This window comes from Rhineura floridana, chromosome 7, assembly GCF_030035675.1.
Source record: "Rhineura floridana isolate rRhiFlo1 chromosome 7, rRhiFlo1.hap2, whole genome shotgun sequence".
Taxonomy (NCBI): domain Eukaryota; kingdom Metazoa; phylum Chordata; class Lepidosauria; order Squamata; family Rhineuridae; genus Rhineura; species Rhineura floridana.
The window spans coordinates 35,488,771-35,749,024 of NC_084486.1; the positions used below are offsets into that span (position 1 = coordinate 35,488,771).

Here is a 260,254-nt window from a genome sequence, read left to right on the forward strand (position 1 = left end):
TATTTGCCATGGTCCATTGAATCTAGGAGGGGAAAATGGTAACTTGATCTTTGACCTTTCCCTCATAAATCATCATAAATTCATCAGTCTTTCTAATTAGGCTGTTATAGTTAAGCAGTCTCCTCAACTTGCATTCATGAGTTTTGGAGCAGCAATTCATTGTGGTCTGCCGGATAAAGAGGATAAAAAATTCAGTTTAACATTTTTAACTGAGGTCAGCAAGAGGTCGTAAGTTTAATTGATTTTTTTTAAAAAAGAGAATGATTATATCTTTCATAACTTAGATGGTCCAGTGTCAATTATTTGTTGCCGCTGAAGGAGCATTAGAGAACTGGAGCGGCTCTGCCCCATAGGGGCAAGAACATCTGCTCATTTGGCCATGACTTCTAGGAAAGTTAGAGGGTCTTGATTAGGGTTGCCAGGTTCATGGCCTGATCCTGATCCTGTATCTTTAGGAGAAGAGAAAGTCAGCCAAGTGCAGGTGTTCTTGCGACACTGTAATGAGAAAAACCACAAGTTAGAATTCTCCCTTCTCCTTGCACAACTTTTAAAGATACGGAAGACCTCTTGGTTGCCAGGCCTGGCCTCCAAAATGTCTTCTGTATCTTTAAAAGTTGTGCAGGGGGAAGGGAGAATTCCACCTTGTTGTTTTTCCCATTACAGAGTTGCAAGAACACCTGCACTTGGCTGACTTTCTCTTCTCCTAAAGATACAGGATCAGGATCAGGCCATGAACCAGGCCACCCTAGTCTTGATATATCTTCGAGGCTTGCAATGGACCCAGCAAAGACTGAGAACAGGCTAGCTGCTGTAGGGGGAAAAACAGTAACACCTAACTCCCCACCCCACACACAAGGTTTTGCCACAACTGAGGGAGCAGGAGGTTGAGGGCCACCCTGTATGGGAAGTCTGGTTCCCGCCCCCAGCTTGTTTTGGTTCTCTCACTAGTACAAAATTAAATCAGGATTGTTGGGCAAAAAGACCAAAATTGTGTAATGGTTATGATGGTAAGTGGGGTCTGAGCAAGATGCAATTCTCAAAAAAAGCCTCACAACCATTTTATTTGGCCAGTCCAACAGGGGCATTGCTAGCTATTTAAAAGACTTGGTGCCTTGGATACAAATTTGCATACAAATATACATGTGCTAATTTATATGAATATGCAATTTGAGGCTACCTCAGTTTCAGTTCTCTCCGTAATCCATACAACAGCCCTGCAAGGTTGGCCATGCTTTGGACTTGAGGTTGCAGGGGCAGGCGTTTTGACTCATAGCTCACGCTTTTAATTGCTAAACTACATGAGTCCTCATAAATGCTTTCATTCTACATGCTAGAATAGGCTAACAGAGATCAGTCCATGATATCCAAAATATGCAGCACAGATAGTAAGCACTAATCACCACCAAGATTTACTATTGCCAGAGATACTTAGGAAAAGGAACACTCAGGCACCTCAAGCATCACAGGAGAAACATCTTCATATTTGTTTCACATAATATTATCATCTCCAACTATGGTCTCCTGAGACTTCTAAGAAAGAAAAACAACAATGAAAGCACTTCCCAAATTTGGGTTTTCTTAATTTTTCAGCAATGTTGTCTGATTTACATCGCTCCACCCCAAATATTTGTTTTCAAACTCTTTGGCAGCTTTTTTAATATAGAGCTGCTTCCGCCTCCACAGTTGGCAATTATTTTCGTAAATATATCACGTATGTCTGTACTGCCAGTTTGGCAGCAAGCAGATTGACATTGAATTCAAGTAGCAAAATGTGAGAAGTCAGAAAATGTCATACTTTTTCTTTGTTTCAGGTCTGCCTCATTTGCAGTTGCATTTAGGTTAAAAGGGCAGTTCCCTTCACTCTTGCATTGTACAAGTGAGTCTAGCTTGTGGCTTCTTGCCTTTAATAAGAGTCTAGAATATATGAAAAGCACTTACAACTTTGACAGTTGTATTGAGTATCCCATTTCCCCTCCTTAAAAGGAAACCACAAAAAGGTATCCAAATCCACTTTCTGCAAGAAATGTCTATGGACATTTTGAGGAAAGCCCAGGAACCTGATGAACTGTCAGCTTAAGCCTCAGATATTTTTGCAGAGTTAATCAACTATTACAGTAGATATGCTGTTCAGCTTTACAAAATATACAAATTGCCAATTTTCAAAGACTGCTTCAAAAGGCATAGATATTGACTGTATAAATGAAACATTGTTTGAAGGGACTGACCCTGGGGTCAGAGACAGAAAGAAAATATTGAAATTAGCATACAGTAAACAGAAACAACAGTGAGTTAGAAATAACCTTAAAGACCAGCAAATATACCATGGAGAGCACAAGCTTTTGCCACAATATTTTTCATTTTTAATGTGCCACAGGAATCAAGACTCTTACTGGTTTTTGCCGCCCTGGGTTCCTACTGGGAGGAAGGGCGGGATATAAATCTAATTAATAAATAGCTACAGACTAACACAGCCAGTTCTCTGGAATTTGTCATAGTAAATTGAAAAGCTATCCTGTGGATCTGATAGTACAAGGGGTGTGTTTCCATCAGACGCAGCCAACAGATTTATCTCTCAAAAGTATTTGAACTCTGGCCTGAAGAAAAAATCCCTATCTGTAGCTATCACATAATCAGTTCTCCTCCCTACTCCCTCCAAGGGAAAATATACTTCCTACTTTCTTCCCTGGCAGCATCACAGGCCAAAGAAGAGAAATTCCTAAGCCTCAAACTCTTTTGCAAAGCATATTTGAAGTAACCTGAGTTTGAGGAAACTATTCTTCCACTTTAAACAGTCATGGCTTCCCCCAGTGAATCCTGGGAAGGGTAGTTTGTGAATGGTGTTGGGAGTTGTTAGGAGACTCCTATTCTCCTGACAGAGTGCCAGAGTGGTTCAACAGTCAGTCTCTCTTGCCAGGGAAATCTGGTATTGTAGGTCTATGAGGAGTACAGGAGCCTCCTAACAACTCTCAGCACCCTTCAAAACTACACTTCCCAGGATTCTTTGGGGCAAGCCTTGTCTATTTAATGTAGAATAAATGTACGGTATGAATGTGGTCTAAGTCCTGTGGCCTAAACATAAATTGTCATATATTTGGTTATTTTTATTGTTTAAGTTAGAGCTAGGCAACTTCAATATTGGCACTTTTTCTTTGGTCACCTTATATGGGGCAGAACAATTTAACCCCCTCATAGATTAATTATAGATAAATATAGCTCTGTAATAAAGTTGTCATTGCCTAACATTTTGATATGAAATACACATGGAGACAGATTTACAAGTGAACAGCAAAATGTCTTCCCATATCTTGATTTAAATTTGGTACAGCCATAACAAACCAGATAAAATTGCTTTGGGGATCTGGATTTGATCTGTGTTGAGTCCAGGTTTGTGGGGGAATTTGGGCAAGATGCTCTCATTGTCCCCTTACATCATCATCATCACCATCACCACTTAGTTGATATACAATACCACTTAATACAAAAAGACCTCTACATTATATTTTTGTTTATGTGTGCTTTAGTTAATGGCTTTGAGCAGTAAGCCTCTCTTTCTCTCCCCATCTCTCACTTGAGGAAAATAATCCCAGACAAGTGCTGAATTAATCTCACACTGCTCCAACTAAGCTTTTCACCTCTCCAATTGTGTAAGTGCTTGCGCATTGTCGATGTATTACATCCATGCCAGTAGTTGGACAAATCCAGCAAAGTCACTACTTACTTTCCCTCAAATTGTCCAACCATTAACAGGGAAGATAGTGGACAGATTTAAACAATACATAGAATTTTGGGGTCAACACACAAGCTTCAATGGAATCATTAAAGGTGCAGTCCGATAATTCACTCACTCTAAGAGTGAGCTCAGGTTGGGAGTGCAGATGGTTTTGTTGCCAAAATGGGAGCCCTGAGAAACTAGGGGGTGGTATGAACATGCTTGAAACAAAAATAATAAAAAAACAAAATTGGGGGGAACTCCCTCCCCCCCAAAAAAAAAGCCAATGAAGACTGAGCATGCTCAGTAGTCAAGGAATGTTAAATTTCAGTCCGCAAAGAAAACTGGAAAACTGGGGAGAGGAAGGAGAATAGAGTGGAGTATCTTGGAGGATGGGATTGCTGAGTGACTGTGTACCCTGAACAGGAATACTCTTGTTAGAAGATGAAAATATATGTTTAAGAGCTATGCACTTTCATTGCTTATTAGCTGTACCGTCAAAGGATGACTGGAAAAGAACTTTCATACAGCCCCATGTCAATTCTAATAAGGTGCTTTTCAGTGGAGACAGTGTACAGAGCTAAATGGAAATCAGCCTAGGATTTCCTTTTGTTCTATAGATTTGACCTATATTTTAGAAAGTGCAGACAAATGGTATTGTCATGCACATGTCACCTTGATCAGTGACAGTAATGGGTAAACAGGAAGCACAAGATGAAGTATTGAAAAGGTACTTTCTGTTGCTAGAGCTGAGCTACCATCACAGGGCACTTCCACATCAGCTGTTTACTGTGTATTTGCAGTGTCCTAGGCACTCTTTTTTTGGGGTGTGTGTGTGATCCACTCAACATCATAATTGAGTTAGACGCATCCCAATGTTTTACCTTGTTAACAGAGATTTTATTTTATAGGGGGGAAATTCTGATTAGTACTGTTAAGACCACCATAGATGCAAAGACTCCCAAGGTGTGGCTGTTTCAAAGTGTAACCATTCAGTTTTTGGAATCAGTTTGTTTGTCATATGTTATATGACATTTCTTAGTGGGGTGTTCTACTGCCGTGCCTCCTCATTACCAATTTGGCAGACATGGGCGCACCATTTGCCCCCCTTCTGCCCCCAAGAGCAGCCATGGGAAGGAAGACTGTTGCTTTTGATGTAGTGAGAAAGGAAGGGAGATGGCAATTTTGTTGGGTATGGAATTTTATCCCTCTCCCCTTAGTAGCGGAGCATGCCATCATAAAGCCTAGCCTGGAATTTTGTTGCTTGACTTTCTGTTGGTGTGCAAATCTCAGGGCTATTAAGAAAAAAAATCCTGATACTTTCACATCTCCTCTGACTCATTTGGAAAACTGCACCACTGCTGCCCGCAGGGTTGTGTTAAGTTGTAAAAGCAAGAAGGCTGCTGGAGGAGTGGGGGGAAGGGAGTGTGTTAACTTCCCAGCCACTGGGCTTCCTCTGGCCTAGGAGAAGGTTTTCCCCTCCTTTCCCAGCCTGCGCTGTTCAAGTTCTTGAGATCCCAGTGGTCAAGCCAGCTCTTCATCCTTTGGCACACAGCCTCAAACACCCTGTTTGGCTGTTCCTCCAGGAAAGGGGAAAAGCTGCAAAACACCACAGGCTGCGCTTGTTGATGGTGCACAAATTCCACTTAACTATTTTTAAAAAAACAACCTCCAAGCGCAGGTGGGAGGGATGTACAACTAATGTATGTGCAACGGTTCATCAAACACTTTCTGTGGCTGGACAATTACGAAAATCACATCCTGCTTGGTACTTGTGGGCATGCTCAGTGAGGTGTAACAGGTAGTGGGGTGGAAAGCATGGAGAAAATGGACAGGCTAGGCATGAATAAAATCAGCACTTGACATGCATTCCCCGGTGGCGTGGATGGGATACAGCAGGTGTAAAAACATAAAACATGGGAAATGGTGCCATGCTATCTTGTATTCTGATAATAGTGGGATGATAAGAAATTAAGAGAAGGCTTCAATGTGGACACACCTACTGTTTTATTGTGACAGTAGCTCTTTCTTCTGCAGTCATAATACAGTAGAGCCCCACTCATACAGTGGGTTACGTTCTGGACCCCCTCTGAAAAGCGAAAACTGCTGAAAAGTGGAACTCATTGAATAGAATGGTGTGCGACGCCCAAAAACCGCCATTAAAGCGAAACAAGCGCAGTATGAGTGAGGCTTTAGTCTAACTGTGTCTAATTGAGACCGCTGTATTAGCGAAGTGCTGTAAAGCGAAGCACTGTAAAGCAGGGGCCCTACATAGTTGTGTATGAGAGTCAGTTTTGAGCAGAATATGATCTCTGCTTAAAACAGAGGTCACCTGTAAATATGTTCGTGCTGAAGCACACAAATATAGCAATACCTCAGTTAACGAAGCCTCCAGGAACGAAGCTCCTTTTAACTAAGGCTTTTTGAGAAGGCGAAATTGTCCAGCTTTGTTTTGCTATGGATAAACTTTCAAGCCTGTGCCTTTGCTTTAAGGTGAAACTGACCAGATTGTGTGTTTGCTTTGCTATCAATAAACTGACAAGCCTGTTGCTTTGCTTTAAGGTGAAACTGACACGCCAGTGTCTGCTTTGCTATGGATAAATTTTCATGCCTATGCCTTTGCTTTAAGGTGAAACTGACTAGCCTGTGTGTTTGCTTTACATGAAAAAGATAATCTTACTTTCTCCCAGGGCTGGGGAGGGAAGGATCCAATACAATTCAAAGGAGGAGGAGGAGGGGAGGGAGAAGGAATGGGAGTGGGTGGGTGCCGGGTAGGCATCCTTTAAAGCCCCTGTTAAACCTGCTCTCTCCATCTATGAGTGGGTGTAGGAACCTATCCCAATTCCTTCCATGTTATTCCTACCTCTGGTACCAAAATTTATGTTAAAGAAGTAACGTCCAGGAACACATGTACTTTGTTAACTGAGGTATTACTGTACACAACCCCAGCCTGCATCAGGATTTGTCATGGTAGGGATGAGGGTGGGATTCAAAATATGAACTTACCTAATTAGCACTTTTTGAATCAAATTGAAATTTAGCCATTCTTTGAGATTCATACAACTTTGAATTTTGCAATGCAGTTCTCCAACCGAGTAATATATAAAAATGCATATTCTAGGTTAAAGTGTGTGTATAAACGCATATATTAGTAAAAATAACATACAAAAATACATTATATTAGGAAACTTGCTTTGCAAAAATGTGTATAGTGGGGGAAACTGCATACAAAAAGGAGAAGTGGGGGGGGAGAGAACCCCGATGAATTTTCATGAGGACTTTAAAAATAAATAAATCTCAAACTGATGTGGAAATGTGGAAAAATGAATTTAAGATTGGAAAAATGAAAAACTAAGAGAAACTGAAATTGACACATTCACCAATTCTTAGTGGACAGACATAAGTGTGAACAGTGGGTGATATCCAACACTTGTGAGTATGACTCACATTGGATATCACCTAGTGTCATTTTGAAACTTGGTGGAGGCACAATATTCAGCAGTTGCTGTTAGAACCTAGCATTTCCCTTTGCCATATTCAACATAAAATAAAATAAATCAGTTTTAATTGCCAGCAGTTTCTGCCTAAGAGCCTAGACCATTGTTCTTTGAGAAGCCAGGTTAAAGGGCAACTTGAAAGTTATTTTGGTTGAGCATGCTTGACCATTTCCAAGAGAGCACTTATGACAAAACAGACTTTTTAAAATGTCTCCATGTAATGCCAAAGGTATGGTTATACACAGGTCACCCACCTCAGTCGGTAGTACTCTCAGTACATTGGCAACTTTCAACCCCCAGAGTTGGCTTTTCTCATGCACTTGGATATATAGCATCTGTCTCTGATTAGTGGAGCTGTTTGCAATAATCAAGAGACTGTCTTAGCCCTAAAATATAGCTCCTTTCTCCTGTACTTAGCTATATGTTATTAGAGAACTCACCCCAGGGCATGACCACTACTACTAACACTAATTGTTTTTATTATCACACGTCTAATGTGCAAAGTGCTTTACAATCTTGGTTTACAATCTGGTTTTTGTTTTACATGCATTAAAAACAGCATGTTTTTGACACGGATGCTCAAGGATTTTGTTTGTTCTGCATTTTTGAGCTTCCTGGACTACGTTGTGGATCAGAATGCAGTCATCCTTTAGGTTTTTTTGCAATATGGTTCTTGGCTTTAAAATGTACCAAAATGAATGAAAAATGCATATGTAGAACAAAATCAGATTGGCAAAATAACAACTTAAAGCCAGCACCTAAGCTGTGGTTATGCACTATGGAGGAAAAGGTACTTCAGTCCTTCGGCAAGTGCTGGGCCCAGCCAGAAGAAGCTCAACAAGTGCGTGGAGCAAGCGGAAGGCGGCAGCATCTCCAGCACCAAGAAGGAGAAATGGACGCAGGAAGGCCATGGCGAGGAAAGGCCTCCGGCAGCTTCTCACTCTTCCTCCTTCCCCCCCATCGGACTCCACCTTTGGGACCCTCACAAGGCGAACCGGCAGCTCCAGGGCCAGAACCACCATCCCGTCGCCATCGTAAGCGGGAGCCCCAACTTCCGCATGCTGAGAGGGCCGCACCACTCCCAGAACTATGGGGATAAGACTATGACTGAGAGAGTGTGGCTAGCCTTGCAAAGTAGCCCAATGCCTATAATACCTATTTTGCCAAAGTGAAGGGGGAGGTAGTTTGTGTTAACTTTGAAATGTATTACAAATTGTATTGTTTTTATTGTTTATTGTTTTATTGATGTATTATTATGTTCTATTGATATATTATTGATGTTTTATTGGTGTATTTTTATATTGGTGCTTTTTTGTAAGCCGTCTTGAGGGCCTTTTGGTCGGAAGGCGGGGTAGAAATATTAAAATTAAAATCAAATATTAAAATCAAATCAAATCAAAATCCATACAAAAATGCATATTTTGGGCTAAAATACACACACACACACACACACCCCTGACATGGATGGGAATAGACTGATCCATCCATCCTCGGTTTTTAAGGAAAGTTAGCTACTGTACCTTGGCAAGTGGCCTCAAATGGAATTGTCCATCCCTATGCACATCAAAACCAAAAGGATCATGGGGAAAGTTTAGTTTAGAGAAAATGCAAGGAAGAGGTGACATGGTAAAGTGTGTAAAATAATGAATGGCATGGAGAAAATGGATACAGATAAGGTTTTCTCCCTCTCTCATAAGACTAGATCCCGTGGATATCCAATGAAGCTGAATATTGGGATACTGGCATAGTCAAGAAAGACAAGAGAAAGTACAGTGGAGACAGAACTTAACCATTGTGGCTAATAGCCATTGATAGCCTTATCCTCCATGAATTTGCCTAATCCTCTTTTAGAGCCATCCAAGTTGGAGGCCATCACTACATTTTGTGGGAGCATATTCCAAACTTTAACTATGCACTGTGTGAAGAAGTATATTATTTTGTCTGTCCTGAATCTTCCACTGTTCAGCTTCATTGGATTGCCTCAGATTCTAGGATTATGAGAGGAAGAAAAACCTCCCTATCCACTTTCTCCACACCATACATAATTGTATACACCTCTATCATGCCCCCTTTTATTTGCCTTTCTCGCAAACTAAAAAGCCCCAAATGTTGTAGCCTTTCCTCAAAGCCAGTGTGGTGCAATGATTAGAGTATCAGACTGGGAGACCAGAGCTCAAATCCCACTCAGCCATGAAGGACCCACTGGGTGAATTTGGGCCAGTAACTATTTCTCAGCCTATCCTACCTCACAGGGTTGTTTTGAGGATAAAATGGAGAGGGGGAGAAAGCATATATGGTACCTTGAGCTCCTTGGAGGAAAGGTGGGATATAAATGCAATAAATAAATAATGGAGTTGCTTCAACAACTTTGTCATTGTGATTGCTCTTTTCTGATTTTTTTTCCAGCTGTACAGTAGCCTTTTTGAGGTGAGGTGACCAAAACTGTATATTGGTGTTACATTGGCTACTTTTCTCAGGCACCAAGGCTGATCTTAGGGACATGTTATAATTTTTTGTTAGAATACCAGTGATTTTAGAGTTCTTTAAGAACCCTCAAGTGGATGTAGGGATGGAAAGATCTGTCAGTTTCAGTTTTCTCATTTTTCCAGTCTTAAATTCTGTTCTCCACATTTCTGCAACAATTTGCCATTTTTTTAAAAAAAATTCATGTAAATTCTCCAGCGTTTAAGGCAAATTTCTCCTAATAAATACGTTTGTGTAGGCAGCTTTGACTAATGTACACATTGTTGCATGTAATTTCTTATCATATAATGCATTTGTGTGCGTCTGTTATTTTCACTTATATATTCATTTTTATGCATACTTTCCCCTAACATAGGCATTTTTGTAAACATTGTTCGGTTGGCAAACTGCATTGCAAAATTCGAATAAGTGCAAATTTTGAAGGAGGCTGTGTTTTGATTCTCTCATTGTTTCAGAAAGTGTGGATTTGATGGATTCAGCTTGAAATGCAAACTGGATCATATTTCTCACCCATCCCTAGGTGGCTGTCATCTGGATCTGGTGATTCGTCAGTTTTTATTTTGTAGATAAGGCCTAGAATTCCATCTCATATCACCACTATTTTCCTCAGCTCCTTGTCATCCAAAAAGTCCTGCCCACATGCCAAATTTAGTATTATTGTTGTTATTATCATCATTATTTTAATTTATTTAACTTTAAATAATTTAATTATTTTAATTCATTATTTGAAGTTTGTGTTTCTTTTGCTAAAGTTATGTTCCTTCCCCCCCCCCCTTTGTTCCTTTTTGTTCTCACTTCCATTTTCTGGAGGAAGCTTTTTTGCCTCTAATAGCTTCCTTGGTCCCACTCATCAACCACGCTGATTTGAAGAATGACAATATTTTCACCCTCAACTAGGGTTGCCAGGCTCAGGGCCTGAGACTGATCCTGTATCTTTAGGAGAAGAGAAAGTCAGCCAAGTGCAGGTGTTCTTGTAACCCTGTAATGGGAAAAACCACAAGGTGGAATTCTCCCTTCTCCCTGCACAACTTTTAAAGAAAGTTGCCCCACCCCGCCTCTAAGAGGTCTTCTGTATCTTTAAAAGTTGTGCAGAGGGAAGGGAGAATTCCACCTTGTGGTTTTTCCCATTACAGGGTTGCAAGAACACCTGCACTTGGCTGCCTTTCTCTTCTCCTAAAGATACAGGATCAGTCTCAGGCTCTGAACCTGGCAACCCTACCCTCAACGCTGGGTGATAATTTGTTTCAAATTGGACATTCACCAGCTCCTGTTAGTTTTCCCCTGGCAATCAGTTTGAACGCTGCTTTGCTACCTTTTAGATTATAAATGCTAACAGTTTGCTTCCATCCTGGTTCAAGTAAAGCCTGTCCCTTTTGTACAGGTTCAGCTTGTCCCAAAATGTTCCCCAGTGCCAAACCCCTCCTCCTGACAGCACCATTGAGACTACACAGTGGTGCCTTTCCAGCTGGCTGGTTATGGCAGGGAGAAGGGGTGTTTAGGTAAGTTGGTGAATGTGATGGTTGATAAGTAAATGAATGGAACATACAGAGGTGAATATTGGGTAGATGTGTGTTCTCCCCTGCATTTTGTTTATTAATCACATGTGTACCCCATTCTTCCCTCAAGGAGGTCAAGATACCACATTGGGGTTATCCCACTATATATAGGAACCCAAGTCTCTCTGATCCAACTAATGACTGGTCCAGCTAACTTTTCTGACTACTGCATTGCCTTGACTATCAACTTTAAGTAGCTTTGGGGAGAACTATAAATGAGAATGCATATAATGAGACAGTACACAGCTTGTGGGTTCCAATATAGTGTACACAGCTAGAGAAAGAAAGGGTGTGTGTTTTTGACTATAAGAGCCACACATCCCTACAAGGTGAGACAAAGTTGGGCTGCATTGTGCAAGCTGTGTGTGAAATGCAGTTTACTAGCAGATATATCATATTGCTGCTTCAGTTGATGACAGAGGTCTGGCATGCGTTGCTGCAACATGATCACATCTTCCAAGGTGTTGGGCTCTTCCAAGCCCCTGAAGAGTAGATGAGGTTTCTGAATGGCAGCCCAAAATTCCCATATGATGTAATTTAGAGGCTACTGTTATGGATTATGACATCATCATATATGGTATTACTTTAACAAGAAAGAAAGAAGAGCTTTCCATTGGGGGTGCAAAATGTTTTCAAAATAGCTGTCATCTGCTTGGAATCAGAATAGCTGAACTCTGGATCGTCTCTAGATTTGATGCTGAGAAGGAAAATGTTAAAGAAACAGGCTTATATTTTAGATACAAAGGAGAGACCAGAGTAGGGAGTACATCATAAGCATGTCTCTAGGTATAGTCTTAGGGCAAAATTACAGCATAAGCCACAGAGCATGGGGCTGCCACCAAAAATGGCAGCCTCATCTCATCCCCCATCTGCCATGCATTGCACAATTTATCCCATACCCTGACATCACTGCACTGAGCATTGCCCAATATTGCTTAAAACATTCTAAACTAATGGGGTTAAAGCCATTTGCCAAAGAAGCTTAGAGTTCCATGCAGACTTGTCAGTCAGAGTTGCATGATGAGAATAAAGGCAAAAAGCTGAATTGTCATCGCTGATTATCCCCTGTAAGTTGCATATATGCAGGATAGTGTTGGGTGCATTCTAATATGCATTTGCAGCCCTCTTTGGTTCATGCGTAGGATCAACAGGGTCCTCCATTGCTTGGCATGAAGTTAGATGGCATCCCAAAATCTTCTACAACACACGGCAGATGAATAGATACAGATAATCAGCACAGGGGGAAAGTTCTTTAAGGATTTTGAACTCTGCTGCTCTAAATCAGACTGCTCAGTCATCATAGCATTGGTATGTTACTCTTGTGTGTTTAAAGCACTTTATATATTCAGTAATGCTTACAACAACTTTTTAAAAAGGCCACTGTTATTATCTCCAAGTTGCAGAATCGTGATAGCTAAGTTGAACTGAACCATCAACTTGCCCATTCATATTGTTAATTATACTACAAAATGATGGATCTGTTGAGGAAGTGTTTGGATTCTTTGAGCTGTGTTTACAGAGTTCAACAGCATCGATGAATTCTGTAATTTTAAACTACTTTTTCTTTCTCTTTTCTTTCAGGCCCCCCTGTAAGTACCAAAACCTGTGTCTGTGTGTGGTGTGAAGAATGCATCTCATGGTAAAGTGACTCAGCACTGGGGCAGAGGGAGGAATAGTCCTGAAATTTCAGAGGATGGGCAGCATACTTAATGGACCGAAAGGGCAAAACTGATAAACTATTGCCACTCAGATTCACAGAAATATCAACTGCTTCTGCCACCTGCTCTTCCGCTTCAACATTTAGTGGTACCTGAACTATATATTCCGTTGTGGGAAGAGCAGAGACAGTCTAAGGCTCTCCATCTATTAGTCCATCTAGCCTAGTTACTGTCTACTCTACTTTTAAAATTTTATCTAACAGAACTTATATACTGCTTGTTTGTAATGAAATCTCAAAGCAATTTACAAAAAAAGCATTAAAATTACTAGTAAAAGGCAGTTAAATTTTAAAATATTATAAAAAACTAATTAAGATCAACAATAAACTAAAAACATATTTAAACACATAACTTCTTTATGTCTGGATAGGCTTGCCTAAACAAAAAATGTGTTAAGCAGACGCCAGAAAGAGGATAGCCAAGGCACCTACCTGATATCAACATGCAGAGAGTCCAAAGTGTAGGTGCTGCCACACTAAAAGATGAATTTCCTACAACTGTGGCATGAGTATTATGTGGCACCTGTAACAGTGCCGTTCTGCAGATTGAAGCGGTTGAGTGGGCACATATGGAGTAAGGCGATCCTGCAAGTAAAGTGGTTCCAAGTTGTTACAGGCTTTATATACTAATAGTAATACCTTGAACTTAGCTTAGTAGCAAATCGGCAACCAGTGCAGATTTCTGAGCAGAGATGTAACATGCTGACAGGGGCCCCATTGGCACTATACATTTAAAGAGTATCATGCCATATCCTATTTAATGCACTATACATTTAAAGTAGTATATCACATAGTCATAGCATCTCTCCCAAATAATCCTGGGAACTGTAGCTTGTTAAGGGTGCTGAGAGCTGTTAGGAGACCCCTACTCCCCTCCCAAAGCTACAATTCCCAGACTTCCCTGGAAAGAAGAGTTGATTGTTAAACCACTCCACGAATTATAGCTTTGTGAGTGGAATAGTGGTCTCCTAACAACTCCCAGCACCTTAATAAACTACTGTTCCCAGGATTTGGGGGGAGAAGCCATGACTGTATAAAATAGGGTTGCCAGGTTCATGGCCTGAGTCTGATCTTGTATCTTTAAGAGAAGAGAAAGTCAGCCAAGTGCAGGTGTTCTTGCAACACTGTAATGGGAAAAACCACAAGGTGGAATTCTCCCTTCCCCCTGCACAACTTTTAAAGATACAGAAGACCTCTTGGTTGTCAGGCCCAGCCTCCAAGAGGTCTTCTGTATCTTTAAAAGTCATGCAGGGGGAAGGGAGAATTCCACCCTGTGGTTTTTCCCATTACAGGGTTGCAAGAACACCTGCACTTGGCTAACTTTCTGTTCTCCTAAAGATACAGGATCAGTCTCAGGCCCTGAACCTGGCAACCCTAGTATAAAGTATACTATACTTTAAATGTATCGTGTGCATCTGCCCAGGGTCTCATTTCTGCAGCATTCTGAACTATTCTTATTGTAGCTCCCTAAGGCCACTCCTGGCCCTGCTACCTGAGCTTCTTTTAACCAGAGATGCTAGCAGTTGAAACTAGAACCTTCTACATGCAGCGTATGTGCTCTACCCACTGAGCTGTGGCCCCTTGTAAAACATCAAGAGGAAATTTTGGATATAAAAATATACATTACCTATATCTGGGCTCTGTGCACAGACTCTGGAATTAAATATATTCTTCATGGAGAATGTTGTGTGATACTTATTGACCCTGTGTAGTAGGAGCTTAAAACAATGAGTGTAACTTCACCGTTTGATACTAAACAAAGAATGCAATGTCTATGTTGTGAATTATAGCAGTTAATTTGCTACAGCTGGCCATGACTATTATTTTCTTGGCAATCAATTGGCCTGGTTTGAAACCAATTTGGTGGGCTCATGGTGCTTATTTCCCTGGCTTCTGAACAAACTGATATGTTTATGTGTGTTTGTGTGTGTGCATGACTTCTATTTTATTTTATAAATGAATAAATCTCAATATTAAATAACTTCAAATATGTTATAATACTTGCATTTAATGTTTTTCTGTTTCATGTTGATTTACAATGCCTCCCACACACACACACACACAGAGAATTTCTGACTGTGGACCTGCAGCACCTAGACTTCTGAGACATTTTAGGAAATCAAACATGCCACTGGTCTCTCTGTTCATTACCTTTAACAGCCAGATAAATGGTCAAAAAACATAACGTATCTGACCACTATGCCCTGTGTGCATCACATCATCAGGATCTGTTTGGCAGTTGCATCCCAAAATTGAGAGGCTGAAGACTTTCTTAACAGTGCTGATTTGTAGAACAATGATCAGAAGGGTTTCCTCATCCATTTAGTCCAGCTCTTGCAAAGCAAAATTGTCTAGGCTCAAACCATACCTGACATCCATTTTGTATACAGGGTGTCTTCATCATGAACATACATGTGGTCTGGCCCAGCCAAGAATGAAGCAATGAGACCTATTAATAATAATAATAATAATAAATTTTATTTTTGAGTCGCCTATCTGTCCGGGTTAGCGGACACTCTAGGCGACTTACAATATCATAAAAACACAATATACATCAACAACCTGACTTGCAAGAGACATATTTGGGGGCTGTAATTCTATGCACATTTATTTATTTATTACAATTGTTTCCTGCCTTTCCTCTAAATTGCCCAGGATAGTATACATGGGGTTATCCCATTTTATCCCTGTTAAGCTATCTTATCAGGTAGGGTAGTCTGCTGAAAGAATGTGACTTAACCAAAGGTAGTTTCATGGCTGACTAGGGATTTTGAACCCAGGTCTCCCTTGTCCAAGTCCAAACACTATATCTGCTTTAACACATGGGAGTGAGTTGCATTAACTCACTAGGCCATATTTTTGAGTAAATTTAGAGCAGAGCTGAAAGGGTTTTTTAAAAGGACTTTTCTGTCTCAAACTTGGGGCTTTGGAGGAGGAGGGAGGTAAAAAGTTTTATGAGACCTGTTACAGCACATGCTCTTGGGACCATACACCCTTCACCTTTTTTTCACAGCTGCTGCCACCTTTTCATGTGATTCTGGTGAGGGTAGTGGTGGTACACAGCATATTATAAAGTCAATTCGGAGTGAGGATAGAAACAGGGAGTATTGCTTTCTTCTCTCACTCTGGCATCTTCTGAGTAGAAAGTACAGAGAAAACAGTGTTAGGCAAAAGCAGGGAGCTTAAATGCTACTGTAGTAAATGGAGCAAATATTTTTCATATGTTTGCGCTCCTCACAACTCACCAAAAATTGCCCCCCAACTTTGCAGCCTGCAATCGGGGTAGTCAAGTTGTAGGACGTTTTGGCTCAGTGCTAGTAAATAGGATTGGACTGTAGATGTACTTAAGAGTTTTGCATTCCAGTTTTTTACACAAATTGTTTCCAGCAGTGACATACTAGAATATTGATACAGTATAGTCCTTATGCATTGTATGTAGGAGTGCATGCACAGAGTGGGGGTAGGGTTACCAGATCTCTGGCTTTTGCCCAGAGATTCTGGATTTTGGGGTCCTCTCTGGGTCTCCAGGTGAGTCACCTTAATCTCCGGACTCTCAGCTTTCATCAAAAAAAGGAAAGTTTCTAGGTGATCTGGTTCATGAGATATACACCAAAATGTTAGCCACCACCACCCACAAATTCTGTTAAATGAGCTCAAAGCTGGGTGCTCTAACCCTGCCCTTTCAGGTTTGTAGTCAGTAAATGAAGTCAGGGTTATGATGTGTTGCTCTCTAGGCAGTAGCTCAGATAACTGTTTTTTCCCCTGCTTATCTGAAAATCTCATAAATTGAGTAAGTATATAGCTTTCAGTCTTTTTCTCTCTTGTGTCCAGGAACCAAACAAGTTTAAATTTTCCTGGACTGTTGAAGAGGGCAGTGTTTTGAAAACCTTCCCAATGAAGCTTTAATCCAATACTCGCTTAAAGCTGCAATGCTAAGCCCACATACCCAGAGTAAATCCTATTGAATTCAATAGGACTTCCTTTGGAGTAGACATAGTTAGGATTGTGTTGTAAATTAATGGGACTTTTGAGTGAACATAGCAAATAATTGTGTTTGTGCTGTAAATCTTTCGCTCCTCCTCCAATCCTATTTTTAAGGCAATTAGGCAGGGCTTACTTAGGTATCACTGCATTTATTATATAGGAAACTAATACTGATTTTAAATTTTTGAAAAAAATGTTCTACAATGATCAACCAGCTTTGACAATAAACTATTATATGGGGTGTATGTATCTTTACATCTCCAGTATGTGTGTGTATATGGAGTCTTTCCAACAACCCTGTGATATACGGTTGCCAACTGGAAACCAAGGCAGCTCACAATAATAAATAAAGCCATTTAAAAACCAATAACCATAAAAACAAGTATAAACAGTTGCAAAACAGCTTAAAGAGGCATGATTCTGAATTTTGGGTTGGGTGAGTCAAGTTGCTTATCACTTGAAGTTGCAGTTCTGTGCATGCTTCCCTGTTTGAGTAAGGCCCATTGAATACATTGGGACTTGCTTCTGAGTAAACAGACATAGGATTGCACTATAAATATCTTTACAGGTTGTGTAAATAATAAACATCTTTGACAGTCATGCTTATATAAATATTTCTTCATACTATGTCCCAACTTCGGTTGGTGGCCCAGCTACGCCCCTATCTGGATAGAGAGAATCTCGCTTCGGTTGTCCATGCTCTGGTAACCTCAAAGTTAGATTACTGCAATGCGCTCTACGTGGGGCTGCCTTTGAAGACGGTCCGGAAACTGCAGCTTGTACAAAATGCAGTGGCCAGATTGATAACAGGGACTAGGCGTTCCGATCATATAACACCAATCCTGGCTCGCTTGCATTGGCTGCCTATATGTTTCCGGGCCAGGTTCAAAGTGCTGGTTTTAACCTATAAAGCCTTATATGGTGCTGGACCACAATACCTGGTGGAACGCCTCCCCCGATATGAACCCACCCGTACACTACGCTCTACATCGAAGACCCTCTTCCGGGTACCTACCCATAGGGAAGCTTGGAGGGTGACAACAAGGAAAAGGGCCTTCTCAGTGGTGGCCCCCGAATTATGGAACAATCTCCCTGATGAGGTATGCCTGGCGCCAACATTATTATCATTTTGGCGCCAGGTTAAAACTTTCCTCTTTTCCCAGGCATTTTAGCATCTTAGTATGTGTTGAAAACTGTCTTGATTCTTCTGGGTATTTTATAATTTTAAAGTTTTTTTAAAAGTTTTTAAATTTGTTTATATGTGACCTATTGTATTTTTATGTTTGACTGTTGTGCACCGCCCAGAGAGCTTCAGCTATGGGGCGGTATAGAAATTTAATAAAATAAATAAAATAAATAAATAAGTATCTGATTTCACACTATGGTTGTACATGATTATTTCCTCTACATTTTAAGTGTGCCCTTCTTCCTTGGGGTGGTCATGGTTCCCCTCTATTGTTTTCATCCTGAGGGGCAGATTAGGCTGAGAGATGGTGCATAGCCCATGGTCACCCAGTAAACATTGTATCTGGTTTCCATTTAAAAATTTAATTAAAATGATTTATATGCAGCAAAATTTATGAAGTAATGCAGAGCCACATAATACATTTAAAGCATATCCAACTCTCATTTAAAGTGAATGACTTCCCCCAAAGAATCCTGGGAAGTGTAGCTTCCCCCTCACAGTTATAATTCCTACCACTCTTAACAAACTACAGTTGCTATGATTCTGTGGTGGGATTCATGTGCTTCAAATGTGTTTATTGATTGATTGATTGCATTTATATACCGCCCCATAGCCAAAGCTCTCTGGGTGGTTTACAACAATTAAAAACATTAAAAACAAGTATACAAATCTAAATAATTAAGAATGTGCTTTAAATGTATGGTGTGGTTCTGTCCAGTATGCTGTGCATTCATTAGTGAATTGAAAAGAACAATTTTAAAAGATACTTTTTTAAAAACAGGGAAGGGTTGTAGCTCAGTGGTAGGGCATATGCTTTGCATGCAAAGGTCCAAAGCTCAATTTCTGGAAAAGACTATTGCATGGAACCCTGGAGAGCCAACGCTAGTCCATGTCATCAGTACTGAACTAAAAATGTAAATGTACTGCCTTCAAGTCAATTCAGACTTATGATGACCCTATGAATAGGGTTTTCATGAGGCTGAGAGGTCCAAGATCACTCAGTGAGCTTCATGGCCATGTGGGGATTCAAACCCCAGTCTCCTGGGTCGTAGTCCAACACCTTAACCCAGCCTTTCCCAACCAGTGTGCCTCCAGATGTTGTTGAACCACAACTCCCATCAGCCTCCCATTGGCAATGCTGGCTGAGGCTGATGGGAGTTGTGGTTCAACAACATCTGGAGGCACACTGGTTGGGAAAGGCTGCGTTAACCACTACACCACATTGGCTCTCTTCAGTACTGAGCTAGATGGTACCAAATAGCCTGAGTAAGTATAAGGCAAATTCCTTTGTTCCTAAAAGTGGAAATAGACCCAAGGGCCACAGCTACTCCAAAATGTATTTACGTATTTTATTTACAACATGTATATATCACTTTATTGTACAAAATTTCAAAGCAGTTTACAAAAGAATTAAAACAATAAAATTATTGGCAAAAACAGTTAAAGACAGGTAATTGGAAACATTCAAAATAGTAAAACCAACAATGAGTTAAAAACAGATAAAAAACACAATAGCTTCTACATGCCTGGCTAGGCTTGCCTAAACAAAACTGCTTTTAGCAGGTGCTGAAAAGAGTACAATGAAGGTGTCTCCCTAATGTCAATAAGCAGGGAGTTCCAAAGTGTAGGTGCTGCCACACTAAAGGAATGATTTCTTACAAGAGCAGAACAAGTACTATGTGTCACCTGTAACATGGGCTCCTACTGGGAGGAAGGGTGGGATATAAATCAAATAATAAATAAATTATATGGAAAGCACACCTTGAACTTGGCCTGGTAGTAAATCAGCAACTAGTGCAGTTTTCAGAGCAGAGGTATTATGTGCTGATAGGGTCTCACTCATGTTAGCAATCATGCCGCAGCATTCTGCAGTAACTGCAGCCCCTGGATCAGGTTGTGCTGTATGAAATTTCTGTGACCTTGGCTGACTGGCTGACAGAATTTTTTTTAGTTTTGGTTTTTGGTTAGGAATCCTGATTGTGAGATGCTGAGTTTTCTGCCTTACTCACGGGAATCTTGTTGTGGTTGGTATGGTATTGCATTTAGGAAATCATCACTGTCTTTTGTTTTGCTTTTTCTATTTGCATTTCATTTACCTTTAACCTCACTCCCTTACATCCATAGGAGCAACAATAGTGGTTCCATGTGGTCAGATCAACCCCCTTAAACCCACTGATGATGCACCTTGTTGGTTGCATGACAGTTTGTTTCTTGCCCAATAGTGGTAAAAGAGAATTCACATACTGGGAAGTGGGGGTGCAATTGTTGCTGTTCCCAAGCCTGTGAAGGTAGACCAAGCCGTGTGTGTGTTCTCTCTGTCAATTATTACTCACTGGAATTGGGTTGGCTGTCAAAATGAGTTATAGCAGCCCACAGGGTAGACAGAAAAGGGTTGTTTATTCAATAATTTGTCTTCTCTCACTAATGCAGTATATGCTTGTTCTGAGTTGTTCACTGCACAGAACTCCTGTATGCAAGAATGACTTTACATGGAGTACCAATGCCAGTTAATCCCAGTGTAGTAATGCACTTGTTGAGAGCACAGCAGTGGGAGTGAATAGAAGCTGTGGGTGTGGTCCATGGTGGTACTCAACAAGCTATGTGTCCAGCTTTAATCCCTCTCAGTGAGCCCCAAATCTTCCTTTAGGATACACAAGACTACTAACTGCAGCAAGTTAGATCATGAGGATCTACCGTGCTGATAGCTTGCCAGAGTGTCTGGCAACTCCTGGATTTCCTGTCTAATTATTTTAACTGGAGGTGCCAGAAATTGAACATATGACCTTATATCTGCAAAGAAGGTGCTCTACTGCCGCTGGAGTGGCATTCGCTACATCCAAAATTCAATTAGTTTATATTTTTATTGTTTCTCTGTGCCATTGCAACTGCCCATGTTCTTTGTGCCAACTTCTCCTTTGCTGTGTTTCTTTTCAGGGTCCTACAGGAAGACCTGGGCTTCCGGTAAATATTTTTCCTCTTTTTCTGTTTTTTCCCCTTCCCTTCTTTCTTTCTTGCCAGTTGCAGTCCAGAAAGCAGGCCTAAAATCTGGGGAGAGAGAATTGGATACCCATCACAAAAGAACATATTTTAAAATAACAGGGGTAGCCAATGTGGTGCCCTCCAGATGGTGTTGGACTCTAATTCACATCAGCCCCAGCCAGCATGGCTAGCACCCAGGGATAATTGGAGCTGTTGTCCAGCAACATCTGGAGGGCACCATGTTGGCGACCCTTGTAAAGAAATCTGGATTTCAGTGGGATATGCAGGTTGACCGTATATCAGAACAAGCTATAGGTATAGAATTTACCAAGTCCTCCTTGTAATGGGGATCACACACTTTCTTTAAGAGGAACTTTTCATATGAGCTCCTAGCATTTAGGGCATTTTCTTCCCATATTACAGTTTTCATTCTTGGGGTTTGTTCTGCAAGCAATCCCTATAGTGAAAGAAATAAGATGTGCGGGATTTATACCTTGGTCTACTTGCAAGTCAGACACTGAAACTCTAAGTTGCTTCCAGATTCTTGGCATACCCAGTGTTGACTTGTGTTTAGGCAGAGATGTAAATCTTTCCTATGCTATTTAATTATGGAACTGATTTGCAGGTGCAATTGAACAAATTCTACTGTGTGCAGAATATGTTCTTAGTGATACAGGAACAGACAGCCGACCTGTTATGTTCAAGTGGTATGGAAGGTCCAGTTCACTAGATTTTAAAGTGGTCTGAGTTAATTTCCTTGAGGAATTTGAGGCATAAAATTCCTTGAGCAAAAAGCATCAATTTTATGGCTTGGGTTTAGCCCAAACCGAGCATCAGAAAAATGTAATGACAGAGAAGATGCATCCTTCCTTCCAGGCAACACTCAGACACTGGCATTACAAAAACTGCCAGTCACATTTATAGTTCAGTTAAGAATATAAGAAGTTGCCTCATATTGGATATCCCCTTGTCTATGTCAGGGGTAGCCAACATCATGGCCTCCATGGCTGTTGAACTACAACTCCCATCATTCTTGAGCTGATACAGGTTGTAGTCCAATGACATCTGGAAGGGACCATGTTGGCTACTCCTAGTCTATGCAGTCCAGTGCTGCAACTGAAAGCATGTTGATTGAGAACCCAATTTTAGAAACTCAGGGGAGCTTCCCCCGGTCTGCCATCCAAGACCTCTTGATCGGGTGGATATACCTGAAGATGCATGCATGCTCAACCAGCTGTGACACAATTAGATCTGTTTGAAAGTCATCATCCCTGGACATCCACATAGATGCCAAGAGACAACATATTGCAATAAAGAGAACATACCTAATCATGAGTAATCATTTGGGACAATGCCAAAGCTGCAGTCCGGCCTCCCATTTACAGCGCAGTAGACCAGAGGGAGACAGTTCTCCCTCAGGTCTGTTCTCTAGGACAGCCCTCAGGAGCTCTGTCACAGATGATTGGCTTCCATGATGGCCCATGGCATGGCTAAGTGGCACATAGCTCCAGGGAGCTACCAGCCACACATCGGCCATGATCAGGCCCATTCTCTCCTCATATCGCCACACACGGAATAAACAGGGCTCCCTGGTAAATGGGGATCAGCCTTACTTGGTCACACTCCCCCACATCTACATATCTGCAGAGATCATGCAGCGGATGGTTTATCCTGACTACATTACCTCTCGTTCTTGAGGTATAAGTTTCCTTGCCACCATTCATTTCACCTCCTGGGAGGCAGCAGTGGCTGATGAGATGGTATGGCAAACAAGATATGGCTGCTACCATTGAGCAACAATCAAATGGGAGAAGAAGCTCTTGGCTTTACCAACCAGCAACTGTTGGAAGTAGCCTGGGCACAGGCAGCTCATGCAGGCACATGTTAGTAAGCTAATGTAAGTCCATTATGTAAGTCCATTATAGCCCCATGGGATGCTTACTGGCCATTTGCCAATAGTACACCTACACAGGGGTATGTGAGCCACCACTGTTTTGGCTGCTTCCAGCAGGCCAATGATCACAGGCACCCCTTTCTCACCACCATTGCTCAGCAGTGGTGGTCACTTAACTGCTTTCTACAGCACCTTAACTAGCTGCCACTGCTGGAATGGAAGTTGTAGATAGTTTGCCCTGGGACATTTTGCAGTTGCCCTCATTCCTAGCTAGCACAGGTTATGTGATCATAATCCATTTCACTCTCCTTCTACATTAATAGGAAGGAACATTTGTTAGGAAAGAACCCAACTAGCTCATGAAATATCTTCTTGATGGATGCAGCCGCCATTCCTATTTGTAGCTCCTCTTGAACAATAACAAGATATAAATACTTTCCCCCCCTTTTTGAGACAGTATGCATTCTTCTTTTCTCCTCTAAGCTGGTTTATATGAATGGTTTTATTATCAGAGATTAAAAACAAAACCAACATGGTACCAGTCACTTTTTATGGGATTTGTAAACACATGCCTAATGCTAAGCTGTATGAAAACCAAGTATTAGTGATAGTCTGTGGACACAATGGGTCATGAAGGATATACCAGAGGGACTTTATACTCAAGTACTGACACATTTTTTTCTAATTTAATGACAGGTGATTGACACCAGAGGCTAGTTTACAGTTCACCCAGGGGAAATCTAAAGCGCCTTTCTAGATGAACGGTTATTATCAAAGTAAATGCACCACTGTTTTTCAGAGCAAGTCAGGAAATGTAACGCTGGAAGCCAATTTCATTTTTATCAAAGGGATGTTTCTCAGGGCAGTAGGGTTTAGGGCCAACACAGTGCCCAAAACTGTAGCCCCGTCTTGAGTTCTCTCCCCATTAAGTTTAGAGATGTGTAGAGAAAGACATCCATATCATTCCTCTGCCCTATCGTACTTGCAACAGGCAAGGGCTGGGGAAATGTACAACATGATGATGTCATGACTGGTGGTAAGTATAGCTAAACGTTACAGGGTGGAGTGGAAGAACTTGACACTGGCCTATCATTTTTGCAGGCAGCCCTCTGTAAAAAGCATGGCATTTAGTTCCGCTCTCATTTGCTGTTTTGTTATTGTGTTTATTTTATTTATTTATTAAATTTATATCCTGCCCTTCCTCCTAGAAGGAGCTCAAGCTCAAAATATATGACCGTGCATCCATCAATTGGAAAGGGCACCTTTATATATATATTTAAAATCCTTGTTAGATACCTGGACATGATAACAGAAAAACTACTGGGAAACCTAGCATGCACAAATGATAGTGTGTATATATCTTGTACTCTGGTATCCATAACTCAGTTTAACATGTCATGAGAAGCTGTCCCACTTTTTATTTCTTTATTCCAATCTGAATTAACCCATGAGCTATGGGATATATCTGTCTCTTAGTGGGTAAATCCAAGATAGTTCAGCTTCAATCATTAGGGAGATTTAGGATTAATTTCTTGGAACCCAGGAGCAAAATCCTTTCAACTTCAGGAATCAGTTTGGAAACTTCCAGTCTGGAAAGATCAGAGAGCTGAGGATAGTTCAGATCTCTGACAGGACACTTTTGGATAAAATATCCCTCAAGTGTGGCTTACAAATGCAAATAAATAAATAAAACAAAAATAAATTAGGGACTTTAACACACTGTGTGAAATCCTAGGGGAGGAAATCAAGATATAGATCCTACTTTTTCATGCTGTTGTATAGTGTTTTGGCTGCTTTGGTGATAAAAACCTTAGAAGCATGGTAGACAGCCAGGCAAACAATGCTGATTTGTTAAACTATGAAGATTATGCCAGTGCATTGTGAGAAGTATAAACATTACACATATGGGAGTGTATTTCTTGGAATTATACAATAGGCATCCTGCTCTCTTAAGTTATCCATTATTTATTCTGAACACCATAGGCAGGGCTGTGTGTATGATGTGATTCCATAGGAGAACAGACTGTAGTATTATGTTCACAATTCAACTTCAGCTTTCTTTCATCTTTTTTTACAATAAGCATGTTTCTAGTCCTTATGGTTGCAAATATATGCCTGAATGTGTTTGTGCATGGACAGTGCTCAATAAAATAAATGGTCAGAGGACAGGGCTTCAGCATCCTACTTATCTCCTTCCCCCAACCTAAGACTAGCAAAAGCGAAATAAATTTTGCAAAACAGTTTAAAAAAAAATGGCAGAACTGTGCAAAACAAAATGAATTATGCAAATGTGCTTGCATACAATTTCAATTTTTGTAACACATGTGGCTCACACTACACCCAGCTCTGACAATGGGGATTAGATTGACCACTAGAAAGATTTATTGGTTTTTAAATTCAGCAAAAATTGGTGGCTAACACACTATAAAATTACGCACGCACACATGCAGGGCCATAGCCATGGGAAGGCCGGGTGAAGTCTGTTCCGTTCAAGAATATTCCAAGCCCTCTCTCTTAATATGCAGCTTTTACAGAAGTACAGAAACAATGAGAGGACGAATGTGGTGGTAGTGTAAAGATAATTGGATATGGTTAATAAGGACAGGGCCAGCACCAAGGGTGGCCAGGTTGGGCCCTGGTTGAGGGCCCCTGAAGGGCCCCTCCTTAGGGTGGGTGTGTAGTGCTCTCTTCTGCGATCCTCCCGACCCTGCAGCAGATCATGAGAGGGAGCTCCCAGGCAACCCCCCTACTGCTGCGCAGGCCCGTGATGCCCACCTACATGCCCCACCTACATTTCCCTTGACATAAATGCTGGTTGCGCTGTGGGCGCAAGTCTGCCATCAACCAAGATAGTGGCCGAGGTTTCCCTAAGGGGCCGATGCCCCTGCCACCATCTTGGTTAATGGCAGGCATGTGCGCACAGTGCTGGCAGCATTCACCAAGGGAAAGGTAGGTAGGTGGAGCATGCATGTGCTGGGGCCCGGGCAGGCTGGTACCCAAGGGCCCCAGCATGCCTGGCACCAGCCCTGAATATGGGCTGTGTGTCTGAGCTAACCTGCAGTTTGCAAGCCACCCCTAGGCTCTGCTCTTCAGGCAACATGCAGGAGACTTAAGTACCTTCACAACAGGGTTCTTTATTACTAACAAATATGTGAATAGAATATCTTCTGAGGAGCTCTATGACATATTGCCTCAGCTCCAAGGCCTGCACCAAAAAAGATAGGGAGAGACCCTGCCCAGGCAATAAACCACAGTTTGTTTTCCTCCAAACCAGGAATTGGGTTAATATTCTTGATGCCCCAAAGATAACAAAAAAGGAAAATGCTGAAGAGCTTTAAATTCGTTTGATGGTTCTACCTTGTGCTCAAGAGGCAACCCACTGAGAAGCTGCTTGCCTCTTCAGCAGTGTAAGTTCAAATAAGCTTCCTGTTGCGTGTGTGGATCTCCACCACTGGTACTTCACTCCACCACACATATATAGCCAGAGAGGGAAGGTGCAGCAGTTGATTTGTAACCAAAAGTTTTTCAGGCATAAGGTAAGAAAATGTGATTATTCACAAAGAACAAGCAAGAGCTCCAAAATAAAACATAAGAACTGCTGGACTAATACTTATATTAATGGACTAGGAAATATCATACTAATAAAACAGAATATATCACAGGACTGCTGAAAGCAACAACTTTGATGTATAATGCAATGTTACAAATTATGAATCTATAGAATGCTCCTAAATAGTTATGACACAATGTATGTTTCGTTATAAATTTTCTATAACACTATACTTACATACTTATAGATATGTTTAAAAATGCTTGCTCTCTCTCACACACAAACAAAATCATGGAAGTAGATTTTATATACTGTCACATTTAAGATACACCAAGCACATAGATCTAACTTCAAGTAACACAAAATATTCAGATCGCTGCACTTTCAATGTAATACATAAACTAAACTAATTACATAAATGATCAGTTAATCAATGCAACTGTATAAACCAACAAGTAGAAGTTAATTTGTGTCACTTTATAGTATAGCATGGTCAGTTTCCAACTGCCCTCTGATTTTGCATTAATTGTTAGGGAGACAAAGGCGTCATGGGGATCCGTGGACTACCGGTGAGTCTTAAACCTCTTGCAATCCCTGACACACCTGCTTTCAAACTCTCTGCTGTCTAGAGTCCCTTTGGGATGTGTATGATATATATTCATTTTCTCAGGGAACTAATGACTCTGATCCCATTTCTAGGGTATAGTTTGACTGTGGAGCTCCCTAACAAGAGACAGAGGAAATCTCAATGACTAGATGTTTCTCTTCCATAAAATTGCAGGGATCCTTAATTCATTCATAAGTAGAGCTTACATGGAAATTCACTGACAGGCTGTCAAAAGTAAACTGATCGGTATGGAGGACTGCCTTTAGTACCAGGTTTGCAACTGAAACAGAACTGATGGGTGATAATGACAGCAAAATATTGTTTCAAAAACGTATGAATTTCTTAGGTCTTTCCAAGAGTTGGAAAAGGGTATAAAGAAATAAATATATTAAATAGTTATTACAGAGACATTTTTGGCCTAAGGATGAATGTTGTTTACAAGGGACAACATAGTGTCAACACCAAAAGGTGGAACATGTTGCACTGTAAAATAACAATTCATAACTATTCTCTTGTCACATCACCGCCCAAAGAAGCCTCTGCAACCTCCTCTTTGCCCTTTCTTCCATATTTTAAACATGGTTCTCTTAAAGATATGTGGCAGTTTCACTTGGTTTCTTTTCTCTTTCTGGGGTAAACTCAGGATTGGGGGGTAAACTCTGCTGCTTTCCTTTACTTAAAAAATTACACTGCAAGAACAGATTTGCAGACTCACTGACCAAAGAGTACTGACCTCCACAACACACATAGGTGCATGTAGAGGGTGTGTGTGTGTTTCCAGGAACATGCACAGAGAAATCATTCTAAAGGAAAATGGCCCCACTTCAGCTTTTTAGTATCATGCCTCTATTGCATGCTCCCAGATGCATTGTGAGTTGTAGAAAAACATTCTGGTAGACATATCTCAATTTTTAATCTCACACACTGACAAAACAAGCTTCTCCCACATCAAGGAGAAAATCTGATCAAACTTTCCCATATATACAACAGAGGCATCAATTTACATCATACAGATTAGCTACAAGGAAGGAGTGAAAAAGGTAAAGGAATGGTATATACTGTCATGCTTTAAAGTGCCAGAACAAAAAGGATTGGGGAAAATAATACATGGTTGCTTTTTTTTGGTCTCCAGAACTGAGGATAAATACAGCAGTCCCCACCCCCACCCCAAATTCTTGGCTCAATCGTGCTTCGCTCAACCTTCTCCTGGTCTGCCTCATAGTTTGAGTCCAGCTAATCTGTGTCATAATACACCAAGAACATGCCAAGTTACAAGTAAAAATCTGAACATTTCAAGTAAATAACCAAATGATAAATACCAGATCATTTGAAAATGTGCTGGGAAGGCCTCAAAGACCAGAAATTTCTCAAATCAGCCAACTGACTAGCAAAGAAAAAGAGAGCAATAACTCAATAAATGTTGCCCCCAAATGATGGGATGTCTAAGCAGTCATGCAAGAACGGATTATATGTGTGAAGTAACATAGCACAAAACTCCTAGAAAGTGCATTCATAGGTGAAAATGTCAAATGGGTCTTGCTCATATAACCTTGCATGCAGCTTTAATCCCAGGTAGGTAAGGTTGCACAGTATTGAAAGTATTGCTTAGTTCTGGGTATCACAATTTTTAAAGGTTCTTGAGAAGTAGGAGAGAATTTACAGAATAGCTACAACATCTGAGGAAAAGACAAGAAACAAAAGCTTTATATTAGAGGACAGTGGCTTTAAAATGGATGTTTGGAAAAAGATGTTGAGTAAAAAAGCAAATTGGCAATAGGATAAATTCTCCAGTGTATTTTATGGAATGTTAACTATACCACTGAAGAAATGATTTTATTCTTTTTAGTTTATTGAGTCTGTATCTTTTAGTCTTTATCTTATTTCATCTTATTGTACACCACTTCAGTCATGTCTGGCTGTGAAGCAGTTTATAAATCTGCAAAATAAATAAATTCATTCTTGGAAAATATAAAGGAAAGACCTGTTTGTACATAAACACACATACTGAAGGGGGTTGGCATTCAGGTCCTTTTTAACTCACCACCAATTGAGGAGTAGTCTGTTAATCAGCTCTAGAATTCAGATTAATATTTTGTTTATAATCATTATAATCCAGCACAGCAGAGACCTCGTAGTGCCCAGTGTAAAAAGCATCCTACTCTTTCTGAGTTAGTTCCTTCAACATTATTGAGATGCAGAATGTGGCTGGGGAGGGAGGAACAGTTATGTTTACTTGTTGCTAACACTGTGTTATGTGAAATTGTGCTATGAGATTCATCTGCCTTATGCACTTGCAGGATAAGGAGATCTAGTGGTAAGAAGCACTACTCTAGTAAAAAAAAAAAAAGGAGAGAATGCCCAGAACAATTTAATATACTCACATTTACCATATGAAGAAGTTTGATTTATACCGAGTCAGACCAGTAGTCCATCTAGCTGAGTGTTTTCTGTTCTTATTGGCAGAAGGTCTCCAAGGCCTCAGTCACCCTGCCCTGTCACAACTCTGTCCAGGAAAATTCCAGCAATGCCAGTGCTGGGAGGGCAGCTCTGTGGCTGCCCCATCACATACACCAGTGGCTGTTGATAAGAGGACATAATAGGGGCATAAAACCTGTCCCTGTGACATGAATTGTTATGCTGAGAGAGTTCAAGTTTTGTTACTAAATAAGATGTACAGAATTGGTGAAATGCTCAGGCTTAAGTGGCCTGTTGCTGTATAGTAAGAACAGATTTCTATACCTTCATCTTTGTGCCTTTATTCTGGTTATTATGGCATGGGCTGGAAAAAAACTTTCATGAAGCAAGGCCTTCCACACAGTAAATCTTCCTTGATTGCAGTGCGTCAAAGGATCCTTGCACATCTATTGCTACTTCTCCATTGTTGACATTTGAGCTCAAATGTAGGCCAGCCTAGCTAACCCCATGAGCTTACTGCTAACATATACCATTCGTTTTACCATTCTTGAACGTAAGCTGGTTCCTAGCTTTATCTACAGCAGCAACTGCCACCTTCCTCGGCTTCTTTAGAGTCATTGGACAAAGAGCTAATCATGAGGCAAAACAGTCCCTGTACAGTACCACTTCAGACCGGAGATGGGCAATTGCATGATTGAACGCGCTCTTTCTCACACACACTCACACACGTACAAAATTCCTAAACATAAAAAGTAGCATATTATAAGACCAGGCTAGAACCGATCACACAGACGTACTAGTTTCCTGTGCACATGGATATAAATATATAGATATATAGAGATGCATTAATTCATGCAATTGCCCATCTGCAGTCTGAAGTGGTACATTTCAGGAATGGTTTTTCCCATATGATGCACTCCACTTTCCATAGACAATAAGCTGGGGTTCTAAAAAGTGGTTTAAATGGGTGGGACTCAGAAGTCAGAAGCAAAGGTTGCCATTCACTGTGCTTGTGCGTGAGCATTAAACAAAGCATGTTTCAATGTTTGTCACATGGTGGGTTTGTGCCTGTATGTGCATTTATGTTGTTTGGGGGCTTAGTGTGCCTTAACACTGACTCCTGTGTTTGTGTCTCTCTTTCTCTCTTCCTTCACCCTCTTGCATGTGGCTGCGACTGGTGTAAATGGTGGCCCAGGGACTAAAGGGGCAACCTGGAGAGAAGGTGAGTCAGCTCTTTCCAGCTCATCACTTCATGCCGGGTTTATCAATAGACGCTAACCACATCCTATAAAAAATATTGTCACTGTGGATTAAACTGCTGTGTAGCGAGTGACACATCTCATTAATCAAGGTACTTTGCTCTGCAAACAGGTTTGCCATTGGGTTCATTTGAAACTAGTCCAAGTTATCCCTCCCCACCCCACTTTCGAACTGAAAGGAAGAAACCCCAACCTCTGTATGAGTCAAAGAGCAATTTTTAGAAGCACAAACATTACAGAAATTAATACATGCAAACAAGAAATAGCCAGATCAGGTTTTCGGCGCTCTGTGGAAAGAGCCCACACATGTTCTAAGGCTGCAGAAATCTTGATTTGTTTACTATAATTTCTACTAACATTGTGAGAGCTTATTTATAGAGATGGTCAGGCAAGCTCAACATTTGCAGCTGGATCTTTCTGGTATTTTTTGGAATCCTTTTCTGTTTCATTGCTGACAGCTGTGATTGGTGTGTCCAGGAAAGATACATGTGGAAATGTGGTTAACTACACCAGCTGTGTCCTAGGCAGCCAGATGCTTTCTGTTAGATCAGGTCCACAGTATCCTGATTGCAGCCTTCTATTATCTAAAGAAAAAGCCTCATAAAAATAATTAAGGAAAGCATGTACAAAGGGACCCTCACACATTTACTTTAATCTGTGATGGAGTTTTCTTTTGCTCCTATCAAGAAAAACATTACAGTTCTTACTGTACTGGGGCTGAGGTAAGTGGTAGCCCAGAACAGCTTGCAATGGAAAGACCTAATCTTTTATTCCATTTTGTCCCCCACAGAACTAGAACTTTTTCAAATGCCAGAAGAATGCTGAGTGTCAGTTAGCAGCACTATGTCTTCAGATGTTGTTGCACCTCAGCAGAGAAAAGTGGGGGAACGTTAGCTGCAGATTCTCTCTCTTTCCCAAGGAAATATCACAGTTGACTATTTAGAAATCAATATAAAACCCACTATCAGGTTGGGCATTAGGTATTTTGACATTTTTAGGTAATATGTTCAAACAAGTGGGACCTGCAACTAGGAATGGAAATTTCGGTCCATTTGTTTTCTTAGTTTCTCATTTATCCAATCTTAAGTTCAGTTCTCCAAATTTCTACAGCAATTTGCAATTTTTTCCCAAAAAAATCCTCACGAAAATTCGGCAGTGTTTTACTGCAACTTTCTCTTAATAAACATATTTTTATAGGCAGTTTTCAGTAATGGCCATATTTATGCAAGCAATTTCTCTTTTGTATGTTATTTTCACTGGTATATTTATTTTTATGCACGCTTTCTGCTATCATACGCACTTTTGTAAACATTGGTTGGCAAACTGCATTGCAAAATTTGAATGTGTGAATCCTGAAGGGTGGCTGTGCTTCAGTTCTCATATTGTTTTGGAAAGTGCTAATTTGATAGATTCGGCTTGAAATGTGAACTGAATCAAATGTCTCACCCACCCCTACCTGTAACATAATGTTGCAGCGTGCCCTCACCCCCTAACAGCCGTAATTCTGTTTAGGGTTCATTCCAGATAGCCAACCCTCCTCTAGAAGAATGGAAGTTGTAAGGGACTCAAGCAGGCCAATTCTCTCATCTCCTCCACCCCATCCCCACTTTTTTATTTTTATTTTCCATCTGAACTCAACATCCTGTGACTCCTGGAGGCTACTGAGCATGCTGTGTCCTCACTGGGCTGTTTTTTGCTTCTGTTGATTTTAAAAAAAATGTTTTCTACTTCCGCATATCTCAAGGTTCATCCAAGCCTCCTGCTACCTCTCTCTTGTTTGTCACTAGCCCTGTTGGGCTGTAATTCTCTTCACTATTAGAGAGAATACCGTCTCGCCACTCCCTGCTCCAAGCTACTGGTGTGACACTTGTCCCTTTTTATTCGTGCTGCTTCGTGGCGCATAGTGGCAAGTGGCGGTAACGCAGCTGAAGCTCTGCTCATGGCTGGAGTTCGATTCCAACGGAAGGTGGAAGTCGAATCTCCGGTAAAAGGGGTTGAGGTCCACTTAGCCTTCCATCCATCCATGGTCGGTAAAATGAGTACCCAGCATATGCTGGGGGGGTAAAGAAAGGCCGGGGACGGAACTGGCAATCCCACCCCATATATATGGTCTGCCTAGTAAACGTCGCAAGATGTCACCCTAAGAGTCGGAAATGACTCGCACTATAAGTGCGGGACACCTTTACCTTTTAATTCTTTGGTTCGTCTTAGGAACTTATCTCCTACTCTTCCTGCACTGGTGCAGTGAATGACTGGACTGTCCAGAATTTGCCAGGTTAAAATGTGACAGTCTAAGAATACAGGATGTCTTGTTTATCCTCCTGTCTGATTGCAGAGATCCTTTACCTGTGGGCATATTCTTCCATGCAATTCAGTCACTTCCAGTCCTCTATCCTTTGTTCAGTCCCTGTTATGAACAAGAGGCAGAAGTACAACAATTCATATTCCCCTGAGCAGTGAGTTATGGTAGCCTTTAAAGTGTTCACTTTTCTGGGGAGGTGAGAATGCTGGAGATTCATGGTGTTTCTGTGATAATAATCTATTTGTTGACAAATGTACAAATTGAGCAGACATAGACATTCCAGGGGCATTGGAGTAAGCATGCAAGCAATCCCAGATTTACAGCACCCATTAAAAAAAAACAACACCAAACTGATTTTCCAGCCCCAGCTATGTAGACAGTTGTGAATCACATTCCAAATATTTGGAACAGCAAATGGTAGAGCTTAGCCAAACGTTTTGGCCAGCACTTTTTGACCATTCGTTGAGGTGGGCGGGAGGGGGCGATATGAAGCCATTGTGAAAGAATCAGAGCATGGAAAAGTTACTTTTTTGAACTACAATTCCCATCAGCCCCAGCCAGCATGGCCATTGGATTGGGCTGATGGAAGTTGTAGTTCAAATAAGTAACTTTTCCATGCTCTGGAAAGAATATGGGATGGGGAAGAAATTTCCCCAACATTTCTGACGTGGTGTTGCTGCTTACCTTTGTTAACCTTACAAGGTGGCTGAAAAAGGGGTTTTGTGGGGGTTGCTTTAACTTTAGAAAGACGTGCTGTGCTGCACACAGTAGTATGGGGCTCTCCCTGCAGCTTCCCACTGGCAGCATGTCCTGGAATGGCCTGGGAACAAGGCTCCCAAGGTGTTCCAGACCCTTGCACCAATGTGTGTGTTGCGGGTTTGTTTTCAGGTGAAGCAAGGGGGGAACCCTTAAAAACCCTTAGCCACCTCAAAAGGCTAAGGAAGGTAAATATAAGCACCCTCCCTAAAAAAAAGTTGGGAAATTCCCCCTGTCCCACAGAAAGCAGCAGGAAAGTGCACCAGGGAGAGGATATATTAGAATAGGGAAGGCTTTGGGTCCAGGATTAGCACAAGGCCCATTAGAAGCCATTGTGAGAGAATTAGCCACATGAAGCAGAGGGAAGATTTACATAATAGGAAGATGTGGTTCGCCAACACTATAAACCAAGGTTATGCTGGTAAGAAGTCTCACCCAAATATTATTGCAGCAAAAATGATGCCCTCTGAAAAATGCCTTGGACAATCAATGAACAGCAAAATCAGTCCTGACATTGAAATTTGCCAATTGTTATTAGTACCTCTTTATGCCAATGGCCATTATATTTCGTCATGTGCAATACAACCTGTTTAAATGTGTGATGGCATTCTATAGACTGGCCTATTTAAATGCTACGGCCTTGATACAACTGAATGAATCTCGGAACAAAAACAAAAGCAACATGTGGTTTGGATGATCAAAGTCTTTTTTTTTATCAGTCCCTCTGTTATTTATATGATTCTATATAAAAATTGTTCATGTAAGTGTCTGGCCTGTGAAGTGTTACACACACACATCAAAAAACTAAGGGGATTAGGGCTTCTTTCAGGATGTCTAAAGTTAATATATGATTTTTTGAAGTCTATGAGATTTGTTGTTCTTCTGATATTATGCCATCTGGCTACTTGCTAAATGTAAATTTAAGTTATACTTAAGGATTTGTAAGGTACATCACAGATGAACCAATTATACTGCCAAAGACACTGAAAAAAATTAATTTGTTATACAACCCTTAAAATACTCTTAAGGTGCCATTAGATTTGCTTCCAAGAGCTGCTGTTAGAAGAGATACAAGACTGATGCAAAGACTGATTTGGCAGGTTCTGCTGAGGGTCCAGAAGCTTGCAAAGAAACATTAGGCATACACGTGCCTAGTGGCTCCCTTTGCTAACACAGCACACTGTGGTGGTGCAGAAGACCATCCTACAAGTTCATTGTGGTCTCTCCATCACCAGAACTCACCAGATTCTAGGAGGATCACGAGTCAAATTGAGATTTACAGAATCCAGGTCAGCAAAAACCCATCAAGATGGAAAAATCTAGATCTACCAAATCTCTCTCACTTCCCCCCAGCAAATAGAATGGGAACCTTGTAGATCTGTCATCTCCAAATATTCCTGCCTGTTATTCAATCAGCATTCTGGTCTCTTTGGTAGTTATACTTTCACATCTAACTGAAGATGAAAATGTTCAGTCTTTTTCTTTTTTTGCTGCCCTTCTCATTCCAAAGCAATCTGAAGGATTTCATTAAGTGCATGAAATGTGTAAGTAATTCCTGCAAAAGTAGAAATGCTTGTGGGATGTCTAGCTGAGGTAGACATTAGGCAGAGAAGCAGATGTAAAGACTGTGATTGCCATCTCACTTTGAAAAAAATGTATAAAGATGTTTGGGAGGGAAAGAGCCAGCAAGAGGCTCCTTGCTGAATATCAGGGTTTGGGGGTGAACCAAAAAACAGTAGGTTGAGTCAAGAATTGGACCAGAAGCCTAAAAAAAAATTAGCAAAGCAAACCAGTTGGCTATTGTGTCAAACAGTTGCTTTCTGCTGAAGTTTCGTATAGCAGGAAGATGTGGTTACCCCAAAACTTGTTATTGCACTCACCTAGAAAGATATCTTTCCCTTTACACTGCCTCTCCAAGAAGAAAATTACTTCCTGGAAAACTGCTGGGAGGAGCTGCTGTGGAGACCGGCTTCTCCCTTGTAGCTTTTGATTTCTGATAGGAACTGTGCTGCCGCAGCTCCAAGTAATGTTAGAAGGGTCAACTATCTACATTAAAATGTAAATCAGTTTCAAAGGAACTTAACTGGCCTAGTTCCCAGCCAAGAAATCTGGGAACTATAGACCTGTGAAAAAAGCTAAGGATCTTTTACAAAGAATCTTCATCAGGATGCTACAATTCCCAGATTTCCTTGGGAGAATTCTTAGCTGATAAGCCTGTTTCAAAGCAGTCTAAAATGTGTAGGGCAATTTTGGCCTAAGGATTCATGCATAGCATGGATTAATATTTGGCTGGTTTATTGATCACAGGAACAGCAACTTCTGACCAAGACTCAGACCTTTTATAGCTAATAACTAGTACCAATGTTTACTCACCCATGTTTATTCACAAATTCATTACAGATAGGATGTCATTAATTGCATTAATTGCAGTAAAAACTGCAAAGAATAAATAAATAAAAATGCAGAATCATTCATTCTGTCAAAATCAGAGACCCTGTCTCTCCAAACAAACAAAAACGGTGTGTGTGTTTGTGTGTAAACGTACATGGACATAAATTGGTTTAGGTGTGCAATTCTCCCTGACATGGTAGTTTAACTCCTAATTATTCTAAATCCTCCAGATTAGGAAGGGAGACTTCCCTGTGGAGAATAATGATAACTAGAAATGAGACCAATCTGGCATGAAACAGTAGTGATAGTTGCTACATGGTGAGATTATACTTCCCATTCTCAAGGAGCCCAGAGTGGTGCTTTGATCCAATTTCATTATAGGTTCAAAATGGCTTCCTGTCTTGGGGGACTTGCTGTTTTAATTGAAAGAAACCTGTTTTTAATCATTATTTCTCAGGAGTATACATATGTATTGTTCATTTTAATCTCCTTTATAAACTTTATTTTTTCCTCATTATTTCCTTGGCCACACTTTCAATCCTCTGTTGTTGTTCACTTGAATCTTTTACTTTAAATATTCACTTTGGCTTTATCACTTACATTCATATTTTATCTCACTCTCCTTCCTTTCTTTAAACAGTCACGTCTAATCCATTTCCCAATCTTATTTTGATTTTCACATATATGTTCTCTCCCCCCCTCTCTTTTGCAGGGAGCTCCAGGAGAAGCCGGCATGTCCATTATTGGTCCCCGTGGCCCTCCAGTAAGTTGCCTTTTTCTCTGTTTTTTTCCTGTCTTCCAACGTTTAAAGGGTATGGATGAGTTACCAAAAAAGGCAGGAGTGGAAAGATGCCACTAGAGTAAGTTTCCCAAGACCTGTAACTCTAAATGATGTGGCTTCCATCAGTGGCCAGATTTGTTTTTATACTGAAATTACAGAGTATGTATTGGTTAGAAAGTACATTGGTCTCAGCACAAAAGCTCAAAATGGCCATACTAGTGGTTTTCCCTCCTATGTTTAAAGGAAAAGGCAATATTTTCTGGTCTAAAGACAAAAGCAACACCAGATGGCATATTGCACGCCCTTGTTTTTGAGCAAAAAATAAAAATAGTATTGCCTTTAGGTAATGCCAGACAGTCGCTGATTTCTAGCGTAACATGCTAGGAAAAGAATTCAGTTGTCATTTTCCAGAAAGTTTGTGGTGTTTTGTCTTTTCAAATTAACTCTGAAAGGAGCAGAACTCTTTACCAGGAGAGAGATTGCAGAACACAGGGAACGTTTGTTTCACAGGAGAATGTTCTGATCTCCTGTAGAGGACTTAGGTGGCTTGGACTGCTTGCTACATCTGGCTTCCCAATTAATTCTTGAAGGTCTGCTGGCAAGTGTTTCTAAAAGGAAGCACTGAGGCCACCTAGTTTCTCTTCTGGAAGTTAGTAACAGTGAAACCACATTACAGGGGACAACAGAATCTTGCCAAAATAGCCCTACCATTGTACAGAGTGAAGCAGACACCTCAGGCACCTGATTTTTTTTAAGTGCCACAAAATATTAACGAATTGTTACTTTTTAATTTATTATTGTTGTATTTTTAATTCTGAGGAGAGATGCTTGTAGGATTTTCTGCATCACATGCCTAAATAATTTGACCAACTTTGGACACTATGTACCTGGATGTTGAAAGGAAGAGGGGATTTGCTCTTCTTCCTCAGGCAGCAAAATTCTTTGGAACAGCCCTGCTTTTATGTACTCATACTATACTGTGTGTATTGCTTCACGTGAAGGCTGTAAAAAGCACCCAAATCCCTCTCACAAACCTCAAGGGAACCATATTGTTTCTTCTCTTATTACCTATGAAATTCAGTTGCCCTCTTTCACTGCAGAAGAACTTATGCATTAACAAAAGTTTAAAATCTGTTACTGATTCAACTTTTTATTTATACTGTAATCACCTTGAACCATACATTACTCCCTCCACCTCCCCCTGAGAGGCAGCATTCATAAGAAAAGAATTGGTGGTACCCAAAATTTCATTTATGGCGAGATTCTAAGACTTTTTGTGGGTCTTCTTCTCAGGCAAAACACCTGAGAGGAATTCAGAGAGCTGTGGAATGGATTTTGTTAAATCCAGTGGAATTGCCCATAGAGTGGCAGTTACCCACATTATTAACAACAAGCATACATTTTCCCCTCCAACAAGGGAGAAGGGCATTGGTAGGACAGATACTTTGCATCCGGATATTCCCAGCTCTAGTCCCTGGAAGTTCCAGTTAAATAGTTTCAGGTAGGGAGGTTTGAGGAGATTTGTGATGGAGGCCTTGAACAGCCACTGCCACAAAATAGATGAAGTTGTCTTATAGTGAGTCAGACCCACCTGTCTCAGAATTGCCAATCCTAATAGGCAATACTGAGTTAGAGGGACCTGACTCAGTATAAGACAACTTGGTATATCTTATGTCTAAAAGTCAGGAATTAGTTGACTTGTGGCTTCTTTTCAGACATGAGATTTATTGCATTAGTTTAACGGATTAAAATGGTAGAGCTTCTGTCCCGATTTCTAAAATTCCTTTCACACTGCAGTACCTGTTGCGTTAAGGAACAGAAGCTTTTTCAGCCAATATACCGGCATTTCGCTCAACTGTCTTTCACACAGCTGTAATGAATGACTTGTTTTTGTCCCTCAGCCATTATACATATGCATACTGTAGTTTCCCACTGTGTAGAGGTCTAAGGTCTCATCACATAACCATACAACCTCTCTTGCTTTAGCATCTGACATATGTATTTTTAGTTGAATAGACATGTGTGTGTGTGGGAAATGCTGCTGCTACTTGCACCTATGCTGAAATACGGGTACAATTTTTGTAAGGCAAAAAAAAGTGCATGCCTAAAGGGCAGGAACGCACTGCATGCTGGGATGCCTGTCATGTGAGCGGTTGCAGCCAGCAAAAAACTCCTGCAGTTTTCCAGGTTCCCAAGCTTGCAAACAGATTGTTTCTGGTATTATTTATCATGAAAATTAGTGCTAAACTTGCACTATATTCCACTAGAATTCCAGAACTAGCTTGTATGTCATGTGAAAGATCAAATAGAATGCACAAATTACCAGGTAAGAAATCATCAGAATAATGGAATAAATTGCAGTGTGAAACCAGGCTGTATTAGTTCTGCTTGGATTTACTGATATAGGTAAACCAGGAGACAAACTGGAAAAAAGGTTGCTGAGGTGCTCATTTGTCTTATGTCACATTTTATATGTGTTTCAGCCATGAACGGCTCCAGGCGTGTGCGCGTGAGTGCGAGCGCATGGGCCCCCCACACCCACACCTACCTGTCTCCTGCCTTTTACCATTGCCCTTAATGAAGATGGCGGCCGCAGTTTCCCTAAGGGGATGAAGCGTCTGCCGCCATCTTTGTTGATGGCACGTGTGCGTGCTACGTGTGCGCATCTCTGCCATCAACTAAGATGGCGGCCACGGCTTCAGTACCTTAGGGAAACCGCGGTCGCCATCTTCATTAAGGGCAATGGTAAAAGACAGGAGACAGATAGGTGAGGCAAGGGAATGGCGGGCAGGCGGATGGTGCCACATATTGCAGAAGGGGAGTGGAGGGCCCCTCAGGGGCTCCTGTAGCTCTGGGGCCCTCAGACCAGTGCCCACCTGGCTGCCCTTTAGAACCGGCACTGGTTTCAGCCAATTTGAGTTACTGACCAAAAATATAAAACTGAGGTTATATCTTTTGACTAACTATGTGTTGACTGCTTGTATGTTGCCATAATTTACAGTGGCCACTAGGGATGGGGGAGAAATTTGAATCAGTTCTCATTTAAAGCTGAATCTATCAAATTCTCACTTTCCAAAACAATATGAGAACTGAAACACAGTCATCCTTTGAAATTCGCTCTTCTCCGAATTTTGTAATGCAAACATTGTTTACAAAAATGCATATATTAGGAGAAAGGGTGCATTAAAATGAAGTAGTTGAAATACCACTCAAAATGCATTATACTAGAAGAAACTGCATTAAAAATGCGTACATTAGTCAAAACTGCATAGAAAAATATGCTTATTAGGAGACATTTGCACTAAAATGCTGCAGAATTTATGAGGATTTTTTTTAAAAAATGCAAATTGCTGCAGAAATGTGAAGAACTGAATTTAAGATTGGAAAAAAGAGAACATGAGAGAACCAAAACTGACAGATCCTTCCATCCCTGGTGACCACAATTCAGCACATAAGGCATGCTCAAGGTAGCTGACGTTACTGGTTTAAATGCACTTATCTCTGTGTTGGATTGTTGTGACCTGTGATATTTCTCCAGATGACTAAGCTGCAAATTACATACTAGCAGAATGAAACATGCCCTTTTCACACTGCAATTCTGGGTAGAAACTTTATATGAAGGAGGAAACAGGCTTGCTCTTTTTTTTTTTTTTTTTAATAATTTTTATTCAAATTTTTCAAAAGACAAACAAAACAAAGTCAAAAAACATAATACAACAAAAAAAATAAAAATAAAATAGTTGACTTCCGATTTGTCGCAGATCAGCTATAAGTATATAATATACATCAAACCTGTCCCTTAATGTATACATACAGGATCACTTTTCTCCATAGGCTGTCTTAGTTAATCATCAAATCCCAATATCATCATTTTATTTTGATCTTTCAACAAAAAGTCTAAGAGAGGCTTCCGAAACAGGCTTGCTCTTAATGGCCCTGCTCTTGAGCTCCACATGTGGTGACATTGTGCTTTGAGTCTATGCATGTGCAAGCCAGTGGGCATGATCCCCTTCCCCATGTTGATTTTATACAGAATGGCTACGATTATGCTCTTATGAACCCACAAGGCTCACCTACATACAATAATGAATAACAACACATTGTACAAAGGGAAATACTTTCCCCGCATTTTGCACTAATGTGCAGCTACTTCAGTTAGTCTACATTGTGCTGCAGCTCTGAGCTGGAGAAGGCATATTACAACTTTGAACGATGATGTGCAGCTGGATCTGTATAACTATGGAGTAGGGTCGGTACTGGTTTATCCTGTCACTTGGCATACCCTGTTTTGAGGGTTAAAAAATATGTCTACCATAATTTGCATTTCAGGATAAGAGAGGCAGGAAAGAAAAGTGTAGACACAGAAGAGTCAGGAACTGAAAGTTTTGATTCTTGAGAAGGAAAAAATTATATAAAATGTGCAATTGAACAGCAGAACATTGTCTTTGTGCATAATGAATCTAGCAATCTTAGCTTTGAACCAGGAAATGAAATCCTATTGTCCATAGCACTGTCTTGCTGATAACCTGACAATCTGCCCACAAGACTCTTACGACCTGCCTCTTCCAACCTGTATTTTGAGGCCAATTTTATAAAATGAAAGGACATATTGATTTCACCTTAAGACCCCTCACAAGAGAACATTTTCCTTAGCTTTATTGTAGTGGAACTACTTGAGAGGCAATAATTTTAGGGCTGTGGCTTTAATAAAGCACGTATTATGCTTGAAGTGAATTGTTGCCTGCTATAATAATCAGTACTGAGGAAAAATGCTTTTTCTCCATCTCCAAATCAATTGCAAAGATTATTTAATTTAATGGTGACCTGATGATAAGTGTTAAGGAGGACCTTGATAGCAAAGAAATGCAGGGGAACACTGGAATAATAGCATGCTTTAGACAGATGTGAGATGACAAATAGTTTCCAGACTGTCTTTTGGAGGCAAGATGATGTGAGCATTTGCACATCCAGAGTTTTTCAGCTGCTTAGCATTACTTAGGTTTGCTGGCTTGAGCAAAGCATCGTGCTGAGCATGGCAGAAACAGACGCTCTCCACAATTTGGCAGTTCCCAGAGTTCTATTCTTGAAAACTTGATACAAACAACATTTGAGGAAGAGAAAGCTCAATGCTTCTTGGAATCTCTAGTGGCTGAACTTTTGCTCTGGCCTTTTATTGTCTCCAGCTTAAAGAGCTGAAAAGAAAAGCATAGTCGCTTTACAAGGAAGGTATCAGAGGCCAAGTTGCACCCTTTCCGGCTTTCCTCTTCTTTTCCTTTCTCGGCCCTAACTGAGAATGGCCCAAGACAGCTCAACAGTCAGAAATTTATTAGTGGGATCCTCTTCTTTCTTGCTCTTTTGGAAAGCTATGGAGGGGACAGGCCACTGAATTTAGAGCAGATCCCCTCCCCTCGGTCCTTGGCCAGCAGCTCCAGGTGGTTTTATATATTCTGCCAAAGCAAATATGACCAAATGCAAAGTTTAATATTTTTTAAAGCAAGACTGCTCGAGTCACACCAGCATTAAAAAAAAGTGGTGTTTGGGGCAATTTGAAAGACATTTTATAACCACAGTAATCCTCAAAATAATTTCTAAGATGATTTTGTCCTCATTCTCTGGCTTGTAAAAACTCTTTTGTAAAATAAATGCATGCTTTTTCAGAAGGAATTGTTTTAAAAGCAGGCACTGGGTAATTCTAGGGTTCCTTGGAAGCTTATTAGAGGTTCTTCAATGAAACACTTGGTAAGAAACAACATTTCCTCCAAAAGACAGCTTGCCAACTATTACCAGTTTTTCCCTGTAACCTGCACAGGCACAAGAGAGTGGTGGACGGGTGTATTCTAGGTTCCATTTTCAGTTAAAATTGGGGGGGGGGGACAACAAAGTCCAGAAAGTGTTCCACGTGCACTGAGGGGCCTCTTTACAAAATGACTCAGACTCCTCTGCTAATGTGCAAGGGTTCCATGGTAGACAAGCAAATGTGGAAAGTTGTCTGAAGAAGAGAAAGTTTGAAAACGAGTGCCTTAAGAGAGTAAATAAAGGCTATGTTTACTACTAAAATGATTGTAATGCCGTTATTTTGCACCTGGCTTTGGTTGGTGGACTTCGAAATTCTAGTACAAACACAAACTACATCCTGCAAACCTGAAGTCTGCCTATCTTGGACTGTGCGAAGTATTAAGAGAAAGAGATGAACCTGGGATTTTGAGCACACTTAACAGAACACTTCTCAGTCCTTAACATGATATAAGAAATGGTAAACTTCCCCCATTTTGTTTTGTTTTGTTTCATTTAACAAACGAGGTAAATATAAGCAATTTGCACAAAGTCACATGAGTTAGTTTGTGGCTCCACAGTGAATGTTACTGTCTGCTTCAGTCCCTTTGGATCAGACTGCAGAACAATAGCACGTAAATATACTCTGTGCATTAGGTAAACAAGGGAGTCTCCATTCCCTGAGTATTAGGAAATCCCAAAGGCAGTTTTACAGGGTCAGTTTTCACATAAGGAACAAATACTGGAGATTTAGGGTGTTTTTAATAGATGTATATGTTATATACATATTGAGCAGATAGGATGTTATTTGGTTGGTTAGTTATATTTGTGTCTTGAATTCTCAAAGTGGGCTCATGATCTTAGTGGTTCACAGCATAATGGGCCTTTTGGGATATAATGGTAAACAGTGGTTTAGTGTTATGTACATGCTATGAGTCTCATGCATGCTCCCTCCCACTTTGCTGTTATGGTTAGTTCGAATAAAGCAGGATCAAACTGTGGTTTGTGATTTGGCTAGTTAACAAACCATAGTTTAAAGCTAACCAGTGTTCTCTTGAGTTCAGACATAATGAGGAGCTCCAGTTACTTTAAAAGTGAAAGTAGATGCTTCCAATATCCTCATGGTTGCACCAGATGTGATGGTGGTGGGAATCTGGAAGCCTGAGGCTCATGCACTTAACGCTAAGCGAAGACATAGTTTAGTGCTACATCCTAACATGGCCATAAAACCATTTGACAATAAAAACACTTACAAAATCAACAATGTCATTTAAAACAACTGTTCATGACACAAATGCCAATGCAATGGCTTGAATAAGCCATCAGCTATCAAATTCCAGGCTGTACAAAAACCAAACAAGAATGGACCATTTTGTATAATTAAAGATCGTATGCTTACTTGTATGAGCAAGTCAAATGAATGGACCACTTATATAATATATACTGAACAAAATATTTTTAAAATATTAGCTGTCTACGTCCCAGAAAGCATATTTTTAGATACAAGCATCAAAAACATTTTTGTCATTTATTATATGTCTCCATGTACTGAAGTTTCTCAGCATTTCTAAATTCAGTACATGCTTGCAATATTGTAAAAGTAAAAAAAAGCAGCATGGTTTTCAGGTACAGTATACTTAGCAAGTCAACTTGAAAATTAGCTACAAATTCTGTACATGATGAAAGTGAGACACAATTGAAGCATATGGAACAACCAGAAGAGGACTTTTGGAAATAGGCACAAATACATATTTGCTGCTCTGTTTCCTGTAGGCATTATGCACCATCCTTGTTTAGCTTTGTTCTGGCAACCATATTTGCTTCACATTTTCCTTATGGATAAAATGAGTGAGGAGATATGAAAGCCAGGCAACAGGGTCTGAGTGATCAAGACCACCATCATTTTTGATTGACCAGCATTAAATGCCTCACTTTATGGCACTATGATGCAGTTCTGTAAAGTATCTTTATAAAGTGATCCCAGGCCCTGAAAACTGCACCAAAAGAGACTGGTAGGTGAGCTTGAAGTTGTAACACACATGTAATTGATTCAGAAACTTCAGACAAACTGTCTGGAATTCAAAACGAACCCTTCTGCAACACTGCTCTCAATTTCCCGTCATTCATGTGAAGCAAGCCTGAGTGATTGCAGTTGAAGAACAGCTGAAAGAAAAGTGGAAAGCATATACTCTGTTCCACAGAACTGCTTTCCTTTTAATTTCCCTAACACTGGTTATTTGTGTGCATTAGATTTGTTACCCAAACAGTGGGTCATGAAATATAATTGTATCTATATGGGAGCTAATAGTGACCTCGGTTGGTGAATGGCTGAGTGCCAACAGTATTAGAGCCAAAACAAGCCCACCAATAAGGAGCTGTCACGCCTGCTTATGGAAACCCCAAAATTTGCAGAAGCTGAAAAATATTTAAAATCCATAGAAAGCCTCCATAACAGCTCCATAAGGACTGAGCATGCTAAGTAGCCATGGAACGTCAACTGGCAGTTGAAAAACAAAAAGAGAACATTGGGGATGGGATGGGATATCCTCAAAGACAGCATGACTGGCTGGTTGGGATCCTGAACAGGAACACTGCTGTTAAGATGTGAAGATAAAGTGCAACTGTGTATATACTTTAGTGAGTCTGTTTCCCGAGCCATAGAACATTGTAGCTCTATGCTGATAAACTGGTTTAAATGTCAAGTTTCCAACGCATAACCAAAACCTGATGGTGATTAACTGAGGCAGGCAGCAAGGGAGGCTGAGAGGCAATGGAATCAGCAACAGGAGTAGGGATAGAGACTGCATGCTGTAGCCGGTCTGATGGCATTCCGAAGGAATGAGAGGTGGTTCTTTTCCATTTTATTTTTTCCCACTATTCCCCACTATTCCACTTTTACCATTCCAAATTCCATTTTTTTTCCTTTTGAAGAAATATTGGTATTGCAGTAGTTACTTCTGAGAAAGGAAAGCATCTCTGTCTTAATGGTAGCCAGTACCACCCCAATCCTCTCCCTTGCCACCTCCTCCTCCTCCTATCTGAATTGTACTCCTCAGCCATGGGAGAAAACCAGAGGTTGCCTGCCTCTGCCTAGTCAGTTTCATGTTAGCTTTATCTGTGCTTCAATTTAAGTGTGTGTATGTGTGTGTGAGAGAGAGATTGCTAGATCAGCAAATAAGATGAGTGGGGAGGGGTTTAAAGGGTTAATACCACAGCATACACAGAGCCTAGAGAGTCTCACCCATGTTAAGGAGATTTTCTAAGCTTTCCTCTAAAACACTGTAGTATTAACCCTCTAAATGCTGGAAACTATGTAGGCTTGGTTTGCTCCCTCTCTGCTCGGAGCTAATCCAGTATTAGGGAAACCGCTGAAGCTGGAGGAGAATGATTTCCTCCTCAAAGGTAGATAATATCATGGACTATTTTAAAAATCTGGTGCTAAGTCCAAATCCAGCAGAATTCTGGCCCATCCATGAACACTTATTTGGAAAGTCTTGTGAAAAGTTGTGGACAAGTGGGACCCAGCATCAAATGTTGCCATGGATCCCCAGCCCCTAACAAGAGTGCGCCAGTTCAAGGCTTCAGGCAGGAGTCTTATAGCACTATCTGGGGCTCACAGTGGGGGAGGCTTTAGAAGAGTAGAAGGAAAAGGAATACTTTTTTCCTTTGCTACCTTACTGAAACCTCCCCCTGCTGTTCTCTAGAGTGCTAAAGGTTTCAGGCTTCTGTTTGATCTATAGTGGAGGAAGGAGGTTGTTGAGAGTGAGAAAGGGAAAATGTGCCCTTTTAACCTGTCCCCTCAAACTGTTGAAAACTTCCCCATATAGCATGCAGAGGGTAGTTTTTTAACCTGTGCAGTCACAGTGCAGCCCCATCACCTGAGTCCTACCACTCAGGATATTATAAGCGATCAAGGGCTTGAGCTGTTCCATTCCCTCTCTCCACCCCATTTTCCTTTTTTCCCCTTCAACCGATGCTCAGCTAGGAATGGATGAATCAGTCTAGTCTAGTTCCATTCTATGCCTGTTTCTCATGTGTTTATTCCTAAATCCATTCTATTCCATTTCCATGTTCATCTGAAACTTTTTTAAAAACCTACAAAAGTTTGTATCTAAATATGTATTTATCTCAATGTGTGCATTTCCAAATGTATGTTATCCTACAATACACATTTTGATGCATTTTGCTGTTTTTTGAGCTGACAGTTGTATTGTGAAATGCAGAGAAATGCAAAATCCAAAGGATAATTTTGCTCCAACCCATGTATTAGTCTGGGAGACATGAATTAGGTCAATTCACTTAAAAATGCAGACCAAATTAAATTATCTCCTCCATTAGAGCCTGAAGACCTGAGGGAAAAAATGGAAAATTTGAGGAAAAAACTGTTCCCCCTCCTTTTCCCCCAGAGCCTTCCTCCCAATGGAAAAAATGGGGCGAGGGTGGGTAATCAGTTTTTTTTCTGGGCCTTCACATCTCTGTACTCCATCCCTATGCTCAATTGCCTTCAGAATTCCATAGGCCCTAGAAGCCATTGAGCATCGGTCTTTGTTGGACAATTTTAAGCATGGAGAGCCCCCTACCTTGACTGTGGGAGGCTCTGTTTCTGTGCCAAGCTGACAGGCACGGGACCACCACGTTTGGTATTAGAAGGAATGACAAATGTCTGTTGTTACTGTTATAGCAGTCTCTTTGCTCTTGGATTACTTCCTCTACCCACATAACAATGCTATGGTTGCCAGGTTCCAGTTTTTCCCTGGAGACTCTGGTTTTTTTGGGTCCTCTCCAGGTCTCCAAGTGAGTGACCTTATCCTCCAGGCTCTTGGTTAAAAGTTTCTAGGTGATCTGGTTTGAAAGATATAAACCAAAATGTCACACACACCCCAACTTCTGTTAGTACTGGCTGCTCTGATCCCTGCCCTTTCAGGTGTTTAGCCAATAAGTGAAGTCAGGGTTGTGATTGACAAAATTTGTTGACCACCCGCCATGCAATACCTAAACCATATTTCAAGTTCTGAGAACAGTTTTGTTTTCCTGCTTGTCTCACTTCAGAAAATCAGAAAATCTATGGCTTGCAGCAGCATAAAGAGTACTTTCTCTGTACAGAATTGGAACTTGCTTCTGAGTAAAATGTGTAGGATTGCACTACAACAGAAGATCACAGCAGGATCTTGGTGGACATATACAATAAACAACTTTAGTTATAATTATAATAAAAGGGTCCATGCAGTTTTTTTTAATTATTTCCAAAAATGGCATATTATACATTTTATCTTTCAAATAATTTTTGAACAGAAGGTTTTAAAAGTGTGCATGCTGCAGTGTTAATACTTTCTAATTAAGGAGTCAAATGAGTTTAAATTTTACTGGACTGTTGAAGAGGGCAGTTTATATGTCTTATCCATAACTTATTTTGAAAACCTTCCCAATATGAAGTTCTTCTGGGAATACAGCTGCAATGTTAAGTCTACATACCTGGGAGATAACCCCACTGAATTCAGTAGGACTTACCTTTGAGTAGACATGGTTAGGATTGTGCTTAAAATCAGTGGGACCTCTGAGCGAACACAGAAAAGCATTGTGTTATAAATCTTTTTCTTCCCCTCCAATCCTTAAAAAAAACAACAGTTAGGCAGGGCTTACTTAGGTGTCACTGCTTTTATTTGGCAGGAAACTAATACTTTTTGTGGGGGGAAAAGTTCTGCTATGGCCAACTGGTTTTGACAATAAACTATTATATGAGGTATATGTATTTTTACATCTCCAGCATGTGTATATATGGAATAATTTCAACAACCCTGTGAGGTAGGGTTTGAAACCAAAGCAGCTCCCAACAACAAATAAAGCCATTTAAAATCCAATAACCTTAAAACAAGTATAAGCAAAACAGCTTAGAGTGGCATGATTCTGAATTTTCGATTGGGTGAGTGAAGTTCCCTATCACTGAATTGCAATCCTGTGCATGCTTCCCTGTTTGAGTAAGCCCCGTTGAATACATTGGGATATGCTTCTGAGTAAACATGCATAGGATTGCACTATAAATATCTTTACAGGTTGTTTAAATAATAAATATCTCTGACATTCATGCTTATACACATATTTCTTCATACTATGTCTTGATGTGTATCTGATGTCACACTTTGGTTATAAATTATTATTTCCTCTACATTTTAAGTGTGCCCTTCTTTCTTGGGGTGGTCATGGTTCCCCTCTGTTATTTTCACCCTGAGGAGCAGATTAGGCTGAGAGATGATGCATAGCCCATGGTCACCCGTAACCTTTGTAGCTGATTTCCATTTTTAAATTTAATTAAAATAACTTATGTGCAGGTAAAGTTTATGAAGTAATGCAGATCCACATAATACATTTAAAGCACACCCAACTCGCATTTAAAGCACATGATTTCCCCCAAAGAATCCTGGGAAGTGTAGTTTCCCCCTCACAGTTATAGTTCCCTCCACCCTTAACAAACTACAGTTGCCATGATTCTGTGGTGGGATTCATGTGCTTCAAATGTGTTTTGAATTTGCTTTATATGTATGGTCTGGATCTGCCAAGTATGCTGTGCATTCATTAGTGAATTGAAAGGAACAATTTTAAAAGATACATTTTTAAACAGGGGAAGGGCTATAGTTCAGTGGTAGGGCACATGCTTGCATGCAAAGGTCCAAAAATCAATTGCTAGAAGAGATTATTGCCTGGAATCCTGGAGAGCCAATGCCAGCCCATGTTATCAGTGTGGATATCAAATTGCTTGACTAAGTATAAGGGAGATTCCTTTGTGCCTAAAAGAGGAAAGAGACCCAAGGGCCACAGCTACTCCAAAATGTATTTATGTATTTTATTTGCAACGTTTATATACTGCTTTATAGTAAAAACCTCAATGTGGTTTATAGAAGGAATTAAAACAATAAAATTATTTCCAAAAACAGTTAGACAGGTATTTAAAAACATTCAAAATAATACCAACAATGAGTTAAAACATAAAAAACATAATAGCTTCTACATGCCTGAATAGGCTTGCCTAAACAGAAATGTTTTAGCACGTGCCAAAACAAGTACAATAAAGTGCCTGCCTAATGTCAATAGGCAAGGAGTTCCAAAGCATAGGTACTGCCACACTAAAGGATCGATTTCTTACAAGAGCAGAAGTACTATGTGGAACCTGTAACACAGAAACCACACCTTGAATTTGGCCTGGTAGCCAATTGGCAACCAGTACAGATTTCAGAGCAGAGGTATTATGTGCTGATAGGGCCTCATTCATGTCAACAATCATGCTGCAGCATTCTGCACTAACTGCAGCCCCTAGGTCAGGTTGTACTGCATGGGGATTTCTGTGACCTTGGCTGACTGGCTGCCAGGATTTTTGTTAGTTTTGGTTAGGAACCCTGACTGGTTGTGGGATGCTGATTTTTCTGTCTTACTCATAGGAATCTTGTTGTGGTTGATACGGTATTGCATTTAGGAAATCATCACTGTCTCTTGTTTTTCTGTTTGCATTTCATTTACCTCTGAACTTACTCCCTTACATCCATAGAAGCAACAACAGTGGTTCCATGTGGTCAACTCAACCCCCTTAAGCCCACTGATGATGCACCTTGTTATTTGCATGATGGTTTGTTTCTTGCCCAATAGTGCTAAAAGAGAATTCACATACTGGGAAGAAACTGAATTTATAGCAGCCCACAGAGTAGGCAGGAAAGAGCAGAGAATCTTCTTAACTCTTTCTCATTTCTCATCTGCAGTGAAGAGTCAAGTCTGTAAAGAAGTTTGAAGCAGCCACATTAAAAGGCAGGCAGGGCATTCCAGGCAGGGGATTGCCAACCTTGCTTTGATATAGGTATCATTGCAGAGGATCCCTAGTCAAGCTTTACCAACAGCACAATCCTAACCATATCTACTCAGAAGTAAGTCCTGTTGAGTTCTATGGGGCTTAGTCCCTTAGTAAATGTGTTTAGAATTGCAGCCTTCAGGGGCATCCGTCTTTATTCCTGAGTGCTCCCATCTAACATCTCCACAACACTAGGCTCCTTTCTTCCTACAATGGCCTTCTGGTGACTGGCCTGGCCTGAGGGCACTTACTCTTCTTGCCAGAAGCAAGTAGACTAGATTAAATGTTCCTTACCCAGGCTCTCTAAGCAGGTGAGAAGGAATGATCCCATCACTTCAGCTGGACCTGAAAACACCCTCATTTAGCTAAGATTTCTATCTTAATTTCCAATCAGAGATTTTTTTTTTAGTGGTGTGCTCCAATCACCTGTGGTTAATGCTTAATGTTTCATGCTTACATTACTAGGGCCCGCCACCTATGGCATCACTAGGGCCTGCCCCTGAAATCTCAGGGTTTGGGATGCTTCTGACATGGCAACCCTAAACAATACTAAGGCTTGATTTACAAAAACAAGCAATATTAACCCTGTTCAGCTATTATGCCTGAAAATGGAATTCCCAAAATGAGTAGGTATACAGGAGTGTATATCCTGACATGACCTCCACTCCATCATCCCTGCATGTGCCAGCTCTGCTGGCATTGAATGGAAAGGTCTGAAAAGGGCTACTAAGTGTGTCCAGGCGAAAATGTTTTGAATATTCAAGAGGAACAGGAAGCTTGCATGGGTACATTGGAGGCAAGGACTACCATATGCAGCCCTCGTTCTCCCTATATGAGTTCACACAATAACACCTGAATAGGGCTCATATCCATTTAAAATCTAAACTGTGTGGAGGCTAGGGTTGGTATCCGCTGGCCAGTGCCAATTTGAAAGCATTCTATTGACCTAACAGGCTGGTATCGATTTGAGTTCATTCTGGGTCTGCTAGCTGCTGCTTTTACCAATCTGCTATTTCCCCTGCACAAAATATATTGGTATTTATATCAATATTTTTAAAGGAAATATCTATAAATGAAATGAAATAGCAATAAAATTATTGTTCTTAATATCAATATTTTGGAGGTAGATTTTTTTTGAAAAAAATCCTTTTTTGAAAATAGCAACAGAAAATCATAACATAGAAATCTGATCTGAAATGATAGAGAGCAAGCTAATTAATGGAAAATGCGGTTCCAAATCTGGATTGGTCAGAATTCTAACATATCCTTGGTAGAGACTAGGTTTACCCAATGCCATTTATTTTTCTTGTCTTACCATTACAATTGTGTTTTGTGACCAATATCTGGATATGAAAATCCCTAACATTTAGAAGTGGCCATCCAAAAAGGTGTTGCTATTGGCTTTACCCATCGCCTGATTAATTCTATGCAGCTGCACCCATGATCTGCCAGATTCTCTCAGGTTTAGATGCTAGAGAGTCAATATTTTTTAAATTAAAAGTGGCTGCTCCATTTGCTAAGTTGTTTGTGTGTGTTGAGCAATGCAACATCCAGATCGACTAATCTCACTACAACACAGGCTACTTTATTTGAGGGTTTGCAACAGTGCATAGCAAGTGCCAAATACATGCGGTAGGGAGTTTTTCATCAATGCTTTGTCACATGGCGTTGGCTTCACATAGCTGGTATTTCAAGGAGCTGGTCACCATTCATCATTTGGACCCAAGATTTAATTTACACATATAATTCCTGGTGTGGTTCCTCCAGTTTATGCAGTTCTTTCCACACAGATCTGGGAACATTTTGCCCACATGGTTTGGCTTTGGGGTGTGTTTACAAGCCACATAAGTAATGCCCAGCCTATAGGAGGCCCATCATTTGTGTGGCTTGTAAATATACCTTGAAACTGAACCACATGGGTGGAAGTCTTTCTGTGTGCCCAGCACAGTATGGGAGCAACTGCAGAAATAACAGCAGCCACATTAGCAATATGTATAAAAGTCAAAGGCTTGTAATTTTGAAAAACAATGGTACACTCAACTGGGTACTGAAACATATAAAGATCTGTGGTACCTCAGTATCAAAATAAGCATTTTTGAGAGGGGAATAAATGTGCAACTTGAAATTAGAGACTCCAGTATTCTTTAGTGAACTGTGGTAGTTTCCAGACCCCATAGAAATAGTGTTATTTTGTACTATATGTTCTCTACAGTCAAGAGCTAATGTCTCAGGTCATGTAAAACAAGTGTACCTATTTTCTTCTGGCAAATGATGGAGAGTAAGAAATCATAAAGCCTGATGGAGTGATTTAGTCACACATGCTGTTGTCTCATCTGTTTCTTTTAATCTCTTTTTCCGCTTCATTCTATTCAGGGACAGCCTGGAACAAGAGGTTTTCCTGGGTTTCCGGTAAGTGGCACTGTTATTACATACTGGTATGTATGAATGATATATTTCTAACTACAGCATCCCTAAAAGTAAATGGCTCTCAGTGAATCTGTTCTAAAAATGGATGGCTGCAGATTATGTCACAGAAAGATGTTGCTATTTCATTCAGTTAGTTGGGGTTTTTTTAAAAAGACATTTTTAAGAAAATGCAAGTATAGCAATCTCATATATTTCTCCTCAGAAATAATTTATTAAAACAAATGCTGTAACACCAGACTAAAACCACGCATACTCATTTGTACGAATTTCCAGATCTGACCGTAGAAATATATAGGGTAAATGGCAAGATCCTATTTCTCAGAGCGTTACAGTAACTAATATCAGTGGAGGCTGGTTCATTAGTGTGAATGGGGCACTTCCCCACCAACTTCATTTTGCCCTTATCTGCCTGCCTCCTGGGGGAGGGGTGACACTGCCTGTCAGCTTCCTTCTCCTTAATTTCAGTGTTGCCCTTATAGGACTCAGCAGGGAAGAAGATGGCAACACACTAGAATTAGTTGGCTGTGGCTCTCCACCCACTGTTGTTCTTCCTACCTTCTGCCCTACCACTCCCAGGGGGAACCAGCCACCACTGACTAATATAATCACCAAAAAAACTTGTAATACTACCTGTAACTGCCTGACCTGTCAGGTATTCAGCAGTCCTCCATACTTTCCTGGGAGTAAGCTGCATTGAACGCAGTGAGGTTTGCTTCTGAGTAGACCTGTATAGGATTGCACTGAAAGTCAATTGCTCACCTCTTTTCCTGCTTTTTAATTTCAGGGCCAGATTGGTTTAGATGGCAAACCAGTAAGTAAAATATTTTTTCCTGCCTTTTGCTCTTGTGCCTACTCTTAATTAACACTTTTCTGCCCATAAGACTTTCAAAATGTTTATTCCTAAATCATTAGTTTATGTAATTTTGGGCAACTTCATACATATGGCTACCACAAAATGTGCCTTGGGAATTGAAATGTGGGTGACTTACATAGCCTCCTTAGAGACTTTTAAAAAAACATCCATGACACATCTATGTTGCTATTTATTTATTTAAATTTTGAAAGATTTTTCACCTGCCTTTCAGAACACACTGCCCTCAAAAAGCAGCTTACAAGAATTAAAAAAAAATGAAAAAATAAACTTGCAAAACATGAACCAACATCACAAGTCAGCGAAAAGCAGACTCAAATTAAATACGTCTTCAGAGTTTCTTTTAAAGACCAGCAGCAGTGAGGCAGGTCAACAGTTGATCTTTGTTTTTGTTGTATTTTTAATGCTTTTTAAATTCCTTGGTTGTTGTTTATAGCGTGTTGTAAACCGCTCTGATGTTTTTAACGAAATAGCGCTATACAAATGTTTTTATAAATCAATCAATAGTAGCCCTTGTGGTGGGGTGGAACTGTCCTCCCAACATCGGCATTGCTGCAGATTTCCTGGATGGGGCTGAGACATGGGCAAGGTCCAGGCTGCACAGGCACACTGGTGGAGCAAATCCGGTGTTCCTGCTGGTGCACCCACATAACCTCGACCTTGCTGCTGCCCTATGCAGGTAAGCTGCAGCGATGCCAGTGTCAAGACAGTGCCTTTGCCCCAACACTTGGGTCACTACTGAATGAGGCTATTTGTATCTCTGTAGGGAGGGAGTTCCAAAGGTGTGGGGACATTACTGAGAAAGCCTTATTCCTAGTACCCATCAGCTCTTGCTAGTGAGCTAAACAGTAGGGTCGCAACACTGATGCTTCAGCAGGTTCATACAGGTGTAGGCAGCCTTTCAGGTAACATGGTCCCAAACCATTTAGGGCTTCAAAAGCCCAAGGCATGAGAAAACCATTGCTATGAGAAAGCAGCAGAAAAGTACAATAACTAAAGGGTGTAATGATGGTCACAGAGATTTGGGGCTTCACGACATTTCTTAGTTGTGGTAATTGGAATGGCAACCCCTGAAACAATATTTCTTTCCATTTTAGGGGCAACCTGGACAGAAGGGGGAAATGGTAATAAAGACTTTATTCTGTTTCTGTGCAATATGCTGGGTTGAGGCTGGAGACTTTCAAGCTTACGAAAGGGCAGGACTGGCAGGGAGAATTTGTGGGGCCGTCCTTTCAAGATGAATGCAGATATCTGCCTGGAATAGATCTCTGCCCTTAGGCAGCAGGAAAGTGATTTCTGCTAGCAGTTTGTAAATAAGATCTTTTTACTATGCTATTAGGTGATTTTTTTGGCAACACCTCCTTATCCTCAACAATAGGCTATTGCACACAGACACAGATGTGCTTAGCACGAAATGAGAGAGAGCAGAGTAACTGCTGTCCCTCCCCCTCATGTTTACCATGGGAACTCAGTGCTATGTCCTGCTGGACTGTTTGGGGCAATCACACTATATTGATTTTCCACACCCCCACATCAAATTGTTGTTTAATAACAACAGGTAGCATTCTCCGGTACCAGGGAAAATATACAAGGTGGCTGCACCGCATTGCTCTTGCACACCCACAGAGCATGTGCATGCACTCACCATATCCATACAGACCACTGACACACATGCATCTCTGTCTTTGTCCTCTTTAACACACACATTTCACATATACACAACCACACGTATATGTATCCCTCTCTCTCTTCACAGGTGCATCTCCCCCCTGTCCATACAAACCTTTTATTTCACATGCACGCACATATAGATCTTTTCCCATCTTTGTGCGCGCACACGCACGTGCGCGCACACACACACACATTTCAGAAAGGCTCCTGGCTGGGTCAAAGGAAGCACACACCAACAGCTCCCCCTTGCTGGCAGGCAACAGAAGCCTGAGAATGTGGGGATACCCCCACCGCTCCTTCCTTCTCTCCTCAACCTTAAAAAAAAAAAGCAAGCCCCAGTATGGGGCAAATGAGGTGCCCCTCATGTCTGAGCGTGTGGGGATTCCCCTGCTGCTCCTTCCTTCCCTGCCCAACCTTTTAAAAAAAAAAGCAGGGGGAGAAGGGGCATGCAGGGATGTCCCCCACTTTATTGTCTCTCCAGCAGGACAAAGGAGTGCCCGCTGCTGGCGAACAGGCAGCAGCAACCTGAGTGTGCAGAGATAACCCTGCTGCTCCTTCCTTCCCTCACACCTTTTTTTCTTAAGTAAGCCCCAGCGCTGGCTGGCAAGTGGCAGCAGCCTGAGAAAAGCTGCTGGTACTCCATTCTGGAGGGTTCTGCCAGGGAAAAAACACTGGCTCTATTTAAGGATGGGCTGAATTGCTCTGAAACAACTTTAGACTGCAGGTGAGGGATGCCATTTTTAATTAATCTTCACATCGACACAACACTAAAAACCCTCCCTGCAAATAAAAAAACAACAACCTATTAGGACATCACAGAGAATTTTAGATGGTTGCCCAGCTTGCTCCATGCTGGACTGGTTTTCTATTGGCAGGGAGTCCCTCTCCCCTCAAAACAACAACAACAATGCAAGGCAGCCATCAAAAATATAATTTCCCATCTGCAAGTGGTACGGTCCATTCTACAACCTCAGGATTCTACTATCTTATTCTCATCTACATGTTTCATTGAAAGTCCTGTGTTTAAATGTGAAGGGTGTGGACGTTCTTTCTGAGGCATTTGATCTGTGATGGCTCTTTCACATATTCACAATACCATTTCATTTTGCAGATGACATGCGTGTGAACTAGCTCATGGTTTTGTGTATGGTGACTGACTAGACCATAGCCCCACTGATTTCAGTGATGCTAGTCACCATAAATTTAGTTATCTTCATGACTTAAGCCTTCTTTTGCCTTGACTGTTTTTTGTACCTATTGTTTCTTCATATGACTACTTTGCTCCTCTCAGATTTAGATTGCACTGGGATAATCTAGATCCTACAGGAAAAAATGGGAGTTTTGCTAATGACTTCAGTACAATGTTATAGCAATCTCTTGATTTTCAGTGGGATTTACTCCTAGGTAAGGATTTGCTGGGTGAATGGCAAGTCTGAGATGCACAGTGAAGTGGGTCATCTGATTGTTTCACCATCAGATGGTGGTGGCTCAACAACACTACACCCCACAATCCATCTGAAAAAGGTTTGATGTAATATGGTTTGCTACAAGCTGGGTACATGGTGAAACAATCAGATGGCAACCACACCTCAATCAGTACATTATAAGAGTAGTTTGAATTCACCCTGAATTTCCCAGTAAATGTATTTCGGTGCCAGGTGATTGGTTTTATGATTGGGCTTGAATGCAAATATTCATAATGTCGGAGTATGTGGTTCAACTCAAACTGGTGGGTTGGATCTGCATGGGGTTAAAATGGGTAGATAGAGAGGAGACCTCCTGATTCCTAGGCTATACCTATCTTTTGATCTCCTGCTGACTCTTCCTTCCTGTGTAAACTGTTATTCTTAGAATGCTGACCACATCTTCCGGCTTCTTCTTTATTCTCTTGAGAGAGAGAGAGAAGACATCTTCTGTTTATCTGTCTCTCTCCTCATGGCTTCGTGTTTGCATCTCCAACTTAGCTAGTTAGCTAGATGTAGAACTCTTTCCTATCAAGTATGTACTTTCAGAAAAAAAAGTAGTTCTTCCTTATGTTGAAGCTTTAAGTCTCAGTGTGACTAATTCCAGAGAAGGTGTATTATTATTATTATTATTATTATTATTAGATTTATATCCCGCCCTTCCTCCCAGCAGGAGCCCAGGGCGGCAAGGATATTTGGCAATAATATTTAGCAAGGATTCAAACACACAAAGCTCACTGAGGTGCTTTTTGCTACTCTGCAACACAAAGAATCGTTAAGTAAACAGTAGATTTTGAATCATCACAGTCTAAAAATATACTGTGCACCCTGTTGACAGACATTATTTTCACTATGAATCATGTGAAAATAGCATGTACTTAATAGTAAACCATGAATGTGTGCTTTCAGCATAACTCAAGAAGAATAGTGCTGGGGGAAAATATATAGATATTTCAGATAAATGGGATGGAGCACTAAGAAGCCGTGTTAGGATATCCTGTTTCATTCTTCAGATTTTTTTAAAAACCAGAAATACTTCTCAGGGAACCAGTACAGTTCAGAAAATCAACAAAATCACAAAATTATTCAAATCAGTAACTTGGAAAACAGAGTTAGTAATAGCCAGATACTGGCCATTTAGCCTATCTTGCTTGTAACAGGACACACTTTCTCATACTAGATTCCTGGTCTATAAATTTTCTCCACCTTGTTAATTCTGTTGCCACCCTGTGTGTCTTGGCCTTGTTTTACAAAGTATCTCCTTTCAGCTTATGATTGAATTCCTGGTTTGCTAGAGTAATAACAGAATTTTACCCTGTGTCTAACACAGAGTGAACCACAGGATATAGTCTATACTTCTCTTCCTCTCTGAATTAATAAAATAATCCCACCCTACAATCTATTAAATACTACAGGCCTGTGGTCTGGCAAGCTTCTGCTTGCCTTGGCCCAAAGCCTATAGAATTCTAATTTAACTTCACTGGTCAAATTAATTGCCACTTTGCTTCCTCTTATTATGTTAATATAGTACATTTTCACTACTTTATTTGTTCCAGGCAGATGCTGAAACTTGTCACATTTTCTGTAATCATGCGATTTTCTTTGAATTTCAACATGAGGCCAGGCGTACACAACTTGTGACCCTCTAAGTCAACACGGCCCACCAGGCATGTATTGTGTGGGCCTGCCAGGTGCCTGAGAAACCCAACTGTTTTTTGCAGCTCCAGGCAGGCACCAAAGACAGTTTTACGGAGCTCCTGATGGGCTATGTTCAGGCTCGGTGAGTCACAAGAGGGGCAAGTCTGCATCAGGCATATTTTCAGTGTATTCCAAACATCAAAATGAATGAGGCTGAGCACAAGAGATTTTAAATAGGAGTAAGCCACTTGTGGCACTTCCATCAACTTCTCCAGCACTTATCCTCGTGGAGCTCTTTCCCTAATAGGCATCAAAGGCATGCCAAAATCCATATTAGGGCAATACCATTATTAGGCCAGCCAAAATACCACAAATATATGTGCAGGCAAGAGGTATGTCATATCCTGTTGTCATTGCAAAATCCTTATATAAATCTCTCCCCTGATAAATTTCTCTTATCTTTTAAGAGGATGTGAAAATACTTTTTAAAAAATCAGCATACATTTTGAATCACGACCTGATTTTTATTAGCCTTCACCTCCAATCGCTTGACACTATTGTACCTTGAACATTTTTGTTGCTATTTTAGATTGTTTTATTTTGCTTAATTAATTAATGCTACTTTCCGAGGTTTTAATTTTTATTACTTATCTTCTTTTGAAATGAGCTTCTATTGGGTTTTTTTGTCTATAAGCCACCCTGACAGTTTCATCATGTACCCATGTACAACCTGTACGTAGAGTATATAACAGGCCCAGTTATTACATGCTACCTGCAGGAGCCTAATAATATCTGATAATGGAATTAAAAGTTTTGGATGAGAATGATCACAAAAGGGGATACAACTAGTCTCCAGTGCCAGACTTTTATCTCAAACTGTACGTCATGTGGTGTCATATTCATCATATTGTTCATTTTGTTTCTCACTCAATATAACCTTTGCTTGGGTTCTCCCCCCCCCCAAGGGTCCAGCTGGTCCCAAAGGGCAGCTAGTAAGTAATTGTGTTTGTACTTACTTTATGTTCACACTTATTTTTGGTGTTCCCTGTCACCATTATATACACAACATTGCTCTTTGTTTGTCTTTTGTTTTCTATAGGGAAGCCCTGGACAAAAAGGAGAAAAGGTAAGCTTAGCAAAATTAACACTGTACATGCACTGAACAGGGAGTCCCCTGTTGTTTTGGGTTTCAGTCTTTAGTAATATCTGTGTTCTGAGTCAAAATAATAGTCTGCTTTCATAACTCACCTTAAAACACAGATATATCTAGAAACTGGGAGCTGAAATAAAATGAACTCCAGGCTGTTCATGTACCATGAATCAATACCCTCAATACCCACAGCTGCTTTTGAAAATAATGTCACCTTTACACATTTGAATCCATGGACAAAGTCCAGTTCACAGGATGTTTAAACCAGCATTATCCCCACTGAAATGAATGCATTCAAGCCAACAATGCACCTGCTATGAACCTCTCTCCTTGAATCTATTTTGGTTTACAGCATTCATGATTAAAACTATTTTCTTTTAATCCCCTACTTTTGCAGGGTCAATGTGGAGATTATCCACACAGGGTAAGCAGGCTCTTCTGTTTTGTTTTGTTTTAAAAGTGACCCCTATATGTTCTCTTGTTTATTTGAATGGCTTTTATGGAAATATTGAACATGTCAATTCACCCAGTACATCTCTGGCACCTGCAATCCTTTCCCCACCCCTGTCTGCATAGATACTTTATTGCCTGACTTGTCTTATTGACAAAGTTTTTCAGGAAGGATTTGGCATCCCAATTTAGCCATTCTATGCTAACAGGCCATACAATATGTAAAATGTTATCTTCATCTGTGCCACTTCCTACCCCATGAATTATCCCACCATAATAGGGACAATTATTCTATTGTGGTAATCCCCCTTACATTTCTTTGAGGGTTTTATTAAAATAGCTTTAAAATGGTAACGCTGCACATCCAACGTATTGGGGTTCTAAGAGCACAATCCGAACTGGGATTGAGGGAGAGTAAAGTATCAGATGTTCTGCCATTTCCAAAGCCCTGCTGGCTTGCATCAGCCAAGGCATGAAGTAGAGGGGCTGAGTGTGCCCCCTCCCCCAACATGGATCTTTAATTTCCCTCTCCGCTGCATAGAGGGGGGACCCAATCCTGGGACCTCCCGATAAATGAAGAGGATCCAGCAGTCCCAAGGCCACTTCTGCCCTGCCTTGGTCCCATCTCCAGAATACCCCGCTTGGGGCCTAACACCAACTAATGCCAGTGGTCTTCCCCCAGCTGTGCATCTAATGCCTGTGGACCTTTCTGCAGGGATAGTGGAGTCCTCCGCAGTGGCAGAATTTCTTTCCTTGGGCAGAGAGGCACCTCCGCTCAATTCTAACTCCCTGTAGCCAGCAGATCTGAGGATTAGGACTACCCTATCCAGCTGCAATTTTATGTTCACCTTCTTGGGAGCAAGTCCCATTGAATGCAGTGAGGCTTACTTCTGGATAGACATGTATAGAATTATGTAGTTAATGACCCCACTGAAGTGAAAGATCACATTTAACATACATGTAGTTTGCGTTGATGTAGCAGTCTATTGAGGTGTTAATTATTCCGTATTTTTCTTTTCATTCCTCCAGAATATTTTGAGTTGAAGGAAAAGATGAATAAGGATGCAATGCTGTACATACTTACCTGAGAGTAAGCCCCACTAAATTCAGTGGGGCTTACTTCTGAGTAATATAAAGGATTGCCGCCTGAGTTAAGTATAAGAGAGTCAGGCCTCTATGGAAATTAATAGTGAGGGTTATACAGACAGTATACCATCCCTATGATTTTATCCCCTGTACACTGAACAATAATCCTTAATAGAAATTCATATTTGGAAAGGGGGGGATGCTGGAGAATATGGACAGAGAGAATGGTGGTACACTCAAAGCCATTTCTTGAGTTGCCACTTCTCTCCTGCAGCTCTTTCCTAAAACTTGTTGCTAAAACATGGAATATCATACAGAAGAGGGCCAAATATGTGGTTCCTTCTACATGTATATCCCCAGTGTATATGTTCCTGAAGCAGTATGGGGTGGAGCTACAGAAGAGTTGCAACCATGACACTTTGTAATCTAAGAACTGGCCCAAACATCCCTGCCAATGAATTGGGTATACTTTTCTAAGTCTGGAAATATAAAATGATTTCAAAAGAATTGCAGACCTACCAGTCTTGTTGATTAGGATTGTAACAAGCAATTCTAGACAGGGCTTATCTGCCTTTAGCTGATGCATCAGGAGAACCTCTGCCTGGTTCAAGGTGGAATCTTCAAAGCTCAGAGTTAACAGAATCCAATAAGAGGAATAAAAGTGCTTGACACCAGCCAAAACAAAACAGAAAAGATACTTATTGTTGAACACTTCAACACATGCATTTGCTAGGAGAAAGGAAAGGACCATCTTTCACCAAGCAAATAATCTTGACCTCCATTGGAACTCTTTCCTGACATCACTGCAGTGCAGCATCTCATTGTTTTGTGAATGCCAGTTAGTTGTTTACACTCCCCGGCTACAAGAGTTGTGGGGAAAAACCACTGGGTGGGGGGTGACACCTATTTTGCAAATAAATTCACTAAGCCCAGAATGTGTCCCATTTGCTTTTTTATCCTCCCATATTCAGCATGCCCAGCTACCAAAACAAGAGAGAAAAGAGTTCATCATGATGAGATTCAGAGGATTAAAAGGATAGATCTAACCTGAAACAAATATTCCTTTTTGGAAAGCTAATCATAATGCATTGGAAAGACATCAAACGTCGGAGCTGAAATTATAAATAAGACATAAGTTTAAATTCTTTCTGTTCATCATTTAAAAAGTCTGCTGATAAATAGACCCAAGATCTGGCCCTCATCCTAGAGAGATATGCAGCTCCTGCTGGTCCAGGATTCTGGATGAGGACAGCATCAGATAACAACCCTTTTAGAGACATTTGAGGCAGGAGAATGCAGGGAGCAAAGGCTGGCTGATTGGCTGTGTGTTCTGGCCCATACACTTACAACAATAGAAGGCCACGTATATTTGTTTAGAAAAACAATGTCAGTGAATTGCTATGGGCCTTTTATTTTGAAGTTAAAAACATTGTTTGCCTGTGCAGGGTCCTTGTTTCCGCTATTTTCCTTTGCAAGCTCTCCGTATGTCGATCAAGGTGAAAAGAAGGGCCCACAGAATATTAAAACATGAAGAAACTAGTAGTAATGATGACTTAATCATACCATACGATCACACACACAAAATGTGGCCATCTCAGCATATGGCCTCTGTTGGATACTGGGATTGTTATTTTGGAAATTCATTCTCACATGGTGCTTACAGTTTTAGGAGATCTACATGATAAGAGCAAATATAATAAGGGGATCCATGTGATAAGAACCAATAGATTAAGGTGGCAAAGCTCTGGCAAACCTTTGCAAGGGGTGTATGCCTTGAGCCTTCCCCTACTATGTTCTGTACTTACTCACAGCCTATTCTTTGTTTCTGGGGGTGAGGAACCTAAGGCCTATGATCTGTAGCCAGCATGGTTAGAGAGATTGGTTTCCAACTCTATAAGTTATAGGAATCTGCAGAGGTTTTTTAAAAACATCCATTAATCAAATTAATGTCATGAGGAAGATTAATTATTTTTGAGAGATATTAGGGCAAGAAGTCTTGGTCTGTCAGGCTAGCTGGAAATCTTGGATGGACTAACGGCACTGATCACAATGTCCATCCTTGTAAGTGTTGCCCTTAAAGGTAGTACTATTTTCCAAATTACCAGCTGTAAGTTTTCTTCATGATCTTAAATATGAGCGCATTGCATTTCTTTGCTCCAGAATAACAACATTATTTTCTTTTCCAAAAAGACAAAGTCATAACACAGTTACTTATTTTAGCTTGCTTAGAATAATAGCTTTTTAACACTGTGTTTGTGACACAATTTTTATGGCATATGAACTGATCTATGGCCTGGGTTTACCCTCCTTTTCTACTAAAAAATCCAGCCCCATTGTTGTGTAGTATCCTAGTACCTCTGTTGAGCAACAAATTAGGAAAGCTGATATTGTGGTCTCAATGAAGGAAATGAGCACATCAAGAGGTTATGTATGTGTTACACAATCCTTGAGGACAAGCAAGGTAACCGAAACAGGTAAAAAAAGGCAAGAGTTGCAAGTGCAGGTTTCAGCTGGGTTTGCAAGTTGACTTCAGACTAGATTTAGGAGTTGGAAAAGTTCATTTTGCTGTTGATGGTATAGTGCATTGAATTGATCAAGCTCTGTGTCACTCTGTCTTCACTGTCCCCCTAGGAATATCTAAGTACCACACTTGCAGCTCTGCGTTCTAATCAGATCCTTACACTGAAGGTTTGTGGGGAAATGGTTTAACTGCAACTGGTCCTGTTGCAAAAGAGCAAGGAGATGAATCCAATATTGCACATTCTCAATAACAAGAATCCAGCAACATGTCTTTGGGAAATCACTAAAAGGAGGAATAGCGTGCCTCATATGCTACTATCAAACTTTGGATTTTCACTATGAAAAAAGAAAAGGGAGATGATGTAGAGAAAAACATTCTCTATGTCATAATCATGCCATTTGAACTACTTGCTACACTGTCAGAGGCATTGTGCTTCTGAATACCAGTTGCTGCAAATCGCAGGAGGGGAGAGTGCTGTTGCGCTCAGGTCCTGCTTGCGAGCTTCCCAAAGGCATCTAGTTGGCCACTGTGAGAACAGGATACTGGACCAAATGGGCCACTGGCCTGATCCAGTGTGATCTTATTTTGTTCTTACAAACTATCCTCACCTCAGTTTCTAATAATGATTAGTGGTAGTAATCTCAAGATCATTTATTTAGGAGCATAGGAAGCTGCCAAACTCAGTCAGACCATTGTTCCATACAGCTCAGTATTGGCACTGACTGGCAATGACTCTCAGTGGTTTCATTCCCAGCCGAAATGGAGATGAATCTGAGACCTTCTGCAAAGAAATCAGATGCTCTACCAGCACTTCCCAAAAGAACTGGTCTCGTTTTTTATGCTCTGAACTCAGGTATTTTGTGCAAAGCTTCACAAAAGCTTCTCATAAAAGGTGATGGAAGAACATGTGTAAAATTCAGCATGAGTCCCTTTGAAATACTCAAAAGTGGCACTTCAGAAAGGATCTTTTGTGTTACCTTCATATGATGAGAAACCTGCTAAAAATACCACAAACAGCTTGCACACTTTACTTCAGTTGATATCCAGATGACAATAAACACAACAATCCAGTTTAAAATAAATGATATGCAGGTCTCTTTTGCACTCTGAGAGTGCATTTTAACAAATTCATGAAAGTGAGCGTTCTCAATGAACATTGTGAAAAATAGTTTGGAGTTGGACAACTGAGAGAGAGGAAGCATGCACTGCAGTCTAATTCTAACCCACCTTTTTCAGCTTTTCAACTTTCATTTAAAAAGAAAAAAAATTCAATTACACTTCGTAGTCCAAGTTTCATTCCTAAAGGACATAAAAAATATAACCATCTCTCCACTACACTATTTCCACCTTGTCTGTATTTTTAGACTTTGCCCTGCCCCCCCTGACAATTTCAGAGTCGATTATATGTGAAAGGAACCCTTAGATCAGGAGTGGGCTACCTGTGGCCCTCCAGATGTTGCTGGACTACAGCTCCCATAATCTCTGGCCATTGAGCACACTGGCAAGGGCTGTTGGGCGTTAGAAGATCAACATCATATGGAGGGACACGGGTTCCTAAGCATTTGAAGAATATAGCTGGATGTACTGATGGTTGGAAGACTGAGTGGCATTCCAAAACTTTGTCAGTGTGATGTTTGCTTAAATTTAGTACATTATACAGGACACATATAACATACAAGCTTTGTTCAGATGTTTTTCTCTCAGTCATATCAAGAGAAACAACAGGGCTGCATGTACTTGCCCGCACATACCACCACACCCCATGCTGGCCTCACATTGTTGATGTGATGGGGGAATGTCTGAAGGTAAGCATGTTCTGCTGAACATGCATAGGCTGTCTCCATGAGTTGGAACCCTATGTGCTGACAGGACAGCCTATATGTATTAGTCAGTTTTCCTCCTTTAAATCTTCCTCCAACAGTGAGGGGCAGACATGGGGTGTGATGGTGGGGGCAGAGGAAGTGCAAGTGCTGTCTCTCTCTCTGTGCAGTTGAGATTGCATGGAGAGAAATGTCTGAAGAGGGCTGCAGCCTTTCAAACTTTCATCTAGTTTTGTCACCTCTTAAGAATTATAGGGATCACACAGTGACTTTTTCTGTGGTTTACAGACTGAGCCCCTCTGTGGTCTTTGGATCTGCTGTTAATTGTGGCCTTCTTAATCCATGCCTTGCTCTTCCAATTTTACCACCACCACATGTTCTCTGTTTTTAACCAACAGCCCACAATGATTGGGTTGCATTGCTGCAATATTGTGATGACATTTCAGTTTGCAACAAGACTGGAACTTGGCCTGCACTAAAGAGCAAGCAGCCAGAAGGGGGAGAAAATGTACTCTCTGAAGTGTACACATTCACTGTCATGGGAGACCTGCAGGCATACCTCTCAGCCTCAAAAGAAATTACGGACATCTACATTTTTGAGTGTTAGCAAGACCTGATTGTTCTTGAACTTATATTGGTGAAATTTAGGAGTGATGCTAGTTATGGAAACAACATTAAGTGAGGATAAGCATATGTAGTGGTTGGAACAGTGCAGTGAATATTTGGCATGCAGCATGTCCAAATCCATATATGTGTTTGTTCTCCAAGAACCATTTTTGTGAGGTGGAGTTCCTTTATCATGGAACACATGACTTTTAATTTAAAATGGGCAAGCATGGAGACCTCTATGAGTCAACAAGTTCACAGCTTCACACTCACATACCCAAGGTAGACTGCTGTGGAGTAAATTTTGCAATAGCGTTGAAATTATAAATGCATATCATGTGATAATACTAGTGACTTTTGTGAGGCCAGGTATGGTAGAATGAAGAGTAAAATAACCCCATCTGAAGCTTTTGTATGCTGCATTGGAAGGGTGTTCTGAGGAAAATCTATAATTGGACTTGGCATGGAGTGAAACCTTTGCCAAGATGTAGAGATATATCCCTTGTTGGAAGGAGCCCTTCAAGTTATTCTGCATTCATCTCTTCAGCCATTAAAAAGATGTAGTAGCCATCAAAAAGATGTCATCTTTTTATTCATTCTCACTGATTTTTAAAAAGCAGCTATAATTTTTTTTGTTAATGAAGACTGAATAGTTTTATCTAACAGGGAGAGAAATAGGATGAATGATGAAGTCAGGCCTATCTGAGGAATGAAAACTGCAAATTTCTGTTGTAATCAGAATAACAGCCTGTGCAATAATTTTCAAATTTGCTGTGGAATTAGTTAGTAAGAAACAGGAATAAACTATCTGTGGCAATAAGACAAAAACTACACATGAGGAAGGAAGTCTTCAGGTAATGCAAAGAGAAGTATATGATGAAAACAGACAAGTGCAAATAACAAGTTCTGAAGCAAATTGAGAATGTAAGTGCTCTTCCCAGAGACTAGGTGAGAAGGGAAAGAAGTGTCTATGCTTAGTTGCAATGATACATAGCAGAAGGTGACAGCAAAATCAACACAAGAGTTTTACTTGAAGTATTCTATGTTATATAGCTAGAAAATATTTTAAAACTAGAGTACCCTAAAGGCTTGAAGAAGGAAACCAAAGCCATCTATGGATGTTCTGGGCATCCTATATTCATATGATTAAAATGGAATGCAGAGAGCTCAGAGGCTTGCCGAGAGGTACCCAATGACAAATACCTTTTCCATTGCCCTTCATTCTTGTCTCTAAACTGTGACTTACTTTCATTACATCCTTTCATTGTTTTCCTTTCTCCCCCTCTTTCCATTTTCTTCATTGGCTGTTCTGTATGACTTTTGATGCCCTACTGACCTCCTTTGCCTTGTGACCTTTGGCCCTTGCCTTGTGACCTTCTGGCTCGGTCTTCTTCAGCTGTTGCCTCTTCTCAATTCAGTGCGGCTGGCTCCACCCCCAGTCATAAAGAGACGCACCTTCCAGGTATCCTTCTCCTTTTCCTGGTTTTAAGCCTTTTCGTTCAGAAACTGGTGATTAATCAGCTTCCAGAGGGTTTCATGAAAACTAGAGGAAGCAGGGGTCTCTAGAGAGTCAGTTCTGTCTCCCATTTGACATGCCCCTACATCACAAATGACACCACAAGCAGGTTTTAGCTCACTCGTGTTTGTATTCTCAGCTAAGCATGAACAGAAATATTTTGGCTGCTTGTCATGAAGATCTTATTCTGGGCCACACAAGATACTATAAGAAAGAGTGTTATTGAGAAAGAACAAGATTTTCACAGAATGTATGTGAAGTAAGGGTTTGCTTCCCCCCCCCTTTTAGTAGAGAGAGCGAATGACTTGCTTGTAGTCCTATAGAATATCCTCAAGAGAACAGAGTCTAAGAGCCCTCCATGCACTATGTTGTAATCCTATTTTCCATGAAGTTATACACTGGTGTAGTTCAGGTATTGCCTATAAAAAACCACATAAAGCAGGCTTGCTGAGCCTGGGAGCCACCAAGCAGAATGTACTCAATAAGCAATGTATGGTGGCTCAGCAAACTGGCTAGAGCTTTAAAACCAAAGGGGTTGTTAAGCACCTAGCATGCCACAATATATGGTAGGATGGTTGTTTTCAGATTGCTGGATCTGGTGTTTTCAAGGCCTGACAAATCGTGAAGAGCAGACATCCACCTCTAAAAACTCAGGAATTTGTGTCACAGAGACCAGATTGACTATGGCTTTCCAGTGAGTGTCTACCCTTAACATGTTTGTTGTTGATTCTGTTAGGATATTGTAGCTGTATTATTATTACTATTTATTATCATCATCATCATTGTCATCGTCGTTCTAATCCTTATTGTTGTTCTTTATTAAACTTATATCCAGGGCGGTAAACAAAAGTACTAAAAACATCTGTAAAACATCTTTAAAAATAAAACTTTAAAACTTCTTTTTAAAAAACCTAAAAACAGTTCCAACACAGATGTAGACTGTAAACACAGTTGCCACCTAAAATAATATCCTAAGCTTGATCCCATGCACTGGAGCCTCCTTTGACTTCCCAGACAGACGGATTATACCAATAACAGTAATGGGACTGCTGTAGAGAATCTCTTCCCTGCTCTAGAGATAGTTACCACACTATTAAGGCACTGAAGTGAATTAACTTATATACAGAGATTTGTACATGGCCATTTGGCAAGTACTGGTTCAGCTGCCTACAATATCCTTCAGAGGATACAACTGCAGTGCCCTTGGCTTTGTTTGAGGACAGTATTATGTGTGTTTGTGTAGATGAGTGCAGATGGTTCATTTCAGCAAGAGTTCTCTATAGTAAGATGCCACCCACACAAAGCCTCTTGTTACTGCGGCATTATGGTATGCTTATGAATACTTTTAGCCTGGAATGGCCCTCAAGGATTCATCTGGAATGTAACTGGATGGAAGGAGTAAGTCAGAGATCAAACACCATAGTTATCGGATATCACATGCTATTTTTAACCATTAATTGGAACTATATTTTTTAAAAGTTTCACTAAGCACCAAGTGGTTTCAATATTTATGGATTTAATGTTCTGTTACGGTTCACTGAAGGCTATCTCACAGAACTATTTTGGCTTGGTTTAAAAAAACAATAACAGCTTGGAAGTCAACCAAGTGGGCTGCTGGAATTCAAAAGGACATAGGCAAAGTTGTGTAGAGGCAAATTAGATGCAATCAGGGTTCATACGTTCATACATTCTGTTCTGAGTTCTGCTAGGAAGGAACAATATTCAGTGGCCATAATAATGCACTTAAATAAATGTTATTTATTTATTTTATTAAAAGAGTTTGTAGCCCACCCTTCATTGATACTGATAGCAGACTGAGATGCAACATGAAATAAATTACAAACATCAGCAAAAAAACAAAACAAAACCAAATTATTTAAAACACCATAAGCCTGACAGAAAATAGAAGTTTTTAAGAAGTCTTTTGAATATAGAAAAAGAAGCAGCAGAAGGAAGAGCAGAAATAAGATAATTCCAAAGATAAGGAAAAGACAAGTAACAGTGAAAGAATGAGTCTGAGATGAACAGAAGTGAATTGTAAGGGGCAGTTGTCTTGTGTTATTCCGATATCTCTGAAACCTTCAGAGTTAGGATAGTAAGGACAAACAACATGTGGCATATAAATGGTAGCCTGATAGTCATTTTGAACAGCAAATTCCACTTCCAGTGAGAGGTATTAGGAGTGGAGAAGTGGGGGATGGGTAGGGGCTGCTTAATTCTTTCCTCACTCAGTTTTCCCATTCTGAATCACCCAACCAGCTTTTGCCCCAATGAGATTTCAAATGCATATTTGCAAAAGCATTGTGACCTTTCCTTCCATTTCTCCACTCAAGTTGCCCTGGAAACATCCTTTCCTCTTGAAAAAGGACCAGTGGGCTACAGTTATACACATGTGTGTAATGTGTAGCTTGGCCCTAAGAACAATTATAAGAACTCCTTTGATGGGGCTTAACATTGGCCCTCACTTTCCCAGCCTAAGATCTGATTGCAATTTTTATTCCTCCTGATGGAAGCTTGAAAGGCATTCAGGAATCTACACAGAAATTCCATCCTCAGTTGCCCTCTACCTGAGTTTTAGAAACCCCCTTCCGGTGCTTACTAACAGCAACTTGCTTGGCTTGGCTCTTCTCCCTTTGCTCAGGCTCTGCTTGCTGTAGATCACAGCTCAATGTCATTACGCTACACTGAGTTTAACATTGTTTTCAATACACCGTAGGGTGAACAGGGACAAGCAGGAATTCAAGGGCCTCCAGGGCCACCAGGGCCCCCCGGCCTCCCAGGAACTCCAGGACAACCTGGCCCAACTGGACCAGCTGTAAGTCTCTTTTTAATTGCTTGTACGTCTCCTGTATTTCCTATTTTCTGATTAACATATGATTTGGTTTTTACCTTCATGGCTCTAGAGTGATGATGTTGCCTCAAAGCCCTTGTTATTTTCTCTCAAATGTCTGAGAGAGCTACATAAGGATGCCATTTCCTCTACCCCAGCCTGTGCAAAGTGAGGAAGTCACACTCTGATTGCAATTCTTTCACTCTCAATAGAAGCCCAATGTTTTAAAATGCTTGAAATATCTTTGATGTTCTGCTCACAGTAGCATTCCCTCAGTGACAGTAGGCATTTTCAAAAGGTGGAAATCATTCCATTAAAATAAGGACCAGCAACCTAGTGTCTAAGAACGTCATATTTCTTTGTTGCCCTAGGGGAAAACAGGAGAAGCAGGGAAGCCAGGCAAGGAAGGAAAGGTATCAGTTTAATCTTTTCCCTTATGCGTGCTGCATTTGCTTGCATGAAAATGATTCATTTCTCAGTGCCTGCAAAAAACATAATGCATGCTTTGTTCAACAGTGTTGTGTGATTGCATGGATTAATGAAGGGATGGGCAAACCATACTTCTGCCAGCATCATTTGAGTGTTATCAGCTAAAAGTCCAAGTACTCACTTAGGTATCCTAGTTGAGGATGATGAAAAACCACTCTGAACTGATTTCAGTCTCTTGATTTGTGTGCATGATCAAAGGGTGAACTTGAAGTAAATGGAAAGTGATTCAACAACTCCTGGCAAGGTTGAGGGTTTTTCTTAACTGATCTTGCTTGAATTCTGGGATAAGAGCTCATGAGCATAATAGCAGGTATTATCTCTGATAGTGGGGGGGAGGGAGAGAGAGAGAGGGAGTCACCTGTGGGTGATTCAAAAGATAGTTATCAACGGTATGTAAATATTTCCATTGCTGTGGGATTCTTTGTGCAGACAGGAGATACTAAATTTTGATTTTGTGCTTATGGTCATGGTTAACTTTGAGATGGAATTGAAATTCTGTACAGATTTGAAATTTGACAAAATTTCATAATTTGAAAGGCACAGGCAGAAAAGTGGCAACTCTGGTGACCATGGAAGAGTGATAAGTCACATTATGGTGACTTTTTGTCATCCCAGTAAGCTCTCTCTTGACCTTTGGGACAGTAGCTTAATAGTTTGAGTGTGTGGAAAGATAATTGTGAGGGATCAGCTGACATTTAATAAAGTGAACAGATCGGGGCCTATAAAGGAGTAATCACACAACATGGATGCTTAATTGTACGACTAAAAATGGACAGCTCTTGCTGACAGGAGTAGACATCAGCACATATTTGATATGGGTCGTAGAATGAATTTATTTACTATTGAGAATAATTTCTGCAAATCTGACTCAAGTAATAAAAGTTAAATACATAGTGGTGTATAAGCAGAAGTAAATGAAGTACAGACCTTACCATATTGTCCAGTGCTGTGGTGATTTTCAGGTTTTTACTACTTTATGATGTCATATGCTTTTATCTCCAGGGCTTGCCAGGACCTCCTGGACCAAAGGTGAGTAAAGCAACTCAGAATAAATACCAGACATTATAAATGCCCTCTAAAATTTCTGATGATATGTGAGTGAAATGTGAAATGCAGTGAAATCCAGAATACGGTTATAAACTGGATTCTCAAGATGATGCCAAATGGTCTACTTATAAGGGAATTGGTCAGTTATGCTTTGCAAATGAACAAGGAAAAATCCTGCAAAAAAAAGTAATGAGGAATAATGTTTTAAAAATGAGCCCTGACACTGACTGGTCATGCTTAATGCATCTCAAAAAAACAAAAAAACACCAGACCTAAATATATAGCAAAGGAGCAGATTCCAGATAAACCTACATGTATTTATTTATTTAAGATATTTATATACCATTTAATCATTTGCATTTCTAAGTAATGTAGCTTTGGATAGTCTAAGAAATTGGAGACTTTGTCATGTGTCTATTCTATCCTCATCAGTTTTGTTCTGTTAATATGTTTATTGGTGTGAACATTGGTAATATGTGATTGTGTGAAGAACTCATGTTGGGCCCACTCATATTCATGTAAGACCAATTTTGAATATCAGTATAGGTCCTAGTTGATTTAGAACTGTGAACTATTAGAACAATTAGAAGACTTTGGGAAGTGTGTGAGGCACTTGCTATGAAACCATCATTCTTCCACCACTGTTGGAACAGAGGGGAACTAAGGCCCCATCTACACAATACATTTAAAGCAGTATTGTGCCACTTTAAACAGTTAACACTTCCCCAGGGCTGTGGAGTCGGTACGCCAAACCTTCAACTCCGACTCCTCTATTTTTCTACTGTCCGACTCCATCCAAAATTGCTTCCAACTCCAGAGCCCTCAAAAGGGCTATAAATGTCTTTTTAAATTGAAAGCTCTCATAGGAGCATTGTTAGCGCTGCCTGAATATGCACTGATCTTGGCATCACAGCATTTGTCTTCATCTGGGTCCTGTGTCATACACTGACACACAAAATGTTTTCCATCTTGAGTTATGGTGAAATGCTCAACTACAGCTGACTTCATGGGAAGCTTCTTTGACATTTTGAATTTATATTTTAAAAAATTTGTCAATCAAAATTTATTTTGAAGTCGGAGTCAGTACATTTCTACCGACTCAGACTCCACCCAAAATTGCTTCCGACTCTGACTCCACAGCCCTGCACTTCCCACAAAGAATCCTGGGAACTGTAGTTTGTTAAGGGTACTGAGAGTTGTTAGGAGACCCCTCTTTCCCCCACAGAGCTACAATTCCCACAGTGTTAACTGTCAATTCCTCTTACCAGGGAACCTGGGCATTGTAACTCTGTGAGGGGGAAATGGGCTCCTAACAATTCTCAGTACCCTTGACAAACCACAGATCCCAGGATTCTATAGGGGGAGCCATGATTGTTTAAAGTGGTATAATAGTGTTTTAAATATATAGTGCAGATGGGGCCTTGGGTATCAAAACCTGCATATTTTTGATACTATAGAATTCTCCTTACCACTGCTTGTCACTGCCTTTTGTTCTCCTCCAAAGAGGGTCAATTTAGTGACTGGCCACATACAGATCCCTAAAAGCTAGAATTGTTCAGTAGTAGAGTGATGTGAGCTCAAAAATTCTCAAGGGACATGAGTGCCCCATAGCACTTATTTGAGTCTCCTGTATGCATCAGTGTCTTCCTTAGAGTCTTATGTTCATGTTCCAAAAGGGAGAGGGGTTGTAGTCTCAATGCAGCCTAACTCAGTCCTTGATTTCATTTTTCTTTCACTTGACATTTACAGGGAGACCCTGGAGTTCAGGGGTACCATGGAAGAAAGGTATGAACAAAAATTGAGAAACATAGAACTAGAAAATAAAACAAGCACAGCAGTATTTTAAATGCATTAATGTGGGTCTTCCCTTGCCTTACTCATACACATACACACAAGCATATCCCAGGCATAGCACTTTCGTCATTTCCTACCCTGAGTAGCTTCGTTAGGAGGGACTGGGATTGAAGTGAGTGTGACTTCCCCTTGAGCCATCCCAACCTCTGTCATTCCCCATGCGTAGAATCTGTTCTAAGAGGGTGGGACTGGGGAAGTTTTCCCATTTTTCAAGCATTGCTCAGCTTTCTTAGTTGCTTGGGACAATTTCTCCTAGGAGAATGTGGGTATGGAAAAGCTGTAAACCCTTGAAGATTTTACAATTCATTTGAATTCACACTCATATGGAAAATGTACCAATGCGAAGTATCCTTCAATGATTCCATTCCTGATTGACTCTGAACGAGGCTAGATTCAAACTTTCAGAGGGGCACATGAAAACCTCCTTGCACATAGAAGGCTAATATCAGGGAAAGAGAAACAGAGATATTTTGATATGGGGGCACTTTCAAAGAAGCAATTCCCCATATGTCTTCTGGGATGGTACAGTCTCATCAGGGGGCTGTAGCATGTCCCACTTAAACATTTGAATCTGCTTTTATCTACATGCCTTACGTGGGTCATCTTTCCTACTCCTTCGATAAAGAATTTGGTAAGACTTGATACTTCTGTTGTTTTTACTGTGATTCCTTTTATTATTATTTCCTTGTGTTATTATGCTGTAAGTTGCACTGAATTTTATGAGTTGGTTAGGTGGATTTTGGTACAAAAGTTCTGTGTCCCAGTGGTTTCAAGATCTGGCTTCTAAATCTTATGACCCACTGCTTTGGGTCATAGGACTCAGCTCTAAGGTCAAACTTTGGGACATACTTCTCTAACTGTAATTGTAACCCAGTGGAGCACAATGGTTCTCAAAGATAAGAGAAGCATTCATTACATAATCATGTGTCAAGTGGCTGAAACGCTGATAGAGTCAGATTTGACTCACAACTCTGAAGCATTTTTCTATTGGTGATTTCACAGTATTACAGAGAGGGAAACCAAGGATTGCCTAAGTGTACACCAAGAAGGAACTGCAGCCAATCATGGCACCCTGGAGAGTTATCTGCAGAGAGTGTGTTTGCAAACGTATTTGTCATATTCACACTTTACATGTGAAGTATACAATTGAAACATCTCCAGTTTAGACTTTTAAAAAAATGTAATGTGTGCAGTGGCTGTCACTCTTCTATTTTAAGCAGATGGAAGGGGCAGAATGCTAACAAAGGAGACAGTAGAGAGAAAAAGAGAATAGTACAAACAGAAATTAATATTTTCAGCAGCCAGTGGTTATGGTTATTGTGAAACAGGAACCCCTAAATGGGTTTGTATGCACTCTGTGGTTGAAATGGCAAGACCTTGTTAGATCTGCATAAACTGAGAGGTTTTTCTTCTGTGAGCAAGTAAAAATCATAGTCCCTGTGACCCCAAAACTATTCTTCTGTTTACATGTGGAAACATGCCCAATTTATGGTCTTCTTTTTCTGTGAAAATGATGGTTTCTTCATTAGCTGTCCATGCAATATTTAGAGGCTTCACAGCTCTCCAAAGGACTGAGCAGGTCATTGATATGAGATTGTGTGGGAGTGTGACCAACAAACGGCTTATGTTTTCTTACAGATGGTAATTAATCTGCCTGGTTTCTTTAATCAATGAAAAATATGAATTTATTTCATCCTACAAGGAGGGAGTTGTAGAATGTGTATCCATTGATGGGGACATGGGTCGGAAGGCTGAGATGGAAGCCATACTGAGACAGAAGTTCTTACTGAGCAGGCAAAGATATTTTGGGAATTATAACCTTCCATGCCTTCAGTATCTAAAGGGTGGATTCAAAATATGGGGAAACATTTTCTAGTATTCTAGTATTCATTCTAAAAGTGTTTTCACACATGAGGCTTAAAGTGGATTTTGCCTCAGTCTTATACATGTTTATTCAAAAGTACCTTCCATTGTGTTCAGTGAAGCTTACTCCTAGATAAGCGTGTATAGGATTTCAATCTTAAAGTGTTTTTTATAATCATTCAAATTACAAACACTTCCCCCCTTTTATGCATTGGCAGTGCCCAAAGAAAGAGGGAGAAGGGACTCAAATATGATTTAAGGCCTATGTTTAAAAACATCACAATGAGGCCTGGTGGTAATTTTTGAAAGACTGGGCAACACTGACAGAAAAAAAAAATCTCAAAGAAAATTGTAGTTAAAAAGGAAGAATCCCTAAATGAATTAATAGGAGGCAGTGCTGGTATCACAAGTTTTGTGAACAAGAGGATATTTGTGGATCACTTTTTCATAATTTTTCAGACTTTTCCTTTGTTTTTTCTGATTCTTTCCTATACTCGCCCAGGCCAGGATAGCAAGTGTGTCATCATGGGATTTCTGTTTACATCTATAATAATATTTCTTCTTATCCAGAACACTTATTTTTTAAAACGGCTACTATCTCTATTTCTTCCTCTATTCCTTTGCCTCTTTTCCTCAGGGTGAGGAGGGCGAGGCTGGCTTACCAGGCACCCCTGGCCTTCCTGGTCCTTCCGGCCCAAAGGTAACTTTTGGATTGAACTAACAATTTCCCTTATTCTGAATTCATCTGATTGTTATTTCAGTAAGTTACAACAGGGATGTTCATACTAACATTCTTCATATGTTGACAGGAGGGGCGGTGTTGTGCCCAGTAGCCATGCCCCCTACTGCTGCCACATGTTCCAATTTGTCACATCAGCAGCCAGCATCTGAAGCAGTCCCTATGTGCATAGAATGCCTCCGTGCAAAGGGGGATCTTGGGCAAATCAGGACCTCCATGCATGGAAATCCTCAAAATACGTTGGACCACTTCACACGCTGGCTGGGAGTGGCTCATGGGTGCAACCCTGTTCCCCTGATCAAGACATGAAGGGTATTCAAATGAACACCTCTAGTTATATGCAGATTTGTGATATAGATGCTAAGTTAAGAATGGCAACTACAAGAGGCTTTTTAACTGATGGTAGAATGACTAGATACAAATGAGAAGTTGGTGCCTGTACCTTGAAAAAGAAACGTTGGCAAGTCCAGTTTGCCATGCAGGAATGAAAAAAAGCTTCATCTGCTGATGTTCTGTCATATATATCTGTTATAGGTACAGATGCCCTCCCTTCTTTTGCATCTGGTTACACTTGCTGCAGAGGTATCTTGCTTTCAACAGATGCTTCATATACTTAATATGACTGTTACAGAATCTTAATAGAGGTGCAATTTGGAACATGTATAATTATGTTCTTTTGATTGAACATAGACCAAATATCTATTGTTTAGAGCAGGAACAGTCAACATAGTGCCCTCAAGCTATTGCTGGACAACAATTCCCACCACCCTTTACTGTTGGCCATACTGGTTGATGCTGATGAGATATTGAGTCAAGCATCATCTGGACAGCACCAGTTTGGATATCCTAAATTTAGAGAATTGCCTGAGGGTTGTCTCAAATGTCAAATTTGCAGCCCATTTTAAAGTACAAGGTTTGCAGTGTGGTATGAAAATCAGTAAAGCTGCATATCTTTCCTTAGTGCACTCATTGCAGTAGCATAGTCACTCTTAGGGCAGAAAATGTTGTTATTCGTATGGGACTGCCCACAAAAAGAATAGCCTGTATGGAGTTTTATCCATTTTCCTCATAATGTTTATTTTAGGCACATTTACCCATGTTGTGATGTCATCATGCTGTGCATTTTGCCAGCCCCTGTTCCACATATTTTATTAACAGGCAGTGGCAAAGAACTGTATAGTGTGGTGATGTCATGCATCATACAGGTAAGGGGGGTTCCAGACTGTCACTATTTCACAGGTGGGCTTCAAGAGCATACCAGCAAATTCAGGTTGAGCAAGTATACTGGCTTTGACTCTCTTGCACAACAAATACACTTCCAAAAAAAATACAAAAAACACCCAGACCTGGATTTTTTGCATTAAGAAAGGTGACAGGAAAATGCACCGGAAAGTGTGGGATAGCAATTGCTTGACACAGTGTGATATATTATCCCTGCAAACAGATCATACTGAATGCTACAGCCAAGCCAACATCATAAAATCTCCACACAAACTGTATGCAAACAAATCAGGATGATGAGTGCTCAATAAACAGGTTGTCTGGAAGCTACCTAAGTTGCCTAAATGTAATGGGAGTGAAGAGGAGAACTTGTCATTTTCGATGGCAGTCCCTCCTCAAGCCTAACATCCAATTCCACCCTTGGTGTAGTTATAGTTTGCTGATCCTGTGTTCCGTATGGAAGGCTGGGGATCTCTGATGGAGAATTTGCAGAACCCTCACTTAACTACAATTCTGAGGATTCTTCAGGAAAAGTCATGTCTGCTGAAATGACATCAAACCTATATGAGCGATGTAATGATTATAGATAATATTCTTTTTCTGCTGACTAATCTCCCTGAGGAATAGACATTTACACCTTAATATTCAACCTTCATTTTTTCTTTTGTAGTTTTCCTTCCTCTTATTGGATTTTTTTATTTTATTTTTTTATTTATTTGTTTCATTTTTAAACCGCCCATAGCGAGTGGCTCTCTGGGCGGTGTACAAAAGATTAAAATACAGAATATCACAATAAAATCAACCTACCAACAGTAAACATAAACAGCAAACAAAAAAAAATTAAAATTATAACATTAAACGCTTAAAATGCCTGGGAGCATAGCCAGGTCTTAACCTGGCGCCGAAAAGATAGAAGCGCCGGCGCCAGGCGTACTTCTCTGGGGAGCCTGTTCCACAGTTCGGGGGCCTCTACAGAAAAGGCCCTAGATCGAGTAACTGTCCTCCGGGCTTCCTGATGGGTTGGTACCCGGAGGAGGGCCTTAGACGCTGAGCAAAGTGACCGGGTCGGTTCATAGCGGGAGAAGCGTTCCACAAGATACTGCGGTCCCACGCCGTGTAAGGCTTTATAGGTCAAAACCAGCACCTTGAATCTGGCTCGGAAACAAATGGGTAGCCAGTGCAAATGGGCCAGAACAGGTGTTATATGTGCTGACCGGCTGGTCCTCGTCAGCAGTCTGGCTGCTGCGTTTTGCACTAGCTGAAGCTTCCGAACTGTCTTCAAGGGCAGCCCTACGTAGAGCGCATTATAGTAATCCAACCTAGAAGTTACCAGAGCATGAACAACTGAGGCGAGGTCATCCCTGTTCAGATAGGGGCGTAGCTGGGCTACCAACCAAAGGTGGTAGAACGCATTCCTTGCCACCGAGGCCACTTGCGCCTCAAGAGACAAGGAAGGATCGAAAAGAACCCCAAGACTACGAACCTGTTCCTTCAAGGGGAGTGTAACCCCATCTAAAACAGGGTAAACATCCACCATCTGGGCAGGGAAGGCATTCACCAACAGTGTCTCAGTCTTGTCTTTATTGAGTCTCAGTTTATTAGCTCTCATCCAGTCCATTATCGCGGTCAGGCAGTGATTCAGCACATCCACAGACTCACCTGTAGAAGATGAAAAGGAGAAATAGAGCTGCGTGTCATCAGCGTACTGGTGGCAACGCACTCCAAAACTCCTGATGACGGCACCCAGAGGCTGCATGTAGATGTTAAAAAGCATGGGGGACAAAACCGACCCCTGAGGGACTCCACAATGGAGAGTCCAAGGTGTCGAGCAATGTTCCCCAAGTACTACCTTCTGGCGACGATCCGCCAAGTAGGAGCGGAACCACTGCCAGGCAGTGCCTCCAACTCCCAACTCCGCGAGTCTCCCCAGAAGGATACCATGGTCGATGGTATCAAACGCCGCTGAGAGATCAAGGAGAATCAACAGAGTCACACTCCCTCTGTCCCTCTCCCGACAAAGGTCATCATACAGGGCGACCAAGGCTGTTTCAGTGCCAAAACCAGGCCTAAAACCGGATTGAAACGGATCCAGATAATCAGTCTCATCCAAGAGCACCTGGAGTTGACCGGCGACCACCCGCTCCAGAACCTTGCCCAAAAAGGGGACATTTGCCACCGGTCTATAATTGTTCAAGTTATCTGGGTCTAAGGAAGGTTTCTTTAAAAGAGGTCTCACTACTGCCTCCTTGAGACTACTAGGGACTACTCCCTCATTCAAGGAGGCATTTATCACTTCCTTGGCCCAGCCGGTGGTACTAGTCCTGCTAGCCTTCACTAGCCAAGATGGACAAGGATCTAGAGCAGACGTGGTCGCCCGCACCAATCCAAGCACCTTGTCCACTTCCTCAAGCTGCACCAACTGAAACTCATCCAATAATGAAAGACAAGACCGTGTTCTGGACACTTCAATGGATTCATCTGTCATAACATCGGAGTCTAGGTCCCTACGGATGCATGCGAAGTGCCCTGCGATGTCGTTACAGAGAGCTTCAGATGTTTCAATGGTATCTCGAGGACCAGAATGTAAGAGTCCTCGTACAACCCTAAAAAGCTCTGCAGGGCGGCAGAGAGATGTCCTGATAGAGGCAGCGAAGTGGGACTTCTTCGCCGCCCTTACCGCTTTTATATACGACTTAGTGGAGGCACTTACCAAAGCATAATTGCATCCGTCTGGAGTTTGTCTCCATCTGCACTCCAGCCTCCTTCTCTCTTGCTTCATCACTCTCAGCTCCGGGGTATACCACGGAACTGTATGAGCTCTGCATCGAAGAGGGCACGCGGGAGCAATCGTGTCGATAGCCCGGGCCATCTCCGTATTCCACAGTTCGACCAAGGCCTCGACAGGAGCGCCAGTACTATCAGCTGGAAAAACTCCCAGAGCCCTCTGAAAACCAATAGGATCCATAAGCCTCCGAGAGCGGACCAACTTAATAGGTCCCCCACCCTTGCAGAGGGAAAGAGTCGTCGTAAGTCTAAAACTCAGCAGGCGGTGGTCTGTCCATGACAATGGAGTAGATGAAAAACACCCCACCTCCAGATCACCATCTCCATGACCAGTGGCGAAGATCAAATCAAGAGTGTGACCCGACACATGTGTTGGGCCAGTAACAAATTGAGACAGCCCCATGGTTGTCATGGAGGCCATGAAGTCCTGAGCCGCCCCAGATAAGACAGTCTCGGCATGAATGTTGATATCCCCCAACACTACAAGTTTGGGGGACCTCAACAATACCTCCGAGACTATCTCTGTCAGCTCAGCTAGGGAAGCTGTTGGGCAGCAAGGTGGGCGGTACACCAACAGGATTCCCAGTCTGTCTCCTTGACCCAGCACAAGGTGGAGGCACTCTAGACCAGTCACCATCTGGACAGGATGCCTGGTGAGAGAGAAAGTACTCCTATAGACCACAGCGACCCCGCCTCCCCGACCCTCAGATCTACCATAGTGCTGCACTGTATACCCAGGTGGACAAAGCTGAGAGAGAGCAACTCCTCCCTGCTCACCCACCCAGGTCTCGGTTATACATGCCAGGTCGGCACCCTCATCCACAATTAAATCGTGGACAAGGGAGGTTTTATTATATACCGACCTGGCATTCAAAAGCAGCACCTGGAGATCTAAGGGCTGGCTGATAGAACAACCAGCAGTTCTGTGGCCTTGAGGAGAACCGGAACAAGGCACAGACACAACTTGGGGCGAGATATGGACAAAGAAGGGCAATCTCCTTTTTCTTTATAATAGCATTTAATTTATTTCCTACTTATCGCCTCTTTTGAAAGCTGTTCTCATTCCTGCCCACTCTCTTTGTGTTCTGTTTTTCAGGGAGATGGAATAAGATCTCCATCTTAACAAAATCTCTGTGAATATAATAGTGTAATACTAGGACTGACCCATGCCCTTATTTTCAGTTCATATTCATCATCAGAATTCCAGAATTTCTTCTGAGCAAAATAAATACCCTGCACATGTTTGGGTTAAGACAAATCATTTTATTTTTCATTATTGACTTGAATATGTTATGATAAGAGATATTGTGGTGGGTAGTTAGTACATTCAATTTTTCTCACTTTTGCAGTGCTTAATTTCTAGAGACTTCTTCTTCTTCTTCTTCTTCTTCTTCTTATTTCATTACCTGCCCTTCACCCTGAGATCCCAGGGTGGGTTACAATAGTTTAGTATACATTATTAAAAATGATTCCACATGCAAGTGGAAATACCACTCTGTTCTGGAAATTCTAATTTCTGCTGTGCAAAGCTTTCTGCCATTAGTAGGGAGAGGAATGTATTTTGCAATCACTCAGGAGTGCTTTCTCCTGTTCTTATGTCATATGTTCTAGGATTGAATCCCAGCATTGAATACAGATGCCATTGCTGAGTTCTATTACAAATTGTGCTCTGTGCTATTATTTCCGGTCAAACAACGTTGTAGGGTTTTATAGTGCTTGTGAAGCCTGTTTGACCATAGCCAGAGACAGTAGAACAAAAGAAAAATGTATATGTACACTGTGCGCCCTTTCATACCATCTTAAACTTTATTTTAATTGTCTATCTAGACTACAACCTACATATTTCTTGAGTGAACCACTTTAATTTCTCATCTACTTGTTGTCATTGCAGTTAATTCTTTCTAATTTCTTATTTCTACCTGTTTCTTCTCTATTTCCATATTTTTTGTTTCTTGGACAGGGTGAAAAGGGGGAACCTAGCATGAAGGTGGGCATGATGTCAATCTGATATGGGAAATGTTACTCAGTACAATGTATTGTTATAAATCGCTCAACCTAAGACAGACCTGTGGCCTATTTAATAGCATATCCATCTGTGTTGTGCTTAACCATTAGCAGACGCTTCATGTTCCGCCTGTACTAGGCACATTCAGCGGCAAACAGTGAAATCTTTCTTTCTGTGCTTGGTGAAATGTGACCTTTGCAAAGGCACTTCTTTGACTTCTCAAACTGGCTGATGACTTCTTGCCCTTCTGTACCTTGTGAGATGGGTTGGGGTTTCTTCACAATATCTGGTTAGCTGACACATCAAATCCACTCAAAATCAGCAGATCCTGATGTTGAGGTTTGGCATACTCCCTTCTCTTTTTCTGCTACTCAGGGCCTTCTTGAGAGTCTAACATGATTTCATGCCCATATGTTATCTATTTGGTTAAAATATATATTGAACCTATACATTTTAAATATATTCCTGTGTTTAAAAAAGAGTATTACAACAATTTTGGCCAAGATCCACAAAAGCCAAAGCAAACTGTAGGAGGCTAGATGTCTTAGGAGCTGAGATTCGTACTTTAGTGTAAATGTGAGTGTGTACAACCTCATCTAAAAATGGCTGTTTGGCTGTCTTTTCTTTTCAATGTACACATCACAACCTACCTAGACCAGCATTTATTTGTTTATAAAAGTATGTATATACCAACCCCTCACATAACATATCACAAAATATCAAGGCAGTGCACAACAATATATACCAATATACTTGGCTTCTCAGCACACGTGTTGGGATAAATTAATGGCCATATTCTCCCTAATTTTATGCATGCTTTTTAAAGACTCCATATTTCCTTTATTCCTTATTGTCCATGAGGACAATTAGGGGCCCCTTCCTTTCTATTGTGCATCCCTAATGATTTCTGCTCATGATGATATTGGAGCTGTTATATGCAATCCATCTTGTGAATACTGTTTGTGCCTGTAAAAGGTTTGTGGCAGACATACTGCTTCATTTCCAGTCAGTGCCTATCCCATAACTTCCTGTTGAAATCCCATAACTTTTTATACCACAAATATACAGGTTTATTTTTGTCCTGCTTTTGAGGCGCTATAGGTCCTCCAGACAGCAATAATGTGGTAGCTTTGGGGAAGCATCACAGAACAAAACAAAGCAGAGTAAATCCACCACTGATGCTCTATTATTGTGTCAAGAATATGTTGCAGAATGCACCTGTAATAAAACACCATTCTGGAGGGGCCATAAAGTATTTGTAGGAAATAAAAACCTTGATATCATCTACTGTGCGGACATGCAGCCCCTTACAATCTGCTGCCCTAGGCTTAGGGCAGCTGCCTAGACTGGCTTAGTAGTGAGGTTGCATTTAATTTCTCTTTAGATTCCAAACCTGCTTAAAACAAACCTGCTAATATCAGGTAAGGAAGCTCCCTGCATTCTAAAGATGGAGAATGAGCCCATGAATTTGTGTTAGTTGTATATGTATGCTAATGCCCAATTGACCTTTACAACTTACACTGTGCCATGGGTCTATGCTAGATGTGCTAGAGACTAGTTCTTGATAGTCTGTGTGGTATCAGAGTGGTATAGGCAGCAGGTTGCTCATGCCACAGGCTCTTGATTTTAAAAGGTACAAGCTCCCACAGTCTGTCTCATTGTTGCTGATTGATTAGAGGACCTGGTCTCATGATTGTTCTATCTCCTTCAGAACCTTTGGCGTACTATAGCTAATTGATATTCATTGGATCACCCTATGTACATACTTACTGAAACTCTCAAAAGAAGCAAAAAGACTCAGAAAAATAGTAGGTTGTCCTATTGGCCCCAGCATTGACCCTTCAGCCTCCATCTTCCACCTCACTCATTACATGCTGAGGGTCAGGAAGAGCCGTATAACTCCTTTTCACACTAGCAGTGCCTCCTTAAGGAAGGTCATTTCTCTGGCTTTATGATGTTGTGAGAGAAACTATTTTTTTCTTATTTGCCCATAACAATCAGTAAGATTTACTGTTTAGAATGGAAGTCCTTCAGAGGTTTGTTATTTAATCAGTGAGTAAAATGAAATTTACTAATTTCAAGCACAAGCCACTTCCATTTAGTCTTAGTGTTTTGTTAAGTGGAAGGGCCAATGTGGGGTGTTCAACCAGACTATTTTATAGCACTTGGGATCATTTACACACACACACAAACGTGCACATTTTCTGGGTTTAATAAAATGAAGTGTAACTATAATTGCAAATGAGTAGTAAGAAGATGTAAGGTGGATGGTTATTCCTCTTTACAGCCATACAGTTGTAATTTTTCCTTGAATTGTATAGGTTTCCCCAGTTCACCCTTTTTACTATCCTGAATCACATCATACACTCCCATGCCGGTAAGAGTGCCACTAAAGAGCAGAAATACCCTGCATCCTTAGCGTGGGAATTTCTTGATGGCAAAAAAGGCAGGAGTTTACTGGGGTAGGACAGTGCAACTATTCAGTGGCCAGTAGGGACGAAGATGCAATGACAGCACAGTTATAAACCATCTTCACTGAAATACAAAATTGTATATTAAGATGAATATGGGTAATTATTAGCAACTAATATCTGTATTAAGCATATCCTAATGTTGTTCTCCATACCTATCTAGAGGTAGCTGGCTGATTTTCCAAATAGCTGAACAAAGCATATGCATTCTCAGAGATGAAAGAGATACTTCATCAAGAGTTTCACACCCTGTGTGTCAGCACAGCCAGCTCATTAAACTCTGGAGATAAGGATCTTCTTAATCTTGGTTTTCCAGTTGGATAGTAATCAGAAGGAAGTGTCAATTTCACAGTTAAGAAAAATAAAAGCTCCCTAAAACTTGTAGTCTAAAGAGGATACCAGCAGGAGATCGTCCTGTAAGGTAGAACTGAACAGTGTTTGTCTTTTTTTCCGAGTTTTAAACTGAGATCCTGGACTGCCCTCTGGTGGTTTGATGAAAGACGTCGGGTTCACATCTCATTTTAAGTATTTCAAAATGAAGAAACAAATTACATTGTTTCATGTTACCTTTAGTGAGCATCAAAAATGTTCTCCCATTTTGGGTGATTTTTGACACTTGTAAATGTATATGCTTTGTTTCTATGCTGTTTAGAGCCCCCCCCCCCAAAAAAAAACTGCTGTTCCTTCCGAGGGCTCCTCCAGACAACCTGTTTATTCAGCATTCATCCTGTTTTGCTCGCACATAGATTAGATTTTCTCCAGCCTTTTTTGACCATTTGTTGAGACTGATTTGTGGGGAGGTTATACAACAATGAGCATTCATCATGTTTCACTTTCAGGATGTTTCCTGTTAATCACTCATTAATTCTACACTTTTCAGTCACTTTCCTTACAGGAAAAAGACCGATTTTTAAAGTGGATTTGTTGCGCAAGGCTAACAAGAGTGCTTTAATCCTCTTTAACTGTGCAAACCTAAAGTTCCAATAGGTGCAGTCCCTCCCACAAAATAGTGACAGTCTAGAGACACCCTAAGTTAATTTTTTCTTCATGTTCTTTTCCTTATTTGCCCTCATAGAGTCTGATTGATTTGTTGATGGCAATGCTACACTGCTTCTTACAAAATATCTTGTAAGAAGCAATCCTGGTAAGTTGGCAACTGCTGTTTGCCTACAGGAGCTGGTTCTCAGAGGTTTGGGGACCCAATGATCTTGACAACATCGTTTTTCTTCCATGTTGTCAAGATCATTGGGTCCCAAACCCCCTGAGAACCAGCTCCTGTAGGCAAACAGCAGTTGCCAACTTACCAGGACTGCTTCTTACAAGTTATTTTGTACCCAGATACACATATCTTAGTACAAATATCTCATAAGAAAAGGTCCTTAGAAAAAGTGAGTTCACATAAATGCATCTAATTCAAGAGAACCACACAGTATTTTAATCAAGTGAATGTTATGGATGTTGGTGAATACCTTATGGAGGCTTGAACATATGTCCAGAGTAGGGCGGGGGGGGATTTGTTCAGTTTACATTTTAATGTAAATATGATTTGCACTTCCCAAGTCAATATATGAACTGAAACACAGCTTTTCTTCAAAATTTGCACTTCTCTGAATTTTGCTATGCAGTTCTCCACTCAAAACATGTGTATAAATATGTGCACATTAGGGGGAAGCGCATACAAAATGTGTATATTAGTGAAAATAGCATACAAAAATATATACTATTAGGATAAATGGCTTGCAAAAATGTATATGTTAAGAGAAATTGCAAGCAAAAATGTGTGTATTGGGAGAAATGAACATGAAAATGTGTGCAGATTTTCACATGGAGTTTTTTTATTGCAAACTGATATGGAAACGGAGTGAACTGAACTTAATTTGAGGAAATGAGAAACTGGGAGGAACTAAAATTGTCAGGTTCATTCATCCCTAATCCAGAAAGGCAAAGGGGTACTGTACTGTTCTGAGAACAGAGCCATGTATTATGCATGACAGGAAAGAGTCATCAAAACTCCAGCATCCCTGAATTACAATTTCTCTCTCCTCCCATAGCATGTAGGATCACTTGTTCCATGCTGCCCATTGTACGTTCTCTGACTTCCAGAAATGGGCAAATTTGTCACTCTACTCCTACACCAAATGTGTTGGTCCTTGTTTCACCCTCCCTGATGGGACGTTGTTTTCAAGTTAATACATTCTGTCCAGTGAAGCTCTGTCTTTGCTTGGAAGAACACTAACAAGCATCAGCCAGTTGAGTGACATCTGAAAGGACATCAGTTGATTCCCACCCCGTGACACATTAGCAGAATATCTCTGCAACGCTATCTAATACCACAATCCAAAACACTGCACTGAGTATTTATTTGCTGGCACAACCAGTCTCTAGACTGATTCTGCCATTAATTTTTGGCACTCACAAGAAAGGTTCCCCATGTAAAAGACAGAGAAAATCATGTCATTATGGTGGCTTTAACATGTCCAATGTGTAATACTAAAATCAGGATTTACGAATTATGCTGTAAGAAATTAGCACAGCAAGAGTTGACTTCTACTCTCAAGACTCAGATCTTCTTGAGATCTTACGAAATAGTTTTCTCCTGTTTTAGGGGTCACCAATTAAAGCCATATGGGGTTTCTATGTTTCCCCTCACTTCTCCTTCATTATTTTTATTTTGTTTTTCCTATTCCAGGGGGAGAGGGGCATGCCAGGGCTCCCAGGAAAACAAGGAGTTCAGGTATTCTGCAAGGAATGGAATCTGACTTATCCAACCATCCTTACCCATACCTCTCAACTCACCCTGCGTCTCAGAGATTACATCAGTTTGGTGTCTCTTAAGATTTCCTTTCATATTCTTTATATGTATTCTTTTAAAATACAAAAGCATAAAGCCCAATTTAGCAAAGCAAGAAAAACCTGGAAGAAATGTTTTGCTGAACAGATGGCATGCCTGTTCTGCAACTGTTTTCCCCTTGTGGAAAAAAGGGAAGCAAAACCCATTGCAATTACTGTGTGTGACCCACTAAACCAATCCATGCTTCATTTGCACAGTGAAACCAGAGGGAATAAATCTGACTGATTTGCTGTTGGATCAAGGTTCAAACTTTTATTACTTTCTCAGGAATGGAGAAGAATTACCCTGCAGTGTGTGCTTAAGTTTAAATTCATGGCTGTGATTCAGATGAAATTTACATGATAAAGGGCTGACATGCCATCTCTTCAGTCAAATGTACCCTCCAATATATATTTATCCTCTTTGTCTCTAGTCCATAGTTACTAAACATTACTCACATCTGATGCATTTCTGAATGTTTCTTTCACCTGTTATTACATAGAATCCCTGATTTCCATCTTCTGTCCTTGTGTTTTTTAGCTTTGCCCCTGATTTCTGTTTCAGAAAGTTGAGAGGTATGATCCTTCTCCCTCTTCTTCCATATCCATCTGCTTCACTCCTTTCATTGTTTGAATTTGTTTGCCCTTCTTGGTTTATTATTTAATTTGTTTCTCCAAGCAAGTCTTTGTTGCTTATCTATTGCACTAAGTTCTCCAAACACACATTTTTCCATTTCTAACAATATATCTTTCCATGTATTCCCACTTCTCTCCCTAGTACTTGCTCTTGTAATCAGATGCTCTCACTGAAGAGCCTAACAAATACTAATATATACAATGTGCCGCTTATTCACTTATTTACCCAGAGGACCACATCCCTTATATAGCCAATAAACATTCATCTCAAGGTTCATTTGCATTACATCGTTTGCCTAGAAATTCTTACCATTTATATCTTTCCTAGAGGCTTTCTATATCTTTTTTTCACTGAGGAGATGTTACATTTTACATATTGGCTGGTTAGCATGCTCCCCACTAGCATAATTTATAGACATCAACAGGGAGCAGTCAAATATGACTGAGTGGGCATGATGTTTGCCATGAAGAAACTGCTGAAAGTGGCTTCTTCATCGTGACTAGTCCACCTTCCTACTGTCATACTTACATTTCAAATGGATTAAGCCATAATATTATCAATCTCCATATCCTTCTTCAGGCCATTGGGAGGGATATATGGAAACTCGCAACATAACAGCATTGATTCATGTAATGTGAACTTCCAAGCATTGGCTGTGTTCACATGTAATGCTAAACCACTGTTTTGTGTTATAAGATTGAGTTGCAGTGAGCTTTGGTCTTGCAACCTCCTCCTTTGCCAGAGGAAGAGTTCAGAAGTTTTTGTTTCTATTTTTGATTAACTGCAGCTTGTAGTGATACCCAAACCTAGACAGACTGCAGTTACTCTTAAATATTCTTTACTAAAATAAGCCAACTTCAAACTGTGGTTTATAAATCTAGCCTACAGTTTAGGGTTGGACATAATGTTAAATTGTAGTTAATAAAAAATGGAAGTACAAGCTTCTAATCTCCTTGCAAGTGTGCTGGAAGAGGAATGCAAATGTATTAAGACTCACTGTGGCTTGTCCTCATAATGCTACATAATGCTAAACCATGACTGATCATTATGTGCAGATGGCGCCATTATGGGCAGAGCAGGAGTCATTTAACATGGGGAGATCATTTTCTGTAGTGCCTTTATGTCAACCATAAGATGTACTTCAGCCTTCACTAAGAATCAGCGTTTGATTCAGATTAACAGCTAAAGTGGCTAAACTAAGGACAATATTTTTATGTGTGGACTGTTCTTTTGAATGCACTGGCATATTATAGATATTGTAGCTCACCATTTACTTAAAAATGTATGAAGTGGTGTAATAATAGTCTTAGTTGGCTCTGTGTGGTGCCTTTACCACCTCAGCAGTTTGCCTGAATCTACTTTTAAGTTTCCCAACTGCAAAGCAAGTAATTCATACAGATATGAGAACAAAAGCCTAAGAAAAAGAAATCTGAAGCATTTTTCCCCATTTTATTCAAATGTGACAGCAAAATCCTTCACATTTGAGTCACCACCAGCAATCTGTCTCTCTCCCTTGCCCCCCACTCCTCAGTTTGGTGAATACGAAGTGCCCCCGGGGTATAAAATGTGAGAATTAGGGGGAAATACCATGAAAATATAGCATAAATAATCCATACCCCAAAGGAATAAATTTCACTCATTTGTCACATTTTGCTATGCTGTGCAAATAAGCCAAAATTCCTCCATATGTGAGGAGTTTTTTTATTTATCTTCCTGTCATTCAAAGTACAAAAATCTCCTGGCAGATCTCGTGACTGAACAGCATTCTTGCTACATTTCATTTCATTTCATTACTAAACTTCGCATTTCCCCCAGACATAAAATAATGCTGAATATGCACAGTTGTAACCATAACACCTTAAACTGTTCAATAAAGTTGACAGTGAAAATCTTAGGTTTATAAAACAGCCAGGTTTTAGCTTCTGATAAACTTGCAAAACAACAGCAGCAAAGTAAATGGATGGGCACGTACAAAAATTAAGAGAAAGGGGCATTGATAATGCCAGGGAAGAGGAACCGTGAAACACTCCTGTGTAGACCCAATCATTTTCAAACATCCTGCCTTCAGGAAATTCTTTCCACGTTGATTTGTCTGCTGCGGAACCCCTGTATGTATCCTTTATGGTACAGAAGAATCTAGAGTGATTTCTAGGGTGCCATCTCAGTTCAGACAATGCCCCAGCCAAGTCCGCATGGACTGATAATGTGTCCCACAATGCCTCTACTGCTCCATGCAACCAAATGTTGCAGGAGAAGATTGGTAATGGCAGGCAAGCTGTGCTTAAGGGAGGTTTGTCAAATCAAATCAAATTTATTACAGTCATAGACCCAAAACATTGAAAGAAAAAATACAATAGCTTTCCAGATAAAATAGTATTAAGATCTTACATAAAAACAGGACCATCAAAAGGGAACATTTTCCCCCGTATAGATTGAGCAGCACATATAAATTTGGCAACAGATAAGGTAAGTTCACTATTTGAAGCTGACAAAAGGTGGGGAAGTAGACAATTAAGCGGCTTATAAGGAAACTTTTTTATAATAGGAATTACAAATTTGGAGCGTTCAGTAGTATAAAGTGAACACTCAAAAAGAACATGAAAAAGGGTTTCAATAACGTATGCATTACATGGGCACAATTGATCTTCATACGGTAAGCCTCGGTATCTCCCTTCTAATAATGCAGAAGTTAGACAATTAAATCTAGCCTTAGTGAAGGCTAGACGGTATTTGGGGACAGTGAGAAATTCCAAGTAAGAAGAACGGGTCAGCGGCTCGTACATCAGGCCGAAATGAATGGGAGAGCATGATGAGGTAGCTACCATAATTGTGCGTTGGAAGTCTATATCCCTAAGTCGAGTCAAAATGGAATATTTGGCTGCCTCTGAGTCTTGAGAAGAGAGATACTCCAAGGAGAAGCCTATAGTTGCAAGGTAGGCGGAAAACGTTTTAGCCCATAGGGAGGAAAAGGGATCCTCCCACATAAGTGGTGGATAGCCAGAAGAATACCCATATGACAATTTAATCCAGTATTTTAAGGCTATAGTCCACGCTTGAGCCTCAAGCGAGGTTTGGCCAGATTCCAATCTAAGGGCTGCAGCCGGAACACATCTTGGGACACTAAAGATTTGTCGGAGGAAGATCGAAAGTACAGCCTCTACAGAAGAATTAAAGGCACGAATCCACAGTGGTGCTCCATATAGGAGTTGAGGGATTATTTTAGACCTAAAAACCTGTAGGGCTGCCGGAATATATTGTCCTCCTTTTGTAAAAAAATATCATAAAATGCTCTTTGCTGAATTTCGTGCTGTTGTAATAGCTGCTCGAATGTGGGGGGCCCAGGACAATGATGAGTGAAACAAAATGCCTAAATACTTAAATTGGGTAACCTGTGCAATTTGATGAGTATTAATCTTCCATTCAGAAACTGAAGGACGCTTAGAAAAAACTAAAATTTTTGTTTTAGAAAAGTTTATGGTCAACTGGTTTTCATGACAGTATAGCATGAAAGCTCGAAATAAGCGTTTTAAACCAACTTTGGATAAAGATAAGAGGGCAGCAGCATCTGCATATAACAATAGAGGGCAGTGCTGAATCGCTAATTTAGGGGAGTGAAAATCAGGCGAATAACATCTAATTGATAAATCATTCATAAAAAGGTTAAATAAAAGAGGGGCTAAGATACAGCCTTGTCTAACGCCTTTTGTTGTTGAAATGCGGTTTGTTAGGCCCCCCTCACGGCCACATCTAACTCGAAAAGATGTATGCTTATGCAGTTGAATAATTAGAAAAAGAAGTCTTTTATCAATTGTAGTGTTTGCAAGTTTTGCCCATAGTTTCTCTCTAGGGATAGAATCGAATGCAGATTTTAAATCGACAAAAGCAACATATAGGCCATTGCCCCATCGGTTCCTATATTTTTCAGCTAAATGATTTAGGATTACACAATGATCAAGCACAGACCTGCCTTTCCTAAAGCCCGCCTGTTCCCATCCCAGGATATTTTCCTCTTCTAGCCAAGTAGAAAGTCTCCCTTTCAAGTAGCTGGCATAAAGTTTACCAATTACAGAGAGAAGACTGATTGGTCTATAGTTCGCAGGATCCTCTCTAATCCCTTTCTTGAATATGGGAATGACTATAGCTTCGAGCCAGGACTCAGAGGGATATCCGGATTTATTTATCATTGTAAACAGGTTGGCCAGCAGAGGAGCCCACCAAACTTGATGTGCTTTCAACAGTTCAGATGGTATATTATCAAAACCAGGAGCTTTGCCTGGTTTTAAACTGCTAATCAGATCAATTATTTCCTTTTGAGTGACAGGTGACCAGACTGGGAGATTTATTAGATTTAAAGAAGGGAAAATATGGCATGTATCCTCATAATTTTCAGTAAAAAAAATTTCCCATGTGTGTGAAGTAATACTACATGGGGCAGGATTTAATGGTCTCATAGCTCCAGAAACAAGCCTCCAGAAGGTTTTCGAATTTTTATTTCTGGAGGCTTGTATTAAGTTCTTCCACCCTTCCTGAAACGCCTTCCTTTTTTTGGCGGCTATCGTTAACTTATATTTCCTTTTAATGACAAAGTACTCAGAGGGAAGAGTGTTGGCATTTTGAAGGCGATATTGTAGATAGGACTGCCTTAGTTTTCTCTTGGCAGCAAGACTGTCCTTATCAAACCATCTGGAAGAACCCATGTTGAATGTTGCCCTATGAGAGGAAGATTTGGGCTCTAAGATCGTTTTTAGGTTCGAAATCAAAATAGCATAGTCTGTTAATATTAGGTGGGGGTTTGTGGCTTTCGTTATTCGTTCCTGCAAAGCCAATCCGAGAGAGGAAGTAAGGAATTTTGCCACATTTGTGGCTACAGAGGGGCACCAAGTGGTCCTTTTATGTGTAGTATATGCTAAATTGTCCATTTGGTTATACTCTAGGGCCAAACGTCCCCTTTCTGGAAGTTGTATAGAAAGAGTTACGGGGAGATGGTCACTATCCTGTCTATTGCCCACCGTGAATTTTGATGTTAAATTGAGTAGGTGGTGCGAAATTAGGGCATAGTCGATGACACTGCTCCCTCGACCTGAAATAAAAGTGTATTCTGCACATGGATCTACCGGTCTAAGGCCATTCAGCATAATAAGATTATGATTGCCAATTAGGCGGGTTAGGCAGATGCCACCATAATTTATCTTGGTATCCTTAGAAACCCTGTCATAGTGAGAGGCATAATGAGCATTGTCCTCTCCCCCCCAGAGGTTTGATGCAAATAATGCATCATTGTTGGGGCCAGTCCTAGCATTAAAGTCACCCATGATGATAAAAAAAGGCTTTAGGGAATAGGGCCTCAAGTTCTATTAAGTATCTTTCTAAATCTTCCCAAGCTTGATCGTTTAATTCCCTAGAGGAGAATGGGGAAATATAGATATTGACTAACAAAAATGATATGGTGTTATAAGACAATAAGGCTCCCATAGCAATATTTTTACATGAATGGAGGCATTTAAGGTGGGCTGACAATGCAGTAGAAGTCAGCAGTGCCAGGCCACCTTTAGCTCTACCCTTTGGGTTAGCTTGGGAATAAACCGCAGGTAGGCAAGTAATGGAAAAGCCATCCAGTATTAAATTTTGGGTGCACCACGTCTCCTGGAGAAAAATTATATCAAATCTATTTAAATAGGCAATCAAGTCTAGGTTCTTTTGTTTAGCTGTCCAGCCTGCTATATTCCAGGATAAAAGATGTAGTACATGCTTGGATATAGATGTGACATTCCAACACAGCCTAGAGGATGTTACAGTTGAAATTGATGTATGTTCATATAGTGAGTTTGTTTTGGAAGGGGAATGTCATTTTAACTCTGTAATCTGGTTTAGAGACCCCGTGACGTCCATAAAAACAGCTCCTGATTTAATTGGATGTACTGTAATTTGAGAAACTCGCTTATCCGGCTGTGGGGTGGATTGTTGCCGGAACGGGGAGGCCAGTTCCCCCGGGTCCAAAAATCTTGACTTTATCCAATCCTCTCCTAAGGGAGGTTTGTCTGCCACTGCTGATCTTCTCATAGAGGAATATCTAAGGACCAAGCCAGATGTGACAGCAGGAGACCTAGCTCTGCCTTTACTGTGCATAATAAAGCAGGGGTAGGGTCTGGGTTTTTTTTAAAGAGCAAAAGGCATACTGGTGGAGGTTTAGAAACACTGGTGGAGACTTAACTCCCAGCAATATGCCCCTTTAGGTCAGAGGTGGGGAACCTGTGGCCCTCCAGATGCTGTTAGACTCTATCAGCTCCAGCCAGCATGGGCAATGGTCAAGGACAATGGGAGTTGTAGTCCAACAACATCTGGAGGACCACAGGTTCACCATCCCTGCTCACGGTGAAGGGCTGTGGCTCAGTGGCTTTCCATTCAGAAAGTCCCAGGTTCAGTCCCCAGCATCTCCAGAAAGGCTGGGAGAGATCCTGTCTGAAACTCTGCAGAGCTGCTGCCAGTCAGTGTAGACATTAATGAGCTAGACGGTCTGACTTCCTGTGTTCCTTTTCTTATCTCTCCTGATATCAGAAGAGAAAAGGGCTTATGGAGAGAGGCTAGAGTCAGGTAAGCAGCAGGCTTGGGGAGGATGCATCCATACACTCCCCTTGCTATCACAATCAGACCCCCACCACCTGTGCTATATATGGTTGACACAGAATCTGCTGCCATCACATCTAGTTTGTCCCTAGTAAGCTTCAGAGCCATTTCACATATCATGGAAAGGCAAACTCTAAGGGGAAGTGCCACCAATTACAGTTTCCTGAGCAGTGTCAGCATGAGGGGCTACTGAGAGTCAGGGAGGAAGTCTTAGGCAAATGTGATACAGGAGATAAATAATGGTTTAACAGAGAACTAAAGATTCTGAAGAAAGGCACAGTCCTGAGATTAGGGCTGTTTTAATAAGGAACTTCTTTTTTAAAAACAAATATTTACAACATCATGCTATTATGCCAGTTCAACTGCTAATTTCTGTGCACTCAGAAATATCACATACAGTGTTTTGTAGTATAGGAGAGTTTATGATCCCTTGAAGAGAGCTTGGATGTTAAATCCAGTAAATTTGTAAAAGTAACAGTAAAAATGCTATACCGCTTGGCCAATAATACAAATGTTTAAGATAACATCTGGTCAGAGGAAGAGCATAATGTGCATCCATCAGATTAATTAGCCAAATTAATCCATCAGATTTATTAAATGGCAGGATTGCATATTACACATTGTCCACAAATATTTTAAAAAGAAGATAAAAATCAGCTTTGATGTGCCAACAAACCAGTGTTTAGGATTGGGGTACAATAATATAATACCACAATCCATATGATGTGCTGGTGTTACAGAGACATTATAACACTAATCAGAAGAAGGCTAAGACTAGGGAGGCCAGCTATGAGAGAACTAGAAAAAGTCCTCAAATGCAAAGATGTAGCACTGAACACTGAAGTCAGGATCGTTCAGACCATGGTATTCCCGATCTCTATGTATGGATGTGAAATTTGGACAGTAAAAAAATGGATGAGAAAAATCAACTCATTTGAGATGTGGTGTTGGAGGACAGCTTTGCACATACCATGGACTGCAAAAAAGACAAATAATTGGGTGTTAGAACAAATTAAACAAGAACTATCATTAGAAGCTAAAATGATGAAACTGAGGTTATCATACTTTGGACACATAATGAGAAGACATATTCACTAGAAAAGACAGTAATGCTGGGAAAAACGGAAGGGAGTAGAAAAAGAGGAAGACCAAACAAGAGATGGATTGATTCCATAAAGGAAGCTACAGACCTAAACTTACAAGATCTGAACAGGGTGGCTTATAGCAGATGCTATTGGAGGTCGCTGATTCAGAGAGCTTCGGCTATGGGGCGGTATACAAATGCAACAAATAAATAAATGTCAATCGACTTCAAGGCATATAACAACTAAGCAGACAGAAGCAGACTAGGACATTTTTAAATGGTTTTGGTATAACAAACTAGATAGCTTCATTATCAGAATAATTTTAAATAGTACACACAAACATGGCTTATGGCAGTTAAGGTATATATGGAGAGCAGAATTGTACACTGTTGTGTGTACACAGCATAAAGATAGCTTGGACCCCCCTCCCATGGGAATTCTGTTGGGGAGGGCTGGGCTTACCAGAGTCATTACCAGAGTGTCCCTAAGAGCAGCACTTCATTGTGCCCGATTCACTTATATCGGAGAACATAAAGAGGGGCATCACTGTTAATGCCCCTGGTGACCCAACTATTAGGAATCAACCTTGCTCCTGTCTGCATTCTTTTTCTCTTTCTCTAGTTTCTTTTTCTCTAGTTCTCTTTCTTTGAAGTTGCTGTGGGGCTGACATTTTCAGGGCAGAATCGACAAGCAGCAGGAAAGTTTGAATCCTTTTCCATCTACAGATTCTCCCCAGAAAATGCCCCCAACTCCAACTTTCACATTAGAAGGAAACCATAGGGTTGGGATCCCCATGTTTTCCTCATTAGTTCCACCCTCAAACTTGAATACTAACAACTCTTGCCCATCTGCGTTTCTGTTTCTGAAGATTCCATTTTGATTCTTGAAATAAAATATTTTTTTATCCAATTAAAGTTGGATAGAATGTTGCATGAGTGAATTTCACATCAGTACACAGCTGTGTGAGACCGAGTGGAACTCTTTAAACAGATGTAGATGCAAATACAAATAAAGCTGAAGTGGTGCTTTGGCATGAAGTCTTTTTCAAAGAATGGTCACCTACTCTGCCCATTAGTACTGGAAGTAAAACAGTCACCCTCTCCTCTTTCCTTCTCTCAGTTTATTTTTCCACCTTTCCTAACGTAGGGTGAGCCAGGGATTCTAGGAGCAAAGGTATTACGCTTAAAGAAAGGTCTGTACTTAGTCTGCTTTGTCTATGTTTTATTTTAAGTCTCTTAAGGAGATCTGGTGTTATAATCAGTATGTGAGCATGAGGATATCTTGTTAGTAAAGATGTTGGCTGTTTTCCTCTCCCCTCATTTCCCCCGTTCTTCATTGACTATGTCGTATTTGTCCCATAGAGAGGAATTCATTTCCCATCTAATTATTTTCTTCTTGCTCACAACTCAGAGTAGTTGTTTCCACACCATAACTCTGTAGCACTGCCCAGGCACAGCTCTTTTCTCAGTCAGCTGGAAGCAGAATTAAAATGGTGGCTCCGTAAGACTTAATGCAGTTCTATATGCCTGATAAAACATTGGCAATGCCCATCCTCACGGGCAAGATCCTACTATATATTTACTTGGAAGTTATGCACTCATCAAAAATGATATATCTGTATTGATGAGCAATTACTCTGGATGCAAAGAGGAAGAAAGCAGTAGTAATGAAAGCTCTCTGCCTCAATGTGGGCAAGAGGAACTGACTAAAGAAGGTCCAATTCAGGAACGGTAGGGCTACATGAGTGAAAAGAAGCAACTGATTACAAGAGCAGAAGCCATTTTAAAAGAAAAGGGTAAGAAGGAATCTACTATTTAAAGAGACAATAGTACTGAAAAGCTTTGACTGTGTTTTAAGGAAGAAAGTTTTAAAATGTGACAATTCAAGTCTTTAAAAAGATAGGACAGTAAATAAAATGGTGAAATGCAATGGTTTGGTAGAAACATCTGGATTCTACATAAAAATTGAGTGTATGAATGATGCCCATTCTAGAGAAAATGCATAGCATGGAAACAACCATTATTAGACTTCAAAAAGATACAAGTTCCACAGAATTTTGTTCTGTGGCTTATGATATGAGCCTGGCGTAATTGTCATACTGAAAGGTGAGCCGCATCATCCTTTGGGCAAGTCAGGAACTGGGTTGCAGTGATTCAGGTTGATGCTTTGCTTGTGCTAAAATGATTGCCCAAAGAGTTTATCATGCAGTATTTCTTACAGTAGTAAGAAATACTACTGTGGCGTGATGGCAAAGAGATTGATCTGTGAAACAGGAAGCCGCTAGTTCAAATTTTGTTTCAGAATATGGCTTTTAGACAAACTACCACCTCCCAGCTCTAGCCCTCCTTCCCAGACTACAATAGAAAGACAGTAACAGTGATCTACTTTATAGGGTTGTGGTGTGGACTACTGAGATAAGGTATGAAAAGTGTTTTGATCACTTTAAAGCTCTATATAAATACTGCTGCTGCTGCTAATAGCAGCAGCAGCAGCAGCAATAATACTTATAGCAAGTTGCTGTTTCTTCTAGGGTTACTTGAGGAAATTGATTTCTGTGAATTCGAGTGTAAACTGACCTGATTGACACCTCCTGGACTAATATGTGAATCAGAATGTAGTTATCCTTCAGAATTTGCACTTCTCCAGATTTTGTGATATAGTTCTCAGCTCAAAAAAGAAGCAAAATGCATTAAAATACATACTGCAGGGTAAAGTACATTTAGGAATGCATGCATTGAGAAAAAATATTTATTTAAATTTATATTTTGTTTTAAAAGAGTTTTTATATATCTTTGTGAAGATTTTTAAAAGTGAAAAATCACCGATTCATGCAGAAACAGGATTGAACAGAAACTGACAGAGTGATCTATCCTTAGCTCTGGCTGTTATTGCCAGTGTGTTGTAGTGGCTAGAGTGTTGATCAAAGATTCATGTTTAAATCTCCACTCGGCCATGAAGCTCCCTGGGTAACCTTGGGCCAGTCCTCACTCTCTCTCCTTAACTGGCATTTATCCTTACAACAAAGTTATTATGGAGATAAAATGGAGAGGGGAGAGAGTTGAACAGCTACCTTGAGTTCTTCAGAGAAAGAGCAGGATAAAAAAAATGTAAGGAATGAATGCAGAATACAACTAATTTACCCTATGTGGAGATTGTTTGGTGGTTTATGTTATGCAAGCAATCAAACAACCATTTTACCACCAACAAGATGGCAACCTACACAGCTGAGCTCCTGACATGCAAAAGGGCCATATGGATTGGCCCTCAATCAGCATACTGCCATTGCTAAAACTGGTAAGAAAGAACATGGTTACCCAAGGTAATTTTCTACTTGAATTTATAGCATCTTACCTGAACTTCCTAGCTAGCCTGTGCTCGAAGATGCAGCACATTTTGCTACCTGCTTCTGCTATCGTCCACTTCTGTCTGTTGAAATATGAAGGCGTACTTTATGAGAGGAACCTGTGATATGCCCTACAGTGTGTTCATGGCCACCATCCAATAACACAGCAGCCATTGTCACTGTGAAACACATTTATGATTGCTAATGCATGCTGAGCAGAGCTTGGAAAAGTAACTTTTCCAAGCTCTGATGAGGCATAAGTCAGGGCAACTTGGAATAGCTGTGTGTGTGCTGGTAAACACAGTTCCCCACAATGGAAGTGATTGTCGGGATGTATCACAAGAGCATACACCTCATAGGTAAATCATTAGGGAAATGATACACAAAGAGCATAGACTCTGCACTGTTGACTTTCTATTCTACTTTTTCCTGGGACATTTTACATACTTCAGTTCATGTACTTACAAAGGTGCAGTGAAGACATTTCCTTCTGTTTATATTGTTCTGCAGCAGGCCTGACTTCCTCCAAGAAAGTAGTGAGAAATTTCAAGGGGAGCACAAGCACACTTATTTTTCTTTGGATGGGAGAGCACTCGAGACTTGTGGTGTCTTTTATAATTGCTTTGTTTACCACTACAAGCAGGGCATGAGTGGAGACAAGCCACTCTTTCAAGATAGATCTCCAGGGAGGAGCTTGGACTGCCATTTAAGACTGAGCTTGTTTCTGCTAACTCCACTTAGAAACTCTTGGTTCTCTGTCTCATTCTCTGTGTCTTCAAAACTGCCAACCTGCTTCTTCTCAGACATAATGGCTGCATTTGCATGTAACAGGCCAGAGTTTCTAGCTTATTGTGGCTTTTTGGAATGAGCAGTATGCTTGTGCCTCATGCAGACTGTCCAGTCAATCCTACTTTACTCCTTCCTTAGCACCAAGCAGGCTTGTCCTCCTATTATGTCTAAATCAGAGCTCATGGTTCATTGCTCCCTAAACAAGCCAGGATTGCTAGCCACCTGGAAGCCATGATGTATTGGCTTGCTGATCATGGCTTGTTAGGGAGCAACAAACCATGATCCCTGGTTGAGATGTAATGGGAAGCCAAGGCTCACACCAGCAGAGGAGCACAAGCATGCTGATCATTCCTGATGAATCATGATAAGCCAGAAAGTCTGTCTTATGTACAAAAGTGGTTGATCTGTTAAGAACTCTTCTCTCAGTCCCAACCTCTGTAAATAAATTGTCCATTCAGGGAATCATCTTTAGCCATTAAGGAACACATTCTTTTGTCAAATCTAGGATTCTAATCAGGCTTCACTTTAAGGCAGGATCACTGATTACCATTCACAGTGATCAGACAGCAAACTTACAACAATATTTTTGTCAGATTAAATATACCTGCCCACCCAACTGCCATCTTCATGTTCTTTATCCTTGCATGTTACAAGGTGAGCTCTAGGTTTTTCCTCTTACAGGATGAGGCAGGGATTCTTCCACACAGGGGGCCCTGTTTCAGGGTTTGGGTATGTTGTGTTTGGAGACTACTGCTCAAGTGTAACACATTATCCTTTGTCTCCTTTTTCTTCCACCCACCCCTCCGAATAAAGGGAGAACGTGGTGTTGCAGGGAAGATGGGCCCCCCAGGTTTGGCAGGGAAAAGGGGGCAGAGGGTAGGAGATTGCAAATGCTTGGGCCTGGTTGCCTTATTTGTATTGCCCTTCCCAACAACCCCAACCAGGTTGCTGTGAACTACATTTCCATGCTTGTGGAATGTTTTTATTATATTACTTACATGTATGGAGTGTGCAGTGCATGTCCAAAACTTAACCAAAATTTGGAGTACCCCTGTTCAGAATGCACAAACTACTGTTATCCAAAATACACAAAACATCAGCTTCTGAAAGAGATATTTTTATATTATGTCTGTCTTTACCTCTGGAATACCAAATAGGATGGATATTATGATAGGAGGACGAAGATTCAGAAGGATTCTAGGAAGTTAGATATATGAGGGGTTGTAATCGCTGCTGGCTTAAAAGAGGACAAAAGCCATGCAACTGATTAGTATTAGCTCTTGCTGTAATTCATTAATTTTTTGTGTTTCCCAATCTAATTTGAAAACATAGCATTCCACTTAATGGCTTCTCTGCACTATTGAAACAGGACAACTCAAACTTCCCTTCTGCAGATCCAGATAGGAGATGAAAATGACCCTCTGAGTAAACAACTTCCAGCTGTATTCAAAGTGTTACGGGCACGGCCATGTATGTTTGGACCACTGCACAGATTTACCATCATGCGAGCATAGAAAGCAGTTATATTTAGAACTGAAGCTGGAATCAAGGTTGCAGAAAACAGAAAGGAAAGTTAGGCAGAACTTTCAGTGGTCAGATAATGAGGTTTTCTCTGCACAACTCTCTGTACTTTATTCATGACTATTCTCGCTTACCACTTTGCTCATTCGTCCCCTCCCTTCTGTTTCCCTTCCATCCTAAGGCCTATTGCAGTAAAGAAAAGGCTGCCCTGTTCAACTCTTAGGCTTCCTTTCGACATCAAACTTGGAATGGTCTTGTAGCCACTCTCCCATGGTTGTTCCCACCCCACTCCCATGTGCCATATTAGCGGTGCCATTCCTGTTAAGAAATGTGTCCCTCACATGATACATATCCATGTGATTCACCTACTGAGCAGAAGTTGCCAGAAATAGTCTCTTGCTGCAGGACATGGGATTATTCTGGAATAAATGGTTTCAAGATTGCAGCCTTATAATAACTTTTACTACAGACTGTGCTATTATAGATCAGGGTGTGTTGATTCAAGGTGATTTAAATCAAACTTCCTGTTTTGAAGTTCATCTATTTCTAGAGGGAAAATGCATTCAGTTCTAATCATTAGAACATACTGGGTTGTGCTCCCCCTAAAGATGGGGTTACACTCTGTGGGGTTCACAGTCTGGTGGTCCTGTTAATAGATGAAGCACTGGCACTGGAGCATCAGCTATAGCCCCTGCTGGACAGAGACACAATAATTGAGGCTCTGGTAACTTCTAGTCTGGACTTGTGGTGTGTTCTTTGAAGGCCTCAGAAACTTCAGTTGGTACAAATTGCAGCTGCTAGATTGCTAACTGGAACTGGCTATAGAGACCGCATCTTATCAGTTCTTAAACAGCTACACTGATAGCTGGTTAATTTGGGGGCACTTTTCAAAGTGCTGACAGTTGCCCAGTGCCTAATAAAGCCCAGGATAGCTTGAGGTCTGCTTATTTAAAAGACTACTTCCTTCCACTTGAGTCTGCCTAAAACATATAACCTTCATTCAAGGCCTTTGTCTGAGTCCTATCACCATCTGAGGTTTGGCAGGTGGTGACAAGAGACTGTTTTTCGTCATAGTGCCTCATATTTAGAATGGCTTTGCTGGAAGAGCTTGCCTGGCACTTAATCTGAAGTCTTCTGCACAGTAAAGACCTTTTTTTTGTTTTCCCAGCGTTTCAGCATGTTGAATAGTTGCTGTTTGATATTCAGCCTGGTTTCTTGGATGGATGTTGCTGTTTCTGTGTTTTATGTTGTTTTATTGTTGAATTGTTGTATTGTTTTCTTTTGTTCTTTTAACTGTACACTGCTCTGGGGGTATAAGCTGAAGGTGGCTCATAAAATGTTCTAAATAAATAAATATTTGTTTGCAACTAAGTGCAGCTTTTATATAACATAAAGGCACAACTCAAACTTTTGGCTGTACAGGCTCAGACCCTTTTGTACTCTAGAGTGATCTTTTCTTAATAGGCCTGCCTGCCTGCCTGCCTGGATATATAGCAAAATTACTTACTTGAGTTGTAACAAACCCAGGTTGTTCTGTTCAGAACTTTCCAGAAACAAGGGGTGATAGTTACTAGATAAAATAGTGTTTCTCTGTGAGATGAATTGAAATGTGAATGTCCACGTTGTTTGGTTGCTAGACAAAATGAGAAGAGACAGGATCTGGTGTTTTGTGGATGATTTATTAAGTGGTCTACACATTTTAGGGAATGTCTCTCCTTCCCCAGGAGCTAAAAACAAACATTCAAATTGATAAGAATCGTGTCTTAGAGACAACACTGTGGTCATAAGCATATGAACATATGCTTATAACAATCTTCAGATGACATTTAATGTTAGAACCTAATGTCGTGAAAAAACCTTTTCATGTTAATTGCAAGTGGTTGCACCCATAATTGTATAACATAAAATATTACTATGCCGTAACTTTTAACTAGATGGTTATTCTGGGAATTGCCATATTTTGTCACCACATAGCTATTAAAAAAAACTCCTACCCTGTTATTGGTAGAGTCATAAATATGAAAAATTTCAGAACTGAACAACATTGTAGAGTGTACATAGTTGGGCATAAAATAAGAGTAAAAGGTCATCCATACAGGCACAGTGGATAATCTTGGTCATGTACAGGATTGTATCACCTCGAATCTGGTACCTAGAGATGCACTTGCTAGTCCATATAAACAATTGTGCTGTGAAGATTGTTTCCCGACAAGATGGCATGAAAAACAGCATTTCATAAGTAAAGAGTTCATAAGATTGTGTACAGTTAGGAGATTAATTCATTTTAAACCAGGTTATTTGAAAAATGGAAACTTCTTATAAAGAAAACTTTTTAAAAAGCAATTAGTTTTTTAAAAGATCTTAAAAATTGTATTTCAAATTTTAAAATCTGATTTTAAAAAATCCCAGGCTATGGTCCGAAGGCACATGAGGCCAGCACCCTGCTGAAGCTAAGCTAGGTCAGGTCTGGTCAGTACCTGGATGGGAGACCGCCTGGGAATCATATGTAAGCCGCCTTGGGTTTCTATTATGAAAAGAAAGGCAGGGTATAAATGTAAAAAATAAACCAGTTTTTATCCATCCAGTTACAGATTGCCCTTTTACTCTGAAATTGTTGCAGAAATAATCAGCTAATTGATATATGAGCATGCTGTGATATAGAATCAAAAGGCAAACTTGATACTTCTTCAGAAATAAATTCAGCAGGGGAACAGGAGTAAAGTTCTAGATATAATTGCTACATTGTGCCTAGTATAGATAGATTTACTGTTATTCAGCTGATCCTTGTACAAGGTAAACAAATAATTGCAGCTGGTATCTAACCATGTTTATATTTCACCAACAGGGAGAGAAAGGAAAGCCTGGAGATCCAGGGCCTCCTGCAACCATAGCACAAAAGGTTTGTTTTGTTACCTAGGAAGAGGAAGGGGAAGTGATAGCAGGTATATTTCCTTTAGTTGCTAGCACAGAAACATGCTGGGGAAGAGGCTGTGTACACACCATACATTTAAAGCATATTTAAAGCACATGGCTCCCCCAAAGGGTGCAGGGAATTGTAGTTCTGCGAGTAAACTACAGTTCCCAGTAGTTCCCTGTAGTTTACTCCTCACAGAACTACAATTCCCAGGATTCCATGTGCTTTAAATATGCTTTAAATGTATGGTGTGTATTGTGTTTATATGACATAAGCTTCCAAGAACAAACCTTGGTATAGCTCATGGTTAGTGAGAAGAAAGCTTAACAATGAGTCCTGGTTCAGATAACACAGTAAGTCAAACCTTGGCTTACCTTAGAGCAGCATGGCAGCACAAAGGGACCGGGGAAGATCAAAGCAGCAGCAGGCAACTTTCCGGGAACCCACGTTTGTGTGGTCTCACTAAAACAAGGTTTGGCTTAGTGTATCATGCGAACCAGGTCATTGAAACCTTGTGCCACTATAAATCCATTAGTCTTTAGGGTGTCATAAGATGTAATTTTTATTTTGGCTGTAACAAACTAATATGGCTACCTGCTGGAATTCTGAAAAAAAGCTATCTGCAACAAAATGTTGCAGTGTGGAATGCTTCTCTTCAGGATTCCAGCCATGCCCTTTTCTAGGTCACTCCCTCTCTTTCCCCCAGTTTTCCATCCCCCCTAATAGTCAACCAGCATTCCATGCCTACTGAGCATGCTCAATCCCCATTGAGCTGTTTTGCTTCCTCCCCCACTGAGATTTTTTTCCCTAAAGATTTGTTGTACTTTTGCAAACCTTGGGGTTTCACCAAATCTGCAGGTGCCTCCCTCTTGTGTGTGGATGGTGCTGTTTTGCCACATTGAGGCTGGTGTTTGGATAATTGATTTCACCGTTAGTGTATATGGTGTTATTAGGCAACTGTCTAAAGGGTGTTGTCAGCAACACCTTGTCAATATCACTTCCTCCCCCTCACTCATTCAGAAAAAGCCTTATTATATAAAAATACAAGTATAATAATCAATTGACAATTTTTCCTCCTTTTGTCTATCTAGGGAGAAAAGGGAGATTCTGGCAATGCACTTGGAGGAGGCAAAGGTGAACCTGGATTACCTGGGCCTCCAGGACCAAAGGTGAGTAAATCTCTTTGCTCTTCTTTAAGGCATTCTGTTTGTTGTTTCAAGCACTGAAGGCCACCAAATGTCACATCATAGAATAGTAGAGCTGGGAGAGGCCTATAAGGCCATCAGGTCCAACCCCCTGCTCAGTGCAGGAATCCAAGACAGACATGTCTAAGCCTCTGCAAAGTTTTCACATTTTCCTTTTTTAGGGAAGGGGGGATTCTTTAACATCCACCCACATTTCTTGTGTAGAAAAGGAACAACATAACAGGAAGTAATGCAAATAAGAGATAATGCCTCCTTGACTAACAAAAAAACAGTAATAAAAGAACAGTAACAGCCTTAGCAGCCCAGAGGACTAGGAGAAAGATCAAGACTATATAAACTAACAGATCAGAGACTGGTAGCCCATCCACAAACTAGGGAGTAGCCCTAATGGCCTGACACCCAGGAAAACTACCTTTCAGATGAGTCCAATGGTCCATTTTCCCTGGGTGGAGAAATATCAAGAATATATTCCCCTAGGTGGGATGTACCAAAGCAATCCCAGTAGGGAAGGTCCATCTAGGCTGCCTCTGTCTGTGAAACTGCTTGTTGTAACACCATCCTCCCAAATAAAGTGTCAGCTGAAGCATACAGATCTATCTTATAATGCTTAGTAAAGTTGTTGGGACTAGCTCTACAAATGTCCAGAATAGGAACATTGGTGACAAAAAGTGCCATGGTTGCAGACCAGCTGGGCATGAGGAGCTTAAGAGACTCATAGGTCAGAGAGATATAGACCAGCAGCCAACAAGCCAAGGTAGCTGAAGAAACCTTTCTCTGCAAAGTCTGTGGATGAAACAAGACAAATAAGAAATCAGTGAGATAGATGCCCCAGGTGTGAGAAAAATAGACCTTGAGGGTTCTGCGGACATTGAGTGAATGCCAGGCTTTTTCCAAAGGATGCACCAGGTTAGGACAGAAGGATGGCAAAATGATGTTCTGATAGCAGTGAAAGCTGGAGTTCATCTTTAGGAGGAATGAAGGGAGAGTACGTAAAAGAATGGAATCTTTGTTTAAAAATGCACAAATGTCACACCATGGACAAGGCCCCCAACTCGGAAACACACTATGCCGAGGTGATGCTGATGAGAAACAGAACCTTAAATGAAAGAATCCATAAGGAAACTGAAGAGGCTCAAAGGGCAGACACTGCAGCGCTTTTCACACCTTCTGAAGATTCTATGATAGGAAATGATGTTTATCAAGTCTTCCTTCTTCAGGAAACACTTTACCAAGAGATGCACACCCAGGGAGGAGGAGGCGGCCCTGAACAAAAGGATAGATTAAATACTGGAAACCTGACACTGTAGGATTTTCTGTTTGAGGCCCATCTCTATCCCTTTGTGCAGAAAAGCAAGACCATGTTGAAGTATGACTTTGGAGGGATGAACATTGTGGGCCACACTCCAGTGAGAAAAGGCTAACTGATAAATTCTAATGGTCACCAGGAGGCCAGGACATCAAACTGTCAGACTCAGCCGTTAGGTGTTGGAATGCCAAATCAGACCCTGACAAGAGATCCAGCCTTACTGGTTCATTCACAATCCCATGATCAACAGGCAGAAAAGATCTGAAAAACATGGATGACACAGTCAATACTAGGCCAGCAGAACCATCTGTACTTGTTCCTGGTGAAGCTTCCAATGTCCCCAACCTAACAGAGGCATGGAAGGAAGGCACAGAGCAGAACGTCTGGCTATGAGATGGAGAGAGTGTCCATGACTTCAGCTTCCACCTTGTGATACCTTGCAAAGAACCAAGGCAGATAGGTGTTCTGACTTGTCGCAAACAGGTCCACAACTAAAGGGCCGAGCCAACATTGGACTTGGAAGAAGATCTCTAAATGAAGTCTCCATTCCCATGGAGCCACCTCCTGTCTGCTGAGCCAATCCATCATGACATTCTCTACTGAGCTGTTCTGCTACCAGTGACTTCAAATTATGCTTGGTCCAGTTAAAGAGCAGAGGCAACTCCACTTGAAGACTCTTAGATCAAGTCCCTCTTGTTTGCTGATATGTACTTTCACGCTTGTGTTGTCGAACAGATGAGTATGGGATCCAAGTGAAACCTCTGATAAAAATGAAGTAGAGCCATACCCACTGCCCTCAACTCCAGTCAGTTTATATTGTGGAACCCTTTGGTGGCATTTCCCATCCCCTGAATGAACTCTTTGTTGCAATGGGCCCCACCCCTACAAGCTGATCTGTGGTGATCAGGGTCCATTGAGGTTACTGGAATCTAAGGTTTCTGGAGGGAGGTCCATCAGCTGAAAGAAGATCAAATGCTGGGGGAAAGATGAAGATACCTGTGCCTGGAGTTGGTAATGTCCAGCTGGTAAAGCAGCGGTGTCCACCAGAGTGGACAGATGTGGTTTTCAGCACACGCACACAGATGGAGAGTACAGTGGGCAAAAGCAATCAACATACGGACACAGATGGGAGGTGCGGTGAATAAGCAGAAAACACACAGATGGGGGGTGCGGTGAATCAATGAGGCGGCTGCAGACTGTAGCAGGAAGCCAGGCACTAAGGCACTGCCCTATTAATTTATCCTCCAGCAACTGTTTGAGATGGGGGTGGAGGTAGAATAGAGGCAGAGTAAGAAGAAAAGGTTCAATTGACAGTAAGCAAGAAAAAGTGCAGGAAAAGAGAACACAGGAAAAAATGATTGCCCCAACAAAAAAGGCAGGAACAATGAAAAGAAAATGGTGACTGGGAGAGAAATGAAGGGCAACTGCCACAAAAGGGCGGGTGAAAAAGCAAACCACAAGTTGTGGGAGGCTGGCAGGGAAGGAGACAAAAACAACTGTGGCTGCAAGCACCAGAACACGTGTCGGGTGAAAGCTGCCAGCCAGAAAGGTAGAAAATCACAGGCAAGGAAGGGAACAAACGCTGCTTGCTGGACCATGGACAACAAAGGGACAGAACAGGTGAAATGGTGGGCAGACGGGAGAGAGGGGCAGGTGAACAGCTGCCAAAAAGGCCAAGGGAATGGAGGAAAAACAGGCAACTGGGGGGTAGTAGGGAAAGGACAAATGGCGGCCAAAAAAAAGCAAGAAGCTGAGAAAAAAATGAACATGTTTTTCCTCAAGCACAAATAACAGTGAAGTCAAAAGAACCGAAAATGGGGGAAAGGGGGGGGGAGTCAGGACATGCTCAGGGACCAAGATAAAGACTAACACCAAAGCTAAGGAAGAGGGTTCAGAGATCCACCTCAAATGAAGGCAAGAAATGGACTGGAGTGAAACCCAGAAAGGGCTGCATAATCCTTGACTTCTAGTGTATTCCCTGCCCTCAGATACTAGGTGGTACTACTATCTATCTGATAGCTTGCCACCAAGGGAAAAGGGCTCAAAGCACACAGATTAAACTGATTATCATAATAGTGAGATGCCTATTCCAAATACAGATGCTTAAAATTTTGCTGCTGGCCCCTGTGAGCACTGCATGTGCAAGCACTGAAATATTAGCAAGCACCTGAATATTATCCCACATTGTCCTGTACAGTTCAACAGACTTTCATCAGAAACCAGCACTATGCCAGGTATCTCTAATCTAGATGGAAACTTTAGTTTCTAACCGCAGTTATATTTTTCAGGGTCCCAAGGGTGAACCAGGAAAGAATGAAATGGTAGATTACAATGGCAATATCAATGAAGCTTTACAGGTAAGAAACTGACACATATGTGTGTGCCAGAGCTTGCTAACCTTTTTGTACCAGGGGGCACATTTTGAATTTTGAGAGTGTGCTGCATGCATCAGTCACAAAATGGCTGCCATGGGGGCATGGCATAACACAAAATGGCTGCTGGGGGGGGCTTGGCATAACACAAAATTAGAGAGAGTAATCATAGCTGCTTCTCCCCTCCCCCGAGTCAATCTCATGTTTATCATGGAAGGTGTGTCCTACTGGTCCTGATTGCGGAGGTACAGTTGTTAACGGTACAAGAACCCTGTTTTCCCCAATGGCAACCCTAAACCAAAGCCTAGACTGCCATCCTGGTCCCACTTACCTGGGAGGAAGCCCCATTAAGCACAAAGAGATTTACATCTGAAGTAGACATGTATACCATTGTATTGTAAGTTCACTATATAATGAATTCTTAATGAGTGCCTCGACATCAGCTCCTGCATAGCAGATGACACACCTAAGCCTCTGCAAAGTTTTCACATTTTGCATTTGCCATTAGGGGAGGGAATTCTTTAACATGCACCCAAGCTTATTGTTTAGTAGCATTTGGAAAATAACTTCTAAAGAGTACCCGATCTCAGACAAACCCACCACAGGAAAGAAGAATCCAGGTTGCTAGGAAAAAAGGAAGGCCAAACTATAGAAGTTCCAAGGATTACTAGAAAATAAAACAGAAGCAGGAAAAGTGCACCAAAGGGAAGGGAAAAACAGAAGATATTTAGGAACCCATGGATCCCTATTGCCTGGTATCCAGGCAACTCACTTACCACTCTGACTTCACTCACTGACTAAATACAGTGATAGACAGGAGAAGCCAGGCTGGTTAATTTCATAGAAATCGCGTTGAAGGGTACCTGTACATTTTGCTTCATAATCTTTCTAGGAGGGCTAGAGACTTGCTTTTTTTTAGTGAAAGCTCAGTGCCTGCGTGCCCTGCCTGGGGAAGCCAATAAGGCCTTCGCAGGTGCCATGACACCCCTGGGTGCTGTCTTAGATGGAGGACCGATTTGAGGCTTTTGTGTTCCTCTAGGAAAATGGTTTATTGTTTCCAAATCAAGCAAAGAGAGGTATGTGGGGTAGGAATGCGGCTCGCTGCCTAGTTCCAATCCGCTTGTATTCCAATAGTCCGTTGGTCGATCCCGATCTGCCCTTTTTTTGTTTCTGCTTGCTCTGGCACTTGCCAATTCAATCTGCTGTGTGTGTTTTTTGGTGATTTGATCCGGGGGGGGAGGTGGTGGGGAAAAAATGCATAATTTTTTAACGTAAAATATAAATGATCACAATGTTCCACATTGGGTTTTTTGGTGGCTAAAAAAAATTGTGCAATTTTTAGCATAAATGCTTATGTGAATGATCACAGTGTTTAAGCAATGAATTACCTATTTATTTAAATTGTTTAAAAACTCTCACACTTAGACAAGGCACCAGCAGCTACGCCAATGATTGAACATAATCAAGGGTCTCACAAGGGGTGACAATAGAAAGTTAGAAAACACAGTCTGAGAGTGTGGGAGAGGCATAGGCAGGCAGGCGGTGGTGGCACACTGCAGGCAGTCACACACACACACACACACACACACATTTAGCACACAGAGAGAGAGAGAGCCCCTGATGGGCTCAGGACAGCAGCAATGAAAGTGGGGTGGGGTGGGGTGGGTGGGGCGGGTAGTGTTGGTTAGTCTCATCATCATGTTTCCTGCATGAGAGGATGGAGATTCAGAATTCTCTGAGCTGTCTTTTTAAAAAACACGAAATTGCAGGATGATTTAACAATTAACATTGATGACATATGTAGCCTAGGGCAGATTACAACCGCGTCCCAGCACAAGAAATCGGTGCCGGTCCGAAAAGATAGTGTCCTGTCGAATTCAGTCGGAATCCGGTGCTAAGTCCAATTTAGCAGATATTTTCCGCCATCCCTGATGTGGAGTCATATCACTTAACAGCATTAAACCAGAAAGCAGAAAACTTCAGAGCTGTACTGGCTGCCCAGCTAAATACATTTGTGTCATTATTCATCAAGCCAATTTTATACCACACAGATAACTTTCTGGCCTTATTGGGATGCTCCTTAACGCTGTTCATTTCAGTAATGCCTTTACTCTCAGTCTTGTTTCTATATGCATGAAAAGCTTTCAACAAGCTGGAGTGGGCCTTCAAGTCAACTGCACAAATGGAACACTTCTGTATCCATTGATACTGCACATAAAAATCAGCTGGTACATAAATACTGAAAATGCACAGAGGGCCCAGTTATGCCATCACTAATGGCCCCAAACACAAGTGCACATTCCCATCCATATCAGGTAGTGAATCCAGACAATTTAGTGGGACCCAAATGAGCATCACAGTGCATTCTAATCATAGCTCTCTGGATAGCAAATGTACATTCTCAGTCCTTTAAAAAGCTTTTCAGTTTTACCTGCACAAAAATCCCCAAGACCTTTAACTGTAATTATAAAAGTTCAGGAAAACACTATACGTTCATTGATTTTTATTTTCCTCTTAGTTATATCCACCTTTGTTCCATCATGGAACTCAAAGTGGCATAGATGTGATTTCCAGGAGGTCTCTGATCCAGCTACTGAACAGATTGAGTTTTGCTTACCTTTAAGCAAGGTGGTAGCCTCATGTGCCCTCAGACTGTGCCCTGAGATACTATTGAGTATTTAACTTCTACATTCAATGGGCATTTTTATGCGCTACCAATAGGCTATCAGCTAGAACAAAGATATTAATTTAAATAAAATACAAGTTTATATAATATGCCTATATTGCTCCTGCCAGCTGATAACGTTTTGCAGGAGGTATAGACTTAGCAATAGTAATAAGATCCTTCCCCACCCCCAGATAATACTGCAGATGTTTCAGATTAGTTACCTAGCTGCAACAGATGTTTATAGACCTATTAGGCAGTAGGAATCAATGAAGACAACTTCTTGCAATACTTATACGTTTAGTAAGAACTTGACTCACTGAAATGAGTTTTTCTCCTAAAGGTTTTATTTTGTTAAAAAATGTCAAACACACATGGGCTTCCCATCTGCTAAATAAATTCAATTTTGTACCTCATATTGACCTATTCCTTTCTGATCTGGAATTCAAACTATTTCTGCAAAACAGAAATATGCAAGTAGACAGATGAGTTTGGCTCAGCTTGATGATTGATGATGAATGGGGACAGTGTACACTAGTTAGCAGTTTGGCTGTCTAAAGCCATACTGAAGCATACCTTGGCCACTTGCTGCGCTGTGGGTTCTAGGTCAGTAGCATATATACAGGGAAAACTGGATGGAAATTGCTTCTGGATACAGCTGGGGAGAAATTGTTTTGCATGTCAGGGTGCTGAAGCAATACTGGCTTGAATACTTGCTTCTAAGCACCTAAAACAGCCACTCAACTTGTACAATTGTAAGCCTATAGGGTGATATCCAGTTGCGGTTCCCCACTTGTGCAACAGTCTTTCCATTTGTGCAGACTTGCTTTCCCCTTCCTCTTCTCCCCTGTGAAGCCCCCTGTGTGTCCCTAAAATCTACTCTGGAGGGTTGGGAGACCCTCTGTAGGAGGGGAGGAGGGGAAGAGAAAGCCCTGCCACATCTGCTAGTGCCAGTTGGATATTGCCCATAGATTATTTTGAAGATACTATAAGACTGTGGGGCTTTTTCTCTAAAGGAAAACTTACAGTGTAAAAGCTATTTTGACATTCCAGCTGGGTTATAAAACCTAGTACTTCATGCTAAGTTTGGTTTATTGCTTAAGCATTAGTTTAGAATTGAAAGGGAAAGAGATATGCTGCTTCTATAATTTTTTTAAAACATTTTTTTCTTTTTTCTAGGAGATACGTACCTTAGCTCTTATGGTGAGTCAACTTTTCTTCTGTATGCATTGTGGTTTATAATCAGATTTCAGTTACAGAAAAGGAGTTGAATCAGCAACACTGGCAAATTTGAAATCATAGAGCTGGAAGAGACCTAGGAGGTCATCTAATCCAACCCTTTGCTCAGTGCACAATCTGCAACGCAGGTTGCAACTGCAGGATCCCTGATGGATGGCTGTCCAGCATCTGCTTAAGTACTTCTAGTAAAGAAGAGCCCACCACCTCCTTGGGCAGCCTGTTCTACTATGAAACAGCTCCTACCAATATGAAGTGTCTTCTGATGTTTAACCAAAATCTGCTACCCTGAAATGTTTATATTTACCAATAACAGAGAGTCTGCCCCATCTTTTGTGTGACAGCCTTACAGATATTTGAAGACCACTTTCATGTCCCCTTAATCTTCTCTTCTCTAGGCTAAACATAGCCAGCTGTTTCAGCCTTTCCTCACAGGACTTGGTTTCAAGATGTCTCACCATCCTGGTAACCCTTCTCTGGACATGCTCCAGTTTGTCAAATGGCCAACTTAAAAAGTGGCGTGATGAACAGCCCATCAGATGGGAAATGCTGTCACCTAGCATCAGCAGGCAGGCATCAAGTTTTTTGAGAAAGTAGCAAACCTTGCAAGATGCCACACCATTCCTGCCTTTCTTCCTCTAGGCGGATCATTTCTTTACTCGCTCCTAAGTGACTTCATTTTTCAATCCTCTAAACTTTATATTTTATACGGCTGTGCCTTTTCTCGGCCCTTGTCAGTGACTTCCTATTCTTGCTTGGTTTTTCCTCTGTCAGTGGGGTTTCTTTTTGGCACTCCCTTCCCGCCTTTCCCCCCGCCCTTTCTACCTTCCCTCAGGGAAGCCACCTTCCCCTTGGTGTATCATGTTATTGATCTTCCTGCATTTATTGACTTGCTCACCTTTGTCTAAGTTCCCCACAATTGTTTTTCTCCAGTCATTGTTTCTCCTGAAGCGGCCTGCCTTTCCTTGCAAGCGGCAGCACAGTGGCACCATTTTGGTTAACTGTGCCTCACGGTTTGTGTTTAAAATGCACACTTTTTTACTTTTCTCCTCTGTCTTCTTACTGATTACTTTCAGTGGATCCCATCTCCCAATGTGTCCCTCGTGTGTCCTTTACTTAGAATTTTGTTTTTTAAACCTCCTGTTTTTCTCCCTTTTCAATCTTCCTCCTGGATCTGCAGCAGGATACGCCCACTGTGGGGTCGAATTAGTGCTCCTTTTTAGCTTGCACAGCCAGCGCAAAGAGACTCAGCAGTGCCTTGCAATTGATATTTTTAAATACCCTTCCTCCACGCCCCCCACTCGTGCGTGTGAGTTGAGCAGCTAGTTTTGGAATACCCTTCCTCTGTGCCTCCCACCTGTGCGCGTGAGTTGAGCAAAGCTATCATGGTAGCTGTATCCCTTGCAGCTGATGCCCAGGACCAGATGATTGGCACAGCTCTAACAAATGATGCCAATGCCACAGCACCTCCTGATTTAATGACATCTGCCTTCTCCCTGGCATACCCCCTTGACATCAGTGCTACAGCATAAAAAGGCACTTAAAAAGTAAAAATATTGCAAAGCTGCCTCTCGTACTCACGCTATTGAGAGTGCACAGCATTAGTCAAACAGCAAACCTCATGAGGCAAAGCCTAAATCTGATGTTACCAAGGCCTCTGGAGAGCTCTATACATTGGCATGCTAGAGCACTCTACCAAGGGCCTGTCTGCAAGTTGCCGCCACACAGCTGCTGATGAAGGGTGTGCTGAGGAACCCCTATGTGGGAATGAGGGCAGTACTAGACCAGAAGTTCATCTGTTTGACTCCCCTCATTTGCCTGCAGGAGATTCTCACCCCACCACCACACAGTCCTCATATATTGCATTTGACCCCTCAAGCCCTAGCCCAGTTCATATATGCTCTTTTGGGGGGCATTTCCTCTGAATTACTTTAGCGACCTCAAGGTCCAATTCCAATGCAGACACAGGTTCCTACGACTGACTCTTGCCCAGGGCCCTCTTCCATTGTTCTCGAGGCTACACATCCTACAGACTCAAAGATCTGCTCAGCTCACACAAACTGCCAGGGGCCACTCCTCGGAAGAGGAAGATTAGGGGAATTCCGACCCTTTCACCATTACATCTTGGGGGCAACTTGCTAATCAGTCTAAAAATCCTTCAGAGTTGTCTGTTATTTTAGAGGAAGCAGTGTTCCTTAATGTATGGTTTTTCTGCATTGCTTTTTGTGCTGTTTTCTTTCTTCTCTAAGTGTGTATTATGTTCTCACCATTGGAGTATCCTTCCGGCTGATCATCAGGGAATGGTCTGAGATCTCACAAGGTTTACTACTTCCTCAAAAAACATAATAATTCCTGCCTGCTCACACTAGATGGCAGCATTTCCCATCTGATGGTCTGTTCTCCACGAGAAATTATGTTCAGGTAAGGCCAACGGTCCCTTCCCATAATCTGGACACTATGCTTCTATTAGTTGGCTTTTTTGGAAGCCATATCATGCTGTTGCCTCATGCTCAGGGTGTGATCTATTAAGACACCTAGGTCTTTTTCACATGTATGGGGCGGGCAATCCAGGTCTCTCGCATCCTCCAGTGCCTTCTATTTTTTGTAGCTAAATGCAGGACTTTGCATTTTTCTCTGTTTAATTTCATCTTGTTTGTTTTGGCTTAGTGTTCCAGCCTGTCAAGATCAATTCGACAGTTATCCCTCATAGATTATCCAAGTGATTTATAAAAAAGTTGAACAGCACAGGGCTAAGACACACCTAGTTAAAGAAGCCAAAAATGACACACATGGAGAATTCATTGGGCAGTATTCAATGAATGTGTCCCACCAGCACAAGGATTACCACTAGTGCATTGGGACTTCCCCCTCTTCTCCCCCCACACGCCCCACACCCATCTGCTCCAGAGGGTGGAGTAATCCCTAGAAATGATTTAGGGGGCATGTGGAGGAGGGAGGGGGGAAGTCCCATTGCTCTAGCAATAATCCTTGCACTTGATGGGATGCTGAGTTTGCACTATGTTGGATATAACCCATAACAATTTTTAAAATGTAACTGTACTTAATTTTAGTTTCTGTGCCAGGCCCAACACCACCAAGAGCACCTTGGAAGGCTCATCCCTAACATTTGCCCTGTTATCTGCTCTCTCTTTTTAAAATAACAATATAGTAATACCTCAGTTAACAAAATAGATGCGTTCCTGCACATTACTTCTTTGACAGAAACTTTGGTACCAGAGGTAGGAATAACATGGAAATAATAGGTATAGGTTCCTACACCTGCTTATAGATGGTAGGGGCAGCTTCAACAGGGGCTTTAAAAGGTGCCTACCTGGCACCCACCCCTCCCCTTCCTTCCCCTCCTCTGAATAGTATTGGATTCTCTCCGCAGCCCTGAGAGAAAGCAAGAGATATCTTTAATGCAACACAAACACACAGGTTTGTCAGTTTCACCTTAAAGCAATGGCACAGGCTTGAAAGTTTATCCATGGCAAAGCAAAGCTGGTCATGTTCACCTTTTAAAAAGCCTTCCTTAAAAGGAGCTTCATTCCTTGAGGATTTGTTAATTGAGGTATTACTGTAATAATAAATAAAGCACTCTGGCAGTTGAGTCATTCTGGAGCATTGGGTCGGGGTCAGGAATGGCTGCCACCAAAAATAATTCTTCTGGGATACTTAAATTAAACAGTTGAAAATATTATTTAATTCATCTGCTGCTGCCAAAATTTGTATAACAGCATAGTTGAAAGCTGCACAGATTCTAAATCTCTCAAATTGGGTAAAAAGAATCCGAGGTCCTGCATTATCAGTGAAATTGACTTATTTTTCAAGAAGCTACTGGGAGAAACAGATTAACAGATTCATTGAAAAATGGGCTCTATTTTTAAATTTCTGAAATAAGAATTTTCAAGAACAAATACAGCTGGCTATGTTTTTTCCCCTGCATATTGTAAATATGGGCCCTAATCTTATTTTTATAAGGATATATGGTTTTTGGTTCCACTCCATGCAGAATCTGTCACTTAGGCTGCAATCCAATACACATTTACCTGAGAGTAAGTCCCATTGAAACCAATGGAGCTTATGTCTGAGTAAACATGTATTGGATTGCACTGTTACACATTTTTTCCCATGTTCTTGTTTAATATTTATATTTTATTATTTTTTGTTGGAAACACTGATTTTGATACCAGCAAATTCTTAGCAATGTTGTTTCTCGTATTGTTTTGCATTATCGTAGTTGCTTTACCTCTCTTTTTTCTTCTTGGTTCCTTATGCAATGTTTTTAAAATAATAAAAACATTTTAATAATAATGATCATCATCATAATGTCCCAGGCAGGGACGAGTGGGAGGGGGCCCTCGAATGGTGGGGGCACCAAACAGGACACCACTTTGCCATAGGTTCTTTCAATACTGGTAGATGCACATCCATGTATCCTTAATTATATTGTACCTCACCCATTTAGGAGCTGATCTTGGCTGAAAAGTGGGGCATAAATGTAATAATTAAATAAAACCCAATCTCATCCCCAAATTTTGGGACAGGAAACCTCTGTTTAAAAACATAGTACAAAAAAAACGCAATTACATTTCCAATTTTAAAACTGTAAAAATTAAGAATTTTTTAACACAATCATGTGTAAAATTTAGATAGAACTCCCTGAGTGTGCAATGTGTCTTAGCAAACACTGAGTAAACATTACTTAATACTTGCTTAACCTTCACTATCAAAGCAGAAATTATGTGTCCTTCTTTGGAAAAGGAAGTTATTTATGCAGGACTTGGAAAATCCTTGTCAAGACTGCTGTAAGCAAAACTCATTCCCTCATATCACAAAGAGTTTAAAACGTTGGGGGTTTTGGAAGTGTAATTTGTTGAGTTGTGTGAAAGGACTATAGGTCTTTGGCAATACAATCAACTCTGGCACTAGGAAGTTTTCTAGTGACCTTACAAGCCTTGTCCCAACACTCTTGTCTGAATTTGGCACTGAGGTTTGCTGAGAGAAATCTTATATTGTCAATAGAAAATAAATCTCATGTCAGCATACAGCAAAGGAATCTGCCTTATACTGAGTCTTACCATTGATCTGTGAAGCTCAGTATTGTTTACACTGACTGGCAGCAGCTCTCCAGGGCTTCAGACAGGGGACACTCCCAGCCCTTCTTGGAAATGCTGGAGATTGAACCTGGGACTTTCTGCATGCAAAGCAGCTGTCGGCCTCTGAGATAAGACATGAACAAAAGAATGACTGGTCAGTGGTCATCCAGTGAGCCTCCAGTGGCAGAGTAGGGATTTGAACATGGGGCTCCCTAGGCTAAGTCCACCACTAATCATTACATGCTAGCCTTCTATTATTACTTTTAAATGTATATTTGACACTTACCTAGGTTGTCAAATAATTGTGGCACCTCTATTTTCTTGGCATAGGACAATGTATCTCTTATAGTTTTGTAGGACTCTAGACAGTTAAAAATGGTATCCACAAAGCTACATTTCTGCTTATCTGTCTCTACTACTGATTCCCCCCCTCCCATTTGCAATATATTATTTTATATCTGTCATATCTTTTTAAGGCACTTCAGGGAAGTTGATCATAAGAAATATTTCTTGCCTATTCCAAATAAGAACATTTAGGCTTCTATACCCTACACCCACTTACCTGGGAGTAAGTTCCATTGAACTCAATGGAACTTACTTATGAATAGACATGTATAGTATTGCAGTGTTAAGTTTTTTAAAAAGTAAAAAAAAATATTTTATTTTCATATTTTATAAACATGAGCTGTTCTTTCATCAGGGACCTCCTGGACTTCCAGGTGTTGCAGGGCCAGCAGGACCACCTGGACAGAAGGTAACAGTCAACCACTGTGATTCATAAAACTTGACTTGGTCATGATCCAGCAAAATACAGCACTTTCAGTCCCATAGATTTCAATGCAAAAGGTGCTGATGTGTTTAACTCTCTTGTTTAAATTAACAGGTGCTGAACATTTTATCATACTCCAAGCTTACTAATAATTGAGATCATGCAGTGCAATCTTATGTCTACTCAGAAGTAAGCCCCATTGAATTCAGTGGAACTTACTCCCAGATAACTGTGTATAAGATTGCAGCCTTAGTGTACTACAGTAGAGTTATTTGCCCTGTATATCTTTCTCACTCTGTAATATAAAGGCTATTGTAAACCTTTCTTCCTACTCCTTATAGCTCACATTGTATAACTGCAGCATAATAAAACCTAGTTATAAGCAAGGGTGTAGTTGTCCAGGGTCTTGGGGGGTCTTAGACCCTTAATTTTTTTAGGAGCAGGGTCCCAGCTGGGGCCCTGTGTCTCCAGCATGCTGTGAGCCAATCAACATGAAAAAGGAGTGTCTTAGCCACTGAGAAGAATCTTCTAACATGCTTCCTTGACCTTTCCTCTGATTGGAGCCAATCAGAGTGAAAGGAGATGAGTCAGCCAGTCTTCTCAGTAGCTAACACTCTCTCCTTTCATGCTTATTGGCTCCTAGGGATGTCTATTGTGGGAGAAGGTATTAACAAGGATCTCATTCTCAACCCCGTAGCAAAAAAGGGGGAGGGGCGTGGGTATGACTAACGTGAAGGGACCCTGCACTTCTGAATTTGCTGCTATACTACTGGTTATAAGTATGTGATAATTTCCTTCTTGCTCTCCCACTTTTCTCATTTTCATCAATTTCTATCCCCTGCCCTTTCAGACAAACCTTCCCTCAGTCACAGAAACCAGCCTATGAGAGCTACATCAATTCCCCACCTATCTTTTTCTGATTTTTTTTCCTTTTCTTGTCCATTCCTAGATTAGCTGGTACAGTGCAGTCTGTTAATGAAAAAAAGGTTCTATAAATGAGAAATTAAAATCATGCCTAGCTAGTGGCTGATAGAAGAAGCCTCTGTTTCAACCACCCTTGTTTCAGCCAACTGCATTCTAAAGGCTTTTTACCCCTTGACTGCTGTACCTGAGGTAAATGCATATTAGATACAGAGACAGATAGCAGTTACATTTGGTTATAAATTACCTCAGGAAAATAACTCAAAAAACCATAGCCTATGTCAAGGCCATCCCAAGCTTAATTGAAATCATGGTTTTATGTCTGATGGTTGTACTGTGTTATGGGAGTACTGTAAAGAGCAACTAATTTATCCCCAGGGTCCATAAAGGAAGTATGCCACAAAACTGAGGGATGAACTTTAATTGCCTCTTTTAGTTACATGCCATTAACATTGGATAAATATAGTGGACACTACAGCACAGCTGGGAGAAGAGGCTGCATTTTCTCCCTGACAATCCTCTCCTGGAAAACTTAATCCAAAAGTTGGATAACCCTTGAGTGATCCCCTCTGTGAAATAGGAGTCCTATGGCACCATTATTGTGATGTGAACAGGATTACCAAATCACCACATGGAGATTCCCCAGTGCAAACAGGCGACAAGTCAGCCAGGTTTCCCCACATGATCACTGCTTGGCCCTGCCCTCCCTTGTCGTATAACCTCCCTGCAAACAAACCAGAATGAATGCTTAATAAACAGGCAGTCTGGAAGTGACTCCATTCTCTTTAGCATTACTGTTCCCTTTTCCCCCCATGAAGCTTCAACTGCCAAATTTTGTCAGATACATCACTATCAGTAGAATACAAATCTTGCAATCTAGAGTGCTCTTCTAGATTCTTCTTCTGCCCCCTGCCCTGCCCTGCCCACCCACCCTGTAATGGTCCTACAGCATCCTGTGACCACTAACCATGCTCAGGCTTCATTGGGCTGTTTGGGCCCCTCCCTTAGGGCTTGTATCTACAGATTTTAATTTTTTTCTTTGTACTTCTGTAACCCTAACCCTTAGGGTTTCCCCAAGCCTGCTGATACCTCTCTCTTGTCCATGGCTAATGCCACACAGAGAAGTGAGGTAACTATTAGGATATATGATTCCTCTATCTGCAGATATTTTTTTGTCAACACCCAACCTTCATATACAAAGAGGTAAAGTAGCACTTCACTTTTTTTTTAATCTCCATTGGTTTCTGCACCTTAGGGTGAAATTGGCCTGCCAGGTCCTCGTGGACATGATGGAGAAAAGGTAAGGGTTTGGTAATGGAAGATATATGCAGTGTGTTGATTTGGCTGGCCTACCAAGCATAAAAAGAGATGAGTCTCAGGGCTGATTCACATGGGAGCTGAACTTCGTATTAAAGACGAAGCTTTTGCCATCGTGTTAGATTTCCAAGGTTCACACTTCCTACCTTCCAATCGCTGTTTTCCATTCACACTGAAGTGAAAGAATCAATCATGCAGCTTCCTAATAACCACACTCTCTTAAGGTCAAAATACCACTTCCTGGTTACTTTGGCAACCGAGCATGCTCAGTTTGTTCCAGAGTAAGTTTCATAGAAAAACAACTCTGAAGTGTGATTATTTGTATTTTCACTGCTACAATCCAGCTGAAATACAAATATTTGTTTGAACAGTGTTATGCTTTTTTGCACAAGTTAGGGGGGAAAGAAAAATAAAGCACCGTTTGCAGCAGGCTTGCAGAACGGAAGCCAGCAGGAGGAGGAGGGAGTGGGCATAGAGAGGGAGATGATTGACACACCCACCTAAAAGCATCAGAGTACAGCATCTGCAAGCACTAGAGATATTATTTATTATTTATTTATTATTTATTTTATTAAGCTTATATACCGCCCGACTAGCAAACAGCTCTCTGAGCGGTGAACATAGAAACATGTACAATAATAAAATTACAAGATCTAATATAACAAGTATATAAAAGTACACCATCTAAAATGAAATTACAACATTTACTTAAATTAACTTAGATTAAAATGCCTCAGAGAAGAGAAAGGTTTTAGATATGAAGTGGAGATGTTTTTTCCTTCCCTTTTCGGATTAAAAGAGGATTGGGTTACTACGGATTTAACGGGGAAAACTGCATTCTAGCTGCTGATTGCCTGCAACATCATGTGAACCATGCAAATTAAACGGGGATGCAAGTAGCACCAGACTCACATTAAACCTTTGTGTGAATCGGCCCACAGTTTTAAATTATTGAAAATAGGATTGTCTGCTCTCTAAAACTGGAGTTACTATAAAAGGCCTTGATGATATTCTTGGTTTAAACTCTTTCCATGAAACAAGAATGCTTTTGATGGCTCCATTTTGCAAAGTGCGTATTGCTCTTAATCTGATCTATGGAAGCTATTGAATACATGCCTGTCATTAGCCATATGATATCAGAACTTTCAGTATGTATGTTTTATCAAGCTGGGCCTAGAGACTTCAGCATCTGACTAAATTGTCGTAAGACAAAATCCTGCCTTCATATCTGATCCATCTGCCTCTGTCTTTACAAGTTAACACACAAATGTTCTTCTCCATGCACACAAGGTGATTATTGCATGCAGAAATCCAATCCCTACAAACATTTATTTTGAAGTAAGTTTGGAAGAACTCTCTGTTTAGTATGGCTGTCTTCAGGGCAGAGTAGGACTAAGATAATAAAAGACTGAGGACTTTAAATATGTTTTCATGTGACACTTTCCCAAGAAGGGACTTGCAGTAATTTGCTGTGGTGGGGAAAGGGCAGAGAGATGAACTTACATATACCCCCTCCACCAGCTGCAGACAGGAACACACTTTCTCACACAGAATCTCTCTTTCTTACACACACACACACACACTCAAATGAATGGAACAATATAAAGGGATGAAATCCTTCATTTATTTATTAGTGGGATTTATATTTGGACAAATGCTTTCAAGAAAGCCTACAGAGCAAATCCATGTAAAATATATAGATAAATACACCAATAAAAACTTCAAAAGCTCAAACAACAGATGGAACACAAGATGTATTGTTTACAAATTCATATGTATTGTTTTACTGATGTGAGCCACTTTGAGCTCATTTGAAAGATAATGTGAGCCATGTTTAAAATAATATTTTTTAAAATTATGAAACTTTGTGCACAGACACAAATCTCCTCACTCACTCTCCTCCTTCCCACCATTTGCTCCTTTCCCTCCCTTCCCCACAAATTCTGCTGCCCTTATCCTCATCTGGACAGTCTGACACTGATGACCTTCCCCATGTCCACCCAGAAAGGCCTGCTCCACAGTTTGAGAACCAAAAAGATTGGCCTGAAATAGCACAATACTATGATATACATACGTACATACACGTACGCATGAGTGCACACCCACCACACCCAGAGCAGTTATGCTGGATACAATCCAAAGAAAGTTAGGCAGATTAACACTAATTAAGCCTCTACTTGGAAGAATAATTCACTGAAATTAATGGTTCTAACTTTCAAGTAAATGTGATTAAGACTGGAAGGTTAAGCACATAACACAGTGTTCAAATCTTATTGACTGTATTGGGATGTCAAGTACACCTACCTTTCTCTGTATTGTATTTGTTGATGCAAGTGAGTTTACTCCAGCATACATGATTTGGAGACTTCAGCCTTTGTCATAAAAAAAGAAAGCAGAGCCTTAGACACTGGTAAACTGGTCTAGAAATACTATGTTCAAAACCTTTGTAGGGGTCACGAGGGAAGCCAGGAGAGATGGGGCCTCCCGGTCCCAAAGGACCTCCTGGGAATGATGGACCTCCAGGAATGAAGGGAGAAATTGGCTTCATGGGAACGTCAGGAGCAAAAGGAGAAAAGGGGGAGATTGGACAGGCTGGCCCACCAGTGAGTAAACACAGCATACCTGATAACTGTGAACTATTTGTTTGCAAATATTCACAGCTGAAAAACCTATAAGCAAGCTTCAAAATCACCATGAACTCTAAGGACACCTCTTTCCCTTTAGGCTACAATACATGTACACATATTGCCTGCTCATATTCCTTGGTCATTTTGCAGCTGACATCCCTGGAATTGTTTAGATGAGGAATAATTGTTTCTCTGAACAAAAAGGTGGCAAAATAATCATGGTATATAAGAAAAAGACAACTAGTCCTCAAGCCTTAGAATCATAACGCTTCCCTATTTTGTATTTCTAAAAGTTGTAAATATTCTTAATGACAATTAACATTGGCTTCTGAAGAAAACATACAGCTGTTTCCTAAGTATATGCACAACATTCACTACCTGAAATAAAATTAACTTTGAGATGTGTAAGCCTAATTGTATGTGCTTCTAGAGAAGACAGGCCGATCACAGATACTAGTTAAATCAAGAAGTATGGAAAAGTTTTAGAAGCTTTAGAATGTGCCAGTGGGCATTATTGGGGACTGACAGAACAGAATGACCACTTGACATGATTAGCCCCAGCACCAAGTGGCTTTGAGTCCTATACAAGAGCTTAAATGAGGCCATTTGGAATTGTTGCCCGCTGCCATCTTTGTGCCATAATCTCTCTCTCTCTTGCACACACACTACATTCTTCAGTTACACTCGTTATCATATTGCATCTGCTGCTGCTTCTACTGAATCAATCCCTGCATGCTACATTTTATGTTCCTGTGAAGTAAGGGTGAGCGAGAATTCCAATGCAGTTTGCACTTTAAGCCAAATCTATCAAATTTGCACTTTCTGAAACAATAGAACTAAAACACAGCCATCCTTTGAAATTCACGCTTATTCAAATGTTGAGATGCAGTTTGCCAACCAAACAATGTTTTAAAAAATGCATATGTTAGGGGAAATTTTGCATGAAAATGAATATATGAGTGAAAATAACATGCAAAAATGTACAGTAGTCAAAATTCCCTACAAAAATGTGTTTATTAGAAGAAATGTGCAGTAAAATGCTGGAGAATCTTCATACTTTTTAAAAAAATAAATGGAAATTACTGCAGAAATGAGGAGAACTGAATTTAAGATTGGAAAAATGAGAAGCTGAGAGAACCAAAATGGACAGATGTTTCTATCCCTACTTTGAAGGAAGCACTTGCTTTCCCTTTGCTTATTATGTTTTTCAACTAGGGACATGTCACGAAACACATGAGAGAGAGAAATTTGTTAGAGAAATTGAGTTCTGCAGGGAAAGGTCACAAAGGGTGACCTTGAGCTCCTTGCCAGTACTGAGCACAGCTTCCTCGGTGCCTGAGTATCAACACTGGCCCACTCTAATAGTGCAAGCAATGAGCTCATGTTTCTCTGTTGCATGGTTCAATGTTTAAAAATAAATAATATTTCTTCTTCTATAGGGTCTTGATGGCCTAACCGGAGAAAAAGGTGATCAGGGGATGCCAGGACCTCCAGGCCTAACAGGTCCAATTGGACTTCCAGGATTAACAGTAAGCTATCCAAAGAATGCATTGTCAGGGGCAAAAAAACCCACCACCATGGAGAAAGCCAAGCTGTCTTGAGGGTCTTTTTGCAGCTGAAGCTGACATAACAGGTGCTCATCTAACGCTACTTAGTGAGTTTGTGGCGAAGGTGAGATATGAACCAAGGACTATCACTACCACAGCTCTCACCAGCAGCCACTATACCATTTCACCTTAGTGCTGGTTACTTGAGAAATAGTCTTTTGAACTCTTTATTTTTGAGCAAAGAACATAGCAGACTACAATAGGTGGATTAAAAAGAAAAAGTGGATGTGTATATGCAAGCATAGGCCCAGGATAAAACAGGTTCTAATTAGTTGTGTGACAGGAAGGCACAATTTCTAGGAATATGGAATATGTGTTTCTTAAGAGTTTAACTACAATGTTTCTTTTCTAAACATACCTTACAAATTTCAGAGATTGCTTAAATTTGTTAGGATTCTGGTCAATTATTCTGACAAAAGACCAAGACAGTTAGCAATGCTTATGTGGGCAGTCTAGTATTTTGGAAGGGCGGAGGGAGCGAAATGATGACTGCAGTTCTTCCTCTTCAATGGATATCTTCACCTGAACTTGAAGCCATCTGAAAGCGGTGAATACTGTAAAGATCAAGAAAGAGAACTCATGCCAGTGTTGAGGTTTATATTTTACTTGCTGCATTTGCAGGGAGAGAAGGGAGAACCTGGAGCAAAAGGAGACACTGGGGACTCGGTAAGTTGTCATTCCACAATTTCTCCTTTAAAAAGAATAGCAGACACTGAATTTGGATGAGAGAGATCATTTTATCATTGGTATAGCTTAAAGCATCCTTCAGGTCTTCATGAGTTGTGAACGTCATGCTGTCTACTCCACTGTAGACAGGTATTCCACAGAAATAGTGGCCGGCCTAGATGTACCTGCAGTTGATCTGTGGTGCCCCACTCACATAGAAAGGGCAGTGGCCATTTTGAATTGGGATTTATGGGTAAGGAGTACAGAATTCTTATCGACGTACAGCTCAGTTTTCTGCATTCTCCCCAAGCCCCAGCCAACCACCCTTCTAATGCAGGGATTTTTGAAGAGAAAAACACCCAGAAGGATAAGCTGCAGAAAGCTAAATGGCACTTTCCCACCCCCTCCAGAGCCATTTTGCTGTTAATAATGGACCCCCTCTGTTCTTTCTATGTGGTCTGGGGCAAATCCATTATTAAATATTATTATTTTCATTTTATTTATTTATTAGATTTATATCCCACCCTTCCTCCCAATAGGAGCCCAGGGCAGCAACTGCTGCTGTCATATCTAAAGACACACAACTGCTGCTGTCATATTTAGGATATCCCAAAGTGAGTAGTTTGAGGGCTATACAGAAAAGCAGCAGTCCTAAGTAAATTTCACAGCAAGAAAGGCTGCAGTCCTATGCCCACTTACTTGGGATTAAGCCCTGTTGAACTCCCTGGGATTGATTTCCCAGTAAACATGCATAGGATTCTGTTGTACATGTCACTGAACTTCGTGGGACTTTAGTCTGAATAACATCCTTGGAATCAGGCTGCTACTATTCTCTGTTCCATAGCCATTCACATCTCTCATGAAACCCACCTAATCATACACTTTTATGTAAGTTATTTACTGACATTTGTTTTTCTGTTTGGGGTTTTAGGTAATTGGGCCACCAGGGCCCCAAGGCCCTCCAGGAACACCAGTAAGTCCTACTTGTAGTATAGTAAACTATATAAAAATAAGGCTGCCTGCCTTCCCTTGAGTATCTCCCCTAACCTGTCTCCTTGTCTTGGAGGAATCGCCCTTATGCAAAATACACACTCATTTATGTGGGAGCATTTCACCGAAACCTCATGTGAACTCTGTACTGCAGGGCTATCATTTAGAGGTAGCCATTGTCTGTGCTAGCTGCAATGCACAGACACAGGAGTGCAGGAAATCTCAGGAAATGAAGTTGTCCCCCCCCCCGAGGGCACTCCTGTGTTCACTATGCAAGCTAGTAATGTATATTTATTTATTTGTTTAAAACCTTTTGTCTAGTCTCTCCCGCAACTTGAGCTTGTTTACAGACCAGTTTAAGATCTAACCAAATAAAAGCAACATTTAAAATAGCACACACAACATTATTAAAACTGAACATTGTTACAATTAAAATGCAGCAATGAGGAGCAATTCGTTTGTAGATAAAATCAACAATGCAGCAGTGCTGACAGCACAGCATATACTGCTTCCACAGTTTTACCTGCTGTTTGCTGTATGGACTGATCCAGGGCACCCTACATGAACTAGCACATCCTAATGAAAAATCTTTGTTTTATACTTGATATTGTCTGTTGACTATTTCAGTAAATTCTATTCTATCCTAACGAAAAAGCAGACTTGGGATCTGCAGTCTTAAGCAGAGCAGTGGAAGGGATTTGCTCATAATCGCTCCTCCAAAGAAAGTGCTTTCCCACACTGGTAGCAGATGACTGGGTAAAGCAATGGTGCACACCTGACTTCCTATCGCTCACATCTCTGCTGCATACCGAGATGAGGAGAGGTAAGGCTGGTGCAGTACAAACAGACCGGAGAATTAATCTGGCACTCTTGACAGTGCATTTGCACCATGCTGCCACTTTGCCCCTCTCTGTCCCCATGTTCAACAGTGATGTGGATGACCAGAGATCAGGTGAGTGCCAGTGCCCCACCCTGCTGTCTGTGACTGTCCCACACACATACAGGGATTCATATGTATATTTACAAGGGCTTTTCATTTTTTTAAAAAGCTGTTTGGGCTTTTTCATGTTGTGTCTTGTTTGTTTAAGGGCAAAAGGATGGAGACAATCAATAACATAAAGGGTCAACATTGCTGTAGCTATCAATAGTAAAAGTCTAAAAATATGTGCATCCATTAAATCACCATTTTATTTTACATATATTGATGACTTACATTGTTTTAAAAGGATTTGATGAAACAGTGCCAATCAACAGTCTGTTACTATTGGTGCACTACACCTGTTCTCTATGGACAGCAAAGGCGGGGACAGAAGAAAACAGCACAGTGACAAGTGCTTTAACTTAGTTACTGTAATTTGTTAGTATGTAGAGGGTGCAAGAGTATGAAAGGAATATAGGAATTGTGTTCAGTTGTGTGCTACTGGGAACCAGACATTTTAAAAGGTAAAGGTGTCCCCGCACTTATAGCGCGAGTCATTTTTGACTCTTAGGGTGATGTCTTGCGACGTTTACTAGGCAGACCGTATATATGGGGTGGGATTGCCAGTTCCGTCCCCGGCCTTTCTTTACCCCCCCAGCATATGCCAGGTACTCATTTTACCGACCACGGGTGGATGGAAGGCTGAGTGGACCTCAACCCCTTTTACCGGAGATTCAACTTCCTCCTTCCATTGGAATCGAACTCCGGCCGTGAGCAGAGCTTTGGCTGCGTTACCGCCGCTTACCACTCTGCACCACGGAGGATCTTATACCAGACATTTAACTCACCCTAAATGATGGATCACCTTTTCTTCTTGTTTGTTCCAAATGCAGGGTCTTCAGGGTGGCCGAGGACCTAAGGTAAGAATGAAGGGCCATCACACTGAATCAAATTAGGCCCTTTTAGAGGAAATTTGTAAGATGCTGCTTTGGAGGTCGGATTATTAGCTTTGGATAATTTAGAATTTCTCCAAACCAGTAGATACTCAGTGGCAGGCAGGCAATGTTGCTCACCTGCCTTCTGAACACTGACCATTGCTGCCAGTTCCTGAGAGAGGGAGGTTCTCAGGGAGTGAGGTGTGGTGCGGGCCCGGGATGGAGCCAATGCAATGCTGCTTCTGCATAGGGATGGAAAGATATGGCAAATTTGGTTATCTCAGCTTCTCATTTTTCCAACCTGAAATCCAGTTCTCCACATTTCTGCAGCATTTTAGTGAGAATTTCTTCTCCTAATAAGCACAATTTTGGATGCAGTTTCGACATACACATTTTGCATGCAATTTTTCCTAATATAAATCATGTTTATATGTTATTTTCAGTAATATATTCATTTTAATGCTCATTTCTTCCTACTGTATGCATTTTTGTAAACATTGTCTGGCTGGAGAACAGCATTGCAAAATGCAAATAAATGCAAATGCAAAAGGATGGCTGTGTTTCCGTCCTCATATTCTTTTGGAAAGTGTGAATTTAATACATTCTGCTTGCAATGCAAACTGAATCAAATTTCTCCCCCATCCCTACCCCTGTGGCACCCACACTATGCTGACCTCCATACACCTTGCCCCCTCTCCCTCTCAGGAAGTAGCAGTGATGATTGGTGTTCGGAAGGCAGGTGGGCAACGCTGACCATCCCCTTGCATTGCCCCACCGACCACTACTGCTGCAAACATGGTAGTGCTAATGTACCCCATCGCCCCACATTCAAACAGTTAGTGTGAGAATTTGAAGCAGCCAGGCTTGTCTCAGGCTGAAATAAACCCATGTTTCCTACACCAGTTATGTGTCAATGCATGTATGTAAAGCTCAAACACGTGTTGTTTTTTGTTCTCTTTGAAAAGGTCACTTAGAATTTGGAATAAGGAAAATGTGGATATTTGGCTCTGATACATGTATTTGCCCATTTTGTGTAATTTGCACTTAAAAATTAAGATATCTTAAAAATACTTAGTCTTCATCTACAGGAGGTCAGGACTCCTCTGTTCCCATCAAGTCTGATATCTACCACAGAGGCTGATTATCCTATTACTTTCACTGTTGAACACAATAAATATCTCCTATGAAACCAGTGGAACAACTTGGCATTGTCTGGTGTGAGAGTGAAATTGGCTGCAAAATGTTGAGTCATTGCTATGTCTTAGATGCTACTGGGTGCCTTTGCTGTGTGATTAATGTTTGTTCAGAAACATTCCAAGAAAGTGTTAGGCTTTCTCCTGATACATCTTTCCATAGGGGGAAGCAGGCATTTCTGGAATGAAAGGCGAAAAGGGTGCCCAAGGAGAAAAAGGAGACCGAGGTCCTCTGGGATTGCCCGTAAGTATCTAGAAAGCAAGGAGAACTTCAGAGGCCACCCTTAATCCAAATTTTAACCAAATCACAAAATAAGAAACATAATTTGACACAATGACACATGGAATAAGCAACTTCAAAACACAATACAATACAGAGAAGCACATGAAGCTGCAAATATGTCTTGCATTTTAACATTCTAGTTGCTAAAAGCAAGTTTCCCCTGAATTTGATTGCTTGGGTGATACTGAGAATATTTACTCCTGGGCTCTTAACAGTTTCTTATATGATCATAACGTTCAAATCTCAGTTCAAATGCTCATACATGGATGCAAGGCAAATAGTTTATAGATCTCTTTATTCATCTACAAAAAAAGATGCTAGTTGGGACTAATTGGAGTTGTAGTCCAAAACACATGGAAGGCACTAGGTTGGGGAAGACTGGGCTTAAGTGTTAAACAGAGGTCTGGAATGGTTCTCTTTTCAAACAAACCCAGCAATCCCCATTACTCTGGACATTCTCTTTTGAGATTATAAACCTACTAACTAGATAACCTATTTCCCATCTAAAATATGGATAAATTCACACAGTCGCCACACCTGTACCCTTTTTTGTCTTCCTGGATTACAGTTTGCTTATGGTAAATGGATCCTTTGCAGATTTTATCACAAGCCCAAATTACATTTGTGAGATTGCAACCGGACACGCTGTTGCTCAGTCCACTCATAGGCCATTTGTAGTATGGTATGCCCACCCATTTACTTGGGACATAAGCAAACTGCAAACCTAGACCAGAAAGTGAGGGCGCAAACTCCTGGTCATATATTTATGAAGAACCTACAACTGTGATTTTCAAGTGAATGTGATGACATACCATTTACAGTCAAGTTAGTGGCAGCTAGCAAAGGGGGCACAGAGAGTAGAAAGCTGCTGAAGCCACTGAGTGAGAACTGGAAGTTGTTGGTTGGTTGTTACAGAAGCAAGGTGAAGCCAGAGCAGGATGGGAATGGCTGCAGCCCTAGCTCTAGCCACCCTCTGCCACTGCTGCCATCAAACAATGCCTAATGATAAGTTTATGGAACCAGTTCCGCTTGTTCACCACTCATTCAATGGCAGTGGCTTCTCATTATTCTCTACCTTCCTTCCCAGCTGCAATGGGACCACATCCGTTATCTTCAAGATAGAACCACCGAATAATAATAGTAACAGAAATAATAGTTAACATTTAGACAGGCACTCTGAGTGTTTTAAAAAAACTATTTAATGTAAACTATCTTAGTAATCTTTACATCAAGCCAGTAAAACACGTTAGTATTTTTATCCCCATTTTCTAGATAGGGGGCAGAGGCTGAGAGAAAATGGCTTATCTCTTATTAGTAAATGTATAAATTTGTGGCAGAAATGAAATTAAATTGGGTACCTTCTGACTTACAGCTCGCACACTTAGCCATTACACTATACCACTCAGGACTGGGATCAGTACCTTGATGTGCGCCACAGAAAATATTGCATGGCAAGTGGCAACCAGCCTGCAGAATCCTCAGCAATTTCCAGCTGCCGGTGGCCAAAGTTGGAAGTTAGAGGCATGTGTGTTTGCTGTAGAGATGGACCTGCGTCATACTTCACCAAGCACCTGCCCTACTCCTGTAACATCACTGCTTTTCCCAGGATTGTGTGTGCCCTGCCTTCCCTACCACCTGTGTTAATCATCAGCTGGTGACAGTAAAGCAATGCAAAATAGATGGCAACTTGATAAGATAAGCAGGGGCTAGATCAGCTGACAGATCAAGAAGGAGAATTCTATTATCCGTGTCATTCTGGACTATGGGGCTTATGGTCAGCAGATTTCTATTGTAGAGGATTTCCATGGCATTAAGAATGTTAGACATCAAAACAAAATGGATAGGGACAGGTCTGGTTTTTCAAAAACTGACCTGTGCCATCTCAGTAGCACATAACGAACAAGCCATATCACCTGCAGTCTGTCACTGCAGCATATTCATCTTATGCATCTGTGTGGATGTTTTTCATTATTTCTGGTATACTTAGCTGACAGTTTGGATGTCTTGGTTTATTTTTTTTTTAATGACATAATTTTTAAAGCAGGGCAGAAGTGCTAAAGAATTTTAAAAATTATGAAGGGGAAACTCACATGTTCAGGCCAATAGAATGCAAGACAATATGGTGTTTTTTTCCCTTTCCTTTTTTTTCCCCAGGACAGCTTTATAGGTAGAAATTCAAAAAATAATCCAAACTTTAGGACTTCACACAGAAGGGAGAGTTTAAATAAGCCTGGAGAAAGAAACACCCAAGTTAACAATACTATTTGCTAATAAATGCACATAATAGAACATAGCTTCTTGTTAATATATATTAAGGGCTAATTCTGATGTACAATATTGTATCATTTACTTTCATCTGTATGATGATTTATAGATCCTAGCCCTGACCCAACTATGTAGTGGACCCAATTGGAATATGCACCCTTACCTGTATGATAAGATTTATCCAGTCATTTCAATTAAGTTCAGGAGAAAATTGGGATGTGCCTCGTCATTGGCTGTTTAGTGCAAGTCTGCTTCCTACACATGGACCTCCTTGTTGGATTAGGACACTAATGTGCATTCTTAGAGATTTGAGTTTATTTTTATTTTTTATTTAACAAAATTTATATACTGTTTAATTGTAGAAAACCTCTAAGCAGTTTTCAAAACATTAAAATTACCAGTAAAACCAGTTAAAAACAAATAATTAAATTAAAATAAATAATTAAGAACATTTTTAAAATAATTAAAACAGCAATAGACTAAAAAGAGATTAAAACATATCATCATGTGTATCTGGATAGGCTTGCCTAAACAAAAAAGTTTTAAGCAGACACCAAAAAGAATTAGAACGAAGGCACCTAACTGATGTCAATAGGCAGGGAGTTCCAAAATGGAGGTGCTGGCAAACTAAGAGAACAGTTTCTTAGAAGTGCAGAACAAGTATTATGTGGCACCTGTGATGACAGTTCTGCAGATCAAAGTGGTCAAGTGGACACATATGGGGTAAAGCAGTCCAGCAAGTAAACTGGTTCCGAGCTGTTAAGGGCTTTATATACCAACAGTAACACCTTGAACCTGGTCTGGTTACAAATCAGTAACCAGTGTAGGTCTCTGAGCAGGGATGTTATATCCTGACAGGGACTCAGCCCCATCAGCAATTTTGCTGTAGCGTTCTGCACTAGCTGCATTTTCCAAGACAAGTACAAGAGAAGCCCCACATAGAGTGCATTGCAGTAATCCGATTTTGAAGTCCCCAATGCCTGAACTACTGTGGTCCAGCACTCCCGGTCCAGGAATAGTCACAGCTGTCAAGTGCAGCTGATAAAAGGCACTTCTAGCCATTTAGCATACCAGTCCAGAAGCACCTCCAGACTGCCTTCATATGCCTTCAGGAGGAGTACAACCCTATCCAGGGCTTTCCAGTTTCATGAAATTTGCTAATCATGTGAATGCATTACCAGATTTACTAAGGGCTAACTTTTCAAGACCTATGTCCTGCTGTCCTTGTGCATTATCCATTCAGATATATGATTGAAAATTGGTGCCAGTTTCAATTTCTCTTGATGCACCTCTAGCAGAGGTTGGGGGATGTATATGAAGACTCTGCACCACTACTTGAGCAAATACTGTAACAAATATGGCCAAGGACATATTCACATGGAAAAAGATTATGCCAAAAGCATAATGTAGCAAGCTTTCAAAAAGATGAAAATGTGCAAGATGTTACACAAGCACTGGCCAGAATTTCTTGTTACCCTGATGCTCCCTTGCTGGAAATTTCTCTTTCTAGGCCACTTCATAGGCTTTCAGGGTATTCCTGTGGATGAGAGCAGACTATTTTAAAAAAATCTCTTTGATTAATAGATCTCAGGGTCACCCAGTGAAACTGAATTATGGTAGGATCAGGACAGACAAAAGAAAGTACTTCACCAAAAACATAATTAACTTCACTAACTCAGCTGGCTTGTAAAACAAGATTAGACAAATTCCATCAATAGCAATTAACTGTGATAGCTAAATGGACTCTGTTCAGAGGCAGTGTATCTTCTGTAGGTATTGTGTTCAAACAGCCCTTAAGTGGGTTAGTTAATTCAGCCAGCCTGTCTAGATTTAAGCAATGCTTACCTTTTTTTGTATTTCTCTCTTTTTTAGTTAAAGAACTTCTTGAATATTTTTAATTTGCATTTAAACCAACCAGTTGCTTCACAATAATATATATTTTAATCCCTTCATGTCTTAAGAAGCCCATTAGAAATGGGCAGTTTAACAAATTTTCATGCTTAATCATTCAGAATTCTAACAATCTCTCCTATCCAACTAAGGAGATCTGCATATATAAACAGGTTTATCGCATATTTCACTTGCTAGATTGGAAACCACAGTCATAATTTGACTGGTATTCAATACACACCTGAGTGATATGCAGTCTATCTGCACTGCATGCAACTCCAATATCCTGTTTAGGTATGACTAGAGCTCAGGAATGAGGGAATCTGTCGGTTTTGGTTTATCTTCATTTCTCGTTTTTCTTAACTTTGGTTCACCCCACTGCAATTTAAAATAAAAAAAGTTCACATGAAAACTAATGTCCATTTTTGTACACATTTCTCTTTGTACATGTATTTTATGCACATTTATCCTATTGTATATATTTTTTACACAATTTTGCCTAGCATCACCATTTTAGCAAGCAATCTCCCCCTAATAGAAAGTTATTTGCATGTTATTTTCACTGCTGTACATATTTTTGAATGCATTTTTGGTTCAAGAGTTGCATTGCAAAATTTGGAGGAAAGCTATGTTTTGGTTTCTGTATTGGTTTGGGAAGTGCAAATTTGGAAAGGTTGCATCAGAATAGTTTGCATCAGAATGTGAATATGTCCCACATCCCTACTAGAGTTCAGTCAAGACTTTTATGGAACAAAATTAACTCATTCAGAATAAATCTTTTTGCACAGCAGCCCCATTTCCATGTTCATGGTGACAGGAGAAAGTACACAAAGGAACATAAAAGTCTCTGTATAACAGACATTCACAATAAAATGGAGACACATGATTATTAATATAGACATCCTCATATTGTTACCAAAATGACCGGGGCAGTCTTTCCCAATGTAATAACCCCATATTTATTCAAGATCTGATCGCTGTTACTTTGACCCAGCATTCCTACATTTCTGAAACCACTTTACCCCAAAGATAGATCTTCCTTTGTACTGCTTTTCAGACCTGTTATCAGGTTAGTTCCATTTCTTCTAGCAACCATGCATGCTTGGCCACTTAACTATAGTCACTCTAGTAAAAATAACCATGAAATATAAAATCATTGTGCTACATAGTGACTCACAACTGTTAACAGAGTATTTACTGAAACAATGATCAATTTTCTTGAACATTCTACTCAAAAGCCAATCCTTAAGCCAAATGTATGACTTGTTAGGGTACTATAATCTGATAGCTACATTGATTTAGAGTGTAAAAACATACAGTAATTCCTTTTCCATTTCGAGCCCTATTAATTTGAATACAGTTTTGCTTCCAAAGCACTTTGGAATTAGGTAATAAATGTGGGTTGAAATATTAAAGCAATTATCAGCATGTTCATTAGGAAAGATCTCAAATTCTGTTTTCTGCTTCTTTAAGAAGCACAAAACCCACAGAATTCATTGGAGGGTAGAGAATACAATCACACAACCACAGTGGTTGCATGTAGAAATGTGCATCCACATCTCAGTTTTCACTGAATTCTATTGAACTGACTGGATGAAAGTAGCCTAGTACTTTGTGGTACATACAAACATTTGTCTTTATAGCTAAAAAAATTAAATTTCTCATAAGAAGAAAGATGAAGGAAATATGACTTTTAAAATACTGATCCCTATTTTTATATGCCAAGCTCTTTTTAAAAAAATGCCAAGATACCATTATGCCCTATGACCATCCTAGGTTTGTATAGTTTTTTCATTACTTTTGTGCTTGAACATTCAATCAAGGCATCTTTATGTTTAACTAATAAAAGCTCATTACTTCAGTCGATACTGAAACAAGAAAGCAGCTGCTAGTCAAATACAGAATGCATTAGTTATTTTTGATAGAACTTTCTGTTGCACACTGAATTTCAGCTTGGATTGCCAACTTCTGACTTTAAGTCATAGGCTTTTGGTAGCTACATGGTAGAGAAAGGAATAAAGGTTCTCAGACACAGTGCTACATTTGAGATGCCATGCTTGCTTTAATGTGTCTCTGCCATGTACCTGCTAAAGGCACAATCCAGAAAGCATTAGCCATTAGTAAATACCATTAAAATAAATGGAATGGATTGATGCTAGTCAAATTAAGGCCCAATTCATGTTCTCAGCAGCTCCTATAAGGTCATCTATGGGAGCAGGTTGGGGCACCAGCATTTTTGACCCAGACTGTGTGGAGGCAATGAGCTGGTGCAATTGTCGGAGCTGCAGATGTGGGATCTGAGAATAGTGCAATTGTGATGTCTCTGAAAGAGGCTGCCATAATCATACAAACTGCAGCAGCCATGCCCTCCCTCAGTTCTGATAAGTGGGTGCCAGCCATCCAAGTTGCAGTTTCATGCGACCCTGGCCTAGTTGCAGCTCCACCAACAGCCCTTCACATTCCTGGAGGCCACCAAATGTATGAACCAGATGTATGAAATCTCATTTCATGCTTTTAATGAGAGATGGGTTATGGCTGCAGTCAGGTAGCCAGTTACCTTGGATTAAGCCCCATTGTACTCAGTGGGACTTCTTATATAGAAATGTATAGGATTCCACCGAAAGGCTTTAAAGATGTTCAAAGATGGGCTTTATCATCTTCCATCACTTTAATTAACCACTAAGCCCTGAAGCAGTACTATAATGTCAGTAGACATAATATTTGTAGTAGTAATAGTTGTATTTCCCCAGTAGGTCCTTCTTTGTATTTAAGAAGTTTCTGCATTGGATTTATTATTATTATTATTATTATTATTATTATTTCCTGCCCTTCACCATGAGGTCCCAGGGTGGTTTGTAACTATTTAAAAATACAATATTAAAACGAGTTAGATTGCAATCAGGAGAATAAGGTGAATCCTAAAATATCTCCAAGAGTCAAGGGTCAGGTGCATCTTCCTCAGATCCTACAATAAAGTTCTTGAGATTCAAAGCAATTCCCAGTGCTGACCAGCTTGTCTCTGCCATCATAAGGATGGCCATTAGATCACAACCTCTGCCATACAGAATGAGACAGCACAGCAGCAATGCTCTCAAAAATCTAGGGAGTGTTTATTCTGGTAGAGTATGTTGGAGTGCTGAATTCTCACAACCTAAAGCAATCAAACGATGTTACATGCAGTGTCTGTTTTTTGTTGGTCTCCTTGTAAGTGCCATCACCTGTCCTTGAGATCCAAGTTTTGTTGTTTTATTGTGAGCATATGTTTGTCTCACTACTTCACTCACCTTTCCTTTCCCCTCCTCACCCCCCTCCTTCTTGCCTTTTGTTTTGTAAACCCTTCCCTGTCTGTCCAGGGTGCTTCAGGTTTAGACGGCAGACCTGGCCCACCGGTGAGTTCCATTTCTCTGTTACCCTGCATTCTTATCCCCTAATGCTGTGATTTGTCTTCTTTGTCTTGCCACAACTGTATCTGTATCATTGTCTTTCCCAAAAAGGTAGGATAGGGCAAGTACAGCTTCTACATTTGATGACAAAGATCATAAAGTTGTAATTCACATCATTACTCATTTACATGGGCCAAGGATTTAGCACTAAAGATAATCTGATTCTTTATTTACTTGTAATATTTTGTAAATTATGATATGTGAAACCTCTGCATGTGTTCATTATTAGTATTATGTACCTCTGTCCTTGTTAGCTGTCCACTGTCTTTTTTCTCCCTATGACAAGCTTGCTTAAAATATCTCCCTTCCACTTGTCTCAGCTATCATAATGCGTTGTATGTGACTTGTATGAGCAAAAGGCACTCTATTGCATTTTTTAATTCAAGCACATTCAAGCAATGCGTTGCAACCAATTTCTTGTCCTGATCTCGCTGTAGCCTGGGATGCACTTTACTCATGCAAGACCTGGAAATAAGACTTGCTGCCATTTTGTAAACATTGTTTTGCCACATGTCAAACTGGGCTTTCATGGCTACTCAAGTGAGCTTCTGAGTTCCGTCCCTATCTAAAATGAGCAATGTTTCTGAGTTTGTTAGCCCCAAGAGGAACTACTGGGTAATGGCTTACAGCAGCCTCCATAATCTGTATCAAGGCTGTTGAGTTCTGTTCCAGCTTCTACTGCCGAATTCTATTCAATACATTCCAGCCACTTCACACAGCCAGCCAGTAATCCTTGGACAGCAGTTCCTGATTCATCTACTCACATTCATGTAGTAAATCTGAAACTGAAGTGAGCTGAAAAACAGCCACCACCACTTGGCAAAATATGGGACTCCTTGACTTACATTTCTTTCTTTTATCTTTGGAGGCTAAGTGATAATGAAAGCAATATTGAGGGTGTTATTTTGGCTGTGCAAGAGATTGGTGAACTACCAGAATGTTTGTGAGGAATTTTAGACAAGATATGGCTAGAATATGCTGGAATACCTTGATTACATTTATAGGGCTTGCTCAGAATAACAGTATTGAGTTAACAATCTCTGAATTCTTCATGCTGGAAGACAGAATAATTATATTCACCCATTTTACAAAGCACTTCAAAATTCTTGAACTGAAAATGGGCAATCATTTCCATTAGCTCTTTGTACTGTGTCACACAACTGCTCATAAGTTTGGTTTCTGTGAAATCACAACAGAACCTCCACTGCTAAGTTGTTGTAGCAAATTGTATTGTTTGTTTCTTATTTTAGAAACATAATATGCTTGTTTATGTATACTTGAATTTGCAGAGCCTTACCAGTAGGGGAGGGGGGAATGAATGTGATGTTATGTTAAACATACCATTGTACAATCCTGAATGGGCACAGAAATGGATTTTCTTCCTGTTGTTTTTGGATAGACTGCTCAGGTAATTGCTTATCTAGGTAAAACATGCAGACCTCTAATTCTGGCAAATCCTGTTTCCAGTCAGTGAAGTTAGAGATGGTAGTTTCCTCAACCACCAGTCTGGCTGAGGCTTGCAGAACAACTGGGTGAGTTCCTGGGGCATTAGACTAGGACCAGCAGTGTGGAAGTAGCTGGAGCAGCCATTAGCTAGTAGCAAGTAATAAGAGGTAGAGAAGCAAAGTCCGCAGAGTTTAGGGCAGGGGTGTGGAACTTGTAGCTATCCAGTTGGACTCCAACTCCCATTAGCCCCAGCCAGCATGGCCAAAGATAAGGGAAGATGCAGGCTGTAGTTTAAACAACTTCTAGAGGATCACAGGTTCCCCATCCCTGATTTAGAACAGTTGTCGCTCCAACAGCAGTCAGAGTTTAATTAAGCAGGATGGATAACTACCTACAGCAGGTGTAGGGAAATCTTTGGCCTTACAGGTGTTGCTGAATTACAACTTCCATCAGCCCTAGTAAGCGTGGCCAATGTCCTGGGATGATGGGAGTTGTTCAGCAACATCTGGACAGCCATAGGTTCCCCACACCTGATTTACAGTCTGGATGTCAGGTATGGGCTGAAAGGATCATACTCTGATGATTCTAAGCATATGATAGGAAAGTCATCTGTGATCACAAGTAAGATTTGCACATTAGCAAGGAACTTGGTGTAGTTGGTATGCTCAAAAAGAGGGTAGAGGCTCCAGGCTTCAGAGAGCCATGTCACACTAGTCACTCTTCAAGTCAAGAGTTTGATGTTATGTCTGGGGAGAACTGAGAGTTGCTCTCCCTTGGATTCCCCATTGGGCAGGCTTGGAAGTCTGGAGCTTCTGAAATGGCTCCTCCACTTCAAGATCACTGTCTGAGATTTCTGAAGGCTGAGTCATGAGAAGTAGGGTGCAAGCATTCATAATTAAGAGTCCCCAATATTTTCCTTCAGATAAACATGTCAACAGCTCTATTCAGTGTACTTGTACTTGAAAACGGAATGTGACCCTATCAGAATGGGTGGATTTTTTTTCATGTTCATAAGATCAGAGCTGACTTACACCACAGTCCTATGCATATCTACTCAGAAGTAAATCACACTGAGTTCAGTGGGACTTACTCCCAGGTACATGTGTATAGAATTGCAGCCTTAGAGCTATAAATGTAACTAGAGGGGCACATTTATTTAAGTGGTTGCACTGAAATTTTCCCGCTTTTGCTAATTTGAAAACATCCAGACTACAAAACATGTGAAGAACAGCATGCAACAATTATGGCATGGAGGATCTGGCAGTATTGTTCTAGATATAGCATAAGCCTGACTCCAGTCCAGACTCAAACAGCATATGACACATTGTACCGATGTTCCAAATCAAATCCATTTCAAGATATCCCTTTCAATGCCATAACACTTGTTGTTCATTCATTAATGTTATTGGCAAAAAAAAGCATGATCCAAGTAGAGATGTGAAGACCTGGTGGGGGGACAGAAAAATGAGGGTGTTTTTTTTAAAAAAAAAAACACGTTTCGGGGGGAATAGAAAAAATCTGGGAAAACAGTATTTTTTCAAGAAAAAAAACAGAAATATTCTGGAAAAGCCCATCCCCCCCCATTTTTCTGGATTTTTTTCTGGGCCTTCACATCTCTATATCCAAGTTATGATCCATTAATTTAAATGGGAGAGCTTTAAGCACATGCTTAAGATTCCCGTTGAAATCAGTGAGTCCAAATAGTGCTTTATCGTGGCCTATTTTACAATCAACAGAATAATGTATCATTTGGCAGGCTGGCAACCCTTTAGTTGAAAGGTTGCATGTCTGAATGCTTCCCGACCTGCATAGTGCTGCTGTTGTTTTTAAAGTAATGTTTCAGGAGAAAACCTAGATGGAACCTTTCTCCCCAACAGTGTGCTTTCTTAAGTGCAGGAAAGAGGGTCTTTTTGGGGGAGGGGGCATTTAAATATTCAGTATCCCCAGCTGCTACAGCCTGAATTGATATAGTCCATGGAAAGCTTGATTATTTTGATTGTATGAACTGGTCCAGAAGCTAGACTGTATAATTTGTGTGCAGTGTTTCTATGTGCACAACTGGCATGCAACTGTCCACATACTCCAGTTTTTCATAGGCATTTTGTTCTTTCCCAGCCACACAATTGGGCATTCCTTGATGGGGTGGAAAACATCCATTTTCATTTGGTTTTTAAAAAAATACAGACTTCCAGCGGAGAGAATGACGACGTCGGCCGCTTGTTGGTCAAGCTCCCGCATTCTGTTGAGTATTTTATAGCTCACTCTTTTAAATATTACTCTAGGATAACAAACTTAGACTGGAAAGTTAACAATGTGGAGGCCTATTTTGCCCTATGAGGGGAGATAAACATACAAGTGAGCTGAGGAGTGAATGTTTTTAAAATACTTCAAAAGGCCTCTCACCAGATTAACAACTATGGTTACTCCCCCCCACAAACCCTGGCTGCTTGTTATCTAGCTGAGATTCTTGCTCAGCCAAGACAGCAAAGATAAAACAACTAAGCTCCGAGAACGAAATAGCTCCTTGACAGGCTGCATTCTGCTGTGCTTCCTCCTCAAGCCTTAACTTTTTGTGTAGATTGTGGAAATCACAGACAAACTAACCTTAAAACCCTTGGAGCATATAAATATGTGGATACATACGCCTCAGTGAACTTTATGATTAATGGCGCTTTGAGACTACCACGCCAGGTAAGGGAATTGACTGAGCCCAGCGTTAGCCATTACTGGAGTTACTCGGGGGCTTAAAGATACAGGCAACAAGAAATCCAAGGGCTTTTGGCTTCTTAACAAACGTTTACAAGAAAATTTATCGTTGAAGCAATTGCAGATATGGTGCTAACGAGATCGGGATACCAGTCCCTGGGTATTCCTCTTTTCCAGATACCCCTCTCAAATAAGTATGATACACAAATGAAAATTACTCAATTCTTTGCAGAGACGAAGAAGGTGTTGAGTAAGGAGGAGGACCATGCCAGTTTAGACTGGTCTATAGACACCAAGAACAATTTGGTAGATTACGAGGATAAAGAGGATAATATTAATCTTGCTCATGAACTTGCATTGGCGGAGGCGGAGGCGGAGGTGAAACTACAAGCTCCATCACCTTGTGTTTCAATTCAAAACAACTCAGCCAGCAGGAACATTGAAACAACCCCCCAAAACTCGCTGCAATGGCCTCTTTTTGCAACTAATCAAAATACATTGGTGCTTTCATCTCCTTCAGCTACTGAGGGTCTGTCAATCGAAGGATGGCTCTCTCGAATCTCAAAAGAAATTGGGTTAATAAAATATTTTCTTGATAAAAGCAATAACCTTTTAACCTCCATCACAGAATTTTTATTGACGCTGAATCAGGCACACCACGGAGAGGAGCTGACATGCCATATAATGGCGGATAAAGCCAGTAATCCCAACACCAGGATAACAATGAAAAGAGACTTAAACAAAACTCTCAAAAAAAAGAGATCCAAGTTGCAAAAAAAGGCAAAAATATCAAAAATACAAAGCTACCAAAGTATAGAAAAATGGAATTTCAAAAATTGTTCCTAGACCCTGAGCCTAAGCAGAGTACTTTGCAACAGGACCTTTTTCACCACAGCAATACGAGTTGCTCTAAGGAAAGGGACTTGTCGCACCCTCCCAAGGCTCCAGACTCCAACTTGCCATCAGTCTCTTTTCCTTTAGGCATCAGGCTGGAAAAAACTCTACAGGACGAGGAGCCTAATATCAACAATAGTGAGAAGGAAAAGCTCCATATAAAAAACAAATGGTATTTAACCCTGGACCGGACAAAATTGGCTCTATGCAATTTCCATAAACCTAAGGGCTTTTTGACCCAAGATGAATGAAAATCTCATCTCATAAGTGTCTTAAAGCAAATACTACCAGGCATGTTTTCGTCTGCTGACATGGTTAGTGTCAAATACCTTTATTATAACGGAATCAACGCTAGAGCAATAGTCACCTTTAACGATTGGAGCTTGGCCAGGGCTTGCTACGCTTGTAAAGATACCTTCTGCAGTCTCAACATCTTCGTCTCGTGGGTATTCGAGAATGTGGCTTCTCCTATGCCGCTGATTATGCCCTCCCACAATCCCCTACGTAACACTGATGTGAAGAAAGTGTCTAACCCTATGGAGACAACAAAGGTGGACTGTAGTAAATATCTCCCTCAACCATCTCCAGAACACACTGTAGAAGCCCACTTGGTGACTGAGGATATTGAGGTTGTAGACAAAACTCGATTCTCTGATAATGAGGTAGGCTCCTCCATTGATATGGAGGAACTTAGACTTCTTGACTTATTTGGCAAGCTCCCTGTAGCATCCCAAAGGGAAATTTTAGCAAGGTTGGAAGCCCTAAAATCCCATTTGATAACACTCTCCTCTGCTGAAAGTGGACCCAAAAATGGAAATCTTAAAGCCGTGGTGAAACACCCTATTTGAGACTGGCTTCAGTGTTCTGAAGGATGCCCCAGGCAGTGAGCCTGGGACGAGGAAAGTCCAGGTTCTAGTAGATGTGAACCCGATAATTAATAACTCTGTATGCAGAGATACCAGAGCTTGGAAAAGTTACTTTTTTGAACTACAATTCCCATCAGCCCAATCCAGTGGCCATGCTGGCTGGGACTGATGGGAGTTGTAGTTCAAAAAAGTAACTTTTCCAAGCTCTGAGAGACACTAAGAGCCCCTCAAAATGTCCATATACCAGCAATAGTTCCCTGAGGATTAAAGTGACCCCCACATGGTTAGAGATGCAAAGGCTGGACCCGAGGGAAATGGGCACACCAGAAATAACAACTCTCAAAAATGATCATCCATGCACGACCTTCAATTGCCCATACTCAAATGTCAGCAGGTGGAGCACATCCCTGGAGGAGATTGAGCTCCTTGAAAAGGACATCAAGGTTGTAGAGTGCTGGGAGGCCAAATCCGAACTGAGAAACAAGAATATTAATTCTAATACCCCCAGGACTGGAACGGAAGAAAAACCTCCCAATCTTTCCCCCTGACAGAGATCCCTTCAGCCACATGAGCAACTATCTCTACTGACTTGGAACGTTGCTGGATGGGCAAATAAGAGCTTTGACCCTTCCTATTTTGCTTTCCTCACCACACAAGACATTATCTTAGTTCAGGAAACTTGGCTCCGAGAGGAATTAGCTCTGAGTGATTTTGTTGTCTATTCACTCAGGGCTACGCCCAGCGAGAGAGGGGGTCGCCCTAAGGGGGGGCTTAGCCATGCTGGTGTTGACCAAACTTGGTGCGGGCATCACAAAGTTAGGAGAGCTGGGAAACCTTGCGGTGGCCGTGTCACTCAAATTCCCCTTATCTCATCTATTGCTTATCAATGTTTGCATCATAAACTTCTAATGAAAGATACTTGGAGGAAATTGGAGGAGTTTATTACTAAATTGATGAGTGAACACACTGAGGCACATGTCATCTTGGCTGGAGATTTTAATGCAAGAATAGGCCCTAATGATGCAGCTTTACATTCTTACTTTCACATGCCCCCCCCCCCGGAATTGGAGACAGATCATCCCCTCCCGGTCAGACATTCTAAGGATGCCAGATGCAATTATGCTAGACTCTGTTTTACCCAGCTGATTAACAGATTAGATCTGGTGATATTGAACGGGAGAGTGGTAGGTGACTTGTGTAGAGAATTCACCTGAATCAAGCCCTTGGGGGCATCTACGATCGATTATTTTCTTGTCTCACATAGCATCCTAACAGGTGTACTCAATTGTTGTGTGGGGGCATGAGGGGATAGTGACCATCTACCCTTATTACTTTCCCTCAATTTGGGATATCAGTCACTCCATGTGACTTGTGAGCCTATGTTAAATCTAGACGTGGAACAAAGATTTTTGCGTGTTAAATGGTCCCCTAAGTTAGCGACTAATTTAACAAATTTCTTGTATTCTACTGGCTCCCTCACTTTACGGGAGTCTTTATTATCCACCAAAGTGCCTGAGTCAGTTGTAGATCTCTTTCAGGAGATGATAAACTCTTTCGATACTCAACTAACTACTGAAAGACAAAAAAGGCTACTCTCCTCCTCATATGGTTCCAAATCCTGGTTTGACCAGGATTGTATTAATTTAAAGAATTCCCTTCTGGATAAATACAAATATTACAGAAGTCTAGATCTAAATTTTATCCCTGCAGATTATTTAGAGCTAAAAAAAAGTTATAAGGCCACAATAAAGCAAAAAAAGAAATTGGCGCAAAGAGAAGCGTGGCAAAACTTAATAAATGCCGCCAGAACAAAAGACCCGTCTACATTTTGGAGACTGGTCTCTAGAGGATGCCGACCTAATTCCATTAGTTTGGATTTCTACATCTCCCCTTGTGCGTGGGAAGCCACTTTAGATCTATCTTCATGAAGGGAAACTGCACTCCCTTGTCAGATTGGGAGGATATTAATACTCTCCCAATTTGGCCCCCAGTGTCAATCTCTGAAACCACCACTCTTCTCAACAACCTCAAATTGGGCAAGGCACCCGGGGCTGATAATATCCCCCCAGAATTTTTAAAGGGTAATATAGAGTGGTGGACGCCAATCTTAGCTGCCCTATTTACTTCTATCGATCAAACGGTACATCCCGGAGGACTGGAGACTAGCAATTATAATCCCTATTTTTAAAAAAGGGAACAGAACTGACCCGGCAAATTATTGCCCGATCAGTCTGCTGAGCATCATTAGCAAACTGTATGCATCTCATCTTCTGGAGAAATTAACAGATTGGATGGAGGCCGAAAACACTTTAGTGGACGAACAAGCCGGCTTTAGAACCGGACGTTCCACAATAGATCAGTGTTTGGTGCTACAACACTTGGTGGACAAGTATTCTTCAAGACCCAGGGGATCCCTCTATGCTGCATTTATAGATTTCAAGGCAGCCTTCGACCTGATCCCCAAGGATAGGCTATGGAGAAAATTAAGGAAGTCCAATATCGACAAACATCTTCTAATTCTTATCCGCACTTTATATGAAAACACCTATCTGAAGGTGAGATGGAATCGCGATGGCCATCTGACCGCGTTGGTTCCAACTACCAACGGAGTCAAACAGGGATGCGTACTTGCCCCCACTCTTTTTAATTTTTATATTAACTCTTTAATTGCCTCCATAGCAACTGTAAATTCTCACCCCCCCTAAATTGGCCAATAGATCTTTATCTGCCCTACTTTATGCTGATGACGCCGTTCTTCTATCTTTAACTCCTGTGGGTCTTCGGCGTCTTCTGGGAGCGTTATCTGCTTATTGTAAGGAGGAAAAACTTGAAGTTAACCACGATAAATCTAAAATCTTGGTCTTTAAGGCCCAACTATCGTTGGCAGTTAAACGGACACCAAATCGAACAGATCCCGGCCTTTAGATATTTAGGAATATTGTTCCATTCTTCTGGATTATGGCCTCCGCACATGAACTACGTGGCTGAGAATGCAATTAGAAGTGCGAATGCAGTACTTACCTTTTTCTTTTCTAAAGGTGGGCAGTACATTCCTTCAGCCCTACAAGTATTTAAGCTAAGGTTCTTCCCCAATTGCTGTACGGCGCCCAGCTTTGTATACAGGGTAATTATTCTGTATTTGAGAGTATTCAATCCAAATTCACCAGAAGTATTCTCGGTGTTCCTAAGTGTGTCCCTAACGTGATGCTACGCCTGGAGCTAGGGACACTTCTGGTAGAAATGCGTGCATGGATCCATAGATTTAATCTGTGGCTGAAATCGTTATTTGCTCCCCTAGGGCTTGCCCCACTAATTCTGATCAACACTTTCCAATCACGCTGGCAAATCGCTGTAATTAAAAAATTGCATTTGATAGGCCTATCGCAGCCAGCGGTGATAGGCCTGGGCTATTACAAGGCCAAGGAAGCCATACACCAACGTCTTTATGACATCGAGTTACAAAATAATCTGAACTGTGTGGCTGCATACTCATCCTACTGGCTTAGTGTGAGATCTTTAGTGCCTGCGGATTATTTAACTAAACTGAGCATTATAGGAGATCATTCACAATGGTGCATTTCAACGTACTTCCTTCAGCGCTTCTGGAAGGAAGGTATAAGAAAATCCCTTATCTTGATCGGGTGTGCCTTTGTGAGGATGATGCAGTGGAAACTATTGAGCATGTTTTACTCCAGTGCCCACTGTATTCTGATCTTCATGATCTCTTTATTGCCCCTTGTTTGACCAAAATGCCGAGAGCCTCAGACACACTACACACTCACAGTTTACTCGAGGACAAATTTCATGAGGTTACAGAACTGGTAGCGAAATTTTGCACAGCTGCTATTGCTCGCCGGAAGGTTTTAGTTAAAGATTTTAAAACTCCTTTTAACTTACTGATGATTCAGTTTTTATTCTGTAAACATCAATTATATGTAAATTGTTTTGTGCTGTTTCTGCTGGTCTATGAACGAAATAAACCATTCATTCATTCATTCATTCAAACAGAGGTCTTGTTGAATGCTGATATTTAGCTATACAGAAATTCTGATAAAGGCATAAGACCTCTGTACTATTTTTTTCAAAAGAAGTTCTGGTGTATTTACTGTGCTTACAGTCTCCAAAGCAATTCCCTATATATGGTGAGAGATCTTGAGAGAATAACTTCTGCTAACCGGTTGTTGAAATTCAAGCATGCCTCCAACATGTGGCAATTGGTGAAAATAGGCAAGCTCATATTGTTTGGACTGCTGAAAACAAAATGACTAGGTTGTGCTCAGGTGAGAAGCAAATGAAAGTCAGGGCAAGAGGGACCACCAACCAACCAAAACATCACTGTGCACGTGACAAACGCCCACCATCGCCGCAAATATGTGCTAAGAAGCTTCCACACCTTATGGTGACTAGATGCATAACAGGTTATTTTTACTTAATGGGTTTTCCATAGTAAGAAAAAATCTAGATTAAATGTAGAAAAAATATGGGTGGGCATGTTGATGACAACACCACACTGGCAAAAACCTGAGTGCATCAGCAGCACTGAGTATCCACTCTAGAAGCACCCAGAGCCAAAAACAGAGCAGTGCCTTCCTGAAGTGGCTTATAAATGTCAGGTGAAGACTTGAAAATGAATGACGCCTCATATTTTCTGTTCTGTTACTGTACATTTGCATTATTACCTGTGGCATGATGATCTGTCAACCTGCATGATGAGCTGCCTATATTTAAAAAGTGATGCAAACTTTACTTTCCCCTACCCAACCCAACCCAACCACTTTTCAAAGGCTTATCATGCATTGCCTTCATTTTGCTTCAGCTTTTAGCTTTGTTGATGTTCCCTTTCAAAGGGAATAAATATTTCATCTAATGTTCCAAGAAATGTTTTTGGTATTATTATTATACCAACTTCATCAGCTCAGACATGGTCCTGCTTTGTATATATAATTATGATAGTCAACAACTTTAAAAGTTTATTTAAGGTAATACCCTGAATAACCAAAATCTCCTTTTTTCATGATGCACTGTGCTGTTCTCCAATTTGAAATATGTTGAATAAACAGGTTCATGGACTTCTTTTTCCCTAAAATTGCAGGGTACTCCGGGACCAATTGGAGTTCCAGGACCAGCAGGACCAAAAGGAGAGAGGGTGAGCAAGCTTTCTGCAGCCCATACAGAAGGCCAATACATCTTAAATACAGCAATTTTCTTTCATTGATATTATATCTACTGCTTCCTAATGAATATTTCTGCCACAGTCACGTTTTCATTTCTAATATGTTTTATTCTGTATAATCATGATCAGATACTTTTTCAGAGATGACCAATAAAAGAAATGCTTATTTAACACCAACCTGTTGCCACTTAGCAAAACACAGTTTCACCTATGCTTTTGGAAGCCTTCTTTGAGGGGCGGGGACAGAAATCTATTCTTTCCAATCCTATGTTAGCTTGAGAAAAAGGTTATATGAAACTGAAAATGTAGTTTTGTTGCATCATCAAGCTCAGCAGTAAATTGCTACTACAAAATATATAATATTGGTTTACCTTCTTCAAAAATCAGGACATACGTCTTCCTAAATCCATTTTAGGGCAATAAAGGAGACCCTGGAACTGCAGGACCAATAGGGCCAGCGGGGCTTCCTGTAAGTATAGAGCATTTTTTTATTCCTCCACCACACTTGTTTCCATGAAACCCCATTTAATGACTTGCTGCAACAAAATAAAGACTTTCCGATGCAGTTACTTATTTGAAAGCTAAATGCTTTAAAATCTCTCCACAAGAATGAAAAGGATGACTGTCTAGTTCAGGGGTGGCTAACTCCTGGCTTGGGGGTTAGATGAGGTTCCCCAAGCAATTTTTTCTGCCCCCTCTTCAGGCCCCACCAATTTTAGTGGTGAGAGCAGGAAACAAAAATTAATTAGACACAGTGATGGAGTGAGTAGAGAAGTTAAAACCTCTCCATCTAGATGGGGACACAAATCTTTTCCACCTCAGTCATCAGGTTGATAAATTAATGAGCAAAAAAGGGACAATAATTCCTCTCTTTATCTGATCGGCATGGATCAGCTGAGGAGGGGGGAACCAAGTGTCCTGTGTGCACAAGAGTGTTTGCAGGAGTATGAGGTGGCCACACACACCTTTGGTCACATCCACTGTTCCCATGAGGTTCCCAGAGGGTTGGCCAAGGGCAAATGTGGCTCTCAAGCCAAAAAAAAGATTGACTACCTTGGCCTATTTGCTGAGAAAGTGTAAGTTCATGGGAAAACCTTTTACAAGTGTGAACACTTCAGTCTGGTCCCATATGGGACCAGAGGGAAATGTTCACTACCTAATAAGGTAAAATTAAAACTTTTGAATGATATCCAACATGATGTGAGCAGAATTACATTCATGCAACAGGACTTCCTCTCTGCAGCCACCTGCGCCGTCCAAAATCTGCTCTGGTGGATCCCAGAGGCAGGGGGAGAGGAAGATGAAGTTCTGTTGTATGAACAGAAATCCATTCCACTAGTGGGTGGACACAGTTGGATGTCATCAATTTTTAGTGTACAACCCACATGGTGAGGTAACCAAACCCTTAAGGTTAAGCTCAACCATGATGTATGCTGATGTTTGCCTAACCTGCCACACAGAGTGCTGCAAGGACAACATCCTACTCAGCGCTCCTATGAGGAAGGCCAGGACAAAAATGTAATAAATAACATAGCAACAAATCAAGCCCCAGCTAACAATACTACCTCTACTTCTTAGAATTTTAGCTTGTAGTTTAATTTTTTAAGGACTACATTCTGTTTCAGAATCTAGTTTCTGCTAACCAGACACTGCGTGGCTGGGAGTCATTTAAAATGAATAAATCTTTAAAATGTTTATACATATAGGGTTTACAAGGTTCACCTGGTGAAAAAGGAAACCGGGTAAGTTTTAAATTAAGTCTCTTTAGCTACTGTGGGCTTTAAGAAATGGTGGAATGATTAAGGGCGCAATCCTACTGATATTTACCCTGGGCTGAGGGGAAGTGGAGATGATGGACTCTCGGCTGAGCCAGCAGGGTCCTGGCTGAGCTGGGCTCTGCTGGCAGAAGTCCCTCACCCCGGTTTAGCCAGTGGTTTGCTGGGGAAGTCCAGCCTGGCAGGAGGGGAGCCTGTGGAAGCCAAGGCCCCAAAAAGGGGCATTCTGGGGCATGTCAGAGGAGGGGCTGGGGGGGGACTTAGGCAACATCCAACTCATGTTCGAAGCACTCCTGTAGGTCCTGATCAGGGCCAAAGTTACACCAGGAACAAGATCGGTCTAGGAAGATAATTATAAGTAAGTCTATAGAGAAGCATTCACTCCCCAGTAGGGGTATTCATGAGAGCTGGCTTTTACTTTCCGGTCCCCATGCACAGCTCCCAGCTGAGCTGGTATTCAGCCAGCCCAGAGGCTCCCAAACGGCAATTGGATGCCATGGATCTTCCTGATGGCTCCTCTTCCACCGGCTCCCCTTCTGCCAGCTTCCCCTAAGTTGGATTGTGCTGTAAATTTGTGATGACATAAAAAGGCCAAGGTAAAATCTAACTACCTAATCAATTATAACCCACAGACTTATGATAATTTTGTTGCTGTTGTTCATGAATATAGGAGCCTGCAGCAATATTGACTGCTAACAGCATTAGAACCAGATTGTGGAATAATTTTCATGAAAAGCTTGGTTAATTTTGAAATAAAACTGTGATGTAATACTTGCTGAAGTGAGATGATAAGTCTTCACAGCTGATCCGACATGATGAGTGCTATCCCTGGGTTCATAGCTGTTCCAAGGTTGATATTGCATACTTAATCATTCCACTACTGTTTTTTTTCCCATAACTTTCTCTTAATAAAAAATAAAAATGTAGTTATTCAGATTACTCCATAAGGAGTAACCAGGCAAGTTCCTGGGACTTTTTCAGTTGGTTTTAAATTTGGACAAAATATTTAGAAGAACAGTCTTGGTTGACTGAAACAGAAAGTTCAGAAAACACTTTTGACTGGGTTTTTGTCCCAGCACATTACTTGACAGTTGGGAACTGTCATAGAATGGTTAGCCTTCTGTCCAGCTGGATGGTGTCATAAAGAAGGGACAGCTTTGTTTCTGTGTTACTTGTAATAAAGTACTGGGAAAAATCAGACCAGCCTTTGGTCTGCTAATAATACAGAAACCACTTAAAGAGAATAAACATCTGAAGCACCATGCAGGAGTATGTTTTGCAGAATTGCAAGTAATACTTTAATAATAATAAAAATAATAATTTAATTTATAAGCCGCCTATCTGGCTGATGGCCACTCTAGGCGACATACAATTTAGTTGCAATAAATGCATCATAATAAAATACACATAAAATACATATAACAGTAAAACTATAAATAAAGAACAATAGCAGTTCAGAGTAATAGGCGATTAATCCTAAAAAATTAACCCTCCCCGGAAGTCCCAAAGGCCTGTCTGAAGAGCCAGGTCTTCAAGGCTTTGCGGAATACATTCAGGGAAGGGGCATGCCGAAGATCATACGGGAGGGAGTTCCAGAGAGTGGGGGCCGCCACTGAAAATGCCCTCTCCCTAGTCCCCACCAACCTAGCTATTTTAGTTGGTGGGACTGAGAGAAGGCCCTGAGTGGCTGATCTTGTTGAGCGGCATAATAACTTTGAAATTACCAGATAGAAAAAATTGACGTAGAGTGAGCAACAACTGTGCACAGGCAAAATCCTGCGTAAGTATCCTTTTAGCCATTAGGAAAAGTTTTCCCAGCCCTTTCCACATGTCATTAGCAGACACTTTGTTGCATGACTGTTATTTTTGAAAAAAAGTTTTCAGTCAAGTATGAAATGTCTGGTGCTCTGGATGTGAAGCATAGTCAAGAAAAGCACCTAACAAGTTGAACAGTCTGTTATTTAACTTGCAGCATGATTTGGCACCGAAATGCTCTTTGCAGCCATTTGCAGTCACAGAACTTATCATCCCAAAGTAGATGTGCCGGTAGCATAAGCCAACACTGGTTGTGCTGTATCCCATGTTGATGGGGTGGATAAACGGCTGGTGTAAAGTGCATGAGGAGTGGGCAGGAGGAGACTGCTGAACCCTTGACCTGCCCCCATCCACTTTTTCCCAGCAGTTTTTCTGCCAGCAGGGTTACTGCCAGTCTAGGAGTTACCTTGGCAGAAAAACACCTGAGGAGGAGTAGTTTGGGTGGGCACTTCTCTCCTGCCTGCCCCAAATTCTCACCACTCGTTTGATAGGGATTCAGTGGCAGACCTGATTCTGGCACACAAGACTGATGCTGCCACCCCATCTAGTTTGGCCCTTCTTTACTGTGGATCGTCTCATTGGTTCTTGTGACATTATAGAGGTATAATATCCATCTCCCGAGCAGTGCAGTCAAGAAAATGGGGTGCCACATTATAACAGCTAATGTGCTCGTTTGAGCAAACCAACTGAAAAAGTATCAGTGCTTAATCTGTGCATTAAACTGGAACTCATTAATTCAGTTGTTTTTTTCTTCTCCTGTCTGTGTGTTTGCGCGTGTGTGTATGTGTTCCTTGCTTTCACAGGTCTACCTTTGTCCCCCTTATCCCTTCCTGCTCTTCTGCCTTTTCTCCTGGGTCCTTCCTTCTCTTCCTGCCGCAACCCACTCTGCATTTTCTCCTGGATTATCCTCCCTCTATGCCAACGTTTGATCCTGGGTGATCGCTCCTCTCCCATCCATTTTTCCTGCCAGCTTGTGTTTTTTGAAAAAACAAACAAACCAATTTATTTCCTTTAAAAAAAGATACCTACTGTGCCTGATTTTATGTTGTCTTCTTGCGCCACCTAATCCTTATACCAGTTACTAAATGAAATTCCCTCTCCAGCAATCCCACTTACATTCACATCCACAAGCACTTATCAAAATGTTTTCCCCTTTTGTATGTTGCGTTCAGAAAGAGTTTGTAATTTTATTTTCTTAATGACTATTGGTGCTTGGCTTGATGTTGGCTTTATTCAAATAAACTGGCCTCAGTGAAATATTCAATGTGATTTTTCACCATTGTTCAGAGAGATAGCATGGGACCTAATGTCTCAGTTTTTATCCCTTTGAGGGTCTATTTTAAGAACTTAAGTAGGACAGAGAAGCTTTACAATGCTTTGCCAATTTTGCCTCTCCTGTTAAATAACAACCATGGCAGAGGCCCCCTGATTGTCAGTTAAAAGAGATGATGTCAAAGCAGAAGTGTGTCTTCCAGGGTTTATTTAAAAACACACCCACCCAGCACTGGATTATATATTTTTTCAGGGAAAGAAACGAAGTTAACAACTCAGCATCAGCATTACCATCATCATCAGAAAATCCCTTTAAAGTTTCCTCTTACAAGGAATACATTACAAAAACTAACAAAGCAATATGTGAAGAGCGTGTGTGTTTGGCACATGCCACCAGATAACATCCAAAATCAGCTTGTGACAACAGTGCTGTGTGATCATTGCAAAGCTAGCATGAAGTTTGACCTTCTATAAATTGCTTTGTAATGTATAGGGTTTCATAGAACCAATAAAAGGTCTACACAAGGCTTTTATAAAATGACACTAGTAATAGCTGTGAGAGAACAACCAAGACTAGTTGTGTCATAACCCCAACAAAGCTGTGGAAGCCTGGAAGCTGCTAGGTAATGTTTGTACCATCCAGTTCCTTTCTTGTCGCATAGCAGAATTATTTGCAAGTAAGCGCCTGACATGGGAGGAGGCAGTTTGAGGCACTTCCATATGGCAAGGAGAGCTTCTGCCTGCTGCTTGAAACAACTGAGCCTAGCCAGCAGATCTGCTTCTGATTAAGAGTGGCAACATATGATCTCGGAAGGCTCAATTTCAAGAGAAGGCTGGATACCTTCACACCAGCAGATCTGCTACTTCACTTCACTGCACAGACTGGGTGCTTGCTCATAAAGAGAAGTAGTGTTCTTCATGGTGCCTGCAGACATGATGCAAAAACATTGTGAGGAAGTAAGGTCCTTCTGAATGAATTTTTCACTTTCCCACAACAAAACTTGGAAGTGGAATCCCACCCATTACTTCTTTCATGATGTGTTGCATACTATCCCAGCTTTTTCCAGGATATAGCCATACCACAGGAGAAAAGCTGTGGTGAATATGTTCTAAGGTTCTTTGATCACTGAACATTAGTCATTGGAAAAGAAGAGTGGTGATTCCCACTGCTTATTTTTACTCAGCTATTGTCCTCTTGGGTGTTGTATAAGGTCAGAATTCCCCACAAAGCTCAATGGGATTACTTCTGAAAAAGTCTGAGGAGCTTTTGTTCCCAGTGCCAACTCTTCTAGAACATGTTAAGAGCAGCACTGTGATTATTTAATTAATGAAAAATGGGAGAGCAAAGTTCTTCTAATTTGATATTTTTATAATAGCTGAAAAAATACATCTATTTAAATATTTAAATATAAAATGTCAAATCCAGCCAAAAACATGCTTCAAGAAGAATTTTAAATGGAAATTTAAATGAATTTTAAATGAAATCAAGCCTTTAAATTATTATTTTTAAATTGTTATATTTTGTTTTTGTTTACAATACTGATTTGAAATGGATGATCCTAAAACTTTTGTGTATTTTTAATAAACTATTATCCACAGGGGGAAAGGGGCAAGAAAGGCTCTAGGGGGCCTAAAGGGGATAAGGGAGACCAAGGAGCACCTGGATTAGATGCACCCTGTCCATTGGTATGTTGTGTTTTATAAAACGTGTTGTTTTAACAGTTTAGCCACTGGGGAAGAAAGAAGGACAAAAGAAAATCGCATTACAGTAACTGCTTGAATTGGTTTATTTTATTTTTTAAAAGGGCTCTGCCATGCTTATTGAAGTGGGAAATAAGAGCAAGCTCTGGCCGTGGAATAACAAATAGCTCTAGTTGAAAAAGCAGTAACTCTTAAAACTTCTAGATTCACTGTTACAGCTTCTTCCTTAGACTCAAGACCAATTCATACATGTGTGTATTTCACTTGATTATTCATTTGGTGACTTGCTGCTATGTTCACTATCACAAATGAAATGTATTTGTTTAAAGTGTTATGAGGCAATATGAAAGCTATGGGATCTGATGTATAGGGGCTTGTTTACACATACAAGTCATCACTTTACATTGCAATCATCAAGTGAATGTGCATGTGTGAAAAGGGCCTAAGTAATAATGAAATCTATAGTGCCTTCTTTCCCCCCCCCTTTCAGAGGTGATCAAATGTTGTTTTCAAAAGAAGTTGCAGCTGATTAATGATGCAAGGTACTCAGTTTATGACACTCAGTGGAAAACAAATCGATCTGGTCCAAAGAAAAAGAAAGTTCTTGACATGGAGCCACTTTACATCTACATACTGGGCAAATTGCTCCAATTATATTTTTAACAAGTAAGCAAGCAAGCAAGCAAACCACTTTTAGAAGATACCTAAAACATAATCTGAAACGTGCAACTTTGTGGAGAGCTTGAGAAGTCTGAAAAGAAGATATATTTGAGGAAATGTCTCTAGCCCTAACTTTTTAAACTGGTTTTGTCAACTTGGTTTGCTTTAGCTGTGTTATGTTAGCTTATATCTATATCTGGCCAGAGCATCAGGCAAGATCTAGTTTTTCTTAATCATATCATGTTAACGCATGCTACAACAAAAAAAATAAATCCCTCGTAAACTAATAAAAAAATGTTACAAGAACCCAAAATATTACTATTTCAGCTACTTCCTTAACTCTACTGAATTCTGTAACAAAGCCATCCATCCAGCTAACACACACTTGCAACCACATTACTTTTAAATATCAGACCATCTGGGAAGTCTTTTCCAAAAATTAGGATCTTCTTCCCACTTGTCTCTCTCTACTGAGTTCTCTAATCTTATCAAATTAAGACTAATATCTTCTGGTTATTTCAGAATAAAAAAAATAAGGCTATCATTGTGTGCCATTGTATATAAATATACTGGGACTATAACCTGAGTGCCTTTGAATACATCATTGTTCTACTGAGTTTCTCCACCCATAAAATGAAGATGATTTGCACTGACTAAAGTAATTCTAGTGGTTGATTTCATGAACAGGGACTCCGAGGTTTTAAAGGCGAGAAGGGTGAGCCGGGGTTACCAGGGCTGGACGGGCTGGATGCCCCTTGCCCATTGGTATGGTGTTACCTTCCCTTTCCTGCATGTTTCAGATTGCTTTTCCTCCCTTCCTATTGCAAGACCCTTTACAGATCACCTTTCTCCCAAATGCTTGATGTACATTGTCACCCATAATAGCTTTTGGAGTGAGACTGGTTGCTACTGCCTTATTCCTGCAATATATGAGACTAAATATGCTAACTTAAAGAATGTAGCAATGATTGCTCATATCAGTTCTAATTCTTCTTTTACTTTCATTTCATCATACCTTTTATACATATGCTTGTCTAAACATCTCATTGAGCATAAATAAGGTCTGATTCACACATACAAATTGTAACAAAATAGCCATCTGAAAGCCCTTTACCTAAAGTGCATAGTTCTAGCAGTTTTTGCTATTTGATCTTGCCATTCACTATGTAACCCTCTATCCTCTCCCTGCCTCAACACACCTATTTCATGGAGAATGTGCACATAATCTGTCCATAAAGGAATTGTGCACACTTCCTTGTCAACATACATAATCTACAACAGGCCTTGGGAAATGTGCATTTCGACTGCGTTTTGTACATTCTGTGGCCAATATGCATAATCCTCAACAGGATGTCTTCACCCTGTGATCCCCCTGTGCTGCTCAGCTAACTGGGGGAATAGCTAAGAGTGGAGAAAGGAGTCTTTATCTGGAACCACACATCTTCTTCCTGCTGCTTGGCTGACCAGTGGGAGGGTATGTTGTGGGCCATGTAAGATTAGGCAGGAGGCCAGAAGTAGTCGAGGTATGCGTGTGCACAGATTGCATACTTCTGAACTAGAGATAGGGAAAAAGACACCTTTCGGGAGACTATGCATACTGACTGGAGAATGTGTATATTGTCCAGAAAACCTAAAACATTGTGTTGAGATAAGCACATGCCCCAAGGCCTGTTGGAGATTATGCATATTGGCTGGAAAATGTATAAAATCCAGCTGAGATATGCACATTCCCTAAAGCCTATTGGGGTTTATGCATAATAGCCGGAGAAAATACAAAATTCAGTCAATACAGGCACATTCCCCAAGTCCTGTTAGAGATTATGTATATTGTCTGGGAGAGGTGCACAAGTCCCTTTTTATAGGTAGATTATGCGCACATTGTCCATGAGGCCTGGGGAATGTGCACAATGCCTGGTGGCTATACAGATTAACCTGTTCAATTTACATTCCCCTTAACCTATAGATGTAGCTATATACACACACACACTCATTGATCCACTTCATAAATACACCCCCCCAAATCTTGTGAAAAGCATTTGTTAAAAAGATGCCATATTCTTACAAGCCAAGAAACCCAACATTAAAATATGCTTTCTGCTTCAAGCATGCAAAAACACAGCTTTTGACTGTCATTCTGCTGCTATAGCTTCTTGACTGCTCTGTATTCTAAGATCATATTTGAAGCTCATGCTTTTCAAGTGTGATGTACCTAATTTCTCCTCTTTAATAATGAGTATGCTTCTGTTTCCCAACCTCTGCAAACAAACATACTATTGTGGCTATGTCATCCTGTTGATCCCTCAGCTATAACTTGTGTTCCTTAACTTTGAATTTTACATGCATTATACAATTCATTCCTGCAATGGGACCATTGTACCAATGGGAACTTCTTCATTTCCTGTTAATAGATCTTCAGTTATTGAATTCTGCAGTTGTATATACCAGTGGGAATATATACTTTCTGTAGTGTCAGCATTGAAGAAAATAGGTTTAGAAAACATGGTTATGTCAGTGCAAAATGACTGTTAATTTAGTGTACTCCTTGCCACTGTATTTCAAGACAAGCATCATCAAAATTGTATTATTTCTCATGAGAAATCTCTAGATTGCTCTATTTAAAAATAAGAAAATATATTAGTTGCCAGAGGAACAAATCAGACATAATTCTGCCAGAAATTAGATTGCTCCACGAGCTTGGCCAGCTCTGATCAGTCTATTTGTTTTAACATATATGTATATGTACACACACACAGGTGTAGTTGTCCAGGGTCTTGAGGGGTCTTAAACTCCTTACTTTTTTGGGAGCTGGGTTTTGCAGAGTCCCTATATCTCCAGCATTCTAAGAGCCAATCAGCATGAAAAGTGAATGTGTTAGCTTCTGAGAAGAGTTTCCTTGTCCTTTCCTGCTGATTGGAGCCAGAGTGAAAGGAGCTGAGTCAGCCACTGAAAAGACTCTTCTTAGTAGCTAACACACTCCCCATTCATGCTTATTGGCCCCTAGGGACATCATATGTTGTGGGAGAAGGCAATAACAAGGATCTCATTTTCAACCCAGCAGCAAAAAAGGGGGGAGGGGGTATGGCTGTGACTATTATGAAGAGACCCTGCACTTCTGAATTTGCCACTGTACTGCTATGCACACACTCAATGACTTGGAGTAATCCAATTAGAAATGTGGATAAACAGGAGTACCACATTTTAGAGTACTGGGGGACAGACAGGGTCTTTCAATTGAACAGGCTCCCCTCATTTTGTCATGGTTGGGTGAGCATAGCCTTGCTGCAGAAAATTATGTTCCCAGCTATTTAAAATAATGGGATTTGTGCACTGCAGCACTTGGGAGATCAGTACACATACAGCCTGCAAAGAACTAAATAAAAACATCATTTTAAATTTAAAATGTTTACAAAATGGCAGGGCATTCTCCTAGCAACAGGAATTGAGGACTGGGAAAACACAGTGTCACCACAACAGGCCTGCCTTCAGGAATGACTTCTGGAACCTCTTCAATTGAGTAGAAGCTGCACATTTAAAGAGTAATCCACACACCATGGAAATCAGTGGCAAAATGTCCATAGGTTTTAATGGATCTGGATTTCACATTTATTACACAGTAAACTGATAATATGGAAACATCTAAAGTGAATTTGGTCATATGATTCTGATTTGGAACATGTAGGTTTGCTGTAAATGTATAGGCAGCCCTCTTGTACCAAACATGTTTATGCATTCTATGGATAAAGCGAATTAGTTTGGAATTTTTCATTTCAACTGATTTCAAATTTTGAATGTTTTCTGCAGCTATGTTATTTATTTCCCCTCCTGGCATATTTTAGTGTCTCGCTGTCTTGACCTCTAAACTCCTTACATCATTCTCTGTTGCAGGGGGAAGATGGCTTGCCAGTTCAGGGATGCTGGAATAAGGTAAAATGATTTTTAAATATGGCATGGTTGTGATATGTGTTGCTTCTGCATGCTGTGACTATAACAAAAGAGATGTATAAGGCATGAAAGATTTGCCACAATATACTTCTTTCCTAGTTAGTAAACATATACATGATAGGTACAATATTATTATCCAAACATAAGAAAATGAAATTAATACATGGGTAATGGATATTTTATAACACAGACAAACCAATCACATTAGTAACTTACAATATCAAAATCCTAAAATGATAAAGTATGCAAATATTTTATTTTAAGAGTCTAATTTAGGGCTTGTCCGCATTTGAGCATTATTTGGCTGTTAATCTATGTCAGTGGTTCCCAACCTTTATAAGTATGGGGGCCCCTTTGCAAGCTCAAAAAATTTCATGACCCGCCCCATGTTAATTGTAATTTTAGACTCTGTTAATGGAAAAAAATGGTGCATAGCAAAATCACATCTCCAAATATCCCTTTCCATAAAAAGCTCCCTGCAAACAGGGAGGTGTTGCATTCTTTTCTAAATGCAAAGGTCCAATCAAATTGGGATCCTCCTCCACTCTCCACAATCTGTACAGTCCTGTCTCCCTGCACCGGTGGGTTACGATGTTGGACTAAGATCCAGGTTCAAATCCCCAGCCAGCCAGCAAGCCCACTGGGTGACCTTAGACCAGACACAGTCTCTCAGCCTAGCCTATCTCACAGGGTTGGTGTAAGGATAAAATGGAAAGGAGGAACCATGTGGATCACCTTGAGCAACTTGGAGGAAAGGTGGGATATAAATGCAAGAATAATTAAATAAATACATTTCAGCTGAAGTATGTGGACCCCAGCCTCAGCCAATCTGCTGACCATTTTTTAAATCATCATCATCAAGAAGCAGCAACACAGTAGTGGTGGAGATGCTAGATTGTGCAGACAAAAGGGTAGATTGAGGACGGGTTAGTGCTTGTAGGCCTTGGGATGATCATAAGAACTGATGACTTGGTTAGCGTGCACTTGGGGACTGAGAATGGAGCAGAAGACAGATCAGCGCATGCGCGCACACACACAAACACACCTGCCCCTCCTGCAAGCATCTGCAGGCATCCATGCATTTGGGCACATGGGATGGAGGAAGCTCTCAACTGCCACAGCATCTTGGAGAGATTGGGAGGGGCGGAGTGTAGGTGGAAGAAAGGGGGATGCTGGCACACACACTTAGCCTCAGAGATGGGGGGCGAGCAAGTCCTGAGTTTCCTCACTGCTGCTTGGCTCTGTCTGGGCTGAAGGCGAGATCTGGGTGGCCTTGCAGATAAGAATACTTTTTAAAAGGAGGTGGCAGTGAAGCAGGAGCCAAGAAAGGCGGGCAGGCTGGCTGCCAGGACTGAAGGCGGAAAGCAGCCTTTCCTTGTAGTCTTGCTTCTTTTTGCTTCACGAAAAGCCCTCTCCTCTTGTTCCGAGTATGGGCAGCAGCAGCAGCAGCAAGGAGACGGGGCGTAAGCAATAGTAATCCCCTCTTCTTCCTTGAAGCTCCACCCTCAGCCTCCTTTGACATCTGCCACATGTTTTAAAGGCAGATGCTTACCCTCGGCATGCCTAGAAGATGCTCTGGTGCTTCAGAAAAAGGCCTCCCTTCTCATTTGAAGTAAGGAGGAGGTGTCATCTGCAGCAGCAGTGGGGAACAGACAGCGTCCAGGGAATGAAGACTTTAAAAAAAAATTCATTTCTTTACTGTTTGTGGCTCCCTCTGGATTACTTCACAGCCCCCGTGGGGATCATAGCCCCTAGGTTGGGAACCTCTGATCTACATTTTCCCCATTCAAATTAGACCAGAGTACTCTCCACCCGCACATATCTGAATTTATGAATGAAGAGCAACTTCTGTATTTCCCATTCATACCAGTAGACTTCTGTTTGACCCCGCCTTCTAATTTGTTGACTCCATTTTGCCAACTGAGTACTGACAGGGCATGCTCACAGATAGCTGTGCACACATCTTTGTTTTTTTTTAAAAAATCCCCATCCAAGAAGTATACAAACGTACACAGGCAATTGTAAATTTGCCTGTGCAGTTTTCTGGTTTTGAGGGATCAAAAGAAAACACATAGATATAGATATATAAAAGGCTAAGCTCCTGAGTCACTTTTACAAGCATGCTGGAAAAGAAGTGAAAGCAACACACACTTTTTAGATTGCTGCCCAATATATTTTTTATGTAGTTTGCGCATTTTTCTGGTTTTGTGCAAATCTGAGGCATCAAAAGAAAAAAAATCCTCCATTCAGGAGCACACCAGAAATAGTTATGAGCACACCCAGAAAAGAAATACAAGCATAGAGGAAGTAGTGGGTGCAGAAAAGGGAGTAGCAAAAAGTAACAATCGATCAACCCCCCAAAAAACACTGAAATAAATTGTCTGCGACCCTGAATGGAGCAGTTGGAGCCTGATTTCCCTCAACATCGGTCTATTCCTGTAATTCAGTAAACCCAAATTTAGAGGGGGAAATAATCGAGACTGATGTTGTTTGAGGGTAATGTCATATGGACTATGCAAATTAAATGGGAGGGCAAACAACCACAAACATACAGTAAACTCTGGTATGGGCAAGCCCTTAGAGTCAAAGTGGACATGACGCTAAACATGTCATTGGTAACCATGTCTATGTCTAAGGCACAGGAAGGTGGTGCAATGGGAGCTTCTGGGGCTAAACTCAGTGGCACAGATAGTCATTTCTGGGTTCATGGAGGGGAGGAAAGGATGAAACCTCCCACTGCTCTGTGCTGCGGTCCTGACAAAAATCACCCTATACCTGTTGTTCATTTTTTTAAAAAAAATTGACAGATGTATTTGCTAGTCATGTGTAACACCTTGTCTAGTTTGGCCCTTAGTAGGCCCTTGGTGGAGAAATTTCAGTTAACATTTAATGCAAATTTAACATTAATTTGTACTTTCTGAAATAATACATGAACTGAAACACAGAAATGCAGACTTTTCCACATTTTGTAATGAACTTCTGCAGCCGAGTAATGTGCAGAAAAACGCATACACTAGGGTAAATTGTGCGTATATTTTTAAAAATAATAATAATAATGCATTATATATATTAGGGGAAATTGCTTTACAAAAATACATTTATTAGGCAAAATTGCATACAAAAAGGTGTAAATTAAGGAGAAATTCACACTAAAATGCTGATAAATTTTCATGAGGACTTTAAAAGTCACAAACTGATGTGGAAATAAAGAGAACTGAAGACTGGGAAAATGGGAGAAATTGAGAGAACTCAAAACTGACATATTCTCCTATCCCTATTCCTTAGAAGCAAAAGTTTAAGATTCATGAGAATTTTAGACTTGTTTAAATTTCACTTCTGTTGTTCAAACATATGTTTGCATAATTTAACATCAATATTTTAAAAATAGGGATTTAAACCTCTTAGTATCAGAGTTTGGCATTTGCAGAGAGGTTCCCTGTCTACTCTTTGGGCTCTCTTAGCTTTAGTATGTAATGTTCTGTAAGTGTATTTGTGAACATTTATGCCTGCAAAGCTCTTGTATGTTTTCTAGATGCCCAGATGCATCTTTTGCACATGATGTCTTGTGTTTGCTATGAAAGGAGATAGTCACTTTGAGATATTACATCTCCCAATGTGTTGCCCAAGGTAGATGCAACGCAAGTCAGTATTTCCACCTTTCAAAAGGCGTTAAAGGAGAAATCTAGTGAAGAATCATTTTGGCATACTAACATGCAGAAGATCCTAGGTTCGGTCCCTGGCATCTGAAGCTAGGGCTGGGAGGGAACCCTTTCTGAAATTCTGGAGAGCCACCACCAGTCAGTATAGACAATACTGAGCTAGATGGACCCATTGCCTGACTTGATGTAAGGCAGCTTCCTATGTTCCTAGGCAAAGAACTGTCTAAGCTGCAGATAGTGAATATAGAGAGAACAGGGGCAAAACGGGTTACCAAGTTCTTCATTACTGAAGAATGCAAAACAAATGGGACTAAACTAGGATTCACCAGGACTTCAGTACATACGAGAAATGCCTGACAACCATAGACAAGGCTAGACGCTTTTTTCAGTCATGTAGATTTCAAGGAGACATACACACACATCTGTCCCATTTCAGTGAATAGGATGTGATTAGCTTTGGCTGAACTGTGCCCAATCTTAGCAGACTACATCTGTTGGAGTATGATCACACAATACACCTTTACAGCTCTTCTTCCCAAAAGAAAATCCCTAATGTGTGATATTAACATAGTTTTATGTTTTTCTTTTGCAGTGAAGATTCTAACCATGGACTGGCCTGTATGTGTATGTGTGTTTGTGGATAGAATATTTATTTTTATACAGTGTTCTTTTTTTGGAAGTGCCAAAAGATATGCATTTTTCAAATTATAAAGAGCTGCATATTTTTGTACAGAAAATGCTAAATTTCTTCTTTTTATCTGATTGTCAGTCATTTGTATAATTATATGTATATCAATACTATGCTTCTTGCATTGTGGAATACAGCTGCAATATTTGCATGATATTTGTGCACTCATAGTAAGTGTTACAGCTAAATAAGTTATTGTGTTAAGGGTACCAGGAAGACTCACTCTATGTACATAGGAAGATGAAAGCCATTTTACAATGAATGCAAGAACAACCTAAAATACTATGGATTTTCATTATTAAAATGAAATGAAATTAACATTAGCAAATAAATCATATAATGGTATTTCATGGGAAGGCTTAAGCCAACAAGGTGAGAAACAACAGGGTTCAACCTTATTGCCAGCAGAGGGCACCAATGATGTAATTTGAAAGAGAATTTGTGGATAAAAAAATGCATATACATAAGACACTGGTCTTCTAGAATCAGTTAACATAAAGTTTAACCTTTCAATTAAGTAGTCACTAATAGTAACAGCAGGCTTCCAATACATAACTAAGGCTGCACAATCTTATACAAACTTACCTGGATAGTCCCATTGAACTCAACATGAGAATTGTACCCAGTTCTTGGACATCTGAAAAAAAACTTCTGCCTACCCCATGCATTGCTGTTCTTCAAATATTCCATTCTAAAGAGCATCAAATGTTTATAGCCTTAAGGTGCATTGTTCAGCATTTACTTGTTAGCCCCCAGGAAAATCTCACAACCCAAACAACTTGTTCCACTGCTGAACTGCTACTTAAAATAGATTTTCCTCTAGTTTTAACACACATTGCTTTCTTGTCCTAATTTCAGTGCCCAACAAAATGTAATGTGAAAGATTGTAACAATGAACTGTGGCTACTATTATTTAAAACATGTGAACCCAGGAGACCCAGGGTTGTGGTCCTGGCATAAATTGGGGGCTCCAGGCCACAACTACTTAAAAAAGATACAGGAGATCCATGATTAGTGTCACATCTTTTGTGTGGGGCCTCAGTTCACAGCAAAGAATTACATACTTTCCCTTGAAATGGCTAACATATGCTAGACTTTTAACTGAAGAAAGGAGATTACTAGGATATGCATACTTCATATGGAAGAAAGAGAAGCCTTTTTGTCTATCCATTGAAGCTAGGACAAGAAGCAACAGTAGGATGTGCTTTGGCTTGGTAGGTCATGAGTTGGGTGGGCCTAGGCTGAACATTTACAATTATTTTCACATTTTCCCATGTGACTCATCATTCTTCTCATATTCTTCTAAATCTCTTCTGGTTTCTCAACATTTTCTTGAACTTTAGTACTACAAGTGAGAGCTTAGCAATGATGAGTAGATCACTGCTATGCATTTATCTAGTGCTGGAGGCAATTCTAGAGTAAAATATATACACACACTATTAACACACTTACTAGTATGAAAATGATGTCATTCAGATCATGCACCATTCAGATTCCCCACCATGACCACCACCAATATCCACAGTAACTCTGCACTACCAAAGTGCATAATCAAAATGTGCCCTACATTTCCCAGGCTGCACCCCAAATGGATAGTTACCAAACTCAACTCAGATTTAGTTCACTGTGTAGGCACAAAAGGTAGCTAGAGTATTTGTTTTTGCAATGTCACTGGAGCAAAGGATTATGAGACAGCCATAAGCATACTGGCTAAACTCCACTCATCATTTTCAGAAGAGGGATGGCACAGGTGGAAAGGCAGAAGCAAAAAAAATACTTGCTGCTGGTGTAATCCAAAGATTATAGATACATGCTGATGTGTAAATGTGGGACACAAACTGATAAATGTGAGCACACACTGTAATATATCCCAATGTAACAGATAAAATTAGATTCAAGTTGAGATTTTGCATAATTTTAACCACATAGAAGCAGCACTTTTATTAAACATCAGAAAGGACATTTCTTTATGAAATAATTTATCTGTCACTTAAAGGGTCAAACTCCTTGGCTGATAGCCAAATAATGAAACCAGTAAGAGAGTGGAGATACTTGTGGAAGGCCTACAATGGTGACAGAAGAACATCCTGCTTGAAGGTTTTCTGAAGATATTGAGTTACCTCCAAGGAGCAAAGAAGTATTCTTGAGCCATGCACACCAGTTTTGTTCCTGAACAGTGGACCTGGTGTGGCTACAGAAGTGAACACACCAGTGGTTTTTGCTTTCTCCCTCCAGAGGTCAGCACCAGTGCCAGATGTGGGATGTGGGAGAAATTGGCTTCTGTTTCATTCTTCATTCAGTTCAGTCTGTAACGATAATTGGAGCCTTCTTGTGAAAATCTTGGCACGTTGTCCAGCAGCTGTTATGAAGAAGAGTGTTAGAATATAGACAACATTCTATGGTTGTTGATTTTTTCAAAAGAGAAGTTATTTTCTTTCTAAATAATAAACTTGAGTATTGATTTTGAAAAGCAACTCAGTGAAGGTACAGCAATACTTTTGCCATCTTTCTTGGTTGCCCAATGATAAACATTCATTTACACACATTTGATGATTCCATCCTTAACATATACATAGCTTCTCTTCTAAAGCTACCAATTTTTTTCTGCAAGAAACAAAGTTACTGTCCTTTTGGTGTACTAGAAAATAATTTTAAATTTGATGAATGTTTGGTGATATTTTTAATATAATTTTAGTTCTTGTTTTCAGACATTTTTCATACTAGAAACACTTCTACTATGTTTGTCCTAAAATAGTTTGCTGTCCTGATAAAACTCTTCATTAAATTTCTCTAGGTCCCCTTTTCAGTGGAACTACTCCAGTGTTAAAAACATGAGTGCTGCTCTTCATAGACTGTACATGTGACAAAGAAAAAATATTAGAATAAAATGTCCATAAACTGGCTGCTTTTCAATAATCTGTTAAAGAATTTAATGACAAATTTTCCCATGTGCATGCGTAAACAGTTTTGTAATATCATCTGAACTTTTAAAGAAATCTCAAGCAGCTGCAGTGTAGTCTCCGTAACTTCCTATTTGAGTTTGTCAATTAAGTCTAAAACCTCTACTGATTCCTGTAATCGATATGATCTATTTTTAAATTGGTTCAAGTGTAGGTATCCCTGGGAAGGTATCCCTTCTGCTGTGAAGGCTTGCGCCAAAATTCATTTAGTTTCTCTGCAATTTACTTGTTTTTCCCCTTTTCTGAATCACACAGTCATAGAGTTGAAAGGGGGTGGTAAGGCCATAGAAGCCAACCCCCTGCTCAATGCAGGAATCCAGCTTAAAGCATATGCTTCTTTACATCTGTGCTATTTATTAGACCCAGAGCTCTAGCAGAGTTAAACTCTGATGCTGCAGCCTCTTCCATACAAGAAAGTTTCACTGTGGTCCTGCATACATAAGTGCTTCTTCATTCCTTTCACAAGGGCAACTCTGTGCATACATCTCCTTCCCCATGCAGAGCTGCGTTCTACATATCTGGAAACTGATTCATGCAGTAGTTCCATATGCACACTGGAGTACCCACAAATCTTGAGAAGTGTCAATTAACACTATGACACACACATACACAGAAAACAGACATAAGCCTTGGATCCTAATTTCAGTGAACAACAGAATTCATGGGGAAAGACTTTCTTGTCTTCCCCCCACCCCCTTTCCCCTGCAGCCCCCTGATAGTCTGTTTCTGGGGATTAGGAAATCCTTGGGATGTGGTGTGAGGATCTGCAGATGGCAATCCCTTGCTTCTGAATAGAACAGCAACTTGGGATCCAGGCCATTATGCTATGTTTACTTACTTACAAACTATATAAACCTGAAATATTTAGTGAGACAACAGACGAGTTTCAAAATATAGAGAACAAATACTGTAGTATAAACTGGTTACTAGGAACCTTAGTTGCCACTGGGTTCTGCCTCATCACTAAATGTTTTCAGCCAAAGATTTATCTACAGCAAAACCTGAAAGAGCGAAGCCAGAAGTGATGCAGGATGGCTGTTCATGACACCTGTGTATACATCCTTATACATTAAAATTATACCACACTGGCCGTGATTAAGTGCACAATTATGAACACTTCAATGCTGCTGAAATCAATGGGGCTTCAGCATGGAACTGTGTCGCACTGTGGCCATAATTTATACTTCTTGTTGGGTTTCAACATCCCATACACCACAGGATTCCAAGAGGTACATAGTATTCTCAGTGAAGAGAGGCATTTGTTGCAATATTGAAGGTAGTTCCATATGGGCAGTGGAGATAAACACACAGAATTGTACCTGACACTTTGCATTTATGAGCTCTCCATGTATACTCCAGAGCTCCCATGTATGCAAAATTTTGGATTGGACTGAATAGTTTTCAAATCAAAGACATTGTGCGCTTACAAAGGCAGAGCAAGATGAAATGGAATTTTACTTCAAAACCTTTTTTATATAAAACATATTCAGTGTAAGCATTAACAGGGATTGCCATTTTTACATAACAGATTTGTTGCAGAAGTTCTTGTTTTGCTTTGTGGGGTAAGATGTGACCAGAACTGCCGGCGGTGTGCCTTTTTTTTTTTTTATGAAAAGCTATATATATGTATATATATATATTCAGTGATATTAATTTAACTACAGATAGTTCTATTATTCATATTTTAATATTACATTTTGCTTTTTATTGTTATATTTTCTGTAGCTATATTTTAATATGTTTTGGAGGAAGTAAGGAAATTGCAATTGTCCCTAAGCCCTTCATTCTGGGGATATTGTTTTCTTGCCTCCCAAACACAACATCTTATTGGTGCTTTTTTGCTGATGACAGATATTCAGCTCACAAGTTTTCTTTTTCCCCGCAGACTACCCTGGGGACCAAACAACTGTGGACTCCTTGAATACAGGGCTCCCAATCAAGCTCTAGCAACTCATAGTTATGTTTGCCTAGTACCACTAGAAAGAGAACAAGGGATTCACTTTCTACTGAATGTGCATCTAACTGCTCCCTAGTCATGCATAATTATGCACAACTAGAGCTGGACTGGGGGATCAAAACAGTCTCGCTTAATAGTAATAAAAATGTACACATATAACAAAATAGGGACCAGGGTGGGAAAATAAATGGTCTCTTTTGAACTGAAACTTTTTAAGTGGCTGTTGAAATAAAACTAATCTCCATACTGCCATTTTCCTGATCCAACAAAACACTTTCCTGTGTTTAAACTTCAAATGTGTAAATTGTCCTAAGTAAGCAGCTCCTTGTTCACAGGCAGTATACCTCTAAACATCAAGATGCTGGGAAACAAACAAGAAGGGATTGCTTTCACCTTCACACCCTGCATGTAAAACTTCCTGAAGCATCTGCCTGATCTCTGTTGGAAACAGAATGCTGGACTAAATGGATCTTGCATGATCCCAAAGGAAATTCTTATGAACCAATCAAGCCATTTAAATGCTAAGTGCATTATGCAGTTTTGAAACTATTCAAAAAAGTACATCCAAGATTTCTATATAGTCTTTGGGCATTTTGGTTGCTTCCATATTAGCTTCCAGTATTTAAAATCTACATTCACACTGTATATTTATTTCACTATCATTCCACTTTAAACAGCCATGGCTTCCCCTAAAGAACTCTGGGAAATGTAGTTTGTGAAAGATGCTGAGAGTTGTTAGAAGATTCCTATTCTGATCATGGAACTACAATTCTCAGAATCAGTCCTTCTTCCCAGAGAACTCTGGGAACTGTAGTTCTCTTGAGGAGTCTCCTAACAACTCTCGGCACTCTTCACAAACTACACTTCCCAGGATTCTTTGGGGGAGAGCCATGACTGTTTGAAGTGGGATGTACAATGTGAATGAGGTCCTAGTTAACTAAAGGGCAGCTTTCCTTTTCTGTATGAATTGGAACTGGACGAGGAGTTTTAGCTTTTACATAGGTTTTATTGTTGCTATTATTTTTCAGTAGTTACTATATTAAATACTTTTAGTTTTAGATAGTAATGGAAAGTATACGGAACTTATGGTAAACCCATTAACTATTTTTTGTGTGTGTTAATACAGTGTTCCCAAGAAAGGGCATGGTGTTAGGTGTGGAATTCCATTTAGAGAATGTTCAATTTTTTTCCGAGAGACACACCTCAACACCTTGCTACTATATACTTTCATATTCCTGTAATGAGTTTCACTGATTTTAGCATGACTCTTGCAAATGAATGCACCTTTTTCATGTAACAAACATATTTTCACAAAGTATATTTAATCTCCTATTCAACTGTATCTACTGAATGTTCTCCAATATATACAATTTTCTAGTCTTCATTCAACATTTTTTCTAAAATTAGAAATTAAATTAGGAGTGCCAAGCAACAGAAAAATATAGCACAATGTGCAAGAAAACTGAAAATTAAAAACAAATGTTTTCCAGTTGTGCAAACTTTTGTACAAGCATGAGAATTCCTATAAAACCTACCTCTGTGAACTCTTGTGTAAGCATTTTCAAAACAGTACTAATAATAGTTTTTCATCCAGCCCCAAAATGTTTTAAGGACACATTTCTTCCAAAATAATGTTTGGCATCCAAAGGGTAGCATCTAGAAGAATTCCTGTGGGTGAAGACATATGAATATCTTTCTAAGTACCTATCATATATCTCACTCATGTGAGCTAAGGTTAGTCTCCAAAACAGTGGATCATGAAATTATCTAAAGCAGGGTATATGGAAGATGACCCATTCTGATCAACCTTTTTTTAAAAAAAATTGGCCTTCCGTGGGCATTTGACAACAAAAAATATTCTAGGAGTCACATACAAAGTGTTGATTTAGGATGGACCCTATAGGAATCATTTCCAAGTCTGGGGGAAGTAGAGCTATGCAGAAATTCTATGAACCTTCATAAATAATAAGTACCTTCATAAATTGTAGGTAGAGATATTAAAACCAGGGCAGACAGAAACCTGCCTTTTAAAATCCTTTTTGCAGTATCCTACCTCACAGCATTCTATGGGAGTCTTGTAATGATTTCAGAGTCATCACTTCATTCTAGATATTTAAAATAGCCAAAACCAAACTTAAAAAAAAAACTGAGTAGCTAATCATTTGAAATATTAATACTTTGATTTTAAAAATATTTTATTAGACTTAGTTATGCAATCAGTTTCTGCATAAGGATTTGCATCAATTTCTTGTTGTGTTTTTGATTTTGGTGATTTACATTATAGTACTTTTTATCTGATTTTATTTGATGAACAAATATTTAAACAACTTTGTTAAAGTGGTATATCAATGAGCATTATTGGGGCATTGTTTCTACATTATATTACATGAACATTAACTGATTTGAAACTTAATTCTATGTATTTCTACATGTGGTGTGCTGAAGATTTCAATTGTAAAATGTTTGCTTGACATTGTAAGATAACATTTAATAAGCTTTTTGAAAAAGCAGTTTCAAACTCTTTTTACTTAGAACAGATAGCTAGAGCTATTTATCCACTTAAATTGGATTCTCCACCTAAGCAGTTACTTACAGTAACCTATTATTGTTGTATTTACCTGTCTTTATTTATCAGATTCAAACCCAGCAAATTATATCTTTAAAGCACAATCCTACACATCCTTACTCAGAAGTATGTCCCAGACAAGTGGGTACAAGATTGCAGCCTTAACTTAAATAATTCTGACTGCTATTCTGACTGTTTAACTATTACATATATAGATAGCTATTTTAAAATCGACAGCAGGGGACGTTTACTGCCCACTTTTTAAAAAAAAAGTAATACTTGTGCTGAACACAGATTTAAACATTTAGGGTGGTAGCCAATTTAGGGTGGTTATCTACTGGTTTTAGCGGGCCTGCTCTGAGTATGACTAATATTGGATATCATCCTTAAAGTCAGAGCGCAATTTTAATTCCAACATTCTAAAAAAAACCACACACTTTTTAGAGAAAAAGAATCAAGCATGCATCTCATCATTATACTCTAGCAAAATGTAAAGAGGAAATTATGTCAGCAGCAAAAAGGTTCAATTTTTATATAAAATATGCTAATTTAAGGATCAGAATAGCTTTCTTAGGCAAAGTAGATGTAAAGCAAAATTGGGGTTATATGTTTAAATATAATAGATATTGACTAGTTCCCCATTCTGTATTATGAACTATAGGGCAACAATTTGGTCCTATTCCAGCAAAACTGCAAACATTCACTGTGCTGAACATTTACTTGTCTTGTATTACTTCTGTAGTGAGGTTATCATTTGGACTATACTGTATATGATTGTTAGTGTACATGGTGTAAATATTTTCATTTTTAAAATGACAAATGTTTAGGCGTTATTATTTCACCTGCTATTTTTAATGCAGCTGATTTAAAAATAAAGTGTGGATTCTCTTACAAAGCCTGTTTGTTTTTTAAATATGTGTGTGTGCTTTTAAATTGTGGATTGTTCAACATTTTTCACTGTCTCTTTAAATTGAAAAGTTAGTATTGTTTTGATACTTTAGTGCCTTCTAAGCAATACTGATTCTAGACCTTACACTTAATTCTATTCAAGTCACAAACCATGCTTCAAAGAGCACAAATACACAGAGGCCGCACAGAGGCTACACTCAAGACAATAAGCCAAAGCAAAGATCTCTCTACTTATGTCCATTTCTTATAACTTGGTGGCTTCCCATTAAAGCTGTTTAAACTACATTTTTGTCTGATAGTGCAGCATCAGATCAGTAATATATAAATGGAGGTTGAGATGCAGAGAAAGACATTATTTTTGAAGGATTCTCAACTGAAGACATGTACAGAATTGTGCCTTCCTCTTCACTATCTACTTAAGACTTGCCTTTTTTTACTTTCTAATGCTGCCGGTTGTCAGGCCCCTTCCTGTGGTCACCGCCTTGGCATGGTCCCACCTCAGGGTCCTGGTCTCTTAACGGTTCTCTCACCAGCTCTAGCAAAGATATCTCAAGATCCCCCTGCTAGGCAGCACCACCAGACACTCTCTGTAAACAATATTGCCTTGAGACTGTGCCTTCGTCTCCTCCTGGCTTATTGCTACATTGTGTCTGGGTGCACAGGCCTCAACCCCCCTGTATCTTTGCGCCTATAAAGACTACAGCCCCAGGTTGCTCTGGATACCTGATGATGTTACACTATCTCTTCACCGCTGCCACCATTGATACTGTTTCCCAACCTTGGTATATGCCCTGTCCACCCTTCTGGTCTGTGAAACCCCAGCCAAGGATCAGGCGTTTTGGTAAACCAAGAAATATTTATTTATATACACAAGGAATAACAAGATTAATTTAAGGGTTAGTCAACAAGCATGTGGTTTCATAAGATATGTTACTCTTTATGTTTCTTAGTTATCAATAACCTGCCTCACTATCCGCCTAATCCAATCCACCCAACAACCCTCTCCAAAACCAACCCACAGAACCAACCGAACCAACCAACCATCTCAACTGTCATCCTCTCATTTAGACACTCAAACACTCAGCCAATCATCATATAATATTCTCCAACATTCCAACCCATATACTCCCCCCTCTCACTCAGTCTACTTACCACATATACTCTAATAAACCCGCACTTACCATATTTACAGTATTATATATACAGGGACATCACAATTCCCCCCCAATAATAAAAGCATAGTATTATTTCCTGTACCCAGGAATAATACGTGTTATTCTAAAGTTCATGTCACTCCGGGGTTGAGTGTCCATATAGTCACACTTCCTGCAGTCTCTGGAACATGTCTAGAAAGTCCGTCCGCCAGCACGTTGTCCTTTCCTTTGATAAACACAAAATCCACTTGATACTCTTGCAGCGCCCATGACCATCTCTGAAGCATGGTGTTGTTGTTCTTCATGGTGTCCAGCCACATCAGCGCACGATGATCCGTGATCATGGTGAATCTTCTTCCCCACGCAGCTTGCGCAGGCCCCACACAACTGCCAAACACTCCTTCTGCACTGATGAGTAGTTTCTTTCCCTCGCTGTCAGCTTACGGCTCAAGTAGGCAATTGGATGCTTCATGCCCTCCCTTTCCTGCATCAGCACAACCCCGAGAGCTAGGTCACGATGAAAGGCTGCTCATAGTCCGGAGCTATTAACACTGGACTCTGGCACAGTGCTTGCTTTAACTGGTGAAAAGCTTCTTGACACCTTTCACTCCACACCACTCTCTCAGAATGTTTACTTTGCATTAGTTCATGCAGTGAGGTTGCTATTTCTCCAAACCCCTTGATGAACCTTCTATAAAACCCTACCATACCCAGGAATGCTCTCACTTGCTTTCTGGTCACATTTAGCACTCTTTCATTCAGACGATAGGGGGTAGATCTTATTGGAGGATGATTGCCAGTGTCTATAGTGTGGTTTTAAACTGTCATCTATTTCCAACTCATCCCTGAACTGCTGTGTCTCTGCAGTAGATAACACAGTCATAACTGGCAACAAAGTCTCATTCTCTCCAGGCACACTAGGGGTTGCTATGGCGACCTCAGGCTCAGTTACAAGCTCCACCCTGTTCTGTTCAGCGTCAGACAAAATGGCTTCAGCAGCTTTGCCAAGCTGTTGCCTTGTCACCACATAAATCTGTCCCTGTGATCCCATTACATCTCTGCCAAAAATTACGGGTTCATGCTGTTGGGCATTGATACCCACTTTATAAGACTCCTCTTTTCCTCTCCAGTTCAATTTTATTAAAGCCATGGGAATGCTCTCTGGCTCACCTCTCACACCTTGTATAACTACTTTTTCCTGAGGTAAAATTTCCTCAGCTTTCACCAAATCTGGCCTCAACAATGTCTGAGCAGCAGCAGTGTCCTGTAAAGCCCAATATTTCACCGCTTGCACACACGCTTCTTCTCTTAAGCTTGAGTCAAAATCCTGTACATTTGACCATCTTATTTGACAGAACTGTATTTTCTTAGTTTCCCCTTCTCTCAGCTCACTTTTCACTGTTCTTACTTGAACAGGATTACTGATGGGGTTTGTAGCTTCACATTGAAAACAGATGTCCTGGCCATTTCTGAAAAGTTTTCTAAAATAATCAGGCCCCAATCTAAATCTTTTGAACACTGCTTCCTTAAATTCATCATATGTCACTGACCTGTCTGAGGGGAAATATTGATACACCTCAGCCAATTTCCCTTTAATTAAGTTTGATAAATACTGCATATATTTATCTTCAGGTAACCCCCACATCTGAGCTGCCTTTTCAAATGTTGTGAGGTAAATTTGTGGATCCCGTCCAGGCTCATACACAGCGAAATCTTTTGGAGTGACTTTTATTTTTGCTTCTTCCCTCTCTTTTCTTGTCTCCCTTTCTAATTTTAACCTTTCAGCCTCTAAGACTCGCTGCCTTTCCTTTTCCTCAGCCTCCATTTTAAATCTTTCAGTCTCCATTCTCAGTTTCACCATCTAAATCTCTCTATCCTTATCTTTTCCCTCACGTTCCCGTCTTAACTTCTCTCTTAAATACTCCACATAGGCAGGATTACTTGAACACCCTTCAGGGGTCTCTTCTCTTACAGGCTCTTGGGTTTGGACCGATGTATAAGTGATTAGTGCTACCCACAATTCATCTACCCCTTTACCCTCATGAGGTAAATGAAAAGCTATACATTTCTCCACCAGCTATTCTCTCTTCATTTTCAAGAACTCAGCCATGTTTCTCAGAGCTTATAAACTTTTCCACACACTCACAAGTTATCTTTATTAGTTATTCCCTTCACAGTCACACTACTTTCTAGGGACTCTCTCTTGTTTGTATCCCACCGCAACTGTCACCACCTGTCATATCCCACTGCTACTGCCACCACCTTTCAGGCCCAACCAACCGTCTCAATTGTCATCTTCTCATTTAGACCCTCAGACACTCAAACTCTCAGCAAACCATCATACAACATTCTCCAACATTCCAACCCATGTACTCCCCCCTCACTCAGTCTACTTACCACATATACCCTAATAAACCTGCACTTACCATATTTACAGTATTATATATACAGGGACATCACACCAGTCCCCTTATTCATCTTAGCTTTGTATAATACCAATTAGGAGATGGTGACCAATATTAATTCATGATTTATTTACTAAACTTTTGGAACGCCTTTATGCCAAAGCACTCAAAGTGATTTATGTTATATAGTAAGCAAATGCAGGTCCCTGTTATTTTATATAGTGACATAGAGGTCATCCATACCTAACCTCAAAATCCACATTTTTCATATTCAGTTGGTGGCCTTGAGGTCCATACACGTCCCATTTATGCTTGATTTTCAAAAAACCAAATTTTCAGACATCAAGTGGACATGTTATTTTTTAGTCTATTTCACTTTTGCGTTTTGTCACATCTCTAAATCTACCCCTTTAAGGTGATTGGTCCTTAACGGTCCTTTGATTTTCACACATTTTTCTGTTCTGGCACACCCTTGGAAGAGCCCGAAAATGTATATCTGATTTTTTTTAAATTGATGCACATGTGTGGGTTTATTTTTTTGTAGAAAAGAAGATCCAGCACAGAATTAAAGATAGAGGGTCAGACAGATGAGGGAGAGTCTGTGAAAATGATTTTAGGAGGATTGAGAGCCTGCTCAGAAATTGGAGGAGCGGATATTTTCCATCCTACTGCAACAATGGGCTGCAGAAAATGGTTACCTGCAAAGGCAGATGTTTGCAGACCAGAAGTTAATTGATCCTTTCTTAAAAGGCATCAAAACATAAACAAGAAATAGATATACAAAATGGCAAAGTTAACAGTATCCCCCCAAGAACAAGCAAAATAAACACCACTCCTAAGCCTTGAAAATTCACAAGCTATCTTATATCAAAATGTACGTTTGTATGAAAAAAATGCACTTGTAAATAATTTATTTTTTGATTGAATGCAAAACACTCAAGCAAAAACAACAAAAAGGTTTTTTTACTTAAAAATCCTTCTGTAGGCTGTACATAGACCACAGTACATAATACTTAAAAGTTATTAATACAATATAAACCTTTGTAGTGAATGAAAGAGGTGCATTCCGTGTTTTCAAGGAATAGTCAATTTTTCAATTGTTGGCACAATATATAGCAAAGTATCTTTTAAAAAGGAAAGTGATACTGTGTTTGACTAAATAATTGCTTTTATGTCTGATAGCAAAATACAGTTTAAAAAAAATGGGAAAACAATGAGCAATGTGATACAACTACAGAGCAAGAAGGAAGTGCCGAGGTTCAATACTGGAAGCACGAATGAGCTCTAAGGAAGAAGGTGGAGGCATGGACAGAGGGCGAGACCTACCCTGTGATCTGCCCATAATGCAAAAATAAATAAATAAATAAACGGGGAAAGATCTTCTTACTATAGATATAACAGTGGTTAGTATCAGGATAACAGTAATAAACAGTTAATACCAGGATTCAGGAAACATGGATTTAAGTACGAGAAAGTCGAAAATGGTAGGGAATGTCATATGGATGCCAGCAAATTTATGGAAACACAAAGGGCTTTGATTGGAGATTAAATCGGATTATGTAATCGGATTACATCAGAGGTATGGATAGGCCGTAATTACCAGGAGGAATGGTCACGATTCATGAGAGGAGGAACCAAATGGCAGCAAACTACTGGCCTCACTGTCTCACATGTCTTTCTGCTGTACATGTATAACAGATGTCTCCTTTATGTCTATTAATACTAGTTGTTATCTAAAAATCCACTGGGAAAATATTTCCATCCTGCATGCCTACAGGACAGGGTCTGAAAGGAAAAGTTTCCTGCATTAAATTTGAGAGGTGGGGAAGAAGTGTTTAAATTGTGGAACTGATTATAAAAGATTGTTGAGAGGTTTTTGATTGGCTTTATAGGGTCTTGAGAGTGTTAGACTGAAGCTTTGAAACTAGCAGTCTCTATTCAACCTTTATATTCATAAACCAATACACCATATTTCCAATACTCTCTCCTGTACTCACAAGGAAAGCAAAGCCTCAAGCTTTTGACTCAGGGTGCCAATTGTAGGGCAGAGCGCACCCCGAGACAGCTCTTCCTCCTAACCATGTCAGCTCTTGCAAGATCGCCTGCAACCCTGGGCTATCATGCAAGAGTGCCTGAAGGGTGGAGTCAGGCCTGGGCCTTTAAAAGGCCCCAGCCTGCTGAGTACTGTCCTCTTTCTTTGTGCACTGGCTTTCCTACCCTCCCTGGGTTCTAGGGCGTCATTGACCTGTTTTATAACTGGGTCACTGGTTGATGGGGCTGGATAGGAATTTTTCCTCTCAATGAATCTGCCCCCACTGTTGAGCAGGTTTTTTCACCTGTCCCTCAGTTGTTCGCTGTGCAAATGTTAGGTGTTCCATTTACCTCTGTCACAACTTAAGGCAGAAATAGCTTTGGGCAGGATCAAACGTAAGGGGAACCCCATAAGGGATCCAGTAGGCCACAACCCTACCTCATGAGGGGCGTTGCCTCATCCAGCTCACAACCCCACCCACTGGTTGGTCAGCGGGACCACAGGTGCCTTGGATTCTCGCTTCATATGGGTCTAATGCTGGCCAACTCCCAAGGATATTTCCCAACTACTTGTTGGTCGACTCAGCATTCCCACAACAAGGGCTGCTGGAATGGAGCGGATCCTTGCCCTACTGCCATGCCAAACCTGCTTTACTTACTCTAATTAATAAAGTTGTGGCCCTATTTTCACCCATAAACTGTTATTCCCATTGCTAAACGGTGTGTGTGTTTGACATGCTCCTACCACACAAGTGATCCTGTAAATCTGTCCTAGATCTTTTTACCACTTGGAGAAGTGAAAAGCATAGAACACTCTATAGATTCAAACAACTGCACATACATTTTTTTAAAAGTATTTCTTTCAATTTATAGAATTGCAAAATTAACACTTAACATGCTGCTCTTAACTGGTGAATTAATTACAAATTTCATACAGTTTGAGTTACAAATGTTGGGCATGCAAGCCTATATAGAAGCTTCCTGCATTTCCTGTTCTCTTTGTTGAGACCCTGCAACACTTTTTTTACTCTAACACAGTAGAATAACTTTCTACCCTCAAGGCCCACTTGAGACTGCTGAAAATTGCTGAGACCCACCAGTCACAAAACAGAGGTGCAGGGGCAGTCACTCAGAAAATGGTGGCAGATGGAGACAGAGTGTGGCATAATCGGCTGGCAATTACTGCCATCATTTTCTACTCATGTCTCATCTATCATTGGAAATTTCTAAATTCTTGTTGCAGTATTTTCCTTGTGGCAAGGAGTTTCATAGGTCAGCTTTCCTTAATTACAGACAGTTTGCTTTGGAGTTACTGTGACTCAGTCTCCCCATTTTAGGCAGAATTTACTGACCAAGAACTCGAAGTGGGAAAGGCTTTTAAATATATAATTTCCAATTCCCACCACCACATACCTCTCAAAGGTATTTTAACCTATCTCCTGCAATTTATTCTCTTATTCTTTCACCCTCAACCTATACCTTATTCTTCACCCCAAAACTGCCAGTTTCTTTCATCCTTCCTTCCTGGTCCTTTTAGAACTTTCCACTCTTATCCCCTTCTATTCTATTCACACTTCATTTATTATTAATAATAATAAATATTAACATTTTATCTCACTTTTAATTTCCTTCAACAGCTGTTCTTGTTCTTCCCTCCCCCTCCCCAGGAGGCACCTTCCTTCCTCTCCTCATCCCTTCTCTACCTTTGCTCAGCTTGCAAGGAATTGCTGGTGCTGGCAATGGTCCAACTAAAAGGCTATGGCACTGCTAGAGGGCAGGGCAGGCAAGTAAGGTGACACTGGGAAGGCTGTGGCACTGAAGCATACCTGAAAGTGGCTCAAGGCCCACTAGTGGGTCCCAGCCTGCTTATTTGCATGCCACACATATCCAATACGGTGACAAAAAAGTAAGTATGAACTATTTTGAACGTATTTATTAGCAATTGGAGTGCCTCAAAAGTAGGGATGGGGATGAAATTCAATTCAGTTGCATTTCAAACTGAATACATCAAATTCACACTTTCTGAAACAATTTGAGAACTGAAACACAGCAACTGCAGAAATTCACCCTTATTCGAATTTTGTGATACAGTTCACCAACCAAACATTTACAAAAGTGCATATATCAGGGGAAAGTGCACATAAAAATGAATATGTGAGTGAAAAGAACATGCAAAAATGCATTATATTATGAGAAATTGCTTGCAAAAATATGTACATTACTCAAAATTACCCACAAAAATGTATTTATTAGGAGAAATTCACACTAAAATGCTGGACAATTTTCATGAAGATTTTTTTTAAAATCCAAATCGCTGCAGAAATGTGAAGAACTGAATTTAAGATTGGGAAAATGAGAGGAGAGAATATTTACAGATCTTTCCATCCCTACTTAAAACAGCCTTTGGCTGGACCATTGCTTAGACCAGAGGTTAAGAAAACTTTTGTTTTCACTTTACTTTCTTGTTGGCGTAAGAACTAAAAATGGCTCGTGATAGGGGAAAGCTGACTAGCTAATCTTAGCCAATTAAAAACTCTTTTTTATCAGTAGCCAAATCTCAACATGCAGGATATCAAAGGCAGTAAGATTTATGAGTTTGCTATGGCCACATTCACACTGTACATTTATTCCACTATTATTCCACTTTAAATAATCATGGTTTCCCCCAAAGAATCCTGAGAAGTGTAGTTTGTGAAAGGTGCTGAGAGTTGTCAGGTAACCCCTATTCTCCTCACAGACCCTCAATTCCCAGAGTTCCCTGGGAACAGGAATTGTTAAAACACTTGGGGAATTGATGCTCTCTGAGGGGAATAGGCATCTCCTAACAACTCTCAGTACTGTTCAACAAACTTCTCAGGATTCTTTGGGGACTGTTTAAAGTGGAATAGTAGTGGAATAAATGTATGATGTGAATGTGGCCTAAGACACATGGTATCAACTGATGTTATTTCAGTTGTATTAATTATGCATGTATTACTGTTATCCTCCAGATATATTGATACGAAGCTGTTATAAACATCAGTTGAAGCATTTTATGAGGATCTTCCTGGAATCTTCCTAAAACAAAGTGGGACTTCTGATTCATAATGGCAAACTGCACATTTCACCAGAGGCAAGGTATACCTTGGCCCATCCTCTTCTTTGAACACAGTAAACTCTCATTCATTACAGGAACTAATCTGCCTGAAATGTTTCAGAACTGATGACTGCACCTTATCATGCAGTTAAATAATCACAGAACCCCAAACCAGTTACCCTCTAACACTGATGCCTTGTTGCATTCAATAGTGGGACTGAAAAATGGGAAAATAAAGCATGGTAGCTTCGAATACATAGGACTAGTAGTTTTTGTGTGGCATCAGTGATGAAGAGGGACTTCTAGCGAAACAAGTAATTGATGCTTCCTAGAATCTAATGTATACAGTACTCTGAAATATCTAATAGTGATCTCAAGCATAATGTGAAAGAGTAATGTTGCAACATAGTGGCAGTGGGTCCAAAAAGCGCGAATACACAGTATTTTCCACAAGAGCCCCACCCCTTTTTGTTATTTGGACAGGTATTCATTGGCAGAGCTTTCTTTTAGGTTCAAGTCATTGCCGTGAAACAAGAATTAAAGAATTCCCGAAGCATTCGAGAGCAGAGCACGCTAGGAATCTAAAACAAGGAGGTAGGCACAGTATCCGTGGATATTTTGAGAGTGTTATGATGGTTGCAAACTGCCCCGCAGCAGAGTCAAGCCTCCTATTTTACTCTTAGCATCACTGCTTCATTTTCGGCGACCTGGCCTCCTTCACGGATCTACCCAGATAGGCACAAGGAGAGCATGTCTATGCCAGGGCTGGCGGCAGGGGCGCTCGGAGGACCGCGCCGCTGTGACTCCTCCTAGAGGTGGTATGTGGAGAAGGACCCCCCCCTCCGCTCCTTACCACCGGCCTCCGGAGCTGCCGCCATTGAAACCATACAATACAAGCGACGAAAGGGAAGGAGGGAGCGCGACACAGGCACTGCGGCACTGAATCGGAAGCGGCAGCAGACGGGCAGGTGACCGGGAGGGTGGAGGCGTCTCGACTAAATCACCCCCAGCGGACAACCGACTCGTGCGCGTGGGGGACGGGGTGGAGGCCTTTCGCCGTCACCCTCCTCACTCAAAGCGACGGAGGCGGACCGCAGTATGGGGAGCGGCCCCCTAAAGCAATCTCAGCCGCCACCCCGTTCCCCTGCATGTAAACGATGTGGGGAGAGGCGCGCTATCATCCATAGCAACGGGAGCTGGGTTCGGATACCGGGGGGAGGGAGTGAAAAGGGAAGAGAGAAAAAGACGGCAGAGCGAGTCGCTAAAAAGGCGGGAGGCCACTACGGTGGTAATGGGATGCGGCGGCGCCTTAGCATGCGAGACGAGAAACTCTCAACCCGCTGAGGTTGGGGCGCTTTTATTTTCTTTTTGTCTTCCTCTGTGGTCCCCAGAGGTCAAGAAGATGCCGCTGTGGGGCTACTGCCCTCCGCGTCTTTTCTTTTTCTTTCTGTTTCTCTCGGGGGCGTGATCCCTCCCTCCCCACCGTGCGGCTCTCCCAAGGGGGAGTGAGGTGAGGAGAGGTCACTTCCCCAGCGCTTCCCTTTCCGGGGCGCTCTTTCAGTTAGCGCCGGTTAACGGTACAGTCTACACCTCAACCACTCCCCTCTCCGTCATTTTGGGCTAGAAGCGCAGCGTAGATGGAATGTGCCAAGGGAGCCGGGAGGGAAAGACCTCTACCCCTGTGGCAGCGGCTGAGAGAAAGGAGAATGGGAATTGCGCGGGAAATAGGACGGTGTTGATATCCCAGAATTCCACGCGCGACACTTGCTCACAACACCAGCGCGTTCTTCCCTTCGTGCCTTTCCAACCGCTGCCCCCACCCCACCCCCTTTTCTGAAGCTGCACGCGCGCTTCTTTCAACCGTCCGACCTATGAGCGCGTGCCTTCTAATAAACGGTAGGTGGGGCGGAACCTTTTTCAAGGCTACGGATATTCTCCTGCTTCATGCTCACGCGCCCGTTACACAAAATAAGTTTTAATGCTTGGCGGTTTGAATTTGAAAAATGAAAGATTCCTGCTTGAATTAAAGTCCAGCCCCTTTAAAGGGTTAGGCTTTCTCATATGACGAGTAGAAATATTATTCCTCCCTCTTTGAGAGAGAATGTTATGGAAAGAGTCACAGAGCATGCGCTGTGCTTGCTGGGCAATTATGCAAGAAGCTGTGTGTGTCTTAAAAGATCATTGATCGAGTGGTTGTACACTTTTTTAAAAAAAAAAGTTTCTGTTATCGTCCCACCCAACACCTTAATCAAATGCTATATGTTCATTGTTTGTTAGGTTAAGACATTAGCCACCTTGGAGACGGGCCTTGTTGACAGTTGACAAATGTTTTAAATAAAAAATATATAAATTCTTCCTGCATCCTGTGGATTCAGTGAAAATAAGGAAGTAACGAAATAATCTGAGCAATCTGCTTTTTTTTGTCTGCGTGACTCCTGCTACATAGGCCTAATTCTCACTAAAGTGGTAAACTGATGTTTTCCAACACATAGAAGACTTACCTAGAACCCTTCTTCCCCACGTCTAGTCTGGGGTATTTTTTATATCGGAAACATTCAGTCTTGTGAACCTCCACCTGTAATTAGAAGTGGAACAGCCAGTTATAATGCTTGATTGCATTTCTGTACTTTTAATCTCTGTTCTTAGTAGTTGTACTGATAATTTTATGTTTTAGTAATATTTGTGTTTTTAAAATTTGCTGTACACCACTTAAGAGATATATTAAGCAGTATAGAAATCATAAATAAATACCAAAGTGCCCTTTATGTGTTGAGAAAACAAGTGAAGGGGAGGAGCAGGATTGTGGCCTCAACTGCAGTTGAAGCATGCCTGCTGGCCCCATATCCAGCCTTTATGGTTGAAGGTTTGGAGGGGGAGCCTTCACATGTACAACTGTACACTGGCAGATTGGTGTATGTGAGTAGGAGCCATGGGCTCCCTGTTCAAATCTTCCACTAACTTTATGGAGGCCAGGGGCAAAGAGCCAAATTGGGGATGGAGGCAGTGGGCACAGGTCCACTCTTCCCCCCCCTTCCCTGAATGCATGGAGGGTATTTCTGAACAGGACTCACATCACATAGTCAATGTCTTCATTTCCCTCCCTCTTTTGTCTTCCGTGTGCCTCTTCCATTTAGTAAAGTGCCACACACATAGTAGGCACTATAGACATTATTATTTTTTAAACAACTAATTTTGGATATATTGGATATTTTGTGTGTCATTCAGATGCATCCCCGTAGCTAGATCACAACCCTGAGATTCACTTATCTCCATGCTGGGAAAACTTTTATCTGTGTACAGTAGGGCCCCAGTTTACAGCACTTCGCTAATACAGCGGTCTCAATTGGACTAAAGCCCCACTCATATGCCGCTTGTTCCGATTTTACGGTGGTTTTCGGGCATTGCACGGCATTCTATTCAATGGGTTCTGCTTTACAGCAGTTTTCACTTTACAGCGGGGTTCCAGAACGTAACCTGCCATATGAGTGGGGCCCTACTGTATTAGGTTGCCAGGATTAAAGGCCAAGGGCTCAGGTGAATTTAAGAAAAATGGAAATCCTTAAAAAAAAATCTTTTCTGGCTTACATGGATTCAAAATATAGGGTGATCTGATGGATAGATCTTCTGTAGTTGTAATAGTTGTGTACCAGAGACATTTTAGCAGGTATAAATATACTTACCCCTTCATGACAAAGTTGTATCTTTCAGAAATTTTCACTTTACCCAGTTTTTAAAGTTATAGAAGCCCTGATTTATTTTGTATCTGAATAGCCTAGGAAAATAGGAGATTCTGTTAAGCCTTCTGATAACCTCCCTCTTGTGTGTGTGTGTGGGGGTGATGCTGCTTTTGCTACATAAGCATTGGCGCTCATACCTGAACATCAAAGAGAATGATTTCCCAGAAAATTGGCTACTGAAACTTCGTGTATTGTGGGTATTGACAATTGCACCATAAGATTCTTCACATTGTGAACCAGTTAGTACAATATTGAAAATACTGTTTCTATATCATTTACATTACTCTAGGTCCTTTATGTTTTGCGGTGACATATCTCAGTCCCCAAGTTCTTTTGAAATCAAAGTGCTATTATATTTCATACCCAAAATCCTCGTTTTTACCCTTTGTAGGTATTATATTAGGGCAAGCAAATAAAGATCATCTGCCAGAAGTCTGAAAAACACAGAAACAACATGTCAGCACGAGGTGGAAAGAAAAAAATGTCTAAAATGTCTCGCTCCAGCAGAGCAGGCGTTATTTTTCCAGTGGGGAGAATGATGCGATACTTGAAGAAGGGAACATACAAGTACCGGATAGGAGTGGGAGCTCCTGTCTACATGGCAGCTGTCATAGAATACCTAGCAGGTAAATACATGCTTTAATTCAAATAATGAAGTGGCAAGGCCAGGTGCTTGCACAGCACTTGTGGAAACTAGGCTGTGTAATGGTAAAGAATTCACTAAAATCATTTTCTTGTTGGATGTTGTTGAATTCAAGTTTTAACAAAGGAGTGGGAATAGTAGAGATCCAATTATGTATGCTTTGTCCCAAGATGGAATGTTTTTCTCAAGTGTGCACTAGGACACCACCAAGTGGGTTGTCATCATCCCATTGCTTGAAGGCAGGAAAAAGTCATATCACCGAAATCCTCAAATAAGAGTATAATCCTAATCCCTCAATTATATTGATGGCTATGGGTGTCAGAATGACACCCTGGTACACTGCTAGCACAGAGAAGTACTGCCAGTGGAGAGGGTTCCACTATGCAAGGGGCCCCAGGTAAGCAGAAAGCTACTGCCAACAGTTCTGGTGAAAACAGGCAGAAAGTCCCTAAATGGGGCATTTTGGCGGGCCAGTCAACAGTAGCAGAGCTGATATAGTGGAAAAGAAAGGGGGGGAAACCACCACCACAAGCCAGCAGGGTTCGGGATGTTGTGGCAAATTTGCTGCTCTTCTCTTCACCCATTCAGGATTGTTCTGTAGATTATTAAAAGCAAAGGTAATTGGAACACACACATCTGGACTTTTTAATCTCAAAGAAGGGCACAGACATTTTGGGGCCAGGAAATGAAACAATGTATGGATGATTCACAGATGGCCCAAGTGTGTAAATTATTTATATGGCAAGTCCTAGGAGCAAGCGTGAAGCTCTCATGCTCTCCCCATTGTGTGTATAATCTTTTATAAAACAAAAGCATACAGTAAGTGCCTATGAAACGGCCACACTTGCACAATCAGCCCATTTTTTAAAATAGTGGATGGATCATGTGATGGAACATACTCATATGCGTAATTAATGTTCTGGCGTCTATGAAAAACCCAATGCTCACTCCCACAGTCTTTGGGCTCATTGAATCTACATTATACGTTATACTCAAGACATTGAAAAGCATTTTGCACTTGCATCAATTTGCCCTGTTAGTAGTCTAATAATAATAATAATTTATTCAGTTTATTTGTTGCATAGTGCAAAATGTTTCAAAGTGAGTTACATACACAATTTTTAAAAACCCATCAAGGTTAACAATAAAACAATACGCCCCACCCCAAAACACACGTGTGGGTACACACACACAGGAACAGTAATAAGCTTGATTATCTTAAACTCACCAAAGCCTGGGAGGAGAGGTACATTTTAAGTTGATGCGGAAAGGATGTTGACATTAATTAAATGCTGATACTACATTTCAGAAATAAAAGTGCCTGAAGCTACTTCATCAAAAGAAAAAATAAAATGATTTTATTTTTGGTCAAACCTGCAGTTTTTCAGCACATCTACAAAAAGTTCAAATGAACAACGTCATTAATTTCCAGAATTAATTTCAAATTCTTACCAAATTTCTCTTACCTAATTTTTAAATATAGCTTTGCATCAATATCTTAATCCCATTTTGGAGGTTTTTTTTTTAATCCTGTGTATGTCAGTGATTAAACGATTGATTGATTTGATTGACTGATCGCAGCTGGCATTTCTAAAAAACATTCCAGCTGTATATAGGGCTGGAATCTTAGTATTTTATTTTGGTGGCTAGGAACTCGAAATATTTCCCAGTCTTTCCATTTTCCCAAATGTTTAGCATCTCTCTGCTCCCCTGTTCAAAAGCAGTCCTGTGGCAAAAGAATTTGGTGTCATTCAAATTCTGTAGGGTCATTCATGGTAATATGCCATTTAAAAAGGTACATCTTAGGTTTCTTGTTACTGAGGTGTATCCTAATGTATTTATAGCAGAAATACTGGAATTGGCTGGTAATGCTGCAAGAGACAACAAAAAGGGAAGAATTGCCCCAAGACACATCCTTCTGGCAGTTGCTAATGATGAGGAACTGAATCAGGTATGCTTTCAAAGATAATTTCATTGGATAACTGGTTGTTAGGGTTAGTACTAGAATGATTTAGTTCAATGCCACTAGAAACAAAATATTGAAAAGCCAAGATCCCATGGTTTCTTTTACATTTTTTCTGAACTTGCCATACAAAGTGTTAACATGGCTTGCAATTACTCTTCCTGAGTGGCACCGTGCTATTTTGAATATTTTTTTGGGTTTCAAGGGGAGGGAGAGAAAATGAAAAAATAAACATGTAGGTGTTTGGAGTCAGTTTTGAAGTGTTTTTGTCAAGTTGCCCTACAATTCACATGGGACAGCTCTACAGTCATGTACTTCTAATCTGAATAGTAGTTTTTCATTTACCAGTATTTAATAGCGAGACATGCTGCATCAGCTCATAAAAGTTTAGTTGGGAACACTAACAACTGTACTTACATTGCCACAAAATGCAATCACTTGGGCTGTAATCCTATACCTACTTACCTGGGAGTGAGCCCCATTGAAATCATTACCTGTTGAGCAGGTGTGGTATAGTGATGTGCTGTTGCTTTTCAACTGTCTTGTTTAAACCACGACTGCTATACTATGATTACATTGCACACTGCTCTGAAACACAAACTGGATGAAGAGTAGTATGCAAATGTTTTAATTAGTTAATTTAGGAGTTTGTCGTGTGTGGGGGGAATTCGCTAAATAAGCTGATTTTCAGAAGTTTGTTTGGTCTTGGGGATTTGCTTCTTTGGGAAAGAGCCATCGCTCAGTCATAGAACATCTGCTTTGCGTGCAGATAGTCCCAGGTTCAATCCCTGGCATCTCCAGGAAAGGCTGGGAGAGACTTCCTGCCTGAAACCCTGGAGAGCCACTGTCAGTCAGTGGAGACAATACTGAGCTAGGTGGACCAATAGCCTGATTCAGTATAAAGCAGCTTCCTATGTTCTTCAAATGTCAGCAACAGCTGAAGATCAAGGCATGCGTCATAAAAGAAGAGCCTATTGAATTGGTACATCTTGCTTTATATCTTTGACATCCATAAGCTATAGTAGCACCAAAATTATAAAATACACAATAGGGCAATACCTTTATAAGGATCAACCAAAATGTAACATAATAGTGAATAAACTTCTCCATAATTATTCATTGCCTGGATGTCAAATCAAAGCAGGGGTGGAGGGGCAGCAGGAGAGGCTGGCTTCATTTACCTATACGTAATACAATCTGAGGCATAAAAAAAGAGGAAATAAAATGTATTTTGCTGAATTTCCCTTCTAAAAGCAATCCGTGTTAAATGGAACTTGGATGTTTTTACCGCTGGCTTGCCCTTCCTGGTCACAGAAGTTTAAGAGGTTGGGAAAGAAGGAGTGATGAGTGGAAAGGTCAGGAGTAGGGTTGCCAAGTTCCTGGCCTGAGACTGATTCTGTATCTTTAGGAGAAGAGAAAGTCAGCCAAGTGCAGGTGTTCTTGCAACACTGTAATGGGAAAAACCACAAGGTGGAATTCTCCCTTCCCCCTGCACAACTTTTAAAGATACAGAAGGCCTGGCAACCAAGAGGTCTTCTGTATCTTTAAAAGTTGTGCAGGGGGAAGGGAGAATCCCACCTTGTGGTTTTTCCCATTACAGTGTTGCAAGAACACCTGCACTTGGCTGACTTTCTCTTCTCCTAAAGATACAGGATCAGTCTCAGGCCATGAACCTGGCAACCCTAGTCAGGAGGTGTTTGGCTTAGAAAAATGCATTGTATTTCCAAAATTCTTTCCTAATTATTGATAAAACATTAAAGGGAACACTAGAAAATGAAAAGTGACTTTGTCAAAATGTGGTAGATTGTTAAAAGGGAGGGGAAAGTGAGAGAAAATTTCGGAATTAGCTGGAGAAGGGGACAATACTAGGCATGGGTGGGTGGGAAGGACTGTGGGCTCAATGTTTATATTAAAAATCCTTCCTAAGCATGTGCTTAGAGGCAAGCTACTCCTGAATGTTATATTTGTGGCAAGGCAAAAGTCTGCAGTAGTTCAATGGTGAAGGAAAAGTACTCTGTGCAGGCTCAGAGGTACTTTTTCCTCATATTCCAGAACTCACCCCTGGTATCGAAAACAGACTCCTGGGCTGCTCTGGTGAGGTCTTGGTATAAATTGCATCAGAGGGAAATGGGTAAATAGGCAAACTTATAAGGAAAAAGGAGTGTGTGTGTGTATGTGTGCGTGCGCGTGTGTGTGTGTATGTGTGCGTGCGCACGTGTGTGTGCGCATGCATGAGAGAGAGAATAACAACTTGTTTTTGGAAAGACTTCCTAGATTGGGGAGGGAAAATAAATGGGATGGAATGGTATGCTCTCTAGTTGAAGTTTGCAGCAATGCAGGTGGAGTCAATGCTGAACTACTAAAGGAAGAGGTGCTAACAGTTTAATTCTGTGGGACATATGTCATTACTCAGTAAATGCTACTTCTTAAGTCTGTGTGTGGGAGGTTGCAATTGCTTAGTGGTGAGGGGAAACCATTCTGCATGTGCTGAAGTTTAGTGAAGTTATAGACAGAATTCTTATACAGAAATAAAAGAATACTAATCTTGGGCTAGTCACATATTGCTGTGCCTCTGTGATCCTTGACCGTAAAAGTAGATCAGCATCTAGTGGTTTAAATACAATATAGTAGTGTTGTGGTGGTTAAATTTATTACCACCCTTCACCAGTAGGTCCAAGGGCAGATCACAACAATATGAAATACTTTATTAAAAAGTTTAAAACAAATTAACAAGTGGTGGTGTTTTTTATTTGCTGTGTAGTGTGTGGCTTGCCTCGCTACATTTGTCAACTTGCACACACACTCTTAATTCCCAGTTTCTGCTTTTGGCAGATTGAGTTTGGAATGTGCTGGCCCCAGCATTATGTAGTCAAGCATGCTGCTGGGCTACCACACTCCACCCCACCACCCAAGCATGCACAAAAGTGTGTCTCCGTTTTCATCCATGAAATGTTGGAGAGTATGCATTGAAATTATAATGTCATAGGCAAATACATTGGTACAAAATCATATAGGGCCTCAGTATGTTGATCTGCAAAGTGTAACTTTCCTTCTGTATTAAATGTGAGAAGTATTAATGTCAATATAATTTTCTTTGTATTTATTTTTAATTTACTTAATCACATTCTTATTCCTCCAAGCGTGAAAGCAGAGTTGCATTAATGGGATTGTTCAATTTTGTGCAGTGTATTGTTTGTAAAGGCAACAAACACATCTATCAAGGTGAATGAGTACTCTCAAGATAACTTGTATTCAGATATGTTCTGTCTCTGTACACTGCCTCTTTCTGCAGTTGCTAAAAGGAGTGACCATTGCAAGTGGAGGTGTTCTGCCCAGAATTCACCCAGAACTTCTTGCCAAAAAACGAGGCACCAAAAGCAAATCTGATACTATCCTTTCACCTTCTCCAGAGAAGAGAGGGAGGAAATCTTTGGGGACCAAAAAGTCTGGAAAGAAAACAAAGGCTGCAAAAACCCGGGCACCCAAAAAGGTAAGCAGAACTTGGGCCAAGTAGCTCTTGTTTATTTGGAAAATGGGCTATTCATCCTAGGACTGATCTCAGTGTCTCCTTATAATTTTTTTCTTTGTGTCAGGGTTATTTCACATGTTAACTGGTATTCATTTCTTTACTGATGCTTCCCAGATAATGTTGTCCATTATTAATAGCCTCAGATAAACTGTGTAAGAGCAAACCAGAACTTTTTGCAAGATATCTCGTCTGTAAGTTAATTTAAAGGAGTAACTTGAGCTTTCCAAGAATTTAACTGCCAGATAAGGTTGGAATATATAAGAGAGCAGAAAAGCCCTTCCATCTAATCTTGTCCTTAACACTTAGTTAGATAAAGAGGGAATATACTTCTCCATTTCTTAGAAAATCATTTGGAAATTAGTTTTATTAGATTGTATCCAAAGGTTCCCTTCTTCCAAATTAGAGTCCTTCCATTTGAGAAAGAGAGCCTTTCAATGACTTTGACAGAACTTATTTCCAAATAGTTATGCATAGGACCACTGTCTTGGTATTTTTGTTTTTTAACATAGGTTTAAAGATCTTTTTTTTCTCTCCACCTCCAGTATATGCCAAGAGAAAGGAAACTTATGAGTCATTCCATGATGAAAATTGTTAGATGAGTCACATGTAGATGTGTCCACTCAGTTCCCTTTTTCTAACATCTGTATCAGAGGTGCAAATGGACATTGGTAAAGGGCTGATATTTCATTTTAGCACACAAGACAGAAAAAGACCACATACCCTTGTTTCCATCGTATGGAAATGGTCAAATACTGAAATGTATTAATAATAGAGATGGTCCTGAAAGCTAGGCAGATACGTGTCTCAGACTTTATGTACACATTCCCACATCACAAAATCTTTAGACATCTTAATGTTTTTAAAGTAGAATGTTTTTAAAGCAGAGTAGTAAGCGGCGGTAACGCAGTCGAAGCTCTGCTCATGGCCGGAGTTCGATTCCAACGAAAGGAGGAAGTCGAATCTCCGGTAAAAGGGGTCGAGGTCCACTCAGCCTTCCATCCATCCGTGGTTGGTAAAATGAGTACCCGGCATATGCTGGGGGATAAAGAAAGGCCGGGGAAGGAACTGGCAATCCCATCCCATATATATGGTCTGCCTTGTAAACGTTGCAAGACGTCACCCTAAGAGTCTGAAGCGACTCGCACTATAAGTGCGGGGACACCTTTACCTTTTTAGCAAAATTCAGCATGGAAATACCACCATTTTCTTCATGGGAGCAATCTGACCCACGCACGCAAAAATGTGCACAAACCAGTCCTCATGTAAGCACAGCACTCCAAGTGTGGGAAGGTGATTAACGGGGGAGAAGGATTAGTGGAAGGCAGAGGAAAGCATACAGCAAGGGACACTAGATTGTTTCTGAGTTCATTAAGTAACATTACTAGTAGCCTACTCTTTTTTTTTTTGGTACAATAGACTGCTGCTTTATTTTTCAAATCCCAGTGACTCTTTGAGGTAGCACCAAAGCTATAGTTAATTGAGTTGAAACAAATAGATGAATATTTTATGATGATCTGACCAGAGTAGCATAGATGTAAGTAAGCCATACTCAGCAAGGTAAAAAAATATTTTTGTTTAATACTACTATTGATATTCACAGTGTCCATTTGAAAGCCAAGTCACACAAGGTGGCCAGATGCTTACACAATGGCTTTTCTGCTTTGTTTTTACATATAAAGGCCTTTTTGTGAAATAGTCCCTCATGTGGAAAACTAAAAAGTTACATCCGAAGAAACACCAGCTGTGAAGATTTGGCAGGGATGGGGTCTGACAGTTCATTTTTTCACCTACTATTAGTTTTTTGTTCTGAATGTTCCTGTTATTTTCCAATAGAACAAACAGAAGGAGAATGAAAAAGAAGGAGCATCAAATTCAGCAGCTGATGATGGACCTGGAGATGGGTTCACCATACTCTCTTCCAAGAGTCTTGTTCCAGGACAGAAGGTACCAAGTCAGAGAACAGAAAGGGGTACAATAAAATGATGTCCACACTTTCCAGCAAAAGATGCTTAACTCGGCTCTTTCTTTGTATGTGATTTAATCAGGGTTTAATCAAAATACAGGAAGTATTTTTATAACAAGCAGCAGTTATTTCTTTTGAGACATAATTTCATCATGAAATGGCCTGTCTGCAGAGCTTCACTCTAGAAGCTACATGTTTAACCCCATGAATTTTTGATCTGCTTAAAACAAGTTATGCTCCTGATCCCTTACTTATATTACATTCAAATGTGATGCAAGAGTAAGAGGTCTAATTTCTTCCATCTTCCCCTCCCCATTCCCACAGCCATTGATTACAACTGTTAAAGGCACCTAAATGTTGCAGCACCCAATTTTAGCTACTTATTCAGTAAGTACTGTAGAATGCCTTTGCCTGTTTGCTTTTGTGTGCGTGTGTGTGTTTAAGTACTCTGTGAGAAAGCATTTCATGAAATAGGTATGGGTTCTTTATAAGGCGTAAATTCCAAGGGTCTGGGACTACATTAGCACAGACTGCAATAATCTTGACATCTATGAACACTTTGCTATTACTTCATCATAGAAAGATGTAGAGCTAGTAAAACTAAAATCCAAGAATGTTAGATATAAAAAGGTAAAGGTGTCCCTGCACTTGTAGTGCGAGTCGTTTTCGACTCTTAGGGTGACGTCTTGCGAGGTTTTACTAGGCAGAGTGTATATATGGGGTGCAAATTAAAAACAATCTATTACAGAGAAAGTTATGTGCCCTTAGTCCTATTTATTTCAGTTGCACCTTAGTGTAGCCAAAGATATATATGTATACATTAAATACAGAAATCAACTACCCTAATTCAGTTAGGGGGAGAAATACAACATTTATGAAAATTATGAAGCCGTGGGGAAAAACGTTGTTTGTGGTGCTTGTTCCCCTCCCCCCCAAAAGAAAAGAAATGGGGGGGGGATAAAAAAATATATGCAGAACCATTTTAGCACCCTTTACAGATTGGAAGTTACTTTGGGAACATAAAAATGTATTATTTATAACTTGGTTTGCCATAAAATGGTCTTCTTTGGCATATTAAAGGTACAGTTTTTTTAGACAATAATGACAAATTAAGTTACTTTTTAAAAAAAATATTACAAATGGAGCTACAAGCTGCTGAACTGTAAGGAACCTAGCATGTCTTTGGTTTTGCCAGTTTGAGGAGCTGGCAAAAAAAACAAAAATAGAAGTCTACAGTGTTACAGGAAAACAAAAAATATGTTCTACTGCAACATTGTTTTACAATGGTATAGTAAAACAAAGAAAACCACTCATTTCCATAAAAGAGCTCAGAAAAGTGAGGGAAACAAGACAGTGAATACTACATGAAATTTAATCAATCTCATTTTTTGAGCTATCCCTATCAGTTTCTGATTCATATACGTCATCATATTTATCGTAAGATTCTAAAAACTGAAGATTAAGACATGCTTCCCCACCCTTTCACATGTCAGTTTATTTCTTGATTTGGTAGACAAGGGTCTTTCACATGCTGCAGAAGATTGAGGAATCTGAAGTAGGCAAGAAGTAAGAGGAGTCACAGGCTGTGAAGTGGAATGGCCTTTGCACCATGTTACGTTTGGCAGAATCCCTGACTGTATTCCTGGACCAAATTCCTGAAGATGTTCTGTATACTGCAACATTTGAAAACACGAAGTATACTTTTAATGAAGTATACTTACGTTGCTCTATACTTTCTCCCACTCGGTCCTTTGAGGCCTAGTCAAGGGGACAGAAACAGATCCTCCAACTTTGCCAACAAGAGGAAGCTCACAAGCAAAGAAGGCACTGGATCCTTCTTCCTTCACTTGTGACAATGGCAGTGCTCCCAAAAGGCAGAAATGCATCTTTGTTTTGTAATTGACAGTTGTACTCAATGTACAGTTCAGGACTCGCTTGTCCTCAGAATACAGGAATTGTAATGATCTGATACTGTACATAGTCTTATATAAAAAGTCTTCCTGTTGCACAGTTTTTAGAAATCATTTTGACAGAGTAAATATATGAACACCTTGTCTCAAACATTTTATTCATTATTCTAAAAGAAAATGTTTTATAATCTGGTTTTTTTCCATTTTTTCGGGGTGTGGTGGGAGGAACAGTCTTTACCCAATTTGTGTGTGTGTGTTTTTCCTGGACCACACCTCTATTTAGGGGCAAAAGTGTGTGTGTTTCCATAGCTGAGTGAGGAATTCTGTGCATGATTCCTCCCTCAGTCCAGATGCACACGCTTAAGCCCAGTCAGAACATTGCCAATAGTTCTAATCTTCTGATTGACAGGGGATAGACTGAGTAGTTGGATTGGGGCCAGATTAATGTATTATTCATTATTAAGCCAGGCATTTCAAAGATAGCCAATTCCTCATAAGGAGCTAATTCTGCTATTACTTTATTCACTTTGTAGAATGAATGAGACAGGATTTCTGAGAGGAAAAGAGAGCATGTGGTCATCATGTATTTCAAGGCTCTGTTTGAAGTTTGAAAAGTGAGCTCCTGGTAGTCCTGGTTTGAATGTGAGAGAGTTGCAATTTGATAGCAACTTGGCAGAAATAAAAAAGGAAGTAAGATCTGCTTGCTTTCTGTTTTAGTTGGTATTCAGATGATTCCACCGTGTTAGTGAGTAAGATCAAAGTGCATTGCAGCAAACATTTTTAACTTATGTGTACTTACGGGATCTGAACTGGCTATGACTACACAGGGAAGAGATTTTGGTTGCATTTTTGACAGCTCACTGAAAGCATCAACTTCGTTTGTAACCAAACAGTATGCTCCATGCTGGGAATATTAGGAAAGGAATTGAAAGTAAAACTTGTCAGTATCATAATGCCGTTATATGAATCAATGGTGTGATTGTCTTTGGAATCCTATGTATGGTTCTGGTTGCCTCATCTCAAAAAAGTGTAACACTGGGAAAAGTACAGAAAAGAGGTCCTGTGATGACTTGAGAGTTGGACCCCCCTTCCCTGAAAGCAAAAGTGTGTTTGGTGCTTTTCAGTTTAGGAAAGAAGACAGGACAGTGGAATGATTAGAGATTTATAAAATTACGGCTAATATAGAGGGAGAGCATCCCCCCCCATCATGATACTTTATTTATTTGAGATATTTTTATCCTGCTCTTAAGGTTGTAGTCTCACAGAGCAGCTAACAAATTTAGGAGTCTAGGAATCACATAATGAAATTAAACAGTAGTAAGTTCAGAACAGAAAAAAGAGAGGTGTCATTTCACACAGAACAACTAATTTAACAGAATTTCCTGCCTCAACATGTGGTAATAGACATTAGCTTAGCTGGCTTTAAAATGGGTTAACCATAATAAAAGTATAAATAATTTTTGAAGGGTTAGACAACTTCATGGAGAATGGATCTATGAAAGGATTTAGCCAGGATAGCTCAGTGGAATCTCCATTTCAGAGATAGTTTGTCTCTGGATATCACATGCCAGGAATATAGAGTGGGAGAGAGACTTTGACATAATGCCCCAATTGCAGGCTTCCTGAAGATACCTGAAATGTTTGAAGCAAGATTCTGGACTATATAGTTCTTAGTATAATCCAGCCAGCTGTTTCCTTATATTCTTATGAACTGTTTCTCCTGCTACATTGGCATCTTGCAGCTGTCTCTGACACAAAGTGACATCGGCCATATTGGTTCTATGAAAGTAGAAGGCATTGTGCACCCGACTACTGGTGAAATAGACCTCAAGGAGGAAGTAGGTAAGTCTTAAGACTTTTTTTTAAAGTCAGTGGGGATATTTGAACATCTGAATTATAACTGTTTTCCAGAAGGACTGTTGAAATCTAATCTTAAAATCTGAAATCAAAACAGAGATTTGTATTGAACTGCAACTTCCATCAGCACTAGTGAGCATGACTATGCTGGCTAGGACTGATGGGAGGAGTGGTCTAAACCATCTGGGGTTCACTAGGTTTGTGAAGGTTGAGTTACATGTAACAAAAACCCTTATTTGGACAGCAGTTTCCATCTTTACTGGTTGCAGTTGTTTCCTTTTAATTGCAATATAATTCCTTTGTCCTAATATTTCAGATGCCCATATAATATATATTTTAAGACCTAGGGGCTCCACCCCTGCTCGCTTTGCTCACCAACCCTGCACCTGGGTGGGTTGCCAAAGCTCCCTTGTGCTTCCCCCCCCCCCATGGGTCGCTGAAGCTCATCCCTATACAGGTCGCCAAAGATCCCCCTTCCCCCTCACCCCATGGGGGGAATGAAACCTGCCAGCCTGCTCCCAGACCCAGCCATTACCTGGCTGCCTATTTGGGCTGCCAATAGTGTGGCAGCTGCGTAGTTAACTGGCTTGCCTTGCCTCTGCCATCACACTGTGACAGCATGAGGACTTACATTTTTATATAGAGAGAGAATTAAAACTATACATTGGTGCAGTGCTAGTAATGCCTTTTATTACACTGGCCTAAAGTAGACCACACTTGATATATGCTTAGGCTTGTATCAGTGTTTTAAGGCTGTTGGTTTGTCTGTTAACTGTTTGACTGTCTGTTGACTGCTTGTTTGTTTGTTGCCTCATAAAATAAATCTGGATATTGTACAAATACAAAAAAAATAAAAGCCATGCTGCAATAAAATCATACTAAACTTGAGACAAACAGCACAATATTTATCCATATTTTAAATGGAAACTTGAGGCACTGGGAGGAAAAAAAATCCTTTTATTCTTTCATTGGCAAACAGATCATTGACCAAAGAGCAATAGGCTCAAAACTAGTCTACCGCTGTTTTAATAGCAACATAACTTGCTTTTTTTCCTCCAGGCAAGGCACTGGAAAAGGCTGGAGGTAAAGAGTTCTTAGAAACTGTAAAAGAACTCCGTAAATCACAAGGACCTCTGGAAGTCACAGAAGGTACCTCTTTGTTTATTGTAGTATTTTTATTACACTCAAAATTTTCTCCTATCAGATATTCAGCACTTTCTCCTGCCATTCTTTACCCTTCAATTAATGTTCTGTACTGGGATTTTGAATCTTAAAAACACCTGAAGGGAATACTAGTTATGAGACTGTCTCTTTGCTGTGGCTATCCCTCACTGCTAAAAAGCACAAAACAACCCCTGCATTGTTTTGAGTACTGGTAAAAATCAAAACTTGATTTTTCTGACATCAGACTTCAGCAGCAGTGCACTGCTATACATGTCTACTCAGAAGTAAACCGCATTAAGTTCAATTATGTTTATTTCCAGGTGAATAGATATAGGATTGCAGCCTTAACAAGTTTCCACTGATACTTGTTTCATAGAAGTTAGAAACACTGAAGTATTTGATCTCATTTACAGAGTTTGTATTTCAGTTTTGAAATTAATTGTACTGCTAGTGTGGGAAATGTAGACATCAAGTTTCCTGAAACAATTGGTTTTAAATCATATTTTTCAAATCTCATAAAAGAAATTGTTTTACTATAATTGACCACATATTGAGATTACAGCTTTCACAAGAAGAAATGAGTTCAAACATATAGAAATGCCTGGTCCTTGATAGCTTTTAACAAACACTCTTCAAGATTAAACTGTACAAAGTGGTGCTTTCATTAAATTATTTGTCCATAGGAAAAGAAGGGAATCACTGTATAAATAAGCATACACTTCATTTAAAGACACACTGCTCTAATTTCATGCAAATATAAAAGATAGTAAGTTATTTTCAAAAATTGCAGGAGTTCTTTGAACATTGTGGTATTCCATCCCATAGGTAACTGTATTGCAACAGAAGAAAACTGTATTAGGGTTACAAGTAATGTTCTTTTGGTTTGGAAAGTATGAAAAACGGACTTAGCAATTCCACTCACCACACTCACTGTGGAAAGTGTGGCGCTGTCTTCTGGAGAGAGTGACAAATAAGGCTTGAACTTCTTTGAAGGTGCAGAGATTGGTGGTTGCATAATGATTGTTGTCCCCTCCCCAGCTTCAAAGTTGGAAGAAAGGCTGTGAATTGCACCAAACAGCAACCCTTCCTTTACTGGCCTTTCTTGCAAGGGTGTGTGTGTGTGTGTGCTCAGGCACCTTTAAACAGTAGAATCCATGTAACCTTGATCCACCCTGCTAACTCTTCCTGAGGGGAAAACAGGACAGGGTGGCAACTGGCAGACCCTTGATTAAGCCAACAGAAGGTGTTTTTAAAGGCTAACTTCGTTGCCCTTTTTCTACTTTTTTGCTTCAGCTGCTCTCAGCCAGTCTACTGGTCTAGCAGCAAAGTTCGTCATTCACTGTCACATCCCACAGTGGGGTTCAGACAAATGTGAAGAGCAATTGGAGGAAACTATAAAGAACTGTTTAACAGCTGCTGAAGACAAGAAGCTGAAGTCTGTGGCTTTCCCTCCTTTCCCCAGTGGCAGGTATGTGTTTTTCTCCGTTAAGTCCTGCCACTTATTTATGTAATGAACGTTTCAACAACTTGTCAAACGTGTCACAAAACAAATATAAGATTTTGCATGAAAGTTTGCCATAATTTTTGTGGCAGAGCTCCTGTGCCTTTAATGTGACTGCATGGCATTTAGAAATTTAGCAGGTACAACTTTTTATTTATTTATTTATTTGTTTTTTCAGTCATTGCCTCTCTCCATGTTGAGTAAAGCATTGCCTTCTGAAGTTCCACTGTTTCATACGGCTACTGAAAGCATACAGCAAGAACTTTACTAGAAAAAAATTGGCTACCATAATTATTGCTGTGGATGACTTTATATTTCAATAGCTATGGCATTTTCAAGGCTGTCCAATGCTTTATGTGTTCTGGGTGAAATGTTAAGGTACTTTTCTCCACGTCTGGAGCTACTGTGCCCAATAACCATTCATCATTTACACTTAGGGTTGCCAGGTCCATGGCCTGAGACTGATCCTGTATCTTTAGGAGAAGAGAAAGTCAGCCAAATGCAGGTGTTCTTGCAACTCTGTAATGGGAAAAACCACAAGGTGGAATTCTCCCTTCCCCCTGCACAACTTTTAAAGATACAGAAGACCTCTTGGTTGCCAGGCCCGGCCTCCAAGAGGTCTTTTGTATCTTTAAAAGTTGTGCAGGGGGAAGGGAGAATTCTACCTTGTGGTTTTTCCCATTACAGAGTTGCAAGAACACCTGCACTTGGCTGACTTTCTCTTCTCCTAAAGATACAGGATCAGTCTCAGGGATTGAACCTGGCAACCCTACTTACACTGAGTGGTCTTGTATCTTCTTGAATTTCAGTATGGCCTCATTGCTGACTTGTTGTGTTTCCAGAGCACTATCAGCTTCCCTCACATTGGATTGAGACCTGTCCCTTTATTTCCATGACTGTTAAACAAGCTGTATCACAAGACTACTGTTGCTGACTCACCTTCACCTCTTACCTCATTTTGCTCATCTGGATTTTCAGTTTCTTCTCCCAATGGGCCCTTGCCTTTTTACTGGTCCTCCTCCTCTTCCTATGAACGTTCTCCATCATTTATACATGTTCTGTTATTCCTGGACAGCAGGAGCTTTTATCCTAAATTTTCTACATTGGGGGAGGGAAATCCCTTTAATCTGTGCTGTAACCAAAACATTGGGTCCAGTGAAGCGTTGTCATAATGTGGGGTTGCATAGTGCTAAGACATAGCACATGGACACTTCAGCTATAAAATAATCGCTGGGAAGTTATAAAGCATTTCACACAGAATTTTGTATTCAAGTTTTAATGTTGATCTCTTTTCCCTCCTCTACCTAGAAATTGCTTTCCAAAACAGACTGCAGCCCAGGTGACTCTGAAAGCCATTTCTTCCCATTTTGATGACTCCAGCCCTTCTTCCTTGAAGAACATTTACTTCCTGCTTTTTGACAGTGAGAGCATCGGCATCTACGTGCAAGAGATGGCAAAGCTAGATGCAAAGTAGCAACAGAAGCCAAATGAAATTTTATTTTTCAACATGAATATGAGTAGGAATGAGAATTAGAAGTGGGTTTTATTTTTAAAATATTGTGAGGATGGAGTATGTGAGTAGCTTTGAAGTTTTGTGATGGGTGGAGGGCTTTTGTTACGGGAAAAAAGAGGGGAAATTTGGGAGAGTTTGATCTGCAATTATACAATGTTTGAGGCACCCCTCTACCATTTTGTATCATCCCTAAGAAATTACGTTGTCAGCGCTCTCTACCTTTTTAATGTCTCAAGTTATTTTAGTTTAGACCTTTTAAAGATTAGTCTCATTTTAGAGCAGCAAACAATTCAACACCACAGTGGTTGGAAAAATATGAATTGCTTGCTTCCCTTTCTGTTCCCACTGTTGGTTAGAAAACCTTGTTATGTCTACATTCCATGTTGGAGAAAGTAATTTCAAAGAAAACTCACTTGGTGCTTTACTGTTTTACCCCAGAATGACCTGTAATTGCTGAGAATATTTCATCTTATTTGTTTTTATAAAAAAAAGTGGCATCATGCTTTTTTAAAACTTTAAACTCAAACTTTTTCACTCATGCTTAATTTCCAAGGGAAAGCACCTTCAGATGTGTAAGTTTTATAACCCGAGAAGTTTCTTGGGATAAGACCAGTTCCATCTTAATCTCATTCAGCATTGCTCTTGGTGTTTGCCACTGGGAAAGAATTGCAGAATTCACTATATTGGAGTATTGCAACACTAGAAGACACTGCAGAATCTGTCCATCAACAACAAATTGAGGGGGAATATGGAAGTCACTCAGTCACAAATGGTAGTTGGAAGTTGCTTTTTCAAAATATCGGGTACATGCAAGTCTCCTCGATTTCAGCTGGAAAGCTTTAAATGGATACTTGAAGTGCTCAGCTCTACTTGGATAGGACCCAGCATGTTCTAAAGTTTATTTTGAAGTAAATTTTAGTTTCATTCCTTCTCCATGAAGGAATAAAACATGAATTCAGCACTTTTCAGCCATCTATGCAAGATAACTAGCTTCCTGGAGAGGTGTGGTCAGCCTTGTAGGATCTCCTCCCCCCCCCCCCCGGCATCATAGTGGTCTACAGCCATGTTAAATTTACAAAGCAATATTGCATTCAGTATCTCTTCACCTGTGTTAAGTGATCCTGAAAACTGAATTCTTGCTTAAGAACACAAGAAATGTTTTGCTGCATCACAGCAAGCATGGTCTAGCAGTCTTTGCAAAAATCCTAGTAATAAGAAGCATCAAGTGGTTCACAGCCTAGCCCTTGACTAAATCTTTAGGTGAAAACCAGCTTCAATAAATTGCCTCATCTAATCCACCCATATGGGCAAATGAAGCAATGTGACAAAGATCATTTTTTGTTTTAGGTTTGATTCTTGAATTAACCAAAAGAAGTTGATATGTTTAATAATCTATGAAAGTTTTGAATACAGAAAAAGTAATGGTTAACAGAATGTGTTTTTTTAAATATACAGACCTCCTACTTCTCTACCTGTCCACTTGAAAATAGACGATGGCTGTAAGCCAGCTAAAGTTGTCATGACTACGCCCCTTTGAAACCAATCAATGACAAGAGTTTAGCTTGCTTCTGTGGCATTGTCAAGAAAGTTATTTTGTCAGCATAAGTCTTATTTGCAAGAAAATACTTCAGAGTAAGACACTTCTGTCATTTTACATGTTTTTATCAGAACAATTCAATACACACCCAAGTTGGTAGGTATGTAAAGAAGGTTTTTAATCTCACATTCTTGATCCAAGGAAAGCATTCGACTTGTACTTTAAAAAAAAAAAATAGAACTTCTGCTATTGTCCTACCATATTTGCCAAGAAGGTAATCCTGCTGAGTTAAAAAAATAGTCTCCAACCCCAAGGTTTAAACTCCAGAAAAAAATGTCCATAAAGAAAAAATAACAGCAAGTGAATTATAAGAGTTTAGAGGCTCAGGATGTCATACATCATAGAAGCTAGCATAGTTTTGGGGAGAATGTTTCCTAGGGCAATTGTTTGCTTGAAGATTTAGGCTAATATACAAAAAACATGGCAAACTCAAGTATACCACACCAGAGAGTTGAATAAATAGAAAACATAGCTTGCTTTTTCTTTTAATTCAACAACTTTGTTTCTTACAGAATCCATTACAGCTCGTGAGCCAAATAAAAATAGAACCCCAAGGTCCAATGTGAAATATAGCTTTGGGTGAGATGTACTAAACATATTATAGAAAGTAGGGGAGCTGGCAAGAAGAGATGCAGAAGTGACAGCACCAGTGCAAAAAAAAAAAGTGTAGCTTTGAATGGACGGGTGTTTTTTTTTTTTTTTTTTAAGCTTTAATTTCTATCTAGTAAGGCATACTCTGATCCATCTTCCTCCAGCTTTTTGAGACAAAAAGGTCCTTGCTTTTGACAACAGTTACTAAAAGATGCCCCACATAGAAGTTGCTGATCTGGCCCACTCCATCATTTCTTCCCAGGGAAATTAGGAAGGTGAGTGATCCTGAAGGGAAGACAAAGATTTACAAACTAGATTATTTACTTAAATCAATCTAATTCTCCCAATTTTTTTATAGTCCATATTTCCCACGTACATGAGCAGTCTAGGGCTTGTTCACACATTTAACTGGTGACAAGGAGAAGACAAGGATGAAACTTTTGAAAAGCAAATTGCCAATGTTTCAAGGAGACATGATGTAGTAGTGATGGTGGACTTTTATTACCCCAATATCTATTGGGAGACAAATTCTGCCAAACACTGCCCCTCCAAAATTCCTGGCTTGTGTTGCTGCTAACTTTCTCCTACAGAAAGTGAAGGAAGGAACTAGAGGTTCTCAGTCAGCAGGGCAGTGGAGCATACAGGAACAGGTTAACTCCTGAAGGCAGAGTCAAACATTTGAAAAAAGGGTTGTGGCAGCCGGAAGGGGAGGGAACTGCCCTCTAACAGCCAGCCTTGACTCTGCCTCCAGCAAGACCAGGGTCAACCAAGTTCGCCTGTATCTCCATAAGAGGTACAGCGGAGAAAAGGTATCAGTCTCTCCACCTTCAACAACAGCTACCTTCTCTTTCTAATCCCACCCGTCAGTGATTAGGCAGTAAGATTGAGGGGCGGGAAGGGGGCCTTTTTTTCTGCCTCAATGCCTGCAGGTGCTTCAGTGGGTTAGTAGCCAAGAATCATCCCAGGCCCCTTCCTCACTCCACTGCAGCCCATTTCTCCACAACTTGGAGAGCAGAGGGGGAAGAGCCACTTTTGTGGTCTGGGTGTGGCATGTTAGCTTCTGGAGGCTCCTTTCACAGTGGGAGTTAATAGGGAATCATCCCAGCCCCCTCCTTTACTTCATTGCAGCCATCTTCCCTGAAGAGAGATGGGAAGCATCAGCCTAGACGTGACTGGAGTGGCACGACCAAGAAGATAGCCAGGATGTATTCCGGGGGAGGAAAGCCCCTTCTTAACTACACCATTGCTTTTCTGGTGCACTTGAGCAGGGGAGGCACCAGCCAGAGCACCACCCCCAGCACCGAGGGCCCATTAGGGAGGTAGCCGGGAGCTGTCCAAGGCCCGATCTCTTCAGTGGGGGGGGGGGAGGGAACGAGTTCTGGGGAGGGAACGGAGCTGCGTGCCAAAGCAGTAACAGTTGCAGCCCTCCCCCAATTTGGACTGCAGCAGGCTCTATCCTGATCAGCCACTGCATGAAGTTTTTTTGCAGCTCCTACAAAAAAAAAAGCCTCAGTTATGGCTTGCAGAGGAGAGCATTGCCATCACTCCTCGGCTAAGGAAGAGGTCATGTCCCTCAGCAGTGGGGAACACTGTCGAGGGATAGCCCTCTCAGCACACTAGCCTCGGTGGCAGACACTATGTTGTCTTCTCTGTCTGAGGGGGTGCCTCCCTCTCAGGTTCCTTCCAAGCAACTGGGGGGGGGGGCGTGAGCAAGAAGTTGGTGCTTCCACAGCTCCAAGATCATCTAGGAAAATTAGACATCATTCATCTGGAGACATGGCACCATCATCTACGATGGCATAGCTCAGTAAGGCCATGATAAGGGAGGGAGGGGCTTCCTTAGCTAAGCATTTAGCCTGTTCCCTTAAGAAGTGACCAAAACACAGCAGGACACAATTCTCCCTTCATCTTCCTCCACTTCAGTCTCCTCCCTTCTTCATCATCCAGCTCTAGCCCAGTTAGAAAAGGAAAAGAATAAAGGCAAGGGCTCTCGCAAATCTAATGTCATGGGCAAGAGGCACACTTCCAGGATCCCGAGTCCCTCTAGTGCCTTCTCACTTAACCCTGATCACCTAGTGGTGGGCAAGCTGCAGTCCTCAGGAGCAGAGGATTCTTAGAGGGAAGAAGGGGATTTATCAGGGGATAACATTCCACTTCCTTCCACCCGCAAGAGGCTGTATTCCCCCCGACACCCTGTTCTGGTCACCAAGGCCATGGCATGCCTTCAACTAGAGCTTCCCAAGGAGACCTCCAGCCAGTCAGAGCTTGTGAAGGAGGGGCAACAAGGGTCAGATGTATTTCCCAGGTCAGAGGAATGTCTCACCAATATTCCCTTTCCTAAATTCTTCAAGGACATAGTCAAAGAGGAATGGGAACAACCAGCTAAACCCAAGAAACCTCACGTGTTATCTAGGAAGCTATATAGCTTTTCTTCTTCCATGAGGAACAGCCTGAAGGTTCCGGCCATAGACAAGCAAATATCTGCTCTAGGGGCCAAATCGGCTATCCCTAAAGAGGGGGACACCTTGTCAGACCCGAGCAACAGGCATAGCGATTCTGCACTTAGGTGTGCACACAAGGCTTCGGCCCTATCCATGAGGATAATTCCTTCTTAGGGCCAGGGCACTCATGGAGGAAATCCCACCAGATGCCAGGCATGCTAGAGAAGGCCTTACCAAACTGGCCAAGAAGAATTCCTGGCTAATTTGTCTCTGGATAGCCTCCAATATTCAGCATGCACCTTGGAGTACTCCGTGGTCATGAGATGGAACATCTGGCTTAAGCAATGGATGGTAGATCACCACTCCAAGGCCAATCTGTCTATTCTTCACATGGGGGGGGACAACTTTTTGGCAAATCACTGGCTCGCCACTGGTGGAAACCAAGGATAAAAAGGCCTTACCTACTGCATGGAAAAGGGAAGAGAGCCAGTCTTATAAGAAACCTGGACAGTCCTTTTGCCCTAAAGGAAACTCATCTACCTATAGGACCACCAGACAGCTTTGGGGTTCCCGGAATTCATCATGGAATACTTCACGCCAGCAACATTGTTCCAGTACAACAGGTGGCTACTTCAGCAGACAGCGCCAGACCACATCCAATACCAAGCAGTCCCAGTCATGATGCCATGGGGTCCCAGGTGGGGAGCAGGCTACAGATATTTGCCAATGCCTGGGCAACCTCCACATCTGACAGATTGATACTAGACACCGGAAGGGATATTCACTGGGACTGGTGGCAGTCAGCACTGCCATCGTGCAATCCAGAAAAACTGCAGAGAACACTAGACACCATATCCCATCTTATTGAGATAGGCGTCATAGAACTGGTACCAAAGCTTCAGCATTCCTCTGGGGTCTTCTCTGTGTTCTTCACACTGCCCAAACTCAATGGCAACTTCCACACCTTCTTGGATCTAAAATTCCTGAACTGATTCATCCAGCCCAGGAAATTCAAGATTGAGACTCTCCAGTCCATTGCAGAAGCAATTTAACCAGATTTCCTAGCATCTATAGACCTCACGGAGGCGTATCACCACTTCCTACACTTCGACCACGATCAACATCAATACCAATACAAGGCCATGCCATTCAACTTCTCATCTGTCCCTCTCAAGTTCACAAAGCTCATGGCAGCCATACTGGGTCTTCCACATCTTCAAGGGGTACATGTATACCTCTATCTAGACCTTTTGGTCCGATCATCATCAATTCAGGGGACAGGATGTGGCAGCTACCATCAGCTGCCACAATGACCACTGTTTCGTCATCAACAAGGCCAATAACCATCTGATACCAATGTCTACAGCATCTGGGAGTGGTGATAAACACAGTTCAGGCCAAGTTCCTTTTGGCAGACAGGATATCCAAGATTCAGGGTCACCTCCTTGCCTTCCTACACAGCAACCAGGTACACTTGATGTACTTAGCCAAGTTTCAGTGTTCCATGACAGCAGCCATCGACTCAGTCACCTAGGCACAATTCCATGCCCAGGCTTTACAGCGGCTTCTGCTGCCCTACCAGGACAAGATCACCCACTGTTGGACAGGCCCCATCCTGGTTCCCAGAGATGTGAGAGATTCACTATTGCAGTGGGGTCATCAGCACAATCTGATGAAAGGGATTCCATTCTGGAACGCTTCAGCCACAGTCATCACCACAGATGCCAGCTTTTTGGGGTGGGGGGCAACATGCCTTACTCCTTTGCCCAAGGGAAGTGGCATAGGCCGGAATGCAAACAGTCTAACAACTGGCCGGAACTCAGGGTGATCTGGCTCACACTCTAGAAGTTCCCACCCATCCTACCCCCAGTCCACGTCTTGATCCAGACTGACAATGTCACAGCCAAAGCATATGTAGATTGTCAGAGGGGCACAAAGCCAGGCCCCCTACAGGAAGAGACCTCTTCCATTCCAATGGGCAGAGCACCATCTGGTGTCCATTTTGGCAATTCATGTGAAGGGGACTGAACACCTAGGCAGATTGGCTGAGCAGGGAACAGATACACCAGGGCGAGTGGACGCTCCACAGAGACATATTCCTGCAACTCTCACAGAGGTGAGGCACCCTATGTCTAGACCTTTTTGCCTCCCAGAGGAATGTGCAACTGGACAGGTACATGTCCCAGTTCTGTGAGTCCCAGGCTCAGGAGGCTCAGGAGGTGAACGCTTTCTCAGCCAACTGGCCCTGGGGGCTTCTATATGCCTTTCTGCCCCTGCCACTCCTGACCAGGTTCCTTCACAGGGTGAGAGCCCTAAAGCCCAGGCAGTGGTCATAGCTCCCTGCTGGCCTAGGCATCCATGGTTCTCTAACCTAGTGAACCTCAGCTCTGCCCCTTCCTTGCAGCTTCCCCGAAGACCAGATCTCTCTCAGGGGCCTTTTCTCCATCCAGATTTGGCCTGGCTACAGCTCCACACACGGAGATTGAGCGGCAGTCGCTGAGGGAGGAAGGTCTGTCCGACAAAGTTGTCAACAGCATATTGACCTCATGCCGGACCTCCACGCAGAGGATCTATGAACTCACATGGAAGGCTTTCAACCAGTGGCACAGATGCAAACATCTACTGGATAGGGAGTGTCAAGTGAATGTCATCCTAGACTTTCTTCAGGATGGCCTGGAACAGGGATTGGCTCCCAACACTCTGAAGTGGCAAGCAGTGGCACTGGGCAGAGTACTTCCCCTAGCAGGAGGCTATTCCTTAACAAGTCACCCTAAGGTTAAACATTTCCTAAGGGGAGCGGCCATTCTCTCTCCCCCCGCACTACTCAGATTTCCTTCCTGGGATCTGTTGTTGGTTCTCAGAGCCCTTTGTTCTCCACCTTTCAAACTGACCCGCTCCATTTCGTTTAAGACACTTAACACTTAAGACAGTGTTCCTGATGGCGGTAACATCTGCTAGGAGAGTGGAAGAAATCTGGGCACTTTCCACCAGGGAAGAACACTGCACATTCCATCCTGATAAGGTGGTACTTCAGCCTGATCCTACCTTCCCTCCCAAGGTTAGTTCCGTATTCCATAGAGGACAGGACATTACATTACCCACCTTCTGTCCCAATCCTGTTCATCACAGGGAAAAGGAATGGCACAAGCTTGATGCCAAGCACATTCTCTGGATCTACCTGGGCTGGACTGAACCCTTCCAAAAGAGAGAGTCATTGTTTGTTTCGTTCAATACGTGTGCTCAGGGATGTAAGGTATCCAGATCTACCATCAGCAGGTGGGTCAGGGAGTGCATGGGCTTGGCTTATCAGGTTAAACACAGAAGCCACCATGGGGCATTACTGCCCATTCAGTCAGAGGGGCCACTACCACGGCTGCACTCGACAGGGAGGAACCATTGGAGGAAATTTGCAGGGATGCTACATGGACACATCCATCCACCTTTATTAGATACTTGCACCCGCCGATGCAGCTTTCGGCAGGATTCTGCTTCAGTACATCCCATTCCTGTATGGTCCACTGCACCGCTGATGAAGAACGCAAAGTTGGCCTTACCATGAAGTGTCCTTCTGGTCAGCATGGAGTGGAGCATACAGCCTCGCTCTGCAGGGGTACCTAGGCCGATGGGTAGGAAGGGCCTCCTCTCCGAGGCCCCTAGGTGGTTCTCATTCGTGCGGTAACCTGGACAGTGTAGGGATGGCCTCTCATGACAACCTCCTATACTTCCTCTTTCTTTTACTATTCACTGTTCACATGTTGAGGTTTTTTGTGGTACTTTGATAGCCAGCCTCGGCAGTTCAGCTTTGTTACAACTGGCTGTTAGAGGGCGGTTCCCTCCCCTTCTGGCTGGCCATTGTCTTAACACTTTTTTCAGAAGTTGAGTTAACCCATTCCGCTATGCTCCACTCCCCGCTCACCAGAAGGACACTTCATGGTAAGGCCAACTTTCCGATCAGCTATCCTTGACTAATTCTAACCAATAGAGATGGCTTAGCGGGTGAAGTGGCAGTTACAAGAATTCTGAAGGAAAGTGACCATGTTATACTTCAGTTCTTGATTTCAAAAGAAGCAAAAGCTGAGAGTAGCCATGGACTTCAGGAAAGCAGATCTTAATAAACTCAGAACAATGATAACTACGGTCCCCATGGCAAGTGACCCTAATGAGAAAAGGAGTCCAAGATGGGTGGCAGCTTCTAAAAAAGGAAATTCTAAAGGCACAATTGCAAACAATTCCAACAAGGAAAAAAGGTGGAAGACAGCAGAAGAAGCCAATGTGGCTCCACAAAAAGCTTAAGAGATGACCTGGAAACAAAAAGGACACATATAGGAAGTGGAAGGGCCAGGTCACAAAGGACAAGTATAAACAGGTAGCATGGAATTGCAGGGATGGAGTCAGGAAGGCTAAAACTGCTAAAAGCAACAAAAAAGCTTTCTTCAAGTATATACATTGGAGAATACAGAGAAAAGACATGGCAGCTACTCAGTGAGGATGGCAAGATGATGGCAAAGAAAAGGCAGAAGTGCTAATTTCCTGCTTTGGCTCAGACTTTTCCCAAAAGAGGGTCTATGACCCTCCTGGCAAATGTGAATTACAAACTGAAGCAGCAGGATTGCAGCTTGAGATTGATAGACAAATGGTCACAGAATATCTAATTACTGTGAATCTCCAGGGCCCAAAGAATCTTATTCTAGAGTAATGAAGGAATTGGCTGAAGAATTCTCAAAACCACTGTCTATTATCTTTGTAAAATCATGGAGGATGAGTGAAGTACCAGATGACTGGAGGAGGGCTAATATTGTCCCTATCTTCAAAAAAGGAGGAACCTGGGAACTAGAGACCAGTCAGTCTGACATCAATCCCTGGGAAAATTCTGGATCAGATTATAAAGCAGTTAATTTGTAAGCACCTTGAAAACAATGCAGTGATTACTAGAAGACAACATAGATTTGTCAAGAACAAAGCCTGCCATACTTATCACATTTTTTGATCAGGTAACCTTCCTGGTAGACTGTGGAAATGTTGTAGATACATCTCAACTTCAGCAAAGCCCCATGATATTCTGATTAACAAGCCAGCTAAATATGGGCTGGATGGAACAGCTATCAGGTGGATCCACAGTTGGTCACAGAATCGTACTCAGAGTGCTTATCAATGGTTCCTTCTCAAACTGGGGGGAAGTTAAGAAGGGCTCAGTCATGGGCCCAAGGCTCTTCAACATTTTTATTAATGACTTGAATGAAGAGGTGTATGGAATGCTTGTCAAATTTGCAAATCATACAAAACTGGGAGGAATAACTAATACCTTGGAAGAAAAAAAAATTCAAACTGATCTTAATAGGCTGGAGCATCGGGCTGAAAACAGAATGCACTTATCTCTGTTAAATTTCAAAGTTCTACAACTAGGAAAAAGAAACCCCCATTATAAGAAGGGGATACTTGGCTCAGCAATATTACGTGTGAGAAGAATCTTGGAATAGTTGTTGATCACAAGCTGAATATAAGCCTGCAGTGTGACATGGCTGCAAAAAAAGGCAAATGCTCTTTAGGTTGCATTAAAAGAAGTATAGCTTCCAAATTGCATGAACTACTAGTTCCCCTCTATTCAGCACAGGTTAGGCCTCATACTGCATCCCGTTCTGGACACCACATTTTAAGAAGGGTGCAGACAAACTGGAATGGGTTCAGACAAGGGCAACAAGGACTGTGACTGGAAACAAAGCCCTATGAAGAGAGACTGAAAAAACTGGGCATGCTTAACTTTGCGAAGAGAAAAAACTGAGGGGAAATATGATAGCACTCTTAAGTACTTCAAAGGTTGTCACACAGAGGGGGAGCCAGGATCTCTTCTCGATCATCCCAGAGTGCAGGATACAGAACAATGGGCTCAAGTTACAAGAAGCCAAATTTCAGATGAACAGCGGGAAAAACTTCCTAACAGAGTGGTACAACAACAATAGAACCAATTACTTAGAGAGATGGTGGGCTCTGCAACACTGTAGGCATTCAAGAGGCAGCTGGACAGGTATGCTTTAACTTGGATTCCTGTACTGACCAGGGGGTTGGACTTGATGGCATTATAGGCCCTTTCCAACTCTACTATTCTACTAAGACTATCCTTTTCCACATGAACAACCTGGTAAGATGCTCAAGGACGTATGGTATGATCCATCCATGTACTGACTGCAGGAAATCCCATGAAATAGCATTTTCAAACACTGATGCAATTATGGAGGTTGCTGTAATACCCCTGTAATGCACATTTATGGAAGACATACAGAAGAGTGACAAAGCCACAGACAAACCTTACCAGGTGTATAGGCTTTCAGAGGTTTCTGTGTTAGGCTATTGATGATGTTGGTCACCACAACACCTGCATGGAGCCCAGCATGGTATGCCATCTTTGGCTCGTTTACATCAGCACAATCACCTATGGCATAAATGTTATCATATCCTTTAACTTGAAGGTACTCATTCACTTGCAAAGCACCATTTCTTGCCAGCTTGTTACCTATGGATCACAGAGGAAAGAATTAAGTCACTAAGGAGTTAAATGAAACTATATACTATGTAGTCTTGGTCATATGGAAATGAATTTTTCATGGCTGCAAGACAAGTAGCTACTTATAAACCTGGCCTGCATATTCACTTCATAAAATGGATATATCAAAAGCACCAGTTTCAGGTTTTGGTTTTTGTGGTTTTATTTTTAAAAAGGGAGACAGTACATGGTGTACACTTGATTAAAACACCAAGTGTTATCCCTCACAGTACAATCCATTGAGTTTATTTATTTATTATTTATTTATTTAAAATATTTCTATCCCGCCCTTCTACCCTACAATAGGGCACTCAGGGCGGCTACAATAAAAACGCATACATACATAATAAAATACACAATAAAAACACAAAACATTACAGTAGATTAAAATGCATAAATACTATTAAAATACATAAAATGCATTATGCACATACATACATAAAATGCAATCATGCATACGCATACAAACATGCATGTATATATGTGCATGCACGTATAAAAAAGTGAGACTAAAAGAACTTAAGATTTAAAAATGAAGAATAAAAAGCTTAAAACAGTATCAGGCTGACCCGTCAGTCCCAACCAAAGGCTCTCCAGAACAAAATAGTTTTGACAAGTTTCCGGAAGGCCATCAGAGAGGGAGCAAAACGGGCTTCTCAGGGCAGGGAATTCCAAAGTCTGGGAGCCACAATGGAAAAGGCTCTCTCCCACGTGCCTGTCAATCTAACTTCTTTCATTCCAGGCATGCAGAGAAGACCTGAGGTAGATGATCTTAGATGCAGGCTAGAACGTAAGCAGTCCCTTAAGTAAACTAGTCCAAGGCCATTTAGGGCTTAAAAGGAGTTTAGCGGGACTTACTCCCTTAATTATTTCCAAATAACACAACTAAGACTGATGTTTCAACATCTCTACATGCAGGGGCCAGCTAGATGAACATAAGGTCACCTTTCTAAAAGTTATCAGCATTAGCCAATAAAACACAGCTAGCCTGCCTCTTTCTAAAACTAACTGCAAAACTGATACACAATGCCAATTTAGAATCGAGATGTGAGCGTTCGAGGAATTACATTTATTTCCTGAAACAGGAGGGCACGGTGAGAAATAACTTACTGAATGCACTGCTGTATGCTGAGGAATTGACTTTTATTCCAGTGCAGAGAATCACCATATCAGTTACAATCTCTGTGCCGTTGTCTGTCTTCACTATCATGTTCTCTTTGAAGTTGTTTAAAGTCAGTGAATCCAGGTTATTAACTTTCTGACCTGTTGTAAGTGACCAAAAAACAAAAGCAAATATACATACTGCATTGAACCTCTGGTACAATGGTACTCCCACTCCCTTATGCTTTAAGGTATACCTTGAAAGGATGTCAGTTGAGTTTAATCATTAGAGCAAGGGTGGGGGTCTTTTTCAGCAAATAGACACTTGAGCAGGCTGGAATATGGCCTTGAACTGGACATGTGGCAGGGCCTGGAGAGTCTAATGGGCCAGACAGAGAGGCCTGGAGGACTGCTTTTGGCTCCCAGGCCTGATGTCTCCCACCCCTGTTTTAGACATGTCCCACTTCAAGATTAAGTGATGTTCCAGTTCAAAACTCACGGTTTTGTTTAAAGAACAGGTACGTGTTACTAACCCTCCAGATTATAGAGAAGATCTTTGAAGTATTATATGAGCAACTTCTAACTGCATAAATTAGATTGGCATTTGTCCAGGGGAGGACTGCACATGCCTCAGGGTCAGAGGGACTTTCAGTCAAAATATACACTGTCCTCTTACTAAGTAACTTGGATTAAAAAGGAACAGCAATCCACTCAGAAGTCACAAGTCTAATTAATATAGTATCTAATCCCCAAGGGCCACTTTAAATGGGACTTTTTTTGTAATAGAGTATGATCCTCAAATGCAAAATACATACACTGCATGTCTCAATTTGCATGAGTTTTAACCATTACTCCCATTAAAATATATACAAGTATTATTAAAAAATTATTTCTATCCCGCCCTACCCTAAGATAGGGCACTCAGGGTGGCTCACAATAAAAACAAAAAACATCAAAATAGTTAAAAATACACAAAATATAGTGAAGAAATTTAGGGGAGTGATATTGAAAGAGGACTAAAGAGAAAAAGGGGAGGAATAAAATCAGTTTCAAGCTCAGCCTTCAGTCCCTCCCAAAGGCCCTCTGGAACAGGATGGTTTTCAAAAGTCTCCGGAACACCATCAGGGAGGGAGCACAGTGGGCTTCTTGGAGTATATTCCAAAGTTTGGGGGGCCACAGCTGAAAAGGGTGTGCTTGTCAGTCTGACATTTGTAATTCCACATGTGCAGAGGAGATCAGAGGTAGCTGATCTTAAATCCCAGGCAGGTACATATGGGCATAAGCGGTCCCTCAGGTACATTGGTCCAAGGCCATTTAGGGCTTTAAAGGTCAAAACCAGCACTTTGAATTGGGCCTGGAAACAAATTGGGACCCAACAGAGTCAATAAAGCACAGGGGTGATATGATCCCTGTGCCTTGATCCATTTAATATTCTGGATGCCACATTTTGAACCAACTGCGATTTCTGAACCGTTTTCAAAGGCAGCCCCATGTAGAGTATGTTATAGTAATCAAGCCTCAATGTCACCAATGCATGTGTCACTGTGGCCAAGTCAACCACTTCCAGGAATGGGCACAGCTGGTAGACCTGTTTGAGTTGGCCAAAAGTACTCCTGGCTATCGCAGCCACTTGATATTCAAGTTGCAGAGCAGGATCCAGGAGCACTCCCAAATTGTGGACCTGCTCCTCCAAGGGGAGTATCACCCCATCTGGAACAGGTTGCAGCCCTATCCCTGGCACAACCTTCCCTTTGACCAGCACTTCCATCTTGTCTGCATTAAATTTCAGGTTGTTAGCCCACATCCAGTCCTTCAGGCACCAAGTTAGGATGAGCACTATCCCTGCAATTAGATGGTAGGGAGAGATAAGAGTTGTGTCATCAGCATATTGATGACATTGTACTCCAAATCTCCGGATGGCCTCTCCGTGGTTTCATATAAATGTTAAAGAGCATGGGAGACAGAGTGGAACCCTGTGGGACCACGTAAGCCAGTGGCCAGGGGGCTGAGCAGTAGTCTCCTGGCACCCCTTTCTGACACCTGCCTTCCAAGTAGGAGCAAATCCACCATAAAACAGTGCCTCCCAATCCCATCCCAGCTAGACAGCCCAGAAGGATACCATGGTTGACGAAAGCCGCCAAGAGGTCCAGCAGCACCAGCAGGGATGCACTCCCTCTATCTCATACCTGGCATAGGTCAACAAGCAGGGTGACAAAGACAGTCTCTATCCTATGACCAGGCCTGAAGCCTGATTGGAAAAGGTCTAGATAATCTTATTCACCCAGGAAAACTTGGAGCTGAGCAGCCACTACCTTCTCAATCACCTTGCCCAAAAAGGGGAGATTAGAGACTGGGCAGAAGTTGTTAAGATTCGTAAGGTCTAACGAAGGCTTCTTTAACAAAAGTCTTATCATGGCCTGATTTTATCTGCAAAGTGCCTCGCAAACATGTCACAGTGAGCAACTGAGGGCTCAGGATCCAGTGTAGGGCCAGAGCCCAAAAGACCCCAGACCACCTGGAAAAGCATTGCTAGATGACACTGAGCGGACCAATCATGGCAGAAAAGTGAGCTTCCTTCACTGCCATCACTGCCACATGATGGCGAAATGAGCTCTAGCCTGTGTTCGGTCTGAAGCAGATCGAGTTTTTCTCTATTGTCACTCTAGCCATCGTCCCTGCTATTTCATCAGGCCCAAGGTTTGAATAAACCAGGGTGTGTTGTGAGCCCTCCCTGGTAGGATAATCCTTAGCTTATCATGGTTTGGCTTAGAGTAGAAGAAGCAGAGGCTAAAACTCCTTTGCCAATTGCTACTCCAGTGTATTATTTTAAAAGAAGGTAAATAAATTACATGTCCATAGTTTAACTGAGATGCACAATGTATGTATACCAAAGTACAAAAAAAAGATCTCATTTGAAGCAGCCCTTAATTGGTCTAGAAGCATTTAAGGGGAAGGTGTCGAGGACAAGGTCTTCTTCAGTCATTGGAAACAATTATATACATGCAATAAATCAGATATGTACCTACTCAACAAGAGGTGTACCCCCTCTTGTATAAGAGACTCCTTCACCTCCTGTTGAACTCTGGGGAGCACTACTGCATCTGCCAATGCCATTTTTGAGTGTATGAGGGTGACCTAGGGACACAAATACCACACTATGTTCAACTGGTGAACATTATTAGCAAAGACCCATTGCCTCTCTACAGTACCAAGTTAGACATACATTTATTATAATATAAGCAGCATTCTCACATCATGGTAAATCACAATAAAGCATGAGTTACCATGCATGAGCCAAATGTATCCACTTTGCTCCAGCCTGCTCACACTGGGGAGAAAACACAACATCACTGGTGACTTAGTATTACATCCAAATCAGAGATCATGGTTTGCTTCACTCATCACATAGTTTGTTTCATTCAACCAAACCACAATTGTTAAGCCCAAAACAATTGGTTTATCAAGGTTTGCTTGGAGTAGAAGAAACCCACAATTCTTGGTTTAGACAATATTAAGCCAGGTAACACGGTTTCTTTCTTCCCAGCACGAACAGATGAGCTAAAAGGGTGCAACTGGTAAATCACAGTTAACACTTTACCAATTGCACCCACTTTGCTCCAAATGTGGCCACTAAGAGCCTAAAAAATCATGCAACTTTCCAAATTCATGTTTGCCACACTGGCATGTTTCTTAATCTGCAAGTGGCAGTGAACACTGCTCTAGAAACAAGATGTAGATGCCCTCCAAAAAACAAAAACAAGCGAAAGGAAAACTTTGGCAGAGAATAAGTAGCCTAAGCATTGCAGGCTAGAATTCCCTATAGACTCAAAGAGAATGGAGTCCCTGGGTTACCATTCTGGAGCAGGACAGCAGAATTGGCCTTAAGGTCAAGATCTGATCCAAGCAAGACAAACTGCAACTTCTCTTCTTAACCAAGAGCAAAAAGAGGAATCCTGCAGAATTCAGCACACATTTTATAGACAAAGTAAAAGAGAAGGAGGAAAAATGGCTGAACACCATTTCACTTAAAAACTAGTAATTTCAGCTGTGATCCTACGCACACTTAGCTGGAAGCAAGGCCCACTGAACATAGTGGAACTTTCTTCCAAGTAAGCATGCAGAGAATTGCAGTTACCAGTAAAAAGTGTGTATAGAAAAAAAGAAATAGAAGAAACTATGGGAATGTTAAGGGCATACCTGTACTACAGACAAAGAGTTTTAAGAGATGCTCCTTTCTGCAAACTACTGTAGTTCAGCAAGGGGGATTAAAAATCTTTTTTAACAGAATTCTTAGCACCCTTATTAAATTGCAAGGCCCAGAATTCTGGGGGGGAAGCCATGAGTCTGAAATGATATGGTAAGTTTCTCCTCAAGATTTAGTTTAAAAAATCTAGTTCCTCCTTTAGAGAATCACAAAAACTCCTTGCAACCTTTGCCTGTTCTGAGGAAGATTTCAATTACCAGAACAATAAAGTAGTGAACAGATGGACAGATGTTAGCGTAACTTGTGCCTCCTACCTCTTTGGCGGGATACTTTGTCTTAACCTCAGCAGCCATTTCGACACCAGCAGAACCACCCCCCACAATTACTATGCGGGGAGCTTTTTCAACCTTTCAAGACCAGAAAGAGAAACAAGAGTCATGTTATTATATTACCTTCCTTCATAAATTGCAACAGCTTTAGAGGGGCTTGGATAATTCAACACCCAGCAGGCTAGTATTCACATCCCTGTCTTCAAGATGAGAGGGCCATCTCCCCTACCAGAAGTGCTGGCAGTGCTACACTTAAAAGAGGACCCAAGTATAAAATTCCAGGCACTTTGGAGCATCCAGTAACTTCTATGCCACATTTAAGACACATTGGCTAACCTGATCCAGCCACTTTACCCAGGATTCATGTGACCAAAACCTGAGTATCTTTTAAGACACTTATCTGGCCCTTCCTCCCAGATGCTAAGAACAGTCCTCTGAATACAGACACACTTTTGCCCTTATAGTAACCTCCACCCTGTAAGGGATGTTTGGCTCAAAAAATGCACAACTAGATCAAAATCATCAAGGGAGTTTTCATGGCCAAGTGGAGATTTGAAGACCCTGGTTCAAGCCCAACACCCCTAGGCCAGAAATGGGGAACCTGTGGCCCTCTAGATGCTGGACTCCAACTCCCAACAGCCCCAGCCAGCATGGTCAGTGGTCAGGGATGATGGGAGTTGGAGTCCAAACCATCTGGAGGGCCACTGATTCCCCACACCCAGTCTAGGCACCCTATCGCATTGACTTTCTTCGGGAAGCAAAATCTGTCTTTAAGCTGTAATTGTAAACACATTTACTAGGAGTAAGCCCTACTGAGCACAAAAGTAATTTATTTCTGAGTAAACATGCATATAATTGTGCTGTTCAGTTTTGCTGGCTTTTGTTGGTGGGGCTCAAGCAAAATTACTACATTTTACATTTACCTCTTTTCTAGTTCATCGTGTTCACGTATGGAAACTTACAAGGTTAGCCACATCGCAAATATAAATAAAATACAATCATCTTGTCCACATGCTTTTTTACAATCATCTTTTACACAGGTTTATACATCTTAACAGGATGTGTAAGTGGGCTCTATGAAGCTATTTTATGACACGAGCATTTTGAAAACTTGGACAAAATGGCAAATCTCATGGGGAGTGGGCAAGAGACCAAGAAAGTTCCCTTTATTAATAATGAAAGTACCTCAAAAGACCCTTACAAACAACCCTGTAGCAGGCCAAAATCATTATTGCCATATAGTAGATGAGATAGTGAGTGAGCTAAACCCGGAAGAAAGGAGTCTTGCCCAAGGTCACCTAGGTCAGTTCAGGCGTGTACTGAGATTTGAAGCAGAGATCTCCAACTCACAAATTGTATTTACTTATTTATTTATTATTTAATTAATTTATATCACACCCTTCCTCCCAGTAGGAGCCCAGGGTGGCAAACAAAAACACTAAAAACACTATAAAATATCATATCAACAGATTTAATATCTATTAAAACAAAACACATTTAAAAACATATTTTTAAAAAGCTTTAAAAACTTATTTAAAAGCAATTCCAAAATAGACGCAGAATGGGATAAGATCTTTACTTAAAAGGCTTGTTGAAAGAGGAAGGTCTTCAGTAGGCGCCGAAAAGATAACAGAGATGGCACCTGTCTAATATTTAAGGGGAGGGAATTCCAAAGGTTAGGTAGGTGCCACTACACTAAAGGTCAGCTTCCTATGTTGTGCGGAATGGAACTCCTGAGGCCCCTACCTGCACAGCATAGTGATCAACTGGGTATATAAGGCGTAAGACAATCTTTCAGGTATCCTGGTCCCAAGCTATGTAGGGCTTTGTACGCCAAAACTAGAACCTTGAACTTAGCCCGTTTCCTAATAGGCAGTCACTTTCAGCAGAGGAGTGACATGTTGGCGATACCCCGCCCCAGTGGCCTGTCACGCCGCTGCATTTTGCACCAGCTACAGCTTCCAGACCAATCTCAAGGGCAGCCCCACATAGGCCATATTACAGTAATCCAGCCTGGAGGTTACCAGTGCGTGGACAACAGTGGTCAGGATTACTTAGATCCATTCCAATCAGGCTTCAGGACTGGGCATGGAACTGAAACAGCCTTGGTCGCTCTGGTGGATGATATGAGGAGGGCGTTAGATAGGGGAGAACATACCTTCCTTGTCCTCCTGGATCTCTCAGCGGCTTTTGATACCGTTGACCACGGTATCCTGTTAAATCGCCTGAAGAGTTTAGGAATAGGGGGCACTGTTCTATGGTGGTTCCGTTCCTATCTCTCTAGCAGGTACCAACAGGTGGCGTTGGGGGATGAGGTTTCAGACCCTTGGCCTCTAAATTGTGGTGTGCCACAGGGTTCTATCCTCTCTCCCATGCTATTTAACATCTATGTGAAGCCGCTGGGTGCCATCATCAGGAGTTTTGGGCTGCAGTGTCACCAGTATGCGGATGACACTCAGCTCTATCTCTCATTTAAATCTTCACCAGAGTTGACTGTGAATACTATGTCCAAGTGACTGGAGTCAGTAAGTGGATGGATGGGCGAGAACAGACTGAAGCTGAACCCTGACAAGACCGAGGTATTGCTCGTGGGTGACAAAAGAAGGCTGGGAGATATCGACTTGGTGCTCAATGAGGTAAGATTACCCCTGAAGGACCAGGTCCGCAGCCTTGGAGTCATTCTTGACTCCCAGCTGTCCATGGAGGCTCAGATTTTGGCAGTGAGCCGGGCAGCTTGGTATCAACTGCATCTGATACGGAGGCTGCGACCCTACCTTCCTGTACATCTGCTCCCACGAGTGATACATGCCCTGGTCTCCTCTCGCTTAGACTACTGTAATGAGCTCTACGTGGGGTTACCCTTGAAAACGGTCCGGAAATTGCAGCTGGTACAGAATGCGGCGGCACGTTTGATTACACATTGTCGCCGCCGGGAGCATATTACCCCGGTGCTAAGAGATTTGCACTGGTTACCAGTTGTCTACCGGGCCCAATTCAAGGTGTTGGTCTTGACCTTTAAAACCCTATACGGTTCCGGCCCAGTTTATCTGAAGGAACGCCTCCAGCATCACCAATTATGCCGCCTAACAAGATCAGCCACACAGGACCTTCTCTCGGTCCCACCAGCCAGAACAGCTAGGCTGGTGCGGACCAGAGAGAGGGCATTCTCGGTTGTGGCCCCCACTCTCTGGAACTCTCTCCCTTTCGATCTCCGACATGCCTCCTCCCTGATGGGTTTTCGCCGAGCCTTAAAAACCTGGCTATTCAGGCAGGCCTACAGAATCCTCGGGGTGGATGAGCTTTTATAATGTATTAATTGATGTTTAGATTAATTTTGTACTTTTTTGATTGTATATTGTATTTTATCCTGGTTATTGTAAGTCGCCTAGAGTGTCCGTTAACTCAGACAGATAGGCGACTAAAAAATAAAATTTATTACTATTATTTATTATTATTATCCCGGTCCAGAAATGGTCGCAGCTGTCTTACCAGCTGAAGCTGATAAAAAGCACTCCTAGCCACTGACGTCACCTGGGTCTCTAGTGACAAAGATGGATCCAGGAGCACCCCTAGACTACAAACCTGCTCTTTCAGAAGGAGTACGACCCCATCCAAAACAGGGAACTGATCAATTATCCAAAGTCGGGAACCACTAACCCACAGTGTCTCCCTCTTCCTAGGATTCAGACTCAGTTTATTGGCCCTCATCCAGCCCACCACTGAGTCCAGGCAGCGGGCCAGGGCTTGCACAGCCTCTTCTGATTCAGATGTTACAGAGAAATAGAGCTGGGTATCATCAGCATACTGCTGACACCTCTCTCCAAATCTCCTGATGACTGCTCCCAAGAGCTTCACATCGATGTTAAACAGCATGTGGGATAAGATGGTACATTGTGGCACCCCACAGCACAACTGCCAGTGCTATTCTCTGAAAACAACCCTGGAGGTAGGATTGGAACCACTGTAAAACAGTGCCTTCGATACCCATCTCACTAAGTTGGCTCAGAAGGATACCATGATCAGTAGTATCAAAAGCCACTGAGATATCAAATAAGAACAACAGGGTCACATTCCCCGTCCTCCCGATAAAGGTCATCCGTCATAACTAGGCCTGAACCCCGATTGGAATAGATCAAGACAATCGGTTTCATCCAACAGTATTTGCAATTCCTGCGCTACAACCCTCTCAACCACCTTCCATAAAGAGGGGGCATTTGCAACTGGGCAGTAGTGGTCACAAACCAATGAGTCTAGGATGGGCTTTTTCAGGAGCAGTCGGATCACCGCCTCTTTCAGGGCAGCTGGAACCACTCCTTCCTGCAACAACATGTTGACCACACCCTGAATCCACTCAGTCAACCCCCCTCAGCAAGCTTTAATAAGCCAAGAAGGACAAAGGTCAAGAGGACACACTGCTGGCTGCATCGCCGCAAGCACCTTGTCCACGTCATCAGGCCGCATCAACTGAAACCAATCTGAAGAAGTTGCAGCAGACGTTGCACTGGACACCTCACTGAGGACTATAGTAGATGTGGACGGGGCATCAAGATTGCTACAGAGGAGAGCAGCTTTATCCTCTAGATGCCTTGCAAACAATTCTCCGTGGGCCTCCAAAGGGTATAAAACTCCCTTTCCTGGAGTCGATATCAACAGACCCCTGACAATATGGAAAAGCTCCACTGAATGGCTACTTGAGGATGCGATGGTAACAGAGAAGTGGGCCTTCTTCGCCGCCCTCACCACCACACAGGAGGCACGGTTATGATGTTTTACTCGTGCCCGATCAGCCTCACAGCACGTCTTTTGCCACTTGAGCTCTAGCAGTCATCCAGCCTCATTTCCCTTAGTTCACTGGTGTACCAAGGTGCAAACCAGGCTCCAAAATACTGGAGAGGGTGCTCAGGGGTTATTGTTTTAAGAGCTTGATGCGCCTCAGTGTCCTCCAGCATGACAAGAGCTTCAATAGGGTCACCTGCTCCACACGTCCAGGGCATTCAGGAATCCTGTGGATTCCACTAGTCTCCAGGGGCGGACCATCAATTGCAGTGGAGGTTCAGAGCCATAAGTCTACACTTTACGAGAAAGTGGTCTGACCATGACAATGGGGTGACATCCACCCTCCTGATCTCCAAACCACCCCTTCCTCTATCTGGAGCAAAAAACCAAGTCAAGAGTGTGCCCTCCCCTATGTGTCAGGCTGGTGACAACTTTAGATAGCCACATGGTAGTTATGGAGGCCATGCAGTCCCAAGCTGGAACACTAGAGGCAGCCTTAGCATGGACATTGAAATCACCCAGGACTATTGTTCCGGGCTCCTCCAATACCATACCCGAGACAGTCTCCGCCAGCTCAGTCAGAGAAGCTGCCGGGCAGCAGGTTGGAAGGTACACCAGCAGCAATCCTAGTTTACTGTCTCCTTGGCCCGACACCAACTGCAATACTACATTGAGAGTGAATATTTGGACCTGCCCAGCTGCCATCTTGCTAGGGGTCTGCTATAGGTGACACCTTGGTGAACCAGTCTAGGCCCACACACACACCCACACACACCCACACACACCCACACACACCCACACACACCCACACACCCACCCACACACCCACCCACACACCCACCCACACACCCACCCACACACCCACCCACACACCCACCCACACACCCACACACACACACACACACACACACACACACACACACACACACACACACACACACACACACACACACACACACACACACACACACACACACACAGTGGAAAGGCAGGTGGTCAGAGAAAATCCAGTTTCCTACTGAAAGGAATTTTCAACCTCACCTCCTTAACCATGTCCTCATAGGTCTGAATAGCAGACTGCATGTCAATGGGTTTGCCAAATTTCCCAGGGAAAGGCCCATCACTTCCTGTGGCAATGATCAGGTGAGAAAAGAAGAGTTCCTTAAAAAAAAAAATTAGAAGAGGGTCAGCTTCTCACACAAGGAATGCCGACAAAGTCACCATAGGTTTTTAATCTCAATGCACTCACTTCTCCATCATTCAACAGGACGTGCCTTTTCTCCAAGTCAATTCCAACTACCAGACCCTGCTGGAAACTATCTCTGAAGGTCGCAGAGAAGGAGATGAAGGTTTTCTTGGCAAATCCTGCAAAATTGTGAAGGGAATATTTAGCCAGCTAATAATACTCAGAGAGCAAGAATACAAAGAATTAGAGATTCAATACCTATGTAAGGCCTGGTCCGTATGTGTGGCAGAGTGAGAAAGTAGAAACCCTAAGTAGTATGAACAGACTGCAGGGGCGCAGGTTACATTCTGAATGTTCCCACACACAAAATACTCACAGCAAATTAACACAACAACCTATAACAGAGGCGGAAAAGCTCTAGTGAAACTTTCTGTGCTAGTTTCTATGGACAGTGAACAGGGTTGCACTGAAAAGAGAAAAGCTGAATGAAAGAACAACATTAGGGTCCCGTCTACTACCACAATTCATAGCCACCTCATTCTGCTGCATATATAGACCACATATAGTTCCATCCCACCAACATTAAGGCTCCCAAAAGGTTATGTTGCGAGTGTACATATATTTATTTCTGTCCTGCACTTCTACTAAAGTAAGTAAGTAGTACAACCACCAATTTCTAAACGCAAAGAAAACACGGCCAATCTTTAAAAACTACAACACAGAAACGGGACAGAACAGACAGGATTAGGTACTGCTCGTGGGCCTTAGGCTTCTGAAGTTGCTAAATCACAACGAATTTAAACCCAGTATCCTGAACTGGTTTAATTTTAAAATAATAATACCCCTACAACACTGTGTTGTCGGAGCAGACATGAAGGCATTATGAACCATTGAGACAATATTGCCACCAGGGGCTCAGTAAACCTGATTTCACTGTCTGCCTAGGACAGCAAAAAACGGAGGAGGGTGGGAAATAACAGTAGGTTGCCAGTAAGCTTGTTCAGCTTATCAATTTGTACAGCACCAAAGTTTGCCCAAAGATTTATAGAACATTTTAAAAACACATGGTTTCACAGCATAAGGCCCTGGTAGACAAAGATCCAGCAAGTGTGTTTTGGGGGTGGGGGAACAACACGGGTAGGGAAAGAAATGAGGCTACAGTTGCTGTAATGCATTGGAGTTGGCTCTTTCCATGTGGCAAAACCAGGCTCTTTTATTATCTAGGCCAGGGTCACCAACTCGGTACTCACAAAGGCTTTCACTGGTGCCCCCAAGAAGGGACCCTAGACTCTAAGCTTTCATTTTAAAAAACACCCTCCAAGAAATAAAGTTATGAAGCAGAATGTGCAGGCACCGTTCTAAGCCACTTCTGCAAGATGAGCCAGCTTGGCTGCTCCTGCCTGTTAGTGTTTTTCACCAACAAGTTAAGTCAGAGCTATGATTGATAAGTGAGTTTTTGGGGCACCCTCGGCAATCTCTGGGGTCCAAAAGAGCTCCAGTTTTCCTCTCTCCTTTATTGTACTTTCCTTGCTTCTGTCTTATTTTCTGATTGTTCCTAGAATCTCTGTGATTTGCCCTTCCTTTTTTCCTATCGCATCCACCTATCTTGTAGTGGGTTCCTCTGACATCAGGTGCTTCAAGGGTCACCAACTCTTTTGGACCAGTAGGCATATTTCAAATTGTGAGAGAGTGCTGTAGGAGGATGTTGTTCTATGGCAAATTTTGCTGGATGAGCTCATTTTGGAAAGGGGCTGCAGACTAAAATCCAAGACTTCCTCCCACATGTAGATCAGGTTCACATGCAATGCTAAACCTAACCATTGCTTTGTGTGAACTAAAGATGGCATGGTGGCCACTTTGTTCCTCCTCCAGCCTTCCTGGTGCTGTGAGTTAAGCCATGGTTTGGTTTAGCATATTGCCTGAACCCAGACTTATGGTTTGTCTTGCTCCAGACAAATCATGAGCTGTAACTAAGGTTTGTTCTTGGTTTACAGATCATGGTTTCTCTGGAGTGAGATAAGTTAAAAGCCCAGGTTCAGACAACACGCTAAGCAAGCCATGGCTTAGCTCAGAGCAGCCACAGGACTGAAGGAGGAGCAAAGTGGCCACTATCTCCTCTCTGGGAGCCTCCATGCTTGCGTTAAGGCAAACCTTTGCCTTTTGACAGAATCAGTTGTAGACTCTGCTATCTCTTAGTCTTTTTCTTCTCCACCGCTGCACCCTACTCCCCTACTTTAGGCCCAAGGGATCATTGCCTGGCAATAGCTCTGCACGCTGTATCCTTTATTCTTCTTCCATGCCACAGGAAGACTGAAAGAAATAGTGTTTCCTTTCTAATCTCCTACCCACTTCTCCTGTATGAACAAGCAAAGAAGTTCTCTCTCTCCTCATTCAAGATGGTAAATAATATGCACACACTGAAAGGGAGACAATCGCTTGAGGTGGTTTCTGGTGGGAATGGATTCAGCCCAGAAGCCCCTATTCTGGGCCTTCAGATTTATGTTGCCCTTATATAAAGAGGGAAAGGGAAAATAAATGTGTAGAAGGATGCATTCATACAAACAAGCAGGGTAAAAACTATTGTCCTATCGGGCAGGACTTTGGAGCAGACATTCAAGGCCAAATTCAGAAGAATGAGCAGCAGAACCTTCAAAGGCCTTTCAAATTTAGACAAATTGCCATCTAAAGGTGTCTGCAGAAGCTTGATTAAGGAAGATGCAACATTCTTAAAAGCAGGAAAGGCTGTCTGGAAGTACCCTTATTGCTTTCAGTCCAAAGCATTAGGAGACTTTGGGAGAAGTGTCGTCAATACACTGATGATACCCACCTCTATTTCTCTATTACTTCTGAATTGGGAGATGCCGTGCAAGCCTTGGACAAGTGCCTAGACTTGTTGGGGGCTGGATGAGGGCCAATACACTGACAATGAATCCTTGAAAGACTGGGGCACTGCGGGTGGGTGGTTCCAGTCCAAGTAACTGCCTGCTTTGGGTGGGGTCATACTTCCCCTGAACGAGCAGGTTCATAGTCTGGGGATGCTCCTGAATCCATCTCTGTTGCTAGAGGCTCAAGTGACTTCAGTGGCTAAGAGCGCCTTTTACAAACTTTGGTTAGTAATGCAGCCATTATAGTCATTTTTGGAATGGAATAGCCCAACCACTATCATTTATGCACTGGTAACCTCCAGATTGGATACTGTAATGCACTTTACATGGGGCTGCCCTTGAGGCTGACCCAGAAGCTGCAACTGGTGCAAAATGAAGTACTTTGACTGCTCACTGGGGCAGAATATCACCATCATATTACACCACTGCTAAACGAATTGCACTAACTGCTAATTAGCTACCAGGCTAAGCTCAAGGTGCTGGCATTGTATACGAAGCCCTATACAGCTTGGAACCAGAATACTTGAAAAACCAACTTCATCCACCTGCACACCCAACCAAACACTGTGTTCTGCACAAAAGGGCATCCTTCAGATACCATCCTATCAGGAAGTCTGTTCTGCATGATGTCAGAATCAGGCCTTTAGTGTTGTGTCACCTACTCTCTGGAACTCCCTCCCACTGCATATTAGACTGGCACCTTCTCCCCTGTATTTTTGGCACCTGCTAAAGGCTTTCCTGTTTCAACAAACCTTCTAACATTTTTATCCCATTTAGTATTAGATGTTATGTGTAACCCTGATAAAGGAAGATACAACATTCTTAAGACCAGGGAAGGCTGTCTGGAATACCCTTACTGCATTCACTCCAAAGCATTAGGAGATTTGGGGAGAGGTGTCCCCAAATTTATAAAATAAATTTAATTTATTGTATGTATATACAGTTGTTTTTGTTTTTATATCTATAATTTTTAAATTGTTTTTAACAGCTTTTTAAATTGTTTTATATATGTTATTGTATGGTGAAACGCTTTGGGAAGCCATTTATAAACGAAATAAATAAATAAAGATGATGGTGATGATTACACCAAGCTCTGTGGGAAAATAACACAGTTCTGTACATCTGAAGCAGGGGGAAAAAGTGCATGGCACTGATTGGCTATCCATCCCAAAATGTCCTTATGAAAAATCTTCCAACCAATCCCCTTTCTTTAAAGAAAAATGTTCTTTTGTTTAAAACAAAAAGAGTGCAAAATGAACGAACAGATGAATAATTCACACAGCGCTTTTAAAAACAAAGGAGGGGTGGGGGGAGAAGCCAAATAACCCACCTGAAGTCCAGCAGGAGGCGCAATACCGCCAGCTAGCCTGTGCAAGCTCTCTATTGACTAGCCTAAATGCCAGCTGCAAAACCAGGCTCACGCACAGAAAGTGAAGCAGTCACAGGAGGCGCCTCCAAGGCTAGCTGAACACCGGCAGAGAATGAACAGCCGGGGGGGGGAGTTGTGTGAAAAGAAGTTAAGGAAACCCCGAACGAAAAGTTACCACTCTGGACGGCGGCACGGAGCGCAGCAACGTTGTGGTGGAAGGCATCCCTCACGTCCACGAGGAGGAAGGGGATCCCCCAATACTTTAGCTGGTGGGCCGCTTCAATGCCGCCAAAGCCCCCTCCGACTATCACCACGCGCACCGAATCATCCACTGAGACTTTAGAGCCCATCGCAAAAGAGCAAAAACGTCTTCCGCGGGAGCACCTAAAGCAACGATAAACGGAGGGGGATGGAAAAAGTAACAATGGTGCCAACAGTTTAGTTGAAGAGCGGCGGGGGGATCTATGGGATCACCAATAATTCCAGTGTACAGCATGCTTTTTGGAGCATACGGTACCGGTTGTGACTATTTCGTCAAGCATTGTATTTAGAGCAGGCTCATCGTTAGAAAGCCGAAAAGTGTATTGGCCCTGATCTTTGCACTCTTTCGTTGCCAACTGATCCTGAAATGCCCCTAGAACACTTGTAAACACAGCCTCAATCCAAGTCAGGCCCCTCACAAAACTTTACTGCTAGAAACAAACTGTCCGGAAAAAGTACCCCCCACCCAGGAATAAAAGAGGGAAATTTGCGAACCGGCTCAACGGCAGACCTATGAACGCTTTTTTTATATTTTCACTTACCTGCTAATGTTTCCTTGCCAGCGGTCGATCGCGCGACTATAAAATGAGGCCTGTTTATTGCCGTGGGGATAAACAGGCAGACGCCTGATCTGGATTTGATGGTATCTGTTAACCTAATGATTACGCAAATGGGCCTCACTTTGAGATTATACCCCGGAAGTAAGTAAATACGAACTTCTCCCCTTGCTGAGTCATTCTTCTGCCCCCTAGTGAGGGGTTGTTACTAGCGCGGTCTGCAATGAAGACCAAAAGACTCGCCGGTGGTTCTAAAGGAGACGGGTAAATTTCATTTATAATCGACCGCGCAATGCTGTGCATGTTTACTAAGAAGCACCGCCCCATAGAGTCCGAGTGTGCCTAGGACTGCGGTGTAAATTTAGTCCATCCCCGCATGTTTACTCGGAACTCCCACTAATTTCAACTGGATTTACTCCCAGATCTGTGCGCAAAGCCGCAGGCATGGTTGTTTTTTGTGAGTAAACGTGTGTTTATGCATTTCAGTATATTTCCTTATATTGGATAATTTATTCTGCTTTTGCCAAATCAGAGGAAGCCAGGAGCTCTGTCCCTGATAAATGTGTTTAGCTCTTCATTTAGATTTACAGCGCAATCTTATGTTTGTTTACTTGTAAGTAGATTCCACTGAGTTCAGTGGGGCTTACTCTGAGGTAATTGTACCTAGGATTGTAGCTTGAAATAGGCATTACCCACGCAGTTTCAAGTCTGTCTTTGCATACTTAAGGACTAGAAACTTATAAAAAAGAGAGAATGCTTCCAGGAATGGGACTGCAATCTTTTTATTACCCTTGCTACTCTGCCTTTAACAACAGCTTGACACCTAGAACTTTGGAAACGAGTTAAACGCTTCTACTAATTTACTAGTACTAAATGATTCTACTAATTCTGATTTGATGAGAAAGGTTATGCTGCTGGGTTTTCATTGGTCAACACTAATTTTATTGCCAATGGTGTTTGATCGATTTTAGGGTAACTTTGTGTCGCTGATTCCGAATATGGTATCGGTTTTGCTAGATCGGCTCTAATTTTTGAGATAATGGAATTTGAAAAACATAACAAATTCAAAAAAATTAATGGTCAGGCATAGCCTACCCACAAATGACATGGAAACTGTCTCAAATCATACAAAAGTAAGCACATGAAATACCTAATGGAGTTGTATTCAGTACAATAACATTAAAACAAAGTAAGCTGATTCAGATAATCACAATTAATGCATAGAAAAATGCTGTGTGTACGATGTTCTTTTATGTGGGCCATCAGGACAATCACGTTGTAGGCTCCAGCAGTAGTCTGCCATCATGTGTCTGTCCCATCTGCCTTGATACTTTTCCTCCATCACCTTTATATTCTGATGGAACCTCTGCCCTTGTTCCTCACTAAAATCACCAAGATTATCCAGAAATCTGTCTAAGTGGCTATGGAGATAGTGTACCTTTATGCTCATATTAGTACCCAAATGTTTAAAGTTAGCGAGCATGTTTTGCACCAATTCTTCATAATTGTCTGCTTTGTGGTTACCCAAGAAGTTCTTGACAACTGAGACATAACTGCACCAGGCAGAAGCTTCAACATCATTCATAAATTTAGTGAAATTCAAATCATTGATGAGGTTACGAATTTTAGGACCATCAAAGATTCCTGCTTTTAGTTTTTCCATAGTCAGTCCAAGGAACAATCTACAAATGTATTTGAAGCAATCACCATCTTTGTCCAAGGCCTTAACAAATTGCTTCATCAGTCCAAGCTTGATATGGAGTGGTGGGAGAATGATTTTTTCTCTGACAACCAATGGCTTAATGATGTTCGCTGCACCTACAGTCATGTGTTCCCTTAAAGGCCATGTCACTTTTTTCCAATGATCTCACTTTGCCCTACTATCCCACAAGCAGATGAAACAAGGGTACTTCGTGTATCCACTTTGCTGCCCAAGCAAGAAGTTCACCATCTTTAGATCAGCACAAATAAACCACTGGTGCTCATGATAGCAGAGCTTCTGCAAGACCATTTTGATATTTTCATATTCTTCTTTAAGTTTTGTTGAGTGAGCAATTGGAAGAGATGCATAGCAGTTACCATTGTGCAATAAAACACATTTCAAGCTTCTGGTGAAGCTGTCTATAAAAAGCCGCCAATCTTCTGGTCAATACTCCGGTAGTCCCATTTGGAGAAGAAGTCCAGGAATGTTATTGCAGTATACAAGTTCTTCATCTTGGCTGAAGTATGGAAGAAGTCCCTCCTCTCTTGTCCGATAAGCTGTTATGTTCGCTTCAGGCTGTAGACAGTTCTTTTCCATTAGCCTGGATGCTAAAAGTTCAGATACTTGCTTTGACAGACTGAGGTCTCGTATCAGATCATTGAGTTCCTTTTGGGAGAACTGCTCAGGGGTTGAAAAGCTTTCTTCATATCCACTTCCAGGGCTACCACCTGTGCTACACTCCACATCCAGCATTTCTTCAACATCTGACAATGGAAGGTCAGGCAGTGAGGTAAACACTGGTATGGGAACGTCTTTTCTGTGTGGCACAGGTCGCCTTGCTGAGTCCAAATCAGGATACTCCCAGTTATGTTTCTTGTAGCAATTGAAGTCTTTCACATTCACAACACAAAAATAACAATCATCGTGATGGTTTTGCGGCTCTCTCCACACCATAGGCACACCAAAGTTTAAACGCTTCCTTTCTTCATTTTTCCACTGTCGTAGGCACTCTACACAGGTTTTGCAATCCTTATGGGGAGCCCAAGACTTATCTTGATCTCCAAGCTTCACTTGTGGTGTTATATTCTTTCCTTCACCGCTGCCACCAATTCTTACAGTTTCCCTTCAGCCTTGGTAAGCACCTTGCCCTCCCTTCTGGTCTGTATATTCCCCAGCCACGGATCAGGCCTCTGGTAAACCAAAATAGTGTTTATTAAATATTAGAAATAACAAGATTACTTTATAAAGGCACATAAGCATATGGTTTCATCTATTCCTGTGGTACTTGTCTTAGTATTAATCCAAACAACACACTTTCCTCACATCCACCAACTCTCCACACAATCTCCTCTCAAAAACCCCACCAAACACCTCTCAAACAACCCACCAACGTCCACCCAGATTCAACTGTCATCCTTCCAGTTATACTCTCAGCCATCCTAACACTCAGCCAATCATCCAGCATTCTACTGCTCATTTACTCCCCCCTCCTCTTTCATTCCACTTACCATGTATCTTCTATACAAACAGCACTTAACATATATACATTAATACAGGAACATCACAGGTGGGCAAGATGCTTTGCCACACACCCTGCATTTCACACAACTGGGCTCCGAAAGATCTGACAGTCCTAACCCTGACCTAAAACAAAGCAAATCAAATCACTGGCATATTTTGAAAACCATGGTAGGTTTTGTTGTTGTTGTTTTGGATGTGCATCTGCATCTGCTCTCCGGAAGGTTAGGACACTGTAATCACATGATGAGCATTGTTTTGTAGCCATGGAGATGAAGCTTTGGATCCTAACAAAACGGTCCTATGCAATGGAAGTAGCTTCTGGGGTGTACAGTAGGGCCTACTCCCAAGTAAGCGGCCATCAGATTGCAGCCTTGAGGTTCAGAGAAGTAAAGTTTTCCATCTGTGCCTTCCCCCTCATAACCATCTGCAACACCCAAAAAATCCCTCTCTGGGGGATTGGGAGCCCTCCTGAGCAGTGTGGACGGACAAAGGATCTGCCAGAGGAAAGACAGGATGGGGGAATCTTCCTTCCCTGGAGTTCCTGAACTTAATCAATCTTACAATCAAAGTCCAATTTTTGGCTAGTACCCCTTCCCTCAGCAACCCCCCCATCCCATTGCACATTGTTCAGGGGCCCCCAAACCTCCAGAGAGGTATTTTGGGGCACAGTGGGTAACTGGGGGAAGAAGAGGAGTAGAAAGTTTTCTTCCAGGAACTTCCTGATGTTTATGCACTGATTTGTTTATATATCACTTAATGCCAAAAAAGGCTTCTAAGTGGTTTATAAAATATAACAAGCAGTTGCACAGCCATTAAAATATAAACATCCATAATTAAAACACCCAATAAAACAATCCCATTAATAAATTAAAATGTAAGCATCCCTAATTAAAATACAAAGTAAAACGATCCGATTAAACTCGGCAATTAAAGTGGGAGACTCAGTGCGAGAGTTCAAGGGAATGCCTGTGTTTTTAAATGTTTTAAGATGGATGGTATTGCTTTGCTGTCTATTTGATGCCCTGGGCTCCTTTGGGAGGAAGGGAGGGACGGAAATTTAATTAGTAATAATTAAAATGGGTGGGTCTTCAAAAGCTGACAGAATGCCAGTACTGATGGGGCCTCTTGTTATTCAGCAGAAAGTGTATTCCACAACACTTCCCCCCCCCCCCGAGCAGTAACCATCACGCCTTGGGCAAGGCTAACGTGGCTTCATTTGTTGATCTTAATGCCTTTACCAGGCAGTGGAAGGGAAGTCAGTCTTTCAGGTAACCTGGTCTAGAGTTGTTCAGGGCTTGATATGTAAGTAACAAGACCTTACAACTGTCTCAGCTGCTAATAGGCAGCCAGTGCAGGTACTTCAGCATTGGCGTGATATGTGCCTGGTAGGGGGCACTGCCCACCACCTGGGCTGTGGTATTCTGCACCAGCTGCAGCCGAGTTGAGACCAGCTGTAAGGGAAGCCACACACACAGTGCATTACATTAGCCTACATGTGAGGTGACCAGCGCATGAGTCACAGTGGCCCAGGGTTTGCTGTCCAGAAAGGACACAGTTGATGCACCAGCCAAAGTTTGTGCTAGATGTTGTTTGCCACAGAGGCCACCTGGGCCTCCATGGACAAAGATGGTTCCAAGAGCACCCCTAAACTATGTATCTGTTGCTTCAAAGGGAGTGCAACCCCTTCTAAAACAGGCAAAATCCCCAGTTCTTGGACATGGAAGCCATTTGCTCACAGTGTCTTAGCAGGATTCAGCTTCTGCTTATTTAGTTATTTCAGGATCCAAGCTAAGGTGTACATTACGCTCATCAGTTTCTAACATTCTGCCTCTTTGACAATTCTAGCAGTGATATCATGAAGTGTCACACCCATCTCAAAAACCTTTAACTTACTCTCTGCTTTGTATCCACTCCTGTGCATGTTTACTTGGAAGTGAGCCCCATTTTTTTCAATGAAGTGTGCTTCCCAGCATACATAGGATTACAGCATGCTATTTGGATTGGGAAGGGAGTGAAGGTGTCGTCCCTGTTCAGGAGGTCCATATTTCTCCTGTTCAGGGTATTCATATTCAGGCAGGTTAAGATTATAATAGTGCATTCACTGTATAATTGTGCCTTTTTGCTCCTTCACAGCCTTAGCCTGCTTGTAACGTAGCAGCATAAAGACATAAAAGGCTGAGGGGTGTGAGACTGATCCTTGCCTTGGTAGTCCTTCGTTTCAACTTTATTGGATTTATTGTCCCAAGCAAGCATGCATAAGATTGCAACCGGGAACTCATTTATTGTGCTTAAACTTTGACATATACATTTTTTTAAAAAAGAACTCCCCAAGTTTCCCTTCAAACACTTGGCAAAGATGAGATCCTGTTTCCACACCAGAAATTTTAGAAGCCAATGAATTTGAGCTCTGGATCCAAGTCAACAAGGATGCTCAGCCAATATAACAAAACAGAGCCCAAAGAAAACAGCCGAACTGAAAGAAAGTGTTATGAAAAAAGAAGAAGTGTAGAGGAGCAAACTACCAGCAAGCGGAAAGGAACTCAGAACGCAGAAGCCAGTGTGGTCAGATTAGGCTTCTGCCACCCCGTATTCTCTACAGGTGTGTTTTTTCATGCTTTACCAATATTGCTGCATACCTCCTTGTTTTGATGTTCTTCTCCCTCTGTAGCCTCCAAACAGAGTCCCTCAGTCAACAGCCAGTCTGCTTCAGAGCTCTGCTTGTTTACTTTCAATTGACTATTGCAAAAATACTTATTTAGCTTTGAGAAGTAGGAAGGAGCAAAAAATAGTAGTCATCACATTTGATTTGTACTAAATGTGTTTAGAAGTTCCTGAATTGTCCAGTAGTTACATTGCGTTCAGTTCCCTGTTTCTACCTGCTTCACTGGTTATCAGCAACAGGACCTCGGCTTGTCAAAAATATGGTGACAGAAGAGCCCATAGAATACGTGTGATTAATTCATATACTAATTAGCCTGTACTGTTTCTGCATCAAGGCAAAACAAAACAAAAAAATCCCAAGCAAATGATTAGGAAAACAGTGGAAGCATTGCTTTCCCTCCTGCAAAAGGTTCTAACCTAGTGTGGTGTAATGGTTTGAGAACTGGACCAGCACCTGGGAGGCCCTGGTTCAAATCCCCTCAGTCATGACGTTCACTGGATGACCTTGGACCAGTCACTGTTTCTTAACGTATTTCACAGGGTTGTTGTGAGGATAAGATGGGGAGGAGGAGAATCGTGTGTGCTACCGTGAGCTTAAATGTAATAATAATAATAATAATAAAAACATTTTTGTTTGGACCCCAGTTTCACTCTTGCCCATGGCTGCTATTTACTTTTTTATTTTGTGAGAATTATTCTCCTCTTTTTAAATTTAGAAACAACTTTCCAAAGTGACTGACAACAAATAACAACAACAGATAAATCGATCCGCACATCATCATTCAGAAACAATAGCAGCGTCAATAATCATATTAAGAAATTGCTTGTTAAAATGTTTTGTAATAATGTTTTTAACCCTTTTTAAAAGATGTTTTTAAAGCTTTAAAAAATGTTTTTAACATTGTTTTGTTTTAATGTATCTTAAGGTCTGTTTTTATGTTGTTTTGATGTGTTTTTAGCGCTTCTGTTTGCCGCCCTGGGCTCCTGCTGGGAGGACTGGTGGGGTATAAATCAAATAATAAATAAATAAATAAGAAAAACATTGAACAGTAGAAAGAGTTTGTGCGGAAGTTTATCCACAGTTAAAAACAAGTTGACTGTTCACTAACAAACATTAGGCAGCTCAAAAGCGATCATCTTAACTGCCACAGCAAAGATAGGATCGCTCTTTTTACTCCTGCAACATAGCAGGAAACTACTTCACTTCTGTACCTTCCGTGGCAGAAAAGGACAGATGTTCCTTTCTGCTTTGTTCTGAGAATGAAACTTAAAGGAGCAATTATTCCATGGACCCTTACATTGACTCATGCTGCTATTGGAAAGGACACTCAACCCAACTGTGGTAGCTTCCAGGCTCTCAGTATTCTGCCGTTGCATACCAGAAATTTAGGTTTGTGCAATTATAATAAAAATAAAGTGCCCTGGCACAACAAATCTACTTTAAAAAAAACAGACTGTTTGTGGTTTGGAATATGATATGGAAACGCTCAAGTATGGGATACGTGTATGGAATGCACCTGGAGATTCTGTATCTGAGGGGAGCTATGATAGCACTCTTCAAGTACTTGAAAGGTTGTCACAGAGGAGACCCAGGATCTCTTCTTGATCATCCCAGAGTGAAGGACACGGAATAATAGGCTCAAATTAGAGGAAGCCAGCTTTCGGCTGAACATCAGGAAAAACTTCCCAACTGTTAGAACAGTACAATAGAACCAATTACCTAGGGAGCTGATGGGCTCTCCGACACTGGAGGCATTCAAGAGGCAGCTGGACAGCCACCTGTCGAGGATGCTTTAAGTTGGATTCCTGCATTGAGCAGGGGGTTGGACTCAATGGTCTTATAGGCCACTTCCAACTCTACGATTCTGTGATAAATGATTGACTAATGGGAAGATGTATTGACATAAGAAGAGCCTGCAGGATCAGTCCAGGGACCCATCTCCAGCATCCTGGTCTCACAGTAGCCAACCAGATGCCTATGGGAAGTCCACAAGCAGGACCTGAGCACAACAGCACTTCCTGTTTCTTCCCCTTGTGGTTTCCAGCAACTGATATTGAGAAGCATATTTGCCTCCGACTGCAGAGGCAGAGCACAGCCACCGTAGCTCGTAGCCTTTGATACCGTTATCTTCCATGAATTTGTCCAATTCTCTTTTAAAACCATCCTAGTTGGTGGCCATCACTGCCTCCTCTTGGAGGAAATTTCATGCTGAACTATGCTCTGTGTGAAGAAATACTTTCTTTTATCTGTCTTGAATCTTCCAGCATTCAGCTTCATGAGTCCTAGTGTTATGAGTGAGGGAGAAAAACGTGGCTCTGCCCACTTTCTCCATGCCATGCGTAATTGTATACACTTCTATCATGTAACGTCTTACTCTCCTTTTCTCTAAACTAAAACACCTCAAATGCTGCAACCTTTCCTCATAGGGGAGTTGCTGCATCCCCTTGAACATCTTGGGTGCCCTTTTTTGAACAGTATACAGGCATACCCCACTTTAACATAGCAATGGGACCGGAGCGTGTATGTAAAGTGAAAATGTACTTAAAGTGAAGCAATTATCTATGCATGTACTGCACTGCAATCGCCACTAGATGGCAGCGGCGTCATGCCATTAAGTGTCCGTTATTGCGAAGCGCGTATGTTAAAGTGGGGTATGGTGGAGTATGGAGCATGTACTTTAAAGCGAGGCGACTTTAAGTGAAACGACTTTAAGCGGGGTATGGCTGTAATATTCTTTTTGAGGTGTGTTTTGAGCCAAGCAGGGAGGGGGCAGATAGATGAGGGCAAAATAGAGGATGAGAACTTGGACTGGGAACCTGAGGAGGGGGCAGGCAGCGGGATGGACTCTCAGGGTGCCCCAGCCCCCATCTTGGACAACTCAGCCCCCTCAGCTCCTGACCCCCCTGTGGAAGCGCCACCTGGCACGTCTGACACTCTCCAACTGGACACGCCACCGCCACAGATTCAACCTTGCACATCAGACGTTTCCCAGCAGAGCTCTGCCCAGCTTCCTCCACCCGACACCTAGCAGCCGCCCTTTGTCAGAAGAGGAAGCTGAGATCAAACCACCTTCACCCCACGCTCGGAGGTGTTTTGAGGCGGGAACTTCAACAGACCAAGCTGAGGAGGAGCCTTTGTGCGTGAGAAAACCCAGCCTACTTAAGGGAACTCGCGGAGAACCCAGTTGCTGAGTCAACGTCTTAAGAGTCGCTAGGTCATGCTTAGTCAGAGTTAGAGCAGTGCAGAGTTCCTAAAAAGATTAGTTAGGTTAATGAGGCGAACTGCTTTGGATATATCTATTACTTTAATAAAAAGAGAAAAAGCCACAGGCGACTCTGAGCCAGGTTTCCTCGACTTTGGGCTGGATAAGGTGAGGCGACCAGAACAGTATTCCAAATGTGGTCGCCCCATAGATTTGTATAATGGCATTATAATATCAGCAGTTTTATTTTCAGTACCTATCCTAATGATCCCTAGCATGAAATTTGCCTTTGTCACAGCTGCCGCACACTGGGTCGACATCTTCATCAAGCTATCCACTACAACCCCAAGGTCTCGTTCCTATTCAGTCTCTGCCAGTTCAGACCCCATGAGTTTATGTGTGAAATTGAGATTTGTTTGACCTGATAAGCATCACTTTACACTTGCTCACATTAAATTGCATTTACCATTTTACCACCCATTCAGAGGTCCTTCTGGAGGTCTTCACAATCTCTTTTTGTTTTAATGACCCCAAACAATTTAGTATCATCAGCAAACCTGGCCACCACACTTCTCACCCTTAACTTTAGATTATTTATGATGATTTATGAACAAGTTAAAAAGCACAAGTCCCAAAACTGATTCGTGAGGAACTCCAGGCTGGATGAGGGCCGGTAAACTAAATCTGAATCTGAGCAAGACGGAGGCGCTGTGGGTTGGTGGGTCCCAAGTTTGGATAATTGGTCAATTGTCTGCTTTGGATGCGGTTGTTCTCCCTCTGAAAGAGCAGGTTCATAGTCTGGGGGTGTGCCTGGATCCATCTTTGTTGCTAGAGGCCCAAGTGACCTTGGTGGCTAGGAGTGTCTTTTACCAGCTTTGGCCATTTCTGGACCAGGATAGCCTGACCACTGTTGTCCATGCACTAGTAACCTACAGGCTGGATTACTGTAATGTACTCTATGTGGGGCTGCTCTTGAGGTTGGTCCAGAACAGAGCTTGGAAAAGTTACTTTTTTGAACTACAACTCCCATCAGCCCCAGTCAGCATGGCCACTGGATTGGGCTGATGGGAGTTGTAGTTCAAAAAAGTAACTTTTCCAAGCTCTGGTCCAGAAGCTGTAGCTGGTACAAAACGCAGTGGTGCAAGTGCTCACTAGGGCAGGGTATCACAACATGTTACCCCACTGCTGAAAGAATTGCACTGGCTGTCTAAGTTCAAGGTTCTAATTTTGGTGTCCAAAGCCGTACACAGTTTGGGACCAGGATACAGTAGGGCCCTGCTTACCGGCGCTCCGCTTACCGGCATTCCGCTAATGCGGCGGCTTTCATTCCCCGGTTTAAAGCCGATTTTGCGGCATTTTGGCGGCATTTTTGCGCAACGTGCCCCATTATACTCAATGGGGTTCCGCTTTACGGCGATTTCCGCTTTAAGGTGGGGGTCCGGAACGGAACCTGCCGTATAAGCGGGGCCCACCTGTACCTGAAATATTGTTGAGTACTGTGCTGTGCAGGTGAGGGCCTCCCGCAGATACCATCTTATTAAGAGGTCCACTCCGGACAACATACTAAGTGGACCTTTAGTGCTGTGGCACCAACACTTTGGAATTCCCTCCCCTTAAATATTAGACAGGCATCTCTGTTGTCTTTCCAGCACCTATTAAAGACCTTCCTCTTTCAACAAGCTTTTTAAGTAGAGACCTTATTCCAGTCTGTGTCTGTGCTGGAATTACTTATTAAGGTGTTTTTAAAGGTTTTTTTAAAAAAAATGTGTTTAAGATTTTGTTTTAATATGTTTTAAAGTTTTTTGTTTTTAAGATATTGTTATGGGTTTGGGGATTGAGAGAGATGATTTCTATGAATCCCCTTCCAGCCTCAGATATGGGACCATGCACCTGGAGGTGGGCTCTGCAGCTGAGAGGCCTGCTCTGTTGATCAGATGAGTCTCCTTTGTTAGTCTAATAGAGTGGCCAGGTGGGCTAATGGGTCTGTCAAGTGCCCATTAACTGGCAAATGGGCCAGGGAGATCCTATTGTTATTGAAACTCTTCAGGAGAGCCGTCCCACTCCTGAGGCCAAAAGAGAGGCTTGTGTTTTTAGCTAGTCTGGGGAAAATATGGGAACTGGAGACAGGCAGAGACGCTGGCTCCCTACACCATGGCTTTAGGATGCCTCCTGTAAGCCTGATGGAAAAGCAAGATCTATTGGACTGCTAATAGTTTGAACCCCTCCATCTTAAGCTCAGGTTGGAATGTGTATGAATAAAAACCATATTTCCTAAAAGACACAACAGTCTCTGCTGACCTTCTTTCCAAAGAAACCAAACCCTGGGCAAGCACAGGAACCCCTAGAGATCTCTCACCTCTCAGAGATTGGGGTGGCACACAACAATATTTTAAAGTGCTTTAGTGTTTTTGTTTGCTGCTCTGGGCTCCTTTTGGGAGGAAGGGCAGGACAGAAATTTACAAACAAACAAGTGAATGAATAGACAATTATTTTAACAAGACCCAGGCATGGCAAGCAGCAGCCAGGAGTCCCAAACTGTGGCAGGGCCTACCTATTCAGTGCTACCTGCCCTGAGACACCCCCCTTGCTGAATGGCTGTGTCTGTAACTGCAAGCCATCATTTTAAATTTCCCACATTGCTGCCAAAGTAGTGTTGCTGTGAGGCATTGTGGGGCATTTATGCCTGTGGATGGGGACCACCAGAGGACTCAACTAAATTCCCCTCAAACTGGGAGCTGTTCCTGAGAATGCTTGCCTACCAATGTGTTGCCACTTTCCATCCTTCTTCCTCCCCACTTTCCCCTGAGTCCAGTGGCTCCATTCTCCTTCCCCATCTGCTGAAGCATCTTGCTACACAACAGATGGAAGAGGAGAATTCTTACATTCAAGTGAGAATGAAGTAGTGTGAGAATGGTAGCAACCTTTTCCATTGTTTCGGTAATGTTATAAAAGTCAGCTCTCTGAACTCCAATCTGCCATCCCTTTTCTTGGGTTATTGTAGAAAGATAGGAGAATGCCGGTATAAAGATCCTATTTTCTATCCATTTTGTAGGTGTTATAACTTTTACATCTCTCTTTTTGCAGCCAAGCCTTTTTCTGTCTCATTGCTATAAAAGTAATTTTTTTTGTCTGTTTGTCTAGTCACCTCCAGATTCTCAGTGTTTTGTGGGAGAGATTCAATCACATATAAGAAATTTAGGTTTTCCACAATCAAAGTTGATCAAAGTGCGACTTCCCAGAAGGATTGCTCCGCCTGTGGCTGCCTCTGAGATGAGCTCTGTCTCAGAGGAAGCTTTTTTCAGTTTAAAATCAGTCAAAAGGGAACTTTGACTGGTGTAAATGTTCTCCCAGGCAAGGGTGAACCGAAGATTATCCACAGAAACTTTGTTAGGCTGTCGGTGGCTGGAATCAATCAGGAATTCCCTGGGAAAGGAGGGCATACCTGGCAGCCGAGGACGGAGTTAGGACTTCCAGCAAGCTGGGCTGAAAACGAGACGTTTTTTCTTTTAAACAATCCACAACGGGCGAGCTTCCTTCTGTCTAATCTTATCATTTGGCTTAAATTACTACAGTAAAAGAGATTTGTTTCAGAATCAGAAATCAAGATACCTGGGTGAGTTACACTTCTCTCTTTTATACAAGGAATTAAGGAGGAGGAAAGAAAATTTAAAAAGCTTATCTTATTTTTTATGGCAAAAAGCTGGCCTGAATTTGGAAACTATAAAGATTAAAACGGATGAGGGGCAACTTACCCGAAGAGAAAATCTGATCTAGATGATTGATTGATATATGTCTGGGACTACTTTTTCTTGGACTACTTTCTTTAGACGAATCTGCTGTTTGTGTATGTTACTAATTGTTCGGCGTTGTGAACCAAATTTGTTTTGCATTCTTGGACGTGCGGGAGATAAGAACTGTGCTGGCCAGATGATGTCAACAGGCCTGGAATATTAACCCCCTTATTGCTGGAAAAAGAAGCAAATTACTCTTTGCTTGGGAATTGTGGCTATATTGGAAATTTGAAGGGTTTTTTCTTCGGCTTTAAGAATGACAATCAAAGAAGTGGCAGAGACCCTGGATGTATCCCTGGAAGGGTTTTCCCCTCTGGATATGTTTCAGAAGATAATGGATGAGATTAAGATAACGAAACAAGAACTGGGACAGAGTAGACAAGAGATGGCAACTGAATTTGGTAAAGTGAAACAGGAGTTGAAAGAAATAAAGGATTATATGAGAAAAGGAGCAGATGGACAAGCAATAGAAGATGAAAAAGAAATTAAAGGGAAGGAGCAAATTCTGGAGATTGGATCAGATATATTAAATGTGGAATTGGAAAAAGATTTGGACTTTATGGCAAAAATTAAAGGGAGGATAAAAGTCATGGAGATTGGAACAGATATATCAAGTGTGGAACTGGAAAAATATTTGGAGTTTGTGGATCCTGGAGATAAAGATTACTGTTTGGAATTCGGTGTTGTCCCTGGAGAAATTGATGCAGATGTCAGAGATAAAGTTATCAATGCTTCGATGGAATTTCTGGACTGGAATGATTTGATGGAACTTGAAAAAGAGAAAATTTATAGAATTAATTCCAGATATGTGACAATGGAAAAACTCTCGAGATGTGCTAGTGCATTTCGTAAAAAAGAGGAACAGAGATATGACTTTACAACAATATTTCAGCAACACATTCAGAATTGACGGCAAGGAAATATTTGTGATGAAGGAAATTCCCATCAGACTCTTACTATATGACTATGACTATGACAGCAAGATTATTATGGGTGCAAGGATGGAAGTTGGAAGATGGAATTAACACTGATAATGGAAAAATGGCTATTGAAATTACTGGACCTAGCAGACTTGATGAGATGGATTAATTGATATGTTTATTTGGAGAAAAATCGATGGATATATTTCTCAAGGAGTGGAAACCTCTCTTTGACTTTTTGCGGAAAGAATAAAGTGATGTTAATGAGATTTGATGATTAATTAAGATAACTACTGGAGGAAAGTGATTTTGTACTATATTAAGAGACAGGTTTGTTATATATCATAGACCTATAACTGATCTGCGACAAATCGGAAGTCAACATTTTATTTTATTGTTTAATCTGTTTCTTTTTTGTTTTGTTTTGTTTTGTGTTTGAAAATTTGAATAAAATTAATGATAAAAAAAAAGTTGATCAAAGTGCAACAAATCCATTTTTAAAAGAACTTTTTGGAGTTGGGAAAGTGACGGGGAAATGCACTAAGAAGTGTGGGAAAAACAATTGATTAATGGGAAGACATATAACCTTCACACAAGCAAATCAGTCTGAATGCTCATCGTCGTCAGAAGGCATGCTCAATAAAGACCGGACATTGTCTAACCTCTGCATATGCTCTCTGCAAGCAAACCAGGATGAATGCTCAATAAACAGGGCATCTGGAGGAGTCCTCTGACCTCTCTCACTGACTATTCTGCACATGGGGGGCGAAGAAATAGTTTTATCCCATTATTCACAAAAAAAAGGATCCTAGAGAGACCATAGAGAAAAAGACCAGGCTTACAATCTGAAAAGACATGTCACAAAGGGAAAAAGGTTTGGGAAGGGGAGAGGAGGAAATAAGCAAATGCAAGTACAAATTCTTAGTGAGAACCAGTGTGGTGTATTGGTTAGAGTGCTGGACTAGGACCTGGGAGATCAGGATTTGACTCCTCAGCCATGAAGCTCACTGGGTGACCTTGGGCCAGTCACTGCCTCTCAGCCTCAGAGAGAGGCAACGGTAAACCACCTCTGAACACATCTTACCATGAAAACTCTATTCATAGGGTCGCCACAAGTTGGGATTGACTTGAAGGGAGTCTATTTCCATTTTCAAACTGCATTTAGGCTTAAAAACAAAGTAAATGTATTTTTCTACCATTTTGAATATTACTCGAATGATGGTGACCTTGTCATTATTCAGGTAAAAGATACCTGGAACATCCATCTGACCCCAGCCAACTCAAACAAGCTGGGCCCGCACAGGTTGGGGGAAGAAGAGCAGAGGCAAAAACGGCACGTTGCTAGTCTAGTGGTTTTCTGGTAGGGATTTTTTCCAACCCTAACTAGAGCTGGCAGGGTACTTTAGACATGCTCTGCCATTGAGCTATGGCCTTTCCCCAAACGTCAGAAGGCAGTGACAACAGAGAAGGGCCTCTGATTAAGATCGTAACTCATGGACAAAGAGGTACTATACCACTCCTGTATAGAAGATGCCGGTCTTGCCATATTGAAAAAGAAATCTGATGCATTCCAGGGCCTCTCCAAACATCCTTTTTATTGAGCATTCCCTCATGTTTGTGCTCATGATGTTAGCTGGGCTTTTGAGAGAAACAGACTTTTTATGTACTCAGACAAACATTTTGATTCATCCAAAAGCTGTCCTGTCTCAATTTCTTTCCATGGAGGGAAAAGCATATTCATTTTATTTATTTGCCTTTCTGCATCATAGGAAGGCAAACAACAGCTAAGACAGAGTCTCTTCTCATCATCACTTTGCCACAGAATGTACCTTTCTTCACGTCCCCACTGCAGCAAGGAAACGGTTGTGGTATGTATCTGAAGAACCTGCTGGCTCTAAAAGAAAATGTGTTACAAGCCACAATTTTTTCCAGCAATTAAAGGGATTTTTTCCAGAACCTTCACATATGATCTACCTTGTAATTTTGTCTGAGGGAAACAATTTCTTGTATTTGTGTTTAGATCTTGTTTATTTTAGATCTTCTTTGCCTTTTCTTTGTTTTGCCACTGACTCGTAAATTTATCATCTTTTTTCTCCCTAAAAGTGTATCTGTTTCCTTAACAGTTGTACAACAGGAAGAAATACAACAGATGAAGCATTCCCTAGTACTTTTTTAATCATCTGAATTCCTTGAATTCCTGTTTTTCTATGCTGTTATACAGTGCTCTTTTTTTTGGTAAAAAACGAGGTGCCAGTACTAATTGTACAGCCACAAGAGTGGCTGTATACTATAGCCAGCGTGGATTTTTCACATTCCGCAATTGAAAATACACCCTCATGCCATTCTGATGCTTCCCATAAGCTCATTTCAAAACAAAACCTTACAAAACTTATAGTCCTGAACCCAGAAATGCTTGCTTAACAACCCTCTCAATTTTCATGGCAATAAAACAGTCAGAAACAATCAAGAGTTCAAAGTCTAAAAAATGGAAATGGACTGCCTTCAAGTCGATTCTGACTTATGGGCGAGCCTATGAATAGGATTTTCATGGTAAGTGGTATTCAGAGGTGGTTTACCATTGCCTTCCTCTGAGGCTGAGAGGCAGTGACTGGCCCAAGGTCACCCAGGGAGCTTCATGGCTGTGTGGGGATTCGAGAGAGAAAAACCCAGACCCCTTTTGGACTTGTTCTCATAATCTGTTGAAATTCATTGAAAATCAGCCATGTTCACAGAGTACCTGTAATCCTGTTATTGACCATATACACTCTGGAAACCAACACACACTGCAACTTGTTCTAGTGGTTACAACAATGCTTTTTCAAAGCCTAATTTCAAGGGGGGGGGACTCTGTGGGTGCCTGGAAAGAACTCTGCAGGTGTGTGTGCACGCCCATGGGCACCACATTGGCAACCCTGACCTAGTCCATCCAAATTGTATTCCACCTTTAGGGTTACTGAATGCTGGAGAAGGACAAGAGTTTTGCTATGAATATGCATAGCCAGGGAACAAAGCAAGAATGGACATGAATATCAAGTTGCATATTCCCTGAAAGTCATGGAACATTATAATAAAATAAGTTGAGAGTGCTCAGAAACAGTTCATATGCTTGGGTAGTTTTTTATGGGTATACGTCAAATTGACTTATTCAGGCTACAGTCCCATAGCCAGTTAGCAATGGGAGTAAGCCCTGCTGGACTCAATGGGACATACTTTTGTGTAGACATGTCTAGGACTGTTCTGGTAGTTTCCCACTTGTGTAATTTTAAATGTTCAGCTGCTAAAAAGAAGCAAGACATCACACATACATTTAAGCCCAATGGAAAATATTATCATGTTTCTAATTCAGAAGTATGCCTTTTTTACTTTATCTGTATACTGCAGGTAGGCACACAAGTCAACTGCAGCCCCAATGGCTTAAGACCACCTGTTCCTTATTTATTATTTATATAGTGTTAAATAAGGAACTGCACCTTGAAATAAGGAACAGATGGCAAGCCTACTGCTCCCTCTTTCATCCTACACATATTTGTTGGGTGAACCAGGCCCAAGGGAGGAGTTATTTTGCCTGTCGTTCTCCATATTGGACACTAGAGGCCACTGTTTTACCATTCTTTCAAGGTAGCGTGGGACACAGACCTATTTTAGGGCGCTTCCAGATTGCTGCTTATTATGCGATCAGTGCTTCCTCATATGTACACATTTTGCAGTGTCATTCTTGGAAAAATCTGGGAAGTGTAAAAAAACACCCTGTTGCCAATGACCCATTTGCAATATCTGAACAACCTTTTTAACAATATTGTGTTAAATGTTTTGTTTTAATGTATTTTAAAGCCTGTTTTTATGATGTGTTAAAAGTGTTTTAGTGCTTTTGTTTGCCGCCCTGGGCTCCTGCTGGGAGGAAGGGCAGGATATAAATCAAATAATAAATAAATAAATGGTAAACAATATTAAATCCCTGTCTGGAAGCACCCTCTATCTTTTATCATCTTGGCACCACCCTCTATTCGCCTTGCTGACTCAGAAATTTGGGGATAGGGTGAGGGGGTCCATTTATCCCTTTGGTCTTGGTAGCTCTCCAGTAACTTGTCAAGAGTCACCATGGGGCTGGTTTTAAAGTGGACTGAGTAAGGTTGCAGAGTTCCCCACTAGTTGTATTGGGTATATATAGATATATGCAGTTTCTGAAGCGGGTTTCTGAATTGTGCCATTTCAGATGGTAAAGAGGAAGGCTCACATATCTGAATGCTTCACACACCAACCAAACAATTCTGCATATAAAAAACTAGATGTCAGGCAAAAAGGGTTTTAGATGGTTTAGCTTTCACCCTGACATGCCAGATTACTATGTGCAGGCCAGTTTTCAAGTTTTCTTGCACCATGTGAGCCTCACCCCTCTCACAACCTATAATGGTACAGTCCAGAAACAGGCTTACCGCCTCTTCTTCCATTTATGAGAACTAAGCCATACTATCAAGGGGAAACTTGACATCTCATAATCAGACATTGAGCACAATGTAGTTTTAAACATTTATTTCTGAAGTGCTGTTTACCATGTATTAGTGTGGTAGCTGGTCATGTGAATACTCCTTAACAGTGTTGAAATCCAAGTTGACCACATTCAAAAACACATTTGGCAGATCATACACAAGATTGGTTTGTCACATACACTCATGCTGTCATAACTCAGCACATCATGTTCATATTAAAGCAACACTGTGACTCAGCCCTACCATTTCTTGAACTGCAGTGGGGAACAGCTGGGATGAGGTTCAGAGGCCGGTGGTTGTATTCATGTGGGACTTCCGCCTATTTTTCCACCAGATTTACCCCAGCTTTATTTGCCCAACAGATAGCACATGAAAACCTCCAAACAAACATCTGAACAATTGTGCTATGGATTCTGCTCATCTGACAATTTAACATTTCTTTCCCTCACTAGGGATATAACCTGTCAATTGAAAAATCATGAGTTTGTGAAACTAAAAAAGAAAATTGGAGCTAGTACATGTTATGAGCAACATGGGATACTACCAAGAACAGGTCTAAGGTACATTGTTTGTTTATACGGTTTAAGCCTGTGTTGTAATATTTAGGGTGATTTACTATGTGGATCAGTTCCATCATACTCAGAGTTTTCATTCTCACTAGTGCCCTCTAGAAATGCCCAGTGGCCTGGCAACCAAGAGGTCTTCTGTATCTTTAAAAGTTGTGCAGGGGGAAGTGAGGATTCCACCTTGTGGTTTTTCCCATTACCGTGTTGCAAGAACACCTGCACTTGGCTGACTTTCTCTTCTCCTAAAGATACAGGATCAGTCTCAGGCCCTGAACCTGGCAACCCTACTATGAATGTTCTCAGTGCAATTGCACTAAGCTGCTCTAAACTACTGTATAACAAGTATAACTGTAACAAGTCCCTGAATTGTAAATCACCATTATGGAAACCTCCTTGCCAATCAGCCTTCGCAGAGACAGTCCAAAAAGAACACTCATTACTAGATAAAGGCAGGCAGGCAGGCAGAGCGGCAACGTCCTACTAGTAGTAAAGATTTAAATGGAAATGACCTGCCTTCAAGTCGATTCAGACTTACGGTGACCCTGTGAATAGGGTTTTCATGGTAAGCGGTATTTAGAGGTGGCTTACCACTGCCTTCCTCTGAAGCTGAGAGGTAGTGACTGGCCCAAGGTCACCCACTGAGCTTCATGGCTGTGTGGGGATTCGAACCCTGGTCTCCCAGGTCGTAGTCCAACACTCTAACCACTACGCCACACTGGCTTTACTGACCAATTTTACAGCACAATCTTCTGCATGAAAGAGCTATAGCTCAGTAGAAGAGTATCTGCTTTGCATGCAGAAGGCCCAGTTCGGTCTCTGGCATCTCCAGGTAGGGCTAGGGAAAAGCCCTGTGTGAAAGCCTGGAAAGCTGCTGCCAGTTAATTTGGACAATACTGCTCTAGTTGGACCAATGGTCTAACTTAGTATAAGGCAGCTTTCTGTGTTCCTGTGGGTACTCAGGAGTGAGTCCTATTGAGTTCAACAGAGCTTACTTCCAGTTAAGTGTGTACAGGACTGGAGCCATCATTTGCAACGAGCTTTATGATGCAATCCTATTTAGAAGTGAAATCCCACTTGGTTCAATGTGGATTACTCCCAGGGAAGTGTGAATAGGATTTCTGCCTTACAGTCTTTTGCCTCAATCCAGCTAGTGAGATTTGTTGCATGGAAGCAGTCTTGAGCATGCACAGCCAATACTGATGCAGATATAGGTCACATTGAACTGGCTGGATGCATCTTCTGATGAGGGTCGATATCATCATTGTTTGTACAGTGCCTTCAAAGCATTTATCATGTATTACATAGTGGACCTTTAGCTGTTATATGTTGTGTTCAGTTGCACAACACTTACAGCTAGACTGGAGCGGGGTAAGCATGACATCTCTGTGAATGAAGTCGCTGATGTTTCCAGATATAGAACTGAGTCTGAGAGATTCTGAGTTGGCCAATGAGTCCATAGAGGAGGTGTGTGGAGAAACGCTGTATACGTTTGTGTTTGAAGGGAAAAAAATATATTCTGTGACTGTCATGAAGCCTTGCGTTGTTAGCAGTGGTTGCTTGGTAACAGGTTTTGAGAGGAGAGAGATATGATCACTTTAAGATTTTGTTATTTGGGGCCTGGATCAGGTAAGTTCATTTTATTTGGTCTGGGGAACAGTAGACTCTGATTGGCTGGAGGTTAAAATCAGTGGAGAGTTAACTGTCAATTGGGGAGATAGAGTTGGTTTATTTATTACATTTATACCCCACCTTTCTTTTCATGATAGAAACCCAAGGCCACTTACATACGGTTCTCAGGCGGTCTCCCATCCAGGCACTGACCAGACCTGACCTGAGCCGGCTTAGCTTCAGCAGGGTGCAGGCCTCATGTGCCTTCAGACCATAGCCTGGGACCTGGGTTCATGAGTGTAGTGTGAAGCAATAAGACCAGAGAATAGCTGAGGAGAAAATTGAGGCATGTACCTCAATGGGGCGGTGTTAATAGTTGTCTTTGAAAACTGTCAGCAAGCACCTTTAAGACCTGATATAAGTATCAGTATTCCCTTTGGTAAATACTATCTGCCCTGAGCTCCTGCTGGAAGGAAGGGTGGGATATAAATTTAATAAATAAATAATATCCCTTTAATAAACCAACAATCTTTGTTTAAGGTTGATCCTGTCTCTAGAGCTGGTGCCCATCTCGCATCTAAAGCCTACTACACATGCTGCTAGGATGGTGTTGAAAGTATTCTGAGTGAATTGGTGGCAGCAGAAATTGAAGGAAGCCGGTCTTTACACAAAGAGGGACTCCGGAACCCTGACAAGGTGAGACAAATGCAGCTCTCCCAGCTCCAGCGCATTGGCTACTGGGTCATACTTGGATCAAATGTTGATGAGAAGAAAACACATTCATTGTTATTTTTAAAGGACTGGGTTGCAGTGTCATCTTTAGGTCTGCAGAAATATTTGAGTTCATATAGCCCTTGTAATACTTGAATGAAGCTACATCTCTGTTCCGATTTATTTCCAGACTTTGACACAGGGTGACTTTTCCAAGTCAAACAAAAGATGCTGGTGAAAGTCTGATATCCTTTCTGGATATTAGATTACATTGATCATACATGCATCCTTAACCAAAGGGATTTTGTTTGTGCAATCAGGCTCCAGAAGAAAACACAGACCCACTATGGCTGGAGCTCTGGATTCTATCTTGGGCTGCCATCATCTCCGCAACCCAGACCTGCCACCCTGGCCTTAATTTGCCCCCTTCTTAGAACCCCCCTCTTGGGCTTAATTCTCACCATCCCACACACACCCCGGCTCTCCCCTCCCATTTCCAGCCACCCAAAACCAGCCCTGCTAAGCCAGCATCATTTTTCGGGGTCATTTCAAATCTTGTCAATCAGGATAAACTCTGGACTAACTAGAAAATGGGGTGTTTGCAGAACTGAAATGGATTCAGGTAGAATCTGTCTGGGCACAGACCTGAGGAAATGGATAGACGTAGTCTGGGAGGTGGTAGGAGAGTCTGGGGAGGAGTTGGAGCAGCAGCAAAGGGAAAAAAAGGTTTGTGTATGTTTTTGCGTATGTTCCCATTGGAAGTCAGAGCGACATTAAAGGTAAAAGCATTTCCTAAACAAGCTTCAAGGCACTTATTACCACTTCTGCACACTAGCCTGTTCCTAAATGGAACTATTTGTCCTTAGTTTAAACAAGCTGGCTAATGTCTGGAAGGGTTGCCTGAAACAAGGCAAAGCTGTTTCTCCCTCAGAGTCTGCCATTTCAATGCCCCATTTAGAATGGCTCACAGGATCATTTTTGCAATTCTAAGATCTAGTCACTGAACATGACTCTCAACAACTATCAAAATTAAATATTCTCCAGAACATAGTATATATAGAAAGCATCTGAATCCCATTTAGTATATTTCTTATTTTGTGATGGGTTCCTTGATATATTTCTAGTTTATTCTTTTGAAACTTTCAGATGTTGGGGTAACTGCGAGTTGAACGGTGAATGTGTATGAGGAGGGTGGGTGCACAAACTGACAGTCAGCAGAGTATTTCACGCATTGCCCAGTCACTTGCCAGTAGATGCTGGAGGGCGGGAACAGATCAAGGCGTTTTTGTACATTGTCTAGTTAGCATGCAGAGCCTCCACCTAACATAAGAAGAGCCCTGTTGGATCAGACCAAAGGTCCACCTAGTTCAGCATCCTGGTCTCACAACGACCAATCAGATACAGGATATGAGCACAACAGAATTTTCTCCACTTATGATTCTCAGCAATTAGCATCCAGAGGCATATCGCCTTGGATTCTGGAGATGGTACTCGGCCACCATGGCTGATAACAATTGATAGCTTTATCCTCTATGAATTTGTTTAATCCCTTTTTAAAGCCATCCAGATTGGTGGCCATTACAACATCGTGTGGTAGTAAATTCCAGAGTTTAACTTTGCAATGAGTGAAGTATTTTATTTTGTCTGTCCTGAATCTTTCAACATTCCATTTCTTTGAATGGCCCTGGGTTCTGGCATTCTAGAAATGCAGAATAGTAGAGTTGGAAGGGGCCTGTAAGGCCATCGATTCCATCTTCCTGCTCAAGGCAGGAATCCAAGTGAAAGCGTACCTGACAGATGGCGGTCCAGCTGCCTCTTGAATGCCTCCATTATAGAAACACAGTGTTATGAGGAAAGACAAAGCATTCACTTACTCCATACTATGCATACATGTATATAGTTTGATCATGTCCCCTTATCTTTTTTCTTAAATAAAAAGCCCCAAATGTTGCAACCTTTCCTCACAGGGGAGCTGCTCCACCCCCTTGATCATTTTGGCTGCCCTTTTCTGAATGTTTTCCAGCTCTATAGTATATTTGTGGTAGTACGCCTTATTCCAAAGTTTTATTTTCAACCCATTTCCTAATGACCCCTCACATGGAATTTTTTTCACATCTGCCACACACTGAACTAATATTTTCATCAAGCTATCCATTAGGATCCCAAAGTCTCTTTCCTGGTCAATCACCACCAATTCAGATCCCATTAGTATATATGTGAAGGTAGGGGTTTTGCCCCAATGTGCATCATTTTATACTTGTTTACATTGAATTGCATTTAAATTTCATGTGCTTCTAGACCTGATCAGAAAATATGGGTATACATGCATTCAAAGCTGGCCCAAGACATTTTGCTGCCTAAAATGCTGGCAATTTGGTTCCCTACCCTCATTTCCCTATATCGGAGCCAGAAGTTGAATCTCACTTTGAAGCTGGAACAGGACAGTGTCCTCCACCACACCAGAGGTAAACATGTATGAGTAGAAATGTTTCTGAAAACTCGGAGAGGAACTGATTCTCAGGAATCAGAGCAACATCTCCCTCTTTTGAGACCTGCATGCTTAAGATTTGTGGGGCTGGCCACTTGTCACACACAACTCTGTCCTCCAATACTTCGTTGATGCTTCCTGAGTACCTACCATCAATCACCTGGGGTGGCTGCCTCATTGTACCTAATGATAGGGCTGGCCCCGTGTGCATTTTCTGGCCAATGTCAATACTACCTAAACTGCATTGTCTGTGCACATTCTTCAACATCACTGGAAATCTACATGTTGAACAGGCAATGTGCAAAATCCAATATGTATTTATTTCATTTATATTCTTATATGGAGGATAAAGCTATCAATGGCTACTAACCATGATGGCTATACTATTTCGAGTGCAGCGCCTGTATGCCTCAAAATACCAGTTGCTGGTGCTCACAAGTGGGTAGAGTGCTGGTGCACTCAGGTGCTGCTTGTGGATTTCCCATAGACATCTGGATGGCCACTCTGAGAACTGGATGTTGGACTAAATGAGCTTTTGGCCTGATCCTACAGGGCTCTTCTTATGTTCTTTTTTTCCTTCAGAGAGTTCAAGGCAGCATACATAGGGTTGCCAGGTAGTCTCCCATCCAGGCACTGATCAGATCAAGACCTCCCTAGTTTCAGCATGGTGGCTGTATCACATGCCTTCAGACCATGTTCTACGCCATTCTGTCTATCCGTACACATGGGCTCCTAATGGGAGGAAGGGTAGGGTATAAATCTAATAAATAATACACATTCTCTATGCCTTTGTGTGAATGTCCTCAAGCACCAGTGTTGTTCAGCTTACATTAGCCGCAACATATACACTGATTCATTCATTCACATTCACACTTTTATTCCTCTCCTCAGCCCAAAAGCAAGTGCTTGGTTCCTGGCCTGAGGGTTAATTCATATAGGAAAAAATTCTTGATCCGATATCAGTTGTGTTGAAATAGTATGCACCTTTCAAATACACCACCATGTGAGATGTCTTTGCACACATCTGTTTCACGTGTCAGTACAGCATAGCTTTCCACAATATGAGGAAACAGGCATGTCAGCTCATCATAAATAACAGCGTACATGCAAACACATGCAAGATCCTTCAAATAACTGACCTCTGTGTAGGAAACCTGTTGAATTAAGAGATTCTAGGAGGTAACTGCCTGACAAAGAACTGGTTTGCATATTACGATTGCTGGCCGTCTTGCAGATTTCAGTGCTCATGTGAGTGATCTGTTCGCATAGGCAGTGTAGCACCAGAGAATAGGGTCCATGATAAGTGTGTATTTATGCAAGTCTCACGCTTGTCTGAAGTTTTACTTTCTAGACACAGATTTACCACCTGAGTGCAAATCAGGTCAGTTTTGTACGTAGGCAGACACTAACATTTAAGTGTCTGGTCACTCACTAGGTTTGTGGGATGGACATATTTCAGGAAGGGATGGAGGATGGTGATGCACCCATCTACCAGAGTATGCTACAAGAGTACAAGCACCATGGCCACATCCAACACTCTCTGTATATACATTTCTTGTATCTGGATTTCCACCTAGGGAGCCAGCTGCTGCTCTGTGCGTGGCCAGAAACGGCCCTGGGGTCTCCAGTTGCTTGCTGATCGTAAGAGCTGCTATATCCAGCCAGTGGCCCATTTAGTCCAGCACTCTGTTCTCATAGTGGTCAACCAGATGCCAATAGGAAGCCCACAAGCCAAACCTGAGCGCAGCACTTTCCCCACCTACGATTCCCATCACCTGGTATTTCAAGGCATGCTGCCTCTAACAGCAGAGGTAGATCCCCAGCGTTAGCAGCTCGCCTTTCAGTCAAATATTCTCAAGGCAGCTTACAAACAGTAGGTAATCGTTGTTTCTGAAGAAGAAACCCAAACACATGTGCAAGCCAGCCGACCTTAAGACTCCAGCTGATGAATGAAACCAGAGTGTGCTTTCCTTCAGCTCTGCAGTCCCAGGGCAATGGGCAACTGGAGACAAGTTGTTCTTGTTGTTTCCTGGCAGGGAGGGGAGAAGCAAAGCTCCCTGCTGTTTCTCCTTCTGTGGCAGAAGGTCTTCCTGGGAGACAAGGAGTACAAACTCCCAGTGGCCTTTGAGGCCCTCGCTGGTGTGGCAGAGGCCAGAGTCTGCTCCCCTTCAGGCCCAGGGCAACTTGCTTCCCCACAAAGCAGGCAAACATATTATACCACCACTCTTTGGCCCCCTGTGCCAGTGAATAAGAAGTCCTGCTCTTGTATTTAACTCTTCCCTCCCCCTCACTTGGGTATTCTTGTCATGCTGACATTTTACTACTTGTTTATTCAGTCAGTAAATGGCAGGGTTGTGCTTAGAAGCTATTAACAGGGTGGAGTGGCATGGGAAAGAGGACAAAGGAGACTGGAGAGCAATCGCGTTGCTATTTTGAGTCTGCGTCCAACTAATTTTGATTCTGGCTTCAAAAGCCAGACTGATGGAAAGGATATTAACAGAGCTGAATGAAATCCACAGCTTTTGTTGCATGTGGTGGGAAGTACAGCATTTGGGGGGCAGGGGATTCTGAATCCTCTTTCCAAATCTGAAACTGAAAAAAAAATGTGTAGTATTTTCCACTGGAAGCTTTTTCTATTGCAAGCTCAGAAATGCTACTAAGATATACAGAGTTGTAAATAAAAACCCTCTTCAAGGCGGTTTGAACAACATGCATGCACCCACACAGTTTCAGTATATTTGTTTCCTACCAGGAAGACAGCAAAACCCTGTTTCACAAACTGCCAGCTAAAAAAACAATTTAATTAAAACAATGGCTTATAATAGTTTAAATTAAACATTAAATTATCTTCTTGATCAATATTTTAATAAATCACTACATCCCGCTGTGATTTTCCTTTGTAGATGGTGTAGCAAAGCTTACACACTTCAGAAATAATTAGTGGTAGTAGTGTCATCACCCAGTTGTAATGCCTAAGTATTAGCTATTCCCATTAGGCTGCCCCTACATTTGCAGAAGGGCCATAGCCCAGCAACTGAGCGTATGCTTTGCACACAGAAAGGCTAAAGTTCATTCCCTAGGATCTCTCCGATAACAGAGCAGGCAAAAGGCCTCTGGGTGAGATCTTGGGAGAGCCACTGCTAATCAGAAGAAATACTGGGCTACACTGAAATGTTTTGATGCTGCAGAAGGCAGCTTCACACCTCTTGTCAGATTGGCTGGTTTCCAAAAACTCGGGATTCTCTCCCCACTCCCCACCCCCATTAAGGATTTCGGTGAAATAACAAAGGTTACATACTGTCCCCAAATGCATTTTTTTCTCAGTAGAAAATTACAATTATATACATCTCTCTCATTCTAAGATCATCCCTCCAATAATGCATCACAGGAGAGTAACTTTAGACTAACAGGAGACTAACTTTTGCTCAGTGGGTTTGTGGATGGGTAATTTGCTTGCTGCTCCTGGAGGGGGCACCTAACTCCAGGGTGTTCTTCCTTTCCTTTGCTGTCACCACTACTAAAAAGGCAGCAGAAAGCTGCAGAAGAAGAGAGCAAAGCTGAGTTATTTTCTATGCCCAGATAGTTCACTCTCCTTGCTGTTGTAGCCAAGAATCTGCATCCAGCCTCACTACAGGATTTATTTTCAATGCCACAAAACATGCAGTAGAATATAAATATATTTACACGGTTGGATATCCGCAGTGGACAGAGATGAGAATGCTTCTGGACATGTGCAGAGAGCCCCAACTGCCACTGAATCACTGAGGCTCCATGTATCTAGGGGCAGTGCTTCTAGGTTGGCTAGAGCTCTGCTTCCCCCCTTCAGCTCATATTTTATCCTTTCACCATCTCTCTACCTCTGGAATAATGAAAAATGGCAAAGTAAGGATGAAGAACGGTGAGGTAAGCTACACAACACAGATCAGGAAAGGTGGAGAGGAAAGCAAAATGGTGAGGCTATGGGTACACTAGTCGCTTCAAAAGCAGCCCACTGCTGATATCAGGCCTTTCAGGACCACCAACAGCAAAGTGTTGGGCCTATCACTGTCTCTGCCTGAGCCTGTAGCAAAGTGTTTTCATTGGCCACACCTGGAAGACAAATGGGTTGATCCACCAATCAATTGCAAAATCTGCTTGAAGCTGAATTAAAAATGTGCTCAAGCTGATCCAACCAGAGTTTCAGAGTAAAAAGGGGTCATATGCCCCCATTTTCAGAAAAGAGAGGTAGAGATGCACTGGAACAGGTAGAGATGCACTGGAAGTATGTCTCTACTCTGAGAGACCACTGCCTCTTTTTTGGCTCTTGTTAAAAGATTTAACAGGAGGATGATTTCTTTTTTGTTTTGTTTTCCAGACCCCTACATTTATTTTTCTGAGCACCTTAGAACATGTCAACACTGTGGTTTAGGACACGCTTAGGAAATGTTAAGCAGTCTTATCAGCTGCTGCATTTTTAGCCACCCATTCCTACATGTGTCCTCTTGCTAGAAATAACAATCAAATGAAGGTGCCAGGCAGATGTCGGTTTAGATTATGCACCACTCTGTTGTTGTTTTTTTAAAATCAATATCGTGCACCAACCATCTTCTGATAGGTTCACACAGTCATTTTTACATTAGGCAGTTCAAATAACTGCTTGATAATAAAAGCCATTTGGCCATGCTCTGTTATTATGCAATAGGCTACAAGTCTGAGCTTTGAGGTGGCTGGTCTTTAAGAGGGAAACAAGGGCACTGATGGTCAACTGACTGCTCTAAAACTATAACAACAAGAGCAAATTCCAAAATCCACAGTTAGACAATGCCTTTCTTGGGACCAATGAAAATGGCACAAAAGTGGGACAATCCTTCAGGTTCTCCAGAACTCTTAATCAGTCAAGATGTTACATGAAGCAGATGGTGAGGGGGATGAGAAAAAATTACAAACAAAACGAAGAAGTACAAAAATTAGGCTGATGTTCTAACCACTGCTGTAGTTGATGACTATTCGAAGCAGCTTGGTAATGAGTCACAGCTTCCTGCTAGGGTTGTGAGTTAGAACCAGCTTTGTTCTGGCAAAATGTCAGCAAAGACTGTCGGAAAAGCAGCAGGCTGGATTTTGAGGGGGCTGAACAGATATATCTTTGTGGAAAACACTGCCAGTTTGTGTGCTTGTTTCTGCACCCTTGTAATACCTGGTTAAATCATTCATTTGTAAACACTACTACATAGACACCATAAGATTCCAGTGTTTTTCTTCCAAATGAAACTTTTCCTGCTAAGGCTGCCTTGAGCTTCCCACTCCTTGATGAAGGAGTGTGAAACAACGTCCCAGCATGGAATTCTATGAAGAGATAGCACTGCCTAGCAGGCTGAGGACCAAAACAAGTTTTAAGCACCAGGCAAGCTCTCCAGCTAAAAATCTCCATCACAGCACATAGGGCCAATAAGAAAATATTTACACATTGGTTTCACTGTTGAATTATTTTTGGGAGAGCTCCTAGTTCATAACACAGGCATCTCTACATACAGATAAACCGGGGGGTTCTTTGAACCTCTTAACTGTTCTCATCTAGCTGCCGCCGCCCCCCGCCCCCCCCAAAAATGGGGAAAGCACATCTTTCTGCCACACAACATGCCTGGGCTGCTCTTCCCGGCCTTCATGGATTTTTTTTCCTATGTGGAGAACCCCTGCAGTTCAAAGACACAGGGTCTGCCTCAAATCCTGCATGCAGATGTTTTGATTTTAAACAAACTAAAGCAGCTGTTCCTGGCAGAATGATGTTGTCAATTTGAAGATGGGGTTTAAAAGGGGAATGTGACAGATAATTCTTCCAGTTGAGTTAAAACACAGTCTGGGATAAATGAGAAAATGTAGAAGGAAAACAGATAAAAGCAAGAGAAACTAGCTCTCCTCTCTATAGCTCTGGAAGACTGAGAGCAACTGGAAATACTTTTTTAGCTTCCTACATGCCTGCAGTTATCTTGTTATGCCTATCCCTGCTCTCAGGGCACATCTACACAAGGCATTTCGGATGGGGCAGTGTACTGAGGTTGAATATTACAACAGCAGTATTATTTACAACAGTAAATAATGCCAGACTCAATTGTCCCAAGGCAGTACGTGTTTGTGCAAACATGGAAATAGGCTCTTAACCACTGCACACACCTCTTGCCAGTCCTTTGTCCTCTTACATAGAAACAGGAACCGGAAGGATAACAGACATTACAACTAGAATTGCAGTGCCGCTACAGGTTTCTTGCCGTGCCATATTTATAATTCCTGCTTTTTTGAAAATGATTCATAGGACTCTCTGTGTAGCACTAAAGTGATGGCTAGAGGACTCTGGGATGGTCTCACTCCAAGCTCCTTTCAGTGTTACTGCATGAAAGTTTATTTCCCTTTATCCTTTACATACTACCAAACCAGCACCCTTCCCCTTTAAAGACCCTCATGTGCCAAAAATGGCACCTTTCACTGTTAACCTGACAGCTGACAGGCACTGTCCCAAGGCAACAGGGTTCAGGAGACCACATAGCCAAGAACTGTTCTCCTGGGCCAACCCCATCCTTTACAGCACTGATGGAAGTGTCATGCTGATTGAATCTTGACAGAAGACGTGAAGGGGTGGAAGGCTGTGTTGTTGAAAACCTGATTTTTCTATAATCTAGCAAGTCAAAAACCCAGAAGGTCAAAGCCTGTCTT

The 260,254-nt window shown here is 41.3% G+C and overlaps 3 protein-coding genes across 9 annotated transcripts; 2 read left to right on the forward strand and 1 right to left on the reverse strand.

Annotated features, from left to right (window-relative positions):
* The first annotated feature begins 12,830 nt into the window (after positions 1-12,830).
* Positions 12,831-167,229, forward strand: LOC133388826 (collagen alpha-1(XIII) chain-like). Its single transcript, XM_061635208.1, has 38 exons — positions 12,831-12,835; positions 21,068-21,094; positions 27,090-27,125; positions 30,774-30,800; positions 36,999-37,049; positions 53,044-53,079; positions 53,882-53,908; positions 55,066-55,092; positions 59,706-59,732; positions 59,840-59,866; positions 60,288-60,314; positions 67,770-67,835; positions 70,606-70,704; positions 71,091-71,132; positions 72,211-72,237; positions 74,005-74,040; positions 76,610-76,672; positions 87,882-87,926; positions 101,313-101,375; positions 104,866-104,919; positions 106,026-106,103; positions 109,734-109,802; positions 113,662-113,685; positions 119,518-119,571; positions 121,763-121,807; positions 125,891-125,980; positions 126,680-126,724; positions 127,656-127,697; positions 129,527-129,553; positions 130,925-131,005; positions 138,553-138,588; positions 142,204-142,329; positions 149,647-149,700; positions 150,143-150,196; positions 151,434-151,469; positions 156,189-156,275; positions 160,836-160,874; positions 165,144-167,229. Exons 3-38 carry the CDS (start codon positions 27,105-27,107, stop codon positions 165,144-165,146), a joined length of 1,755 nt encoding a protein of 584 aa, XP_061491192.1. The 5' UTR covers positions 12,831-12,835; positions 21,068-21,094; positions 27,090-27,104; the 3' UTR covers positions 165,147-167,229.
* Positions 167,230-182,817: 15,588 nt separating this feature from the next.
* On the forward strand, positions 182,818-202,597 carry LOC133388829 (core histone macro-H2A.2). 7 transcript variants are annotated; one of them, XM_061635222.1, is made up of 9 exons: positions 182,818-182,891; positions 186,426-186,660; positions 188,522-188,628; positions 191,933-192,130; positions 194,003-194,113; positions 197,785-197,884; positions 198,959-199,048; positions 200,357-200,531; positions 201,873-202,597. In XM_061635222.1, the coding sequence occupies exons 2-9, from the start codon at positions 186,489-186,491 to the stop codon at positions 202,036-202,038; spliced, it is 1,119 nt and encodes a 372-aa protein (XP_061491206.1). In that variant the 5' UTR covers positions 182,818-182,891; positions 186,426-186,488; the 3' UTR covers positions 202,039-202,597. The 7 variants fall into 7 exon arrangements, with proteins under 7 accessions (XP_061491206.1, XP_061491202.1, XP_061491204.1 ...); XM_061635218.1 differs by lacking the exon at positions 182,818-182,891 and adding an exon at positions 183,121-183,265; XM_061635220.1 differs by lacking the exon at positions 182,818-182,891 and adding an exon at positions 183,121-183,261.
* A 1,546-nt stretch (positions 202,598-204,143) lies between these two features.
* Positions 204,144-230,154, reverse strand: AIFM2 (apoptosis inducing factor mitochondria associated 2). Its single transcript, XM_061635217.1, has 9 exons — positions 229,898-230,154; positions 229,270-229,478; positions 224,904-225,019; positions 224,696-224,815; positions 218,864-218,956; positions 217,372-217,480; positions 214,355-214,507; positions 213,014-213,214; positions 204,144-204,550 (listed from the first exon to the last, which is right to left on the reverse strand). The coding sequence occupies exons 2-9, from the start codon at positions 229,442-229,444 to the stop codon at positions 204,396-204,398; spliced, it is 1,122 nt and encodes a 373-aa protein (XP_061491201.1). The 5' UTR covers positions 229,445-229,478; positions 229,898-230,154; the 3' UTR covers positions 204,144-204,395.
* Positions 230,155-260,254: the final 30,100 nt, after the last annotated feature.

Bases quoted from the DNA above. Each gene is read 5' to 3' on its own strand.
- LOC133388826 (XM_061635208.1), top strand. From the start codon at position 27,105: ATGGGGATCCGTGGACTACCG. The intron at 87,927-101,312 runs GTATTCTGCAAG...CTCCGAATAAAG, and splicing joins CAGGAAAACAAGGAGTTCAG to GGAGAACGTGGTGTTGCAGG. The intron at 150,197-151,433 runs GTAAGTATAGAG...TTATACATATAG, and splicing joins TAGGGCCAGCGGGGCTTCCT to GGTTTACAAGGTTCACCTGG.
- LOC133388829 (XM_061635222.1), top strand. From the start codon at position 186,489: ATGTCAGCACGAGGTGGAAAGAAAAAAATGTCTAAAATGTCTCGCTCC. The intron at 188,629-191,932 runs GTATGCTTTCAA...CTCTTTCTGCAG, and splicing joins ATGATGAGGAACTGAATCAG to TTGCTAAAAGGAGTGACCAT. The intron at 192,131-194,002 runs GTAAGCAGAACT...ATTTTCCAATAG, and splicing joins AAACCCGGGCACCCAAAAAG to AACAAACAGAAGGAGAATGA.
- AIFM2 (XM_061635217.1), bottom strand. From the start codon at position 229,444: ATGGGCTCTAAAGTCTCAGTGGATGATTCGGTGCGCGTGGTGATAGTC. The intron at 214,508-217,371 runs GTAGGTACATAT...CACTTACAACAG, and splicing joins GGGGGTACACCTCTTGTTGA to GTCAGAAAGTTAATAACCTG. The intron at 204,551-213,013 runs GTAAGGTTTGTC...TCTTCCCTTCAG, and splicing joins TCTGAAAGCCTATACACCTG to GATCACTCACCTTCCTAATT.